The following is a 261,437-nucleotide window of genomic DNA, read 5'->3' on the forward strand; positions in this document are numbered from 1 at the left end:
TGGCGCCCGAAGCGAAATATGCTCTTGGTTATGTAAGTCACCAACGCCTTTAGCCGTGACACACGATGTCATGTTTCCAAGGGACCACGCACACATTCCTCAGCATATTAAAAAAATAAATAAATCTCTTTGGCATAATAGATGTAACTGTGACTAAGTGTATGGTCTTACTTTAAGGGAAAGGTTTTGCCCACTGGCATCCACTCGCACTGCTCTCTGCTTATGTTCGGCGTTCAAACGGAAACGCGGCAGGTGTGAGGGTAGCGACGGGAGGAGGAGGCGGGCAAAGGCTTGGAGGCGTCAGCTTCTACATTTGGTTTCTACTCGAGCTCTGCTTCTGACGGGTGGCGCTTCGCTTTAGAAATTTCTCTCGACGACTCAAGCGGCGTGCTACTGCTAAGGGAAAGCGACCAACAAAACTGGAATCAAGAAAGGCGAGGGTACACACTGCTTTGCGTACGCAAATGCAGTAACTAGGACCTACGTCGAGTACGTCTCGCTTTTCGGCGTCTCGGCACCCAGAAATTACTTAGTTTTCATTTAGAATTTTTTTTCTTTCCGAAGCCCCAGGTCTTCTGCGTTGTTCCTCTATGTATGGTTGCGGCGCACCGCCAGCACCGGGTAGCGCATAGCAAGAAGTGTGGAAGTAAATAACTTCTTAATTGTTTCGGACCTGTATTGGCCGTTAGAGTGGTGCGAACATCTATGTCGCATGATAACACCGCGAAGTTAGGCAAGGGGATGGTAGGAGAACATTAAAAACAGCGCCTAGTAGCAGGATTCCCTTCCTTGTTCTAGTCCTGGAGGTTGGTTAATAAAATGGTATTTGCTATGTTATCGCACGCTGTTGCAGTAGGTTTGGCGAGAGGGCGCGACATCCTGTGGTGCGCGTGTTGACGTCAGTGATACCTCAAAACGCAAGAGTGCTTTACTTAATCCAACGCTACGTCGCATCACCGCTCCCCTCGTTTACGCAACTGCCAGCTAGTTCAGATGTGCATGTCAAGGGTACTTAAATTTTAAGGCAAAAAAAGAATTTTGAAAATTAATTCGAAGTACTTTTTTTCGCTTTAAACTGAAAAGTCCAACCCCTGCCCGTTTCTCCTTAGACCCTCCGGGACGCTGAGCCCCGCATACTACCACAATTACGCCATTGAGCGCACGTGTGTGTACTCATAGACAGATGTTTAACGTCCCTTATGAATTACAGGAAAGAAAGTGCTGATGAGTCACCTGTATGGACGGGCGGCCCCGGGCACGCTCACTGCCATCATGGGGCCCTCAGGAGCCGGGAAAAGCACGCTGTTGAACATCCTATCCGGCCACTAGTGAGTGCTCAATGCCATGTGTTTAATTATTAATGCGTTACATTAGAAGGATCTGTGCAAGCGGAAATGACGAGTACCGTCGTCAGCCCCGAGTGGCAGGTGGCCCACCTCCCACAGTGGGCTGGTGGTGACCTGCCCACAGGACTACGAATGAACTTAGATACTACCGCCGGTATAACGACCTTCCGTGTGTTTACCTCGGTTATAGCGAACATTAGTATGCCACCTCGGATATACCGAACTTTAGTGTCTTAACCTCGGATGTGCCACCCATAATTATTCCACCTCGATATAACGAACTTTCGTATATTAACCTCGAATATAGTGAACTTCCATGTGTTACCTCTGATATAAGGAACCTCGATTATGCGACTTTATAATACGACGTCTCGGTTTCGCAGACAAAAGAAAGTCGGCGCAACCGAGACGGCTTAGTGGAGACAAATGATGGGAACAAAGAAATAATTGCATGAATACAGAGGGGGGATAATCTAAATCCGGAATTAACGCTGTACGATAGATAATGCAAGAGATATTAACCTTTTATTTCAGTCTAGATATGCTTGTCTTTTCACAAGACAACAAAGAAGACGTACGAACAAAGAGATCATATTTGTGCAGAACGCGCGAACAGAGTAAAAAACGTTAAAAATGTTCATTAGACTGGAAATCTATATATACAGATATCAAAAACAACATAGCAAGGCTTCAAGTTGCTTTGGGGTTTAGGGATAGTGAAAGCAAAACTGACACATCAGCAATAGAGAGGAGCAATAGAAGAGTAGAGCGTAACTACAGAATCCAGAAACTGCACGAACCGGAATATGAATCAAAGTAATATAGCCTACAAGAAAACCCCTCGCAAGCTCGGCCACGACTTAGGTGCCCCATCGAGTTCCGCGAAACACGCAGCCCATACGAACGGTGAACTTCGCCCCGCGTAGCTTACAAGATGAGAAATAACCTTGAATGAAGAAAAAGGGAAGAAACAGTACAGAACTCAAACAAGAAAGAAAAAAACGTGGCAAACATAAAAAAAACAACCTCTTTAATTTAGCAGGCAAGGTGGCCCCAACCACTGCCCCGATGCAAAAGAGATTCCGATGGTTGTCTGTCTTCCCGAAAAGTGGTCACGGGAACTAATCTCATTTTGAAGCGGAGTTCCCAATTGGTGTATTTAAGAGCCCTGGTGAGCGTTCTTGTCTACGCAGCTCTCCTTGAGTCTCTTAACGGCCCTTCCCCGCCATGCTTTCCTATTTCCCTCTCTCCATCTCTCTGCGCTGTCTTTAACCTAATTTCAAACTTTTTGATAGCCTTCAATTTTGTGCCTTATGGGTGAAGCCGCCGCGGTGGCTCAGTGGTTATTGTGCTCGGCTGCTGACCCGAAAGACGGTGGTTCGATACCGGCCGTGGCGGTCGCATTTCGTTGGGGGCGAAATTCTGGAGGCTCGTGTACTGTGCGATGTCAGTGCACGTTAAAGAACCCCAGGAGGCGAAATTTTCCGAAGCCCTCTATTACGGCGTCGCTCATAGCCTGAGTCGATTTGGGACGTTAAACCTAAACCAAGTCTTATGGGTGATGGCAGATGTTTTCTTTCCTTCTGCAGCGACAAGGGCTATGAAGGCGAGGTCCACGTTAACGGCTATGTGCCCGACTACAGGCTGTTCAACATGCAGAGCTGCTACGTCATGCAGGACGATCGCTTGCTGCCGTATTTGACGGTGCGGGAAGCCCTCACCATGAGCATCGAACTGCGTATACCTGCCCTTGGACGCGGCAAGACTTCTTACCTTGTGAGTGTAACACGAACACATTGCCCGCTTGGGATCCAAGTGCAAGCTGTTGTTGTTGTTGTTAGCCTATCAAAAGATGGCACATACCCAAAGTGCAAGCTATACCTTACCTGAGCTCTTTCTCTTCATCGAGCGCACTGGGTGCCTAAGCTCGCGCAGCTGGCGCACTGCTGTAGTTCTCTGGCCCTGTCCCACTGTGGGGTCAGGCTCTCTATACGAGGCTCCCTCAGACGGCGCTCAGTTGTTCCCGCTACGTGTGATCCACAATGCACATCCCCGCACTCCGTACCGAAAAAGGCACGGCCGCATGCAACAAGGTGGCACGGTGGTGGTAGCTAGTGCAACAAATGTACCTTCTGGGCACTGCTAGATGTAAAGTTGTGCACAAAAACATGTGACGAAGTATTTTGACTAAGTCTTATCTGGCGCTCCGGTTCGCGCTGCCCCGGTGTTAGAGTTGCAGCAGGAAAAAAAAAAAAGTCTTGTTATTCCGTGCACGCAAGTAACCACCAGTAACTTCATGACCAATGCCCACCGAGCGTGACTCCGGAAGCTGCCAGCTCGCGATATTCTTAGCAAATGCGCGGATGAGCTCGATAACATGCTGTCTAGTCACCTGACTTCATTGGTTAGACGTGAACGATTTGAAAGAACGATGCCTAGATTTTGGCGCTTCTGGGTTCGAAAAACAAACACCGCTTTGTTTGCAGCAAAAGTAAAAAAAAAGGCTTGCCGCAACGACTGGGCTCATCCAGTAATATATTTTTTTTTCGCTGCAGTCGCATTAGGCACGAGAATTACAGTTACTGCTAACGCAAACTTGTAGATATAAAGGCAGTATTATTCAAGGTATAGCGAAATTTCGCTAAAAGTTGTAAGTGAAGGACTGCGTTACATCCTTTCCCTTTAAAACTGCATAGATATCCTTACACACAAAGTTATTTGTTACCAGGCCCTCAAAGCTTCCAAATCAAACATTTTGAAATAAATACACCACACCCTTTAGCAACGAAGCTAGTATAAGCGACAGCAACGACGTGAGGACACGATGAGCGAAACTTCTTGCCGGCAGCACTTCTGTGGAAGCGGTATGGAATGGCCGTGGAGTATACATACCATGCTGCATAAGCAACCCTAGACTCTCCGCCCGCGCTGTGTCAAAGAGGACCTTGATAACGCCTCTGCAGCGCAAGCTACCTCACGGCTTTTCTTTACCTTCCTGTAATACTACCTAGGGCGCTTATTTAGACTACGCCACGTTTGAATGACGTATTCCTTTTCACAGAAGGCATTTTGTGCTTTCGGGACTCTGCCTGAATGCTGCTTTTGCAACGTTTTTGTTTATTTTTCGGAATATGAAATGTGAGTAGCACCCCTCATTTGAATTGCATATGACTGAAGCACTAACGTACTTAGGTGCGGCAGAAAATGCAATAAAGCCTTAAAAATGGGACTAAAGCTTAATCAGCATCAATAATGACAGTGCCATTGCAGTAAATTACTTGTGTCGAGAATTAAAAATTCCTTCCCTGCCGCAACGCATAAGTGCCCCACACGGCTGCTATGACAACTCAGTTACAGGCCCCTCTCCTTAGGAAAGAAGAATTTGTTATGAATCGAGAATGCTACTCCATAGTTAGGGGCTTGGTGTCAAGGTGTAGAGACGAGCGTTTGCTTTTTACGAGTAATTGGACCAGAAAGTAGTTTGGGAAGCCGACCTATCATATTTACTGCACGCGCTGGATTTAGCACCGACAAGCTTGTAAACAGGTTTTTGGTTGTTCTGTATGTGTGTTCCGCCCAGGTAACCCAGATGATGACTCAGTGGGGCCTCAACGACTGCGCCAATACGCTCACGAAGTGTCTTTCAGGCGGAGAAAAGAAGCGTCTAGCTATTTCCCAGGAGCTCGTCGCTAACCCCCCTGTCGTATATCTCGACGAACCAACAAGGCAAGTAATACATTTCTTGGCGCGTTTCTCTGCGACTTGCCAACAGATAGTAGGGTCATTAACAAAATGTTACTGGATGCGGGTCAACAGGAAAATGGACAATCCTGCAGTGTCTCGCTTTCCAGTGAGTTCGCATTCATTCCAGCCGACGGAGCATGCGTGTTCCCTCATGATTCCTGTATTTTCAGTGAAGCGGATTGCTAGACCACGTAGAAATATTTTTCCCCCCGAACCTGCATCTCTTAAACTTTACTCCATGACTGTGCACATTCTGCGGATGTAAACGACGGTATGAGTTCTCCAATAACCGTTGAGCCTCCTGTAAGCATCAGCATCAGCTAAGCATCAGCCTGCTGTAAGCATCATTCATTTGCGAAACGTACTAAACGACGAATAGAGACAGTCTTTCAAGGAGAGAAGGAACAATGCCGAAGAAAGTTAGTTATTTAAAGGTACGAGTAGACCACGTGATTGGAGCATTTATAATTTAAAAAGAGGACGGTCGATGCAGTTTGGTTAGGCCAAATCCAAAATAAGTGCGTTCGCACACTTCGATTTTCAATTTTATTTCAATTTCGGTTGGATGCTTGGTGTAAGAAGGAAATACCGACAGCGGTGTGTTCTGGATCCATTGTGCACGGCTGGAAGTTGATGAAGACGACGACATCCAAAGCACAGCAGGACGGTGCTGACGTGTTCTTGCTGGTGCTTGGCTTCGAGCTCAACTGTGGTGTCCTGGTGGTGCCTACGTGGTCATCTCTGGTGAGGCCGTTCTGTGTGGGGGATTTGGCCAGGTCTCAGGTTAGGTCTGTAGGCCAGGTTAATGTGCATTTGAGGGTGCGTTTGGCTTAGGTATGTCGCTGACCTCCCCGGGTGGAGGGACGGCAACCTGGTTTGCCAGCTTGCCCACCCAAAGCTTGCCGCTAGAAAATTTTCGTAAAAATGGAATTGACATCATCCCTGTGGCTCTCGTGCCGATCGGTGAGGGAACGATCAAGATGAAAAGCCCCAAGGTCCTTCAGCAGGAGCTAAGATCTCTCACTACCCACTACCTCCAGATCTCTGAGGTGCGACCGTTCGGCCGGAGAGGCATTGTTTGCAGGTCCGCTGACATTGATTGTGTCACAGACCTGCTCCAGTGCAAAATATTTCAGTCCTTAGCGGTTAAAGCCTTCATCCCGGAACAGCTCGCATGTTCCAAAGGTATTGTTCGTGGCGTGGACCCAGCATCTTCCCCGCAGGATATACTGGAGGAGTTTCAGGATGCAGGTGTGGGGGTTCTTTCTGTCTACCGGTGCAGTAGAGAATTCAATGGTGTGCGTGTTGCGACAGAGTCAGTTATCACTACGTTTGCTGGTTCCTCCTGTCCTTCTGAACTCAAGGTTTGACCGATAGTGTATCGTGTGGACCCTCTGCAGCCCCGTCCTCTTCAGTGCAACAACTGTTGGCGTTTCGGTCACAGTGGTAAAGCGTGTAAGTCGGCGACCCGCTGCCGGGTTTGTGGAGAAGGGCATTCAGATGACAGCTGCGCCTCTGATCAGCCCCAGTGTTGCCTATGCAAGGGCAACCACTCAGCTGATGATGTCAACTGCTCGAAACGAGCCGACGAACAAAGCCTGCTCGATATCATTCAAGCGAAACGATGTTCGAGAGCAGATGCTTATGCACTTCTGGATCGGAGGGATAATACATATGCCAGCCGTGCGCGAAGCTCTGTTGCTGATATACCGTCAAGTTTGACTACTTCAATAGTGTCCTCAGTAGAACAGGCTCTTTCTGTGGTGGTCGAGCGAATGCTGGGCAGTTTCACCGAGGCTCTATCTCAACTTGTTGCTGGCCAATCTCTGCCTACTGAATCACATGTTTCGGCGGCTACGCCGGCATCACTCCCGAGTGCTGCTAGTAAGAGTCATTCCATGTCGCCTCCTACCGTGCCCCAAGTACCGCCTGCCAACAGCGCTCCTGACAGTGTCGCTCACGTAGATCCTTGTAGCATGGACGTTGAAATGCTCACCACTTCCCAGAAGCGTCGAGCTTCTTCCTCACCCTCGAAGTCAGCTGTTCCGCAAGTCAAAGCAAAGAAAGGACCCCCCAAATTAATTCCCCAGACTGATGTGCTGAAGGAGGCTGTTGATGCCTCTTTAACAAGTCGATAATCATGGCGGGTCTAAAAGTTATGCAGTGGAATTGTCGCTCCGTACTTTCTTCTTTACCGGATCTTGAATTACTTCTTCATAAACATAATCCAGATATTGTGATTTTACAAGAAACGTGGCTCTCTCCACTTAAATCATTCACATTTAAAAAATTTCGTGTTTTCAGGGTAGATCGCGTTAATGGCAGGGGTGGTGGGTTAATAACTATGATCTCTACGAAAATATGTCACCGGGCATCAATCTCGCAGACAGTTATGCGCCCTGACTGTGAGTTGTTGGCGGTTGAAATCTCCCTTCCACAGTGCGCCAAAGTCACTATTGCTAACGTCTACTTCCCAATCGGTGTTCACAGGACAGACTGTTTGGACACCTTACTGAGCGGCGCAAACAGCACAGTCATCGCAGGAGATTTTAATTCGCACCACAGTGCCTGGGATAGTCGCTCTGACTCCTGCGGCCAGCTTCTGTGGTCCTGGATGTCAATCAATGCAGTGCGCTGCTGTAATTCCGGAGCAGTAACCTTTATGCGTGGAGGATCCCGTTCGATCATAGATTTAACATTAGCATCTCGTGGGGTTGGCGTATCTGCATGGTCAACTGAAGAATCAGGTACCTCTAGTGACCACTTTCCAATAACCTTTTCTATTATATCCTCGCCTATCAGAAAAGGTGGTGCAACCATGAAATTTCTAAACCACATTATGTACAAAAAATTGATATCTGCCTCACTCCCCTCCATAGTTAGCTCAGGTCGAGTACAAAGAGCTCAGCGGACAATTACCTTTCTGCACGATGCTGCTGAGAGTTCTGTATTCTCGGTGTGCACTACTGCTCCTGCCAGACAGCCGTCTCCTTGGTGGACGGAGGAGTGTGAGAAAGCTTATCGTCGTAGAAAAGCAGCCTGGAAAAGCCTTTCCTATAATCAGAGCCCAGCTAATTGGATAAATTATAAGTTCTTCTCTGCATGTTTCAAAAGAACTGTTAAAAAGGCAAAGGAGGATTATAATCAAAATTTAAACACGTATCTCTCAAAACCCCAGAATAAGAAGGCTCTCTATAGATTCATGGCGCAGAATAACAGCTCTCCGGCCTCCAATCGCATAAGGTCAATGGTAATGTCTCCGCAGGAGGCTAAGCAAAACCTTGAACGCATCGCGCAGGGGCTGGCCTTACGTTTCCAGGTACAGAAAGCAGAACCTTTGCACACTCTCACCCCCAGCTCGGACTATCCTGAGGTCGACGTGTCGGAGCTCCTGCAAATTGTTTCCTCGATGAACTCTGCTGCTCCGGGATCTGACGGGATTACTGTGGGCATGTTAAAGATTTTAGCGCATGACTTTCCGACTCACCTTCTTGATATTGTAAATGCGTCATTGGAAACCTCTTGGATTCCTCACAGCTGGAAAATTGCGAAAATAATTTTACTTTTAAAAAATGCAGACAATGGATTTCAATTAGACAATATTCGGCCCATTGCTTTAACCTCAAATTTAGTAAAGCTAATAGAAAGAGTAGTACACAGTCGCCTCACAAAGCATGTTCATCATATTAACGGCCTCAGCCCCGCACAGATTGGCTTTCGTCGCGGTTGTTCCATATGGTCCGCGCATGTGGATCTCGAGAGCCGAATACGACTCTCAATGCGCCAGAGAGAAGTTTCGGCCTTGGTGACGCTTGACGTTGCGAAGGCCTATGACAGCGTGGAGCACACAGTCCTCATTAACAAGCTTGCTCAACTACAACCACCGCATTACCTCTACGCCTGGATTTGTGAATTTCTAAAAGATAGATTTTTCTTCTGTACAGACGGATCTTTTTGTTCTAATACCTATGGTCAATCAAGAGGTGTGCCGCAAGGCTCTGTTCTTTCTCCGCTGCTTTTCAACATATTAGTTCGGGACATCCCCATTCATCCTAACGTTACAGTTTATGTATACGCAGATGATATAGCTTTTTTCGCATCAGCAAATGATATTCATGTGCTCTACGGGTATTTGCAGGCATATCTGAATGCTCTTGAAGTCTGGTTGGACCAAATCAATTTATCACTTAATGTCAGCAAATGCGGCGTGCTGGTATTTCCACCCGACGCTCCTATGTACATCTCGCTAGCCTACCGCTCCACTCCAATTCCGCAGGTGGAGTCGGTTAAATACCTAGGTGTTACTTATGACCAAAATTTGGATTGGCGACACCATATTAAGAATAATGTTATTAAAGGGGAACGTGCACTGGGCCGTTTGACCCGAGTTGGCAATAAAAAGTTTGGCATGCGTCGTGACACGCTACTGTTGCTCTATAAGGCTTATATGAGACCGATTCTGGAATTTGGTTGCCCCTTGTTCTCTGGTAGCGCGAACTACAAGCTGCAGCCATTAGCCTTACTGGAAAGACGTGCCCTACGGCTATGCCTCGGGCTCCCAAAATCAGCTTCCAACGCTGTCCTTTATCTGGAAGCGCGTATCCCCAACCTCTATTCCCGCTTCCAACTTCTAACAGTGCGTACTTTCCTCAAGTCTTTTGACCCGGCCCCAGGCGTTAGTATTCCAATTTTTGTATCCCAACCACACCTTTTTTTGACTAATCACTGGCCACGTTATCAGCTTCCGCAAGTTAGGTTCACGCAGAATCTGTTAGCTCCGCTTCAGGTTGATCTGGTCTCCTTGCAACGAGTTGCTGACACGCAGGCTGATCCCATCTTCTATTACGACTTTATTTTCCCGTCCCATGCGAAGCATATGCCCGCACATACCCTAAATGGTCTTCTTTCTGAACACCTCCAGAATTTTCCACATCATACTGTTCTCTCCACTGATGCCTCCGGCAGCTGTGAGAAGGCGGCGATTGGCATATATTCGCAGGATCTAGATTGGAGCTACTCCGTTCGTATCCCTGATTATACTCCTATATTCTTCGCAGAGTTTTTGGCCATTGGTTTGGCTCTTCTCAAAATTCCCAGACATGTCGCACGGGTTCTTATTCTCACAGACTGCCTTTCAGTTATTGTCTCTCTCCAAAATTCGGAAAAATCTTTCTTGACTCGTTCACTTAGGTTTTTTGTTCCGAGCACAGTGCGCGAGATCCGTTTGGTCTGGGTACCTGGGCATTCAGGCGTCTATTTTAACGAGGTGGCTGATTTATTGGCAAGGTCAGCTCTCAGCGCACCTGTAATATATCCCGTCCCTCACCTCATTCTGTTAGCAGCTTCACGTTTCCAGCGGTTCCAACATATTTCAGCCACTTTGAGTGATCCGTTGCTGAATACCGTGGACTTTCAACACCTAAAGTAACAGTGGAATATCCGGTGGTGTAAGTCAAGGCTTTGTGAAGTGTCCATGACGCTCCTGCGATGTAGAATCCCTCACTTAAACTTGTACTTATGCAGGTGCGGGTTCGCTGCGACAAACCTTTGTGTATCATGTGGGCAAGTTGAATCAATCGATCATTTTCTCCTCTCTTGCCGGCGGTTCGCGGTTCAGAGAAAGCAATATCTGGAGGTTCCTCTTTCGAGACTAGGACTGCCTCTGTCTCTTACAGTTCTTCTATCGTTCGGTGCGAGTGCCAAGGGATTCCCGTTAAGCAGTGTATGCGGCTACCTTCACGATTACATAAGTGCAACTAATCGATTATCTTGTTAGCTATACACAAAATTCTTTCGCACGTCCAAAAAAGGCTAGATTGATTCTATTCCGGATGACTCATACCTCTTGAATTCATTTTATTTTTCCCAATTTTTTTTTTTATCTTGATTCAGTCTTCTGACGTTTCCTTCCCCGCGCAAATGCTTCCTTGGCATTCTACCCTATACCTTGGCCAATCCCCCCCCACGTGGGTATGTGCCATATTACTTGAGGAGAAGAAGAAGAAGAAGAAGAAGCAGAAGAAGAAGAAGATCATCTACGGAACCTTGGCCAATCCCTCTGCGTAGGTATGTGCCATGCTTACTAAGGAGAAGAAGAAGAAGAAGAAGCAGGAGAAACTGGCAATTGAACACGCGGGATGTTCGGCTGTGGCGGTGACTTACTGGTCTAATGCAGTGGCCAGCGAAACTTATTCGTTCGCGCCGACGCAGGTTTGAAACCCACTCGTGCTCATAGAGTGTTTTGCCATAAAGTGTTTCGCATAAAGCATGTTGGCTGGTTGCCACCTGCCCACCGTGGCATGTAGGCCACCTGTCAGAGTGTTAGGAGAAACAAACACCGGCGAAATCTGAGAATCAGGTTTTTAGATTTAGTAGCTTTAGCACTAAAATAGACCCTTGTTTCTTGATGTTGTACTTTGATGTTGTCATAAGGAAGTAACTATACTTTAGCGCCCACTAAAGTGGAGCCATAATGCGGCAAAGGAAAGCCATGCAGCTTTCACAGAAACTTCGGAGTTGTAGAAAAAAAAAAAACGACGGCCGATTTTCATGGTTCGGCCAAATGCGATTTATGTGCTCTATCGGTAGGTGTCCATTGTTTTGTATTGTTTATCACCCTGCCACCTATCCTGGGCAGGGTGCCCACAAACCGGAGGGTAGATGGGCAGCCTGCCAAAGAGCAGGCTTCAGACGAACATACAAACACACAACGGCTAAGTGCGGGGATATGGGTAATGGTCACTATAAGCACTAGCGCACTAAAAATCTGGTCTGTGGTTCTAACCTGAGACTGCCGGAGCAGCCGCTCCACACACTGAGGTAACCAGGATGGCTAGCAGACCGTAGGGCGTGAGCGAATTGATCCACAACTTGATGTTGTAAGTTCTATAACGTAAGTACCAATATATCTATCGTAATACAACGCCAGACGAGGCTCAATGTATCTAGATGGAGCACTGTAAGACGAAGCTGAACTGCGGATACGAATAACTGTTTTCATTGATTTTGTAGGTTTCCAGATAAGTCGTTTGACAGTTCAGTTCATCTTTGTTGCAGTGGACTCGATAGCAGCTCGGCGTTACGCTGCGTTCGAGTGCTCAAGTCGCTTTCCGATTCCGGACACACCGTGGTCTGTGCAATCCACAACCCCAGTGCCCTGCTATTCTCCCATTTTCACAATGTAAGCCCCAAAGCGCTTTTTTCGTGTTAATTTAGGTAACTATACAGACCTTAAGTTGGCGTATTTTCAGAAAGACAACAGTTCTTTAGCAAATCAGAGAGGAATAACGGAAACTTCTTCGCATGATGAGGGCAAGACATTTTATTTAAGAGGCCATCCTGCCTATATCTTGTATGGGTGTATGCTGCCGCAAGGGGTGTCTGTGGGGTTAAAGGTTGCCATTACTCGGTGCTAACGTCTGCTGTTAATACGACAGGTAGGAACATATCGCTGTCGTCGACTGTGGTCCCCGTAAAGACGTTATGTGCCCCTTCTGCCTTATACAGATAAAGATTCATTACGTACAAATCATAAGTGTAATTAGACTGTGGAGACAAAGTGCAGATTTCATAATCCGAGATTCATTTATGAAGCATGTTTTTGGAAAATAGCTTGCTGCTTAACGCCACGATGAATACACGCGTCTTAAGGCCGCATTATCCGTTTGTTAACTGCTTTCCACCCCTCTTTTACTTTACAGCTTTACATGCTTTCAGAAGGAAAGTGCATATACAATGGCACAGTGAAAGAGCTTTTGCCATTTTTGGAATCTCAGAACCTTCAATGCCCACTTTACACAAGCCCCTGTGATTTCAGTAAGTACTCTCCGCCAAGTAATGTGCAGTAATTCTCACCCAATTTCTCGCGTACAGACCTACCTACTGAACCGTTGTTAGCGCTACTTAACAGTACGCTGCTTAACGATGCCCGTTGTCCCCTATTTGAAATAGAGTTCATGTTTCGGTAGGACATGAGTTGCTAAAACGCAGACGGAGCCCGAAGTATTACCCGCAATGAAGGCTTTGTGACGCAGTTTTTTATTATATGAATACATGCTTTATACAACTGCAAATATATTGCGAAAAGGAAAGGTTTTCGAAATCATTTGTGTCGTGCCAAAGGTTTTCTTGCAAAAAAAAACCTCTTCTGTTTTTGCAAAAATATGCTACTGAAGTCATCGCTTCGCGACTTCACCGATTGAATAGTCTGTTAAATACGACACCGTAGGTAATACTAGGCTCAGCAGGAACAAAGTATAGTTATAAGAAAAGCAATTAAGTTAAAATATAGAAGCCCAGATATATTCCGGGGATTCGTGACGAAACTGATATTAAGGTATTGCAGTCATATGTTCCCATACACTCAGGCTAGATGCCTTGTAAGCGACTGAATTAGAGACACTGTAGTATACTCGATGTGCAGTTAAAGAAAATGAAGCAAGGGCACAGACGGAGCCGCTGCTCAAGCTTAATGGCCCTGTGGGTTTACTCGGAGCAAAATATCACGTAGCTTGTGTGGCGAGAGAAAGAAATGAGAACATATGTTGTGAGCACTAAAGATAATGAGCAGAATGCTAATCTTTTGCATTCCCAGTCACAGAGATAGCTTCCGGACAGCACGGCGAACTGACGACGAAACTGTCCCGCCTTTTCGTGCCTAACGACTGTGTTCTGGAGCACATCGACACAAAGAATGCTGCATGCAAGGTCACTCCTTACGGTGGGAAATTTATGACTGAAAAGGTATGCGCTTTATTCCAGCTTTCTAGGAGTTTTCTTGAATTATATTGATGGTGGCAAGCCAAGGAACAAGACGACATGATGACAGATGAAATATGATTTTGGCTGCGGGCCTTGTGCGATCGCTGCGTCCCGCGCCACTGCCCGCTTCTTCGTCTTCTACGTTACAATATCACGGGATTAGTTTAAATGAACAAGCAGCGTTTTTTAAAGTTGCTTTTTTGAAAACGAAGGTTGGAATGTACAACCTATTTGGTACACAAGCACTTTATTCTGCGAATTTTTTTCAGACAAAATGGCGCGCATTTAACCTGTACACTTGCTGAATTCTATATCTAAAGTCCCCTTCCAATAGGAATAATGAAAGATGAACAATAAATTGTAATCCGCTTAAATTTTACCTTCAGTTCTACGGCATACCTATAAAGTAGAATACTGGATAGTATGGCGCACACTTTGTTCACATATGCACCGTAAGCCACTGTAAACGTAAAGTCACATATAAAACACTGTAAATGCTTCTATACACACATTATTGGCGTTGGTTAAAAATGGTGACTGATATGTAATTTCCTTTTGCTCATGGTGCTTACATTCTGCGTCAGCTAGAAGAAAGTCTACAAGAAATACATTTTTTCACTCCTATTCTAGAGTTCTTTATCGTGGCGCATTTTGACGGGCGTGCCGTTCTCGTCGTTTTTTCATCTTAACCAGGAAAAGGCTGAAGCCGAGCTGCAATTCAAATCTCCTAGAAAATGCCATCGTGAATTCGTGACGTTGCTGAAGAGGTGCTTCTACTGCATCGCTAGGAATGAGGTGGACTTCTTTTCCTTATCTTCCTGTGGCACATCACGTCGCCCGTACAATAACTGTTTTTTTTGGGAGGGGGGGGAGGAAATGGCGCAGTATCTGTCTCATATATCGTTGGACACCTGAACCGCACCGTAAGGGAAGGGATAAAGGAGGGAGTGAAAGAAGAAAGGAAGAAAGAGGTGCCGTAGTGGAGGGCTCCGGAATAATTTCGACCACCTGGGGATCTTTAACGTGCACTGACATCGCTCAGCCTACGGGCGCCTTAGCGCTTTGCCTCCATAAAAACGCAGTCGCCGCGGTCGGGTTCTAACCCGGGAACTACGGATCAGCAGCCGAGCGCCCTAACCACTGAGCCACCGCGGCGGGTCGTCGCCCGTACAAAACACTTGTTCAAGTCCACTGTACATTGTGTTTCTTCGCCACTTCATGGCTTAAATTTGTAGTATTGCTTAAAGCAAGACTCAATTGGATTCACAATTTTCTTTCCCATCTGAACTCTCTTTCCCTTTTCTTCCCTCTTTCTTTCCTCAGTATGGAACAGTAGGCCAGGGATACGTTCCCGCCGGCCGACCTCTCCGCCTTTTCTGTCACTGAGCTTTAATTTATCCTTTTTCCCCTCCTTTGTTGACATTCCTTTTTCTGAATTCTTTATGTGCGCTAGAAAGTGCGGAAATAAAAAAACAAATGAAAGTAATGAAACGAAGCGCTGTATACTTCTATTCGTGTCTGCTGTTTGTTAACTGCAAACAAAAGCAAAATTATATGTATTTGAAATTTTCGACAAGTGCTTCCCGGGTTCGAACCCGACCTCGGCTGCTGCGTTTTTATGGAGGAAAAACCGTAAGGCGCCCGTGTGCGGTGCGATGTCAGTGCACGTTAAAGATCTCCAGGTGGTCGAAATTATTCCGAAGCCCTCCACTACGGCACCTCTTTCTTCCTTTCTTCTTTCACTCCCTCCTTTACTCCCTCCCTTACGGCGCGGTTCAGGTGTCCAACGATATATGAGACAGATACTGCGCCATTCCCCCCCCCCCAAAAAAAAAAATCAATTATTATTAATTCTACAACTGCTTTTTATTTAGTTGTATCGCTTTGGATAGCTTACCGCATCTGTTGCACCAGTCGCCTAGAGGTGAAAAGATCAGCACTCAAATGGTTTCTGCGAAGTTTGAGACCGTCGCGCTGCCGACGTTTTCTTTTTGCAGGCCTGTTTAATTATGCCGCAGTAACACCGTTAAAAAGCCGACTCTGCGTTTTGCGAGGTGCCCGCCGCGGTGGATAGGTGGTTAGGGCTCTCGGTTACTGATCCGTAGTTCCCGGGTTCAAACCCGACCACGGCGGCCACGTTTCGATGGAGGCGAAACGGTAAAGGCGCCCGTGTGCCGTGAGATGTGCGCGTCAAAGATCCCCAGGTGGTCTAAATTTTTCTGGAGATCTCCACTACGGCACCTTCTTCATTTCTTCTCTCAGTCCCTCCTTTATCCCTTCCCTTACGGCGTGGTTTAGGTGTCCGCCGAGATGTGAAACAGATACTGCGCCATTTCTTTTCACCGAAACCAAATTTTCAATTGCAATTTTGCGAGGTCAAGTTGGACGATTAACATGCTGCAAACATACTGCCCACTTGTTACATTGTTCATACTTGGTGATCATCTTGCTCTTTGCGCTGTTTTCCGCAATACTTGTTTAGATGTTTATTTCTGCAGTGTTTTATATATTGTCTTAAGCTACCGTGCTTGGTCTCAATGCAACATTTTTTTATTCACATTATAAGCTTTTTACCTTCTTATCAGGACTCTGCTTCAGCGGCAGCCAACCTTGTTTTGTTAAGAAATCCTGTACCCTGAACGGTCGCACGATTATTCTTTCACAAGCACTTGCGAAGCGTATTTTTAGCATTAATCCTAGGGTATGTAGTAGTCACAATATGCGTGTATTATGGAGCCCCATTCGCATACGAATGAGACTACGTGATAGGGGACTCGTTTAGTGTTTCCGCAGCTCTCGTGTGCTTAGCGGTATTCAAGGGGTTGTGCTTGCGGTTGACTGTATTTATTTTGCAATTTGGTTGAGTTCTTCATTACTATATTTAACTTCTTGCTTTGTTATAGCGATTTTTTAACCATGACTAGCATTTTCCGACAACAATATGAGTGTTTAAGAGGGCATCTGAACCAATGATTTTGATTACTTCCTATGTATTGTTAGGAATAGATTGTAAATACGTTCCCGAATTTGTTTGCGAAAGGTTTCTTTTGTAATGGCTCCGCAAGATAATTCATGGAGCGTTCAGGCTTTTCGTTACGAAGTGCCTCTCTTACAGGAGTTGAGAGTTTTGCACAAAGCGTGATTTTCTCGCGCATTCAAGGTGCTCCAGGCGAAGGCTAAATTTTGTTGTGAAGTGAACAAATACCTGCGCCTTTCTTTATTCTTTCTTGTTTCTGATACAGTAGACTACGCTTGTCCGCGTACTGATGAGCGTGTTCTTCGCCTTGCTGCTGTCGGTCTTGTACTATGGCTGCGGTAACAGGGCGGCACAGGCACGCGACACGGCCGCCCTGTACACCTCTGCTACGTTCATGATGCTGCTGGAGTTCATTGGCGGCACCGTCCTCATATGTGAGCCCCACATTATTCACAAAAATGCGAGCAGTGATGCTTACTGCTGGATAGACTTTGTCCGGACTATTACTGGGAATCTAATTTATGACGGCTGCACACGAGTGGCAACAATTATGCGTCCTCGCTTACTGGTTCAAGTGCTGAGCAAGAACACAAATGTCTATGCTTCTGGGGATTGTCAAACTACCTGCGTTTTAAAATATGTTTTATCTGTTTATTTAGAACACTTCACAAGAATCCTTACTAAAATAGGGATTATAAATTCTAATACAGAAAATTGTTTGCACACTCAACTTTCTGAAAAGCAAGAAAGCGAGGAGACTACAGTAGCTGCCACCATGGCTGCAATTTCTGTTACATGGAAGCCTTCTGGTGCGGCGAAAATGGGCGGCCATGTTATTAGAGAAACAGGAGCATTTCATAACAACTGAAAATACTCGCCTTTTTGTTTTCTGCGCTAAGGAAAGCATTCAGCAATTCGTCACTGTTTTCCACGAGTACGTGATTGGGCGAATGAATGCCATGTGACAAAATTCACGTGGCATTTATAATCGGTCTCACAGCCACTGTTTCCACAGGAAATAAGCAATGCAGTTTGCACATTAAGAAGAAAGCAGTAGGCTGGACAATATTAATACCCAATTTCTCTACAGTAAGTGGGGACTTTGCTTAGCAATGCAATACATATAAGTAGCAGAGACAAAAATGGTAAACCCGTAAAGACAAACCCGTACAGTGCATTATTGGGGCTATTTTTCTGGAATGGCCATCGATAATTGTGACTACTTTGTCCTTTACGGCTATAGCCCTAGCTTGCTATGCACAGTCTAGGAAAAAGAGTTATTTTCTATACTGCTTGCTTGAAAACGAGCTTTACAAATGTTAATCGCAGCGAAACAAAGCGCGTTTGCCTTTACACTCTGCGGACTGAGGAGGAGATCGGTAAACATTTTGTTTACCGAAGAAGCAAACTGTCTGTGCGGCCAGCGTTTTGCATGACGTTTGAATCTTAAAGTGATGTGGCTCGTAAAGCATGATGTTACGGCTTGTGCAAAATTATTACACGTAACGCATTGCATGATTACGTAGGCTTTATTATCAAATCAGTATTTAATCTCAAGCTTTTACTTTAACGTGAGTTACACATTTAGGGTCGCTCTGAAAAAAAATCATACTCAATTTAACCTTTTCTTGTCGGTGCACACGTTCAACTTTACAGCGGTGCAACTTTGCTTATATTTCTTCTCAGTCTTAAGCTGGGACAGGGAAGTAACGTTTACGTCAAGTGCCGCATCCATCTGTGAAAACGCCACAGGATTATTGGTTAAGCTTTTCTACGTGTGATTTATTTCATAGTTCCCTCGGAGATAGACGCCATCCTACGAGAACAAAGGAACTGTTGGTACAGGGCCAGCTATTTTTACATCGCAAGGATTATTGCCGAACTACCGTTTACGGTGCGTACTGGGAACATCTTGTTTTACGGACGTATTGTGTCAGGGCCCTGCATTTGTCACTCATTAGCTATAGTTTTTTTTTGGGTAAAATGTCATCCCGAAGCCAGTATTGATCCGATGTATTATTACAAATTTTTGTTGCATTGAAATTGCTCAGCGACTGAAAAGTATCAGAAAATTGGTAGCTTTAAACAAAGCCAGTGCTTATATGCGCATGCACCAAAATACATAATAGTGAAATATTTCAAGTTTCGGATTCAGGTTTTAAAAATTAAAGGTATATGCTAAATGAACGACAGACGAGTACGGCGAAATTAAATACTGATTTTTTAAAAAAAATCCGATTTCTTAATTTCCTTCCCGAACCTCGCGTATTGGTCTTGTCTGCTTTCCCGGTCTCTGAACCAACAATGAACCCTCCTGTCATACCCATACAGGTCACTTTAGGGTAACTAAAGAAAGAAATAAAAAAATGATAGCCAGCTGTACCTTCTTTTTCGTTCCCATATTGGGAACAGATCTGAATATAACAGATGGGATATTTTATGTACTGCAGGAGGCCACATGTAGAAGGGCGCATGTATACTACTTCGAAGTAATATGATGATTAACACTCCATTTTCACTACTGGCTGCTCAAATAAGCAATATAAATGATAGCAATATCACTTCATATTTTTTTTTTTTGCCAGCAGCGGTAAGCTCTAAACTTACATCTGCACACTAACCATTCACTTGCAGATCATTTGCCCTGCAATAAAGATTATTATTATTCATTGGACGACGTCCCAACCCATGGATCTCTACAGGATCGCCACCATCATACTACTATCAATCCAGATGTGCTCCACAAGTCAAAGCATCGGTTATGTTGTTTCCACGCCTCTTAATCCTCAGGTAACTGAAAAAAAAAGCCAGTTTAAAGGTACTATTTGACTCCTTTAGTTAATACTATTGCAAGTATTCTGTTTGGCTTGCATCTCCATAAGAGTAGATGTTTGGTCGTCTTTCCCCTTCCCACATTTTCTTCGAGATGCAGGCACCCTTGGTTTTGATACGCCTGTTATTTATCAACTGGTAAGAGTTATTAATTGGCTCATCGACACGAAGACTCGGCGTCACACAAAAAGGGGCGGAGTTACAAAACTCGAGATTGGTCAAAATGGTATGACATCATAAAAGGCGGGAACATGCGGAATAGTCAGCACTGGTACTTACAACCGCACCGACTACGAAGCAATAGAATAGAATTAGAACAGAATAGGAACAAAGCTAGAATAGAATTGGAATGAAATTGGAATAGAATTGAAGTAAGATTGCAATGCTGCCGCATTACTTGCACGTACGTAAGCTCTTCATGTGTCCTCGTTAATTTTTTCCAGGTGTTCGTACATAACTTGTAGCTATAGCTGAAGCTTATTCAAAAACTCTGGAAACTCAGGAGCTCTTGTTAGCGTCCCACTGTTCCAGTTTTTATACAGTTGGGAATGTGGGCACTGACGACTGTAAAATCTTGATTAGACGGCTGTAAAATTTTGAAATTTGTCTAGAGAAGGAGAACTAAATCTACCGAAACCTCATTTTTACACGCCGCCTTTGCATTAACAGCTACGGATATCGAAAATCTGTGAAGTTTTTCTTGATATAGCTATTGCGAAGTCTTACGGTTAGCTTCCAAATTTGATTATCTGTTGCAACACTGCTTTACTACTGTCTTTTCTAAGCCTGGCATAAATATGGATAATGTTCACATTAAACGCAATTTCGAGCGTATAATTTCCCTGTTTTGATGCAGTTTACGGCATGGTGACGTCCGCTTTTATTATGGAGCTGCATCGGAGCAGAAGGCGTTGTTTAAAAGAAAAAGGCCCTAATTCAAAAATAGAGAAAGAAAAGTAGGGAATTGAGGGATAGGGGTTCAAGCGTACGGACCCCTCATTTGAGGGTAACGAGCCGCCTCTGGAAAGAATGGAGTGCTGGAATGGTTGAAAGGCTTCAAGATGCTGTAGGCGGAATGGGAGGCACAGATGTACAAAATAGAGTTGAAGAAGTTTTTAAATTCAAAATATTAGGCAGCTATTTGTGAAAAGAATTAGCTGCCGTTTAAATACCGCTGAACTTGGTTAGAGAGCTAAAGCCGTGTAGTATCGGGCAAGTAGGCGCGGCTTGGTGTCTGTAACATTGAGTGAGTTCCGCACTCTGGATAGGCAGCGCGCTCATCCTGCCACCCTGGCAGGTGGCAGTTAAATTAATGGTTGATCGCAAGAGGTTGGTCACCCATTGAATGCTGCGGCCTATCCTACCGCCCTCTACCGGCGATTCGGAAGGTAAAAGGTCAAGGCCAAAGGTCAAGCGGTGCGACACCTTAGTGGACCACATATGGTAAGACCTATAGCCACACTTGACCTCTGGTTCACTTGAAGGTCAACCACGAACGCATGCTGAAATCGGCTTTACCTAGCGTAGTGAAGCTTTCGCTTAAAAAAAAAAAAACCGGAGTACATGGGAGAACTCTGCTGCCCTGATACAGGCCGCTGGATAATGACGTATCTGTTTGAAGTAGCAATAAGTGGATGTACGGGAAGGAAGAGAAACTGCACGGGCCTGTGACTGACGAGTTATCGCCAGCACCACTGCCAGCGTGCTGTTAGAAGAGGAGAAAAGCAAGGGGTGTAGAGAGGTGTGCACTGGCGTAGATCAGTGCGGCCGTTGCCTAATGCGATCACTTCGTGTTCCTCAGGCATTTCAGCAGAAAAACTAGAGTTGAACCCGAGCTGTATACTTATGGGCGAAACAGGTTAGTATAGCCGACATTAGACAATAGAGGGCGCCAAGAGTGCGAGCCAACCGAGATCCCTATATGCAGAGAATGTAGCGTCATTCTTTTATGTTGCCAGTGCCAGTGCGGACAATGAGCCAGTGCGGACACATGGTCTGTCACAGAGCTATCGATGCTTCTATTTGGCTTCGTAAAAGGTCAAACTTTCTGCGTATGCCAGAGAGACAGCCGCGTCGCAGCTGGTCACACTATAAACTGCACGAATGTTTATCTACTGAGTGAAATAAACCTTCACATTAAATGCTCAATATAAACGACGATCAAAACAATGCCAAAGCTTTCACCATTTTGGGGACGCTCTGGTTTGAGGAAAATACTGGAAGAGAAGGGAGAATGTCGCTACCTTCGCAAAAGGACTTAAGACCCAGCTGCCGAGAGATAATATGTGGTCGCGTAAGCCGAGCTACAGCGGAAAGCACACGCCTCTGCCCTAGGTGTCAGAGAAACGCAACGCAGAATTTCGCCACCACTGTAAACTACTTAACTTTCAAGAGCACTTAATTTTCATGTTTTTCGGGAGTTGCATGCAGCTTGCGAAAAAGTGGTCCCGGTAATAATTTGGAAAAAATATCGACCCATAACAATGATAGAAAAGAATGCCTCTGTCCTCAATATGTGTGAACGCCGCGAAGATCACAAAAATATTCATAGGTTTTTATAGGTTTTGCCACTCAAATTAAGCATTGAATATGGCGCATTTAGGAAGAAAGCGAGTGTTTTAACCTCTAAATGTGGTTGACGGACAACAGTAAATGCCTGCAGCTGATCATGTCCTTGCATGAGAATAGCCGCTGCCACTATACCCCGTTTTAAACATCATGTGCAGCGCTGTCAAAGCCAGCGCTCTTGTTCGCGTTGCCTGCATCCGCGACCAAAAAGTAGTGCATTATTTCTGGTCAGCGAAACATTGTAAATGCTTTGCATGTAAGCTTACCAAATGACACATTTGTCATGATCTTGATTAAATGCACTGTTATTGCTGACAACATGCTGTCGCTTTCTCGTGCCATAGACCACTCGGGCGCAGAACAAGCGCGGAGTAACACGCCTCCCTTTAATTTCTCGTCCGGACTACTTGCGTACCATTCACAGCGTTGCACCTGATGTATGTATGAAACGGAGTATACCTTCACACTACCGGGTGTTTCACATAAGATGTTTTTCATTTTTTAAAAATAGGCTTTTTCAGTTAGAAGAATGCCTTTTTCCAGCATGGAAATGTCAGCGGTGTAGTGCATCAGAATACAGCTAAAGCGTGCTAAATAGCGGGCTGGCAATGAAAATTGGTTTTTGAGGAAAAGAAATGGCGCTGTATCTGTCTCACATCTCGGTGGACACCTGAACTGCACCGTAAGTAAAGGGATAAAGGAGGGAGTGAGAGAACAAAGAAACAAAGAGGTGCCTTAGTGGAGGGCTCCTGAATAATTTTGAAAACCTGGGGATCTTTAACGCGCACTGACATCGCTCAGCACACAGGCGCCTTTGCGTTTTGCCTCCATAGAAATGCGGCCGACGTGGCCGGGTACGAACGCGGGAACTCTGGCTCAGTGGCCCAGCGTCCTAACCACTGAACCACCACAGCGGGTACGTAATATTGATTAGTTAACTTTTCAGCTATATATATTATTGCTGGTTTCCTTATTTATTGAGAGGCATGTAGGCCATCGTAATTAATATTCATATCAGATTATAGAATTTAGGAAACGCAGTTCCCCTCAACGCTATGGCCCAAAAAAGTTTGGCTAGATCGCTCCAAATACATGCACTTTCGAGAAGCTTGCAGGCAAAGCAACCTCTCCAGAGCACGTAACGAAATCGCCAAAATTTGTTGCGACCACGGCGGCTGCGTTTTTATGGAGGAAAAACGCTAAGGCGCCCATGTGCTGTGCGATGTCAGTGCACGTTAAAGATACCCAGGTGGTCGAAATTATTCCGGAGCCCTCCACTACGGCACCTCTTTCTTCCTTTCTTCTTTCACTCCCTCCTTTATCCCTTCCCTTACGGCGCGGTTCAGGTTTCCAAAGATATATGAGACAGATACTGCGCCATTTCCTTTCCCCCAAAACCCAATTATTAATTATTATCACAGTGCCGAGGGTAAATGCGTTTTCGAAATAATAAAAGCTGATATGAACATCACTTACGGTAGTCTGCATGCCTCTTAATAATTAAGGAGCAAACAGAAATATTCAAGAAGCTAACTATAAAATATTAATTAACCTTCCTGGTAGTTAGCACGTCTTAGCTGTATTTCATGGACTATAACGTGAACAATGCTATGCCGAATAAAGCCCTCTTCTAACTTAAAGAGCCTATTTTTAAAAATTGTGTGCTCTTAGGTGAAACACCTTGCACATATGTCATATAGTAAATCCTCGATGTAAAAAATTCAGCATGACACTTTGTTGACCTAAAGTGCGGTGAAGCGAAATCCTTTAGCGCGGTGTTGCTGCTTGTGTTACTGATGTCTGGCTAAGATGTTAAGTACAAAGTTTGTGAATCTTAAATGCTGGAGACACTGGAGGGCGTTTGGGAGGCATCCGTCTGATTCGACGCCTTTCCGCAAACACACTCCAGCGTCCTAGACAAGGAGACCTACATGTACGTTGTCGGGAAGTAGCGTAGTCGCTAGCGCGCTCGGCTGCGGAACGGAATGATGGTGGTTCGAATGGAGTCGTGCACGAAGATTTTTTTTCGTATCGAGTTCAAGATGGTAATGAACAGATGGACGGTATGACGTCAGAATAACGGCCTGAGGGGCGAGTTGGTGCATGATGAAATGAACGACGACGCAAACAAGGACACTAACAAGAAAGAGACACCACATGCGCACAGTACCAACTGTTTATTCTAAGGAAAAGTGGCATATTTAAACAGTTCCGCTCAAGCATGATACTCATCCCATTATCACTTCGAACCCAGCACGTGGTATCAAAGCCGCTACATCAGGTTAACAGACTATATACTGCAGATTAAACTAACAGATCAAAGGAATTAAAAACGTCATGTGACGTCATGTTCTGTGCTACTTTTCAGCCTAGCATTTCTAGCGGCCGTCTGCTGTTTGTTTAGGTCGGTTGTTAAATTTTTTATTGGTTTTATCTTTCTTTTTGTGACTGCTTTTGCTTCATATGTTTGACTCTGCTTTTGCTACGATTGTTACTGGTTTTTTACATTTTATATTTTGTTTTTTGGTTTCTGACTGCTTTTGCTTCACCTGTATGACTCTGCTGTTGCTACGATTGTTTGACACTGGTTTTGCTAAGAGATGGCCCCCTTTTTCCGTTTTCAATTCCTTTGATCTGTTAGTCTAATCTGCAGTAAATAGTCTGTTAACATGATGTAGCGGCTTTCATACCACGTGCTGGGTTCGAAGTGATAATGGGATGAGTATCATGCTTGAGCGGAACTGTTTAAATATGCCACTTTTCTTTAGAATAAACAGTTGGTAGCGTGCGCATGTGGTGTCTCTTGTTAGTGTCCTTGCTTGCGCCGCCGTTCATTTCGGTATGACATCACTTCCGTTGTCGTGCTTCTGGCTGGCGACGTAACGGACCGACAGGATCTGAACCGGGAGTATGTGCGATTAAAGGCTTTCTCATTAAAAAAAAAGAAATGGTCTTGGCTGATGCCACAAAACTCGACATGCATTAATATTACTTCTGAAACGCTTTTTTTTCGGGATTGACTTCTATCCGTGGAAAGTTGGCGTCAGGGAGGGCAGCGCTAGTGGTGCAGCGACTCCTACTTCGCGAAACTGAGTGTCCGTGAGATAATCTCACGTGAATCCGGAAATTTCAAGCCACGAAAATTGGGTCATTTACTGTATATTCACAGCTGAACAGTTAGGTGCCTGCGGTTTATTTTTCTGACTACTGAAGACTCACCATCATTCAAAAATGATGGTAAAAAACCTTCCTTGACTTTATACACATGGTCCAAACTTCGTACGCTGTGTCGGCGCAGCGCATGCCCAGAAACACTAGCCAACCATTAGGCGACGGCCAGGCAGAGATTTTGAGCCGCTTAGGTGTCCCAAAACCACCGCAACACACAGCTGGCACAGATTCGCTTGAATACGTCATAGAAGTCATGACAAATGTAGCAGAAACAGAAGTTTACAGCAGTGAGTGAGACATTCCTTGTAGTATTCATGGAAGTAAAATGGCAGTCGTCACTGGCTGCTTTTTTTTTTTTCGCGTGCAAAGCACAGGGCGCATTCGTACACATATCTTTGTCAAAGAAAGTCATGCATTCGGCTAACGTTTCGCCGGAGCCTTCCCAGGTTTCTGGATGAAAATAGTCCACACGACCTTCTGTAGTGTATTGTTACGTGGCGGCCAGCCGAAAAGTGAGGCGCTATGAACGATGGTAGAGATATAATTTAATGGCCACTGTGAACTTCGTGGTCCTCGTAACAGTATTAACGCCTCATATTACGCCGCATGGCAAGCCCTCTAAATACAAAAAAAAATCATGGCGGAGTGAAATGCCATGTAATCAGGTTCGAGAGTACCCACAAATTAAATTGTGACAGTGTGTGGTGGTAATCTCTGACGCACAAGTCTTGAATCCTTCCCAACTATGCCGTCTTTCGTGCATTCGATTCAATACATTCCTTAAGCCAACCCCTTCTTCCTTTATTTAGCTTGCCCATTTTTCTTCTGCATACCTCACTTGCGCCAAGCCTTCATATGGCTTTACGTTGCTACTATGCCCACCCCTTATCTCCCCAAGAGGCGAGCATGGCTCACATCTTACCCGCTGGCGGCAAAGATTACATTGATGATTCATGTGCAAGGTCTACTCGATATCGAAGTGATTCGTTGTACTAATATTCACACACACACACACACATAAACCCCCTCTCTTTTGGGTGCTGCTCTTGCGCAGATGGCGGTGGTCTTCGGCATGGCGGCATCTGCTCCAGCCATCTTGTTCTGCGGCTTCTTCGTGCAAACCCGGTACCTGCACCCGGCAGTAGCTTGGTTCATGTTCTGCACGCACTCTTTCTACGTGCAACGTGGTTTCATGTTCGCTCTCTTCGGCTGGGATCGCGGCGAGCTTGTCTGTGACGAGCGCGACAGCGACACCCTGTGCATTCCCATCGACGGTGACCAAGTGCTGGATGTGATGGATGCCAAGAACGTAGACCTGTTCGCCTACTCCGGCATTGTGCTCGCCTTTGACGTGACGCTCAAATTTGTCGCCTTTGGGCTGCTTAAGTGGAGGATTTGGCGCAAGCGATAAGGCTGCGTTCTCTTTATAGTGCATTTGCAGTGCATTTCAGAGTTGGCTGCTAAGGTGAGAGCAGTATTGCACATTTATCCATGCACGAACCTTACACAAAAAGTACAAGAAAATGCTTGAGCGCCTGTTCTGTTTCTTAAGCTAATAAAGTTCAGGTTTTTCTAGTGCCAGTATTGCGCGTGTGCTACATAGCTTAATCACTGCCTCACATATTCAATGTTTACGTTCCGTGCTTGTTGCATACGGTCGCCAGAAGCGCGCGCAGAGCGCCGATGATTGTGACTACGCCTGGTCTCTCTGCATAGCTGACCGGAGATATTACAATAGTGCATGGCATCCACAACGATCCACAAGAAGCCTTCGATATAAAAATTTTACAAAAGATGATTTTGTTTTTGTCACACCATTATTTAAGCCCGCACCTCATGGCAGTCTTTTAAAGTACCATACCTCCTGGCTTATACGACAGCTAATTGGAAAAATTCCGGAAAAGGCATTGAAAGGTTTTGAAATAAATTATGTACGCTTTCACGAGTTGGTTCACAGGTTCGTATAAAATCAGGTCACGCGCCTTTAAGGCGCGTCAAGAAGTACTCGTAATATTTTTCTTTCCGCTATGTAAACGCGCTCCTATATTACAAATAACAATCGGTTGCGACAGATTAGTCTTTGTTCTTATCTTGTGCATGAGCTCTCAACACCCACAGTCATAGAATTTTATAAGCAATCCATAATCTCCAGAGTGTGGAGAACTATAGTGTCCACATTGCTTTCCTCTGCGAGTACAAAGCCGATCCATTCTCGAATTTATTTGTTGTTATGCCTTCAGGGTGCACAGACCTACGTTGTAGAGGAGCTCAGCTATCACAGTAATATGTATGTCGGTGACAAAAGGTATCCAGGACGCGTGAACGTCAACCGGAGTGCGCAGCTGTGCCGCGGCTCGAAGCAGCGCTCATGGTTTACGTATCTTAACGTCCCAAAGCGACTCGGGCTAATAATGCTATTACTAGCACGAGAGAGCACGAGAGCACCAAATTAGAACACTATTCAAGGCGCCCGTGTGCTGTGCGATGTCAGTGCACGTTAAAGATCCCCAGGTGGTCAAAATTATTCCGGTGCCCTTCACTATGGCACCTCTTTCTTCCTTTATTCTTTCACTCCCTCCTTCATCCCTTCCCTTACGGCGCGGTTCAGGTGTCCAACAATATACGAGACAGATACTGTGCCATTTCCTTTCCGCCCAAAAAAAGCAATTATTATTATTATTATTAATCGCCGCAGTCGATCACGCCTCGTGTTAAACTGCAACACCATCACGCGCTGTGCATTTCACATTTTAGTCTTCATCAACTTCCATATGCGGCGCGAACAGATCAGATCAGCTTAACATTGATCAGAGCTTAACGTGAGTCTAATATTGTCGCCACCCAGCAAAGCAAAAGCATGAGCTAATCAGGCTAAACACATGCTTTCGCTCGTCTACTGGTTTTAACTACTAAAAGCCTATATTTTTTTTTATTAATCCACATGAGGCTAACTGTATAGCCCAAGAGAATTTTGGCTGCTAATGCGAACCTGGCTAAAATCTATTCACGTCCCTTGACACAAAGCCCTCACGGTTTGCCGAAAGGAGGGCGCTGCTTGTATGATCGCATCTCACTCTTCGCGAGCTGATTTCGTAAGGCATCAGAATAGAGAAAGAAAAGTCTTAATAAAATAACTAGTGCAAGTGACAATAGACTCTTGCGCTGCAGAGGACAGCCGTGTGGCGAGAAAAACCTTGTAAACCTCAGACGCGTTGAGGGAGAACAAGAAACATGACACTACGGTTCGGTTTCAATGCATTGACATTTTAATCGTACGGCTCGACTTTGTTCCAGAAGTTGCAGATTGACTGTAGTGGACGCTTCTTGACAACGATGCCACCGCCGCTTAGGTGCATGTACTGTTCCCCGTCGTTGAATTTCGGCCACGGCGTGTTTTCACTCACTTTGGGAACGCTGAAACAGATAGATATACCTCAACAACAGACTCGCACTGCCAGGGTAAGGGTGATCGCTATCCGAATGCGCAATCCCCTGAAAAATTGGAATTCCAAGCTATAAACACACCCAAGAATTTCCAAAATTCAAACACTTTCAAAATTTGGTGCTACAGATGAAAGGTGTTCATAAGATGCTGAAATTTTATTAGCTGCAAACGATCTAACTGCACTGAAAGAACTATAGTCAGCAAATTCTGGCTCACATAAACTGAATAGTGGACTAGGTATGCATGCTTAAAACCCACAAATGGCTTCCGTTGATGCTTCATTTCCGCAGTAGATTGTCCCCCTACAGTCAAAATAGCCATCACACTGGGAGCTACGGGCCCTAAAATCCCGCAACGCGGAAAAAACATGTTATTTCCAAATTATAACTTAGTAGGCTACCTGTTGCATTGCTAATTTCGTCAAACATATGCTTGACTGTCTAAGAAAAAAAGGGACAAAAACGGTCTATTGGCTAATCACATTTCAAGTAAACAGCAGTAGTAATTCGTTTTAGCAGTGTTACTAGTATTGATTCGAGAGAAGCTTCGACAACTGAAGTCGATTTCGCACGCACTTACTGTTCTTTTTCAGGTCGCGACTCGTGCGGCATGGGCTGCCAGCTGCTTTTGAGGTACTGCTGTTGTTAAAATACTGGCAGTAAAATTTTACTCCCATCATCCCCTTGTGAACTTTTGGGGTGAAATATATATATATATATATATATATATATATATATATATATATATATATATATATATATATATATATATATATATATATATATATATATATATATATATATATATATATATATATATATATATATAGCAGAGCAAAACGGCGGGTGTAAAAATTAACATGCAGAAAACCAAGGTAATGTTCCACAGGCTAGCAAAGGAACAGCAGTTCACAATTGGAAGCGAGGTGCTGGAAGTAGTAAAGGAATACGTCTACTTAAAGCAGGTAGTGACAGCTGATCCGGTTCATGAGAGGGAAATAACTAGAAGGATAAGAATGGATGGAGTGCATATGGCAGGTTCTCTCAGATCATGAATAGCAGTTTACCAATATCGCTCAAGAGAAAAGTGTACAACAACTGTATCTTGCCGGTACTCACCTACGGGGCAGAAACGTGGAGGCTAAAGAAAAGGGTGCAGCTTAAGTTAAGGACAACGCAGCGAGCCGTGGATAGAAAAATGATAGGTGTAACGTTAAGAGACCGGAAGCGGGCAGAGTGGGTGAGGGAACAAACGCAGGTTAAAGACATCCTAGTCGAAATCAAGAGGAAGAAATGGGCTCGGGAGGACATGTGGTGCGAAGGTAAGACAGCCGCTGGTCCTTAAGGGTAACGGAGTGGATTCCAAGAGAAGGCAAGCGTAGCAGGGGGCGGCAGAAGGTTAGGTGGGCGGATGAGAGTTCGCAGGCATAGGGTGGGCGCAGCTGGCAAAGGACCGGGTTCATTGTAGAGACATAGGAGAGGCCTTTTCCCTGCAGTGGGTGTAGTCAGGCTGATGATGATGATGATGACATAAATCAAGAGCATGTTTGTTTTGCTCGCTAGGCGAATAACGGACCTCCAAATGACCAATGATGGCACAAGAGAGAAAGTGCACTGTTAGCACAGCTTAGTTAATGGCTGTAGTAGTGACTACAAAGTTAAATGGGCGCATGCAGAAACAGAGGAGTGTTGGCACAGTAATGATTTAGTTTCTCACCCTGATCGGCTGAAGGTAGACACCATGTTTATGAACATCTTGGTCGCGCTCTCATCGGCTTCGGACACGTTCGCTGCCAGGCTGAGAATCGAACCCAAGCTCAACACGATGTCATCGGCGTGTGTGGGACGAACCCACTTTGGTAAGCCGGTGGACGACGGTCCTTGCGATGCCTCGTACACGTACACTGTTGTGTTCGGGCGCACGAAGCCTCTGGCGAAGTAGAACGTCGGACAGGAGAACTGGTTGTGGCCTGCCAAATCTGAGGCTGCGTACACTGCTCCCTTTCCGTCCGAGGCAGCGATGTGGCTAAAGTACTTCTCGACTATTGGGTCCGGGTCGCTTCGCAGCAATGAGGCCCCTAATGTTTTCATAAGGATCACCATCTGACTCTTCCGCAGATCACCAATGTCGTCGGTATTGAGAAGCGTCTTCAGAATGAAGCGAATGAAAGCATCACCCTCAGCCTCATAGGCACCTGTCAGCAGTTCTTCGGCGTTCAGTTTAACGTGTCGTAGAGCCGACGCCGGTTCCTCGGGAACGAACTCTTGACCGATCACTGGAAAGAAGCCGTCCAAGCCAAACGTGGTGAACTGACTGGTAGCGTCTAAAATGGCCTTCGACGACTTCGACCGGAGGCACAAGACGGCATCTTTGAGGCTCAGTTCCCGAGTACCGTCCCTATCACAGTTAAGGTGACTCATAAGCAATTTCGCTCGGTGAACAGACTGGTCTTTTTTACTGACTGCGCTGGAGGTGAAGGGACTCGCGCTTTGCATTATGGCCCGCCGGAAGAGCCTTTTGCTTAGAGGGGATATCAGGTGAAATCCAATAGAGATGGCTCCCGCACTCTGACCCATAAGCGTTATCGCGTTCGGATCGCCACCAAAGGCCCTGGCATTCGCTTTGACCCAGCGCATGGCCAGTAGCTGGTCGTAAAGACCCATGTTGCCAGGGGCGTCTTCGGTACCCAGGTTTAAAAATCCGAGGGCACCTAGTCTGTAGGCTACAGTTACCACAACTACACCACCCCTTGCTGCAAGTTCTGATGCGTCGAACATTTTCATACCGATGCCGGCGTATGAGAACGCGCCACCATGGAAGTAGGCGATCACCGCTTTCGGAATCGAGTCTGCCTTCGCGGGCGCGAACACGTTTAAGAAAAGGCAGTCTTCGGACATTGCGTCCGATGGTTTAACCTGAAGGAAACTGTTGAAGTGTATGTGGAATTGGGGACACAAGGGGGGCATTAGCGTGGCGTTCAGCACGTCTTTCCAAGGCTTCTTGGGACGGGGCTTCTTGAAGCGCTGCTCCCCAACGGGAGGCTCGGCGAATGGAATGCCCAAATAAGTGCGCACCGGACCAGCTGTGCTTGGAAGGACGGCTCCCTGGACGGGCCCACTTGTCGTAGAAATAATTTCTTCTGTTCTCTTGGCGTAGCATGCTGCCACAAACACGAGAACTGCAGCCCAGAGTAACGGCGCACCTGTGATCTAGAAGAAGAAAATAGCAACGTTAGCACACTATATCCGTCACGAAGAATTATGCCTGAGACTTATTTGATGTTATTGAAAATGTATCATTAGGTAATTAACGGCGGCGATATAAACCGAGGTTATTTTCTTGGTGCGTGTGCCACTTATGTAAGTGTGATAGGCAAGCAGAAGTAACAGGAAATAAATTACTGAGCATGCGATATGTGCAGGTCTCATGAAGTGCATGTCAGTAAAGTGTAAAATTGTTAATTGTGCAATGTGAGTCATACTAATGAGCCCGAAATTGCTCCTGGCAGGTTCCTTTAGTATACTTAAAGCCATCCACTATGAGCAAAAAATAATTACATAAAAGATTCAAGAAAGAAATACAGTGTTGAGTTTTGCAAGCAACCGGGAGTAACCTATGTTTTAAGTAGTAAAATGTTTTAAGATTTATGAATAAAGTATATTTCATTAATACCAGTAGTGACATCACTTGGTCGACATTGTTGAAGAGGGTTAAACCAAGCAAAAAAGCGTAAAAAGCAGAAGCAGCAGCAGAAGAAGCTAAACAAGAAATAAAACACAAAAGAGCAAAAAGTGCAGCCAAACAAAAACTCAAAATGCGTGAACTAAGCCACTGAAGCAAGTAAAGCAAAAAGGTGGAAGCGCCTCTAACCATAGCTTAAATGAGGCTACAGACGTTCTTCTTTTAACAACCAAGTGGAAAAAGAAAGAAATATATAGAAATGACATAGCAGAATGATAATAAGTTGCAGCTAAAGAAACGAATGAATATAGCACTAGCAGACGTAAACACAAGCTTTAGCACCATTTAGCAAAACAAATTTCTGTCTCCGAAAGCTGAAAGGCACTGAAATAAGAGTAGCTTTAATAGCATTGTTTGCATGTGTTCGGCAAGGCACATAGCAGCCCAGCAGCGGGATTAATAAAGAAATAAAGGAAAATATTTGGATTTTAATAATTTTTAGTTATATAATTTAACCTCTTGGCCTGTTGGGCATAGTATATGGGAGGAGTGAGACTTGACAAAATAGCTCTGGTCAAACTACTGCTGAATCTATAGTTAGAGAGCGAAAGCTGTGGTGAATCGGGTAAGTAGACGCGGCTTGGCATCTAACGTTGAGTGCGTTCCGCACACTGGATAGGCAACACGCCCACACTGCCAGGTGGCGGTTAAATTAATGGTTGATCGCGAGAGGTTTGTCACCAATGAACGCTGCGGCATATTGCTGCAGCGGCGCGTGTCTGCCGCAACGTTGTCAGCACTAATGCATGTAGCCCACATATCACTCTCATTAACTCCACGTACCTCAAAGCGCGATTGAGGCGTCCACGGTCCCAGGGAGGAAGTTATGCGCCTTCCTTTCCTCAAAATCATCGGCGTTTAGAACGTTTTTAACGCCAATGCCAGTGAACACAATGAACGCCGACGGTCTATAGCTTCAGTGACGCGTTTCTGCTACAGCGTTGTGAATGCCAACGCATGCAGCGCACATCTGTCACTACCGCCACGTAGGTTAAAGTGCGACTGAGGTGTCCACTGTCCCGCTGGGCCAGTTATGCGCCTTTCCTATGCTTTCGAAGAAAATTGGATTGGTTTTGAAAATAAAATTGGTTTCGATGAAAGGAAATAGCGCAGTAACTTCCTCACATATATCGGTGGACACCCGAACCGCGCCGTAAGGAAGGGATAAACACGGTTGGACTGAGGGTTGTTCAAGGCATTCTCAGGCCTACACAACGACTGCTTTACCTAGCGTAATGAAGCTTTTCATTTCAAGAAAAAAAAGGGGGGGAGAGGATAGTGGTATGACAGGGTTACATAACATTGTAAGTAACGAAGAGAAAATATGGTTGAAAATGCAGAAAGTAAATACTAAATAATAACAATAGCAAGCAAAACAAAGATTACAGGCGTAAGTAGCAAATTATTTGGTGCCAGAAGCGTGCGGAAAGGTTGGATCAGGAAACTAAACAAAAAGGAATGATTATCAAGGTGTAGAACACAGTAACATTTTATACTTTCCAGGTAAGTAAAACGTAAAAAAAAAGAAAGCAGACTATGAAGTCGCGTACAACGCAAAACATTACTGCTCGTAAACAGAAGCACAGAACGGGACTTGCAAGAATATGTGGCTAAAAGAAATTATTAAAAATCAACCGGCATTGCATTGCACACAGATCTCTTTTGAATCCTTCGATATTATCGGCAAGCATCAGGGTTCCATGTAGGCGGTTGTACTCTGATGCTGTTTTAGGTCTGCTGCTGTTTTAGGTAACAAGAAATATTGATAAGATGCAGTTCGGAAAACGGGTCTTTCTACTTTGCACGGATTACCGACAAGCGATGAGACATGTGTCCGTTGCGTCATCAGTGCATCTTGTAGCGAGAGCTACACTGGGCTACCAGTCGAGCATTTCGCGGTGGCTGGGAAAGGCCAGCTGTGCGCATGCGTTGTTACCATGGAAACCGGAGAGCAGCAGCAGGTGCGTCGTGCGCTTCGCCATCGCCGCGGCCGCGCGCTCGCTCCACCGTCGGAATAAAGCGCGCCGCGCGCTTCGTCGCCGCCTCGCCGCCCGCCGCTCTGTCACCCGAACCGCTCGTGGCATGCGCATCATTGCGTATAAAAGGTGGAGATGCAATGGGCGGCTGTATCAAAACGTTTGAGATTGATGCAGAGAAGGAGAGTCCAGCCGCTGCTAAACGGCGGTATAGACAAGAGAAGATTAACTCTTCCGATCCTGAGGTTATCGCCTGGCACTTGGCTACTCAACAAAGAGAGAATCAGCGTAAGAAGATGAAGAAAGCAGCGGAAACGCCCGAACAGAGAGAGGAACTCCTTGCCAAACGGAGACGCCAGACTGCCTAGCGTAATAGACGGCGCATAGCCGCCGAGATGGAGCCTATATGTCTCTCATTGCTTAACAGACAGTGACCACAACAAGCTCAGCCAGGTAAACGTACCTATCGCTACGTATATCCTTTTATTATTGTCACAAATTTCAAAGAAAAGACATAAGGAGGAGATTTTTCTGCGTAACGACGAAGGTGCTAGTGCTAATGAGCCTTTCATGATTGTTACACTTGATAAACGATCATAATCACAGAAAAAGAAACGTGTGGCTTGATTTTGAACTGATTTAAGAGCATTGGTTAATAAATCTGTGTGAGTGCCCCATACTGATGCAGCATAATCTAGTTTAGAACGGACGAGTGATTTATAGAGAAGAAGTTTCACAGACGTCGCCAAAAAAAAAAAATTACGTTTAATAGAGCCTAGCGTGCAGTTAGCCTTCGTGATAATGGAAATATAGGGCTCATCTCAAGTTAGGTTTGATGCGGCAGTAACACCAAAGTACTTATGTCATTTTAAAGATGTTAATAAGGCCCAATGAAGGCTATATGAATTAAGGTGAAAATCCGTGGCGAGATAAGCGCATTGCTTTACATTTAGTCGTTTTGAGTGTCATTTTCCACGCAAAGCACTAATCGGAAACAGCATAAATAAAGGTCAGCTTGAAGCACAGTGACATCGTTCATAGTTTTTACTGACCGATGTATGACTAAAGCATCGGCGTAAAAATCTGACTGATGATTTCGGGTTGTTAGATTCGTCGTTGATGCAGGTGAGAAATAAAAGAGGACCTATAGTTTACAAGAACTCCTATTTGGGCTAGATGGTTCATGCAGCTCGAGAAAGGAAGGCAGCAGCGCGAAAAAACACGGACACACAGCAGAAGGACGACATAGGTAAGCGCGTGTCCTACGTCGTTCTTCTGCTGTGTGTGTGTTTTTTCGGTGCTACTGTTTTCCTTTCTCGAGAAAAGAGGACCAAGCACGGATCCTTGGGAGACACCTTAAGTTACATGAACTGACGAGAACAGGTAGTCCTTAGTGCGTACTAATGATAATAGAAAGCATGAGCAATACGCGTAATGCAGCGTTACTTGCCTTAGCCATCGATGGTCTTCGAAGCTTCTGCCAACGGCGTGCCTGCTCTTTCTAGTCAAGGCGCAGCTTGTAAAAATACCTCTGATCGGGCTGTTATTTCTCCGTCCTCAAAGACGTGGTGAAAGGAGGTTTCCGAGTTCATGTAGCTGCGAGTATAACGCAGAAAGAAGGGTGCACATCCAGTATCCAAGCTTCTGGAGGTGAGTGCGAAGAGCTTCTGGTTTTAAATGCGTCGCGTGCCATTCGTGCAGCCTTGGCAGCGGGTAAATAGGGACGACGCCCTATGGTGTGCGCGTGGCTTGTATTCCGGTTATTTTTTTCCTCGTCGCACTGACCGATAGCCACCAAAACAAATACCGTACAAGCAAAATGCCGGCTAGACTAATGCTCGGAAAGTCCGTGCATGCATTTCGAGAGTGGTATTTTTTTCGCTGGTTGATGGGTAGCGCCACACGATAAGCGGTAAGGGCAACAGCGCATGGCTCGCGCATGGAGTGTTAGTGTCGGCAGCGTCTTTAAACCGCTTCTGAGTAACATAATAAAAATAACGAAGAGGACAGTTCAGAACACGAAGGAAAACAGCGTTCGCTTATCAATCGACACGTTGGCTGGCGCAGATGCTACTGCTCGCTACTGCGCCAAGACCTGAATAGGCGATAGCATAGCGCAGATGCTTAACACCTATTGCGACACTTTTTCGCAATTTAAGAAAAACCTTGCGATTACTCTGCGGACTGGCTTCCACGAAAGCTTACTCTCTCCGCGTCGCAATGACTGATTTTGTTCATGAGGTCGTTTGCGGATGCGCAGAGTATCAACCACATTCTCGGCCTGCAATGTTGTCTGCAATGCAACACACAGTGACGAGCACGGTCCATTGCCTTCGGATATTAGGAAGTCAGACAGCCGACTGTGACGGCGTTACTGAAACCTCGAGGTCAAGAGAGGACTGCATAAGAGGCACACAAATTTCTCCTCTGCACCTTTGTTATTTTGTTACAAGCAGGGGCTTATTGAGTCCGGAAAGGCCGACTGAAATCAGCTGGGGTCGTTTGCCGAGTCTCAGCACGAGACGCCTCCACCTCATTCTCTTTATCTTCTAGGTGAGCGGCATTGCCTCTTCATGGGCGTGATACTTCCTCCTACTCCTCCCAAGCCCGCAGAGTGAGTTAAAAAGCGCCGTGCAAATGCTAGAGCTTCAAACGGCCAACGGGAGTGACCAGTTTTCGCAGAGCGATGGCTGCCCACCGTGAGTCATGCTGTGCAATAATTGAGCTCGCTAATTTGGGCAGTGATGATTTAGGGTCCATTGTAGCGGCACAGCAGCCCCTGGAACAAGCGTCGTTTTCTAATAGGCCGCCACAAAAAGACCAAATCACCAGGGCCGTAAGTGACGTGGCGTAGGTGGCAGCCGTAGCGCGCATTATATCGATCTTGTGAGGCCAGAACTCGGAAGGCGGGTAAGGCGGCGGGCTACTTCAGCGATACTGAGTCCCGGATATGGAGGCATCTTCATGAGGTTCTTGCGCTTGAAATAAACATACATTGACAGCATGTTGGTGATTGCCCGGTTCATGCGCTAATTCGACCATTCGTTTGGGGATGATAAGGCGATGAATAGCGAAAATGTGAAGCGCAAGTACGGAGAAGCTGCTTCACAAAGTCAGCGGTGAATTCTCGACCGTGGTCGCTAATGATAACAACTGCAGGTCCAAGGCGGAGAACTATAGATTGAAGCGTAAAAACGGACACAATATAGGCGGTAGACGAGGGTAGGGCTGCTGTTTCGCAATACGTACGAGCAAGGTAGTCAACGCAGACACCGATCCAGCAGTTCCCGTTGCACGATTTCGGAAACAGGCCTCGTAAATCGGCGCCCACTTGCTCGAACGGTTCTCTGAGAAGAAGCACGGTGTGGAACTGGCTGGATGCAACGCTTGTAGGGCGCTTAAGTTTTTAACACTGGGGGCAGCTGGTGACGCACTTATGCCCGGATGTTCGGTCGTCGTGCATGGCCTGCAGGACGGAGGTGTATAGGCTCTTCGGAACAACCATGAGAAAGAAGTGGTCCACGAAACAGTTGTTTTTCTTCTACAACAAACCTCACGCACACAAAAGTCGTTTTCACCTGAGGGATCTTGAGCCGCCGCAAGGAAAGATCATAGGGTTGGATCTTTCTGTTGTTCCTTTCTGAGTGTTGCGACGTCGAGAAAAGCCAGTGACACTGAAGCGGAATTATCGAAGTTACACAGCGTATCAGGAAGCGGTAGGTGTGAAGGACAGTCGGTGTCAGCGCGCCGTCGACCATTTTTGTAGGTGACGGCGTAGTCCCACTCTTGCAGCCAGAGATTCAATCGTGCAGGCGCCCGCATAGGATAGGAAAATTAACGTGTCAGCAGGGGGCATGATGGTCGGCGGCGATGGTGAACTGGCACACTTAGAAACAGCGAAGGAATCGCTTCCTGGCGAAAACGACTGCAAGGTATTCCTGCTCTTTGACCGTATAATTATTACTGAGGGAGCAACTCGCGTAGACAGCAATTAACGTGCACTTTGTTTTTAGAGCACTGGACGAAAACAGCCCCGATTCCAACACCGCTGGCTTCAGTATGAATCTACGTAGTGGCGGATGGATCGAAGCGTCGGGCACAGGATGCGACTGCAGAAGGAATTTCACTTGGCAGAAGACGAAGTCGCACTCAGGGGATGTCACGGGGGCGAAAGTATGAGCGTAAGATCAAAATCTCTGTAGCTCTTTGATAGACTCAACAGTTGCAGTCTTGGCGGGTTCAGGTCTGACGGCTTTTTGTCAACCAGGTGTGCAAGTACTAACGCTTGACGCTCAACAAAGCGGCACTTTAGAGTTGAGCACAAGGCCAGCTTTGTGCATGCAGTCCAGGACGGCAGCTGAACGGTCGTTGCGCAGCCAGAACGTCTTTACGAAAATGAAAACATCGTCGAGGTCGCGCATGCAGATCTCCCACTTTAAACAACGGAGATTAGAAGCCATAAACCTCTCGGTTTAGCGGGTGCATTGCAAAACCCGAATGGCATCAAACTGAATTCGTAAATCATAACTCACAATTCATAAATCACGTTGGGTTCACTCTTCGTCCGCGGATTGCATACGAATCTGCCAATACACCGATCGGAGGTCAACAGGAGAAAAGTATATATAGTCTATTCAGGGAAGGGGGTATGGGTTTTTCCTAGTGGCAACATTCAGACGAAGGTAATCAAAGCAAAAACGCCACGAGCTGTCTTTCTTCCGAACAGGAATCACTAGAGCAGTCCGAGGACTTGACAAGACTTTAGAAAATACCTTTGGTTAACATCTTCTTCCCTTGTCCAGTCATCACTTTGCGTTGAGGCGGCGACACTCGCTAGTGCGTTTGTCGGATCAGATGGGGGCTCCAGTCTCAACCCTGTGAAGCCTCCGAGAGGATGAAATGGAAGGCGGGCCGCCTGGCTGAGAAAAGTCGGATACAGAGGAGTGTCGCCGAGTGATGGCCACAAGAGCACGCCGCTCATGCGTGGAGTGAGTTGTCAGTCATGCGAAGTAATTGATATTCGTCGGGGAACTCTTGCGTGTCGTGTCCAAAGCGCCGGTAACAAAGACAACGGATACTGACGAGTCGGGCCTGCATTACACAAGTTTCAAGCCTTGAGGCAGAACTAAATATTGTGTTGAACAATTCACTGTCCATGGTGTAATGCGACATTTGCTGACGGAAACCATGACATGAGGAACCAAGGCATTCTTCCTCATGCAGGTCAAAAGATTTGGCTCCACAGGATACTTGTCGAAGATGGTATCGGGGCAGGAAACCGGTAAGCATACAGCCGAAGGAAGTATGAAGGTATCAGGAGAAACAAGCACACTCTCACTACTGCAAGTCTTCCTTCAGACCAGGGGTGAGACGCTTGCCAAAGCGTAGCGTGCCGGTGTGGCTGTCGCCGTTGGGACGCACATCTGCAAAATATTCCAGTCCAAGAATTACGTTGTGTGTCGATCGGACGAGCACTGCCATTTGCGAGCTGAATACTGCACCACCGACAGAAACTTGGACGCTGCGCACTTCAGTAGCAGGCAACGGTTCTTCACTCACACCACAAAACTGGTCATTTTTGTCCCCCGAAACACAGCTTTGCGTCTGAGGAGACACTTCAAAGCAGCACTCATAACATAAACAAGAGCTCCGGTATCAACTAAAGCACGCCATCAACGATCCCGTGCACTTCCTTGCTGAACTGAAAGTGGGGGATCTCATCCGGCGTCCAGCGGCCTCACCCCCGACTAGTTTTCCGGCAGAGGCGAGGAGTGTCGCCAGGGAGATGGATATCGGCGCGCGTGGAGCTGGAGGCGCTGTCTGCTCATATCCGATGCCGTGGAACGATCCCGGAGCTGCGCAGGCCACGAGTCCCCGGAATCAGGCGTATAGGTTGGGCGGTATGAGAAGGAACAGGTTGGTAATCGGTCGTGGAGGATAGGTTAAGGAGCCGTAACTTGCCCCACTAAACACGAACCTACCGAAAAGATGCTCAGATGGGCATAAAATCGCGTGTCCTCTATCACGTTCGCTGGTGGGAATTTACTTAATCCATTAAAATGAAATAAATATTTTATGCCCAACCAGGGAGGTTTTTTTCCGAGCGCAATTAGAATATTTATTAGTTACTTCAAGGAATTAGTACGGAATACTGAGGGAATATAATACTGTAAGTATTAATTTTGCAGGCTTTTATTTCTTAGCCAAGAAATTACCGATCTTTTTTTACTTTGGTATATTTTTGGGTCCTCTGTTCTTGTTATAACTTTGCTTGAACCTCCTGCAGTCTGTGAGCCTTTGAGAAAGAGCCGAAGTGATACTATGCAAAAATTTTATTACAGTTGTACCGCAATTACAGATAACACTGCACTAACACACCGCCGTAACACATTTCCCACGCTCTGTCGGAAAGAGGAAGAATAAAACCAAAGTGGAGATGTGCCATGGGGCCTCAGGGGGCATAATCCAGGGAGGTAAGTGCGCACAGGACGGGGTCATTGCACGCTGCGTATACAGCGACGTGGCGACGACCAGCCGTGACACAAGTATAGCCGATTGGGACAGTAGCGGCAGCGACAGTAGCTGGGAGCATCCTCAGAGCCGTGCATATGTCTGCGCCCACCGCCGCTCCAGGCACTCACAGCACTCACTTCCCACTGCAGAGCTGTGGCTATACTTGAATGAACCAACCACCGCAAGCATCGAACGCTGCCGCCGCCCGCGAACAGCTGTCGCGTAATGCACCAGGCGAACAGCTGACATGGACACGCCGTTGTCAGGCGCCGGTAATAACTAGGCCCTTTGAACTCCTGTCAGGCCATAACTCGAGGGCAGTTCCAAGGCCCATCTAATACAGGGTGTTAGCTAACGTCGCAGTTTCACGAGGGAAGCAGGACGATTTTCATTAGTTAATTCAGTAAAGGTCACTTTCGAGCGATGTCATGAATAACTAAGAAAATGACACCCGAGTACAATTGAAAGGGCGAAGCCGTGCTGCCGCCGCATCGCTGTTGCCCAGTATAGGGTTAGACCAAGTCTCGCCCATTCTCGCCGGCTGTGCGGGAAGAAGTGGGTGGCCTTATCTTCAGCCTTATTTCGCACGTGTTCCAACTGAGGCCATATCTTCATTATTGCTTTTTGTCACTGAGGTTTTCACCTTGAAGAGCCTTGAAGGTCAAACCTGGAAAAGCAGTCACGTAGGCCACTGATAATTTGTAATTTGTGGGGGTTTAACGTCCCAAAGCGACTCAGGCTATGAGGTACGTCGTAGTGAAGGGCTCGGGAAATTTCGACACCATGGGGTTTGTTAATGTGCACTGACATAGCAGAGTACACGGGTCTCTAGAATTTCGCCTCCATCGAAATTCGACCGCCGCGGCCGGGATCGAACCCGCGTCTTTCGGGCCAGCAGCCGAGTGCCATAACCACTCAGCCACCGCGGTGGCACGTAAGTCACTGAGTAAGTCACATGGGCTAACAATGGTTTCCCCTCCCTTGTTTACTCTGTGTGAGTCAATAAACCATCTGGCTGCCCTCTCTCTGCCATGCATAATTTCAAGATTTTCTCGGTATACTAAGCACATGTCTCGCTTAAAAGCTGGGGCTTTTGACAAAAGCATGAGTTTCCTCAGCTCGCTTCTTCTTCGCGACAGCGTCGCCGAAGCACTTCAGTTCTACAAAGCAGTCCCAGGGGGTTAAACTACCTCCTCCGTGGTTGTCGTACCACATTAGGGCCATGTCGGCAAGGGAGAATGCGTCGTTGGCAAGCCGGGCGGAGGAGACCAATTATTGTAGCGGTTTACCCGCTGGTAGTGGCTAAGCCACTCGTTCACGTCGCAGCTGGTTGAGCCCGCGAAAGAACTTGGCTACCGGTAATGATGTCCCTGGACGTCGGAGGGTCGCCGTTCAGGGACATCATGGGCGCAGGAGGTGGCAGGCCGGTAAGGCGACGACTGCGTCGAAGTTCAAGCTGGGAATACGTCTTCTGGTGACCTTTATAGCCGGCACTTTTCACCGAGATGTTACAAGCATGTGTTTATTGAGCCCGTAATGGGCGATTGAAGCCAGCGGGTGCCAGTTGTTAAGTCTGCACGAGACACCTCTGACTCTTTGTGCTCATCTTATGCGTGGGCGGCATAATATCTTCGGCGACGTAACAATATGTTGTGTTTTATATTGGACATGTGTCTTTGGATTTGAATATAGAGGGTTCTTCAATGTGAAGGAGAGAAAAATTTAAGCATTCAGTTAATGATTACTAAAAAGTTGTGTGTGGCACGCATATTTAGCCTGCTTTCTAAGTCGTTTTCCTCTTGTAGTATAGTAGCCAAAAGTTGTTTGTTTTTAATTTTCGTGAAGAAATAACATAAAATCAGTATTCTGTGCAAACTAGGTGTTTCCTTTGTATTTAAAAGCCTTGTACATGCTTGTGCAGTCTCAGTGCACTATGAAGCTGAACGCTTCGCGTTTAGTTTGTTAAGCGGAGCTCAAGCGTCCCTTGTAATTTTTTGTTGCCGTTCCAACTTGAAGAAAAAAAATGGCCTGCAGTATTTTAGAAATAAAGTAAAGAAAAGGTCTTCATAAATTATGCGTATTTATTTTTCAGAGCTTCACAAGCAGCCAGAAACGCGAACGTAAAAACGCGAACATAAAACACGCAAGAACAAGCGCAAACGAGTACTGTTCTCTGCGGACAGTAGACATCTTTCTTGAGAAGTGCAAGCAGGCGTACATTCTGCCTTACCGGACTCACAATATTTATGTCGCATCAGCCGCACCATAGTCGTCCTGTAACCCTTTAGTTTCTTTCTTTGATGTCACGCATCTCACTTGTAGTACTCATCTTTGTAGAAACAGTCGGTCGAGGACTCCTCCATTCTACTTCGAGCGCACAATTTAGTCGTACGGACGTGCTGACTCCCACAGATTGCATTCAGACTGAAGGAAATGTGTTTTGACGAAGTTGCCGTCCTTTGAAATAGCCATGTATTGTTGTTTTTCGTCGAGCTTTGGCCACGTTGTGTTGTCCCTCAACACCGGCACCCTGGAATACAAAAAAAAAAGATAAGCGTTGCAACGCCTCCGCAGATTATTTTCAGTCAGCAAAATGTGTTTTAGGGAGTATGGAAACCATAGAACCAGACAATTTTGTGTTTAGAATGTGCTGCCTAATCTGCATTCTAATACTGAGAAAACATGTTAGGGACAAAGTGTTAAGTATAGAAAGGAAACTACTTTGTATCATTTGTGCTTAATTTTCGCAGAAGTCTTACACATGCCTGCTGCCTACAAGATTACTGCAAAGCTAGTGCATAGGTTCTTAAAAACTATCTCACATATGAATGCAAAGGCCGGAGATGACCTCGCAAAAAAGCAGTGATTAGATGACGAGCGACTTCTAAAGAAAAAGGAACTCAAGCAGTCTTGCGTTGTGTCACGCTTGTGGGAACTGGTCAGTTGCAGAGCACAAGTTAACAGAGAAGTCGCTGAGATAGCGCTAATGGGTAGGGAGGCATTCAGTGCCACTAAGCTAAAAACTGAGCTGCGAAGTCGATACAGAAACATAAATTTTGAAAGGAAAGTCGTCTGAATACTTTGAGCTAAGTGTCACACGCTGGTTGGAGTTACTGGCGAAATGAAACGTGCTGTCAAGTGCAACTGCGCTTTTATCGCAACGCCTACGACAGCTGCGCGTTAGAGTAAAGCTTTGTTGTTTATCTCTCTGCCAATCAAATAGTTATCCGTGCTAGGAGCAACAGGTGATGCTTGGTATTTAGCCAAATGCAGGCATTTTTTCTTTGCTGATTTAAATTTAGTCTTCACGGCCTTTTTCCCGCAAAATACAAGGCTCTAAAACTAAGTTCGTATAATTGCGTGCCAGTTAGGATAACGACGAAAGGGCAGATGACAATACTGCAATAGCACACAAAACGTGGAGTGCCTATATTTGAGAGATAAGAACGCAAAAACGCATCGCTGCTCGCCCACCTGTCCCACAGGACTTTCTAAACATATCATTTTCTATCCCTCTACCCTATCCCTCCAGCCAGCAATTTGCTATTTGACTGAGGGACCGTATACATCTTAACTTGGGCGCTTTCGTCACTATTTGACACTGGTGAATACAGAGTGTCATCAGCTTACCCGGTACGGCTGAACGTAGAAATAATCTTCATGAAGTTCTCTGCACCTTCAGCGTCCTGCTGAGACACGTCGTTTTCCAGCTTGAATATCGATCCCAAAGCAAATGCAATTTCGTCCGTGTGCGTAGGGCGAACCCATTCTGGCCACCCAATCTTGGACGGTTGTTGCGAAAATTGATATAGGAAGACGCTCGTGTTCGAGCCGAGCACCCTATTGGCAAATCCCAATGTGGGACATCCGAGCTGGCTGTCGCCCAAGAGGTCAGCCGCTGCGTGAACGGCAGTGACGCCGTCCTGAACGTGCGCGCCTCCAAAGTAGTGGTCGATGATCTCCTTCGAGTCGATGTCCAGCAGCGTGATCATCATACCTTTAGCGAAGAAGATCATGGCCTTTTTGTCGATGTCGACATCCTCGTCGTCACGAAACTTCTTGGCCACGAAGTCGATGAGACCGTCCCCTTCAGCTTCAGAGACGCCGGCTAGTAAATCACGTGCGTTTAGATTCCCGGTTTTCAGTGCCAATCCGGGCGGCAGGGGTATGATTTCGTCTCCTACAACTGGAAAGAAGCTATCCAAACCTTCAGTAGTAAAAGTTGAAGATGCGTTTAAGATATCCGCGACGGCTTTAGAACGCATGCACTTTATCATTGCCGAAGTACTGACGTCTTCCTTTTCCCTCGAACGGCAACCGAGGGTTTCCGCCAGGAGGCGCGCTCTGTAGCTAGCCTGATCTTTGCTATTGACGAGCGTACTTGTGAATGGGCTCGCGCTCTGCATCACTGCGCGACGGAAGAGTCCTTTGCTTGCTGGTGATAGTAAGTGAACCCCAACGGCAAATGAGCCCGCGCTCTGGCCGATTATGGTCACCTGGTCTGGATCTCCGCCGAAAGCTTCTGCGTTGTCTTTTATCCAGCGCAGCGCGATTAGTTGGTCGTGAAGACCCATGTTACCCGGCGCATCTTCCGTGCCCATGTTGAGAAACCCAAATGGACCGAGCCGGTAAGCAATGGTAATGGCAACCAGGTCTCCCTTGGCCGAAAGTTCCGATGCATCATGGACTTTCATGGAAATGCTACCGTAGGAAAAGAAGCCGCCGTGAATGTAGACAACAACGGGCTTTAGGGATGACTCGGGCTCTAAAGGCGTGAATACATTGAGGAAAAGGCAGTCTTCTGATGTAGGATCAATTTTCCTGACCTTGTAGTAGTTGTTGAAATGTAGGGGCTGCTGCGAGCACATGGGAGGTAGGGAGGTTGCATTGAATACTCCCTCCCACGGTTGTTTTTGCTTCGATTTTTTGAAACGATCTGGTCCTAGTGGTGGCTCTGCGAACGGAACTCCCAAAAAAGCACGCACTTGTCCGTTATTTGTAGCGACAACAGTACCTCGCAGACGCCCCGTAGTTGTGTTGACGGTCACATCAGAATCTGCTTGGCTGCTTGCACCAAGGAAAGCGAAGATCACGCATGACCACGCTGTGAAAAGCATTTTCTGGAACAAAAGGCGCGGAAAATTATTGTTTTATGCTTGAGTTGTCCAGAGGAGCGAATATGCTATGGTCTCAGTCGATGGATACAAACGCATCGCATTATGCCTATTATGTTGACACTATTCACACTGTGCTGACATCAAGCTTAAGGGGAGACGAGGGTCTTGAAATTATCAAGAAATGCGAAATTTTTGACTTGGCAAAAGTGGCATATTCGGGACAAACACACTCTAAAGTTGCTGCCTAAAAGTTTCAAGGTCTATATTCAACCTCCAGCTACTAAAATATCTACATATTTCGCAACTACAATGCTCGGAAATGGCGATTTCAGAGTTAAATGCGGCAGGACTTTGGGCTCGTCACTTCCCACGACTGCGTCTCCGATGGCCGCCATTCTCTTCTTGAAAGCTGGGCCCCTTCCGCACAACCTGGTATTACTCACTACTGGGAAATATTTTTGGAACGTCCGAATTGCACTCTTCTTTTGAGGCCTCTACCACGGCCTCTGAATGGCTGGCGCGCGCTCTTCAAATGCGATTTTCTCAATGTCGTGTTTATTTTATTTTATTTTATTTATTGTAAGATTTTATTACGTATTTAACGCGATTTCAATTAATCTTATATGCTCAATTCAGAAAGAACTAAATTGCTTAGCTATGCTGTTTTTGTTTGGCCGAGTCAAACATTTCAAATTTCCTGAACCATAATGTCACTTAACCATACTTGATAATTATGGTGCTTCGAAAAAATTTAGCATTTTTATATAATGATCTAACTAAACAAAAATATATTTAGCATAGCTCCACATGGCAGGTCTTTGGATACAGCCTCATTTCAGTCTAACCCAAGAAATGCAGAAAAAAAGTGTCTTAACTACCCGTAAAGATTTAACTAATTATTATTCCTTTATTTTCTTATAGCATGGAAAATAACTGATATAGGGAAGCTTATTATATTCTTCAAAACAGGAAGAAAAACACATAAGCGCACCTAATTTTATCACGATATTTTTAATAATACAAATCTTCATTTCATGACATACCCCTCTCCTTAATAACTCTACAAGAAAAGCAGGGTCCAGCGAGAACCATCATTCTCACGCTGTAAGCACCTCTAGCCTTGCTTTACCCGCCTACTCATTTTTCAGTCAACTTATCTACCAGCTCACCCCCCGCTGCCATCCCACCAGGCTTCATTCAAGTGATGTAAGAATCTCACTGTCACTCACACTAAGACGTGCTACCTATTAGGTAATGGTAGAGAGAGGGTGGGCAGATGGTTCTTGGTACTTGCGAGCACCCTGAGGCTTTCCCCTTCCATTTTCACTTTGTGATCACCTATTAACGAAACAATGCGTGTTCACCCACAAAAGCATCATTGCCATGAGTAGTACATAAAACCAGCCCTTTCTCCATGTACATGACCTTCCTCCATATCTCTTTTCTTCATGCTCTCTATTCTTCTATTCCTTGAAAGACATGGTACAATGTCGCACGAAATATACACGCAGTAGAATAAATGCTCAAATAAAACCTGCACTGATCTGACACTGCAGCGCTAGAACCTTGAGATTTATCTGCCCGCTGATTGGCCGCTAGAAGCAGGAAGGTGATTTTCAGAAAGCGGCTAGTACTTGCAATGGCTAGAGGGCAGACTCATTTTTTGCAAACACCGTAAAAGACAACTGCGCATTGTAATGTACGCGCGGTCTACTAACTTTTTGCACTTACACGCGTTGCACCCAAGGTTAATCCGGAGGAGCAAAAGAACAGGAAGTGTAATCGGTCACCTACACTCTGAATACTTAAAATTTCCTTCGTGAAGAACAGGAAAGAACCGGTGCGAATATCCGGCAAACATAAACTTACCAAATCCCAGATATGCACCGGCATGCGGCAAAGCGTGAGCTCCAAACCCTTGAGGACACTTAGTTAACTACGCAGTGAATAAAATATTCTGTGTTTGCCGTTTCCGAATTATCTCAGCATTTTCTTGCACTTCGCGTGACGGTCCGTCGTTACTTTTCTGACCACTTCTCAAAATTTAATCTTTTCCCAGAACAACTACGTTTCTGCGCGTCTCCATTAGCAGTACTCGTTTCTGGATTCAAAGGCTTTAAGAAGAGAACACCAAAAAGAAAACACACATGCGCTAATAACAGTACTGTGCGCAATATGACATCAGGTCTGCCAACAAGGCTACCCTCAGAATCACCAGAAAACTTAATAGCGTGGGGCGTAGAATTTGCCATGAGGAGCATCCTCACCTGAAGTCAATGCCGCGACGGTTTTGCAAGGAGACAATTCAAGCCGCTATGCAGTTCGCTTCAGCAGTATCTGGCCGCTGTCGTTGAGAACATAGAGTAAATGCCATGCTTCCCGTTACAGTCGGCTGTACTTTGTCGGAAGCCTTCGCTTCCGACCCTCTCTATGCCCTTGAGCGTGTTTCTATGCTCCCCTACCTTCGCACGCATCAGATCATTAGAGGGCGAGGGTGTTTAATGGCCTCCTGTTATCATGCGATTTCGCAACCGGCAGCACGAGGGGACCCGAACAACAAGGAAATGAAAAGGCAACGAAAACAAGGGCACATTTCTGTTTTGTCGCGCCTGACTAGAGTATTCGTACCTAGGATGTCAAATTGGTTTTACCTTTTAGCAATATGCACACAGGGAATGTGGTATTAGCATATCGCATAAATAACACGAAACCGTCGAGCACTGACACGTTGGCAGATATTTATACTTACAAATCAAATCAGTTTATTCCAACATCCTGAGATGCTTAGAGGCACGGACAAAAAGTCAAAGGTGGCTTAACGAGGTCCGTGCTCCTTACAAAAAATATAGTGGAAAACGCAGAATTTATGAAATACAGGCAGTGAATTAGCAGAAAACGCAGCCGTCCACAAGCCAGAGAGGCGTACAAAAAAAAAACAATGAAAAATGCAGATAACAAAAGGCAAACAAACTTGAGTTTCCGGATCATGAAAAAAATGTAGTGTACAGAAGTGGCTAAGAATAAAAAAAATGCACGGCAAGAAAATGAAGTGAAGAAAAAACGAGAACAAAATAACACACATCGCTGTGACTGTGCTTATTTCACAAACAAAACAAAGAAATCTCTACATTGCCACGTATATTTCTTAGTTTAGAGGAACATACTGCGTAGATCTGCGCATATTTCACAAACAAAACAAAGAAACTCTCTACATTGCCACGTATATTTCTTAGTTTAGAGGAACATACTGCGTAGATCGCTGCACGATTTGTTTAAGACATCTCGGTTATCTTCACGGGACAGTTCGTTCAGGATAGCTGGCAGATGATATTTCAACATTTGTTTCCCGTAATTTGTGCGGCATACATCAACTTTTCACTTTTCCGAATTTCCTGTACAATACACAGGATAGTTCGTAGCAAGTCCGGCTAGCGCTGCTAAAGAATTGTCGTGTTTAATTATTCCCGACTTGTAATGACGGATTAGTCTATAATATAAGGACTCTATAACAATTGTGTTAAATTTCTTAAACAATTCTGCTGTGTGTGAATAACGAGGGACTTTTGCAATAATGCGGGTAACACGTTTCTGTAAACGCAACAATTTATTAATATAGCCTAACGTAGCCCGACATGCAGCAGCGAAATGCGAGTGTGAAATCCAAACGGTCTACATTTTCTGCTTGATGCAGACACCTACGTCTTTTAAACTTCTGCCCCTACCTCGGCACTCATCTAAAAAGCAAATTATTTTAAGCCTTTATAGATGCACTAATTACGGTGAATGTACAGTTGACGGCGAATGTTTACTCGTTTTCTATACTCGGAAATCATTATTTTTTTCTTTGTAGCGCTGCCTCGCAACCCTGTCACCTGCAATCAAAATCAGTTGATGGAACATGCATGCGCTCTCATACTCGCCGCCATTTGAGGCGACTAGCTTGGGTAGCTGCGTAAAAAGAATTGTCTTTTTCTTGCGCGCATGAGTCTTGATCAGGTAAACTTTTGTAACCGAACGTAGATTGCTTCAAATTAGCTTCTACAAAGAGAAAAACGCAAAAATCTTCACAACTTGGAACCGGTCCAGTTGCCGACGGGCAGTGTTAAGAAACATCGCAAAGTCACAGAGAAGGAAACCGGTTCAGCATCACCGCTGGCTTCATGTCGTTCGCTCGTGGCAACTTCTGCTCCTCAGGAACGGACGAAAACATGTTGTCAAAATAGCATCCAGACACATTAGGAAACACCTGAAACGTTGCGTTGTCGACATATCGAATCGAATGAGATTAACACATTAGGGGCATGCAAGTACAGTACCAAGCTCGGAGACACTCTGTTCAAACTAAGACTGAAGAAAGGAGGACCTCCTTCTAAGAACGAAATTATTTACTAGAGAAGTTGTTTCCTCCTGAACAACGAAGGTTTGGCCGCGTATGGTGATTCTCGCACTCTTTGAGGCTATACGTTTTCTGTGGTTTGGCTTTCTTTATCTCGTATGTGGTAGGTGCGGGTTTCGACCCACCTGCACGCAATGCCGTCTGATAATTAGCCACAGGTTTCCCAATGAGACAGGATTTCTCATTGCCTGGTTCCCGGGTTGTATGGGGCAAACTCTTTAAAAATGGCTCGTGGATCCAATTTCCAGCTTACCAAGCACGTTGGCGATGGCAGTTTTTGGCATAGCTGCTAGTACGTGATTACAAATCAAGATAATTTACCACCGCTTTCTTACCAAATTCCTTCATAGAAAGCTTTTGAAGCTTTAGACTTGCGCACGGGTTTTCAATAGTGCAAAATTGATCATTTCTTACCTTAGTGGTCACTGGGTTGTAATTACTATCTATTATTGCATCTATCTTTGCACGTTAACGAGTATTTTATAGATTAAATGCATTTAGTTCCTATTATCGGCAAACGAAGCCTAACATAGCCCAACACTGAAGCCGATTGTGAACCTGACGCCAAACATGAGGGCAAACTTATCCGAAACATTCAGAAACATTTTGTTCGGATGGCATCCCGGAAAAAAATATTTCAGCCCAGAGTGGGATATCAACCTACAGCAGCGGAAACATCAGCTTCGCATCCCACTGCCTTAGACCACCCGGCTGTGGCCGTAGCTTCCCGCACCGCGTGTTCATCTGGTAGCCTTTCGCGCTGGGCTTCGTACATCGTAATCAACACTCATCCGTTCGTTTTGCGCCGCGAATACCGGTGAAGACCGCTAAAAGCGAAATTGGTTTCGAAGAAAAGAGAGGCGCAGGAAATGTGTCATCTCACAGCGCATACACCAAATGTGCCGTGAAGGAAGAGATGAATCGAGGAGTGAAAGATGGAAGACAAAGAAATATGGTAGCGGAGGGCTCCGATCTAATTTGGCACACCTGGTTTTCTTTACTATTCAGTGGCATCGCGCAGCACTCGGGTATAATTAGCATTTTGGCTCAGCGGAAACGTGGCTACCGCAACGGTGGAAATGATCCTGCATTCTCGGGCTCAGCAGGCGAGCGTCCTGACTACTAAGCCACCGCGGCAAGGGCCGCAGAAGAGCAAACGTGGATTACGGCACTTCAATAGCGAGAGAGAGCTTATGGATGCAGCGAGTGACGCTCGACGGGCTGCCTGGTACGAAAAAAGAAGCGGCTGATCCGCGTGACTGGCGCCAGCCTCGAGGCGAAGAAAAGAAGGTAGCGTCACTAACTCCTTTTTTACTGTACCCATTTCATTATTTCGTGCCACAGAGGGTGAGTGTCTTGATCCGAAAACAGCGACGTATTTGTGAACGCTGATGAGCATGCATGGCACGTTTGTACGTCGGCGTTCTCTGGGCATAAGCCCTACGCATGCTGCACTCGTAAACACATTACCTAATCTGGACATCTCTTGGTTTGCCAACAGAGGCTCACGCGTAGATCGGCGTAAAAACGTGGGCTACTTTCCTTGAACTTAACGCCTATCGGACGTGCAATAAATAGAAAAAGGAATTACGCGACCACATTGTGGGAACTGCTAAACCACCTGCTTAATCAGTTTTGCATTCAGGTTATTGTTTTTTATTTTTATAGGTGCATTTTTTCTTTAGACGGAATATCGAACTAAACCAAAGAGAAGATGGCCAGGGTTGCTGCAGTTATTTCGATCGATGCTGATGTAGATAATACTAGGGTCATTCCTAGTCGATAAAAACAAAAAGACTTGCGCTCCGTCTCCAAGTGTGAATTCTACGTTTTGTTGATATTTCAGCCACTTATTACGTTTTACCTTGATTTCTGTCGGTGTTTGTCACTGCTGGAAGCGAAAAGTAGGCTGAAAGAGAAGCACCGGCTATTACTGTTCAAAAAGAAAAACGCCAGGAAATAGAAGCGAGCGGCAGCTTCGATGAAAGAGGTGACAACAACAGACGAACACTCAAGGGTTACATATCTCTGCAGTAGCTATGCAACAAACTATGTGATTCACAAGGGCCTATATTTAAATTTCGATCCCTCAGGTAACCGACTATCTAAAGCATGAGAAGCGGTTCTGACTGTCAAGGTCATCTGCAAGAAAAAGTGTATTGAAAGCTAGAATCTCTCCACATTTGCGTAATGAACTTTTCCGAACAAAAAGCAGAACACACCAAAAAAACAAATTATACGCAACGATAGAATCACCATCGTTTCCAAAATGTAGGTCTTGAAGTGCGCTTGTTGCCATTATCGATATTTTAAAGGATGCTTTTGAAAGCAGCTGCCACGCAACGAGGGCAATATAAAGTTTGGTTTTACGCCTCCGACATCGTCAAATTTCTTAGCACCGTTTGCGGAATAGGAGGCAATACAGCAAGAAATAGGGTCAATAAGCTTTTGGCGGCGAAGCTCTGATCAATTATACTGGTTGGTCTAGCGACGCTTTTCTTTGCAACTGACTGCCGCAACCACTTGCACTGGGTCAACCAAATCATGAGCGCTAACAAGGATTAACTTTCGAGGAATCGAAGTCAGAGCACTGGCAGAGATGTAGTCGAAATGAAAGGATATCTTGTGAGCGGATGATTCGATTTTGCCTTGGTTTAAGTCGAAATCTGCTGGCTGAAAAGAAGGAAAAGATGACGAAAAGAAATCGCCACTCAAAGCGTGCTTTTCTGCAAGTCTGCTCACACTAGCCATAACGCTGCTTTTTTGATGTTGAGGGCGGAAGGTTAACGCAGAGGCTTCCTCTCAATAGCGCACAAAGTTACGGCAAGGGTCAGGATGCATTATCCCATTAGACTTCTTTGTATCTTGATAAAGACAGGCTGGGGCCACAAGGAGCGGGCGTGCATGAGCTGTCTTTAAGGACTCGCTTATGACTGAAGAGCTGGAGGCTACGGGGAACGTAGCCTTTCATTCGAGCAGCCTTGAGAGCAGCGCTCAAAGCGAGATGCTGATCACTCGTCAGGCTATACGTGGCACAAGGGCGAAGATAGGGTCTCGACGAGATGGCCATCACCCACGTGCCTATGCTGGTTGGTTTCCTATTTTTATTCTCTCTCTCCTACCTCGTACGGCTGGCATCTGAAGGCGGGGAAGCTGATGCCCACGGTAGCACCGTCGTCACTGCTTGCCCAGCGGTCTCATAAAACAGAACACGTAGAATTTTGTTCGTCAAATTGCAAGTGAGGATGTTCCAGTAAAGATTTCACCTAGGGGAATACGATAGAGCTATATAAGAAGAAAAATTAAAAACTCGATATGCAGTAGGTTTGTAGATGGACGGATTATGCGCTAACGCGCCGAGAAGCTTTAGACTTGCATTCTTTCATTTCGTGTAAGTGGAGGAGTAATTCTGAAAGACAGAGAAAAAGACATGCCTGAATATATAGGTCTCCAAGTGGGCTTGTTGTCATTAGCAAAAAGAAACAATATTTACATCGATGCTTTTTAAACCAACGGTAATGCAACGACGGTAATATCGAAATTGCCTTTACGCCTCTGACATTTTTTGTATTTGTTGTGCGTGCACCTGATGGCACTGCGGCTAATATATAGGGGAAGTGTTATCACTCCTCTCTTTAAATAAAAAAAATATGCCGTATATAGGCGATTACGGTTGTGGTGGTGTAAAAGTACAGGCGAGATTAGCCTAACAGTGGCCTGTCAGCAATTGCTCCGCCTGAGTTACTGATTTAAGTGATTGCTTCTCTACCACTGTTACATGAGGCCAGTGTCCTGTAAAAATTTCAATTGTGATTGGGACACTAATCGCAGCTTAGTTTGGAAGCGCTCAGGGTATACATTGCTTGAGGCGTCGTCCATGGGCGCGTTCAGTCTACTCAGGTTTCCTGAAGTGTATCGCACTCAGCACAAAAATGCGGGCACGCTAAAACTGAATAATTCAGATCAGCCTAGAACTTTCCTGGTGTGTTTAATTTAGGTTTTCTAAGTACCTCAGAACATGTACGAGTAACACTAAGATCAGTTGCTATAAAAACAAGAAGGTGCATGTTGCATTGAAACGCTGATTATTTAGATTGATAATTGAATCATATATAATTTACGAGGGCATTTTCGTTCTGTATTCCCTCGTGATATATTAAAATTTCGTGGCATTAGGTGGAAACTCCTTGTAAAACAGCACCACGGCTCGGAGCCAAACAAGGAAGGGACAAAACGCAGCGCTGATTTTTTTGGCTTCCAGCTGTTGCGCTGCTTTACAAGGAACATGTCTGACCAACGCGCCCACCAGTTCATGTTGTAGGTGGAAACTGCTTTCACAGCTCTGATAAGGTGCAAATCCAAGCTGCAACGCACCGCTTAAAATCTCGTTGTGATATGGTAGTGAAGCAAATCTACCTGTATGCGCAATCATCGCGAAGCCTAGCGCACTTACTGCGCAAGAAGTGTTTCCTTTGAATGGAAAATAAGTTAATCGTGTTAAGCAACGAAGGGCGCGTGCAAGGCTCATATTCAGATGAATTTCAAAAGAAAAAGAAAAAAAGGACGCATAGAAGGGCGGGAGATAGCGACGAGTGATCCCATATCACGATGTGTGAGATATGGCTAAATCACCTTGTAGCCGGCCCATAGCTAGAATAGGACAAACTCGATGCCTTGCTTGCCCGCAATACCATGAAGCAAAAGGAAGAAGGCTGCGCTTAGCGCTATCAGTAACCCGACTTGAAGCACGTGCTGACCGGCTGTGTTTATGCATGAGTGTTTTTTTTTAAGCATTAAATGTTACAGGGTCTTTCTAGCTGTATCAGTGGCACCGTACGCGCAACGCGAGTGCAAGGGCACTCGCAATGCCACCGACAGTCTCGTAGATGGTGACGATAAACCTTATGTAACGCGAAAGAGATAACGCACTCCTGATTTGACTCGGAAGGCTCTCCCGCACACGAGCCTGTTCCCCCCACCCCCCCCCCCCCCCCCCCCCCCCCCCCTCCTCAGAAGTGTGCCATGAGGCCTAAGTTGAGAGAGGGGAGGGAATGCAGGAGACAGAAAGTTAAAAGCAGGGGTGAAGACCCATTGCGCTGACGGTGTCGCAGAGGTTGCCGATGAAATGATTGTTAACGAGCCTGGTTACGAATGCGCTCGCGTAGCCTGGCCATCTAAGCCCAGGGATGCCGGCTTTGGGATTCACCGAAGCAAAGGGCCTGACGCCGCGATGTGAACGGGCGCCCCTGGAAAGCTTGTGAGAGACATCGCGCTCGTGCTCTTGAGTTCTTCGCCTTTTTTGTAAAACCTCATTGAGATCGGGCGTATAGAGATAAAGACATTTTGCGCTCGCATGTGGCATGTAGCTGTTGTTCGTTACATCACGGGCTGGCCCTGCACCATAGTCCCCGCTCTTGAGTTGCCCAATTGATGAGCGCGTTGTCTGAAAACCTTGGGTGTCCAGCAGAGAGAATATTATGAGGATTTTTATGCGATTAACATGAGTACGCGACTTACAGGGGGATGAGGAGTCACTTTAGTCTCACGTTGGTTGTCGCGATTGGTGAGAATACTGGGGATGCTTGGTCGTGAATCTAAGGTACGGAGAGCGGTGCGAACACGACCTCAGAATTTGGCATTCTGGCCACTGCCGTGACCTTCGTTCTCACTCAGTGGTTAGAGTCATGTCTACTTGTGAATGTCAAAGTATCCGGCAACCTTCGTATGCGTACATAAGTGAATAAATTTTTTTATAATCACTCAGTGGCACCATGCGGCCGGTGGGAACCTCACAAACTGGTGCAGAAGTTCACCAGCTCCTTGCGATGGGGGGGGGGGGGGGCGCAGAGTGAGCACCCAAAAAAATACTTGCTGCACTTGTAGCTGTGAAATAAACAACGTCGCATTGCGTTTGCGGTGATATAGATAGTAAAGGGCCGACACATCTGTCTCCTTAAGTACCTGTGGCAGAGCAGCACAGAATAACATCAAGGCCTGCCCGCTCGAGAGGGCAGTTTTTCCTGGCTAAAATACTGGGGAAAGCGTGAAGAAAGTAAGTTTGGTTTTACACTTATACTTATTGTGCCATTTTTTCTTGGCACCCTACACTTCCTAGGCATTTGAAATTTTTCGTGCACCCAAGGCAGTATAGGAGCCAACTAAACTTTATCACCTGGATAGGTCAGTGTGAAGCAAAATATATTGCTCCCGTTTGATTTAGAAGACATTTAATGGTGCAGGCAGAATGTCATGCCTGCAGCATGGCTTTTGTTTTTGTGAACCTTGGCTTCACGTTACGTAGGAAACACTGTGTGTACTCTTATGTTACAAGTATTTATATACTTCGATACCAAAACTCTATCGTGCTAGCAGTGGAAGAATGATATGTTGGAGTTTAAGAGCACAGTGCTTCTCATGTTCAAGCTAATAGATTTTATCATATTCCCTTCAATGCCGTCGAAACATTTGTGCAGTTGTTTTTTCTTTATTCATACTTATCTTGCCTTACATAAATTACTTTCCCATTTAGTAAAATAGGGGTGAGTTAGCTTGTTTCATAGCGCTTTTCATTTTTTCTCTGGCAGAGCCGCTGGCGCGGACAGCATATTTTAGAGCGAATACATACTGTTCCGAATGTACGGAGATATTATTTTGTTATGAATGACACAAAAAGAGCAACAAAGAGAACAGCAAAGCCTGTTTTTGGTTTTCACTGCCAAATAGGCTATTTCTTTTTTCTGGTTAGAATATATACTTCCACAACTACTCAAATAATCGATTAAGCAAACATGTTTCATATTTTTAATTTTTTTCCTGGCTGAAAGTGTAGAGTTAGTACCGTTGTTGTTAATGAGTTTAGCCGTTTTTTTTTACGGTCTCTTAAACCGAGATCAATAGCATTTTTAAGATGCGTGAATAGAATAATTGTGCCTCCTTTATTCTTCTGTTGCTCTGAAAACAATGATGCGTCCTTACGTTCGACGAGTTTGTTATGCAGACATTGTGTAAATGAAACACTTATCGAGAGTATATTTGACCCGACTATTCTACCCGTGGACGCTACAATCGGTTTATTCGTAAGGACGCACTCTTTCCCACATATCGCAAGTTGACCGGAGAATTTGCTTGCTCGGAAAGTTGCCCTTCTTCTCGATGCTCATGTACCGCTGCTGCTGGTCGAACTTCGGCCACGGTGTCCTGTCGCTGACACGCGGAACCCTACAAGAGCAATGAAAGAGGATCATGCATCAGCATGCGCAGTTCTCCTGCTGCGCCTCGCAGCGTAGCGCCCGTTCTAAGAATTTCATGAACCATCTCAATCAGCACCTATCCAACTTCTAGGCCCTATTTGAAAATAAAATTCAAATGTCTGAAAGTAACATGACTCACCCAGTGTGGCTGAACGAAGAAATGATGTCCATGAAGTTTTCTGCTGCCCTGACATCGTCGATCGACATGTCCGGCTCCAGCTTGAATATAGACCCTAAGGCGAATGGGATTTCGTCTGTGTGTGTGGAGCGCACCCACTTTGGCCAGCTTATCTTGGATGGTTGGTGTGCAAACTTGTACATGAAGACTGTCGTGTCCGGACTGGCAAACCTTTTGGCGAAGCCCACCGTTGGGCAGCCAAGCTGGTTATCACCAATAAGGTCAGCAGCAGCCTGGACAGCATCCGTGCCGTCTTGAACTTTGGAGCCAGCGAAGTAACATTCGATGGCTTGCTTAGAATCGATTCCCAGCAGTGTGATCATCATGCCCCTCGCAACAAAAATCATCGACTTCTTGCTGACGTCAGCGGCGTCATTTCCATTGTAGAATCTCCTTGCCACAAAGTGGATGAGACCGTCTCCTTCGGCTTCAGATATACCGGCCAAAAGCTCGCGGGCGTTCAGCCTTTTGTTTCTCAAGGCCTGTGCAGGCTTAATGGGCAGCAGGTCATCTCCTATAACTGGGAAGAAGCCGTCCAAACCGTCTATTGTGAAGCCAGCCGTCGCGTTCAGTATGGACGCGGTATCTTTAGAGCGGAGACATTTGACAGTTGCCTCGGGGCTACTTCCTCGCATCATCGCTTGGGGGCAGCCCAGAGCCGTTACCAGCTCCCCCGCACCGTAAGTAGCGTCCGCCTTCCTATTCATGAGGGTGCTTGTGAAGGGGCTTCCACTCTGCATGATGGCGCGGCGGAAGAGCCCCTTGCTTTTCGGAGATATTAGGTGAACACCAACAGAGAAAGAGCCAGCGCTCTGGCCAGCCAGAGTTATCCGGTCGGGATCCCCGCCGAAAGCCCGGATGTTGTTTTTTATCCAGCGCAGTGCCAAGACTTGGTCGTGGAGACCCATGTTTCCCGGCGCGTCTTCAGTGCCCATGTTGAGAAATCCGAAGGCACCGAGTCTGTATGCGATGGTAACAGATACAAGGTCTCCTCTCGCCGACAGTTCTGAAGCGTCATGGACCTTCATAGAGATGCCGCCGTGGGAGAAGAAGCCTCCGTGAATGTAGACGACAACCGGCTTTAGGCGCTCGTCGTACGATATGGGGGTGAAAACGTTGAGGAAAAGGCAGTCTTCAGATGTGGGGTCAGTCTTCATAACCTTGAAGTAGTTGTTAAAATGTATAGGCAACTGTGGACACATGGGCGGAAATGACGCTGCGTTGAAAATTCCTCCCCATGGTCTTTTTGGTTGTGGTTTCTTGAAACGGGCTACACCCACAGGTGGTTCCGCATAAGGCACCCCCAGGAAGGCGCGAACAGGGCCCGTGGTTGTAGAGACAAGGATTCCCCGCAGCCGTCCGGTGGTCGTAGGGACAATTAGTTCCGATTTCTCTTGGACGCTGACTCCCAGAATAGAGAGGAAAACGAGCAACCCCACTGGCAGCCGCATTTTCTGCAAATATATAAAAAAAACTTAAGTAAGGGCCTAAACCGGATTTCTGTTGTGTGCCAATACAAAGTATTATTAACTTCAAGCTATCAATGAAAATTATTTCTCACTAGAGCACTCATTTGTCCTTCCTTTAATGTGTATAGCGGTTGCTGAGTTACAATCTGAAATCAAGCTTAATAGGTTCACCAACGTTAGAAGGTGTAGTTTGTTTCCACTTCACGCTATACAAATTTTGTATGAAAAGACCATTAAATCGGTTGTCTGATAGGGTAACATAATTTTCTGCTGACATATAAAAAATGGTTGGGTTTTAACGTAGATAAACCCAGTAGACGTGCGAAACCATGTGTCCAGCTCGATTGGCTCATGGTTTTGCTTTGCTGAATCGTCGGCACCTCTGGCGGCTATATTAGACTCAGGTTAAGCTGTGATCGATGTTAAGTTGACCTGATCTGTTCGTGCCGCAGATGGAAGTTGATGAAGACGACTATGTGCAATGCAGCGTGCTAGAGTGTGTTGCACTTTTTTAACACGAGGCGTGATGGGCTGCGGTGATAGCATGGCTCGAATCGCAGTCGTGGCAATATCGCGGCCATGGACCTGTTACATCCGTCCGTTACATCCAGCAACTCGATAAGAAAAAAAAAATTGTTGTGCACGGTGGGATTCGAAACCACCATCCTTCCGTTCCCTAGCCGAGCTTGCTAACGACTACGCTACTTCCTGCCACCGCATTAGTAGTTCTTCTTGTCTAGGACGCCGGAGAGTGTTTGCGGAAAGGCTTCAAATCAGGCGGATGCCTCCCAAACGCCCTCCAGTGTCTCCAGCATTTAATATTTACGAACATTTGTGTACTTAATCAACATCTTAACCACACATCAGTGACACAAGCAGCACCACCGCGCTAAAGGCTTTCGCCTCACCGCACTTTAGGTCATCAAAGTTATCACTGAAATTTTTATTTTTATTTATATTTTCAAGGTTAAGGTCAGGGCTTCTGAGGTGGCCCGGCTTTTGCGGTTTTGGTCGTGAAGTAGAGCTTTCGTTCTAAAAAATAAATCTAATAGATTTCTCCCCAATATTTTAGAAAATTCTTGGGGTAAAACACTGCAAAAAATCTAGGGCACATCACCGAAAAAGACACTATAATCATGAGTGCCATGAACTATGCTTTGTTATAAAAGTAAACTAAGGAAGAAATTGATGAAAATTCTAATAAATGACTTACATGATACTATGAAGGTACTCCTGCGGACAGTGACGACCTCATAAATTTCAGCACTTTAAGTTACCTTTCGCAGAGCTTGCCAGCAGGACTCGACTGGAAGTACAATTTTTATGCAACTGGCATTAAAGGCAAGATATCTGCCTAAGGAGAGTGGCGTGTCCGTTAACTGATGCAGTAGTGTGTGACGGCGGTGCAGCCAAGAGCTCGACGCGGAAAGAGTTTGGAATAAAAGGATATTCCGTAGTAATAGATGTGATTCGCGCTCCGAGTTTACTACCGGTGCATTGTGTTTTTATTGTTGTGATGCACTTAGCAAAATACATGAAAAACTGCGTGCGCGCTCGAAGGTAATGGCGCTTCAATGCTGAGCGCGTTCAGTACACGGAACACACCTCCTGGAAGAGTGAAGACAAGCCTCACAAAACCTGCGTGTTACTACAAAAAATTCTAAGCATTTAAAGATAAGGTTTCTCTGAAGGTCGCCACAGAATGGGTTTGGTTTAAGAGCGTACGTTGTTGGGCTAGTCGGTCAATCATAGTAAATACAAGAAGGGGGGTACTGCGCACAAAAAGACAAGGACAAGAAGATAACACAACGTCGCGAGTCGCGAGTCTGCGCCTCTTGTGTTATCTTCTTGTCCTTGTCTTTTTGTGCGCAGTACCCCCCTTCTTGTATTTACTGGGTTTGGTTTAGTTTGGTTTATAGGGGTTTAATGTCCAAGGCAACTCAGGCTGTGAGAGACGCCGTAGTGAAGGGCGCCGAATAGCTGAGCCGAAGTGAATCCCTTGAATCTGACTTGAAGTGAACGGACTCAAGATTCTGGAGGGAGTGAAACCTCTCTTGAATGGCCTTACAAATTATTTGAAGCAGTCGAAGTAGTAAAGACTACAATAACTTGGGACAAAATTTTTTTAATCTCTTGTATCCTTTTTTATTGGTTCCACATATGTGGGATGCAGAAGCAGAATCAAAATAAATTCCCAGTAATTATTTGACACAGATAACAACTCAGAGCTGAGTATCTCGTTTCTATCACCTTAAAAAGTGACGAGGACCCAGTTAAAATCGCAAAATCCCAAGAACGCGTTTTCCCTAAGCTTCAGTCCGGGTAATGCAAGAGCGTTTTTGAAGACCTATGCAGAAAAATAACTGTCTTATCTAGCAACGAAGGAGTCCTAGCGATGCCTACTTATTTTTTCTTTTGCTGTCTACTGTGCTCACCACGAATTGGCACAACAGGAGGCGAGGCCAGCAGTCATTTAGCAGTCCAATAAATGGCATAAGCTTTTCTTGAGACATTCCAAAGGCTATTAAGTCTGGCCTGATCTTATTGGTTGGGCTTTCTTTAATAAGGAAAGCGATGATTGGATACCTAACGACTGATTTACGCTGTCCTATAGCATTCCTTCCTTCCACCATCGTGGAAGCTTAGTCTGTCGCAGTAATTAATGTAGCGTACTGCGTTCTTGCATAACACTTCGCGCTGTCAGTGCTGCATGCTTCTGTAAGTGCAATAAACTGACAGCGTAAGACCAGCATAATATTCCAGTTTTTAAACGCACAGGAAGCTCACCTGAGTTGTTGGTGGCGTTGAGGACTCTACTGAACTAACGATGAGGCCTTGTAGTGCACTTTGGATCCACAAAAGCACGCGCAGTTACACAGAGGGAAGCGAAGCTTTTTGCCCGCACATCATGCAGCTGGGATGCGTTCGCTTCTGCCGAAGCGTCGCTTGAGAATGGCGCCACAATGCAGCCTGCTTGTTTTTTTTTTATTTCTCTCATGTAGCTCTTTCTGAAGTGAGAATCATCCGTAATGACTTCCTCCAACCATGCGATCACGCGAGAAGTGTTTCGAAAAAGAACAAAAAAAGTGTAAACATTTCGGCCGGGTTCCAATAAGAAATAACCTGGTATCGACTAAAGCGCTATGCGCCTCTGCTAAGGTCTGCGCTAACCCGGATGCCAAGCGGCGGATACTTGCCGGTCGGGTGAGCTTGTCTATTCTTGGAGCTAAAGAACCTCTTGTCTCTCAATGGCTGGTTCTCGTTTGGGCGAGCGTCGAGGCAAGGTCAGGGAACGCTGCCAGACAGCGGAATTTGGGAAGAGCTCAACAGCATTCGACGTTGCGTTGGCCGTCGCTGCTTATAATAGCCGGTAAACAAGGAAAACCCTTTCAACTGTCTACACCGCTGTATGCACGCGAAAGACCGCAAGGCTACAGACGCCTTGTGAGGATTATTCGCGCGTTACCTTTCAGAGAGACTGCCTACCGTGAGTGGCTGCGATTTTCAATGAAGAGGAGATGTGCATTCAGATGGCTTCTTCAATTTCATGTGAGCTCCAGATGGCTCAAGGCACTACGAGGGTCATTTCACGAAGCAAGCTTGCCTCAAGACTGATATTTCTCAGCTTTCTGTTACAGAGCAGTCACAAGCCGCGTGTCCTCAGGCGTGTTATCCAGTGCGCCATCGGCGCCTCCGCCCAAGCGCGAAACCATTTCCGAGCATTGGGCGATTGCTCTGTCGTTGTAGGCTCGCAACAGCTTCCTCACTGATCTGCAACGCTCAGTATGTTGTAGCCTTTCATTAGCAGGTGGGGCTGCAGATAGCAGAGCGACTAATGCGGGGACTCGATGGCAGCCTGCGCGGATTAAGCGCTGTACACGTAGTGTTCTCGGTTGACAGTTTCAGCATCTCCTCTGGCTCAAAAGAATTAAAGAAGAGGTTCGAATGAGCACGACAGAAGTAGCCAAGCTGCACGAGCGCTCATACGCTAGCTTCACTTGTTATGAGCTTCCCGCATTTAAACAAGCAAGAGTATGCAAATAACTGTCAACAATCTACAACTCTTAGTTGAAGGGGGTAGCGGAGAGAGTGGCAGCGGAGGCAGGCAGTGGGTGCATGATAACCAATGGGAAGATCGCTATGGCGGAAATAGCCGGATAACTTGAATAGATCACGCATCTCAAATACCAGATTAAGCCGGAAAGCTCATGTATGATCCTACTGCAGTCAATACCATCATGACAATGATGTACACAAAAAAGAAGAAAAATGGGAAGTATAGAGAAAATAAAGACAGCGGATAACGAATATGGACTGGAATCAATGTTCAGGGTCCATAAAAAGAAATCTGACAAGCTCTGCGGAGCCAGAAACTTTAGCTGCGCGTTCTAACACTGCCACTTGGCTCAAAAGATACATAATAGAAGGTCAATTTACATGACTACTTCTTTATTTCATTTAGCAGACGCACGTGCTCTTCGCCATACATGTCTGAAAGATTTGGGCACTCAAGCATCTTTAAAAGCTTCTGCTCTAGGGTTGGCAGTTCTTGGGTTCAGTTATTCACCCTCTAAGTACAATTCATGAAAGTGGCGCAAGACAGAGGCTAGTTGACCTTCAGTATCTATGCGGTTTTTCATTGCTAGATGCTAGATGCTAGATGCAATAAGTGTTACAGAAAACGGAAAATTTGTGGCTTGGTAACACTACTTAATTGAGCTGTGTTTAGTGAAGTTTTATGTGCTGCTTCGTTTAGGGGCTATTTTAGGCACTAATCCGAAGTGCGAGAACGTTGCCTCAGTATAGCTATCAGCTTCAGCTCACTGAAACATTCAGAGTGCAATATAATATGTGCTGCAGATCGAACCAGGAATGAATGACCTACCAGTACCTCTTCTTTTGAGTCCCGTCTTTCGCGCTGTGTCTCTGTAAATTCTAAATGCACAGCCATCAACACCAAAGACAAGCCTCGCTCGATTGTAAAACCAATTAAATTTAAAGTTGGATGCAAAGAAAATTAATAATGCGTCGTTTGTCAAAAATGGAAGCACGGTGGAGGTTGGCACAGGCGAGAGACGCTCAACATGCTTTCAGCCACTGAGGTCCAAATATGCGGGGAGGTTGGCCACTCAATGAATTCAATGTCGTTTCCACTCTCACTGACTTATTTCTTCCTCTTTCCCGCTGCGTTGGGGCCACCGGCATTACTAACAACCGTGAGATGCAGGGGGAAGGTGAGAAGGTTTGGTGAGAAAGAAAATTACAAAGGGTCAATGTCGGAGCCTTGCAAACAAGGGGCATTATTCGCTATTCAAATCTAAGCGCCCTCTAAGACACATTGAATACAAGCGCCGACACGTATATAGCCGTGTTTAGCCCTCGTATGCGGCCGACGGCTTTGAGTTAGCAGCACTTCGCTTGTCGGAGTATTGACTGCCACATGAACGAGAGTAAGATGAGTGTCATTAGCGCTAAAGAAACCTTTGATGTGAAATCAATTAAACAAACCAAGCAGGAAAAAAACAAGCAAACCCAGATTGTGTTTACGCAGCAGGAGTACTCACGCGTCGTGATCCTTGCCTAACTAGCCCGAAGTGAGGACAATGCAGATCGCCTTTACCTACCACTTTTTGTTCGTCCGTACTGAGCCCGCCTGCCAGGAACCGGTGTCTTCACTGCTGACGTGGCTTGAGGCTTTGCCGGTGGTTTCGTGGGCACGTGTTGTCAGAGGGCTTCCGCAGGAAGGCACTGTTGAGGTGCAAGTGTCCATAACGATCCCATGCTTCAATAGAACGAAGTCACTTAATACTAGTAGTAAGAGCTCTCATGGGACCGTCCTTTTTTTTACGAAGCTAGAAGCAGCATTAGGAAGCACGACCACCGCTCATGCGGCGCTTACGATAGCTGTGCCTGGTTAGAGGTGGTGGTGGTTTCTGTTCTATAGCGCGGGCCGCTCGCGAGTGAACGGCCTTGGCAACGCTGCCGTGATAGGCAGCGTCACAAGTTCCGGTGAGAGAAAGGGGAAGAGACAGCGTCTTCTTTCTTTCTAATTTTGTTGCGGAATTCTGGGCTTCCCAGCAGAGACAAAATCTTTAGGACTGGCCCAACTACGAAAGCCGACATTGTTCTCGGCCTCTTCGGATTCGTTCAGTACATTAGAGCCAAGTATTCTATCTCTTAATGATCGATTACGCTTTTCGCGCAGTTTTTCGGGTGGCAACGGTGATCGAGATAAGGAATCGTGTTCGTGCGTGATCTCTCCTAAGAGTGGCCAAAATAGAGCGGCGGCTACGTTAACTTTGGCAGGGGACCAGCCCCAGGAGCATTTTATTGCGGCTCGTGGTACAAGAGATCAGATAGGACTGAGTCAGCGCTGCCGTCAGCAGTACGTCATGGTTTCAAGGCCTGCAGCCGCTCGCCTCCTGCACGATAGCCGCATTTGCTGCGAGGAAGAAAAAAAACGAGAGGGAACAATTAGCATAATATACAAAGACACTCTTAATTAACATAACCATAGGTCATGCTATATTTCATGAAGCTTGAAAACTAAAGCACTGCCACACTGTAAGATTACAGAAATTGCAAGTTAACCACATACTTACCGCACTTTTTCTGTCCCGCTTCATTAGTGTTTGAATAGTAGGGCTATTTACGGTCGGAAAGGCATTGCCCGATTAGTGTACAAGATTTGTAACAGAAAAGAAAAAGAAGGTCGTGAATATTTTGAATATTTGATGAAAGTACGTTCTTCTACTTCAACCAGCAAAGATAATTTGTTTTTTTTTATATGCTTTCTATAATAATTTCGAAATAGGTATTTTGTGCTCTGGCATGAAACATTTGTAGAGAGGCGATGCACACTGAAATAATACTTCACGAAGTGGAGGTGCCCACAATTTTTTCCAAGTAACAGGAATATATACCTATCACTAATTTCTGGACCGTGTGTGCGACATTGGTTTTCTATCCCCAGCTCGGACAAACTGTGAAACTGTCGGGCAACTCAGAATCCGCCTGCTTTGCAGTTTCTATTGGTCCGTCGTAATTTTGCTTGTAACTTTTTTCAAAATTAGCGGCGGCATACACTGAACTTTTTTTTTTCACATTTGTCGCAACTGGAGGTGCGGCTTCAAAAAAAAAAAAACAGTGATTACGACTTACACAGCGGTTTATGTAATTGTACCAAGCGACCGCGAAGGTCGCACCACGAGGTCACACCGTTTGGACCAATCGCGAGTTTTGTAACGCCGCCACTTTTTAGACGTCGCGAGGTTTTCGTGTCAAAGAGCCATTAACACGCATTAATAAACAAGGTTGAAAAAACAATGCGCAGTACACAGGCTCCTAAACTTATAATCAGGATGTCGATTCACATAGAACGCTTTTGTTTATGCCTCCCTAATGCGGATGGGTAAACGTGTGCCCTCTTCGAATGATAACGCGCAGCAGTTACTTTAGGAAATTAATTTTAACTTGATAAGCAGTGATTCTCTTTTATTTTCTAACTTATCTTCCATGCAAAACGTCAAGCTGGCAGCAAGCAGGTCGCAGCCATTTTTTTTATTTAGAAACGCAATCTTTCAGATTTATAAGACGAAAAATTTTATCACTGGATTATGTAATAATAGTAATAAGAAAAATAATAATAGCGCCCTAACCACTGAGCCAACGAGATTGTGTGCAAATCTAAAAAAAAAAATCCTCTGAAATACCGACATGATCAATATCGCACGTTTGAAAAAGGACTCATATGGGATTCAAAACTGAGATGATCACCTACATATGAAAAAGCGTTTACACGGAGAAAAATGAACCATAGAGAGCTAAGAAAAAAGGGGGAAGATCTGTGGCGCACCAATATACGTATGTCTGCTTCAGTGCGCCTACTATCCATTTCATTCGCTCGTCACCAGGGGGAGGGGGGAGGGCAGTGAAACCGCTGGGTGCATACTGTTCCGCGACATTCGCATTTAAAGCAAGTAACGGTTTAGCTTAATGGCTAAAAGATGGGCAGGCAAGTTTTTCAACAAGCTTACTGATACGGAAGTGCTTCAACCCTCTGACCACACCATAACGTTGTTCAACGAAATGAAAACATACACGGTTGAAAAATATCGCACAGTCAAAAGAAACCCCATACCAATGAGCCGTGAAAAACTGCCAGTACTGTGCATGCGCATAGAGCACGCGGCCACATGGAGTTACCGCAAGGTCATTATAGGATTATTTCTTTCCTAAGATTCACTTCTCAGCGTATGCACGGCGCTTCTAATGCTACCTGAATCTGGAGACAGGCCAGACAGGCCAGACAGTTCAGAAGGGAGAGAATCACATGAACGAAGGGAAGATAAATTGACACGTATATGTGCGCATAATCTAGTCGTTTTGAGGCGCCGACTTGAACCCGGGCCTTGCAATAAATGTTTTTTTCCTAGCTCATTAATAATGCCAGAAAAATACAAAGTTTAAAAAACTGCTTACTCCAGCCCAAGAATACTTCAGTGGGTTGTTGTGAACCAGTTTCATTACAACAAAATAGAAGCCTGTCCGACAATGGTGCATCAAACAAACAACTTTTTCTTGCCTTAACGGCTAGAGATTCGTTTAGCTTAGTAGTTTTAGTAGAACCGAAAATCATGATACTCAGAAGAGACTCAATTTCTGTTTTGAACCTACAGACCTTAATGCATGAATTAAAGTGCCAGACAGCGGAACAATGAGCAAATACATTAAAGACAACTTCGCAATTGCTTGCGTATCTATTACGACTTGCGCAAAGAGTTGCATTACACAGAGATTACTTTAGTGTTGCAATGAAGCAAATGGAAGCAAGGGCGGCATAGATTGAAGCAAGGTATCTTTCGTCATAAGCGTTGGAATATACGGTCCCATCTTGAATTTCTTGCTAAATATATAACGCAACGTGATACGCAAGCCATATGAGAGGAAGCGACCCAAGAGGGCTCGCAGACATCATCGAGAACGCACCCACACTTATATTTGCTTCATGGTTGCTTCGTAGCTGTACTAAGCGTGGCTGCTTCGCTCATAGATATAAGTATACGGTCTTGCAAAGCGAACTAGGCACTAAGTGTTTTGTCAGGACGCGTATTATTGCGTAATCGTACATATTTGCAGCAAAGGAGAGTGGTCTCTACATTACTTCAAGCACTTTCGTTTGCTCTGATTTTATTATTTTTTCCCGTGAAATGCGTACAGTAACCGGGTCGGTGAAGGCGGCCTAAGACTGAATTTTTGTTACAGGAATGGCCACTAACAGCATGAACTAGGCTGCGCGTAACTATTAAGTTATTCAGAATGGAACGCTTTAAGTTAAGAGGAGTAGGTTGGAGGCCAGGATACCAAGCAGTCCGATTTCTTCGCTACATTCCTCCCAATGTCGTCTAGGAATCGGCGGAGAACCGCTCCGACAAATGCTTGCTGTCATGTTGGGAAGCGTTTTATCACGATATTGTTTTCTCGGTAATCGGCTGAAAATAAACACAAGGAAGAAACAGAACTCCACAAATACGTATTGACAACATTACATTTCAGGCTGACTTTATCCGCAAGGTGGTTTCCAACTCGTTTACGTGAGTGCTGACGTACTGCTTTTTAGCACTAACTGGTGTGGCGGCGTTTATGCGGATTTTATCACGACCATCTGCCTAATTATGAACGCTGCAGGGCAAAAGCCACTTTTACTGATCTCGATTTAACCCGGTCCTGCGCCAGTAGTGGTCACGTTATCCTGCAAATTTCCAAATTTCTTTTACATAGTTGACTTAAGTCGCCGCTTGCTACGGTTGCTTTTTCTTGAAATACGCTCCGTTACCGTAGGGACCATTGGTCATCTTCCCTTTGCGTTACATGCCCTGCCGATGCCCATTTCTTGTTCTTGATGCGAGCTGTGATGCAATCAGCTCACGTTTGTTCCCTCACCCGCTCTGCTTTCCATCGGTCTCTTAACATTACAGCTATAATTTTCGTTTTGATAGCCATCTGCACTGCCTTTAATTTAAGTTCACACCTTTTCGTTAGGCTCCAAGTTTCTGCTCATATGCGGAGAATGGCCAGATGCATCTACTATATACTTTTCTTTTGAGGAATATTGGTAAGTTGCTACCCTATATGTATGCTAAATATCCTGAAGCGTAGCTTCTTCGGCCAGTTGGCGCATGGTACATGGAAAATCAGCGCCGCCCTGTGTAATTCTCCTGCTTTGTCCTGTACACTTCTCCTGGTTTCGAACGCGTCCTCATCGCTGGTTTTCCACCTGCTAAGTATCCTAAATGTCGTAAATGTGTCCTAAATATCCTCCCTGCATAAATAATACCGCCTTATCCCCTCCAGTGGCAAGAGCCCTCAAGAGCTGGAGTCTCTTACCAGCCCCTGGAGCGCAGAAGCGGAGAAATTTGTGTAGGTGTGATGGATGATGTGACCAGAGAGGATGCCAGTCCTAATTTTAGCCTCACACAAAGTGGTTGAAAGCCACAGGCTGCGCGAATGCACGCATCGGCCGTCGCTGGCGCCTTCTAGAGTCCTTAATCCCTGAAAGTACATAAGCATGGGCCTTTTTTCCTAAAAAAATGGCAGAAACTCTACCCTCTTTCTTGTCAAGTGGTGCTCCGACTCACTGCTGATTACAAGGAATTTTCGTAAGGGATAAGAGGGCCTCTCTCGAATGCTTCCAGAAAGAAAAACCGGAGTCACAAAGCTGGCTACATGGAAGCTAAAAAGCCCGATGCGGGGCAAATGAAATAATAGAGCACGCGTACACTGAGAATGCACCAACTAGCCTCAGAATGGATATTACAGGAAGATTTCTAAAATCCACGAAAGGTTTGAGAAATTTGTTGCGTTTTTAATGAGCTATTTAGGCGGATCCAAAGTGCTTCCAACCATGCCCTAAGGATAACGCCTTTTTGATTTTACAGCCACCTTTGTGTGTCTTCCATAAGAACGAGAACTAAAATAACAAACCTTGCTAACAACAGCTCTAACAAGTGGAAAAATACTAACTAGTTAGCGGAGTTATGTGCAGTTTACTCTGTCACTGAGTTATCGCACACGATTGAGACACCCTCAGGTAAGACAAGCAGCGTATCATTCACAGGCGTTACGCTAGTATTCAGCATGCCGCGGCTGCTCGAGTAGTAGTACTTCCTGATTTCTGATGGCGTTTCAGATTGCACAACTGTGCTAACGACCTCCCTCTCTGGATTCTTTCCGCTTGGCAGTTGACCTCATTTCCATATTGTGTCCATGCAACGCCAACACGCGCGCCATCTTTCTGTGACCACTGCGACTACGCACACGCGCGCCTTCAATGGTTTTTTCTCCATCGCTTTTCCTTTTCTTCTTCTTCTTCTTCTTATGTACTCACTTGTATTCGCTGCGCCCAGGTGGCACCTCTATCTCGGAACTCGTCTGTCAACCGGCTTCAATCACTTCCTTTTAAGTCGGCGGCAGCGGCGCCAGGAAAAAAAAGGCTGGCTCACGTTAATTTTCGTTCCGTCAGACATCCTGCTTCAGTGACAATGGCTTTTGAGAGTCGCCATGTGCGGCACAGATACTCTCCTATGTCCCTTGTAATTAGGATTAAGTCTAGAGCCATTCAGAGACTCCAACTAAATGTGTCAATGGGCTTTACTCCGGTAGTATACACGGCTTTGAGCTCCTACAACGGTGCCTCGGGAAAGGTAGCGATTCGCGAAACTGCTGAGCGAGTTCAGGCCTTCGTGAGACAACGGCATTACAAAATTGCGGTACGGCATATCCATGCAGGTTCGCTTCTAGCTATTTAAGTTTTGTAGCTACATCTTGGCTCCATTTAAAGAGTAATTCAAGTGCATAGGAATGAATACAGATTGGGACGGTTGAGCCCTGCGCGAGTAAGTTATACTTCCTCTCAGATTTATCGCGAATTCTAGATTAACCGGAATCAAATGTTCACTCGATTTAGCACTATCCGAAATGACCTTAATTGAGATCAAGCATGATTTCAGACTACGGAATGGTGTTATGTTAGATATCACCACCCAACACGTATATGACCGCCAGAAAAACCTCATGACGCATGCTGTAACGCAGGCAGCAATCCAAATGCGTGCAACGTTAGCAGGCTGCCCATCCGTAGAGCGTGCACATATACCAAGAAACGAAAAAGTCAGACATCTCATGCATCAATTTATGTAAACATATGAGAAATAGGTGTGATCACCGTACATTTCTTTTATCAGAAGCATTTAAAGAAGCGACAAACAACTGGTAAATAAATTTTAATAAGCCATTCTGTTTACAACTTCGAACTCTTTCAAATAAAAAAAAAACGACGTTGTCCATGAGCGCGAAACAACAAGTGCAGTTTATTCCTTTGGCAGTAAAACATTTTTTTTGCGTAACTTTGTGTCTTAAGATTCTCAAGGGCAGCACGACCATTCTGTAATTACACTTAAGGATTGAAAAGTGAGACTCAAGAAATTATTTTGTTGTTGTGTTCAGTGACAGGGTTAAGATTAATCATTTTAACAATAGCTGCGGGTTGCTATCGAGCTCAAAAAACTTCATTTTAACTGAGCGGGAAGGGACGTTTGGTGCGAAAACATTGTCGCTGGCGCACAAACCAATTTGGTATAATGCACCTGGATATTTAAAAAAGCAATCGCCATTTTGAATGAAACTGCACACCACCTGGCCAAGCCTCGGCACAGAAAATTTCACTCGAAGAGACAAAGTAACCAGCACCACAAGGCGGGCAATAGTTAATGAGTGCAAACACATGCATTTGGGAGCCAATTTTGAGCTCTTCACAAAACAGTTATGCAAACTAGAAGAACCATGGCGATCGTGGCATGCTTCTTTGTTTTGCAAGTTACCCACTTTTAAACGATCGGCGCATGGATTCACGGCACAGCTGCACACTGCCACTGAAAAGATGCGTTTAAAAATTTTGCTTGTAACATTGCATGTCTGCCGCTCCGCTTACGCTTTCTGTCCGCGTAGAGCGATGAGTATTGTTGCTTATCATTGCTTCTTTCTTTTTCTCCCGAAAATTGTTTGCCCTGGCTATCCCGACGTATAGCGCCTAATAAGACGTTACCTAATTTGTTCGTTTACTTCCAGGAAGTAGATAGATGCTATCGCATCACAAGGGAACAGGCACAGTGTCCTGCGCCGCTGAATGAATTAGCGCATATTGCTGATTCCGATATTGCCTGGAGGCATCAAGTCAACGTGTTTGACACGCTGAAGTCATATACGCTGGTGTGGGCTGACTTTCATAAGCCGTGTCTACATGATGCCTACATGGAGCGTCTATTTCGTGCTTCTGGGTGGGATTTTCTAAACTGATGTGTTTGTATGCCAGAATTCGATGTAGCTTCAATTACAAGTAAAAAGCTGCTCATAAATGAAAAATGATAGCTATGTGATGCTCACTAACAGAGTAATGTACAGGTTTACAACAAAATAGCAACAAATTCGAACGCAGTAGATGTGTTGATTATATACATTGAGGTTGGCGAAAAGACTAGAAAGGCGATAATATTGCTGTTTTGCTTTTGAAATGAAGAAAGATGGAAGAGATAGCTTTTAGACGAGCACCACGACTGCGTATCAGCTGCACAATATGAGCACGAATTTTCTTTTTTTTCTTTGCATTGTGTGGCCTATTCTGGCCATTGAAAACAAACAAACAAAAAACAGTTGAAATATTGGACTTCACATGCATTAGAGCAAGTTTAAACAGGGGATTACCGAGAACTTCATTTTACACGAGTAGAGAATTTATGAACTAATAACATTGTTCTGTTTTCTAACATGAACTAAATATTGCGTTCTTATGTACACGATAAATATGTAAATATATCTATGAATAACGAATATCCTATGAATAACAAATTATCAACAGCAGGTACACACACGAGACATGATTTGGGCTTGCGCCCAGCTCGAAATGCGAGACATGTGCGCATTTTCGAGAGGTAACGCGACTATCGGATACCCGGCTCTCAAGCTACTCTTGTCAGAGCCGACTCGTCAGCTATCACAATCTTACAACAGCTACTGCCAGGCTTCGTGTTTCTGTGTTGTAACCGACCTTACAGAATGACTCTTCATTCGTAAGGACGCACCTTGCCCCAAAATTCGCAAGCAGACTTAAGCAAACGCTTTTTGAGCACGCTTCCATCCCGCCGGAGATCTAGGTACTGGTCCTCGTCATTGAACTTGGGCCAGGTCGCGTTGTCAATGGTCTTCGGAACCCTGAAAGAAAAAGAAGACGCCAGGGTGTCAGCAGAGTCACCTTCTCGACTAAATGCAATGGGAAACAAGACAACTATATGAATCATTACACTGAACCGCCGGGAAGTGTGCGAATTGCAAACGCCGTACTCACAAATAGGGAAACTGTATAAAACCTTACATGCGTTTGTCACATAGGTATATATCGAAACCAATTACACGTGCGCCAGAATGAAGGACGCGGCCTAAGGGAAAAGAACCGACTCGGGAATGTGTAGCAATGGTAGCTGAGGCGTTGTAAAGTTCTGATACTGAGCTGAAGGTTGTGGGTCGAATGCTCATTTGTGGCGGCCTCATTTCTACGAAGGCGCACGGGAATCATGTCCTGGTACCGTCGGTTTGGTGGACGTTCAAGGATATGGAAATGCGGTCGAAATGAAATAGGAGTCCACCTCTTAAGCGTCTGCCATAGCTCAGGTGATTAGCGCATTACTGATGCTCTGCAGCAAATAATAAAATTAACAAAAAGAAACCGTAAATTTAGTCATTCGAAAACACAGAGGGTCTTGGTGAAAAATGCCGAAATTTAATTTGAACCTTGACGGGTGAAACTTTGGAATTAAAATAGCGGTGCAGCCAGGGATGCAACATAAAAATTTAGTGTCACGAGAACACGATTAAGCAGTAAGCGGTGAGGCGTTGACAATCTCCCCTAGGCAGCATTCGCGTTTTTTTTTTTGGACTAAGGCGCAAACTCCAATGAAAAAGTCGTATCTGGTATTAACAAATAAGTTATTTTTTTTAAACGAGGCATATTATCCCAATAAAATTCAGCAGTGCAAGAAAATAAAAGTACATTAATATTCCGTAGATTTTTATTTGTTTTCATTGCTTAAAAGACAACATTATATATCGAAACGGTTCTTGTCCTATATACGAATTAAAATGGGCTTCAAGTAGCCCAGAAAAAAAACTTATCATGTTTTCCTTTATGGGTAATTTGTTGAACCTTTTGGCATTTGTGTGCTGCCCAGAATTAACTTAGTTCAGACCAGAGCAGACATTGGCTTCAATACCTACGTGTCAGAAATTTAGATCGATTGCGCCCATTGCATGCGGCACCAGAGGTAACAATCTATCACCATGCAGTAACGAACCCAGTAAATATGCAGTGCCTCTTTCCTGGTTAAGTTTTGTGTGCTCAGTATGAAGAATTACAACGGTACCCCATCATTAAGTCAGGCTGACTGGCACGAGCAAGCAAGATAGTCGCAGCATTAAGCCTTGAGGTTTTGTGAGCAATACGCAAAAGTTGGGAGCTTTTTGTTTAAAGCATGCAGCCGGCGAATAACCGGCGGTACGAACTTTTGAATATTCCGTATTTGGTCTCAAGCAGTTATGCAGCGCAATTTTTTGCGGAACGTATTCTATACCACGTCACCATTACGGGCGGCAAATTAAAGTTTCAGCGTGAATGAAACACCTCAGCTAGCACGGGAGTCCAGCCCAATCCGCCACCACCCTATGCCCTATGTCAAGACAGCATGTCTCTTAAAATGCGGACAGGAAGACAACTGAGACCTTACCCTGTGTGACTGAAGGTGGATATAATGTTTATGAGATTCTCCGCGGCCTTGACATCATCTTCCGTGAAGTTCTTTGCTAGCTTTAGTCCGGAACCCAGGCTGAAGAAGATGTCATCTCCGTGCGTCGGCCGTGTCCAGTCAGGCCAATCGACGTACGAGGCTTGCTGCGACCACTGGTACATGTACACTGTTGTGTCCGGCCTAAGGAACCTCTTCGCGAACCCTGTCGTCGGGCAGCCGAATTGCAGGTCTCCGATAAGTGAGGACCCTGTGTACACAGGCTCAGTCCCTTTGGTCGCATTCACGCCGCTGAAGTAGTAATTAATGATCGGTTCGGGCTCGATTTCCATGGTCGATGTGATGAGAGCCTTAATGAGAAATATCATCTCTCCCTTCATGACATCGTCGATGGAGTTCATGTCCCTGAGCTTGTTGAAGAGAAAGTACAAGAAGAAGTCGCCTTCGGCCTCGCAGATGCCGGTGAGAAGTTCGTTGGCGTTGGTCCTGCCGCGCTTTAGCGCAGCCGCGGGTTTTTCTGGAAGCATCTCTTCGCCGAAGACCGGAAAGAATGAGTCCAAACCACCGGCATTGAAGGTGTCTGTGGCGTTGAGGATGTCCATGAAAGGCTTCGACTTCAGGCACTTGATGACTTCACTGACGTTGCTCTTGTCTTCGCCTCCGTCGCAGTCCAGCGCTCTGCTCAGGAGCTGAGCCCTAAAATGTCCTTGCTTCTGGTCGCTTACGATAGCAGCTGTGAACGGACTGCCACTCTGCATCACGGCGCGCTTGAAGAGTCCCTTGCTTTTGGGTGATATCAACTGCATTCCGACAGAGACGGAGCCAGCGCTCTGACCCATCAGGGTAACCCGAGAAGGATCTCCACCGAAGGCGCGAATGTTATTTCTAACCCATTTGAGGGCTAGGAGCTGGTCGTAAAGACCCATGTTTCCTGGGGCGTCTTCTACATCCATGTAGAGGAATCCGAAGGCACCCAGTCGGTATGCCACAATGACTGTGATGACGTTGCCTCTCGCCGCCAACTCTGAAGAGTCCATCGCTTCGAGGGAGGCACCACCGTATGAGAAGGCACCTCCCGGCAGGTAGACTACTACAGGCAGCAAGGACGAATGCTTCGTGGCAGGAACAAACACATTCAAGTACAGGCAGTCTTCAGAGATCAAGTCGGTGGGCTTTATAAGGAAGAAGTTGTTGATTCGAATGGGAGGCTGTGGGCAGAATGGTGGCTGCGACGTGGCATTGTAAACGCCCTCCCAGGGCTTCTTTGGCACCGGCTTCTTGAAGCGTAGCTCCCCCACTGGCGGCTCGGCGAAGGGAATGCCCAAAAACGCGCGCACCGACGAGGTTGTGGTAGGAACAGAGGCGCCACGCACTGCCCCTGTGATGGTCTGAACAATGTCCTCACTCTGTTCTTGACCGCAGGTGGTCGCCAAGGCGGCGAAGATAACGCCCATCCACAGCATCGTGACCTTCATTGCCTGCAATGATAATTTCACCAGGGCACATTACTTCAGGAGCAAAAAAAGACGAACAACCGCAAACACGATAGTGCGTAGCTTAAATCATCTGTACTAATGGCGAATATTGCGATCGGAGGGGCCCCAAGGGAGAGAAAAATTCGCCAGGCGCACAGAAATACGCGTGAGATCAAAGGTGGATTTGAGTAAACTTCAGCTTTCTACGTAACGTCCAACGGGGTGACCTATATTGGTTCAGTGAAGCTCTGAGGCTGCTGAAAGCAGTACTCAACGCTTCAAATGTTCCTGGCATTATGTCGTCAGAGCACTGTCGCTATCGAATGCACCAAGCGAAATAGTGTTTTCCCATCTACAAATTCGTTCCTCAAGATTCCTAGCTTCGAGGAGATAAAAGTTTGCAGTTTGAACTTAGTATCTGGTATTTTTTTGAACTTAGTATCCGGTATCTGGTATGTAGCCACGTTTGGCCACATATATGTAACTTGTGGGAGTAGTTGACTCTAAATAAAGCTGACCAGACGTCAAATAAAATAATAAAACAAAGTTAGAATAAATCATCATCGTCGTCATCAATTCAATAACGCCTGCTGCATTACGCAGGCCTCTCCAATTTACGTAATAGCCGTGTCCTGCAGTTTTTCAGCAGCGGCGACTCTACCTGCGCTGATTTTTTAATTTCATCTTCTCTGCTTGCTTTCTGCCGTTCGTCACTGCAACCTCTGATCTTTTATTGCCACAGCGTTCCTTCTGGCACATAGTATTAATTTAAACATAGACAGACGCTGGATTCCCGAAGGAAGTCCAGCAAGGTACAGTGGTGCGGCCCCAAGATCCAGTCTTCTACATCCGGCGGTTGACCTGAAGGCGGTCCGCATCAGGACAGGTGTTCCTGCCTGATGGCGTGAAAATTTGAGGGGCAGGCCCAGAGCAGCTTTGAAATTTCCTCCACTAAATTAACGGACTATTTGTTATCTAATCAGCACATGGCATGTCTCGCCAAAGTCCCACCAATTTCAGTTTTCTCCAATTACAGCCGAAATATTGCCAAACAGCGTCTCTTCCTTATTCTTAATGTTGCCCCTATCAAGCACGGAAAGCTGAGCTAATTCGTGGGCATAAACACGGTTCTAACAGTGCCGAGACAACAGACAGAGGGCAGCTGAGAGAAGAGTGATTAGCTCAGATGCTAACACGTCGCCAGGTAATCTTCTCTGGGCTTGAAGCGAGAGCTCCACTACTCCATGTTTCGCCAATGCCATCGGATGTTGCAGTTTGACCTCTAGCAGGAGGAGTGACGGAGGTGTGGCTGTGACGTCAGACCACGTGACTCGCCGCAGCTGCATCCGCCGCGCCACTGCTCCGACCGCGGTGCGCCGACCGCCGCTTTGCCAGATGTGGTCATGTGATTATCCACGTGACTCGGCGTTCACTTAAGTAGGCGACGCCGCTCTCGCATGTAGTTTCTACATGGATGAGTGCGCGGCACAAAGTGCGCCTGAAACGTCTGCGAGGCGTTTAAGCGTCTAACTAATCGTAGCCAAGTGTAATGGAGCTTTCGATCTGTCTGACTAGGTTTAGAAGAATTGAACCACTGTCAATTTTTTGTTTTTCAAGTGGTGCTTATTGCCTCAAGGTGTAAAAGGGGATGCTTTGTGCTCTGTTGTATGCTGTTCTCTTGTCTGTCTTCTCTTGCGGTATTAGAACAATGTTAAGTGTTATGGGTGAGTTCCGGCAAGACACATTTATATATTCTTCCCACTTGAATCTAGGAATATTCTGTCGAAGCTGCCCATGTGTGGACACACAGCTCTTCAAGCTCGTGTTCGCTGTCTTTCCACCGTCCACACCTCCCGGATTCCTTTCTACTTAGCTGACGCATTTCGTTTAACAGTTTTGCAGCTCAACCAGTTAATCCTGTTTACGTTTACCTGCCATCATGCCTGGACAAGGTTCACATTCCTCATCCTAACGCCCTTCCCGTTTTCACGCCCTCCTCCCTCTCACGGGACCTTCCGCCTCGAAGTGAAGGCCCTATTTAAACAACAGCAATGATGAACGCGTTGCCTAGACGAAAAGAAGTCCTTTTGTCGAAAAGTTTGCAAGCACCCTGAGGCTTTCCCCTCCCTTTTTCCCTTTGTGTGTGTCAAGAAACCATTTGCCTGCCCTTTCTCTATCTAGGAAGAATTAGGTCATACAGAGGGCTAAAAGAGCCTAGTTTTTTTGTAGAAGTGAGGAAGCTGAACTCAAGGAATGAGCACTTGCCACAGTTACTAAATGACTGTTATTTTTGCAACGCTTTACATTCGTGACAAAGTTCAGATCCAAGGAAAAGGTGCAGCGCAAAAGCATGCAACCACACAAGAAGAAGCACGCATCATGTCTTGATGCGTTCTTGGGCTTGCTGCTATCTTTCTAGATTGTTCGCTCTCCTCGTTTTCACCTCTGTTGCTCACCTTATTTAAGGCGTGCTTTCCTTCAATAAGATTCAGTTGTCAGTCAGCGCTTGTGTCTTGTCTTTTCTTCTTGTGCGGTTGCATGCTTTTGCGCTGCACCTTTTCCTTGGTTCAAAATGCACCAACTCGCCCAAAAAGAAGTTTTACTAAAGTTCAGATCAATAACGAAAATCGCCGTTTAGCATGGAAGTAGAGCGACTGCCAGCAGGCACATGGATTTCGTTCTTTCCAAATGACGTAATTTGCGTGATTGGTACGCAACATCAGGTTGTGCTATAGGGGATCGCGGCTATTAAGGCATAATAAACTCGGTACAGAAAATGAATAACACAAAAGGAGGCCTGAGGCTGGCATGGGAAATACAACCGTTGCGCCGTCCTGTACTGCTCAAACGCGGCCTTGTTCAAGGAGGAAGTAGAGTGTGGGGCGCAGGACAACAACTCACGTCACGGGAGTTTCTTATATCTTGAAGATTTTCCCTCCCCCTTGTTCCAGGGAGTGCCGCACGTTCGGCAGCTGCACGATCGTGGTGTCACAGACTCAGTATGTGGACGGTCAGGTTGTACGTGCCGTCTCACATGGGACGGTGCCGTTAGCGTGCTTAATTTAGCGCTATTGTTGCTGCTAGAGGAAGGAGGAAGGAAGTTGGAGGAGGGCGCCAGGGTGTGCGCCGTTTCCGGATGCAGTGAACTGTACGAGGCCAACCCACGGAGAGCAGAAGCGAGGTCCACCCAACGCATTTCAAAAATACATTGGGTCTAAATCGGACCCGTTTGCAAGGGGCAGCCAAAGCACCTGGCCAACCCAAAGGACAAAGCCGAACACGAAGCAGCTCTTCCGCTTTCATGGCGCACGATTACCATCGCATGAAAGGAGACTCTTTGCTAGCGCTGAAATGCTCTCGGGAGGAGATATCGCCGCCACTCGCGCTGGTCTAGATGGCAGCGATTTTTTCCGGGAACCGAAAAGGCCACATTGCCGACGTCTGTCGAACCTCTTGCACTTTACTTCCTATGCTAAATCAGAGTTATGTAATTGGGCGCTTAAATTTACAGGATGCCGGCTTTGAATTAACAAGCGGCAGTGTTCCAACCATGAAGAAAAGAAGTAATTCAGACATTAACCTAAGCAGGCTGGCCGAAGTTTTGGAAAGCGTATACCATAGGCGGCTGGCCTCAACAGCGCGCCAGCGGTACGGGCTCGCTGCCTACTCTACGACCCATGAAAATTAATCAAAGATATCCAGCTATCCTTGTAGGCAAACTTTGGATTCATTTACAAGGCCAGTCTTGGCTAGTCTCCGGACCAACAGCTGGTTTATACAAGATGTGGGGTTTTCAGGAGGCCGCTAGGACGACAAAATCGTGCGTGCTTGTTTTGAATACCCAGAAGTTATAATGGCACACACGCCGTGCTTTAATCGAGCTTCAAATAGCATAAATTAAGCTCTGCTCTTCTGAGTGCAGCGTCATGAGGCCGGCGTTGCAATAATTCCGTCATCACAAATCGTCCCTTCAGAACAGGTCAGATATTGCCTTTGCAGAGCTTCAAAATGGGCCAGTGGCGCTCATTCAATGCCCTTAGCACGGTACCTCTTCATTGCTATCCTTGTAATGGCCAGACTGCCGGCGGTGATTACGACACCATAGCAGCCAAGTGTTGGCGGACCGGCATCAAGGTGACAGGCTGCGCAGTTATCTAAGCCGCTTATCACATATGATCCGATGCGAACTGTAGAAGCAACATGTGGTTCTCCACCATAGTGCCGTGTATGTCAGGTGCAAACCATCATTATATCTATACTTCTGCGAGCGATTGGCTAGACTTTTCAGTTCATTCTATACTTGAGATGTAATTATGGATACTGCAGTGACAAGGGCAGAATTATAGGCACTGCAGGGGAACGATTCGTTGTTTGGTAATTTATCATTACAATTACGAATGTACTTGGAGTTGGGGACACAAATTTGAGGAGATTGATATTTAGGACACCTTTCGTAATTGCATATTAGGTGAGTGATGGACATGAGCACGTTATCGCGTCTGGATAAGTAAAAATAGAGGCACTGGTTTGCAAACTATGACGAACAGTACGAGGATTCTTGCGACATGAGGTCCCCATTATGACTTTAAGCGGGACATAAAAATGGTACGACAGTGCGTAACCAATCACTTTGTAGTTTCGATATTCACTAGTAGCTAAGACAACACTTCCAGCCCTAGGAAAAAAAATTCTAGCTAGTGATCTGTATTTTATACGAATCAAGCAATTAGTATGGATTGTTTATACCAATCAAGCTTCCAGTGTTCGAGTGAAAGTGCGCCAGCTTTAACTAGGGGCTAGCCAAACAAAAAATAAGAATTTAGGAAAACATTGCACCGTTGAGCCTTAAGTTTGCTATTTCTTTACACAACGGCCCCAGCAAGACCACCAGCGTGTCCTGCAGCGCTCAGGTCGACATTCAGGAATAGTTATGCTGATGCATTATTGCATGCCCAATGTTGAACGTGGCTATGAGGCAGATAACTATTCCTGCCTATTCCTGCGAAATATTCCGTAACGTGGGGCTTTTTAGTGCATGCGAAGGTCTCAGTGCGCGGGTGCGTTTTTCCCCCTATCTATGAATATGTGGTCACTTCGACTAAAGTCGAAGTCACAAGCTCTTGCTAAGGAGAGCACCATAGCCTCTAAGCCACCAGGAAATATTGAACAGACATTGAAATGAAAATGAAACTCGATTATGAGGAAATGAAATGACGCAGAAACTGTTTCACGTATCTCGGTGGACACCCTAACCGCACCGTAAGGGAAGGGATAAAAGAGGGAGTGAAAGAAGAAAGAAGGGCCGTATTGGAGGTCTCCGGAAAAATTTCGAGCACTAACCGACATTGAGCCAGCGTAAGTTCCAGCCGTTTAGAATTTAAATCCCATTTTTTTTAGCACGCAGATGTGTAATCACTTTTAAAATGGTCAAAAGGCTTTCGAATCCAAAGTGATTCAAATTACAGAGATCGATGAGTATTGGTCTTAGAGGAATGATACAGAACGACATAGATAAAGAGCAGGTTAACAGCCTAAATGCTGCACAGCTTGAGCAGATAGTGAGAGATACTGACAAGGAAACGTATGCTGCATTTGGCACTCGGCGGCTTCTGTTGCTTAATTTTCCAATCTGCAGACATCACTTACTTCGCGGCGCACGCAACTGCAGCAAGAGGATAAAAAAGTTGCGTGTTGGACAAAATCTACCTTCAATAATTTTTGCCTCTCTGTTATCTTTTCAGCATTTCACAACACATTTCAGCAGGAAATAATCTTCCGCTTAACTCATTACAAAAATTAGAGAAGAGCTGTAAATGCTAATGGAGCTATGAGTTAAGCGGAAGATTTTTGCTGCCTAAATGTGTTGTGAAATGCGGAAAGACAGCGGAGAGGTTTTAAGTATCCTCGCTGTCTTGCAGCATTAACATATAGTTGGCTTCACAGGCACTGCTTAATCAAGTCTCTGTATTCTTTTTTAAGCTTGAGTTAGTACCCGCAATAATCTCCGATATTTGCCATTATACCTTACTCTTGGATCGCCTGATCCAGCATTAAGTACTGAAGTATGTTGTGGGAAAGTGCTATCGCGACTTTAGTAGCCAGGTCCCAGCCAAGCGTCTACATTGATACAACTTTGGCCAGAATGCCTTCAGTTTGCTCAGTGCCACTGTATTCTAAATAGAATATAAGGACATACTTTCAACACATGGAGAGACTCAACTAAGAACTACGAACAAAAAACTGAGAAAAAAGAACAAACCCTCTTTGCTGTTCATACGAGAGAAATGAATAAGGGCCAATAGGCGTCTTCGAGCTTAATTTGTGTTCGAACAGTGCATTTAAGACGCCGGACCATTTCTAAATATAGGGTGTATCACGTAGCAGTGCTTCTTTTTCTGTTAGAATTGGTTTGCGGAATACGGTAAGGCCAGACAAGACATAGAACTCCTGTAGAGATAGAATTCATCTGTGAGATATGGATGACAGGAACATAAATTTTCTTTAACACTGACAATCTAGTGCGTTACAATGGCGTGATCTTTCAGATAACAGATTTTGTCCCAGCTCACGTGGAGCAAGTTTACAAATAAAGCATAGGTTTCAGAAAAATGGTACCGAATTGATAGTATTAGAAGGTATGTCTTAAGAGTAGCAGAGTTAGGTTATTGGGCGTAGCTAATAATTAGACTTCAATAATTAGTTAGTTACTCCTTCTTGATAAGGCACTCAAGTGTCGGTTAGGTAGCTGTAGAACGTCGTTATGAATGTCCACAAGGTTTATACATATATATATATATATATAGCTGGTATTAGTTTTAGCAGATGGAGCATGCATGTCCTCTCAGGTTATCACTGAAAGGCTTTTTCTGACAGAGCGGAAATATTTTCTTCCCCCGCAAACCCGTATTCCGTAACCTTTTTGCTCAGGACTGCCCGTGTCAAGTCGCCCTGTAGCCCCGTTTCACCCGAGTGCTTTTTATGCGCGATGCTGGGAAAACGCTGGCGTGCAGCCATTCAGTTCGTGCTCCCGTTGTTCGGAACATACAAATGTATCATAGAACCTCGTTTTCAATCTGAATGAAAGCTTCGAGTTGCAGACTTACAGTCGAAGCAGCGTTAGAGTGCGAACTTTTGCAGCAGCTAGTTCGTTTATGGCAATGTTGCAGGCAACAGGCGCGTAACTGGGATCAGTTCGTTAGAAACCCCTTCCAGCTTAGAACTTGTTTTTGCACTTTATCTGGCAAGCGAGTGCATTCTCCATTGCTACTAGCGAAACTTCCGAAGGGGAAAGAATAGTACGATGATACGACGACGCTGTGTTGAAAGTTTTTTTATCCGCAAGAAATTCATTTAGACATTTGCTAGGGACGACACCAAGAGCCTGAACTTATGGGAAATCTTATGGAAGCCGTAAATGCAAACCGTATACATGCGCCATACCCCAGATAATGCTTGCGAGTGACTAGTTGATGGTTTTGCTACAGATTGCTATGAAGGGCACGGATGAAAGTTCTCTTTTCCCTGCCACGGTACTTAACAACAACAAAAATGATACCTGCGCAGTAACAGTTCTTTCATTCTGCTCTTTCGCTACGCTTCAAACGAGCACAAAGGTCAAAGGGCGCTGCGGTGTGAAACACTGACAACATCCAGCTGTACCTGTGAGGAGATGGCTTAGCATGGCCGCCCCTGAGTCCAAAAAGGGGGGGGGGGGGGCTTAGGTTGGTTCACCGCGCTGTTAACTCTCTTTTGAAATGGAAAGTATTCAAAGAGTAGCCGCAATCAAGATCTCCCTTTTTTCATTTAGTTGATGTAGAAGCAGGTATGCGCAGCGAGATAGACTTACAGCAGCGGTAACAAAACAGAACTGTTTCAGGTGTTCTCTCGCAAATGAACGCTTTGCTCTGGGTTCTTCCGAGCTCGCTTTTACCGGTGCAGCGACCATTGTGGAAATAAGTTCAGCGAGACATAATTTCTTGCGGATAGTTTGCTCGAGTAAAGTGGCTTTTTTGAGTGCCCGTAAGTAACAATAATCATAAGAACGCAATTAGATTTTAAAATGCCAAAATAATAATAAAAAAACTGAGCCAGAGTAATATAAGAGCAGGTTTCCTCCAATACGCTTATAGAAATCAGCCCTGCCGTGTTGATTTGTAAGTGCCTGAACGAACCAAGCGCCTTTGCTTTCCGTTACATTACCGCGCTTACTAATTTCGATACACAACGCCGTGAGGGTTTCCTTTCCAAAATTTTCTAGATGTTGCACATGAATACACAAAAAATGTAACCCACCTCTGAGTAGCTTGAAAGCAAGTCTGCATGTTTCTGCACTTATGAGAGACTGCAGTCATTCCTTTAAGTCCTTATCGACTATTACATCGCATGATAAGAAATACAAAGACAAACATTCAAGCTGGCGCAGCATCTGCAGTATATGACTGCATATAGCCGATTTCAACACGGCGGAAAAGAAAATCAAGGCATTGCATGCAGGAGCAACAACTCACCCTCAGACCTCCGAAGTGTCGTGCGGCAGAAGAACAGCTTCGCGCTGACAAGAGTAATTTTTTGCTTCGGCCGGTAGTGGTGGCTCAATGCCGCTGAGCTTCCCGGTTCTGTCGCGCGCTCAGTGTCGCGTCTGCCTATGTAGTGCGCGTCCGGGCGCACTTTTGTGGACAAGGCACGGCGCGGCTCCTCAAGAAACCGGAGTCACTGGACGGGTCTACCTTCCGCCGGCCTCACAGGAGTCTCCGCTTCCGCTACCACCTTGGCGCGTTGGGGCCGTTCCCCCCTTTCGCTCCGCCGCCTACATTTACGGCGCTGGAGGGGCCGCGCGAGGGGAAGGGAACGCTTTCGAAGCGTCCGGCTTGGCCACATCCCGACCTTCTCTCTGTTACCTCCCACGTCCTCTGTCTTTCCCTTTCTCTCTCTCTCTTTCTCGGACGCGCAGCTCTCGGCAGTGGAATGAACGGTATCGGAGCTTCACACGGCAACGGATAGCTCTTCTTTTTTCCCTCTGCGGGAAACTTCGATAGTGCTCTTTGCTGGAATGTTGCGTCGCCGGAAGGCAGGAACGGAAGGGGAGACTGCAAAGAACCATGACAATAAACATAGCAAATGTATAAAAAAAAAACTACGCGACAGCGCCAGTATACTTAAAGGGCGAATGCTCATGTGACTTTTGCATAGCTGATGTCGATATTAGCAGAATAATGCCCTCGTTAGCGCTGGCGCACCCATGTCAAGGAGGGCAAGCTGACACAGGGGATAGAAATACAAGGGCTCCACCTGTTTGGTACACTGCCTTGGCGTTGTCCTCGTGCTGTTTGCTTTCGGTAAGAATCAGACAGATTGTCAAGGTGGCTGCAACCTCCGTCAAGAGATCAAAGACGATGCACAGACGAGGCTGTTGGATATGGATCCTTAGAAAAACCAAAAAGAAAAGAAACGTTGCTTGGGCCTTAGAGTAACGGCAAAGGCTTAGTGACCTTCGATTGGTGAGCCATGAACTCCGCAAAGGTCACTGCGTAATAAATGTAGGTTATGTAGCGTTACGGCTGTATCCATGCAGCAGCGGCGTCGACGCCTCACTTTAATCCCTCTTTTCGCTCTCCTGCTACCTTTCCGTCCTTTTTCTTTTTCTTTTAAATAAAGATATGCATACAGGGGCTTCCACGCGAGATTTTAACATACTTCTGCATCCATGTCTTTCTTTGTCTTATCGCATATCTTTGTGAGGTTACACTGTATACATATGGACATGCATGCAATGTACAGCCCTACAGTCTTTTAGTGATATCACGACAGAGTCGACCAGGCAGTCGTTAGCATTTCATGAAGGATCGCAGTGGCGATACGGACGAGATTACATGCATGTGCACGAAGTGCTCGTCAGTTGTAGCGTTATGGTGGCCAGGTGATTCGCTACCTCTCCGACTCATGGCGACAAAATTGGCGTCAAGATCAGAGCCCTGTAAAGGAGCCTAGATGGGCCAGTTAGGGCGCTGAAACCGAGGCGCCGTGTCGCGGCGGCGCATGTCGTCTGCTACTCGGTCCGTTTTACAGCAAGCCTGTGAGGGTTGGAAGGAATTGCTTTGTAACGGAAATTAAGTTTTACATAAGCGTGAATTGTTGAAATACACACTCGTACCACAATTAGGTTGTTTCATCAGCCGAAAGAGATAACGATGCATTCATACCGGCTCCTGACACGTAGACGGTGCGGTCAGCTCACTCAAAGCAATGGTAACTCTCGCTGTTCGTGTGATTGGATGAGAGTGACTGCGAAGTGAAATAGAGACTTCACTTCACTTCACTTTATTCACCTTAAAGACCCCCTTCAGGGGGTATTACATAAGGGGTGGGTTAATATGTTGATCAACAAGTACAAGTCATTGCTTTGAAATAATTGCTTAGCGTATCTGAAAATGCAGACAGGTGTGTGATGGCAGCGATATCGGTGGGGAGGCCATTCCAGTCCACAACAGTTCGGAGAAAAAATGAACCTGAAAAAGTTGCAGTACGCGACACAGGGCGGGCGATCTGAAACGGATGGGCAGTGCGGTGAGATATGCGGTTCGGATGAGTACTGCGCCTATTACTGCGTACGCCTCCGCTCTGCATGATTCAAAACCAAGTTCTACAATTATTAAACAGGAGAAGGCCAGGATAGATACCACTTGCTTCATGAGAAACTGTAAGTACAGGTGCAAACAGGCAAGCCGAGGGTCGAAGATTTGACTGTTGACGGCGCCAGGGGACCCATAGCAGTTTCAGAAATGGCACCTTGCACTTCATCGTGCTGACCAGAAGCCACACCCAACGTCGGTGGGCAAAGAATGGCACCTCGAGGAGCCTTTCTTCGATCGAACATCACTTCATTCATGTGGTAAACGGGGATGTGGGGAAGATGACGAAGATATAGCCACTGACAACAAACGGTGTTATTCTCTCAGTGCTGCCGAAGGTGCCTGCCTGCCTCACAAAGAAAAATCGTGCAAAGAGGGTGAAGAAAACTCTGCAGTATAGAAAGTGCTTTAAAAGCGGACGAAATGTGCAAATATGTTGCTATCTGTTGCTGCTGACAGCGCTACACTTCAATAAAGCAATGAGAGAGGCCCGTCTGTGCTGCGGATCAAATGTGGACCAAACTAATGAATGCCAGTGCTTTAATTTGCCCTCCAATCATTGGCCTATTCATTCACTTCATGATTAAAGTGCAGTGTTTCCAGTTTGTTCCAGGGACGAACACAGCATCGCACTGATAAAGTTGTATTTATAGATTTCTGTGGCTCAGAAATACAGGCAACTGTGTCGGTTAAAGGGCCCGTGTTGTACAGAAAAAGAATTTGGACTCAGCGGAAAAGGTACGTTAGTGTGCTTTCGACAGATGACCAAATGATCTCATTTTTAAAGCGAAGCGTCAGACATGAAGACATTTTGGCAAATATGAGAACAAAACTCAAGGCGCACGGCATCATATTAAGCTCGAAATGTAACGTCATCCCTGAACAAGAAAACGATGCTTGTATGGCCTGCCGCTATACACGCCAGCAAACTGCAATGCATTATTAACATCCCTACAAGCCGGAGTGATGGCACAGTCCTTTGTAAAAATTGTCTATAGACAGTCTGTACACTTATTAAAGACTCTATTGCCTTGCTATAGATATTTCTTTTTGTGTATTTATAGACTATAGACAAAAGTCTACTAGAAGTGTATGGCTATAAATCTATAGATTATCTATAGACTGTCTTTAGGATGTGTATTGCCTATATACTGTCCTCTAAAGTCTGTCTATAAAGAGTGTAAAGACTTTATAGACAGAAGTCTATAGACAGTCTATAGACTGCCTAAAGAAATTTTTGTAAGGGCATGATTACAGTGCTCGGCTGCTGGCCAGAAAGACGCGGGTCCGATTTCGGCCGCGGCGGCCGCATTTTGATGGGGGCGAAATGCTAAAGGCTCGTGCACTGTGCGATGTCACAGCACGTTAAAGAACCCCAAGCGGTCGCAATTATCCGGAGCCCTCCACTACAACGTCTCTGATAGCATGAGTCGCTTTGGGACGTTGAACCTCTTAAAAATAAAAACCAAGCCAACTTTCCTACATACTAGGAAGAAAGCGCGAATGACGAAGAAACTTTACAGGCTGACAGAGAATTGCAGCTCAGAGGAACAAAAGGATGGAAGCAAAAAAACGAGGAATTAATTCTGGACGCGTAAATTAAAACACCGCTTCTTGTAGCTTCGTTTCAGTACCATTTAAACCTGATTTAGGCTGAAGTGTATCCCTTCAAAATATTGTGATGTTTTCTTCTTAACTTATTATGATCTTCGCTCTTTCTCCTTCTGGTGTTGACTACACGAATAATTGATCGTAACTTTGTAATATATAGAACCACGAGGGCACTTATATCCTCCCCCTTATATCTTCCCCCTTATATCCTCAAGCCAAGAACTGATGAGCGACATGTCAACCAATTTCCTGCTTTCGAACTGCTCAAGTAAAATAAGTTGAATTAGCTAATTTGTGCCTGCTTATTTTTATGTGAGAGATCATTTATAAATTCTTTTACTCATAAACCAGGCGCAGGTTGTTAAGGTCAAGCGGCTACTATGTGACACGGCGGGCCGTTTTTGAGACGGGCCTCTGACCACAGCGCCATTTTTGATTTCATGAAGCGGAGGACAACTGCGCTTTGTGCCTCAGCAGTCGGCACACCAACTTCTCTAGCCACCGTAGTAATGTTCTGTGCTCGGCTGTTCTGCTGACGAAGCTACAACTGACACGCGCTCTGTGCGCATGCGCATAATTTGATCCGTTTCACCACTTCGGGTATTCATGAGATGCTGAACGGCGGTAAGGTCGAAACTGCAGTGATATTAATAATGATAATAAAAATCTATACAAGGCTGTTCATTGCATACAAGACCACGCAGGTAGGAGGATATTATGTCTATGGTGTCCAGGTGAGCTTGGGAGCGTAGTGAAAAAGAGGAAGGAACAGTAAACATTGACGAAGAAGATAGCATATATCGACTTGCAGGGGCTTTTGACGGGATTCTGTGGGAATTAATTTCTCCACCAGTTGCTCTCAGGACATTGCTTGTGTATCAGCAAATTTTCTGCAGAAGTGTTCGTATGCTCGTACCATCTTAGCGAATAAACGAACGCAGTTACTTCTGCATAATTTTAAACACTTGGGACCATTACTTGGCAAGGAACGAAGTGCTTAACGCTGCAAAAAGCTAAGACACACATACTAAAAGCAGCCATGTATACTACATTACACGGCGCGAAAAGCATGTGGCATTTCGAGCCTTCTCCATGGGCGTCACATTGCAGCAGGAAACATATTGGTGAGTAAAGTAATCAAGCGTGTGTTTTCCAACAAGGGTGGCAATATGAGAATGAAGAAAGACAATAAAAATCTACTCAGAGACAGAAGAATGAAAAAAATGCAGAAAAAGAAAAGATAACAAGGAGAGCAATCAATGTTCAATATTTTGAAGCATTGTTGCAAACACTTAAGACATTCGTTAATTCGCACAGATCTTTTTTGAATCGCCCTACCGTCTTGTGGATCCCTTCATGACAGAGGCCATTTTGTGCCCGGTAAAGGCGCTCGTTAGATGGTCCACTGTTAGCCTCCCAACCGCCCATAGCGGCTTATACTGACCAGCACGCACCAACATGTTTTCAGCATCATCATCATTTTATTTTATAAAGCCAATACATCAAAACTTGACCGGACCCATAGCCAGCTCGGCTAGTGAAAGGTCCAATTACATGATATTCACTGAAGAAATTGCAGACATTCAAAATACATGCAAAAAAGACGTGAGATGCTACAATAGCGGCATTGTAAATCTGTTAAGCACATATATATTCTGAAAAACAACAAAAATAGGTTTATATATGTACAAAACCAAGCACAAAAGCATTTGGTCCCACAGTTCTGGGCAGACAAGAAAAATGTGTTTCAATAAGGCCGAAAAACTATGTTTGAGGTTGATGTCATCGGGAATCTCATTCCATATCTGGGCACCATTGTACTCTAATAGCCTTTGACTGTAACTGTTATGACAAAGCGGTATGTTAAATCTATTATTAGTGGCGGCTCTTGTTTGTCTCAGCGGCGATCTAAACAGTCTAAGAGGAATGGGATCATTAGTTGTTATTACTGTGTTTATTATTTGGGCTATATTTAGTTTGTATGCAACTGATACCGGTAATATTCGCCGTTCTTGAAAGAGTGGTCGGATAGGGTCGATTGTCTTTGCGAAGGTTATGGTACGAACAGCACGCTTCTGCAAGCGTAAGATTGATTCTAAATACGTTTTATAGGTACCGCCTCATGTCTCTAGGCAGTAACATAAGTGACTATGGACAAACGCGAAGTAAAATATGCGTAAAATCGGTGCACGGAAACATTCCCTCGCCCTTAATAACATATGACAGCCATAAGCTAATTTAGAAGAAACATTTTTCATTTGCTGCTTCCAATGCATGTCCGATTCAAAGACTACACCCAAGTATTTGGTGTGTGACACATTAGGCAAATACGTACCGTTTAAGGTTAGAATTAAGTTATCACAGCTAATATTCTTTTTCCTTGAGTGAAATAAAGTATACTTTGTTTTCTCGGTGTTAATTGTGAGCCAATTGTTTACGAACCACTGGGAAGTTTTACTAAGTTTCTCGTTAATTTTGCCCTCCAGATCCTCTAATGTATCTTCTGTAAAAAATAGCGCAGTGTCATCAGCGCATATAACAGCTTCAGAATAGTTCAGAAACAGTGGAAAGTTATTGATGTATAAAGAAAAAAGGAGGGGCCCGAGTATAGAGCCCTGCGGCACGCCAAGTGTGATTTTTTGAGGAGCGAAGATATAGTTTCTGGTAACAACGCATTGCTCTTGACTAGAAAAGTAACTTTTGATGAAATCACAAATTTTCTCCCTTAAACCAGAAGTCTCTATTTTCTGTAGTAATATCGAATGGTCAACCGTGTCAAAGGCTTTTGATATGTCTATGTAAACAACTACGGCCAGTTTGTTGCTACGTAATGCGGTGTTCATCAGCTGTGTACGGAACAGAACTGCCGAGGAAGTGGTTCTTCGGTGTCGGAAGCCGTGCTGATTTGGACAGAGGACATTTTACTTAGTTAAAAAGCTCTGTATTCGCTTGCCGAGCACTTTTCAAATACTGTATTAATTACACTTAATACTGAAATTATAGCTTCATATGAGTGACCACATGCGCAAGAACGCTGGGTGGCTCGACGAAATCGGCCATTCAGTGTTCTTCACTCTTTGCCGAACATAAGTAAAGTCTTTCTTACACGGTGCGATGCTCAAATGAAGCAAAATTGTTTCCAAAGAGCTTCCCTTTATGCACTATATATAAAATAAAGTAAAGCTAGAAAAAACCTGATTGCTTTCCGAAAGACTCAGCAGGACGCTTCGTGCTACTTTAACTGGGTCGTGAACGCACCGCAGAGCCGAAGGCGTTGTTTATTTCCGGCTCTGCCACATTTTTCCTCTCCCCTTCACCGCTGGTGCTTTTGAAGCAGCGCGAAGCAGATGGTAGAACTTGACACAAAAACATTCACATTCTAAATGAAGAGATAACGCAGTCTTTATTTTGGAAAATATGTATAGATTTCAGTGAAACAACAAAATATATTTTGAGCAAATGAAAGCCTCGAAAAGTGACTAACCGCTGAGACTTCATTTTTTTATGTGTACCTTTTCATCATGCCGCGTGATGAATTAGAAAGGTGACGGCTTATTTCATTGATACAGTCTTACAGCTTCGATGGCGAAGTCCATGTGTCGACTTGCTTGTCCGATGGATGACATCAATCGGTAGTAGCTCCGGTCTGGAGATTTCAGGAGGACAGTAGCTTAAACATCAATGGGCGCCCAGAACCGTATGTCGTGCATAGCTTTGGGTCGCATGTGTCACATGCTATGATTGTAAAAAAGGAAGAAATAATCTTTGCAGGCGACGCGCACAAATATAACAAGAGCTGCTTATCGTTACACCTGTTTACGTGGCCAGATTTTTATACTAATGACATCGCCAAGGAGAGGACAACCATTTACTTTAAAATGTTTGCGTACTGCCATTCTTCCTGCCACACCTTCCTTCACCTCCACATTGGAGAGCGTGGTTGGCCATGGAAGTTCGCGTGCACTAGTTGTCTCTGTTCGCCTAAAAATCTGTATGGTTTTGATTTGACCGTCATTGAAGTTTCTTCTTAATAGTTTTTTGTGACTTGGTCATCCCCTTTTTTTCAACTACGACGATGTCGGGAACCACTTTACCAAATAAGAGACTCGGCAGCCGACTCCTGCGTTAGCCATGCCTATAGCGGGAACGTCGCGCAGACGTCCGCTGTTCATGCATTCATCCTTATCCTGTGCCTGCGCGGAATCTTACGTGAAGGCGTATTTACAAAAGGGAGATGGATATTTATAGCGGAATAAATATGCGAGGAGGAAGCCGAGCAGCTAGAGGCGAGCGGCACCAGTCTGCCTCTTATGGTGCAATATCAATACTTATGCCTGTGGCTCTGTAATACAAATTGCACTGCAGTGATTGCAAACGCGACGAACTAATCAAAGAAGAAGATAGTTGGCAGTGTGAAGAATACGCTACCGGCAAGAGGAGTTAATGAATGAAAAAATGATTGAAGCCTTTTTTCAAAACCGATTGTATTCCGTAAGAGAGAAGGAAATAGTAAGCTGATGCCCTCCTGATAATGATCGATGCTTCAGGACTGAAATCAGTTTAGGCATGTATGTAATATATTTAGAAGTAAAATACCCCCTCCCACCTTGAATATCGCGAAAAAATCTGCTCGTTAACCAAATGGCTTCAAATTTTGTTTTTGAGCGCTGCTGGACGTTAATTACCGATTTTATTGTCTACTACAGGGTGGGAACGGAATGACTCCTTGCTGGAGTCTAAAAATAAATGTCTAGAAAAGAATCTATTCAATAAGAGGGACAAATATGGTTAGTTGCAATCTGAAAGAAATAGCCACATGTTTCATGGATACTATGCGTTGCATGTTGTCGGTGATTTCGGTGGTTACATTGCTGCTATCATTAACCTTAAGAAGAGAATTCGTTGAAAAGTCTCTGCCATTGCTACAGTTAACGTCATCATTAGTCCAGAAAATATGCACAAAAATATCGCCAGATATAGCAAGAAAAATTAAAAGCTTGGAACCACTTCTGTGACTTATAAGAAACGCATCCAACATCCATTCAACAATTTTGTATAGTGCGCTATCTCGAGACTTTTGTAATAAATGTTTGAAACCATAGGCTGTTGTGTCGATGGCTTTAGTAATAAGGGCCAACTTCCGTGGAAGTCCAGTCCAACAGCTTTTGGAAATCAATAGGGATAAGAGTTGAAATGAAATGAATTACAAAAAGAATCAGTTATAAAAATACTTCGATGACTCCACACGTCAAAGGATTAAAGTTTAGAAAGAAAAACCAATGTCAACTGCTCGGTCACAGGCGGCACACAACAGAGGGAAAACCGTAGTTCGCAAAAAATAATTGGTTGCGTAGCAAACATAAGCATCTTTATAATATACTGAAGAGAGGAGCAGTCTTTGTTACTAAAGGAAATTTAACGAAACTGCGCTTTCTTTATATGCCGCGAGTGATTCATTCAGGTTTATTTATTTGTATAGCTATCCGCATACCTCAAAGCGTCACAAAGTGCTCGGTGATAATGCGCAAAAGTGCCTGTGAAGCCGTCTAAGTCTGATAATATTACTACCATGAGCAAGTGTTGGGAGTGGTGGGATAATCTGCGTAGCTGTATCTAGCTGCTGCATGCTGCGACTTTAGAAAGATGGGTGTTCTGTACGCAAACTGTTCGAGTCGTGTGCGATCGAATTCCATTCTGCATGTGAAATACCCAAGGAATTGGCTCGCACCGGAGACAACACGGTTAATAACGAGGTAAAATGAGAGACCTTTAGTAATATGTACTCCTAGATATTTATGCACGTTAGTTGTCTGTATTGATGAGCCACTAAGAGTGTAATTACGATAGCTGGATTAACACACTTATGAAAGAAACCTACTTCACATTCAGATACGCTTATAGACAGCTGTAATTCGGTATAAAATTTTTCTACCGTTAAAAAGGTTCATTTTGAAGCTTGGTTGCTGTTCGTAATTAGTAACTTTAGTGTAGACAATGAAGTCGCCCGGAAGCCGAGGGATGCTGTTAGTAGCGAAATGAGGTAGATCATTAACAAATTTTAGAAAGAGTAGCTTATTCAGTACTGTGCCTTGACGAACACTGGACCCGACGATCCAAAGAAAAGTTTCTGCGCTGCTTATAATGATGTATTGATTTTGTTTTTGAGAAAATTATGAATCCATGTCAACAAGAATCTAGATTAACCACTGATAGTTCGATCGGCAAACGGCTATGGGAAACCTTATAAAATATTTTTTCGAAGTCAAGAAATATGGTATCCGTCAGGCAGTTAGTGTCTAGATTAAGATGTACGTATGTCATGGATGAATGCGACACGTTGTGTTTCTTATGGTATTCTCTACGAAAGCTACGTTGCGAAAAGCGAAGAAATCGATTGTTCACGATCGTGAATAATTACATGAATATTATCTGCTCCATGATTTCTAACGGCGCGCTTGTCAAAGATATTGCCCTGGAATCAAAAGAAGATAATTTACTACTATTTTTTAAGATTGGAAACATAAGCAGACACCTCACAAGAAAACCTCTAGACACGTCAAGAGAAAAGTACGTAGAACTAGGAGAAGACATCCAAGAAACTACAAGCTATTTTTACATAATTAATTCCTCAACGTGAAGGAAGAAGCCACGTCTCTATTTTAGTAAACCCACTGGGATTTACTGGTAGCGTACTTGATTTTGGCTATTCCCACTTTTTTGCTGCACACAGCAATCGATTGTTCACGATCGTGAATAATTACATGAATATTATCTGCTCCATGATTTCTAACGGCGCGCTTGTCAAAGATATTGCCCTGGAATCAAAAGAAGATGATTTACTACTATTTTTTAAGATTGGAAACATAAGCAGACACCTCACAAGAAAACCTCTAGACACCTCAACAGAAAAGTACGTAGATCTAGTAGAAGACATCCAAGAAACTACAAGCTATTTTTACATTATAAATTCCTCAACGTGAAGGAAGAAGCCACGTCTCTATTTTAGTAAACCCACTGGGATTTACTGGTAGCGTACTTGATTTTGGCTATTCCCACTTTTTTTGCTGCACACATGAACTGACCCTCTTAGTTTAACTTTTTTATCACCAGTACCTACATGAAACCACGTCAACCGCAGGTCTCCAGACGAGAACTATGACTAATTTTTCAAGCTGGACACAAGTTAGGCTGCCAAAAACAGGGAAGGTGCAGAAAACCTATACTCGCTAATACACAGACAATTGGGGTTGCGGAAAAAAACTGCCAACTACATCTCAATCCTGTCAAGTTACTTAGACCATGGCGTCATAAATTTGTACAGAATAACAACACGGTTTCAATAACATGGTCTGACACCACATTTTATGCTTTGACGTAATTATAGAGTTATGCTTCAATCGATTTAGTGCGCTAGCGCTAAGACCGCCACTAAACGATTTCGCCTCTGTGTGGCGATGCGCGGTGCATGGGAAGAACAACACGGGTCTCACAAGCCGCACCGCTGGCAGCACCACCCTTTGCAGGGCAGTGGCACATCGCTTAACTGTTGCACCACTGCGCCAGGAATGGTATAAGGACTCGCACTGATCTATGAATAGAAAGTCATCATCATCATCTTCATCATCAGCCTGACTACGCCCACTAGAGGGCAAACGCCTCTCCTATGTTTCTCCATTAACCCTGTCCTTTGCCAGCTGCGCCCACCCAACGTCTGCAAACTTCTTAATCTCATCCGCCCACCTAAGCGTAGCAGGGGAATATAAAGTAGACTATGACTAATTCTGCATTTATGGGTATTTACTTAGTAACAGTATCGTGTCATAACCTTAAGGCGGGGCACAGGTGCACCCCTAGTTTTTGTGCGCTAGCACTAAGCCGCTACTCACCGATTTCGCCGATCGCTGAAGCCTGGTTGATATTGAAAGCCGAGCCTCAACCAAAGCCGAAGTGAAAAACGAAGTGCTAGCGCGGCTACGTCGCATTTAGCGTAACCGCGTTGTCATCTGTCATGTTTTTTCTCTCTCCCATTTTCACAATTTCTTCAGTGTAATCACATTCGATATGAAATGGCTCAGGACCTGGAAAATAAACAAAAACTAGTTTGATTTGCGGCTTACATTGATGCAGGTATTTTGACTGAAGAACTAGCTTGTACAGTGAGATTCTATTATACATTACAGCAGTTAATTGCAAAATCCTTGTACTTGATGGCCGCAGCCTTACTCTCCACATCTATAGAGGAGGAAAACTTCTGCCCCAATTTAATCCTATAGATGCGCCGTTGCTTGAATACAGACATATAATCAGGGAAGGAGCAGTGAAAAACACCCACATTTAATGAAACATGCGTATTATGTATTCCTTTACAATATAGAACCGTACTGCGGCGTAACGAGGCACGTCATGTAGTGTCATGCTACCGCCTTCGCGAGAACGAAAAATTTTACACCAGAAACTGTCGGGGAACACTCGTTTCCGCGGTGAATACACCTCGTTATTGATTCGTGTACTCGTCAGCAACCGACGTCGTGAGATGTTGGAAATATCAGTACTGCTGCGGTGAAGCTTGGCACTTTTTTATAAATTTATTGATAAATCCAAGGTCCTGATGTGGGACATTACACGAGGGTTGGGCGTGTGCACTGCGATAATTGGTGACAGGTATGTGGTAAACATGGCTATGATGAAACAGCTTCTTCGATGGCAGTCTTCAAGCGTGCAGTATCAGCGATGAGCGCCAGATGCGGAGATGCATACATCGTGCGATGAATCCTTATGGCATGAAATACTTACTGTTCCAGTTATGGAGAACTTAAGATGCAATATGATCTTGTAAAGACAGAGCTCCCAAACAAAACTCAAATCACATGAGCTTTTCTCCTGCGAAGAATCGCATTGAAGGCGTGGGATATTCAGGAGGCAGATTAGCGGCTGTTTGAAGACGCCTTGAGGTGCTTGTGACGGGGCGAAAACAAAATAACCGCATCGTCAGCCACGCTAAGGTACTCGTACTTGACATGCAGTCCTGTTTTATGATGCCTCCTATAAAATGTGATGTTGTGGTCTTTTAGATTAGGGACAATTGCGAATACGTCGGTGAGAATTTCTCGCCGGCGTACATGAACGCGATGATGACCTACTTTTATAGGGAATGTGATGGTGTAATAAAGCATATTTCCTGTCACTAATGCTTTTCTGTAACATGGCCCTACCGGAGTAGAATTTTGTCGTAATGATAGCGGTGATATTAGCTGTAGTAGTGGTTGTTACCAACCCTACTTGTAGTATAAAACCGGCAGTAGTGGCATTAGACCTAGTGCTTGGGGACAGTGATAGCAGCAGCAGTATTATGAGCAAAAAATATAGCGGTGGAAGTAACAGTAGCAACAGCAGTAATAGTTGTTGCGGTAGTACTACTAGTACTACTAATACTACTAATAGTAGTGGTTATAGCTGTAGTCACAGTGTGAGTTTAGAAGCATGCCAAGTCTTTCAAGCCATGATTTTAGGAGCCACGCTTCTTGGTTCTGTCCTCAGTAAATCGGAAAACAAATATCCTCAGGAGTAGCGGTCGGCAAACCCGGAATCTCCGGACAACTGCATGGCGCAGGTGACGCAAAGTCAATGCACCCAGAGAGAGAGAGAGAGAGAGAGAGAGAGAGAGAGAGAGAGAGAGAGAGAGAGAGAGAGAGAGAGAGAGAGAGAGAGAGAGAGAGAGAGAGAGAGCGTTCCTTCGGTTGTTATTCAGGCCGTACTTTCTTTTAGTCCGTGCCGCCGGAAACTCGCTGGAGTGGTGGTACAGGTTTCAGAAAACCACTCTCGACGGTGGCCCCGGCATCAACTTCCCGTGATGCAGCTCCCACGGTCGAAGTATGAAAGCCGTCTTAAACGCCGGAAGGAACGCATGCAAACGTGTGCACTTTTTGCTTGCTATACCAGAGCTTAGTGGATTAAGCAACGCGCAAGACCTAAATGAAGGCACCATCCGTTTTTTTTTAATCCACTATTCCACTAAACATAGACAAAAAAATAGAAGATATGGAAGAGGACATGTGCAATAAATGAATCACAAATAGAAAACACTGAACTGATCGGGAAAAAATAGATGCTCATTAGGAGGCTATACTGGCCTGAGTTAGAATTGCGATGAGGTCAAAACCTCCGAATAATCTTTCAGCCCGTTCTACCACACGACCGACGGTTTCATTGAACTCAAAAACCTGTCCTAATCGTAAGGAAAAAATGTTTGTCCTACATGAAGGTCCTTTCTTCTTTTATTTGAATTCTTAAGCAACCACTCTGCACCATAGTATTTTTTTCCCATTCCTGATTTTTTCAGGGCTAGATGCTGAATTACTTCGCGAGTGGATGACCTTTGCGGAGAGTCACCACGGTGGTGTATAAATTCGAGACGAAATAAAAGGCAAAAATCCATGAACTGATTCAACATCACAAGAACGCGACAAGGAAAAAAGCTCGGAGTTAAATTTCTGTCAGGCTTTCCCTTTTGTGTCGTCATACTTTTATTACTAACTATCCCATGTAGCGCAAAGTAAGCTATGAAGTGGGGTCTCCTACTTCGTTGTGCATAGCCCATGTGAGCCCATGTAGCACCAGTATGGATTCTATAATTGGGGCCCACTCCGACACCCTGCAGACTACCCATAGACACCCCGATGGATCCCGTTTGGAACATATGTAGGCCACACAGGCGGAATTAGGCCCATGTTGCCCAACGTGAGCAATCCACCAAGCTCCCCCCTCGGCCAAGCTTTGGACAAATGTGGCCAGACTCCGAGGAAGAGTGTTTTTTTAAAATCTCGGTTAGGCCCTCTAATACCGACAAGAGACCGATGCGGGTTTTATAGGGGCAAACCCAATTTGGGCTTCCCCACATGCTCATTACTGGTGACCTATTGGGGTTCTTAAGGGTAATTTAGGACCAGGTTTGTTGGTTTTGCCTACAGAGGTCTGAAAAGTCCTTGCTTATTTACCACTGTAGGTATTCGAAGACAACCGCATGTGGCATATCGGTATCTTGACGAGGCTTATTTACCATTCTGGGTAATCGAAAATAACTGCATGTGGCATAGCTGTATCTGGACGAGATTGGGCTATTTCCAAGTCATGAGTACATGCTATTAGCCAAGTTCTTAATCAGCAGGCGCAGATCATAAGGTCCACACGTTTGCCGGATGATGTCATAATACTTGCATGCAGTAAAACCCTCAAAGGAAGTCTTCATATGGTAGTCGCGAGCAACCGGAGTCATCAAAATAAAGAGAAAAACAAAATTGCTATATTGACGTACCTTCACCAAACGTCCCATCGTTTGAAGGACGTAGGAAGCAGATGTGGCTTCGATGTTGTATTTTCTGCATCTAATAAGGCAGCCGAAATTGTGCCTTTGTCGGCAGAAAAGGCAGAGAAGAGAAACAAAAAAAGAGGTAAAAGAAAAAGAGTGGACCAGGTGAAACATCGCTTCAAGCTTGTCTCTTTGCGCTGAAGGTGTGATGTATATTCTTCCTTTCATGTGCGGGAAAAACTGCATAGGTGAGACAGGAAGGTAAATGCCTGAATAGCCGCCCACGTGGGCGCATGTTGCATCCTCAAGCCTACCCTTGAATAACGTGGAATGTCGGTGTATTTCCCCGTAGTCCCTTTAGCAAACCGTGCACTCCACTTCTTAATGAAGGTGAGGTCCTGTACAACCATAAATATAAATTAACGAGGGAAATCAGTGAAGCGTTTCATATTCACAAAAGCTGTGGCACGTGCTTCAGCTCCTCCTCTGTACTTGTTCATTATTGCGAAGTTATACCAGGTGTTTCAGGGAAAGTGATCACTCGTGTTTAAAAATATGGTTTTTGAGGTAAACAGAAGCTTTTTCCGTCGTAGGTGCCAGCGCTGGTGGACGTCAAAAGACAAGCGAATCATCTTAACTAGCTAAGTGATTAACTAAATTCTAATAGTTAATTTTTTAGCTATTACCAATAAGCACCTGATGGCAATTAGATATTTGTGGCCGAACATTAATAATAATAATAATAATAATAATAATAATAATAATAATAATAATAATAATAATAATAATAATAATAATAATAATAATAATAATAATAATAATAATAATAATAATAATAATAATAATAATAATTGGTTTTCTGGGGAAAGGAAATGGCGCAGTATCTGTCTCATATATCTTTGGACACCTGAACCGCGCAGTAAGGGAAGGGCCATATCAGTTTTTAGAATTTCGAAAGCACCATCGCTCTCGCCGCTGTGGCTCAACCAATTTTGGCTACATCGGGCTCGAATACACGCACTTTAGAAAAATATGCAGGCAAAGCAACCCCTCCAGTGGTCATAGTAGTCGAAATAGCCACATTTTGTCGTGCCAGAGCGGCGAGAGTAATGGCGTTTTCAAAATTCTAAAAATTGATATGGCTATTACTAACGGCCCGCTATAAAGCTCTAATTGCAATCAGGCGCCTATTGGTAACTGTTAAAAAGTTAACTACTAGAATTTGCTTAATCACTTAGCTAGTTAAGATGATTAGCTTGTTTTTTGACGGCCACCAGCGCTGGCATCACTAGGACGGAAAAAATCTTCTGTTTACCTAAAAAACCCTATTTTTAAACACGAGTGATCACATTCCCTGAGACACCTGGTATATATTGATGCACATGATTTAGTATCTGTGTTTTATTTGGTATGGTACACACGCTCCTGGTTGTGAAAAAAAGAAGTAAATATTTGCCTGTTTCTTTACAATAAACCTTCAGTTCATAGCGCTCTTCGTGTCCACTTCCTTGCCCCTTACTATCGCGCTGCTTTTTTTCCCATCACAACATACCAACTAGCTCAACTTTCCGTTTTACAAAAGTTTTAGTTCACTGCAGGTTGTATGTATACGAGCCCCTGCTATTAGTGACACTCCGGTAGATAATGCTGTCGACAGCGAACAAAGGAACGGCAGGAGATATATCATTTGAGAGATAGTTAATGTAGAAAAAAATAATGAACATAAAATTCCACCTAAGGTGCCTAAGGTTGCAGGAGACATGGAAGACGCGGGGTTAATAACCCAGACAAACTTCTCACGATTAGTCAAAAGAATTCGCAGGCAGTTTAATACTTGTAGGTTTTGGTTTCGGCCTAAACGTTTAAGTGAGAGGCGTTAATGAGCAAGTTCAATAAAATGCGCGTACAGATGTGCGTAAATATTCACAATAGAACTGATATCGTTAGTAAAACAGCGCCAGCTGGTGAGAGCAGGACATCTTTTTCAGATATTTTTGTACACAACAAAAATTTCATGATGTGTGAGCAACTCAAGTGATTCATTAATTTACAAGGAACGCGAAATGTGTCGGTAATTCTTACTTGACGACGGAGGGCGTTTTTTGTGCACTAGGATGAGTTTGCCAACTTTCCAGTCATGAGGGTCAATACGCTCTCAAGTAATTGCTATAGCATATGGTAAAGAAGATTGGCTGCAACGTTTGTAGCCTTCCTGAGATTCAGCGTTTCGTGTCAGTGTTTGCGCCACATTGTTGTGTCAGCTAGGTGAACCGCGTTCGTCGCACAACGATTTTGGTGTGATCGCTTTTTCAGTTACGACCTTCGAAAATTGCCTGCGGATTCTTTTCGAAACGTTTTTTTCGGCAGCGTGGTAGTTTTCTTTGCTTCCCTTTTTGTTAAATAGACTTTTAATGTTCAATTGAACCATGCTGGTCATGATCGCGCGGTGACAGTTATCGTGGGAATGTACTTGGGGAGGAGTACGTGCATTGCATGAGGTCGTTATGCATGCTGTCGTAGTCACCTTTGCTGTAGAATGTTAATTTTTCGTTAGTATTTCATTATGTCACAGGTGAATGTGGTAGGCACCAACAACAGCTTAAAAAGTGCGAGATTTTTCAGTTATTGTTGGCCAACGGCTGCTGTGTCAAGAATTTAAACGTTGTTATTTCATGTAAATTTAACTCAAGTGGCAATATAAGCGGCTTGTTTTGAATGCCTATCTATTTTTGTTACAACTCATTTGTCTTTTAATTGTTGGTGAAAAGAGAGATAGATACCCTACCACTGTTAGCCTCTTTTAATATCATACAGGCACACAAAGACTACGCTACAAATCTTGACGGCACGCTAGAATAAGTAAGATAAAACATACCGAAACATGACTTTTGTACCTAAAAACAGTGTAGGGGCTTACCGTCATGTATAGCGTCACTTATTTATGAGACTCCCAAAGTTGGTCGCACTGGCAGGCACAGCAAACTCGCACAAGCCCTGCACCAATCCATGGTTTGCTACAGGATTTCTCTCATCTCCTCCCAAAATTCGCAGTTACTCTAAAGCCCAAACATTCAGTATGACCACCCTATGCAACCCAATTGTCGCTTGGTAAGGTTATTATTATTATTATTATTTTCATTTATTTCCATCAGCGATGGCGTAGGAGAGGCAAAAAGCTGCGGCAGCAGCTCGACAACTCCTCGTCCCCTTCAAAGCAGCTGCAGTACACGTCGCACAACCCGACATACGTTACTTCAAAAAAATAGAATGTACAGCTTGTACCACACAAAATTATACAGACCAGAACAAATTCATGATGAGTAAAAGTATACACATTGAACTCATTTCCTTCCTTGCGAAAAAGAAAAAAAAGTAAGTACAGGTCTATAACACTTGTTGCTGGGCTAGTTGGCGCATACTTCTATCTACAAACGTTAGCGCAAAATAAGACACATTCACAAGAAAGGTGGACAAGGCAACGCGCGTTGTCTTGTCCACCTTTCTTGTGACTGTGTCTTATTTTGCGCTAACGTTTGTACATAGAAGAGGTCTATAAGTCGAAGGACAAAGAAGCACTCGAGGCTGTAAATGCACTAAAGTGAACAAAATGCAAGAAAAAACGAGCGCACAAGTGTGATACAGCGAACGAAGGTAGTGCATTGGTAGACAGGGCAGATATAGCAAACCATTTACAAAGGTATCTATTAAAAAACCAATGAGGTGCGTTTGTTATAGTAGAAAACTGCGAATATATCTGCTAATATATTGATTATTATAGTGCAATCTTATGATATGCGAAAAATTGCGTTAATAAATAACCCCTCGGTGAAAACGAGCTCGTCCCGAATTTCTGGGTATGCAGCAGCCGAAGGTTAGGCAAAAAAGAAAAAAAAAAGACGAATTGTTGTTTGCACGCACTGTATGTTTGCAACGGCATCTTCTGCATCAATCCTTGGGGATGCCCATGCAACGTTGCATAACATCTCTCCTCTCATCAAGGCCATACGCGCGTCCCCTTGACTCGAATGAGAGTCTGTCCTGCTTCAAGGAAGTCTGCGGAGGTCTCGAGAACGTGCGTTACTTGAAGGACAACACGCCGACTGCTCTTTCCAAGGCCGGCCGCGCAAGTTCGCGCATAATATCTGTACCGAGGCCAGGTCCTTGCGCGCTGTCATTAACACCACGCGGGGTAGCAAGGCTTTTGTAGCGTGAAGCAGGACGTTGTTTGAACGGAAGTGTGAAGCGCTGTTTTGGTGGCTTATATAGAACCTACAAGGGCCAAAACCTAGTAGCACACAATTCGCTTTTCCGGTACTTTAGGCTGTGCCTTTCCTGCTTTTGGCTGCTTAGATGAGGAGACGGATAACGCTTCATTCACTTCTAAGTGGGTGCCAGTTATTTTCCTCATTGTTTCGCAGGACATATTATTTCATCGCAAGCGGTGTGTTTACGGGAAGTGCAGAAGGGAATTCGCGTGAGATAAGTAGGAGGCGCACTTATCCGCGTGCTCAGTCAGGCAGCGGCTTATTGAATTAAGGAGTTAGATCCTGCTTTCAACATTTTTTTTGCATGTGGAAATGAATTTTATGCTCAAACTTTTTGCTCCTCACTCTTTTTATGTCAAAACCCTTCTCATTTCTTGCATCAGCTAAATACTTGGGATGTCAGAAAAATACACTGTCCAGTGCTTAAAGGACTCTACCATTTTTCAGGTTGGCGTCGTGCCAAGAGACACTATAGGTGAGAAAAACGGCCTCAACAACCTTAAATGTCTTGACTACTCATGAGATGCAGGATGAAATGTGGCATAATTTACTTCAAGGAAATCCAAAGGGCCCTCAGAACTGTATGCTTGAATGGTATTATACTTGATGTGATCTTCCACGGACCCAGCATCCCGTAGAAAAGGGCTGGAAAAAAAGTTTCGTAATTAAGGGTTTTGGAATTATAATGCTATAGGTGTTCATTCAATTGTTCTTGAAATAAATGAGCACTTTAAACATTTTGAATGAAAAATAGATTTAATGTGAGAAGAACTTCAAGCTTTGTCCTGGAGATCCGCAGCACCTGCGATATTCGTGCGAAGGAGTGAGAGTGATGAAGATGGGTGAGCTGCAGTCGTACATGAATCGTACTCTCTTCTCTATCCGTATATATAGTGGAAGCCAATTTTTAACGGCAAGCCGCAGAAGACGTGAAACGATGAAGCCTGCAGTGTAGGCACTGAGATATTTGAACACGAACGTATGAAAGAATGCGAGAATTAAAAAAAAATTACGAAAAGTGAGCGTTTAATGTCACTCACTGACCATCTAGAATGTTATGAGGTGAGGCTCGACCATAATAACTCTGCTGCAATTGAAATGGGTGCCGTTGAGAAAGCACCTTGCATGGTCATGTGTTCCTTTTGGATCATATTAGGAACGGCGCTAACAAAGGACAGAGCGAGAACACAACACAGGCGCTGACTAGCAACTGGCGTGTATTTCATATATATATATATATATATATATATATATATATATATATATATATATATATATATATATATATATATATATATATATATATATATATATATATATATATATATATATATATAACACCGCAATCAAGAAAAACAGATTCAACTTGCTGCGCGAACAGATGGCGATCATCAATAAGAAAGATCACAGTTGTGTCAGTGCGCCGTCTATCACATTACTTTCAAAAGAAACAACTTTTCTTGGACATCAGTCCTGATACTAGCCAGCCCCCTCCCCGATGTGCCTTTACCCCTGTTGGTGTTGTTATTGGCTGTTTTCACCAGATCATCTCCGTTTTTGTGTCGTTTTATCGCCCTTTTTTCTCCTTTCAAAATGAGCACGTCCCATTAACCTCGCCACTTATTTTCATTTCATCCTTCACGCGCGCCTGTAGCAGTTTAAAATTTTTTACCCTCGTTATTGTTTTTCTTGTTTGTTTTCACCCAGTCACCCTGTTGTTACTTCCTTTCTGCACTAAGTCTAGAAACTATGTGTTGTATCTTATGTTTCAACCAAGATGTTCTGCAATTAAAAAAAAATGGCTTTTTGAGTTAGAAGAGCGCTTTTGTCGGCATAGAATTGTAGGAAGCATAGCGCACCATAATACAGCTAAGGTGTGCTAACTAGTAGACTGGTTAACTAATATTTAATAGTTAACTTTTCAACTATTTACCCTTAGCCTCTTTATTTATAGAGAGGCGTGTAGCGCACGGCAAGTAATATTCATATCAGTTTTTAGAATTTCGAAAACGCAGTACCAACGGCGTTGCGGTGCAGGAAATTACTTCTACATCGCGCCAAAATACATCCGCTTTCGAAAAACCTGTAAGAAAATCAGCCCTCCAGTGCACGTAACCTGCCGAAATAGCCAAAATGAGCAAAGCAAAGTAAATCACGCACACGGGAGTGTTTTGGAGAACTCATTAATTTCAAAAACTTGTTCGCGTGCATTAAATGACTTTTTTTTTAGGGGGGGGGGGGGGGGGTGAGAGCTTGACTATGCATTCACTGAAGGCTTGTAATAGATTGGCGTTTTATGCAGTTTGTCAGCCGGTCTTAAATGCTGCTCACTTCGATCCGGTCGGATTAGGCCGATGCTCGAGCTGCGGGAAGGAGCTAGGCGATGTCTGCGAAGCTGTTCCTCCGAACTTCTGTCACACTGCAGGGGCGACTAAAGGCGTTTCAAGAGACATATGGCGAAGCTGTCCAAACCGTTAGGTAGGAGTAGGAGGTGTTTTTTTTTTTTTTGTGGCGCCAGCGGCTCTATGGGGCGATTAGCTTCGGAAGGCGATCGTATAGCGCATGCTTCCGGTCTCGCTGACAAACTTTTGCGCTATACATAGCCTGCTACGCAGAAAATTACCTTGATGGGCAAAAAACATGACCTCCAGTGGCAAATCTGTAGTCCTGTTCGACGAACTGTTCCGCGAAGTGGCAGTCGCACACGACGGAGTGCACGGCTGCACGTTCTTGTCAGCACGATGTATAGCAAGCATCTATTTCGTAAGTACGTCGGAATACCAAAGCACAAAAGCGACTAAAACTTAAAGGGACACTAAATGGGAATACTAAATCAGGCAAGACTAATGAGTTAACATCACATGATAGCAAATATCACCGAAAACAAAGCTGTCATAAGAGAAAAAATTGATTAAAAACGAAGTACTCATAGCGCCACCACTTACGGTTTCGTGACGTATTTATGAGAGTTCTAGAGGAGCGCTATTTCGCCGTCACTTGAACGATCGCCGTCAAAATAAGAGGAGAGCAGCGCGGCGAGCGTACAATAAAAATTGCGAAGAGTCTCATAATTTAAACAGTGCAAAACAGACGAGGGAGAGAAAGGTTAGACGCAAAAGCGAGCGCTGAAACTTTCCCCCTCGCATTCTGCGCATGCAGTCTACGTGTCACCATTGTACGCAGCGAGTTCAAAACCGCAAGCTCTCAGCGGCATTCAGGCTGCGTGCTTGCTATGCGGCCGGTGAAGCGGTTCCGTTCTCACTTCAGCTGTTGAATCGGCGACTTTGTGCAGGCTGCGGGCATTCTGAAATCGTTAAGTGTCTGTTTATTTTTTTTGTTCTACTACGCGCTCCTGCAGACACGCGCATGAATGCATGCCGCCAACGTGTGAATCGCGATGAGTGTGCACGGGCTTCCAAATTTTCCTGATCAGTGGAAAAGCGCATATGCTTTGAGATAAGCTTAAAATATCCTAGAAGTGCCACATGCATGCGCTATCGTTCGGCCAATTAAAGAAAAAGTTTTCCAGCGAGGGTGATTATGCAAGCAGTACACGAGGCGCCGACGCGCAACGCTGGATTTTAGCGCATTTTCTTCGAGTGCTCGTGTCGAAGCTGTAGCATACAGATGAGATATGCAAGTAAATTGCTATTAACGGTACACGTGCTTCCGCGAAAAAGATGGAGAGAGAAGATTTCATTGATTCCTTGTTACTAACCCCTCTTGAGGTCCTGCTTGAGTCCCCCTTCTTCTAATGCAGCGGGCGTGTTCTCAGTCCAGGGGGCCACTTGCTCCTGCTGCCTGCTTAGCACGTTAGACCAGGCGTTGCTGATCATTTTAGTCCTCGCTGGTCAGCATCTGCTCCCACTGCGCTGCACTCGGGTTTTTAATTACTGGGTTGGCCGTTATTTATTCGCATTCCCATGTGATTGGATATGATGTGCGGTTACCGCCGCACCAGGAATCTACACTTTTGAAGTATGTTGGATGCATTTTGCTTAATTGCATTTTTGCAATTGCAGTTCGCAATTACAATTTTGCTATTGAGTTTGGAGTATGAGTCTGTCTGCTGTTGGCGCCATATGACAGACTCCACTTTGTTCAATGTTTTGTGTGGGCCAGGATATCTTTCCCTGGTACCTCTGTAGTATTATAGCATGTCTGTGTACGTCGCTGGGACTAGAAAAAGGTTTAACAAGCTAATGTGGGCTCGTCAAGATTATGCGTGCATTATGGAACGTACCCTGAATTTTTTTTTTCCGCTTACAACCCACAGGAAATAATCCACGAAAGTAGAAATCGCAACGACCACAGCAGAGTAAGCCACGAGGATTGTCTGCGATCATACTTACTGCGTAATTAGTCAACAAACAATCGTCGACAGCGAAGCGCGCCGTTTGATGAGCAATGCTGGTGGATTTTTTCCTGAGATGAAATGCATTATCGAATACTTATGAGAATCCTCGTAGCTTATGTGCACACTTCATGACAGCACACCCGCTCGCATCGCCGTCGCTGATGTAAACGTGCGTGAGCGTGACCAGCAGTTTGTTCTACAGTCTGTGTCTGCACACAATGACTTCGCTTAGTTTATTTCGCACTCACGGAGGCTATTAGACGCAGCCACACAGATGATGCAGCAGGGAACCTGCATCGAAATATTGGGGCGCTGAGGCAGCCTGCACTTGCACCCTGTCGCCGTGATCACTGATCTGTTGACTTCTGGTTTAGGGTTTCCGGCCACGTTTCCGGCCTATGGAAGTGGCGTCTGTGATTGGTCGGAGGGTTCCATTGCAAATACATAATAGGTATGATTAACTGTATTCATTTTTTGCAGGCGGCTTAGCGAGGGTTTCAGGACTTTCATTTGCTATTTTCTCAGCAACGCAGTCTTCTTATCGCGCACAAAAACGGTTGTTAGTGCTACCGACGAATATCTATCCGTCTTGCTTAGTTTACAATTCCCATTTAGTTCCCATTTGAGTCCCTTCCTCGATCATTTGTAACCGCTTTACAGGCTGTCGTCCCCCCTGCCTTATTGCAGGAGATGTAGGTTCGTTTTCAGCGAGCGTAGACTCGTTGTCTTCAGAACGCGTTGATTTATCTATATAGGCCAACTTCAATTTCTCTCAGTGTCGTTTTGAAGGCAGTCTTGTCGGCGTGAAAATAAGACATGATAAGAAGTAAGTGTAAAATGACACCGCCTTTTCTGACTTAACACGAATGACAAAAACCAGATGTGCCAACGTGTTTAATTCGCTTGCATTAGTTCTCTAGAATTCTATTTGTGCTCACTAGATTTGTTTTTGTACTTTTATTACTTTTTGCGGCATAGGATATTGCTCTTAGTTTTACGCCTGCATAGGGCCACTCCTTAATAGTGTCCTTGGAGGCTTGCAGGTGGGAGCGGTGTTCTGCAAAGCAGCAAAAACACGTAAGACATGTCGCAGCAAGCTTGCACGTGCACGGGAAAAGTACGCTACTGCCACTGCTTTTGCGAACGGAAGGACAGCAAAATCACGAAGCAACACTACCATTACAAGGAAAGTTTCAACGCTTCTTCATTTTCCGCCTTACAGACATGTTTGGCTTGTCTGGCACAGCGCAGGGTACTGCCGTTCTGGGAACGTTATGATTTGTTGTCCTCTAGGCTCAGTCTTCCGGCTAGACAGTGCAAAGAGGGAAGGCGGAGACTTCGACATGTCTTGGTGCCGAGCAGTCGTAGTTACAGCTGCGACGCTAATTTTTTGCGAGGCCGAACGGCCTGTTGTTCGAACTCCTTACGGGCCGGTAGCGGGCGTACATCTCCGCCACCAAGGAAAACACATTGACGGTTTTTTCGGCATCCCTTTCGCCTACCCGCCCACCGGCCAGCTGCGCTTTCGAAAGCCGCTACCTCCGAAGCCCTGGAAAAACGTTAGGGATGCCAGCCGGTTCCAGCCGCCATGTATGCAAACAAACAATCCTTTAAACCGCGAAATCTTGCTCAACTACTCGACTTCTTCGTCTGAAGACTGTTTGCATATCAACGTTTGGAGGCCAAGCTGCATAACTCGGGGCACCTCCGGGTCCGGACAGCCCCTGCTGCCCGTTGTGTTGTACATCTACGGTGGCGCCTTCCAGTGGGGTGACTCTTCAGCCTTCTACAATGACGGCCTCGTATTCTCGGCGGTCAACGAAGTCCTGTTCGTGAGCTTCAACTACCGCACGAACGTGTTCGGGTTTCTGTCCGACCAGTCTGCAGATGCTCCCGGCAACCTGGCCTTCTGGGACCAACTGCTGGCCATGCAGTGGGTCCACAGGAGCATCTCGAGCTTCGGCGGTGATCCCCGACTCGTCACGTTGTACGGGCAGAGTTCTGGCGCCATGTCTGCAGGCATCCACGTGCTGTCTCCTCTCAGCAGTGGTCTCTTCAAGAGATGCATCTTCGAGAGCGGCACGCCACTGTCGCTGCTCACTTTTCAGCGACAGAACCAAATCAGCTTTTTCAGCAACTTGGCCGGGCAGCTCAACTGCACTGACCGCAATGGAAACTCGTCGGTGATCTTAGACTGCCTAAGAAAAGTTGACGGCCGGAAGATCATTCAGCAACTCGGCGAGGTGGGTCGGCTATCTAGCATGTTCTTTCCGACCCAGGGTGACGTGTTTGTGCCGGAGTACCCGATAAATTTTGGAAAAGTGAACTACCTCAATGGCGACGAGATGCTAATGGGAACCACACTCGACGAAGGGTCCGTTTTCTTCTACCACCCGATAAAAAGATTGCAAGATCTAGAAGATACTATGCACGACTATTACGAGGGTGTCGCAGCCACAGTCTTCAGCGTAGCCTTCTCGATTCCCTACTCGGCCGCGCGTCGCTACATTGCCTCTTACTTTCCGAACTCTACGCAGGGCCTCACTCGTGACAAAGTGCTGAACACTCTAAGCCACACATACGGAGACCCTGTGTTCGTGTGCAGCACAAACCTGTGGGGAGAAGAGCTGGCCAAGCGAGGCCACGCTGTCTACCGCTACGTGTACGGCCAGCGCTTGCCTTTGGGCATCTGGGACGAGTGGATGGGCGTCGTGCACACTGACGACTTGCCGTACATGCTGGGGTCTGTGGCGACGTTGAAAGAGAACATGCAAGCTAATCGGTGGAGCTACCTCCCTGACTGGTTTAGGCGCTACAATGTGACACCTGTGGAACTTACGTTTAGTATGAACCTAGTGAAGTCTCTCGGTGCCTTTGTGAAAACAGGGTAAGTCATCTTCACTTTTAAGGTCGCCGCCATTAGTAGTTTGACTACAGCACAATATGCGAAAAAAATACAATGAACTAAATCCACCTTCCGGTGCATTAGTCCGCTTCTGCCGCGCTTCAGTTTCCTGGTTCTATCCAAATTAACCATTTTTTCAGCGAGAAAAAATACTTAAATGCATATCTAAAGTGCTCGTAACAGGTGAATTTGGTCTATTGCATTTTCGGATCACGAGCGCGAAGATCAAGTGCAGTAAGCTTCACTAGGTACTATTTTGAACTATATGTACGCTTAGGAAGTCCCACCTTTGATTTAAAAACGAGCTACGTTTCGGCAGACTCTGATCTTTCCGGACAGTGTGAAGGATATCTCTGAAAAACCTGCCTTTGCCGACCACGTACCGTTTCAAGCCAAGAGAAAAAAAAGTACGCTGCCAGTGTGGCAGTCGCCGCTTACGAAAGTTTTATGCATCAGCTATCTCCAGCAGCGATGGCGTAGAGTTAAAGTGTCCGTCTCGCGTGCATGAGGACCGGGGCGTGAATCCCAGTGCCGCGCAATTCTCCACCGGGTTTGTAAAAAAAAAAAAAAACACTCCGCTTGTCGATGGAATTGCATAACCAGGCCTGGAGTGCGGCCTGATCTCGGTGACCAGAACCGACAGCGCACTCTCTCACCAGATCAGGATTTGGCCACCCTGGTGTAGTACTTGGCCACAACCTTCCATGAACAAACCAATTAACCCTCGGCCCTCAGTCCCCAGCGGCTGCGAAGCAACTGACCGAGGCGGCGGTCAGACCTGTGACGCAGCGGAGGGTGCTAAGAATCTCTGGCTCCGGACAGGCCGCCATTGGAATCTGAACCTGGCAACGTTTAACGCTAGAACTTTATCCAGTGAGGCTAGCCTAGCAGTGCTGTTCGAGGAACTAGCGGCATTAAATGGGATGTCATAGGGCTTAGTGAAGCTATGAGGACAGGGGAGGCGTTACAGTACTAAAGGACGGGCACATACTGTGCCATCGTGACATGAGAGGCTGTGACATACTGTGGCATGAGAGAGGCCTTTGACCTGCAGTGGGTGCAGTCAGGCTGATGATGATGATTATTATTATTATGATGGTGATGATGATACAGGGTGTTCTCCAAAGCACATGTATTTTGGCGCGATGTAGTCGAAATTTTGTTGGACCACATGAGCCGATGGTAACCACGTTTTCGAAATTTTAAAAATTATATTACTTACGGCGTGCTATACGCTTCTAAAAATTAAGCAGTCTAACATTAATAGTTAAAGAGTTCAATATTAGTGAACCAGCCTGCTAATTAGCATGTCTTAGCTGTATTTTAATGTACTACACCACTGGCAATGCTATGCCGAAAAACGCGCTGTTCTTACTCAAAGAGCCTATTTTTGAAATTGTCTAAAGTCTTAGGTGAAACACTTTGTATAGCCTTTCCTTAGCATATATTATTGCCACCAGTTACACAATTCATAGAATATAGAGTAACAGCCAATGCTCCGCACTTTCGTCAGTAGGTGCTAACGCCCGTTGCACACCCTAGCAGACAACAAGGCGTATATTTGTATACTCCTGGTTCTTCGCGCTTGCGATATAGATAAAGATAATAGGCAGCAGCGTTGGTGATGCCCAGCACCGGGTTGCACACTGGACGGACACTCGGAAAATTCTGCTTGTAAACATTAGCAAACCTTGATGAAGAAGAGGCCGTGAAGTTGGAAGGGTGTTAGGATGGGGATTGCGATCTTTGTTCAGGCATGATGGCTGCTTAAGAGGATTAACCGGTTGACCTGCAACGCCAGGTCAGTAGAAAGGAATCCAAGGGGTCGGGAGGATGGATAAATAGCGAAACGTTGGCAAGCACTGTAAGGCTTTCCCCTCCCCTGTTCTCTTTTTTTTTGTGTGAAGAAACCATCTGTCTGCCCTCAATTCACCATGGACTCCATAATGACGAAGGGTTTTATGAATGCGGGACCTGATTCCCTACTGGTAGTTTCCATAAGCCGAATCCCATAATGCCATACATTTTCATATGTATATAGAGTCAGTACGGAGTTTGTGAAGTCAGTATTGACTTTATGGAAAGCGCGTATGAATATGACGTCTTGCACATGTTATGGAAGTTCAATGAAAATTTTCTGGAATTCTTATGGACTGCATACAAAATACATATGAATGTCTAGCATATACTTCTCTGTATCATAGGGACTCCATATTCGCAGTACGAGCGACTCGTATGGGAGGTTTCAGTAGGGTTGACACGGTTGTAGTGGGACGGCAGGCAAACATGTGCACAGCTGAACTTGGAGATAGAGTACAGTTATAGCTGAGGTTAAGTGTAGTAGTACTGCACGGGGTCAAGCCGTGATCGGGCATACCTTAAGAAAGAGTGACGAGCGTTGTGGAAGGAGCAAATCAGATTGGCATGGGCTGATTAGAGGCGACGGAGCGGTGGGAGTACGTACGACGAAGCAAATGAGCAGTTAATAATCAAGCTTCATTATAAAAGCTGTTGAACTACGGGACGCGAAAGATCAAGGGTCACGCATGTAGCACTTTACTTTAGTGTGGCATGACCTTGGTGGCAGCCGAGTGAGACCACGTATTTCTGAAAGCTATCAACTCGTAGGGTCACTCGTTCGGCGCTCTCTCTCCATTCGCAATTACTTTTCTCTGCGGCGCTTACGTCTCCTGCCACGACTCAAGGCCCAGAGCATCAACGGCCGCCTAGTAATCAAATTGGGTGCAATGGTCGTGAAACTTAAACTGATGCAACGTTACCAAGGTGATACTGGCTAGGCCTTTACAACCACCTTTTATAACCACGGCATTCAAGGTTACAGTGTTCGAGCGTGATGAATTCCGGGAATTGTGGTGACGAGTCGAACCTATTGCTTTCCTATATAAAAAAAATAGAACGATTTCGATGAGGGTAGTATCTGAAGCGTTTGTGCTGCAGTTGTCAACGACAGTGTTTTAGCGCCGTACACTCTGCGCTTTATACGCCGCGACAAAACCGGCTAAGTCGATGGAAGCATCCCGATAGAGATAACTCTACAACAGACTCGCCGCGTTCAGTAGCGATGCTAGAAGATAGCTGCACCTGGCCGCATCTGTTAGCCTTGTATCTAGAACACTCTGCGCTTATATTAAGAAGAAATAAGAAGTCTGAAAAAACATGAACGTGATACAAAGCCACTGACGAGATAAAGAATGCGCTATTACGCCCGAGTCCTTTCTTAAAAGACCTCTCCGTAACGCTTCAAGGATTTTGTCACTAGCGTCCTTAAGAGACCTCTGCGTAACGCTTCAAGGGCTTTGTCACTAGAGTCCTTATAAGACCTCTGCGTAACTCTTCAAGGAATTTGTCATCGCCGTCCTTAAATGACCTCTGTGCAACACTTCAAGGGCTCTGTGACTTTTGAAGTCAGATAGTCCGACAGGCTCACGTTGAGAGAAACCTGCGGTAGCGCCCTTCGCATGTCGTCTATCGGAGCCATGCGATCCGAATGCTTGCGAGACAATTTGCGAGCTTTTGTCGGCTGAGAACATTAACGGTGATGCGCACATGAAGGCATAGTAAATCACAAGAAAAAGCAGTAAACCTATCATATTATGACCGATTGTTGGGCTCTGAAGGCTAAATTGCGGCTGAATTGAAATATTAGCACGAATGTGAAGAGGTGTTCTTTAAGGTTCACTTAGGACGTTAGCCAGGTAGCATACCTGGAAGGCTGTCCGTCCTAAAATGATAACAAAGGTGTGCTTTAATTGCCAATGCGAATCATTCAATTGCAAAAAATAGGCACTTTTGATTTTCAAATTTTTAAATGACCGTTAATGAACGGCGTACCCATGGCTATCCCGTAACACCAAGCAACAACAAATATTAAGTGGAAAGGACAAAACGCTCAAGTAGGGGTTTTTCGACTTCTTTTCTCTTTAAATTTCGGGTTACACATTCAGCATTCGAATTAAAGGAACCATTCTTCTCGAGTAGCAAGCTATCCAAACTTGCAGCAGCTAATAGATTTCACATGTTACTCATACTGTGGTTTTTTAACTGTATCTGCTAAGCTGCAACATTTAACATTTACTGTTTGTTAAACGGACACACTCGCAGTTGCACTAAATGCCCACCCACAGTATTTTGTATTGTCCGGGGAATCTAAGCCTACATAGACATTTTATTTGTACGCTTGTACTCATTTCAGGGCCCTACCGAAGAACTTATGTTTTCGATTCTCGCTTTGCCAAACTGTAGGAAACTCGGCATTGGTGACACGAAACGTTCCCGGTAGACATGACGGCGTTTCTGAAGTACATCTCTCATCTCAGTTGTTTCAATCTCTGCTGGATTGCCGCCAAACCCATAGGAAGGACACCTGGACGTATTACCTTCGTTTTTGTTCTGTTTCATTTCGAACTGGACCTTGTAATTATTTGATCTTTTAGCTTTACCTTGGACGCCATGCAGGCTACAAAAAAAAAAAAAACCTTCGCCCAGTAATCCAAGGAAAGATATCCGCAATCGTTGTTAATGACAGCAATTTAAATCGTGAAATACGAAGGCAGTCGTGTACCTATTTCTAAATGTTATTACACCTAGTAAATTGGTAGTCAATTGGGCAATGAACTGCGAAATCCACGGATTCCATCGCAACCGTCTAGTCGAAGCTCGTGAGACATGAAAAATTGGACGAAAAAAACAAGACGATGAACGGCCAAGAAGGGAAGGTTTTGGTTTACGGTTTATGGGAGTTCAAAGTCTCAAAACGACGCAGGCTATGAGGGATGTCGTAGTGAAGGGCTCCGGAAGCTTCGACCACCTGGGGTTCTTTAACGTGCACTGACATCGCACAGAACACGGGCCTCTAGAATTTCGCTTCCATCGAAATTCGACCGCCACGGCCGGGATCGAACCTGCGGCTTTCGGGTCAGCAGCCGAGCCTCATAACTACTGAGCCACCGCGACAAAAGAAAGAATGACTTACAGGAACAGCGCAGGCGCTGGAACGATCAGCTTAGTGAATGGTACTCGTCTGTGCTTGGATGTGCAAGAAGTGTTAGATGCATGTATTGTGGGGCGAATGAATCCAGAAACAACTATCTTACGAGCATTTTTAAAGGGTTAGCATTTAGTGCTAGAGGTGGTGAGCAATCAAAGATGATAGCCTTTAATGATGACAACACAGTAGTGCGGCATCTCGAATCAGAATTGATTAAGACGCTTTCAGTGCGATCTGTTCCACTTTTGGAAGATAAAAGCGGCACCATTTTTTGTTCATCCTTAATTGGAGTAGGGCGCTTTCTGTATTCGGTAAATGCACCAGTTATGGAAGCATTGCAATAGTGGACGAACTCAAATGCAATATTAGATACTATGGTTGCAGGATGATGCTATTGCCTTAATGCTTATAGGCAAGGTGGCCTTACAGATCAGAACTACCGCATAGCAAAATGGTGGAACGCTCTTAAATAATATTTTTCTCTTTTTATGTTGGAAATCGCATGTGCTGAAATCGAAGCCTGAAATTTATATTTTCTTTATAGGAAGTTATAAAACTATCTGTAACAAACCCAGTGGTGCTGCTCAACGCAGCAGGCCTGCTTACAGAAGTGACTGCTATGTGCTCCACATTCTTTATAAGAATAAAATAAAACAGGCGGAACAGAAGCAAGATTACTAGGCCGTCATGCAGTAAACCTACAAATGAAGTGACTTCGAGGACGATTCTAACAAGGCACCCCTCAGCATGAAACGCAGGAAACAAACGAACCCATTTACTTCTCATACCTTTGCGTTGAAGGCTTGGCGAGACTGCCAGTCGCATCTTGGAACATATACTCCTCCGAGGCAGTTTTCCTGCAAGAATGTATGAGAATAAACACAAATAGAGCTTGTTACTAGGCTTTCACCTGTAGCCGCACAAACGGTAATTGTTACCAGGGGAGGCTGTAATTCACGGAAGCAGCGCTATTCAAGAACAAGCTAAGAAGGCTTGTCGAACATCAGGACAACAAGTGGCCGGTGGTGCTTCTTTTCTTGTTACAACTCAAACAGGTGGAGAGGCGCACTGAGTGGTCCTGACGTAGCATATTTGTTTTTTATCGATTCAGCAAAGAGTATTTAGGTCAAGAACGCTACGAGTGAGGACTTGGACCAGGCGCAAAAATGATTATATCAGCTCTGCCCTTCTGCAAAAGCTGGCAAGAAGGTGAGGGGAACAGAAGTTGAGAGAATTAACCTTGCAGAAGTCCCTCACTCTGGTTCCGTGTTATGTTAGCGTTCCTCGATAAGGCTTTAACTTGAGCTGAGCATTCAACATGACAAAAGTGACCTTGCATTCTAGGCGTAAATTAGAATGTTTGGTAGAAGTGAAATCCTAATTTCATTTCATTCATATTGCTAAGTGCTCACGTTCCTATGGAGAGAAATCGAACACAATAGCCTCAATATGGAAAGATTTCTGACAGTCGTTTTCTGCCCATTGAAAGATAAAATTTTACGTTCCTAAATAAGGCTTGCCGTCAGTGAAAAACACGCATGTTTCAAAATGCGGCTTTAATTGAAGAAATATAAACCACTGCCCTTTTAAACAAACTCTCGTAGCAGCTTTCATGAGGCGACTGTCCTCCCCATTTGGTAGTCGCTGTTTCCCTTTCTTTCGCAAACAAACGCGTTTAGTTGAAGATTGGCGATCCGGCGTTCACGAGTACTGGAGCTGGATTAGAGCCCTCCTCGCCAGACTGCTCATAAATGAACTTTGCATGACCTCGCATTGTCCCCTGACTTTCCTGATTGTCCCTCATACAGTCCAACTTTCAGGCCTCAATGCGGTGACCTTTGTAGCATCGACGCCTAGATATGAAAATAAAAAAGAAGAAAAAATGCCCTCATTATCTTATCTAAACGTCTGCAGAGCAGGATTCGATGACTAAACCTACATTTTTTTGGGTTCTGCAGCCTCAAATAAAACAAGGCTGTAGTGTGTCCTTGAGCACTGGACGGTCCTGCGCAGTCTCGCTGGCAACATAAAAGTTGACTCTGGAAAATTTACACGTGAAATCGTATCAGAGGAAGAAAGGAAAGTGATTCCGGCAGCTGCTTTGTAGATAACGGCAGCGCCAGCTTAACGCTGTGGCACAGATGTATAATTTAGGGGTATGTTGCTTTTTCGTGGATGACTGGCACGTTCTCGGGGAAAAATATTATAGATGCAGAGAGATGTTGGGTCAGTGCAGCCAAGCATTGACTTGTTGAATACGGAGAACGACAGATTCCTCCTGATGTCGAGGTACCCCATCAAAATATCTTGACTCAATTAGATCGACCCTAGAAACCCTGTCAAAGTGAAACGAACTTTTTTTTTACATATAGCGTGCCAGAAGGCATATTTCATTCAGGTGGTCCCCTATAAAAATTGTACCTGCTAAAGATGGTATGGTATGGTATGGTACGGCATGGCATAGAATATGGGGTTTAACGTTACAAGGCAACGTGGGCAATGAGGTCGCTGTAGTGGAGAGCTCCGGATTGATTTCGACCACTTGGGGTTCTTTAACGTAGAATGATATCGCAATGTACACAAACACATTAATTTTCACCTCCATAGAAACGCGGTCGCAGCGGTCAGGATCAGCAGCCGAGCGTCCTAACGACAGAGCTACCGCGGCGGGACTTTACTAGATAAACAAACACTATGACAGATTTAGTTTACGTTAGTTATTACCTCATTTGATATTCAGATGCGAGGTCATTCCCAGGTTCCTGGAGGCATTTTCTTGCAAGTCTTTCTACATTAAAGTTCCACAACACACCATAAGTGTAGGGTAGCATTTATAAAAGAAAAATTAACGCGAGATGTTTATAGCAAAGTATTAAATTACTACTCACGGTATTTTGCTTTCTTCTCGTGAAAATGTAGCTTGTTAGCTGAGCAGAAGTCAGGCACACATTTTCCTACACTTTGTCATGATTAACAAATTATAAAGTAATGTTATTCATTCTGAATTTTGAAAAACGAATTTGCGTTTATAGCCGCTTGACATTAGGAATACGACGTGCTACAAAGGATTTATAAAGATGTCTTGGGACAGGAGAATGTTGTACAGATCTTTCAGAAATCTTGAATGGAAAAAAGTGCGCAAATATCACCCCTTTCTTCGTTTTTCTACCGCTCGGGCAGTTGGCCCCTAAGTAATGCTGCGGTCGTCGTGGCATTCGATAAGTATCGTCAAGCGCGCAAGGTTAATCTTCCGTCTCACCAACATCACGGCGCTGTTACGCCATGCGAGGAGGGCGGACCGGTTCCGCTGTCTCCTCGGCTACTAATTGGAGCTTCCGCACGAAATACGGCACCGTGCGGAAACCTTCGTCGGGGTCCCTACGCGGTAACAGCGGGATGGAGATAGGAGATCGGCGTTCAAGGTTTTGACCCTGTTTCGTTGGCTTGGTTTTGTGCGCCCTTCTCTCAGTGAAACGTGGAGTAGGGCACTGAGGCAAGGTGAAGAAGGAGGGGGACAAGCGAGATGAAAGGAAGGGCGCTCTTTCTCTGAGGGTTCAGTGCCTCTTACAAACGGCGTCACTTCACCTGGGGATAGCACCGCCAAACAGCATTTTAAGAGAACGCGCCATCCAGCCCGGTGGCATAGGGTTCTGCTGCAGACATGGTGACCAGTTACAGGCTCATTTTGAGCTGCCTTTTGGCGTGGGCTTCGGCGGGGGAAGTTCCGCAGGCTTATACAGACAACGGTATTGTTTCGGGAGAAAGACTTACTGTAAACAAGCGCGAAGTGGACGCGTTTTTGGGAATTCCTTACGCAACGCCTCCCGTGGGAGACCTGCGCTTCAAGAAGCCGGAGCCCGCTAAGCCCTGGAAGGGTACGCGCACAGCTACGAAGAAACCGCTGCCGTGCGTCCAGACGGACTTGCCCCTGGCTGACAAGCTGCCGTTCAACTATTCTTCGTCCACCGAGGACTGCCTTTACCTCAACGTGTGGAGGCCGGCGAAGCACTGCGCGGCGTCGTCGCCCAAATGCGACGCTAAACTGCCTGTCGTCGTCTTTATCCACGGCGGTGGATTCCAGTGGGGCGACTCGGCGCTCTTCCTGTACGACGGCAGCAACTTGGCACCCACGGCAGACATCGTCCTCGTGACATTCAACTACAGGGTCAGTATCTTCGGTTTTCTGTCCGTGGGCGATGACCGAGCGCCTGGAAACATGGGACTCTGGGACCAGAACCTCGTCCTCAAGTGGGTCCGCGACAACATCGGCTACTTTGGCGGCGACGCGAAAGAGGTGACGCTATGGGGTCAGAGCGCTGGTGGCGCGTCGGCTGGTATGCACGCTGTTTCTCCGCACAGCAAGGGTCTCTTCAAGCGGATCATCATGCAGAGCGGCACGCCGGCGCTCGCAATCCTTAACGTCTCCCACAAGAGGGCAGCCAGGCTCTCGGCGGTGGCCGGCGCCGTTGGCTGTTTCGACAGGAGCCGCGACTGGATGGAACAGGCATCGGACATCCTGGCCTGCATGAAGAAGGTGGAAGCGCACAAGATCATTGACGCTGTCAACGCGGAGAAGCCTCTGCACCAGTTCTACACCCCCACCCACGGGGACGAGTTTCTCCCGGAAGACCCACTCGCAGACGACACCTGGAAGCACCTAAACACCAAGGAGCTTGTCATCGGACACGCAGCGAATGAGGGCTATTTCCTGTTCCGGAACATCCGGCGCTCAGCGCCCGTTCTCGAGAACATCGTCAAAGAAGACTACCGGTTCGTCACAACCGTTGTGCTTTCGGTCATGTTTGAGATCCCAATCTCTTCCGGCAGGCAGATCGTGAAGGCTTACTTCGGCGACTACGACGAGAAGCATAAGAAGAAAGAAGTGCTGGAGATCATGGACGACATGTTTGGTGACGTTGTGTTCAACTGTCCCACGCTATTTTTCGCAGATAAGGCATCCAAACAAGGGGTCGATACATACGCTTACATTTTCGCCCACGTGCCATCCACGTCTCCTTGGTCTAACCCTCGAGGTCCGACACATGCCGACGACCTTCCCTTCATGCTGGGCTCGCTTCAATTCGTCGCCGACCCGTCCAAGCTGACGGATGTGGTAACAGAGAAGGCCAAGCAACGGCTCGCTATTGGCGCAGCGAGGATCACTCCTGAAGAGCACCAGCTGGCGGACCAGCTACAGGGAATGCTCTCTGCTTACTTCAGAACCGGGTATGACAAACGAAAACGAAAACTTATTTTATTACTTTTTTATTGCAGTGGATTAAACTTTCCTCGGTTTTCAACAACAACAAAAAAAAATAATGGTTACGAATATCATGCCAGATCTAGTGCCATGCTGAACTTGTTCTAAGTTCCTCTCCCATTACGTCTCAGGAGTTGTCTCCTAAAGGAGGTTCATTCCTTTAATTTCTACACTTCGCGAGCTCCTCATCCCCCCTCCCCCCCCAAATCCAAGAAAACTTCTCTTGTGTTATAATCTGTACACCCCCCCCCCCCTTCTCCTTCCTTTCCTCCCCTGTAATAAGTTCTTCTGACTAATCTTTGGTGCCATCAAGCGAATGCACCTCACGAATGCATAACGATCTCACGAATGCATAACGAATGCATAACAATTCGACAACCTTCTTAGAAATCGCTCGCGCTATATAAGCAGGCTTATTTTTGTACGGCCGCTTTGACCCTTACCAAATTCCTAGAATTCCGCTTTTTTCGCTTTCATGATACACCAGAGCACAAAGCAGACATTTGGCTGGCACATTTAGTGTACCTTCCCGACAGTTGCTGGTTGGCCAAAAATTACCCATCACGTGTGCTGAGAAGGAAGTTATTAAAGCAGTGCGCACTTAAAAAGACATTCGCCTAGCTACGTGAAATTGCTTCGTGCCTGTGGAGGATATCGGGGGCTGATGTTATATGCAAGGTTCTCCAAGTTCACCTAGGCTGGCTACATCATGGTGCTCTATTCTCCTCAGGCCTCAATAATGGTGCAGTGTTAAATTAAAATACAGTCTTCCAGGCTGCGTGCTTTTTCTGAATGTAGGCAGAATGATTACTTCCGCACGCCTAAAAATGTTTCATGCCCTAAGCGTACCTACGCTTTTAATAAGCGGGAGCTACATCTTCTGCGGCGTATTTACTTAAATAGAAATCGTTTTAATGGGCACCGAAATCATTTAAGAATTCCGTAATGTTGTTTGGTTTGATTTATGGGGTTTAACGTCCCAAAGCAGCTCAGGCTATGACTGACGCTGTAGTGGAGGGCTCCGGATAATTTCAACCACTCGGTGTTCTTTAAGATTCACTGGCATCGTAAATGACAGCGCGACTGACGTCGCACAGTACATAGGCTTCTAACATTTCGCCTCCATCGAAATGAGAGCGCCGCGGACAGGATCGAACCCAGGTTTTTCGGGACAGCAGCCAAGCACCATAACCACTGCACCACCGAGGCGGCTCCCATAATAATAAATAGGCAACTTGAATAGCTACGATCTTGTCACCTTATGCAGAAGAATAATGTTAACAAAGCAGTCAATTTTAAAGCGTGGTCAAAGTTTCCTCGTTATTGTACAGCTTTTGTAAAGGTAAGTGCACGAATATTAAATATTCTGTGACTTCGAACCGCATTGGCGGTGCATCAGTGGCGCGTTTTTGAGGAACGGCAGGGACAGAAACTGCGCTCGATAGTGCACGTGCTGTTTGCAGGCGCGAGTGTAGTGAACTGCGGCTGCATGAACGTCGCTTCGACTGCGGTGACCGCGTAGAATTCCCAGAAACGCAGAGAGCAAGCATCCACTTAAAACGGGCGCCTAAAAAATTCAGTCTTCAATCAATTCAGTTCAGAACTATTGGCGTGGTATTCAAATCAGAAGCGATAAAATTTGTTTTGAACGCGAAACTTCAAATAGTGCAAAACTAATCTATATACGAATAAAATATTACCGTTTAACCATTGCTTGAAAGGTTATGCTGAGTGTGGCGGTCTGCTGTTTAGCTATCAGTGCTAACTAAATTCCTCCGCTGAAATGACGTCGTTTGAACTCATCCTCAGAAAAAGAGGCATACGTTACTCTAAAATGACTACCTTATATAATTCATGTCCTCTTTAAGCAGCTTCATACTGATTTCATATTTTTCTGCCTTTTTCATCACATTTTCCCTATGCATGTATGGCGTCACAACCATGAACGACCTTCGGTATGCTGGTACATTGCTTCAACTTGCTAGTAGCAGATGGCATGACAAGTTAGAAAGTTCAGTGGTAGCAAACGAAGTATACCTCTCAGCAGTGCGACTGGCCGACTGAGGTTTTTGTTTGTTCGTGGATCGGTCGGCCGTTGTTGTTATTCAGTAAATGACAATTTTCCCGCACCGCCGACATGCATAAGTCACGAAGCGCGCTCTCTGCGCATAAGTAATTAATGGATTTCGACATGCTTCGCTTGGTTTTGGTTACGTAACCCGCTAGGGAAGTGAGCGGAGCAGGCTGCGGAGCAGACCGTTGAAAGGTCGCCGCTATTGATGTTTTGGCGATGCGATGTTGCACTCAGTTGAGCGAAGGTCGTGTCCGGACGACCGTTCGAGAGAAGACAGCAACGAGCAGTCTTCTCTCCGTCAGTCCCAGAATCGCATGAAAAATGTCTTTGTCCCGTGTCTTTTGCGGATTTTTTCAAGCATATGTGTGTGTCTCTGTCACAGCAGCCTTCCTAGTAAGCTCCATTGGCGCCTCTCCACTCGTCCGGATTGACACGGGTCTTGTGCAAGGAAAGCGAGTACGAACAGATCACGGGGACGTTGACGCTTTTCTCGGGATACCGTACGCGCAGCCTCCTGTGGGCAACCTCCGCCTGTCGAGACCGAGACCAGCTAAGCCGTGGAATGGGACCTTGGTCGCGACAGAAGTGCCGGCCCCGTGCTTCCAACCCGACCAAGGATACAACGATGACGCGAGGCTCAACTACTCGTCGTCCTCCGAAGACTGCCTCTACCTCAACGTGTGGAGGCCAGCCAGCACTTGCCCCAACGAACCTGCATGCGACCCCGCTGAGCTTCCAGTTCTCGTGTTTCTGTACGGAGGAGCCTTCCAGTTCGGTGATTCCGGACTGCGAATATACGATGGACGGGACTTGGTCGCTCGCACCAAAGTTATCTTTGTGACTCTTAATTACCGCGTATACTTCTATGGGTTCCTCTCGGCGGAGCGTCCCGCCCTTCCCGGAAACATGGGCCTCTGGGACCAGCTCATGGCTCTCAAGTGGGTGAAGCGCAACATTCGTCACTTTGGTGGCAACGGGCGCGACGTGACCCTCAGCGGGCACAGCGCTGGTGCCATCGCCGCCGGACTGCATGCTCTCTCGCCGCAGAGCCGCGGATTGTTCACAAGGCTGATCCTCCAGAGCGGCACTCCACTGACGATGATCGTTGCGCTCTCCTACAGCGGAATTGCCAAGTTCGTGAACGTCGCGGTCACTTTAGGTTGCTATGACATGAATCGAAACCTGGACGCGCAGATCGGCAACGTCGTTGGCTGCTTAAGGCGGCTTGATTACGTCTCGCTCAGGACGAGAATGGCGGCGACGAACGTCACACGTCAGATGTTCCTCCCTGTGTACGGCGACGACATGCTCCCGTTCCACCCGCTGGATGAGAAGAACATGGACATACACGTCAAAGAGATATTCCTCGGAACTGTGAGGGATGAAGGGACATTCATGGTGTACGCGCTTCGTGCCGCGGTTCCCTACATCATGGAGTTCTTCGACCTCGACTACAGGCTGGCGGTAACGGTGGGGCTCAAGTTTGCATTCGACATACCCACTAACATGGGGAAGAACATTGTGCGAGCTTATTTCGGAGATTATGGCGTCTCTCACGACAATGAGACCATCATCGACATTTTGTCGAAGCTGATCGGCGACGCTGCATTTGACTGTGCCACGAACCTTTTCGCCGAGAAGGCGGCGGAGCTGGGCGTCCAGACGTACCGGTACCTGTTCTCTTACAAGCCTTCCTACAGCTTCTGGCCCGACTGGGTCGGCATCGCTCACGGCTCCGAGCTACCACTCACCATGGGATCTCTTCTGTGGTTCAAAAGCGAACCTCGATTTGTTTCGCCCAGTGGCAAATACACCGGCGAGATGAGAAACACAAAGGCCTCGCAAGAGGATCAAACGTTCATGGCCGAACTCTTAGAGATCTGGTCTACCTTCATTCGTGATGGGTATGTGAATAGAAGCGGTGGTGCGTGGGTTGTTGATGCTCGCGTAATGTGATTACTGGAAAATAAGAAGTACTGATTCGAGGTATGCCGAGGTATTCGTGGCTAGGACCTAGCGTAAGGGACGCAGTAAAGACATCGAGGGTCCTTAAGCAGTAGCAGATACGTCAGTGGATGCTCAAAGGTACATCAGCTTAAAAAAAAAGAATTTGTGACCGCTGCTTGAACTGACCAGCGACCAAAAGTGTGATTTTGTTTTTTTAGAGATATTTTCGTGTCATCTCATTGTTTTCCTATCGTGTCACAGAGGAGAGTAATGCCCAGTGAGAACATAATTTGTCTCAAAAGGCGGCAATGTTCACGAGAAAAAATTCAAACATTACCACCTAATGTATTTCTTTCCTTTACAACGAAGGGAGGAAAATATGCGCATCAGACACAGCGTTTGTTTTTATGTCTTTCAGGAAACCAAAGATTCCGCTGTCGGATGCTGAGTGGCCCAAGTATACTGCGGAGAAACCAGAGTTCGTCTATCTCCGGCCCAACAACTACACGAGAGGTTTCGGCCCCAAAAGGGAACGCTGTGAATACTGGAGACCTTTCCTTCTCAAGCAGTAAGTGTTACCTATCACGTTTTTTTCAGAGATGGGTGGCGAGGACGCAGCGATTAGTGAGTAAGAAAAAAAAAGAAAGGCGGTGCAATATGTGTGCAGTGTGATGCTCTGATCTCAAGAAACAACGCTTCAGTATTGTTAACGTGTACACGCGAAGTGATGATTTTTTACGTATAACTTTTTTAAAAATCTTGTGCGGCGGTGCAGGCACGCATTAAAGCTCCATTGTGGGCTTCTTGTCTACGCTGCTGATTCGGCAGTTGCATGCTACGATTTGCTCTTCTCGTCGCCCATTTGTAGGGCGAACGAAGTTGCTTGTGTTTAGTACCTTCCAAGTATTTCGGGTCAACATAGTTAAGCTTCAAAGGCAAGATAACAATTATTCCCAGTTTCAAATAACTGCGGTAGTGGCTGCATTTCTAACTGCTATCCCCCCCCCCCCCCTCCCCGCTCAGTGAAACGGATTCAGACAGTCAGTCAGTCAGTTTTTATTTGCAGGAAAATCACATCATCCTGCGGGTGGCAGAGACTAAAGGCATGGTTGCCTGACGAGGTCTCTGCCCCGTAACAAACGGAGCAGCCTACAGCAGTACAGCAGAGAGCTGGTACAAAAAAGAGAAGCTCCGTTACAGATAGTACACGCATACATCCTATACAACATGGCTGTACTTAAGCACTGTGGACTGTTTTTTTCTGAAATTCACATTGAAGATTCGCTCAAATATCACAGAGAAACGTAAATAGAAGTCAACAATTGAAAAGAAAATTTACATTTATCATTCTTGCTTAACGATCTCAACGGAAAACAAAATTGCCCGCAGTTCACGTTTGAACATTTTTCAGGGTAGACAGAAATCTAAAATAGAAGCAGAGTTATTTAACATGTCTATTACCTGGTATTCCAGATCTTTTTTTCCATAATTTGTTCTGACTTTTTTATTTCTGCGTTTGGGGTTACGGATGTCACATTGAGCCAAAACAGGTGTGTAAACATTGTGGAGTTTCGTTTTATATATTCCCTGTGCCAGTATCCATAAATAGACTTTACATGCTGGTAAAACATCAAATCTGGGAAAAAGTGGTTGCGTTGACAACAATTTAATAGGGCCGGTGTGGTTCACAAAAATTCGGAGGACACGTTTTTGCAGCAGTTGTAGCCTATCATAGTTCCCTTTTGTCGTTGTTCCCCAGACCAGAATGCCATACAAATGTTTAGAATAGAACAGGGAGTAATATAGTGATTGCTTTAGCCAAAGAAGTAGAAGAGAAGCTATTTTTCTAATACATCCAACAGACTTCGCGACTTTGGAGAGCAGATGATTAACATGAGGGGTCCAAGACAACTCTTCACTAAACCATACCCCAAGGAACTTTTGCACACTTACATGTTCTAAGATGTGTCCTCTGTACTGTAAGTTAATCATTTTTTATGCTTATTGATTGGCTTAAATATCATGTACTTCTTTTTTACTGCATTCAACTGAAGTTTGTTGTGTTGCAATCATGTGGATAAATCATTTAAATACATATTGGCCGATTGTTCAATGTCATGCAGTGTTCCGCCTGTAAAGAATAAACTAGTGTTGTCTGCAAACATGGTTATTGTGGGTGTTCTTTTAGTTCCGTAATGTCATTCACATACAAAAGGAAAACTAACGGGCCTAATATCGAACCTTGCGGAACACCTAGTTTAATGTCAAGTTGTTTTGAAGACATACAGTCTATTTTAACAAACTGACGCCGAAACGATAAGTAGCTCTTGATAAGGTCCAATGTGATGCCTCGAATTCCATAGCAATCTAATTTTATAGCTAAGATTTCGTGGTCAACGGAATCAAAAGCTTTGCGTATATCGAGAAATATTCGTAAGGTGAAGTGCTGATATTCAAAATTTCAGTTTATTTGCTGTTTGACGGCAAGAAGAGCGTCCTGAGTTGTCTTATTTTTCTGAAAACCATATTGCAAGGGTGATGTTATATGATACTTGGTTAGATATTTTGACAGCCGCTTATTGATTAACAATTCGTAAATCTTTGAAAACACTGGCAGCACTGAGATTGGCCGGTAATTCATAATATCGTCAGTTATATCTCCCATAAGAGGATAAGAGATTCATCAAGTCGAGCGCAGAAGAGTCGTCAGCCAACGTGTCGATGTTTACATCTCCCAAGAGAAAGAACTGCTTATTAGTATTAATACAATAGATTATTACATTTTCTAAATGCTGTAGGAAATGCCGCTTGTATCTAGTCGGTGGTCTGCACAAGTCAGCAACTAACAACGTGCTGGTTTCCACCGTTAGGCACTCTATATCCCTATTCATAACTTTGCACTCATCATAGAGATTTCGAGGCACAGAATAAAAATCACCACATGTCGGTTCACGGAGAATTACAAAATAACCGCTTAACGAATTCGGCCTCCTTAGCTGGCCCGGAGAGTAGCCGAGCCGCTCACTAACCCTCATGCACTGCCGAAATCATGTGGTAAGCTATCATCCACAACATGCAAGGACGATGATGTCAGGCAGGGGTTCAAACATCGAGCCAGTGCACTTTCTCCGTACTTTGGTTGCATAGTTTGAAAGCAGATTGTTAGCACATGTTAGCACAGCAGGTTTTACATTACAAGGGTCAAATTTAATGCAGTTGTTCAAGCATATAAACGCGTAGAAAGCACCTCGAACAAGACAAGAGGGAAAGGGCCTGTCTTCGCGCTCCGCGCGTTCGCAGGACTGACACGAAAACGAAGGACACGGGATCAGCGCTAACTTTCATCTGACTATTTGCTGCCTAGGACAGCAAATTACAAGGAAGGTGAAAGACATGCGCAGCATGAATCCCCCAAAATAAGGTCGGTTCACGAAAACCGTTCAAGATACACTAATTCCGCTTAAAGACCACCACATATGTATCGCCGATACACTCGCTTTCTCTCCTTTATATATGAAAATCTTCCTACACCTCTACTGCCTTCGCATTACAGCTTCTGTCCAAAACCTTTGCCTCGTGCAACGGTGGGCGCCCCTTTTTCAGAGGGTGCAGTGCTGGACGATGTTCATCTTTAAGCATTAAATTTTATGTTCCATTGAAGCCTTTTCTTGCGTAAAAAGGGGCTTTTTTATCTTTTCACTTAGTGTCCCATCCTCGGAGAAGTTACCATATTACATATAAAGGTAGTCTGCAAACGAAACACCGTGCCAAGTCGGTATTTTCTGGTCGCACGAATGTAGTAAATATGGTGTTTACCAAGGATTTTGCTGGCCTCGAGAAAACTGTGTATTTTCTATTCTAACTGAAAACACCGTTGCTACGCAGGAGCGAGGGGTCATCGACCGAAGAGCCAGCACCTCAGAAACCGGAAGCGTCAACACGTGTCCCGGAGCCTGCCAAGGCGACGACCAGGGCTGCCGTGCGGAACACGCGCCCTGTGAGCAACTTGAGATCAGAGCAGCACTCGAGCTCTTACCTGCCGGAACCGACTGCCTTGCTCTTCACCTTTTTCGCCTTCGTCCTCTGGATATGCGTGGCGTAGCTAAGTCACTCAGTTGTGAGGCCGAAAGTACTAGTGGATACCTACCTTTGTGGGAACGCTGGTTGTTGCTCGATGAAGAAGGCTCTAGAAAGAAAAAAAGTGATGGTTAACTGTGGTAACCGACGTTGCTGTGGATGCGGACGGATGTATAGGGAAAACAACATGAAACTCGTGAATGCCGAGCGAAAACTAGTTGGTGTACGGCACAGTATACACGAGAACGACCACCTCATGCTGCTTAGAGGCCCTAAAGACATTTTTTTTATGAGGCAGAAAATTTCTAGTACAATTGTAGGCAAATATTTCATAGGTTGGGGATTACACTTACTCTTTCCTCATGTCTTTCTTGTTCAGTATGACATTACAAAAAACAGAAGTAGAGATCCTGGCCAAAGGTGTGACCAGCAGGCGCATACGTTGATTTTTATATGTATACACATGTCGTTTAGTCTTTGGTCGTCGCCAAGCCTTGTTGTGCAGTCCGTGATGCGGTCATGGGCAACCACAGGCCTCAGCGAGTGACATGGATACTAATACATACCTGAAGTCGTGTGGGGTAACTCGGCTCCTATTTCCATCAAACGTAAAGTTCCTTAGAATTGTACTGTTTCCCCAATCAGAAAAAAAAAACCGTATAAGGCCGGATGCTACCTGGCTGACCTAAGGACCAGTGCATCGACTTCCCTGTGATATTTAGCCGCAACGCTGATTAGTCAACACTTTCTAGCAGTGGAGAAGTTGCGAATGCAACTTGTACACGTGTTGACAGGTGGAGCGGTGAAACCGTCTCTTTACGCTTTGTTTAAAGAGCTGCGCCTTGAGGTTAAGTTTTTCCACATTCTGCGACAACGAAATGGCCCGAAAGTGCGTGATGTATGCTGTATGTATGCTAGGACTTCAATATTTCCCTTCCCATGATACACAACGCAACTCTTACAGTTTGCGACGTTTTGTATGAGCAAAGTTTGTGTTGTCTTCTCACCGTCATGCGCATTACAGCTAAGAAGTTGGAGCGAATCAGAAAAAGCCTCCATTCAAGCTTATCATGGCCATCTCATCTAGCAGCATGGGATTATAGTAGGTGGGACTTGTATCACATCTTGTAAATAAATCTGTTTATTTCCTTCTTGCTTTGACCGAATTTTTGAAAGCAATTATGCATCCATTCTTTTTCAGCAATAGGGCAGCTTTATTTTGTTAAATCAATTTTTTAATGGCTCTTAATTTTTGAACAAGAATATAAACCTGGTTTAGTCGAGAGTAAAGGCTAATTTTAGGGGCTTTAACTAATAATTGACTTGACAATGTCAATGATTAATTGACAGCGCCCTCAATTCAGTGAGAAAAACATGCCGATTTTCTCACTTCACAAATGAGATGAAGAAATGTTATGCAAGTAAGTAGGAAGCTGCTTGCCACTAATACGCATAACCTTAGTTGCGGATGTTTGAAATGCATCAGCGGCTGTTTAAAACACATCAGGATTGACCCACATCATCAAAGTGACTGCGCCTCATAGTGCTTTCGACTGTGTTCTTACTCTTTAATTTCGGACGAATGCATTTGGAGCGTCGCAGTTGGGTAAAGACAGCGATGGTTTCATTATCTGCAACTCGTGGGCACAGGTAGACTCCAGAGAAGACATTTACTCGATCAGACAATTATCGGTCGGATGCAATAAGTAATTTGTTAAAAAGGTAAATTTGTACGCTACCTGGATTACAGGGAATTTTATTCCACTGTGGACTATGCACGTCTGTGGCTGAAAGCAGAATGTTTTTAATCCGCAAGTTTAAAGTACGCGATTATTCGTTTGGGTCCTCGTGATGCCGGCCACGAAACTATTAAAAAAACACCTGTCATGAACAACGAAGATGAGTTTCCTTGAGAATAGTGCTTTGATCCGGTTCAACATACAAAAAATGAATTCATGGCAGTTCTTGTACGTTTACATTGAAATGTAACAAGAAAAACGAGCACACGAAAGCAGACATGGTTGGTATAGACATGACCTCCGCCTAGAGGTTACGTCTCGGCAAGCAAAAGGAAAAGACATGACAGGTGGCTCAGCGAGAACTTAACATCGGCTGGCCTAGCGAGAGCGCTCCACTCGCCCCACTGCCCGCTCCGTCTTCATAGCCCACCACAATACAAGGCCGCATAGTGGCATAAATGTAATGAATAATTGCTGCAGCACCAAAATAGCTTCGGGTATGTCATAATGAGATTTAACGGCACTTTTGAACCCCAATCAAACAGCATTCAAGATAATCGAGTCGTCATATACAATAGCCATGTAATCGACTGTCCTACCGAGCGAGCATAATAGGACATGGTATAATCACGACTGTGCGCCGCACGTCTTGAATGTCCTCAGCAATCCCTATGAACTTCCCTTTAGGTATTAACGCGCGTTGTCAGAAGGCAACAGATTAAACTCTACGCGGTCTCGAGCACCGCTCGCTCGCAGAAAATTGTCCTTCATATCTGACAAATGCTTCGCAGAGGCTGTCTGCTTGGCGGTCTGATACAACAGCTAAGGTTTGCTAGACATGAAGCTATCTTTACGTCGATTTGAGTTTTCCCCGACAAGCTGCTGCGTTTAGCACGACTGATTCAATCAAGCGATAAAAAATAAGCACGTGTTATTCGGAATTGCTGTGGCGCTACGAAGCAGTGTAGCCTAAGCGCCCGTCGGACGGTATACGGGCATTTACATAATCATGTGCTTTTACAGAATGATACATACCCGGAAAGCCGGAAAGTAAGTGACTCCGTGAAAGGATGGGCACTTCAGGCGATTTACTTGTACTATAAAAAATCAATAATAATTTTTCATATTCGCTTACTCTCTTTGTAAGAAGTGAAGCCCTTGTGACAGGTAGTAATTTTGTCAAATCTGGTGGATCTAACCCCTTTCAGGGACGCAGAGACTACATAGATAATACTGCAGTAGCTTTTATTAAGCTGTATACGAGCTTTCGGGCGTCCCATGCGCCATATGTAATTATCTTAAAAGCATCTCAGTGTTGGCTTAGTGTAATTCAAGCGGTAAAATAACACGTAAGCCGTGCGAGACAAGCTGTTACATTTGTAGTATTTCATCTCTTCGGACTCCTAATCGTTTACGTTTGCGAAAACACTTGTTTCACGTGGAAAACGGGGCGTACTCTTGTCAGCTGAACCCCGCTTGGGAGCAGCTGTCGTGCATGACATTTTCCGGGGTAGTGCTCGTTTAATCGCACAACGTTGCTGCTGTCGTCGTAAGTAAACCGTTTACTTTGAATCACATATAGTAGGTGAGTCCGAAAGAAGGAAGGACTCCCCGCTCCACTAATGTACCGCGGGTAATTTGAACATCATAAGGTAGGTGAGTCCGAAAGAAGGAAGGACTCCCCGCTCCACTAATGTACCGCGGGTAATTTGAACATCATAAGGTAGGTGACTCCGAAAAAAGGAAGGACTCCCCGCTCCACTAATGTACCGCGGGTAATTTGAACATCATAAGGTAGGTGAGTCCGAAAGAAGGAAGGACTCCCCGCTCCACTAATGTACCGCGGGTAATTTGAACATCATAAGGTAGGTGAGTCCGAAAGAAGGAAGGACTCCCCGCTCCACTAATGTACCGCGGGTAATTTGAACATCATAAGGTAGGTGAGTCCGAAAGAAGGAAGGACTCCCCGCTCCACTAATGTACCGCGGGTAATTTGAACATCATAAGGTAGGTGACTCCGAAAGAAGGAAGGACTCCCCGCTCCACTAATGTACCACGGGTAATTTGAACATCATAATGTAGGCGAGTCCGAAAGAAGGAAGGACTCCCGCTCCACTAATGTACCGCGGGTAATTTGAACATCATAAGGTAGGTGAGTCCGAAAGAAGGAAGGACTCCCCGCTCCACTAATGTACCGCGGGTAATTTGAACCACATAAGGTAGGTGAGTCCGAAAGAAGGAAGGACTCCCCGCTCCACTAATGTACCGCGGGTACTTTGAACCACATAAGGTAGGTGAGTCCGAAAGAAGGAAGGACTCCCCGCTGCACTAATGTACCGCGGGTACTTTGAACCACATAAGGTAGGTGAGTCCGAAAGAAGGAAGGACTCCCCGCTCCACTAATGTACCGCGGGTACTTTGAACCACATAAGGTAGGTGAGTCCGAAAGAAGGAAGGACTCCCCGCTCCACTAATGTACCGCGGGTACTTTGAACCACATAAGGTAGGTGAGTCCGAAAGAAGGAAGGACTCCCCGCTCCACTAATATACCGCGGGTACTTTGAACCACATAAAGTAGGTGAGTCCGAAAAAAGGAAGGAATCCCCGCTCCACTAATGTACCGCGGGTAATTTGAACCACATAAGGTAGGTGATTCCGAAAGAAGGAAGGACTCCCCGCTCCACTAATGTACCGCGGGTACTTTGAACAACATAAGGTAGGTGAGTCCGAAAAAACGAAGAACTCCCCGCTCCACTAATGTACCGCGGGTACTTTGAGCCACATAAGGTAGGTGAGTCCGAAAGAAGGAAGGACTCCCCGCTCCACTAATGTACCGCGGGTACTTTGAACCACATAAGGTAGGTGAGTCCGAAAGAAGGAAGGACTCCCCGCTCCACTAATGTACCGCGGGTACTTTGAGCCACATAAGGTAGGTGAGTCCGAAAAAAGGAAGGACTCCCCGCTCCACTAATGTACCACGGGTACTTTGAACCACATAAGGTAGGTGAGTCCGAAAGAAGGAAGGACTCCCCGCTCCACTAATGTACCGCGGGTACTTTGAACCACATAAGGTAGGTGAGTCCGAAAGAAGGAAGGACTCCCCGCTCCACTAATGTACCGCGGGTACTTTGAACCACATAAGGTAGGTGAGTCCGAAAGAAGGAAGGACTCCCCGCTCCACTAATGTACCGCGGGTACTTTGAGCCACATAAGGTAGGTGAGTCCGAAAAAAGGAAGGACTCCCCGCTCCACTAATGTACCGCGGGTACTTTGAACCACATAAGGTAGGTGAGTCCGAAAGAAGGAAGGACTCCCCGCTCCACTAATGTACCGCGGGTACTTTGAACCACATAAGGTAGGTGAGTCCGAAAGAAGGAAGGACTCCCCGCTCCACTAATGTACCGCGGGTACTTTGAACCACATAAGGTAGGTGAGTCCGAAAGAAGGAAGGACTCCCCGCTCCACTAATGTACCGCGGGTACTTTGAACCACATAAGGTAGGTGAGTCCGAAAAAAGGAAGTACTCCCCGCTCCACTAATGTACCGCGGGTAATTTGAACCACATAAGGTAGGTGAGTCCGAAAGAAGGAAGGACTCCCCGCTCCACTAATGTACCGCGGGTACTTTGAACCACATAAGGTAGGTGAGTCCGAAAGAACGAAGGACTCCCCGCTCCACTAATGTACCGCGGGTACTTTGAACCACATAAGGTAGGTGAGTCCGAAAGAAGGAAGGACTCCCCGCTCCACTAATGTACCGCGGGTACTTTGAACCACATAAGGTAGGTGAGTCCGAAAGAAGGAAGGACTCCCCGCTCCACTAATGTACCGCGGGTACTTTGAACTACATAAGGTAGGTGAGTCCGAAAAAAGGAAGGACTCCCCGCTCCACTAATGTACCGCTGGTAATTTGAACCACATAAGGTAGGTGAGTCCGAAAGAAGGAAGGACTCCCCGCTCCACTAATGTACCACGGGTACTTTGAACCACATAAGGTAGGTGAGTTTGAAAGAAGGAAGGACTCCCCGCTCCACAAATGTACCGCGGGTAATTTGAACCACATAAGGTAGGTGAGTCCGAAAGAAGGAAGGACTCCCCGCTCCACTAATGTACCACGGGTAATTTGAACCACATAAGGTAGGTGAGTCCGAAAGAAGGAAGGACTCCCCGCTCCACAAATGTACCGCGGGTAATTTGAACCACATAAGGTAGGTGAGTCCGAAAGAAGGAAGGATTCCCCGCTCCACAAATGTACTGCGGGTAATTTGAACCACATAAGGTAGGTGAGTCCGGAAGAAGGAAGGACACCCCGCTCCACAAATGTACCACGGGTACTTTGAACCACATAAGGTAGGTGAGTCCGAAAGAAGGAAGGACTCCCCGCTCCACTAATGTACCGCTGGTAATTTGAACCACATAAGGTAGGTGAGTCCGAAAGAAGGAAGGACTCCCCGCTCCACTAATGTACCACGGGTAATTTGAACCACATAAGGTAGGTGAGTCCAAAAGAAGGAAGGACTCCCCGCTCCACTAATGTACCGCGGTTACTTTGAACCACATAAGGTAGGTGAGTCCGAAAGAAGGAAGGACTCCCTGCTCCACAAATGTACCGCGGGCAGTTTGAACCACATAAGGTAGGTGAGTCCGAAAAAAGGAAGTACTCCCCGCTCCACTAATGTACCGCGGGTAATTTGAACCACATAAGGTAGGTGAGTCCGAAAGAAGGAAGGACTCCCCGCTCCTCTAATGCACCGCGGTTACTTTGAAGCATAGTGGAACTTCTGCGGACTTGCCTCTGAGAAGAAAGCAGCATCCGACCTATAGGCCACCATGACGGCAGTGACGACGTACTCCTGCGCTGATGTTACGAGCACACTGCACCTACGGCTACACGGTAGAGTGTTTTACAATGAGTGAATCAACGAAGCGTTCTCTCGCTGCACGCGCGAAAATTCTAGCTCGGAAGTCGGCTATGAGAGAATTTTTTCTTTCAAAATATTTTGCCCTCAGAACGCACAATAAGAGCCGTCAGCTCGCTCCACGTGGCACAAAAGATAGGGCTAAGCGCCCTACTAGCCGCATTTTGGAGTGAAAGTGCTCTGGAATTTGGGCGTCTCTGCTAGCTAGCGGTAGAGCTCTGTTTACGTAATTATTTACCCGCATCCTTCCTCATATAGAGAGTCAGCATGATTTCCTTATGGCGAACAGCACATTTTATAGGCGTGTATTCGCTCCCGTTTTTCTACGCTTAAAACTGAGCTGATAACTGAATGTGTAAGGAGGCAGAAAAATAGAAAACAAATAAAAAAACATACCACCGCATTTATTACAAGTACCATATGGCGACTGAAAATAATAAAAACAAAAAATTGATGCAATACATGTAGTAATTTTTGCTTAGAATGTAATTAAGCAACTATTTTACTAATAAATCCTAGTTAAGTGGAAACAACAAGAATAAGACGCAAGCGCATTTGATTGGCAGTATAAGAAAGAAATGCGCTGAAACCAGAGTAATGAGGCTTTCGTCAATTAGATATGCGGTCAAAGTAGCGACCGCCGCTGGGAACAGGCATTCTTCGTCGCTATGTGACAAACACATGCACGGCATAACCCCAAAGCACTGGCTGTGCATTTTTCCCGCCGGCTTAATAATTATTATTATTAAGCCGGCGGGAAAAATGCACAGCCAGTGCTTTGGGGTTATGTCGTGCATGTGTTTGTCACATAGCGACGAATAATTATTAAGCCGGCGGGAAAAATGCACAGCCAGTGCTTTGGGGTTATGCCGTGCATGTGTTTGTCACATATCGACGAAGAATGCCTGTTCCCAGCGGCGGTCGCTACTTTGACCGCATATCTAATTGACGAAAGCCTCATTACTCTGGTTTCAGCGCATTTCTTTCTTATACTGCCAATCAAATGCGCTTGCGTCTTATTCTTGTTGTTTCCACTTAACTAGGATTTATTAGTAAAATAGTTGCTTAATTACATTCTAAGCAAAAATTACTGCATGTATTGCATGTATTTAAGATATTAGATAGCATCTGCATTGACTGGCCCCTATACTTTACGTTCGTTTTATTTTTATTTGTATTAAGACCACTGCTCACCGTACACGAGAGGCACGCCTTTGGTTACTCATATAGTGGCGGGTACAAACTCCAGGTGGCGCCACTAATCCTATACCCCGAAACTCGTGATATCACTCACTACCGGCAGTGAAAATGGGAACAGGAAATGCGGGCGCGTGCCAGCGAACAAATTGAGAATAGAGGACCGGGGGCACCCATCCCCAGGCGAAGAAGGAGTGGCAGAAAGAAAGTCAGATGCAGACGATAGATACTTGCAGCGTTACGTAAACATCGGCACAGTGGAATGCCTAAGGCGCTGCGAACGACGCCGGTACAACAAAGGATAAAGAGAAAAATTAAATTAAGGAAACCAGGACGTGCAAGAGTAAGCAGCTTTGCATAAGTGCCTGATTATTAGGGGCCTCGACTCGCACTGTAATTGAGTACTGGCCCTCCGCGTCTTTAATTCGTCTTGAACACGAAGGGATGACGCTGTAACGAAATGCGTCGTAGGATAATATGATATGATATGACATGATATGTAACTTATTCCTTTCGGTTATGTGCCCGGGTGAGGAGAAAGTGCAAAGAGCCGCTTATACGGCTCGACTGTGTTCCCGACCCCCCTGGCACCTTGGCTAAATATTTGATAGCAATGAACAGTACAGGTGAATGTAATAGGCATTAGAATAGCCATTTCACAAAATATGGCCCGTTAAAACCAATAATGCTCAAAGTTGTGTGCTAATTATTAAAAAAATACATAAACGACGAGAGCTTTAACCAGAAAAGCCGATCCCCAGCGAAATATACTGCGCAACATACCTTAGATTCAGTTACATGGAACGGGTTGATTTGAGGCTTTATTGAACTTGAACTTGTTAAGCGTTGGTGGTACAAGATATGTGAGCGTATGAAATCTGCTACTTCTTCTCTGGTGTGGCGCAATTTTATTCATGGTGTCATGATTAACGTGTAAATTGGTTGTTTTATCAGAGTCACCTGGTCATCAAGTTGAAATATATAAATGTGTAAAGCACGAACTCGTGTAGACCTTGTTTTCACACAGCCAGGTATAGAGAAAATAACCTGCCCGTAGGCTATGAATATTAGAGAATCGGAATTGTTATCAAAGTCTATTTCTTAGTTGTTAAAAGCTTTAGGGCGTTGGCGCACGCTCTGCAACCTAGACAAAATAAAAATATGACACGAAATTCGAATAATGAACGGCAAAGGAGAAGATTTTCTTTCAGAGGAGCCATCCAGTGGCGTTTCCTGATTCAGCTAACAGGAATTACAGTACTATCGACAAAACCGATGCACGTTAAGAACGTAGAAGGAATGCAATTTATTTATGGAAACAAGCGGTTGAACGCTTCAGTTAAAGTTAAATGACATGACAGCAAAGTTGTCTATATTTTAGCTCAAGAAGGAGAAATTCAGCGAAAGGCTGACAAGAAAACTTCTGGACAAGCATGAGGGCAAAACTTTTCGATCACGAAAAAGCGCACACATGCCAGAAGAGGGACCGTATAACTTTTTATTTGTTGCCAGTGAGATTCGTTCTTGTGCTGCTTTACTCATGACGTTGCTTCATGAAGTCATCCAATGTACATATCACGTCATAAATATACGTCATGAAGTAACGTCCATATACATGCACACGCCTCAATAAACGGAAGAGAGACTGCAGGGAAGACTAAATTCTTGGCAGCAAAAATTTAAGATGCGGAACGGAAGCCTAAGTCCGCTAGTGAAAGTTTCGATAAGATAAATTGTGTTCTTCTGGGCACGTGCATCACTGGCAAATGAGTGAAGGGCCTGTAGACTAGAACACGGAGAATACGCCGGGTGCGTCTAAGCTGACAGCTCTGTGGTGCCATCTTTCGCACCCTCCGCGAAACACCGGCTCTGGGCTGCCGCGGTAGACGGGAGGGCTTGCTCAGTGAGATTTCCGGACAAGTCGATCGCATGATCGTGTTAAGCATTTCTTACGCTTTCAGAAAGATCATGGTGCACATCGCGATGGCTGCGGCAAGCACCGCGTCAACTAGCCGAACGAACGGCTTGAGTAAGTGCACGCTGCCTTGCTACGCGAAAAAAATTGGAGGGGGCACTTAAGCTCCGCCTTAAGGGTACGACGCGAGTGCGTTCATGGGTTAATGCCCATATCTGCAGAATCGGTCAAACATTTATAGATTCCTGGGAGTCCTCATACCACTTCTGGCGCAGTGGTGCAGTGGTTAGTTGATGCGCCACTGCCCTGTGATAGCAGGTGCTGCAACCACAGGGGCTTGTGCGACCCATGTTACTCTTCCCGAGCAACCTCTCGCGACCAGCCATTAATACAACTACTATCTGCCACATTGGACAGGTTGTGATGACGCCACAAGGTTACGTTACCTAGGTGGCCCACCTGCCCCCTAGTTTGCTTATACTGGGATTTTTCGCGAATTTTTCGCCCACAGTCAGCGATGACGACGCCGACACCGACGTCGACGACGACGCCAACTTTTCTGCGACACGAGCTCCCTAACGCTGTGGCTCTTCGCGGCCACTGGATAACTCAAGCGCGTACAATTCAATGCGGTAGTTGCGTACAGTGCCCGCATTGTACTTCGTTTTTCTTTTCATAATAAAACCACTGCGATTACTCTAGTGCTTCTCATTTCATTTGCGTGCCTTGCACTGAGCGATATGTTTTATTGCTCACTGCTGGGAGCTTTATCTCAGCGGGATTGTATCTGGAAAAATATGCCACGGCACGCAACCAAAACATGTCGGCATCCCACAAGTGTAAGTAAAATGGCATGTGCTCAGGTGCTCTAGAATGTCTGTTCGGTGTCTCGGTAGGCCAAAAAAAGAAAAGAATTAGCATTAAATCAGCGCTGCGGGAGCCACATTGCATGAAGCGCCATCTTTTAACAGATGTCGCGGTTATATGGCGCCCATTCTTCTTGAGAGATCAAATGTGTGTGTCATGCGCATTTGGTTAAAAACATGCATTCGAACAGTAAACTTGGCAACAATGGCGTGAGGAATGCACTCACAATGTCCGCAGTGTTAAATCCCATGTTAAGTCGGCAAAATCAAACTTCAGTGCTGGCGTATTCGTTGCTTATAATTAAGGCTGACAAATCAAGTTTCTTCTTCTGTTCCAAACTCATTTCGCTGGCTGCCTCAAAGTTCTGAGTGGTTGCTCGTACTGAGTTTTTCTTTCCATAAGCAGTGAGGTACTGCTACAAAATGGACAGAAAGTTCTGCACCTGCTTAACAAGAAAAATCCGCGAGGCTGAATGGGCCACTACCGAATACAAATTATAATGTTCATAACTATCAAACTTTGGCTACTGGGATGTAAAAGATAGCAGTCATTGTACTGGCGTTCACAGCTACAAACATTTGCAGCCGCTCTGCGCATTATCGCGATCTACGATTTTTCTAGATACCACCCCGCAGACATATAACACATTGCTCACTGCAAGGCTTTCACTAGTCGATGGCCTATTTCTTACGCGTGGAAAGCGAAGAGAATAGCCACAACACAAGCATTTTCGCATAGATTCGCGCGGGATGCTTGTCACATCCATTGCGATATGCTCCACCATGCTCAGAAATGGTAAAATTCACTGAACACAATCGCGCAATGAGTTCGTCGCGAACATTTCGCAGAAATGTCACTGATGAAGCGCTCGGCCTCCTATTTGAAACTGTGGCGCCTCCCGTGGCAGCCAAGAGCCGTTGTTTTGCTGTGGGTGCAACAGATGGCGCCACAGTGCTCTGAACACACTTGCCATGAAGAAGAAAGGAAAAGAACTCAGCTTGAAACGTTGGTTATAGCGGACTAACGAACTGAGATTTTTATCCCATCCTTTGTTGATTTTGGGTGCTATGTGTCACCATGATCGTAATCATTTTATTTTAAGAGAGGCACAGATATCAGCAAGCATTTGTTGGCCAAGTAGACGACGCTACGCGTTGGTGGCCCATTTTATAGATATAATCAGCACTGAAAATACGCATGAAAAGACTCATATAATACACACACCAGTAAATCTCCCAAATATTTGCGTAAACCAAGCAACAAGAAAAAAAGCATTTTAATAAAACTTGAAAATTACAGAACAGCAGGTGGGAAAAAGAAACTCTAAAAAAAGTAAAACATGTACAGATGTAAAAATACTTGGTTTAAGAAGTTAAAAACATAAAACTAACGAAAAATTAAAAATTAGTTTTTGGGGAAAGGAAATGGCCCAGTATCTGTCTCACATCTCGGCGGACACCTGAACCGCGCCGTAAGGGAAGGGATAAAGAAGAGATCGAAAGAGAAGCCGTGGTGGAGGGCTCCGATATAATTTCGACCACCTGGCGATCTTTAACGTGCACCGACATCGCACAGCTCAGGGCGCCTTTGCTTTTCGCATCCATCGAAACGCAGCCGCCGCGGTCGGGTTCGAACCCGGGTACTCCGGATCAATAGCCGAGCGCCCTAACCACTGAGCCACCACGGCGGGTAAAAGAGAAAACAGCAATGAATATATGGCTCTGTACGTTTGAGGCTACGACACCGCGGTGAGAGGCAGGTATCTTGGGAAGTGGTTAGAGAAATGGTTTTTCTTCTATCATATCATTTTTTCATCTTTGCACGCCGTGTCAGCCTAGCAACACTGACATTTTGTACAGGGTCGCGACATCATAGTGAAGCCGATATTGACACATTTTGTTGTAGGCTTGTAGAACGAGCAGAATCTGACAATCAACCAGAATGATGTTTAAATGATAATATAATTCATTTATGCATGCATGGGTTGTGTGAACTTAAGCTGGCCGTTCTGAAAGTACCGGCAGGAATTTCTATGCAATTTAAAGCAGACATACAGAACTGAAGACCCTTAATACTCTCCGATGTTTCCTCTCGACATCGGAATTCTACAGCCTCATTTCCTTGCTTCGACAACGCTCGTTCTATTTTCCAAAAGACTGAACCATGGCACTCACCACAGAAATTTTTTGTTGTGCGGTTGAAGCAGATTGGCTTCAACGGACTAATGTTTTTATCTAAATGAACAAGTGGAATCCGAAGTTGAGTTCAAGTATAACCTGTGACTAGTAGTGAGCGTGTGTGACATCAAGATATTCTTCTTCATCAATTACTTCCAGGCTGACTACAGCAAGATGTAATGGAGCGTTTAGGTGGTGAGAGGTTTGTAGAATTGGGGCGCATGCGGCTTTCTCTAGTAAACCAAGGGGGCCTTTCAGAAATTATGCCTTTGTACTTCGCGGGCAAAGATGTCCTTTGTAGTGAGAGCCCGATCGAACGTTTCTGTTGATTTGCTCCTCCTGCGCGCTGCGAAAAGGAACACTGTTCAGTTATTTCATCTGAACCACATGTTGCTTTGTGCTCCAAACAGAGGTTGAAAGGGGTGATGATAACGTCAACTGAGTCCGATTGCTTGGTTTGTGGAGTTTAACTTCCTGAAGCTGCAGTTCGTTATGAAAAACGCAGTAGCGGAGCGCTCCGGAGTCATTTTAACCAACTAAGGTGTTTATCGTGCAGTGGCATCGAACGCCCTACTGGCTTCATTGCATTTCGCCTCCTTCAAATTTCCGCCGCCGCAGCCGCGATTCGATTGGAGTCTTTTGATGTTTGCCAGATCTTAAGCGTGCATGCACTCTTTGATGAATCGCCGCATATGTGTTGTTTTTAGTGCGTGTGATACGCACGCGTGTTCTGGCGACCTAGGTTGGCCGCTTCTCGATTAAACTTCTGCTGTTTGTCCAGCGTTGTCCTGTGTTCTTCTTCTCCTGGTGTTCTCGCACTTCCGCTGGTGAAGCTATGTCTTGCCAACAGAACGTGACTACTTACACAAACGAACCTGGCTTAATCAAAGAAATAAAACTGCGGAGATGCTAAATCGTTATCTTAAGACTGCTAGAAGGGAACTTCGTTCATTGTACGCAAGCGCAGACTTCGTATAAACGAAGCCTAGGAAACCGACTGCGCTACCCCGCCGAAGCTAAGTGCGCCGGCCCATTCACATTGCATGGTTTCGTACGCCTTCATCACGTTATCTCACCTTCAAGGACCTATTCTCACAAAGAAAACTAAAATGTTAGAGGCGTGCCGAGTCTCCGATCGAGCGCGATAAACATCCTGTTGCTTAGGCAGACAGAGGTGGTAAGAAAGCAGCAGGCAGGAAAAAAGAAATATCGAAATGTCGTGAGTCGTTCTAGTTGCCTTTGCAGTGGCGGCAGCATCGGCTGGTTGTTTCGATACCACAAGCCGATCATGGCGGCGTGCCATCATCTGTCGAGCCGATCGGTTGCGTGACCTTTGAGCACCGCGGCGCGGAAGTAGATTGCCTTCAACAAGCCGCAATATTCGCGGGGTGTGAGCGGGATTCAAGCTAGACGTACACTAGGCGTCCTACGTCGGATACGAGGGACCTACCACAAGCGTTACAGAGAAAATAATAAGGTTGAAAGCCGAATGCCGAAAACAGCCGCTTTTTCCGGCGCACACGACTGCAAACATAGCTGGACCCTGGTTCCTCATTAAATTGGGCCTCACAAGACGTGCAGTGATATTTTGCTCGAGAGTTCTTAATGTGCACAGGAGCTGGCATTCAGGACTCGATGTAAAGAGAGCTGTGCCTCCAACGTAGTTTTACAGCGCACAAGACATTAAGGAAAGTGTGTGTGCGTGCGCGCGCGCATGTGTGTGCGTGCGTGTGTGTGTGCGTGTGTGAGCGTGCGTGTGCGTGAGTATGTGTGCGTGCGTGCGTGCCGGGGGGTGCAGATGAAGCCATAATTCCTCTTGCTGCCTCGCTAAGCTACAAAGCTAGAAAGCAGATAGCGCGTATCTATGCGCAGTTTGAAAATGGGAAGAATTAACCGGGGTACGCCGCAGCATCCGCGTATGCACATGTCAAGTGATACATTACCTCGTTTCTGCAGCGACGCGTGTCGCTACTAGCCGCCGCGGGTCGCTACTAGCCGCCGCGGTGGCTGAGTGGTTATGGCGCTCGGCTGCTGGCCCAAAAGACGCGGGTTCGATCCCGGCCGCGGTGGTCGAATTTCGATGGAGGCGAAATTCTAGAGGCCCGTGCACTGTGCGATGTCAGTGCACGTTAAAGAACTCCAGGTGGTCGAAGTTTCCGGAGCCCTTCACTACGGCGTCTCTCATAGCCTGAGTCGCTTTGGGACGTTAAACCCCCATAAACCATAAACCCATAAACCGCTTGTCGCTACTAAACTAAACAAGAAAAAATGCGACGCAGCGCTTCGGTGTACTCACGTGCCATGAAACTAATGCATGACTGTTCTCAGCGGTTGCATGCCCCGGTTAACAGAACAAAAAGCTGGGAAAAGAAGTTGCGTCAAAACATAAAGCTGAATGTCACCATTTGCAGTATAGAGGGCTTCCAACCTTAGCGTGGGATACTCATTAACTAGCCACATTGTTAACAGCATACTTTTGAAGGGGATCGGCTAGGCCAATCAGGTTTGCAGGAATTGACAGAATGGTCGAAATGACTGAAATAGTTCTGAATGTTGAAGACGGGACAGTTAGGGGTTTTTAGCGCAGAAAAATAAAGGCGGCAGTATCCTGTCGCTACCCGCGAGTGCGTGTGTTGGCAGTCGTGTTATTGTTGTGTATTTAGTTTATGTACTAACATTCCGCCTACATCGAGGTGTGAACCCCGCGGACGAGATCGAAACCTTATCTTTCGGGTCAAGAGCCGAGCTCCATAGCCACTGCACCACGGCGGGGGCCATTCCTACATCTATATAAACGACACACGACCTGAAAAGAAAGCTGTATTACCGACTGATATTCGGCCTCATCCGACATCCATCCTGCCACTTTTGAACTGTGCGAAAAAGAGAAAAAGAAAAAGAAACGGACGCAATTGCTTCAGGTCGCTCGTCATCGTTATCAGTTTATTTCATTATGTCACTAAATGTGTTCTGATTGCTCTGCCTCCAAGTTGTATGCTGACGAATTTGTAATCGCGTTTCGTTTCATCGCTATCACCCTTATCTGGAATATCCAGGCAAGTTAGTTATCTGGCAAACCTCTCCAGTGCTCCTTACAGAGTTGCTGCTGCTGCTGCTGCTGCTGCTGCTGCTGCTGCTGCTGCTGCTGCTGCTGCTGCTGCTCCTCCTCCTCCTCCTCCTCCTCCTCCTCCTCCTCCTCCTCCTCCTCCTCCTCCTCCTCCTCCTCTCGAGTGTGACTTGAACCGTTAACCGGGCTCTAAAGACTCTAGAAATCTACGCAGAAAAACTATACGCTGAGTGGGTGACAGCAAGAAATACCGAAAAAATTGTCTTTACCCTGCTTGGCATGATTTGGAAAATCTCTCGGAGAAGAAAACTCTTTCTTTTGTTCTGACAACCCTGAGCCTGATAGTGTCGCATGTTAATGTGGGCGGAAAAATTTCTTCCATGCAGAGCGGCGCCGTAATTGCGATCTCTTGATCCATATCATGAATCTTCAAAACCTTACTTGAATTGTATGCTCCTCGTGCAGCGTTAACTGCTTTTAGATAAGCCATTACTAGACACCGAGTTCACTGCCTCAGGGGAAACTGAAGCGACCTATATATTTCCTGTTTTCTTCTCCTTGAAGATAAGTACTTCCGTAAAAAATAAAAAAGCACCACTCTGCGCTCGCTTCTGCGGTCTTGCTATGCGAGATTAAGTAGTTGCCCATCTGTGAATTAAGAATAGCGTGGAAATGTAGGTAAGCGCGGGCGGAGGCTTCCTGCTATTGGAAGCCTGCCATCATAGATGGATGCAGTGCCACAGGGTGTAAAACGTGGAGATAAGAAACGTCGTAGCCGACGGCTCGGATCTGACTTGCTCGTGGCCATCGACGAAGGTCAGGACGCGCTAGAGTTGCATCCGTGTGCAGCAAAGAGCAGTTGCACGGCCCGTGCCAAAAAAATGATAGCTCACGGAGGGAACCTGTGGGACGTTCGGCTTTTTACGGATTTCATGGCATAACGCGAGACAAATGCTGCCGTCTCCAAGCAGAAGCCACTCGCAACGTGTGCCAAGTAATCGCTACACCCTCTGGGCCAGGAACCTAAAGCCTTGAAGGCGCGTCGAGGTTAACTACACATCGCACAGCCTCGCAGTCAAATGGCAATGAATGAAAATCTGCACAAGGCTGATCATATCAACTCTCCTGCACGCGGTAATGTTAGAGCGTTAGAACACACGGCTGTGCTGTGCGCCGCCTGTGGTTCACTCTCAGAGCACTGTTTTACAGCAAGAAAGCAGCAAGGTTTCTTCAGGACGACTTTAGTAAGTGTACCACTTCGAAAGCATGTCGGCCTTCCTTGCAAGTTCGCTTCTGTTTTCTTTTGCTTAACCATTTCTTTTATAAATATACTCAACATATGCTGCTTATGCCTGCAGTAATGTTTGTCTGCATTTGTGAAAGCAGCCTTATACATTAGTAAACTTGGGAAAGTAAAAAAAAGGAACAGTTATTACAAGGTACACATCAGTCTGACAGCACTTAAAAAAATTGCTTTTTGTGCGGATGAATTTCAGCGGGAAAGAAATCGTCTTTTTTATATGACCCTCATATATTCCAGACGCCGGTTTTTTGCTTGAGCGGTGCATATTTGCATAAATTCTCAGATTTCACGAAGCTCTCTGATTCTGTCAAAATAATTATTGCGACCACTTGAATCTAAAATACATACCCATATTGAAATTCGGTTTGCAGCTCCCATTGTGGTGGATAAGTGCATTGTGTTTTTTTCATAGAACGAAATCTGAAGTCACCTCTCAGCCTCCAGAAGCGCTGCCATCTTCCAGGCCCCCATGTAGCACGTAACACAAGATTACTAGCTTCAAATGTGGTTTGCATGCGCCCTTTATATATTCAAAAAGAACACACCAAACAGTGATAATCGCTTTTACGGAGAGAAGGTCTTTGCACAGACTGACCGCAGTTTTTTGTTTCTGAAAATATAAGCTCAGCAATGCTCCGAACAGCCTTTCGTGGCAATTGATTTCAAGTAATAAAGTTCCCGCCCTTGTAAAGGATTTTTTCAAAAATTCCCAAAACTCAGCCGTAAATACAGCCTGTTTAATTAAGTGCTATAGAGGCAGTCTGTAGCCATATTACCGCAATATTTGGTACCATAGCTTACTTTGGCTTTTAAGCGTGGTTTTTCTCACACATATAATAAAAACTATTCATTATTTTCACTCTTGCTTTCGAGCATAGATTTGGTGTAGGAAGCATTAGCAATGAGAATGCTGAGCGCTTACTGATTAATTCAACAACGTTCAGCGCGTTTATATTAAGTTATGCGCCTAGTTATGAACTGTGAAGAAGCTGATGTCACGCACATCTGAAGTCAGGCGACTGCAACGTTTATGGGAAGTTTTTCCGGCATCGTGTATATGGAAAAGGGAGTTGTTCATTTTTGCCTAAGTTCGTTATTCGCAATGAGCAGTACAGTCATGTTTTGAGCCTAGCGATTTTTGCGTTCGAAACAAGGAATACTGACGTGTCATTTCTAATCACTACGCCGAGGCTCTCTTCAGTTCTTTGATACGGAGAATGATTCAAACTCCGCGCTTTGAATGTAATATTATTGCATAGAGTCGGAGTCCATGAGTAGCGTAAATATTCGCACGGCGGACAGCGAAAACAAAAAGAAGGTTTGCTCGGAAAGAACACCCGGCCGAGAAATGTAGTGGGCATTGCTCAGAATTATTGATGTGAATGCTTGTGTACGCGCATCTACGGGTGCTGCGTATATATACGTGCATACACATCCACACGTACAGTCTGCCAAAAGTAACCAGGCACCGGGTGGGCTCCTCAGTCGTATAGTGCAGCCCATGCAGAAGACTTAAAGACCCAAAGTACTCGAAAGGCGGGTACAAAGGCTCTACTTACCTTACACAGATTTAGAGCTTAAGGAATGCTATAAGTGCTCAGCCTCACGGCTCAGAAAGAAAAAAAAATGAACCTGTTGCTTGGTTACATTTGGCAAAGGCGGTACATGCATACCCCGGCAGTTTCTTGAGGACCACAGAATAGCACTCATAGTGCGCTTTTCAGAGCTTCTCGGTGATATTGTAAGGGAAGTTGGCATGGGTCGCTGAGGTGGAACTCGAATGTGGTCTACAATTAAGTGCCAATTACATTAGTTAGTGGCAATGAAACTTGAGCGCCAATATAAGGGAACGGACAAACTTTATAACGAGAGAAATTATCTGAACATATAAACGAAAACACTATACTAGTTACCCCTATTTAGAAACTTCTTCATCATGTACACTTTTTAGAAGCAACGCTTTTCGTATTACAAAATTATTTTATTTTAGTTTGCTAGCGCTCGCTCATAGCAGCGGTGGTTTTTCCGCAAGCTGCCGGTCTCGGCAGGCCTGTTTATGTCTCGTCATCTCATGACTTCGTTGCGTGCTGCCGACGCCTTTTAACCGCGTCAGTTACAAGTGCATGGCTACATTTTGTCGGTGTGCTACGGTAGCTGCCGGTCTCGGCAGGCCTGTTTATGTCTCGTCATCTCATGACTTCGTTGCGTGCTGCCGACGCCTTTTAACCGCGTCAGTTACAAGTGCATGGCTACATTTCGTCGGCGTGCTACGGTCTCATCGCCTACGTGTGCGCGCTTGTTTTTTTTTTTCCTCACCAGCCACAATTACCACGTTGGTTTTCGCAATGCTTCCCTCCGAGAGAAGGTGTGGTTCGAGACGAGAAGGGCACAGCGAGCCAAGGAGTGATGTTCCGTAAAAAAGTGCCAAAATGCGAACTGCTTTTCTTGCAACACGCTGCGACAGTCGGGCACAAGAGACACTTTAGAGTGGTCTTGTCACTGGGTGCCTATAGCAGCCAGAAAGGCGTCTTATAACGCCTGTGTGGTGGGTGTCACCTCTGGCTTTCAGATGACCGCTTGGTAGTTTGTACAAAAAAGTGTATTCCACTGTGAATTCTGTTCTATTCCTGATACTTGCAATAAGGATGAATAATTATTTGTTGCGTTGGCAGCACTGGGTGTAATAGTGCCTGTGGAATATTTGTGTTTATAGTGAATAAACGCCGCGTTCAAAGCGTACTTAGCAACGCTTAATTGTCTACAATGTGCTGCGCCGTTTTGCGTGGCTTGAAATGTAGGTGATTTGAAGTGTGCCGTCGGTTAAAAAAGTTTGCAGTCCCCCGTGCCGTTCCGATGAATGGCGCGGTGGACTGCAAGCTTTTTAATTAGACGGTTCATATGCTTTTTATCTCTCTAAATGCTGTGGGGCGCTTTGGAGAAATCTATAGCCTGTTAGATCTGGGTCCTTGCTTCGCCTGGGTTATCTCGGCCAGGTCGAGGTCCAGGCGCCCCGTCTCGAACGGTGGCTGCGTAATGTGACCGGGAGAGACGACCTCGAGGAGAGGAGTTTACAAGGGCTTTCTTTTGCATGTTTACTGGAGTACGTAAAGCGCGTTAGCAAGAAAAGTAGAAATCAGAATGGCTAGAGGGAGCAGCGCGAAAAGACAAGGAGGAACACAGAAGCACACCGGACAGGTGCCGAGCTGCTCTGTTTGTTCTCGTCCTTTCGCGCCCTGCTCCCACTAGCCATGCAACACGACTGAGAAGCCCAAATTACAAACCTAGAAATAAGAAGGTCCTCGCACGAACTCTGTCCAGCTTCTTAAACAGGGTTGATCATCTACAGACCCCTAGCCGGGGAATCTTGCTACTTTACCGACGTCCGATCAAGTAGCCAGTCAAGATGTCATGGGGAGCCGCGCGAGCAAATACAGACTTCAGCAGCAATATCTCTAAGACTATTTAAAAATTGTTTTTGTGGTCAGCACTCGTGTGTTTTTTCCGCTGCCTTTTCTCGTGCGTTCGCGCTGAACATCGAAACTTTCCTTTTCGGGCCAATGACTCGTAAGCTATGATATCATTTTTTTCCCTAATTATGACATCATTGTTTAGTTGTCCACTTACGTCGAAGGTGCGCTGGATATGCACCACAGTGGCTGTGTTTTGAACATATTGCCTTAGATGCAAGCTATGGTATCATTCTACATCTACCTTGGGTCTTGTGCTTATTTTTACGATCGAGTGTCCTGATGTGCCGTCAAGTTAGTGCTCCGCGGCTCCAGCATTCCTCGCTTTTCGATATGGAAAGAAACTTATCAAAACTGAATTACCATATCAAGGCGGCTCGTATGGGGGACGAAATGCGTACAGGATGGCATGAAAATAAAAAAAAATCGGCACCGCGCGCACCCTCAAGCTATCCCATCTTTGCCGTGTACTAATTGCCTCTTTGCTACGGAAGCGGAAAGCGCTGATTTTTGTTCAAAAAATCAGCAAAATCAGTTAATATGATTGTCTTCTTTAGCAATGAATTGAGCTTTCACGAAGTGGTGAGGGAGTATTTCTTTCCGCTTGCTGGCATCGGATGTTTCTGTGCTTATTCATATAATTTATGCTTGAGCCCTAAAAAATAAACTCCGACTGAAGCTTTTGGAGCATGTCAGCCGAGCGAGATTTTAATTCACGTTTAACAGCCGGCCCATTTACTGTATGGCATCGGGATCACAAAAATAACACCCCACACGCTGTATTTTTGAGCTGGCGAGAATAGAACAAACAAAAGCCTATTCAATAAAGGAAAAACCTGATAGCATGCTTATGAGCAAATTCATCTTTCTAGCCGTCCGGAAAATTTGTCGTCTCTGCTCCTAAATGAGCAACTTCGTTTGCAAAGCTGCGCAAACACTGCCAAGCTTTAGCACGACGAAAGACAAACCTCCCGGGCCGGCCTTTCTCCTGCTGCTGTGCATACACTGCCAAGACATTTACATCAGCTGTTTTTGTGGTCTAACACTAGCTGGACCAATATAATAGCGGCAAAGAAGATAAGCACTGCGCGAAGCAAAGGTTGGCTGCAGTTGTGCCATGCTACAGAACTGACGGTGCAGCTTCGGTGGCCAGCGATGCTCCTGCGCGTCGTTGGGAGGGTCCAACATTGGTGCCTCTTACGCTCCTTCAGTGTGTGCGCTGAATTTTATTGTATTTTTATATTTGAAGCCAAAAATACGAAGGGGGTGAATTTTTGCACGTCGCTTTCATGCTTTCCTTTCCAGTTTGCAGAAGCTATCCGGCCCTAAATGCGTCAGCGGCTACGTTCGTTTGGACGAATAGAGGGTCCTTGCATTTTTTAGCATGAGTGCTGCTAAAGTATCACTGAAATTCAAATGATTTTTTTTAAGAAGGATTCTTTCCTGATGATTTTTACTTATTGTTGACGTACGTCATACAGCTTTAGCATGACCGCACAAAAACAAATCCGCGCCTTACTACCGCTGAGATAACTGAATGTAAAAGAAGCAGCAGCATAAAGGTGTTAGTGAATGATAATAGTTTGAGTTTACTAACCTGTTCTCCTTCACAACAGCCACGTAACTGCAGGCAAGGAACGTAGTAGTGGCGGGCACGTTTGGTCTAATATCTGCAATTATTTTTTTCCTTTTTTGACTACCGGAGCTGTAAGTGTACCTAGTAAGCTCTCACATGGAGTTGTGTTATGTAAAAGATCTCCTCCTCTAATTCCAAAGCGGCGCTTTTTGCGCTCCAGTGAGATATCCAGCACCTTACGCTCCGCACGAGTTGGCCGACGATGCAAGGTCGGTGATGCAAGATTTCAGCCGGCGTTCTTGCGTGGCCTCTAGATCACTAACTCTCTTGCACTCGCTATCGCGATTCTCTATCAACGACACAGAAGGACAGCTGCTGAACCAGTTTTGGGGCACTGCATGTGTTGCATCGGATTAGACAACCATAGCTTCGTCTCTTGTCCTCCTCCCTGTGATCAGGTCATTGGTGCCGGGCACGCCAGTTTCAACTTTGGCATCGAGCGCCCAGAGAGTGCCGCTACGGAGCGCGTGAGTGTTATGATTGCAGTTAGCGTCAGCGGTGTGTTTTATTAAGTACCGGACGCGTAAAGTGCTTGATTTACCCGAAAAAAAAAAGGCGGAACTATGATGAATCCATTCTCTCGTTTACTGCTTGTGCTTGCGCTCAGTGCTGACGCATGCCGGTTCTGCTATGGTGAAAGTGAGCGACCACGCGTCAGAACTAAGTATGGACTCGTCGAAGGTATCCGTCAAAATGCAGGGAGCGAAAAAGTCGACTCGTTTCTCGGTATTCCCTACGCCACTCCGCCAGTTGGAGAGCTCCGCTTCGAGAAGCCGCTGCCTGCCAAGCCCTGGAAAGGCGCGTTCAACGCCACCATTAGGCCGACCCCGTGCATGCAGTCTGACTTCCCTCTGTACGAGGACATCGTTCTAGACTACACCCACTCCAGCGAAGACTGCCTCTACTACAATGTGTGGAGGCCGACCCGCAGCTGCCCGAACGACACCGACACGTGCGACGCGAAGCTTCCTGTCATGGTCTTCATACACGGAGGTGGCTTCCAGTTCGGAGACTCTTCGCTCTTCGTCTACGACCTGAGCAACTTGGCCGTGAGCACAAACATCATCACAGTCAGCTTCAACTACAGGCTCAATTTCTTCGGCTTCCTGACGACGGAGACTGCCGACCTGCCGGGAAACATGGGAATGTGGGACCAGGTGCTTTTTCTCCAATGGGTCAAAGAGAACATCGCTTACTTTGGCGGCGACCCAGATGAGGTCACGGTGGCGGGTCATAGTGCGGGAGGTGTCTCAGCGGGAATGCTGGCCGCTTCGCCCGTTACCAGAGGGCTGTTCAAGCGAATCATCGTGCAGAGCGGAACGCCTCTTACACTTCTTGCTGGATCAACTTACTATAGTCCTGACAAGTTCTATGACGTATCACATGCTCTCGGCTGTCATAACGGCGAGCAGAAGAAGAGGGATCTGGACCTACCTAAGACGATTAAGTGCCTTAAGAAGCTGAACGCGCGCAAAATAATCAGGACGCTCCTCAGGTTGAAGCTGGCTGAGAGGGTCTTCTCGCCTCTAGAAGGCGACGACTTCTTCCCTTACGATCCCCTGGCGCTCGACACATGGAAAAACCTCCATGTAAAGGAAGTGTTCGCCGGCAGCAATCTTAACGAGGGCACAGGTTTTCTGCACTACGTACTCAAGTTTCACCACGACCTCTTGGACAACCTCAAAGTGGACTACCGGGCGACCATTACCGCCTTGTTGTCGCTGTTCGCCGATGTGCCGCTAGTTACGGGCAAGAAAATGACCAAGGCATACTTCGGTGGTTACGAGGTTAAACACAGTGACCAGAAAGTGCTAGAGCTCCTGTCTGAGATGTTGGGTGACATTGTGTTCAAGTGCCCGACACACCTCTTCGCCGAGCTGGCAGCGCTTCAAGGAGTGCGTACTTACAGGTAATGATCACTGTAAAAAAAATCAAGGGAAAAGAGCGTTGCTTAGCAGTGTTCACGAAGTGAGTAGCGATAGAGACGTGTCGTTCTGTTATGTAATAGGGTTCAGCAAATCAAGCCCTTTTTCAGCTTCACTTTATAAGAATGTGGATGTTGGTACTTTTAGGAGGCGGCGTCCTTACAAAAATTTTTTAGACAGTCTGTAGACTGTCCATAGACTTCTGTTTATAAAGTCTATAAACTCTTTACAGACAAATCCTCGAGAACAGTCTACATGCAGTACAAACGCTATAGAAAGTCTATAGAAAATCTATAGATTTATGGTTGCACACTTTTAGAAACTTCAGTCTATAGTCAGTCTATAGGCGATGAACAGGCAAAAAGAAATATCCGTAGGAAGACAATGGAGTCCACATAGACCATTTTTATTAGGGCGGTTTCTCTTTTCTGCTTGAGTTACATCGAACGGGAGGACAAAACACAGTACATGCGAGGGGGCAGACCAGACGCTCATTACAGAAAGTGTGACCTCAAAGCATTACGGCCTCTGTCATGTCACAACAAGTGCAGACGCATTTCGTACGTGTTGCTGCTCAAGTGCGGGCAGAGTCGCCACATATGCGTAGGAGCTCTGCACTCGTGAGAGACAGCTGTCTTACACATAAAGAGAACAGAGCAAAAAAATTCTTCCTAGATCTTGGAGTTCTAAGAGAGCCATATGGAAATTGATTTCGGCATCGAAAGTTATTTCTCCATCGAGGCATGAGAAAACCATAATCGGTAAAAGCAGAGATATATAACCCAGCTTTAGGCTTTTCGTGCGCAAGCAAGAACTGAAAAGGGACAAAATTTTATAGCCATAATTAGGGTTCCAGACGTTAAAACACCAAGAAGTTCCAAGAGGATAATTTTAGCCCATCCAATAAAGTTTAAAACTAGATATTTTAAAAAAAATGAAGCATTTTACTGAAATTATTCGATGACATAATTACCTAAAGAAGTAAAGTGAAATTCACTTGTCGCATGATGAGCGGCATCAATATCTATATATCACGTTTGTCAGTGTATTTTAGGTTTTACAAAATTTGTTTGTTCAACTGGAGACGCAGGGTACCCTTGGTGGGCATCGTGTGAACTGGAGGAGTGAAATTGATAGCACGCATGGCTTTGGGTGCCGATATTGCCAATATTATGGCTCGTTGTTTATTATTTCGCACCGAGAATTTTTATTTGAATTTTTTTCCGCTTATTTGGTATCAAAGAATGGTGTTCTCATGAAAATTGATACGTAGAGTTGCTCTTTGAAAGAGCTATGATTTTGTCTCTCAATACTGTGCGATGCCGTCATAGCACGAATGACGATAGCAGCTGGTTTGAGTGCATGGAAAATACAAACGTCCAAATTGCATCAATTTTTCTTCTGAAAAGATTGCTGATAACTCGAGAACGCTCTGAAGACGGCTTCGAGGTGCTAGGCCCCAAGGTTTTCGAAGTCAATCTGCGATGCGTAAAATCTGGACTGTTCCTTTTACAGGAGTGCAAATTATATGCTGCTTAAACTGTGGCGAAATAATACGGCAAGGGCGTAACTTAAACCACGTTCGTTTCACCGTGGGCACTTGAAATCATATATTTCGAGACGTTTCGTACTTCGCTTTTAACTGTGCACGAAATTTATTTCCTTCCACTAGTTTGTTGGTGCTAAATTATTACGGCAAAGGTGCGTTTCATACATGTGCCCATTTGTCGCCTAAAGCAGCTGTGTACAGGGGAGGACTTTCAAAAATATTGAACATCCTAAAGCCAGACAAAAAAAGAAAGAAGAAAGCGTAAAAATGTCGTGATATACAACTTCGAGTAAATGGAATAATGCTTTTTGTTTCGGTAATAGGCTTTGTTTCTGGCCCTATTGATATGTATTTATGCATCCTAAGGGATCTTAGCGGGCATTACATAGGGGGAGAGGGGAGAGGAAACGGAACACAAGCGCACTTCAATGCAGTTAACAACCAGAGGACATGCAGAAGAAGAAAACAGCATGACAATAAACATGCGACCATAACAAGAAAGCAGATGTTTTGCAGACAACAACGTAGTAGTAAAAAAAAATCTTATTGAGCCTATATATTTGATCAGAATGGGAAAACAATTGTTAGCATGGCAACGTTTCAAGCGTATTCAAAAGGACGAGTCGTCAGCGATCGTGGGGACCTCAGTGGGCAAGCTGTCTCATTCTGAAATGGCAGGAAAAGATTGTGAATAATCAAACTTGTTGGCGTGTACAATAACAATCTGATGATTGAAAGGGCAATAAAAAGGTGATGACATATGGTATGCCGGACGAAGCACAGTTTCGCGGAAAAGAGAGGAACCATGATGTAGCTTATGCACAAAACACAGGAGTGCATTACTTTGCCTTGTATTGGTGTTAATATATTTAATCGCCATTTAAAACTTTCGACGTTGAACAGGAATGAGCAGTAGGTGGAAAAGAATCTAGCTGCTTTGTTTTGCAGTGATTCAATGGAATCGGTTAAATATGCTTGATATGGGTGCCATATGATAGGTGCATACTCCAGTTGAGATCTTCCAAGCGTGGTGTAAGCATGAAGTTCAGTTTCTGTGTTAGTTTGGTTGAAAGCTCTTTTAAGGAAACCAAGGGTTTTAGCTGCTTTATTAAGAATGTACTGTATAATGTATTTTATGTATAATGTCCAAAAGATTTCACGCTACGCGCACACCGTGAAACCTAATCATGCTTTTTCATAATCGAAAACAGCAACTATGCTGAGGGTTACATAGAGTTAGTTTTGAATTTTATTATTGCTTTAGGATAGTGCAGACTGCCTGGGTTACGAAGATTATGCAACTCTAAAATGAATGCGTCCGACATGAGAAAATCGTCAAGATACAAGCGTTCGAAACTGACTACCTAGGACCAGAATTTGTTCTCTGCGGCTTACCGCTCTTGGCAGGTTTTTCCACGAGAGGTAGGCTGGCGCAAATTTTATAGAGTGACTGACACAGCGGTGAAATAAATTACGGGTCAATTCTGGTCACTGTGCTGTTTATGTAGTGAACCAGGAATAAGTTATCACATTCTCAGCAGGCTCCAAAAATCACAGTTGTGAAGCATTGAAACACAGAAACCAAAAGAATATGACAGACTATCTTTCAGTACTATGATTAGCGTTTGTTTTGACGTAAAATCTGTTTTTCAGCTCATATTTTCAACATATTTTTCGTATTTCACCGATAGAACGACCAGGTCTTTAGAAGGTAGTATTTACAAAATTGTTCTTTTAGAGCGAAAAATGCTTAGAAGAACCACGGTCGACAGTAGAGTCGACTACACTGTCGACAGGTTTCCGCCTCTCAGAATTTCAGGTCTCTAATAATGCCAGCGATCAAATTACAATCTTAAATAAACTAGTATAAGTATGATCCGAGCAGGTGGATAGTTGATAGACCAAAAATAAACATGCATCACCAGCGAAATCCAGATGAAAGCACCGACCGCTCGGTTCCGACAAACTTAGAGCTGCGCGCGGTGGACTTGTTGTTTTTGTTTGCCTCACAACATGGCAGGCTTAGCGAGAAAAGACATTGCTTCTTTTTTTTCTGCTTTCATTACGAGCCCACCAGTGCCGGCATGCGTGCGGAAAGCGATTGCTGCTAACGTATTGAGCGCGGCGTATGCCGCACATGAGCAGCCCGAAAACACCCAGTGAACGCTACAAAGGCGGTATTGACGTCAGAAGGACCAGAAATCCCCAGTAATTGCTGTGAGCTACGAGACTAAATCGATTTCAGTAGGAAGGCAGTGAACCCCAATGACAGCCAACAACAATCTTTGACGAGTGTGCTGGTTGCAGCAATGTAAAAAAAAAAAACATGAGCACGTACTTATGCGAGCCGATCTCTCTTCTGTGGCTGTTCTAATACTTGAAGACCCTCCCCGCTGCCTCTTCCGACAACGTATGCCTTCAGATCGAAGAGCGGAAAACTTAAAAAAAAAAGTGCCTCGGATTTTAAAAACTAGAATGTGCACTGTTCCGTTTCATGAGGGCGTCGTGTCTGTTCAAAGGGCTACTTTGTTGCGCACGAACTTCCAGTCCTCTATTCATCGAGTGCAGGGTAGCAAGCCGGTGCTTTCGCCCGGTTAACTTCCCCGCTTTTTCTTGCCCCCAATCCCTCTTGGCCAGGATCCCCGCAATTTTCAGAACATCCAACGTCGTGTATTAACAAGGTAGTCATACTCTCTTAGGAGGTTTTTTGGTGCTTTTTGCCGGCAGTTTTCTCATCGCTTACGCCGACTTGCAGGCTGCCGCTCATTTAACTATTCTTCTTTGCGCTACAGATACCTGTTCGCCTACAGGCCCTCATACAGCATCTTCCCGAAGTGGTTTGGCGTTGTGCACGCCGAAGAGCTTCCGTTCGCCCTGGGAAGCCTCATCTTCTCCACTGACCCCTCAAGGGCCAGTGTCGCCACGGAGAGCCTGCCCAGGGGCTTTCTGGGTCGGAGCTACACAACAAACGAGACGGCGTTCATGAGACAGTTGATGGAGACGTGGGGCTCCTTTGTACGTAGAGGGTAAGTGCATACTGCTAAAATAAAACAAACGTGTGTCTCTACCGTATAAGGAGCCACGAGGAACCCTTAAAGTCTCCTAGTCCGGAGTCTAGCACGGGGATGAATGTTGATGAAATGAATTAGAATAGTTGACGATGCTATATGGCAATGCTGCCAAACGAAAATAGCCAAAATCAATTAGCTCACATCTTCTACATTAGTAACAGACGACCACGGTTTCACTACCGACTCATTAACGTTTTGCTTCTGTATACTTTTCAGCTAAGATAGTTTTCGATGCTATTCATTAACGCTGCCAAAGTAATACTGCCAAAACGACATTAGCACACCTTTAGTACATTAGTGCCATGCTTCAGTGGTTTCGCCACGGGCTGGTTATCGTTTTACTTCGCTATACCTTGTTAGGTATAAAATTTTTTCGATGCTATTTATCGATATGCCAAATCCATATTGGCAAAACCACATTTGCTTACACCTTATACAATCGTAAGTGATGACCATGGTTTCACCTTCATCTGATTAACGTTTTAGTTCCGTATACTTTTCAGGAACAAGAATTCCTGATGCTATCCAGTAGTACCTACTGTTGAAATATTATTGCGAAAACCACTTTAACACGCATCTAATGCATTCGTATCAGATGTTGCTGGTTTCTCCAGCGTATAATTAAGAATACTTGCGTATATCTTTACGCTAAAACAGTTTTCGACACTGTTCAGTAATACCCTGAAATTAATATTTCCAAAGCCAATTTAACACAAAATTAATGCAGTCGCATCGGATGTAAGTGGTTTCATAACTGACTATTAACGTTTCGCATGCGTAAATCTTCTGAACTCTGCAAATAATGACTTATGTTTCTTGCAAGCGCACGACCAGCAGCCATTGTGAATTTACCAGAGCAATTCTTTGCCTTTCTTCAAAATATCAACCTGCGTGCTGCGTGTAATTTTTGTTTTCTTTTGCAGCTGTAGTAGAATTCGCAGCTGTACATCCGTCATCACCTAATCGAAAACCTAAGAAAACCTGTGGTAGCCCTGGCTTTGTAAATATATCCTGAAGGAATGTCAAACACTCATTTGAAAGTTATCATTGGTAATTTTTGTTGGCTTGCAAAAACAACTCACTAATCAATCGATCCGTCCCAAAGCACTACATAAAGTTCTGCACAACATGCCCTTAGCCGATCCGCCTCTTTCTAATGTTCCCCAAAAAGTGATGTATAATTTTGTCAGCATAACGAAGGAGATTCACTGCATTAATAAGATACCCCACATTTTTATCCTGTTTAGAAGTGCTAGAAATAGCTTCGTTTGTATGAAGCACTACATATCCGACATCCTTTAGTTAGATGACTCACATCGTTTAAAGTCGAATGTGAAAAAAGGACGAAAGAAAGGCCTTTAATCGGGGATAATGATATCGAAAGTAAGTACATAACCATTCAAAAAATCGACTCCTAGTAAGTTCTTGTTCCCGCAGAAAACCGTCCATACCTTTGACCGACGACCAGTGGCCGAGATACAGCACCTCCAGGCAGGACATCGTTCAACTGATGCCGTTCAACTACGATACAAAGCTTGACAAGTCGCAAGAGAAGTGCGAGCTGTACAGGCCTTTTATGATAAGGTAAGTGACAAGCATTTATACCGGGAGGTTATTTTTAACCGAATAACCTTTCTTTATGCGAATACTAGTTGTATACGAGAACTAATTGTTCAAGCCATCTGTGGTCAACGTGTCTTTAAGTGCCTTTTGCAACTGCTTTATCATTAGGTATTATGCGTTGAAATACTGTACTTGGTTTACGCCAGCAAACAATGTAGTTTTGCGAGAGAGGATGACGGTTTTCGGAGACAATGATACGGTAGACAGAGCTATATTTATTTTAAAAACTAGAGGTTCAGAAGGGAGCCCTCAAAGGCTTGCTCATGTGACACGAAACGTCTTCGCACAGCCATGTTTAGGGACACTTGCAAAAACTGGCGCCGGAAACCAGTGCGCAGCACCAAGTAGCGATCATTTGCACATTGCAGTTAAGGGTATTTTTGAAGAAACCATGTTGCGCATAAAAAGACAACCACAAGAAAGGCCAAAGGAACAGAAAGAGCGCAAACTATCAACTGGGTTTATTTGTGCGAAAGTGCCTTATATATGCAAAATCACATCAAAAGAACAAGGAGGTTGAGAGAGGGGGTATATCCAAGCAACTCCTGATCAACAACAGGTGCGCAGAAAATACTTTTCCTTATTGTAAAGTTTGACGGAAGTGTCGCTAATACATTTATCACCTTTATCTTTTATGTTATAGGCCTCCAAAAGCTCACGCGCTGTTTTGTTATTACTTTTGCCTAGTATTTTAATCTGCTTAAGCAAAGGCTCGCATCCACTGCAATCAAAGCAATGAGCAGGCAAGTTAGCTCCTTCCATCAGGAGTTGCTTGGATATACCCCTCTCTCAACCTCCTTGTTCTTTTGATGTGAGTTTGCATATATAAGGCACTTTCGCACAAATAAACCTAGTTGATAGTTTGCGCTCTTTCTGTTCCTTTGGCCTTTCCTGTGGTTGTCTTTTTATGCGCAACATGGTTTCTTCAAAAGCAATGTACCAACTTGCCCAACAAGAAGTTCTTCTAAACCAGTTAAGGGTAGTTCCCTTTAGCTAGTACAACGAAAGTATGGGCTTGTAGGTCCTATCACACCAATACTCAAAATCACCACCAGCACAACTCTATGAGAACCTCTGTGAAAAGTAGTGTGGTCTGGTTATCCATGCCTACCGTAGCGGTGCTGCCCCCTGCATTTTATGTATTACGCATAGACGCTTGTTTAGTAATGACGCAATGCGGGTGATATTAAGGAGCAGGCCGTAGAGCAAAGCGCTACAAAACTGGTTCACTTCACTAAAATGTAATAAGCATAAGCACCGGAAACGGTTCCGATAATAGCATTGCATTGTGACGCTTTGAGCGGAAGTGTTGATAAAATATCGTCCTGTCATTCCCATACGCCGCATATCAATACACCACTAATGATCACCGCTACTGACATGTCGTTGTGCGCCACACCTGCGAGGCAACAACAACAAAAAAAAGACCGTGTAAAGTAGGTCTGGTTTCAGAAATGGCAAAGCTTCAGCATAACCGATAATATTGGGGCAGTCTGGACAGTAACTGCTTAGAGTCAGAGCCTCTTTAACGACCTACATCGTTTTAAATGCCTGTGAACAAATATGACTGAACATTTCGTGTCTACACCCACTTTCACAGGAGGTTCAATCCGTAAAATATGGTAGGTTGCTATGCTGTGAGGTTTATTTGAGCTGAATAGAAGGCAGTCAATTTTAATATTTAAATTTGCCTATACGAATTTGCCCATAACGCTGCTGTCGCTTTGTGTTAATAAGCTGTACAGTCAAGGGAAAAAGTATATTCGTTTTGCGGTTTCACGAATAAACATTTGTTTCTGTGCAGTCGTGAACAACAGGTCAAGGAAAAACATACAAATGTGAGTGTACACGCGTATTCTACGGCTCTAACGAATACCAGCTGACTAGCGAGCTAGTCAACGCAGAAGTAAATTATTTTTGCAAGTCCACAACCAGTAAGAGAGAGGGAGAGAAATTTAACAGAGTATTAGCAGAGAGAAATAACATTTATTAGCATCCGTCAAAAGGTTGACGGGGATCCGAGGCGCAGCTCGGTCCCAGCCATGTCTTCCTCCTCCTTAGCCGTCGACCAGGATCACCTGGATCTCAGCCGCGGCCAGGGCGAGAGGGATGACTTCACGTTGTCCCTGTTCTTCCTGTTCGAGAAGCATTGCCTCCCAGGACTCAACGGTTCTGTCAGGTTCTCCAAAGCTAGGACACGTCCATATCATCTGGATCATGTCCGCTATGCCCTCGCAACGCTTGCATCTGAGGATGAAAATCTCCGGGTGCCGCCTACTATGAAGCTGGGAGTTTGAAAATACTCCGGTTTGTAGCTTACGCCACACAACATCTTCGCTTTTGGTGAGCTGCTTACACGCTTTTGGGAGTACCGCTCTACCTAATTTTAATGATTTAGGATTTCTTGATACGTACTAAGATTGTCATCAAACTTTTGGTCATGACTGCACATCAGCAGTGGTAAATGTGTTTTTTTTCTTGAGTCCCAATGCGCTTACACTGTCAAGGGTCGTTCCACTCGGAATTTATGCCTTTTTACTTAAGTTGGTGATGTTGGGCGCATGCATAAATATCACAGCTCGCCGTAAACGTGTCTTAATTTCTGACGCACAAGGTTCCGTCAGTGACAGGTGCGCCACCTTTCGTGCAGGAAGGGCAGCGGAAAGAAACCTCCGCTACGGATCGTTTCTCCAGGAAACACGCCCTCCAGCAGCGACGGGCCCAGCACTACGGCGGTGGCGAGCAGCGCGAACTGCAGGGAACGCAGCGTCGTCACGCCGCTTGCAGCGTGCTGCCTGCTAGTGGCCGCGCGGCACCTGCTCGCCACGCATCCCTAGCACCAGAATGCGAATGCCGTCCGCACTGTACGCTGTTCACGAAGCAGGACTGTCCACGCATATAACGTGTCCAACGGTCGACCTTTGCGCGACGAATGCGAACTTATAATCAGCTTTAGCGACAGGAGCTGCATACTGACCGTCTAGCAATAATAGAAAGCGTCTTCCTGTCTCTATTACGACACCGAGTGGAGAGTTTAGCGGAAAAACTGCCCTTTTTTATCCGCGTGGATAAATCTCAGCCCAAGCCATCATTGCGGCATTTGGTAATAATGCATATAATTACACATATCCTTTTGAAGACATTTGAGAACGCCAATGCACCGTGCGAAGAGCTCAGAATGCCGACCATTGGTTAACGGTAGGCCGCAGTTTCCAATAACCGCATATGAGATCAAGCACGAGAAAAGAAGCAATCGAAACCTGCAGGTCAGGTCAACAGTCGACAAGCATACAGCCTCGACGATACGCGGCATTCAAGGTGGACTCATTTTCCGGATTCAAAGTCTTTTCCGCACGTGAATTTGTTCGGGATTCAATGGCAACTCGGGCACCAGCATAGCTGACTATCTTGATAGTTACTGGCACTGCAGGTTATCTTGAGCGCCCTGTAAATTACTAGTAGGTGTCAATAACGAAACCATCCCGCTTGTGTTAACTTTGTGAATACAGTCCCACATCGAGAAGTAATGCATGCAGACTAAGCGTCCCAGGCTGTGTAATAAGTTTTGAATTATGACTTGAGGATTCTTTTGAGCTGACCTATCACAACAGCAAACGAAACGATGGTAACAATCTCAACCAGCTACGAACTTGTTCTCCGTGCGAAAACCTTTGCGAATTAGGCCGACGTAGCGCAGTGATTTTCTCGTATATCTGCGCTAGTTGCCCGTTCACTGTACATAGCAAGCCGCCGTAATCAGAGCGCCGAAATTTCACCTCAAAATGCCATTGAACCTTGTATTGCGGCAAGTCCTCATTACGTCCAGTCATCTCACGGTCCAGTTTCTGTTCGAACTGGAAAATATAACGTTGCTAGGTTAAATGTTGCACCCCTAAGTTAGCAGCATGCTGCCCGATGGTTACTTTGTGTAGAGCAACACCGCTTGGAGTGGGCCTTTTTATTTCCCAGATTTTTGTTTCGAATTGGTCCACAGTAATGTGCATACATCACTTTTCGATCACATGGAGTCTAAAGACAGCATTGCGAGTAATACATTCAAAACGAGGTGCGTCTACTTGGACGGAAAAAGGTGTGTTCTGAAAGCGGCAAGAAACGTAATTATGGTTGTATCTGTCGTATTCATCACCAGAAGGTGCAGCATTACGAAAAGGTGAGGCAGACTAGTCCCGGTGCTCCAAACTTCTACACTGCTTAGAAGAGATGAAATTACAGATACACGATTGGCGCCGAGTAAGAAAGCAGCAAGACATTCTTCACTTCACCTGGCTGCAAAACAATCAAGCTGGAAGCAGTCGCGAGTGAGTAGAAGAGTTCCGTGCAGCCAAGCGTTGCGAAGGCATGTGCTCAGCTGGTCAACGCAGCAATTTAGCAATTTTATTACAGTTTTGTTTTTCGCATTGATCATATGGATATACTCTAATAAATTCAGAGCTATAAATAGAAGACATTTGCTTATTCCATGATTAGTTAGGGTAACTAATCTACCAAAGTCACGCGCAGACACCGAAACTTTTGAATGGTAAACTACACTGTGTGCGCAATAGCGAAACAAGTGCAAGATGAGACAGCAGCTACTTTAAGAGTGTTTCTTGCACTGGGAAACAAAAAAGCGATTGAGCTCTGTACATTTTTATTTTTTCTAAAGCTTACAGTACGTCTAAACATTTACTGGGTGAGCGTCTTCTGTAGTAGTTGTCTGCTTGAGGAGATTACCAGATACAGTAGCAAGATATGGACGAGTTTAAACACTCAACACTTTTGTCTTCCTTATATCGAGTATTTTTTAAACGTTTACCGACTTTCATTTTAAAAACAGCCAGAGATGAAACGGTGCGGCCTGTGCAGGTGGATTACGCTGCAAGACGACATTATGTACGTGGTAGAGCTCAATAATCAGACGGTTAATTGAATTAAAAAGTAATCAACTTGTCATTCTTTATTTTATTGACAAAGATTATTTTTCGAAATTGAAGGCTGTCAACATCAAAGGTAAGTTCCACTGTTAAAACTTTCTTATTCGTCAACGTTGTTGGAGATATCGTACTCAAAATTATGCATTTAAATGCTCGTTTACTAAGCTTTTTGGTGTTGAATATTTATAAAATGGTGCCGCTGTGCTTAGTATCACCGCAGAAATCATGTTAACTGCTTCTAAATCCTTAAATACCGCCTTTATTAGTTCCATTAGAATTACAGCGACAAGATCTTAAAATGTGCAACCCGGAAAAGCCAACTCAACGAGCTCTAAAATGCGCAGCTTCGCCTTTCGATATCTCGAAGCACATTGTCGTTGCACAAAACTGATAAACAGGGCGGACCTTAGATATTGACAGCCTTGAATTTCTAAATATAATCTTGCCCCTAAATTAAAGAAAAAGTTGAGTAGAAGATCTTAGTTGCAAAGGGCATGTTTTTAAACTTTTACAGATTTTTATTTTAAGGAGTGTGAGAGATATGTGAGTATAAATAATCCCGCGATTAATGAACTGAAATTAAATAACAAGCTTTGGTAACTGATTTTAGGGAGAAGGTTATATTGTAAAATTGATGGCCGCCAACATCGAAGGCTAGCCAATTTCTTAATTGCCAGTTTGGTTCGATATATCGAACGTCAAAAATACGCATTTGAAATCTTATTGAGTTGGCTTTCCAGCATTACCTAACTATAAAATGGCGTCACTGTGCGTAATATCGTAGCCGCCCAACGCGGTGCTAGAGCAGTGGGAGGTGACGCTGGCCAAGGGCACGCTGGAGAATCAGGAGACGCTAGTCGCCATCGCCAAAGAGCCGGAGGAAGCTACTGGAGGGAGCCCTGGGCTGAAGACCCTACCCATAATCGGCTGCGGTCTCCTTTTTTTGCAATAAAGACGTATTTTCTCTCTCTTCTACATCATCAAATACACCAACTGCGCCTGTGTGATCTGTCAGAAGTGCGAGAGACGCTATGTTAGGAATATGCAGCGCCGGAGAGAGCAACACAATGAGCTTTGGAATGTCTAATTTTGGCGCTAGATATAATAAAACACATTGCCGAGTAAGAAAATTCAAAAGCAAAGCGCACCTTCGAAGACGATGGCCATTAATTTCGCAGTAGAATCTCTCTCCCTAACACTGAAAATAAAAAAGAGTTATTACCTTTTGAAGTTATTTCTCCAATCATTGATCCACATGAGCTACATAATCTCCGCCTTGCTGTACAATTGAGCTAGACAGATCACACCTACGTATTTCTCACAGTTTTTAAAATCAAAATCTTTAAACATCAAAAGATAACCCTGTATAGGTGGTACATTTACGAACGCCAGACTGTGAACATGCTCGGTGTGAACAATCTCGTTTAACGCGCCCGTGTGCCAAAAAAAGTGCAGGAAATTATTTGCCTGACTGGGAAACAGTCGTGACAAAGAGCACTACATGTAGATTTCTCTTTGAAAGCCTATAATAATGCGTCCGAAAGCTCCTAAAACCGCTACTTGAATTTATTAGCTTCCAAGCTATGCAAGATTTCAACCTTAATATGCCGCACATTATCGACAAAGCTGGCGGCATTGAAATACAGCTGACCTATTCCTATAATTCAGAAAATTCAGAGTCGAGGTTCAGAATGTTTTTTGTAAAGGTTCCAGCTAAGTGATGGGGAAGATTTTATTTTTATTTATGGGTCGAACTTGGAAGGACATTGAAGACTTCTAATAAACTGCACATCTCCAACCAAAAATGTTAACTTTAACCCAACGTTTCGAAGCCGACTCGGCTCCTTCATCAGGGGTGACTGAGGGCAGTAGCTAGCGTCTTTAAGTATGGAGGGGAGACGCTAGCTACTGCCCTCAGTCACCCCTGATGAAGGAGCCGAGTAGGCTTTGAAACGTTGGGTTAAAGTTAACATTTTTGGTTTGAGATGTGCAGTTTATTAGAAGTCTTCAAACCCAACCAGACAGGTAAATCTGTCAAAATGTTTAGTTTTCTATTGAAGACTTCATGCCGCTATCAGGGAATTACTGAGAAAAAAAGGTAAAAGTACGCTTATATCTCACACTTCGTGAGTGATCTTTAGCTCCATGCTATAAGGAGTAGCCTTTAATAAAATTGGATACCTAAGATCGGCTTGCGACTTCCTGATGCCTTTGACATTTTTTCGACATTCATCTTGACTGGCAAACAAGTTAGTCGCGGTATCCGCCTTAAATATTGTCTAGTTGTCGCTAGTTTTTCCGACTTCCCATTAAGCAAGCGCTAGCGAGTGTCGAATTCTGCGTGTAGAAATGCTTAAAGGGACTCTGAAACATCTTCCGAAGAGTGGACGTCAGCTTGCTCAATCGCTGCATTATGTTGTGATGAGCACATGAGCCAAATAATGCACTTCTACACGCATCAGAGGACCCACAATCATGCACGAAAGTTGGCGAGCCCTTCCCGGCGATTTTTTTCATGCTCGCACCCTCCTCCGTCGCTCGCATCTACGTATACATGTTGAGAGATGGCTATCGGTTAGATTCTTTCAGACATCAGGCAGCTACCAAGGCCGCGGCCAATTCGCCGCGTAGCTCCGGCGGGCCGGGAAGCTCTCCCCCGGAGGTGGGGCCGGAGGAACAGCGCCGGCCTTCCAGAGTGCAAAAAGTGACGAGAGGAGAGGGAAAGCCACGAACACGCTGAAATTCAAATTTTGACTACAGATACCTCTGTTTTTACAAAGCGCATGAAAAAATTCTTCGTATACAATATTCGAGAAGCGGCGTGCTTTCACATCCCAGGCATACCGCAACTTTATTAGAGCCCCTATCAGAGCCCATTAAAATGATTTGCGTATCTTGCCTCTTTTTTCCCTAAATCAATCTGATGACACTTTAAAACTCGACTATCCAGTTCTGCTATGTTTCTCCCCTTTTAAAGGTGACCTCCGTCTATAGAGAAATCCAATTTTGGTTTCTCTGTCCAGCAATCCCGCGACATCTGCCACTCTTTGGTAACGAACCTGAGCGCAATACTAGAAAAGTCAAGCTATCATTGTTGACCTGCAAGGTCTTGCACGCATGTGTATCAAAGAAAGATAATCAGAGCTTCCTTTCAAACAAATGCCGCTGAATTGATACTTTTGATTAATTCAAAGCTCTATAATAGTGGGATCCACTCTGTAACATGGGCATCCCGCAAATCAGCTGACGCCATGTCTTCAGGTTACTCGAGTTTACCTGGAGTGTATCCTAACACCGGAGCAAGAACCAACTGCCGAGAACATATTGAGCCAATGCTAAAGCATCAGACACAATGCATGCTACAAAAAATGAGAAAATTACATATGCAAATTTCACGTTTGACAGGCTGATCGTTCCACAATGCGCTAACTTATTGCGACCACCTTGCAGTTGCAGCCATCTTAGACCCAAGTTCAAATGTACGGCATCGTGCCTTCGAATAAATGAATGAATTAATGATGCCAGACATAGGTGGCGCTACTATGGCTAGTTTCCAAACATAGGTCGCTGTTTTGCATGTCTTTTCGACCCAGATATAGACATTGTGGCACCGAATGTCGTGAGCGTGCAACAGTTCTCTTTCTTTCTACAGTCGTAGCACGAAAGGAAGGTGATTGCTACGCGGGCAATCCCCATCGAACGCTGTTAGACCCTTGACTTAGATGGAGTTCCTGCTGCCTGTTCCGCTCCGCGGTCGCACGTGGTCCTAACCTCGGCGAAGGGCCGCATTCGAGGCTGGCGGCGCCTTCGCCGTCAGCAGGCGTAAAGGAGGCTTTGTCAAGGTCTTTCCGCGCGGCCGCCTCGATGGCCTTCAAGCATGCCTCCGAGATACACGTGACAAACCGAGCATGCCGCTGCGATGCGTGCAACTCGGAGTTTGTTATTGCTTGCTGCACGGGTCGTTGCCTTATGCAGCGATGGGCTGGGAAATAGGCTTGTTTAAATTTAAGGCTGGAGCCGGCAACGCCGACAAGGTTACAGAAATAAAACAAGGACGAAAGCGTTGTGTCGCAAGTCGAACGCAGTACGAAGAGATGTGTAACCCAGATAGATGCGAAGAAAATGGCTGACCAAGCATAGAACCTGCTGACACTAAGATCTCTTCAATGCAGAAAAAATACAAAGCTTTTTATATACAAACAAAAATAAGCCACATGAGTTAATTATTTTCCAAGGAACATGCACATGTGTGAGCTACTGGTCGTACGCTGCTGGTATGCGCAATAGAAACCACTACCGTATACTTCCACATCTCAGTGCTCAAACTGTTCACACAAATACGCAGATATAGAACACTGCCTTACACAGTGCCACACGGCCTTCCAGTCCCTCGACTATCCCCCCCCCCCCCCCCCCCCCCCAAACGCGGCTGATCTGGCTGGCCTTCCGGGACTTTAACCTGCAACGTGCCCTCGTCACGTGGCACACCACTACTTGGTAACCGTGGGCGAATCCTTACATGATACTGCAAGCTTGTCGCGTGCGTAATTTTGTTAATCTCCAATGCGTGCAGCGTCAAAAGGTTGGTTGTAATAACTGAGGCTACGAGTGATTCTGATCGATCCAGATGTTAAGTATAAGAAACTTTGACAACTGAATTAGCAATACTATAGGGAACATCTTGCTCAAGCACAAAGTCTTTGCGACGCCTGGAAGTCGGTTAGAAGAGTGAGCTGAACGTCAAGACTAAAGAAATGAAAGGGAGATCAATGTCCAATTTTATTTCCAAATATTTACAAGCGCGCAGATGGGATATCGCTCGGTTGATTCTCTCGTAAAATATCTGTCCGCGAAACATGTGCGCAAACGGAAAAAATCTCCAGAGCTAAGCTTACTGACTTAGCGCATTAATTAGTGAGAGTTGTAGCTTTGATTTAGGCATTAAGTTCAGCATTTGGTCGTGGAATCTACATCGCCAGCCGTAAAAAAAAACCTAGCCTTACTCACGCGAATCAGTGAAATAATATAGTAAACCGTAGTCTCCCACCGTCTCCCCCCCTCTCTCTCTCCTCTCTCACACTTTCACTACCCCTCTTCTCTCTAAATATACAGAACGATATAAAAATGAAAATTGGTTTTGGGGAAAAGGAAATGTCACAGTATTTGTCTCACATATCGGCGGACACCTGAACCGCGCCGTAAGGGAAGCGATAGAGGAGGGAGTGGAAGAAGAAAGGAAGAAAGATGTGCCATAGTGGAGGACTCCGGAATGATTTCGACGACCTGGGGATCTTTAACGTGCACTGACATACTTTTAACTTTGAGACTGCCATGGTTGCCAGTTGGCAATTTAACTTAATAATATAAAGTACTGAAACAAATTTCGTTTCCAAGTGGAATTAAATTAAGGTAAATTAACATAATTCACAAAGTGATCAGGTCTTATGGTTGACGCTGTAGATTATGCGATAGAATGCAGGACTATTTGGGTAATCCAATGCTGCAAACCAGCCGCCGCGGTGGCTGAGAGGTTATGCGTTCGGTTGCTGGCCCGAAAGACGCGGATTCGATCCCGGCTGCGCGCGGTCGAATTTCGATGGAGGCGAAATTCTAGAGGCCCGTGTACTGTGGGATGTCAGTGCACGTTAAAAAAACCCAGGTGGTCGAAATTTCCGGAGTCCTTCACTACGGCGTCTCTCATAGCCTGAGTCGCTCTGGGACGTTAAACCACCATGATCCAATGCTGTAAACGCTTTCGCTGTAATATATATATATATATATATATATATATATATATATATATATATATATATATATATATATATATATATATATATATATATATATATATATATATATATATATATATATATATATATATATATATATATATATATATATATATATGTGTGTGTGTGTGTGTGTGTGTGTGTGTGTGTGTGTGTGTGTGTGTGTGTGTGTGTGTGTGTGTGTACACACAAAGGTACGCAGGCTGTGACTTTAAAGACAAGCATCCGCATTTCTAATTAAGGCACACATTTTGTAACCCCTGTAGCCGCGTTGAAACTCCGAAAAAAAAAGAAATCGCAAAGGTAAACTAAAAATGGCGGCTACTCTGCAGCGTTAGCTTTAATATGAAAGTGTTCTCCGTACCGTGAACAAAATGTGCGAAATTCAGTATTCGCGCTTCGGGACAGCCTTTTTTAAGCGTCGTGCGTCTGACAACCGGCCCATAATAGGTGCTGACGTGAGTGACCGGGCTGCCGCCGCCGCCATGGCTTTAAGCGTGCCTAAAATAGTCACCTTTTTCACTTACGCATTTTAGAGCACTTGGTGCAGACCAGTGGTTATACAGATCGTTTACAAATGGCGGCAAATGTCTTTCTCGTTTCTCACAGATTTGTAATTGAACTATTGGCCTTGTTTTAAAAGATAGTTTCTTGAATGAACGACAATAGCGTAAAGCCAAAAACACGCCTGCTTGCGTTCCCGGAACATGCCCTAGATTTTTGTAACCCTCCGCTCCCACTTCTTGACTGCGCAAGGCTCACATCAGACCAACCTTGCGGACTTCTGCAATCATTCGCCCTTGGTGAAATTTGCTTTCCTGCCAGACAGCTTCCTTCTGCATTCAAGGTGGATGCGAAACCTGCTATCCGAGTGCGTATCGCAGGTAAAAACTTTTCTTATTTCATATGCTCTTCTTTCAGCCAGCTCTGCTGTCGGTTTCGTAAACATTCTAATGCACCCGTAGAACGCTGTCGTTCTCAATTTCTTTTTTTTTTGTCTCCTTTTCCAGCCCCATCCACCTCTTAGTCTGCACATTTACGTATTCCGATACGTGATCCTCATAATGCTGGAATAATGAAGGTCCTGTCGGACTGCACGACTAGTCGAATGCACCACGGACAAATGAGCAATCTCGAGAATCCTTTTTGCCATTTGTGAGAAGCGCGCTGCTAGTTTCAACAGGCAAGGAGGCTCACAGGCATTAACAGGCTCGCTGAAGTCCGTATAGCGGCCTAGAGCGCTTCGAACGAGGCGCTACAAATTGAGCCAGTGGCTCCTAACGTTAGTTTCTGGGCTTGATAAAGCTGTTTCAGGTGTCTGGCCTCAGTATGCTGGCTGACTGTTTCAAGTACCACTGGTAACCAATTGCAATGCGCTCCACTTGTTATCAAAGGCGATATTTCAGTAACGGGCAGAAACAGCAATATGCCACAATGTCCACTCGCTTGTCCTTCAATGGATAAGAATTTCACGTCACTGCTGTCTCTCGTCGCCGACGACAGCTGTACATGCACGCTTGTATACGAAACCCTACGAGAAGTATTTTTCGCTGAAACGCAAGAGAAAGGTATGTCAGCTATGTGGGATCACTTGTCGGCACTCTCCTCTCCGCTGCAGCCTGCTTATTTTCGCGCAAAATAATTCCCGGGGAAACACGCGGTAAAACAGTCTGTGGCAGGTTTATGTCGAAATCATAAATAACGTGGTCACCTGTGCGTGTCACCGCACCTTGAATATCGGCTGTAATGGAAAATAAGACGGCACCTCGGAAAATATTTTTGTCGGTGGAAGCGCCGGTAAACACTGCAAAATTCCTCCATGGCTAAAAAAGTAAAAAAAAAGATACGGAGGCTGATGACAAACATAGAAAAGTCGGCCCCACTACATCAGTGGTGTTGTTTCTGTGTGTCTTTTTTTGTGCCCGTATTTCTGAACAGTTTTGCTCCCCTTGATAGTATCATAGTCTAAAAGAACGTGTAGTGGTGCAGATTCTGATTTTAAACTGGCTCTGAAGAGCTAGAATTAAGCCACGGTGTCAGCAAGATTAGGTTCCTGGCGTTCAGTTTTAGCCTGTTTCTGGTGTGGCAGAGTTTTCTTCGGCACATACACTTGTCCAGCGTTTTCTGCTTGACGAGGCTGCATCCCGATATGATGTCCAGTTGGTCTATCAGCTACTGAAGAGACAATAATTTCCAAATAAAAGTAGTTGGCAGCCGAAACTGTACGTCTGAACTGTTTCTCCTGTGTCTAATTCTTTGCGCAATTTTCTCAAAATATTTAGAGCACATGTTGGCCGCTGCATGAAGGCAAGAGTTATATGTGCGCGGTGGCTGCACTGAATGAAGTAGACCATCTTAGGCGAGCAAGCCTGTTCGAAATGTTTATAAAGCGGCCAATAATCAGGTGCGTATTTCTTCTCCGTTCAAGCTCTGACCGTTCAAGACTTAATTTTAAGAAGCGAAAGCTGCAGATCACCCAAAGTGTTCACCATGAGAAAAAAAAATGTCACAGCTGAATAGATAAAGGTGCAACCAAAACTTGGCTGTTGTGCCTGTTGAGATCGTCCTGCACAGAGTGAACTTCTCTACAAAGGACTGAAGAAAGGTGCTCAGGCTCTTGTAGTTCTTTTTTTTTTGCTTTCCCAATGATGTGGTTTCACTAAATGTTATGTACCATCATACGTTTCGTCCTTGAAGTTAATTAGTCGTACATGCAGTTCGCAGAGTTTAAAGAACCTGATAACAGTTTTATCATGCTGCAAGGAAAAATGAAACCTCCCAAAGCAGCACAGTGCAACCTAATTTCTCTTGAAAATAATAGGATGCGCTTGGCATGCTTCACTGTTCTTTTCATATTTGCTATAGCTTACCAGTGCTTAGTGCAGCGATAGGCTTATTCCTCAGTCGCGGACTTGGTCAACGGAGTGGCAGATCGGGCTAGTTGGTAGGGACATTACACCACAGCGCTGTGGTGTCGTGTCTTTCTTCGTCCTTGTCTCTGTTCGCACTGTATCGCATAATGAATTGGTCAGCAGAAAGCGAAAAGATTCATTCGCGCCAGGGATGGACTATACAGCACGAAAGTAGTGAAACGAATTTTACAATCCCTCAGACAACAGGACCACACGCTCTCCGCGCAAGGATGACAACGCGCAACCATCTCTTGAGAAATCGATTTTAATTACCTCTTAAGCAGAAGCGAGAGCGTTGTTGCTTCTTTCTTCCTTTAGTTCGTGGCTACCACGGAAATCAGAATGCGTTTAAAGGACTTCCAAGAAGTCAAACTGAAAAGCATGAGAGGAAAATTTTGCGAGTTTCCAAACTGTTGTTAGAACTAATTGAAATGCGCACATATTTCGGAACTCTGATCAGCGAGCACAGGCGCTCAGTCATTGTGATGAAACTGAACACATTGATACTCGAACGCTTTCCTCTTCCTATAAAAGCTCCGTTCCCCCCCCCGGCCTTCCTGGAGAAAACAAAAACAAGCTGTACTGATCTGTATCATAAGTATCCCAAAGCATGAGTGGAGGTCGAATGAAGCTAAAAAAAAAGATGAAGAGAAAGGTGTTGCAATCTTGATGGAGAGAACTGCGTCGAGGGGTTTCCATAGGCGCTTCCGCCACGCGCGGCTGGCAGAACATAGTTTATATAGTTACGGCGACATTTACTGGCATGCAAACGTGTTTAATTTACGATAGCTTTGTGAAGTATCACCCCACATGCATCATTCTTGTGCTCGTTCAAAAATTAACGTTTTATAATTTTGATTTTCATGAAAAGGACTGTAATACCGAAAGCCCAATTTTTCCGCGTATACTTCTTTTTACAATGAGACTGCAGACCTTTGGGCACAATTATTTTCCTTCGACAGTCTGGAAAAGGCTATAGAATCCTTGTTTCTAATACCCGAGGGAGGATAAAGCATCTATGGTCTATTCTAAATTGCGATACACCTTTTATGCAACACATTTCATGCTTGCATCTACCCTCGACGACCACGTAGATTCAAATTTTTTCTCTTGCTTTTGATTGTCATATATATCCAGAGATAAAGGTAATGTTGCACTTGTAAGTAGTATGACACCAATTGTGATGTATGAACCGTTGCAGTTGCGAAGAATTGCTAGTGGCCGTATAGTGTTAGTAAGACGTGCCGGCGCTGAGAATGCGGAGAAAGGCGAAATCATTCAGTCACTTAAGGGCCATGGGAATCAATAACGAATATATGACAGCAAAAGCAGCAAGCACCAAGCAAAGATATCAGCTTACGGAGAACTAATTATCTATTCACACAGGGTTTACGGACGCATGAGGCTAGAAGGGAGGCTGAAAGCCCTTCGAGCGAAAATTCAGTCTTTTGATCGTTCTTAAAAAAAGTTTACAGTTTATCGTTTATAGTTTAGGGGGGTTTAACGTCCCAAAGCGACTCAGGCTATGAGGGACGCCGTAGTGAAGGTCTCCGGAAATTTCGACCACCTGGGGTTCTTTAACGCGCATTGACATTGCACAAAACACGGGCCTCTAGAATTTCGCCTCCATCGAAATTCGACCGCCGCGGCCGGGACCGAGCCCGCGTCTTTCGTGCCAGCAGCCGAGCGCCGTAACCACTCAGCCACCGCGGCGGATCTTAAAAAAAAAAGTATAATTCAGGTAAATACATTGCAGTAACGCGCGATCGCTCCTTGTTTTTTTTTTTTCACGAAATAAACGACCTCAAGCTGTGTTCGGAGGCTGGGAACAAAAATTTATGCAAATAATTTTCAGCTCACGTTCCTGGAGGTTCTCTGGCAGAGATATTCGTCATCAAAACGTACTGCCCTCTCGCCGGCACGAAAACAGGCAAATCAACAACACCTGGCGCGTCACTTTTGCGCTCTCCCGCATTTCATCACGTTTACGCTGTGTACCCTGGTCAATAAGACAAGTCGTCCACGTGCCGCCGCATCAGTAAGTCGCAGTAAACACACAAACAAAAAGACGAGGAAGTTTCGCGGCCAAGCAAGTCGCCGTCGTCGGCGTCGCTCTCGCTTTTCGTGGTACGACCTTGGCGGTGGCGCCCCCTCATTTAGTGCGTCCTGTTGCTTTGTACGTCGACGTTCCTGAAAGCATCTGCCACAAGTGCGAACCACGTGCGCAAAGCATAGATTCGAGGAAAGAGCGATGACATTCTCTAACCGAACAATTTGTTTTTGCAGATTATAAGTCAATAACAAAATGCAGGTACCGCATAGGTGTTGGGTGCTTTTTTGATGAGCCTTTTTGTGCTTCTCTCTTTACTCGTTAAACCTGAAGTACGATCGAGATCAAAAATTTAAGGGGCGTGAGTGTGGAGAAAAAAATTGATTTCAGTGTAGTCTCGCAATCTACTCGCCTGAAATGTGGCGAGGAATGAGGCGGCGCGCATGGCCTATCCGCTGGTAAGAAAACAACGCCACTGGGCGCCGAGGCAGAACAACAATATATATTTTTCCGAGGACTGTCGTCCCGAAATATTTTGATGCAATAGTGCATCAGTTGAAGAAGTTCGCTTTCCACACCTTGCATTTCGCTCCTGTCTTGGCTGCCATTATTTTGCCGGTATTATTTACATTAAAAAGGAATTATTCCCGGATTTCGAATCTGCCTAATTGGACCAAACGATAAAATAGATCTCTATGAAGTATTTAGATAACTCGATTTTAGCCCGCGCAACGCCAACAACCTCGCTATCGACGTTTGCATTGTGAGGTTTTTGTTCAAAGAGGCGTGCCTATTTTAGCACTCCCAAGCGTCAGGAATTCAATTCTTTATCGTTTTCTTGCTGTTCTCAAAGCCATGTGTGAATTAATAGCGGACTCTTATACATTTTAAAAAGCTCGCAAAATGTTGCAAGCGACTACGTTCCCCAGAAATACCATCGAGGCATGGCGCAAACATATCGTATTTTTATATTTATCTAGAATTTTTACAGTGCGCGTGCGCAAAGCTCCTGCCACTTTAATAATGTATAAGCAGAAATAGAAGAAAAATTAGGGGAATTTTTGGCCTGCTTCTTGGAAATTTCGCCACAAAAAACAAGCTCCTAGGGGGGGGGGGGGGGGTTAATTTCGCTCATCATGCTCCATGCGGTGCAAGTGAAAGGGTATGTTGGACGAAGACATCAAGTTTGGACCATTGCCAGGTGAAGCGTCTGCGTAGACGGCAGGAGCTCTATCTTAGCTTGCCTAGAGAGAAATAAATATGTGTCATTCCCCCTAGTAAATTCTTCGCCACCAGGTGTAGGGATCAAGCACGCCTATAAGCGACAAGTACAAGCCTGGGTGATAGAAATTGTGCTCCCTCTCCGAAGGCCAGGAGGATCAACAGACCTGAAACCTGTTCCGTTGGGGAACACGGAGCTAGTCAGAGAAAGAAAAAATAAAGTTAGCAAGGGCCTTTCCCCTCTCGCCGCCCGGCAGCAATCGTCTCGCTTCGAAGCTCGCGAATCATCGTGGGAGGGGGAACGCTATAACTCGTCGCGTGAAGTTGGCGCTCTAGCTCATAGCGATTGTTGCCGCTCTGTCACACCATGGCGCCGCTGCAAACAGCGCTGCTGGCAGTCGTCTTATTATGCGCCTCGTTGTTGTGTTGGGCGAATGCAAACGAAGTGGCCGACGACGCTGCAGCTTCTCCCGTCGTTCGGATAACCGACGGGCTTGTCGCCGGCCGACGCGAAATCCTCAGGGGTCATGGAGTGGACAGCTTTCTCGGAATACCGTACGCTATGCCCCCCGTAGGGGACCTCCGCTTCGAAAAGCCTCAGTCCCCGAAGCCATGGAATGGAACGTACGACGCCACGAAGAAGCCCAGCCCGTGCATGCAGCTCGACTTTCCCTTCGTGCTCGATACGAAGATCGACAACTCGTTCGCGTCGGAGGACTGCCTCTACATCAACGTCTGGAGGCCCGCGTCGGCATGCGGCGCCTCCGAGCGGTGCAGGCCTGATCTTCCGGTCTTTGTTTTCATTCACGGCGGCGGGTTTCAGTGGGGCGACTCGATGCTTTTCGTCCACGACTTGTCCAACTTCGTATCGCTCTCCAACGTGATCGCAGTTGGCTTCAATTATCGAGTGAGCATCTTCGGTTTTCTAACAGCCGGCACAAAGGAGTTCCCGGGTAACTGGGGCCTCTGGGACCAACACTTGGCCTTGCAGTGGGTGCAGAAAAACATCGGTGCTTTCGGAGGGAATCCGGCCGACGTTACGCTCGGTGGTCAAAGCGCCGGCGCTATATCCGTCGCTCTGCACTCAATATCTCCTCAAGGTAATGGCCTCTTCAAGAGGATCTTTCTTCAGAGCGGGTCTACAATGTCTATGATTGTCGGGGAGCCGTACAAAGGCTCAGGAAAGTTCATGGCAGTGGCGGGAGGCGCTGGTTGCTACGACGGTACGAGGAGCCTTGATGAGCAGCTCAAAGAGTCTATAGCTTGTCTGAAGAAGGCTGACGCTCGTGAAATATACGACAGACTTGCGAAAGAGCGCGTTCAGGATCAAATCTTTCCACCCGTGAACGGTGATGACTATCTCCCGATAGACCCGTTGCTAGCGAATGCGGCCGATAAAATATCTGCGAAGGAAGTGTTCCTGGGAACAGTTGCAAATGAGGGCTCCGTGTTCGCCTACAACGTCGCCAAACTTACGGATCAGGTCGGCGCCGCGTTTTCTCTGGACGGGGACTACAGACTCATTGTGACGTTGACCGTCAGTACGCTGTTCAACTTGCCAGTCTCAGCTGCGAGAGTGATTGTCAAGCACTATTTCGGAGACTACTCTATCCACCACACCAGGGAAGAAGTGCTTTCACTTTTCAGCGACATAATTGGCGATGGTGGGTTCTACTGCCCAGTTGTCTTCTTCGCCGACAAGGCATCGGCTGAGGGAATTAAGACGTACAGGTACCTCTATGCGCACAAGTCGTCGTTCAACGTGTGGCCTGAATGGGTAGGCGTCTTCCACGGCGAAGACCTGTTCTTCGCCACGGGTGCGCTGCCGTTCCTCAAGGAAGAAAAGAAGCACTGGCCACAGCTTTGGCACACCCTTAAAAATGAGCTGAATATGACGCACTACACGAGCGAGGAAGAAGACTTCATGAAAGAGCTAGTGGTTACCATATCGAATTACGTAAAAACAGGGTAAGTACATTGTTCCTTGTAAAAGCAGTTTCTTTGTCACAGCTCTACACATGTACCGTCTCCGCCATGCCTTACCCATATGTGCCCTGCTTTAATTAAGAGTGTGTTCGCTCGTTAGACTCAACGAATGCAAAAATTTGCCTTAAGTTCTTTTATGGAAGTTTGTCACTATTCTTGCTAAAAAATATAAACTAAAATCATAACCGTCAGCGGCTTCTGCATTTGTAAGGAAATCTCTCAGGCATTCATCTGTAGCGCGACGAGGTCTTCACATGGGTCTCCGTTTTACAAAGATGACTTTACAAAGTTTACAAAGATGACTTTACAAAGATGAATATACCATCGGCACCAATAGCAACGCACACGGGGCTAAAACTCATGCACGCTCATAAGACACTGTGTAACCTGCACGGTAGTAAAACGGTGTCATCTACGCAAATATTTCCTCATATTTAAGATCGTTCGAAAGAAATGTAACCTTACTCTTTTGTCTGTAAAGTCTAGTGCTGAAACTTTGCTAAATACCTCTTGAATAAGAGTAGGCACTCAACCATGCCTTCGAACGTGGTCTAGACCATAGCTACTGTTAACAAAGTGATATAAGCGTTTAAGGCAAAATGGGATGATTTTCAATGTGCTATCGATTTGTTCGCAGGAAACCAACCGTGCCGGTATCGGGTGCCGACTGGCCTCTGTACTCTAAGGAGAAGCAGCAGTATATCTACCTCCGACCTCACAACTACACTGCGGGCACTGAAATGCGAAATAACTTTTGCGACCTGTGGAGGCCCTTCCTCCTGAAACGGTGAGTGATATCAACGGATAAAATGCGTTGTGCGGATACACTTTCAGTGCCCCGTGTGCGGTTTCACCGGGTCTGCTTTTTCCCTTCTGCTTCCTCCGTGTCTGCATATTTTATACCGCTAGCTGTCATAATTTAATTCCCCAACATTCGCGGAGCCATCTCCTGTCCGTGTAGTGTCCGCTACGTTTGTAGTTTTTGGTTGGAGCGCGCTCGGTTCCGGGCACGTGGCCACGCCATGCACAAAGCCCGTGTCTCAAGCCGCATTCTAATTTCGTCGTCATCAGAAGAGGGGGGGGGGGGGGGGGGCATTGCTCGCAACAAGAAGCCGCCAAACACCATGAAACATCCCTGAAGAAAATATCATGAAATGAATGGATGGCGTGGCAGCCTGCGATCGTGTGCAGCAGCAACCGCACTAGTCAAGATAAAGCCTCCACCGGCGTCGTGGCACTTAACTAAGCCGTGTTTCGAGAAGGCCATGGGTGCAGTCGTGGTGGGACGTAGTACCCTGAACGATGCAGGTACTCTGTAGACGTAAGACGGGCCGAACAGAGGACGAATGCTCTTCGCACGCCGCTCGCAAACGCGCTGAAGATCCACAAGCCCGTGGCCTCTCATATATATATATATATATATATATATATATATATATATATATATATATATATATATATATATATATATATATATATATATATATATATATATATATATATATATATATATATATATATATATATGCAGTGTGTTCTACTAACAACCGATTTTATTTGACCGCGGGGCAAAGACCTTTCTTAACGATCTCTAATAGTCTTTGTGATGCGTCAGCAGCAGCCATTTTCATCAAATATTCTGCATTATTCCTTCTATCTGACTATCTGTTACCGTTAACAACGTCTCCCATACGATAATTATCAATAGGTTCCTTTTGTGGCTACTGATGATTAGTTCAACGCATTGTACACCTTACAGGTGCCTATTACTTGTTCTTCAAGTCAACTAGCGTATCATGCGCCCGCATTCTTTTATCCTGGATGCATTCGTTTTGTCTCTCACCGTTGGACATATAATTGCCCTTCTGTAGTCTTCGCTGAGTAGTCTTTTCTCTCATTCACAGCACTTTTTGCCCCAGGTTCACGATTATATGTGAGTGCCGGCCAAATACATTGTTTTTTTTTTCCCGCAACCATTCAACCCTTCAGTTCATCAGCAGGACAGTCTTGGAGTCGGATCGTAGGTTGCTGTTAGCAGTTTGCATGTGTATGCCGTAATATGCGACAATCCCACCAGTGGTCGATGGCAATGCTATGATCTCTCCAGGCGTCGAAATGAAAGTTAAGCCTCTTACCATAAGATTTAAAAATCTTCGACATCCTTTGAACGTGTGTGATGTCTCAGAAAGGGAGAGTACCCAAGTCGCCACTAGATAAGGAGGACGAATAGGTTGGAAGCAGTCATCTCTTCGTTTGATATTTAGTTCATGCACCGCTAACGGAATGGCCTCCTCGAAGCCCTATGCAGGCCGCTTTCTCCTATCACGCGTCTCATCAACGAAAAAACCCGTGACGATGTTTTCGTGGAAAGCAGCTTTGCAAGACGTGAATAACATTCGATCATAGTTTCATGGCAGTAGGTAGGACACCCTCATAGGGGCAATGTGATAATTATCGACGCTACCTACATCCAGCGCCGACAACTTGGCACAGTGACCAATGGACTTTCCCCTATAAATACTCAAACCGCCAGCAAGAATTACCCAACCTCGAAAAAAGGCGCCACCACTTATATTTTCTCTCGTTACTCCGTTGGTGTTGCGATAAACGCTTTTGCGTTCGCTCATCATGCATGAGCATGGAAGAGAAAAACAACGTTATGAAATCGCCCAAGATAAGAGCCAGGTGCACTGACTCCCAGATGCTGAACAGCAAAAAAATTCAGTGCAAGGCAAACACAAGCCGCATTAAGAGCTGAATGTTCATTTCTACACTGCGCATGAAAGGTTACTATGTGCTTAGCAATAACGTAAAAATGCAGGAGTGTCGGGGACAAATCATACACGAACGCGATGATTCGAACACGAAAGAAAAAAAAAGGTTACTGAATGAGTAAATAAAAACGGGGATCGTTTTACGTTTTGAGCACCGACCGATCATTGTACTTTAAAACTGAGCTTTAGCACAAAAGAAATTTCATCTCTCCTAGCTGGAATCTTCTTCATCTTTTGTTTCTGTTTGAACTGTCCTGCTCGCCTTTCATTTCTAGCTGTAAAATCATAAAAACTCGAAGAGTCTGATATAGTCGTATACGCCTGAGCTGGCACATAATCTGCAGAACCAAGAACTAAGAAGAAAAACACATTTAAAAATACGATAACAATTACGCTAATAGCGTTTTCACAACAAAATTGTCCTTTTTATACTTACATATCTCGACACATTTAGTATGTGTCGCGTCGGCGTGACCAAGTTTTATGCTTCATACCGGACACCGGTGGCGTGCAGTACGTTGGAAGCTACGAGCTGAATATTGGATGGCTGCCGCATGAGGAAAATTCTCTCTGTTTATGTGAATGGCGACAGCCATGCGACCAAGTTCCGAGGCTCATTACCATGCGCTGGTGGTGAAGCATATGAAATAGTAAAGAAAGATTGAGGCAGAGGTTGAAGCACATTTCCTTTAGATCAGTAAAGTAATAACAAATACAACAGCAGTCCTCCAAACTCAGCAGCTGTTGTGCCGATTACTGTACCCTACATCACTAAAATCTACAGTAGCTCACTAGTAGTATGTGGTCTTTACGTAAATGGTTTTGCTTGTGAGTGATAACTGTCACATAGTGAACAAAACTACACTGGGAGCCGCACTATTTTTTCCACCTATGTAGATCATTTGCACGAGTGCATTGCCTCTTCTTTCGTACCAGTTTCCTCAACATTCGTTCTTGGATTACCGACCCTAAAGGTGGATGTTGGCGAAGAGAGTAGGGTAGCCTTGATACTGCGGACCTGTACTGATCATCATCCATTCTTTTCCTTGTGGGCGTTCACGCTTTCCAAGATGCTCCGCACTATATTTCCAGCGCGGCCTGGCTCTTTAGAAGGTCCATTCCAAACCCGCTCCATAGTTTTCAGTACGGACCACCTAAGCAGGCATTTACTTTTCCCAGCCATTGTCTTAAGTTCTGCGTTCCACGTTCTTACCGAACAGGATGACTGAGTGAACGAGGCATGAATTTAAAGCTTTGTTGTGACTTGAACGGAAGCTTCACATCACTGATGACTGAAGTAACAGTTCTAGGACAATGATATAACCTAGCGTACGATCCCATATGCTTATGCGCTCGCGCATATGTAAACCTCCAGCGGAATTTTAGTACGTGTTTTGCTGTTTAACCGCGAAGGTGCGAGCTACGCTTGCATAAGGCTGGCACGGTTGCTTATCATTCTTGGTCCCTTGCTCTGCTGATTCATAATTGCTCCGCAACTCAATGTCCGCTGTATAGGTAGTAGGAAAACCAGAAGAAATGCTCGGGAAACAAAAAAGATATAATCCACTCCTCACGGTGCCTCTCACTCATTTTCTTCTTATTCTTTACTCTTACAGCACTCCCGCCACGACGGTGTCAGGCAACAAGGAACAAACGACACCGTCCCGGAAAAAAGCGCCCACTGCGGATATACCGCCGTCCAGTGGAAACGAAGTCGGCAGCAATTACATCTCACAAGCGTCTTCCAGCGGCTGCTCCTCTTGGTTAGGAATTGTTCTCGCCGCTTTTGCGCTCTCAGCTGTACGTTAGGAAGCGTCGCTCCTTTAATGCAACTTCTGAAGGAAGCCTGTGCCTACGCTCACACCGCCTAATTTCACAACCGAAAGGCTTAAGCGATGTCTCACATCTAACATGCCCCCACGTCGGTCACATATCAGCGACACATCGCCGGGTCGATTGTGGGACCTGCAGGTGCTTCGATGATGAAACACTTTCGTTTTCCTGGCGCTGAATGCACCAGTGATCCAGGGCTGAGATTTCTGTAGATCTTTTAATATCATCAGAAGGCTAATGAAACCCTGTGTAGCGTTCGTGTGGGGTGCCAACTAGAGGGCGTCTCTTCTTACTGAACGCGGTTGTGATATCTGGTGCTATGTCTCTATGTCCCTGGTTGATCTAACATGAGGAGGAAAGGAAATCAGTCTGTACACGAAACAGTCAATTTCTCCAAGAAACAGCCTTACTGCCGAATTAACTGGCCAAGTCGCTTTAATTCCTTCTGTGTTTTAAGTGTTTTAACAGACCGAACGGCTACCGCGGAAAATATTTCCGTTCATAACGTAAATTGTGAAGCGTTACTGGGCGTTTTATCACCAGTACTGTTGATTGTCGAAGTCAGGAAATCAACGTGTAAAGTACAAGCCTGCCGTCATAAAACCATAAGCTTTATGCCGACCAATATATGCGGCCTGCTTGCGGTTATTCACATTTATAAAGAGTGCCAATTAGTGTATATCTCATTAGAAGTTTAGCATAGTTAATATGCGGTAAACCGGAGCGCTTTAGATGCCTATGTCAGGTGTCCAGCGCGCGGAAGTGCAGGAAGTGCTGCATGTCTCCGCGTATGAGGCGATATATCTGTAAGAAGCCTTGGACATGTCTTTGAAGTGTTGTTTACAATTCTAGTCTTTTTTTGGCGTTGTCCAATACAGTACCCAACTTTCAAAGGCGTGACATTTTTCCTTTCACTATTCCTTCCACCCAGAAAATAACAGATACTTAAAGACCACAGGATAAACCTAAGTGTTTGTATCAATAAAACACCGCGTTATAATGAAAAAGAGAATACTTCCCCCGGAACCATATAGGGAGATACTATTCACTAGCATCTACCTGAGCATAGCCACGCAATTACAAAGGAAAACTTTTCCCAAGTGGAAGCTAATTAGTAATTTCTCCCAAACTAAAATTCAGTCCACCTGAGTGGTTCCTCCAAAATACATTGAGGTACCTTTCGAGAACAGAGGTTTTATAAACTAGAGAATATTAACAAACGAAGTTCAGGTATTGCTACCAGCGGTCATTTTTACATGGTATTCTGCAATGATGTTAAAACTGATCCTAAGTGGAGTTGTGAGCTTAGGCTGCACTCCCGTTCACATCCAAACAGTGATCACGGCCTCCTATACGGTCGTGAGATAACGAATTTGGTCCGAGTGGTGGGAAGAGAAAAATATTGTTTTAAATCCAGTTTTATTAAAAATAAATGCATATTGGGTACAGAACAAACATCCACATACCCACAAAGTGCCGAACAAGCGATTTTTACTGAGGACATGACTTTCATGCAGTTATGATCAATGTCCTTTTAACATGTTCAGAAACTTGGTTCAGATCTTTTGGCCTTCGGCTCTTGAGCCCAAGGTCCCGGAGCTGAATCCTGCCGGCGGTGGATGCACTTCGATGAAGGCGAAATGCCTATGCCTAACGCCGCCTACCGCATACAGTTCGTAAAAAATCCCCGCTTCTTCTGACGGCGAAAAGTTCTAAGGAGTTTCTTGTGGGAAAGCTGAAGGCTGCGAAGCATCGCAGGCCACATTTGATGAACACAGCAGTGGGAGAAATTCCTTACAAAGAAGTTGTTTATTGAATAAACGATGGGAACTATATTCATAGCCAGGTGAACCGGGTGAGATATAGTAAGCCCTGTAGCGAATGGTCTGGACCATTTTGTTCGGGCGCTGGTTCTAGAAGCGCTCCGGGCGGGAATGAATTTCATTGGAAACAAACCTGGAGCTGAGATAGAATATTTTTATTTCCTGTGCGATTAAAGCTGAACTCGGGACTTTCGCGATGACATGAAATGCTGTAGGTTTGGTTTGCATAATTTCACAGCACGAACTGTTTCTGCGACCTTCCCCGTTGCCAACATGTCTACCTGCTCAAAATGACGTGACCACCCCTGTAAGTTCCTTTCGAAGCTTTTCGTCTTTTTTAATAGGAGGTAAACGCGAGAGGTTTCGGCTTTGGCCCACTGCGCCGGCCAAGCCGACGATGCAAACACATTTTAAAATGTTGTCCATACAACTACTGCTGCAAAAATCTACCTTAGTATAACTGCTACAAGTCAATAACGCCATTCTTTTAAGTGAACCACCACGGATGCTGTGACACCTTATATGTAGCATAGTCTAGCAATCTTCTCTAAATCAGTAGCCATGGCACCAAGCAGTTTACGACCGTGTCAAACTGGAGCACGAAATTGCAACCTAGTGTACAATTTGCACAGGTGATCATGGACAAAAGATAAAATTCCGCCAGTAACCTGCGGATGTATACAATATAGAAAACTATATAAATAGACAAACATATGTCACAATTTCCAACCCCGCATAATCCATATAACTATTTAGATGAAACAGCACGAATTCACCAGCTGCATTTTTATGGAGGCAAAACGCCAAGGCGCCCGTGTGCTGTGCGATGTTAGTGCACGTTAAAGATCCCCAGGTGGCCGAAATTATTCCGGAGCCCTCCACTACAGCACCTCTTTCTTCCTTTCTTCTTTCACTCCCTCCTTTATCCCTTGCCTTACGGCGTGGTTCAGGTGTCCAACGATATATTAGACAAATACTGCGTCATTTCCTTTCCCCAAAAACCAAATTATTATTATTATTAGCACTGGAGCTAGCTCCAGGTAAGTGCCACTCGGAGAGGTACACGTCGGCACTCGTACCCATCAGTACATCTCAGCCTTCTTCCGCCACCGCACAGCTGAAATCACTTTTGGCTCACTCTCCTCCCCTGTTTTCACCCTCGGTAGCCGAGGTACCCCTCAGGAATCGGTACTCTCCCTGCTTCTATTTAATATAACTCTCATCCCTATGGCAAAGGCTCCTGCAGCCATTCCTGCCCTCTCGCACTCTTTATAAGAGGACGACATCACCCTGTGGACCTCCACGGGTAATGTCGACACCCTTGAAGATGCACTACAAGCGGGGGCAGATGTGGTGACCTCCTATGCCCATCAGGTCGGCCTTGCATGCTCTCCTACAATATCGGAACTTCTGGTCCTTCGTCCCCCTCGGGGAAGACTGGACAAAACTCCCCCACCTGGCATCAATGTCACATACAAGAGGTAGACAAAGTTTGCATCCTGGGGATGGTTCTCCAGAACAATGGCAAGAACACTGCCACAATCACCAAGCTCACTGCTACCGTTCAACAAACCGTTCGCCTCATCAGACGAATCGCTAACAAACACCGAGGCATGCGGGAACACGACCTCCGCCGCCTGATTCAGGCTTTCGTCCTTAGCCGTGTAGTATACTCCCTGCACTATCTCTTCCTCTCCCGAGTAGAGGAGAACAAAGTCAACTGCCTCATCCGTCAGGCGTACAAGACGGCCCTCAACCTCCCCCAGCACACGTCGAATGAACGCCTTCTTAAGATGGGCGTACACAACACCCTCGCCGAGCTCACCGAGGCCCATCGATCTGCCCAACTTGATCGGCTCTCCTCCACCCTAGCCGGCCGTCACATTATTGACGCCATTGGCCTACACCCCCCTGGCTACTATACCCACACCTTCTCCCTCCCACACCGATAACGTCACACACGAAAGTATCTTCCGTAACCTGCGCCAAACGGGGTGCGGGAAGCGCACCTTCAAGTATGTGCAGGATTTCTTAACCAACAGAACGGCAACAATCAAAATTGGAGAGAAGTCGAAACCAATAGCCCTGGGAGACAGAGGCACCCCGCAAGGGTCGGTTCTTTCGCCGCTTCTCTTCAACCTGGCACTCCTCCCTCTCCCGACTTTGCTTCAAGACATAGAGGGCACAGATCACGCTCTTTACGCAGACGATATCACCGTGTGGACGTCGAGGGCAGGGTCGGAGAGTTGGATGGAGGAGACCCTTCAGAGAGTGGCAAAGGCCGTGCACGAGTTCGCTCAATCGTGCGGCCTCAGTTGCTCGCCCCAGAAGACAGAGTTACTCGTCATCAAGCCCAGGAGAAAGCAAGGAGACCAAGAGGACATCCGCGTCACCATCGATGGGGCGAACATAACGCCAACCACGCAAGCACGTATTCTGGGTGTCATCTTCCAGAACAACGGCAAGGCGGGGGCGTCGATATACCAGATCAAGGTTTCAACGGAACAAATTTCGCACATGATCAGAAGAGTAACGAACAGAAAAAGAGGATTCAAGGAGGACGATGCACTGACGCTCGTCCAGGCCTTCGTGACGTCGCGCATCGTTTACGCGGCGCCGTATACCTGAAGTTACTCAAGACAGACCAGGACCAGTTGAACGTTATTATACGCAAGGCAACCAAGATGGCGCTGGGCATACCGACGCATTCCTTGACCGACAAGCTTCTCGGCATGGCCAAGCACAACAACGTTGAAGAGTTAATAGAAGCTCATCTGTCTAATCAAAGAGTCCGGCTCAGTCAAACTTCGGCGGGACGTCGCGTTCTTGCCAAGTTGGGCTGGCAAGAAGCAGACCGGAAGGAAACGGGACCGTTACCCAGGTTGTGGGCGCATAAAATCTACAGTAAACCGCTGCCTCGAAACATGAGGCCGGGTCGTAACGACGGCCGCAGAGCGGCTCGTATAGCGGCTTTGACGGAGACATTAGATCAAATAGAAGAAGAAGAACAGGGCGACACTCTCTTCACAGACGCTTCATTACCCAAGTTTTCATCGAAAGCCACGCTGGCAGTTACGACGCGGGATATGCTCGTAACCTGCGCCTCTATTGAGACGTCTTTTCCAGAGGTGGCAGAAGAGGCCGCGATAGCGCTAGCACTCGCGCAGCCCAAAGTGGGAAGAATTGTCACTGACTCGCAAAGGCGTATAACAGTTACAGAAAGGGGTGGGTGTCCCTTGCGGCACTAGGAATTCTCAAAAGTAAACCCGACGTTCCTGAAAGGAAAGTTGAGTTGATATGGACACCGGCTCACTCTGGGCTGGAGGGCAACGAACTTGCCCACCAGTTCGCCCGAGAGGTGGAATACCGGGCAGAGGAAGGTGAGCCACAGTCCATTATTAGTTATAAGGACATTACGAACTATTACAGGACGGAGAGGCGACGTTACCCCGATCCTCACAAATCGCTTACCAGAGTGTTAACAGCAAGCGATCTACAGGCAGATACAGGCAGGATCCTTCCCGCACCGTTACCTTCAAAACAAGATGTACCCGGAAAGGTACGAGAAGGAATGTGATTTCTGCAAGGCGCAGTTAGGCACGCTCCAACATGTCATTGGAGTATGCAACTTCAACAACATGTCATTGGAGTATGCAGCCCCAACTCTTGCCTGCCCCACTACCCAACCCCATCCCTCACCCTCCCTTACCGAGCGATGGGAGACCTTGCTAACCAGCCCCGCCGTGGAAGACCAGCTCGTTCTGATCTCCAGGGGCCAGGCGGCTAGGGAAGCATATGGGTCCCGTGAAGAGGGAACCACTCCCATCGACGGCGTCTAAGCAGACGTCGAGCTCAAATCAATAAAGTTGTTTCTCTCTCCCTCCCACACCGCACACGGGACCTCATCACCATTCTCCCCCTCCCCAAGAACATGCATCCCAAGCATCACGCGGCTCGTCGTGCTGCTCGGGCTGCAGCCCTACACAAACACTATGGCGCACAGCCGGAGAGCGTCTACGTCGACGCAGCCTCTTACACCTCCTCTTCCGCCTTTGCCCTGGCGGTAGTGTCCAATTCGTACATCCCTATTACGGCAGGCACTGTCATTGCCTCCACTCCTGCGGAAGCGGAGGAGGCAGCCGTAGCCTTAGCCATCGCTACTACATCGGCGACCCACATTTTCAACGACTCAAAGACCGCGGTCCGTAACTTTGCGAAAGGCCGCATCTCCGAACCCGCGTTCTGGCTTCTAAGCCGGTCTCCCGCCTCTACCCGACCTATTCAGCTTCTCTGGGTCCCGGCCCACGCCGGCCACCCAGGTAACGAGGCGGCTCATTCTTTAGCTCGAGGTTTCGTCAGCCGAGCAGGAGCCGCCGACGCCTGGGGAGACGCTCGAGATCGAATGGTCGCGTATCACGAGATCACTCTACACTACCGTGAGCAACGGCTAACGTCTCTCACGAAATTGCAGCAGGTGACGTGGCGAAAGCTACAATCCCGCACTTTCCTCTCCCCTGCCCACTTAGCGCTGGTTCACACGGGACTTTTCACGCCAGTATGCACCCTCTGCGGCGCTCCGAAAACGGATTTTGCACACATTCTTTATTCTTGCTCTGAGCTTCTTCCACCAGCCGATTGGCAACTCACAGACCTCGAGCGATGGGAGGCTGCGGTGTCCAGTTCTGACCCGGCTGCCCAACGGCAGCTAGTGGACTGGGCTTTGTAAGTAGCTGAGAAGCATCACCTTCCGGCCACGACACGCATCCAAGAGCAATCCCATCACTAGGATGTAACCATTAAGTCTTGCTCTACTTTATAAAGTTTTTCACCACCACCAGGTAAGTGCCAATAGTAGTCTCTTGGTTTGATTCTAGCAAACTGTGCCAGATTATTTTTTCTTCAAATCTTAATGCAAGTTTCCTGGAACATGCTATACATTACCGATGAGGACAGCGGAATTTCCATAGATTGGATCTTCGGTTTCCATGGGTGCGCATAAAGCAGCTAACCGCCTCGACGGTCTAATCGCTCACGTTCGGTGTAGGAACACACGTCCCAAGGGAGTGCACGCGCGGGCGATTCGAGCGCTGGTAGAGTGCCAATCACGAAAAAAAAAGCGGGTAAAACGTGAATTCTAGGCGTTCCCATTACACTGATGCGAGATTGCGGCTAGATAAGCTCAGTTTGGCTTTAAAACTAAACCAGCATTACAATGCGGCATAGATATTACAGTCGAGCCTGAATATATCGAACTCGTAGGGGATCGCGAAATATATAGATATATATAGATAATTTGTCATATAAAAATTGCGATATATAAGCTTAGCTGTGACTTGCATCCATGCTAGCGACGCGGCAAGATACATGTTGCAGTTACATGGCGCCCTCCGGCGCGCTGGCAACGCACAGCTCACTATAGGCATTGCTAGGCCTAACCTGCTTCTCATCAAAGGCTCGACAGGGCAGTGCTCTGAAACTAGTGTTTATCACAATGTGTCCAATAATGCTATCAGTATACTGTAATTCTATTTCTATGATTACAACTAAAGTGCAATTGGTTTCCGCAACGCCTTAGGCAGCGAAGCACGCCCAGCGAGAACCGCCGCTAGGCTCTATACTCTGTTTCATACATAGCGCTTCCAAGGCTGGGGAACGTAATAGGGCTCTTTTTGTGACCAAAAATGTAGTGCGGAAGGCTGCTCAAAGCAATAAATTTGCAAGTACTGTGAGTACAATTATAGTAATTTGGATTTAGTTAGTGTTACCAAGTTTATTTATGTTTACTGCTGTAATTATGAAATTCTCTTACAGTACTCGTCTTACTTTGTGTTAGGTTTTGCGCCGTCCGGACAGCCTAAATAAAAAAAATGGCGTCTCCCGCTTAAGCCGGAGGGGCATCGCCTGCATGATTGATTTAAAAGATGTGTTCTGCGAAGCTTTCAAAGCAGTTGAAGCAACTTACCGTCAACGTTTACGCATGCAGTGACAAGGGTACGCTTTCTGGAGCAGTCAGTCCGCGAAATTCTTGACATTGTGAGTGCCGGTTGGGGTACGACCGCGCGCGCACTGTCGCGAAGTACAAGTCGGAATGTCTCTCCGGACGACTGACCTCACCGAAGAAGCGGCCTCAGAAAGTGACTCTGTCAAGCTCCCGTTCTGTCAGGTACTAGGACTTTACGCTACACGCTGTTCGTTAGAATGTGCATCGAACGTAATCGAAAAAAATATAACGCTTGATAAAGTTTTGAAAGCGGTTAACGAAAACGACGATCTGCCGTAGCTCAGCAAGACGACGCTGTGGAAGCTGTTGCATGACATCGGCTTCCGTTGTGAGAAAAGAAAACGAAAGCTAGCGCTCATCGAGCGTGACGACGTCACTGCCTAGCGTCGGACGTATACTTTAGAGCCATCTAAGAATTCCGGGAGCAGGACAAGTACTCAGGATGCTTTATATTTTTGCTAACTAAACGCTCAGCTTTTCTTGCCGCGCTGCCGCGGTGGCTCAGTCGTAGTGGCGCTTGGCTGCTTACTTGACAGACGCGGGTTCAATCCCCACTGCGGCGGTCTCGTTTCGATGGAGGCGAAATGCTATAGGGGCCCGTGTACTGTGCGATGTCAGAGCCCAGGTGGTCGAAATTATCCCCAGGTGGTCGAACCCCAGGTGGTCGAAATTATCCGGAGCCCTCCACTACGCCAACATCAAAGACTGAGTCGCCGCGGGACGCTAAGCCGATGTCGGGGACTATTCTTCTAAGAAATAATAATTTTTCTGCGAAAAACTAGTACGTCAATATTTAGGTTGGTACCAAATCCTTCTGTGCAAAGCCACTGGATTATGAAGTCATTCATAACGGATTGATAACATGCCACCGGCGTCGCGCACGCCAATGCGATGGTTGAAGCCCTCTTGCGGAGGCTAATGAATACTAGTTTTAATCTCTGAGTCCGTCTGTTTCGGCCATCAGAAACGACATACTCAAGACGGGGCACGTTACATCAGGTTGTTTTTCTTTGCTTACCTTCATTAATTTTTTTTTCATTTATAAATACCTAACCTATGTTTCTTACTGTGATTACTAGTTATGTTCGCTTTACCGCACTTCTTGTTCACCGCCGTAAGACATCACTAAACAACTCTGGAACGACCTGGGTACGCTTCCAAAATGTTAGGAATTTATCATGGCGCACTAGGCGCGTTATCTGAACTAAGTAATGTATGTATCTGAAAAGTTGTCCGTCATCTGTAGCTACAGCGCGGACGAAAGGTGGGGTCATTCCCATCGACTACCGAATGCTCAGGTCACAGTATGTTGTGGTGATTGTCTTTCAAAGCGTGCAGGTTCATCCGCGTAACCCTTTAATCATGAACTATTTTTAGCCTCCCTTCTCGGCATATTCAGGCGCACAAAATCTAAAAACCACGGCGAACAAGAGGCCGAATTGAGGCCTTTTATGATTGTGAACATGAATGCAAATATATAATGAACACATTTTAAGATTTTTTGTCCGAATGGTGGATGCCCAGAAGATGAAAACTCAGCCCTAAGTGGGATTCGAACCAGCGCCGCCGCAAACGGAGCAGCGCACTTTCCCTTTGCCTTTGACCACATTGCCATCACTGCGGCTTCTTTCTGTTTCGTTTCAAACACGTTATTTATTACATGAAAATTATGTGCTATTTACCTGTACTAGTTCCAAAGTTTTGAGTAAACGGCCCGAAAGACAGCTAAAGCAAAAACAAGAGCAGCCGAGCCCTAGACAGGAGGTAAGGCTGAGCATGCCACGAAGATGGAGTGGCACTCTGGCTTAAAGTCTGTTTGTTCATTCGCTTCCTTCAGATGAACAATCATTCGCCATAAATGAGTTGTCGTAGAAACGACTGATTCGCAGTGCCTGTTCACCATTCTAGTTTTTAATAACCTATGTGGGCCAATACGAAAAAGCATATCACGGAGTTCATCAACATATTGCACTGCGAGAAAGGCGTACCGTAATCTCGGAGACATCAGCAGATGCTGATAGCCGCACACGAGTCTTGGGTAGCGTCCCTCATCAGCCAGTTATCTTTCATTTAGCTTTTCTGTACGAGCGACAGCTGCCCGTGAACGCAAAATATGATTCGCGACGAGGCTTATGACGCCACAGTCCCTTTCAACCTGTTGACAATTACCGTCCCACAGACACCGGGGCTCGTGTCGAACGGGAAGTATAACGCTATCGCGTTAATATTCAGGCATGTAATCATATGATTTCACTTCTCAGCAGCGAGTCGCCACATCAACGCAGTGTACCTCCGGAAGAGGCCGGTGGTTGCGCGACGCGTGTCTCTGTTTTCGTTTTCTTGTGAAGGACGGCGATTCTTGATTATGAAAAAATATTTATTGATCTAGATCAATTTTAGTTTCCTATCAGTACCCTCTTACTCCTGTCTTCTTTCCGCCGCGTCAACAGAGATCGACGTGTCCACAAGAAGAGGTGCGCAACAAGGGAAGGCCCTTTCGCGGTTGTTGGCGGTGCTTACAAAGTACGCGCTGGCCGTCCGCTCCGGCACCGGCTTTTATTCAATCTCCCAACTGTTAGCTTTCCTTCAATGCTGCATGAATGCAACTTCGACAAAAGTCCCGTGCTCCATTCTATAGCGCCACAAAACACCATTTATCAAACGCCGCTGTCCATGACGCGCGCCGAGCGCAAGCGTCGATGCGTAAGGCTGATGCACACCTGCCGGAATTTCTAAAATAAACACTTCATGGTCCGGGCAGGAGATAAGGCCACGGTTAAAAACAAACGGGACTCACCTCAAAGCGGGAGCGTTCGTTTCCAGAGGTGTCAGGTAAATAGAGATAACCCGAAGCTAATTAGTGCATGGTTCCATAACGGTGGTGATTGCTGGGCTCGACGATTTTCCTGCCCGCGCCTTTTTCTCGCAGCACGAAAAAGCCAGCACACATCTCGTAAAGGACGCCATTAAATCGCAGTTTCATCGCCTATTACGTTGGCCTTGCGTTAAGTGCCATTTTGTCGAGAACACATTCGCTTCCGCTGCTTCTAACACCGCTTACAAATCGGGATAGAAAGTTTGCCGCTGGCAAATAAATATACTGACATTCGTATTTTTGCTGACTTAGGTTTAGGAGAAAAATGAAATGAAAATTGGTTTTTGGGAAAAGGAAATAGCGCAGTATCTGTCATACATATCGGCGTACACCTGAAGCGCACCGTAAGGGAAGGGCTAAAGGAGGGACTGAGAGGAAAGGGAGAAAGAGGTGCCGTAGTGGAGGGTTCCGGAATAATTTCGACCATCTGGTGATCTTTAACGTGCACTGACATCGCACAGCACATAGTGTCTTTGTGTTTCGCCTCCATTGAAACGCGGCCGCCGCGGTAGGGTTCGAACCAGGGTACTCCGGATCAGTAGCCAAGTGCCCTAACCACTGAGCCACCGCGGTGAGTAATGGTTTAGGAGACCAGATCAATAAAGCACCATCGTATGGACTTACAGTCACCGGCCGACTAATTTTGCTAATGTTGGGAGCACTAAACTTGTTAGCAGTCAACTGGAGGGCTACGTGCATAAAGTTTCGGAAAAAAAAAGTCGGAGTTAATTTTGCGGCCCGATCCAGTCTTGCACCCACCCAGGCTTGCCTAAAACTTGTGCACTAATCAACAGCCTGCTTTTACACAAAGCCACCCTAAAGTATTCCTTTACAGCTCACCTCATGAGCGGAAGCAGCCTCTGGTATCTCTATATCAAATCAAAAAGTACTGTTGCCTATGTTGGCTTTTCTTTTCACGGTGCATGCTTGAAGCTAAGTTTTGGTCTTTATTAGCAGCTTAGTTCTGACATGCAAGAGATTCATCACTTGACTCCATCTTCGACCATGGAGCACATGCAAGTGTGCTTGTAGACACTCTTTCAGACGGCGATGCGAAGAACTCGTTCACTCTCTTATTTTTACACAAACGGATAAAACTGGCACCAAAGCCATTCGAGAAAGGCATACTCCACAGAAGGTGACAACTGCAAGCGATAGCATACAGTCTCAAATTAGTTTCGTAAGCCCTGTGTTGCAATGCCCTTTTTTTTTATTGACAAATGATTTCTCACATAAAGGCTGCGTCGCAGTTCTCTGTTTTGGAAAATGAAGGAGGCCTAAGGCAATGTGGGTGTGTATTTGAAAGTTGCACTGCGATACTGAGGGGGCATTTAGCCAAAGATTTTTTTGTCTTTTTGCAAAATCGTACACAGCGGGAAAAAGAGGTCGTCAATAACAATTTTTAATGGAGGTTAGCTACAGTAGCTCCAACTTCTATTCACAATTTTTTTCATGCTGCTTTCAATGAAATTAAAATTAAGCGCAGTCTACATTCACCAGGGCGAACCTGCCACGCACCTTCATCAGAAAACGGGAGCCTAGGAAATGAACTAGACGTGGGCGTGGGTACAACCGGCTTAAGCTTTTCAACTTGGTACAAGCTTAAAAAACATATACATCCAAGCAATCTTCCCATACATAGGCTAAGTGCAGCAGTGTAGTTTCCGGCAGCATGCGTGCTGGTTACAAAGCAGTTATCTTCGCTAAAACTGTCTTCGGGTTTGATATACTGTTAGCTTAAGCAGCAGCGCAGCTTTTCCTGTCTTTTTTTTTCGCAGGCTGCTTCCCAAAGTGAAGTTACATCAATCATTTTTATGGGAGAAATGAATTCGACAATAGTAAGTACTTACTACAGTCAAATACACGTACTACCAGAATAAAACACACTAAACATTTAACTATTCAAGTACTCCCTCTTTTCTGGAAAAATACTCTAAGCAAGCAACAGCTTGCCTAGCGATGCTGTCAATTGCGAATCACTGGAGGACATCATTGCCCACATATCAAGCAATGCTCTGTATTTGAATAAAATCATTTGGATATAAATTATCTGTTTTCTTGTTTTCTACACCGCTCCTTTGTTTCCCTTGATATTTATCAGTAGTTGCTGTGTGACTGTGTCTTGTTGCTTGCTTCCTGAATACGCAACTTCTGTGCATTTTCGTTATTTCTTTTTGCTTTCGTGTGCCAAATGTTCTCACATATCACTTATTCCTCTTTGCTGTCATATTTTAACGTTTGTATAGAAGACAAAGCGCATAGGTATTGACTCGTCCAATTCACATTGCTTTTGTCCGCTTCCTGTCCCCTTCCTGCAACGGCCTGAAATATGAGGCTAGCAGTATGTCCAAAAAACAATAAATAAATCAATAAATTGCGAGTATATATGCATACTTTCAGACACTCCCCTCGTGTGTATTACAACTTTCTTTGCAGGTTGTCTATTACCGTGTCATTGTGGTGGACAGTCCTGAACACAGTGTGGTCAATATGAGTATGCAGTCAGAGTTCTACAGCACATCTGCATGCAGCGAGCTTGCAAGGTACACTCAATGTTGTGTTCTTTACATATTAGGCTGCTTCTCCCCATGAAACCTCTTTAAGCAGGTTTGTTCCAGACCTTGAAAATGCAGTAAGTTTTTAAGCAAACTACTTGAGATGCATCACATCATAGCTCAAACCATAATGGAGGCCTTATTTTTCAGATCCGGACTGCTCAAACAGAGCAAGGTCCAGAAATGAGAAGAAAATGCCACTATTACCTGTGTTAAAACGTGCTTTTCTTCCATTACTGCACGTGATGTAATACTGCGCAACACAATCGGAATCCCCAGCAGCTGACTATACATTTGACCCAAAAAGGCCTCCAATGGCGTTGAAAACGATGTCCTATCGAACGCTCACATCTGATAGTGCAGTTTTTTTTTGTGCTGGGATGTCTGTAGTCGTTTTTAATAGGCTGCTTTGTGCGCTAAACATTAGCATGGACACAACAGCGCGCAAGATATTGCCTCTGAAAGATAGTCGCTTTTGACTGTGATGCGACTTCGTTATAACATTTATAACAGTTATAAGAGTTATAACATCATGCATCAATGCTGTATTTGCAGACAGGGCTCGCAGCGCAGAAATGACTTCATGCGATTGTTCGTGCTGACGACCTCTAGAGCTGATTAGCTTGACCTCCGCCGGATGCTGTGTGCTTTTTATTTGGTATTTGAATTCTTAAGTATTAATCTATATGCCTGCCTACGTAATTGGTCATAATCATGCTGAGATTTCTGCGCCGTAATTGTTACATACTGCTTGACAATGGCAGTTAATGTGCTTAAAGCAAAGAAAACGGAGTTGTTTATACCTGAGGCAGGTAGTGACATAGTATAATTTATTTGTTTAGGGAGAATAACTTAAGAGGAACTAATTTTCCAAGGTGATATCTGCTCCAGACAGCGATGACCACCCTTAAGAAGTGGAATGAACGCCACCGCAATTCCTCCTTAGCAGCTAATATTTTTGTGCATATATGCCCGCGCTTCATTTCACGTCGTAAGCTAGATGGAAAGCCTCGAAGATATACTCGCAGAAGCCCCAATCACTAAAGACCACACGCAGACTTATCGACCAGCGCAGGAGACGGCAAACATAATGCCTTCACAAGAAAGTAAAACCGGGCGCAAGGCCCGTAACGATTACCTCCAACAATCCTTGGGACATCATCACACTACCGGTGTCGACCAGACAACTGGCGAAGCCAGAAGCTAAAAGATACAAGCATGCAAGGGACGCGAGAGCACAAGGAACCACCGATGTCGAAGACGAGGAATATCAAATGTTCAAAGACTCCTCTACAGCAGAGAAAAGAAGCTCATGGAGCATGTACTATATAGAGATAAAAAATTTACGCAACGCGACTGCGCGTCACTCTATCCCCAGGTCTATCCACTCGTTCCGCGTCACTCTATCTAGCTCTATCCGCAGGTAAAAATAACAGTTCACTGGGTCGCGAAGTTGGGCTCCAGTCAGCTTTTTTTCGAGAATACCCGTCCTGTAATAATTTGACAGCTATAGTACATCAAAGGCAACTTGGAGAGATCCCACTTAGAATACTACGAAGAAAAGGCGGACAGCACCACTGCGGAGTTGCACGCCATTGCGTCTGCTGTGGTCAAAATCAAGTCTGCGTTACAAGTTGGATTTTGGCCAGAACATGAGAGACCGAAGACAATAGTGATTTACACGGATTCACTTGAGGCGCTCAACTCGCTAACGACCCACTCAGTGGCGAACACACCCCTGAAGCCCTTTTAAAATATTCGCAAGGCACAGCACCCGAATACCTACATCGAATAGTTTATTGGGCATCATGGGGTGAAAGGGAATGAGCGAGCACACAACTATAGTGCCTAGAATATACTTGCTAGTGTGCCGAGGGCGCGCGCTCGAATGGCCGCTGCGGTGATGCCTTCCTGCGGCCACCGCGTGGTGGCGCTGCCAGTCGCTAAGGTGCCACCACGCCGCGTTCGCTGCCGAGGATGCGTAGGTGCGCTGCGCTTTTCACTACGGAAGCCTGTCTCTGAACGCTTTGAGAGCACTTTTTGCATGAAAACACTACTGGCTGCAGACAATCTTACCGGCCTGGCATTACCAGAAAATCCTGGACTGAAACAGCGCTCGCCGAAGCATTTGACACGTACCACCAGGTCCAGTTTGCTAAATTTTTATTCGTTTATTCTTTGTGGTGAACCGCGGAAGGACTTAAGCAGGATGCATATTGACTGCCTAATGTTCAGCGAGGTACCCAGCTTGAAATAAGCAACGAAAGGATGCGTTGGCCGCATTGCGTTGTTGTGATTGAACGATCGAGTATGGTCCGGACTCATTGTTGCTACATGGTAACTTCCGATCGAGATTTTATTCGACTAGGGGCCAGTCGATTGCGATCCACGCATCGCGATCGCGGGTGAAGGATATCGTATACACCTTCATGCTGAGTGAGCGCTCGGCTAACTCTGTCCAGTTGCAAAGACCGAGTCGTGGCCTCATGCATTCTCAATGGCGAGCAGAACATCCAACTCAGAATGGAGTCGCATATACGTAAAAGAAAAGCAGGGCACTCTCGCTCTTTCTTACCACGGGTTCCGTCTTCAAAGATCGCATGCGACGATCAACACAAGCAGTTGGAATGTGTTTTATTTGCAAATCACAGCTTGCTTCATACAACTTATACAGGTGTATATGAGCTTGCGCTTCCCTTCGTAACGGAACAAAAGAAAATGGTGAATTTACCGTTGATTCTTATTTACAAATCTGGACTACAGTAACAAACAGATCAAAAACAGAGCTTGTTGTAAGCATGTCCTCGCTTTGTTCTTTTCCGAGAAAATACACTGTAGCGACCACAAGGCTGCGTTCTGGCATCAAGCTTCTAAATGTTACCATTCTTTCTATATATCTATATACAAAGTGGCAAAGTTGTTTTTCTCCGCTCCATAACGTGCGTAGGCTACAGAGCCAGCAGGTGCTTCAGATATTTTGGTCCAGGTTGCAGGGATACAAATTGAAATGCTTGGGAAATGGGTCTCTGACCCCACCTTGAGAAGTTAGACTACCCTGTGCATGGCGCTCTTTGGCCATAGATGCCCTTGCGCCATAAAAATCCATAATCAACATCACGTCAGTCTGTAGAAAACCTAAGCCGATATTTAAATTTGCTGCTATTACTAGCCACGGGAATCCATCATATGGCTCTTGCAGCCCGTGTGTCTCCATCAGACACGGCCACAGTTACGAAGGAAAGGCCTCGAGAAGGCTTCTTCACCCTCATCGTTATGAGGCCCTCATGCGTTGAGCTAAGGTTAAGGTGGGGTACGCGTAGTAATGCGGTGAGGTTGAGGGCGACGATTAGGAAGTGCAGAGGTGGGGGGGGGGGGGGTTCTTAGGTATGACAGCAAGCTCCGGACCAACCGTCTAATGCCTCCTGCAGCATTTCTTTCCTAGCGCATGTTTCAGTCTTCCGAAATTTAAACGCAGTAACTTCGGAACATAACCAAGAATTTATTCCTCTCAGCTCCGACTTGTTCCAGAACTCACATCCCTTGTCTTGCACACGAGTCATTTAATCGGCCCAGTTTCTATCGACTCATGAGCCGTTCGTCATTAAGAGTGATTGCGGGCTCATTGGCTGTGATTGCCGCCAATGGATCCTATATTTCTGTTCAGGGTATACACAGCAGCGCCGAAACATATATAGCGTTTGGGTGAAACAGTTTTGCATCCAGGAAATTTTCCTTTAGGAAAACTGAGTGCTAAAATTTGCCGAAAGGGGCACTTTTACGGGGTTTCAGTGAATTTCAAGAACCAAAAGTGTCTCGCTTTTCCCAACTGACAGCGCTTTTCACGTGATGCAGAAAATAAGAGCCTGCAAGAGGGATGTTGGGGTATAACTGTATGAATTTCTGTCTCGGCATGGAACATTACTGGGCTGAAATGACAGAATAGACCAATAAAGCATACAAACCGTGTAATGTACATAACATGACTGTATGCTGTACATCCAAAAGGTCAAAGGCATTGTGTAAAATCAATCTACCACACTCAGTTCAAAGGGAAAAAAAAAGCTCTGTAGGTAACGACTCATAACCAGTCTTGTATTCTGGGGTACTTCTGGCGATTGTTAAAATCGGTTGATGTTGATCACAAGGACGAGGACCGGTAAACATGGCGATTAGAAGAAGCTTTAGTGTCAGGCATAAACTGCGTATTATTTCCCCATACAAGAGAAAATGCCGGCAGGGAACCTATTATGTTCACCATCCATTATTATCTATTATTATCGATCTATTATTATTATCAAGCTGTTATTTTCTTGAGATGTTCACCAATAAGAGACGAGGTGCTTATTCTTTCGAAAATATTTTTGCACAAAGAAAATCTGCCATCCACTTATACAAAATATACCTTGGATGTAGCATGAGACATTTTTCTTCGAAAAGATTACTCAATGCGAATTTCAACTTATGAACTTATGAACTTATGAACTTATGAAAAATAAGTGCACTGAAAGCTTTTGCAGCCAACGCTGAGTAGCGCGAGTTCTTGAACTTCTTTAGTATTGCATTCCAGTAAACCAGTTGCTTCTGAGTATACTGACTTCTGAAGTGGTTTTGGTACCTCGCTACAAAACTTCCACATATCAGAAATCGGATCTATTAAGTAATTTCTAGGCCGCAGCCCTCCAACAGGAAAGGGAAGAAAGTTTGCACATTTGCTTATTGATTACTGCATTATTATGTGTGACAAGCTCACTTTTTCCTGTTTGCTAACTAGTTTTCAGTGTTTTTTTTCCCTTGCGCACAAGATGCAAATGACATTTTCAACCTTAGTGAAAATATAACCAGAAAATTAATTTCTTTGTGCAAATTACTTGCTCCCTTTCGTATTGCAAGGATCTGCGCACAAACGTTTTACGGGGAGTGTCAAACGTATCTATTTTGCATACATTGTTTGTTCTAGAATGACAATTTTGTGTGTGCCATTCCGGCAGTAACAGTGGTTTATCTCTTTTTTCCTTTACATCATGCTTTCATAGCGACAAAAGGAGGCCGATTTCCACCGCAAGAGCAACAATACACTGGCCAGTCCGTAAGTTCTAGAATGCCACATGAAGTAGTTTAAGGCAGGCGCCAATCGGTACTCATACATCTTTAAGCTTTCATGAAACGATAAAAAGTTCGCACAATGAGTGGAAAATTTAATGTGAACGAACGTCAGTAATGCGAACAAATATCGCCATGGTGGAAAATGAACGCGGACATTAAAACTATTAAAAATTAGTGTTAAGACGCAGCAATGTGTGGATTTTTTCCGAGGTGAGGAAAGGGAATCGTGAAGCGGAAAACAAATATGTGAGGAGGGGGACAAGGGTGCGCTAGAAAATTTTACGAATTGAGGTTGATGGTGGGAAGATACTTCAACAGAAAGGGTGAGGGAGGAGAATAAAAAAAAATGAGGGGGGTATTCGCTCACTTAAAATATTCACTATTGTCTAACACTTTACATCAGCTTCCTGATAAATTTCATTCTAGTTCTTGGTAGAGCTGGTATGGACTAACGAAGGAACTACGAACCGTATTTTTAACGCTTCTAATTCATCCTGCCAATCCATGGCTTCCTGAGAGAAGAGCGGCAGTAACGACGTCTGAAGCTCACTGCTGGGCGTGCGAAAGAAAATTTTGCCTCTGCTCTTTGAAATATTTTGGTTTTAGGGGGGTTTAACGTCCCAAAGCGACTCAGGCTTTGAGGGACGCCGTAGTGAAGGGCTCCGGAAATTTCGACCACCTGGGGTTCTTTAACGTGCACTGACATCGCACAGTACACGGGCTCTTTGAAAGAGAGGAATACATTTTCAGAGAAAGACGGAGATAAATACATGCCCATGCGACTAGTCTTCTTGGCCCCCTCCGTCATCGTTCAAGGGCTGCAGCAGTATGTGCATTGTCCGCCTAGCAAGCAACATGATGTCACGTAGTGGTGACGGCAGTCGAAGGAGCGATGAAGACGGACAAAATGTCTTCTAAAAGAAAACTGTTTATTGGGCTGACTTGCGCCCACAATGGACTGAATCACTCGGCGGCGGCGAAGCGACAAGCGTGCTCGGCGGTCGTCGAACAGAATGCCCGCCGCTGTCGAACTTTCGAGATAAAGCGTGCAAAGTTACTAGAACATTCCGGAACAACGTAGAATCAGTTCTGCCTGGCTGCGATCAGTCGAGATAAATCTAGTCGCGTCTTGTGTCGCAAACAAAGCGATAAAGTGGTGGGGCGGCTGATTTGAAGAACGAACAAACACTGCAAGTATTCGCGGCATTACTCCCCTCTCAAAGAAGCATCGACCCGATGCATTAAAACAAATAATGCGACTAGTAAGAGATAAAACGGATCTTGTGAAAATAGAGTACGGAAATGCAGCGTCCTTTAGCGCGCATAATACGGCTCCAGACGGACTACATGGACAACTTCTGGTCGTACGCGGCGTCGCTGGGATGCAATCATTGCGGCAATATAGAAGCAGCAGCATAAAAGAGCAACTTGAGTTCGCCACGTTTTGAAGCGCAACCTTTCAGGCCCGAAACTATGGGCTGCAAAAACCGTTATGAACCTAAAGACACATTTACCAACTCCTCACGGCTATCAAGCGCTCTCAGATTAGATGCATATTAGTCGTCATTGTGCTCAAGAGCTTATTTTCATGTACGCCCGGTGAACGTACGGTGACAAGATTCTTGGTCGGTCTTGGTGAGCGTAGAAGCACTTTCGCACAAATACCGACCTGGTTAAGATCGGCTGTTCTTGAGGTTGCAGTCGAGCAGGCGAAACATGGAGCAGGTGCTGAAACTCTCGGTTACTTAAAGCGCTTGTGATTGGTATATAGACAGATGTAACTACTTTAGTGAACTGATGCACGCTAAAGACGGTCCCTTTAAAACGGAGTAGTGGTCGGTGCCAGCAGGCTTACCATATTTCTCCTATTTTTTAAGCTTGTGTTGTGACCTTCACAGCTACTACCTCAACATTTACCCTCTGCTAAAACACAAATTATAGTAACCCCAAGGCTACTAAAAATTTTGAGCCCAAGTTTTCTTCTTCAGGTCACTGCCCTGTCACCAACTCTCCAACCATTTTTTTTTTACTGTTTTCTGCCCCGGATGCGTTCCTATCACGTTGGTTAACCATAAACCTTAAGGTTTCAGTGAAGCTCTATTAACGTCGGAGTGGGTACTACTACAATCTAACACATATGCTGAATTGTCTCCAAGTTTGCCACATACTGTACGTGATTTGTCATCATGGGCCTATTTCGTTCCATAGCTGCGCTTCCTAAGGCACCTTGATCTGTCTGCAAAGAACATGTGCCCTGCATAGTGAATTATAGTAGAACTAATCATTCCTGATTTCGTTTTCTCCTCATAGGTACATATAGGCGACATCTTTTTCATCCAACTTCCTGCCCTGGGCCTCTTTACCTTAAGTTACCGCTTTTTACTTCTCCGTTTTGGTTTCCTGCTTACTTACTGCTTAGCTTTCTAGTTCCTTATCTCAACTCTGAATGAACAACATTTCTGTACAGACACTTAAATGCCTTTAACACAGATAGATACGCAATACTATCTGCCTCAGCCATTCTTTATACCAGATAGTACTGCGTCCTTACTGAGCTCGAAGTACAGCCCGTGACTTTCTGTACTACTTGTTTCGTTTTTGCCGTGAGCACCGGCTAAACCCCAACTCATGATTGCACGCATGGCTTGAGGCGCAATACAGCGTTATCAAAAGTAAGTATACTTGTTGCCGAGCGCCGCCTATTGAATGCTGTCTCAAACTGTTACCTGACTTTTCCGTTTACCGCTACAGAGGCCGCGCACGTCGCGATGATAGAAATGGGTAAGATTGTGGCAATGTATCGGCATGGTCATCAAGCTGCCGCGGTATTGGCCTGTTCAAGGTCGGCTGCTCTTAGGTACAGGGTATAACATGCGAACTAGGAGCAAGAACTGCTGTCCGAAGATGTCAACAACAGCGTGTCCGGAGGTGCGTCCGGAAACAGGAGCCAATGAGGAAAAATGAACCGCGCGTGTGAGGTCTAGCGTAAGTTCGTTTGCGCATGCACTGCGCCTTTGGGATGAACGATCGCTTGTGCTCGTGCATGTGTGTATATGCGTTGTGCGAATAGCTAGTGTTGTGCTCAGGAAGTGCAAGAAGACGTCGCAGAGAGGCTACATCAACTGAATGTGTCACGGATGCCTTCGTCTTGACGAATCTGTAGGTCTTCGGAAAGCCTCCAAGCAGTAGCATCCTAACAGAAAAGCCCTGACATGCGCACATGGGCACCCTTATGAGGGAAATCCATCATGAGGGCTCCACTCGATGAGGTGACGGTAAGAGAGGATTTGAGTTGAAAAATACGCGAGGGCAAGGGCGAGGGAGGGCAGAGGCGGTAAGGAGAGGGTGAGGGAGGAAAAGATGCCCGTGTTGAGGGCAGGGTGTGACTCAAAGTTTGTGTCAGCCTTGCCTTTTGAGATTCTCGTCCGTGGCGCAGCCTATTCCAGAACAAATGGAGCCGACGACTTAAGGAAAACAACTGAATATGAACTATATTTTTAAGGCGAGTGGCATGATCCACGCGGCCTATTCACTCCGAGTTGTGTACTAACTAAACTCGAAAAGGCGATCGAAAACAATATAGAACAAACAGAACAAGCAGGCGGCGGATGGTTGCTCGACAGGAAGCCATCTGCAATACAGGAGCCAAGAAAGTTGCGCCGAATGCACTTATGCCTATCAGCATGAAAAGCCTTCCCAGCCAAAGACAAAGCGCTTTTACAGAGGAGTGTTGACGGCGGACAAACTAAAGCGTTTTACTATACAAACTACGGCCAGCGAGGATCCCTCGTCCGACACCAAAAGCAACTCGGAGGAGGAAAACAACGTGTGCGAAAAAAAGAATACAAGCAGAGAGAACGCATTTCAATGGAAGGTGGTTGGAAAAATTGGGGGCAATCAATTGGACTGATGCGGAGGAAATGCGAGGAAATACGATAGCATTCTTCTGTCAATTACCGGTCCATTCAAAATCTTATTATACACCATTTTTGACTCCATTTCAATACTGGATCGTCTTTCACTCATCAATCTATTCTGATTCCATTCCAATTCAGATTTTCTTCTGATTCTCTTCTTATACTTTTGTTATTCCACTGCTATTCATAATAATCTCCCGAAATGCGGAGAAGCGATTGCTGCGTAGGAATAGCTCCCGCAAGGCAGATTTTGGCAAATAAAGGGCGTGCAAAATTCGGCTTTACGGGTTTTTAAAAATGTCACCACGGGAACTACACAGCTACACAAAATGTCATTACTGCAAATAGGTTTGTGGCAAATGAGACACGAATAGTGATAAAAATCAACATCGTAACCTGAGTAAGCAACTAAAATTGATCAACTAATTTTTATTCACTTTACTTATTTAACTAACTTAGAGGCAGCGGAATTCATAGACTATTGAGTTTTGTACAGTTTTACTAACGCGACTGTGTCCTCAGATATGCGCGTCTAACGTCAGTCCAAACCATGTAATTACGCATCCGAGACCGCGACACTCACCATGAGGCTCCTTTCTTGTGTGACGTAGCTGCTGCGTATGGCGCTCCGCCTGACAGGAATGTGCAGTTGCATTCAACGGTTATAACTTTTCGTTCTTGGCCACCTAAAGCAAATAATCACTGTGCCGGCGGGGTGGAGCGAGCCCTCTTTCTCTGAGCGATTGCATCTAGAGTGGGGGATAAGACATGAAGCCGCTTTAGAGTTCGCATGCAAAAAAGAGCGAAAATTTATAACTGGCTCCTGTAACTCGACATTCTTGTTATGTGAAGCGCCACATGCAACAGTTGCGTCATATCAGGGAGGAGCTTCATGCCGAGCGGCGCAGTTTTGCGTGCATAATTTCATGCTTAAAACAGTGCGAACAAGACAAGGATGCTGAGAACAGACGCACACACGGGCGCTGACTTACAGCTGGCGATTTGTATCTACGAAGCCCACTTTTATAGGCAGGTTGTGTAACAAAGAAAACATTGGGAAAATGCACAAAGCAGTGGAAAAGGGAGTAACAAAAGAAAACTTGTCACAAAGGTTTCACCTCTCAGCAGAATGAAACATCATTTCTTTCGTATGAATTCACTGGTGTTGAACTGACACACATGTCTTTATTTGATATGTTGTTGGCCGCAACCACTTCCCTAGTGAGCCGATGAGCATTAGAACCTATGACGTCACAGTGCTCAAAATCTGGATGACACTTGCTGCAAGTTTTGCAAGGGGCGGCTAGATGTCTTTTCACGCTACTGTTTACATCAGTTTTGTACTTGCACAAACGGTCATTTAGGCACCTACCAGTTTGTCTAATGTATTTTGGGCCACATTTCAGGGAATTTCATAAGACCAGGCGTGATCCGCTGCGGCGAAAGCATAGTGCTCTCGTGCAATGGCCAGCCAAGCTGATCTGTTCGCGCCGCGGCTGGTTCGAATACCAGTAGCGGAAATATTAATTATTTATGGTTTGGCCAAGGTCACCCTCAAGGCCAAGCTGCACACAAACTCGGTGAGCCGCTTAGACATCGTGAAGTAGTGCTTTCGCACCAAAACGCAGCAATTCGTGGCTTCCGGCTATCGCAGTGTGAAATTAAAATTTTTGCTTATAACTTTGTCTTTTTCTGTTCTCATAAAATAGTGCGTTCGAGGTTTTGCATGCAATTGAGCAGTTTAGTGAGAGTTTGGGTGCGGCTCATAACCTTGATTAAACAAAAGCTTTTGATTAGGACACTGGGGTACAAAAACAAGCCTTTTTAGTGGCATCAGGTGGGTCTCCGAATGCTTACAGTATTTGGGAGTTGTCTTGCATCAGCACTGTAATAGTGGGCTCATTGGTATTCTCAAATCTCTTCCGTTAAGTGATAAGCCCAGGCTTGATTTGGTAGTGAGCTGTCTGTGTTTGCACAGGCACAAGTATGCAATATGTTCTTGGTTTCGAAGCCCATCTACATAATGAAAGCGTTGCATTGTACAAGAAAAAATTACAGTCAACGCATAAAATTTTTGCGACTTTTTTCTGGCGCTCTCAGTGGAGCCTCTGCGTCGAGAAAATTTGTTTCTCCCTCCGGAATCTGGTGAAGCTGGTTCATGCCTTTCTGGCTCATAGCGTACCTTGCTCTCTGCGATAGCGATGTCGATACTGCCGCAGCCTTTGCGCCATCGAGTGATTGGTTCCTTGAAATCACGTGGCCCCACGCCAGACAGAGTGCGGAGCCCAGGTTGGCCTTGCCACGGGCGAGTAGACGCCCGTGGAACGCCCATTCAGGCGGTAAGGCGACCACCATGCCTCTGATATCACGTGATATTGATGACGTCATAACTATCTCGACAAGTCACTGAATTTTGTCGCAGAGATCGCCAGGGTTGTGCCTCGACGACAGCTAAAATCCTATTGCAGTAATAGCATAGATGGTGTTCCTTCTTCCTTGTGCCGCCGCAGTGGCTCAATGATCATGGCGCTCTGCTGCTGACCCGAAAGAACCGTGTTCGATCCCGGCCGCGGCGGTCGAATTTCGATGGAAGCGAAATTCTGGAGGCCAGTGTATGTACTGTGCGATGTCAGTGCACGTTAAAGAACCCCAGGTGGTTAAGATTTCCGGAGCCCTTCACTAGGGCTTCCCAAATAGCCTGAGTCGCTTTTTGACTTTAAACCCCATAAACGAAACCAAACCTTCCTTCGTGTCGGTCGGGTAGCTCATGAGCTCGCCGTCCAGCAAGCAACCGGTTCTGTCCAGTTTTTTTTTCGCCAAACAACCACCGCTTCTACATTGCTCACATAAGCAGCTGCCCTCCAAAGGAGTGTCAGTCACCGAGCAAACAAGAATAATGCGCCAGTCGTCCTGCTCCGCGAAGCCTGAGGCTTCCTGTTTCACTTAATCGCGTTGGTTCTCTTAAGACGGACTGACTTTACGCAACGTGCTAGTTCGGAAGGTCGATTGAAAAACCTGCAGCCGAACCGAAACGCAGCAGCATAACTAAAAAAAAAACATATATTTCAACTACCAATGCAGCCATACGGCCAAGACCTGCTGAAACACCACGTAGCAACATATCCACAAAGGCAAAATAATGAAATACAGTGAACTCGTGAACATCTCTATAGAGGTGACTTAATAATAGTAATAATTGGTTTGGGGGGAAAGGAAATGGCGCAGTATCTGTCTCATATATCGTTGGACACCGGAACCGCGCCGTAAGGGAAGGGTAAAGGAGGGAGTGAAAGAAGAAAGGAAGAGAGAGCTGCTGTAGTGGAGGGCTCCGGAATAATTTCGACCACCTGGGGATCTTTAGCGTGCACTGACATCGCACAGCACACGGGCGCCTTAGCGTTTTTCCTCCATAAAAACGCAGCCGCCGCGGTCGGGTTCGAACCCGGGAACTCCGGATCAGTAGTCGAGCGCCCTAACCACTGAGCCACCGCAGCGGGGCGAGGTGACTTCCCCTGTCCATGGAATTGTGAGCAGCTAGCCCACTCTGGTCGAAAGAGGTAATCTGACCTTGTGACGTTATCACACACTTAGGTTAAAAAGAAAACAGCGATGCACAGAACGTTCCGGGAAAGGAAAGCATCTTTTTCGCGGCAGATATATCTAATGCTATCGTGCTTTTAGCTCTCGTTGTCGGAGACCAGGAGTCACACCATGAGCCAGCATCCATGAGCGTAAACGGTATTAGCCGGGCACCAAAAGAGAGTTAAACAGTTCTCCGCTCTCTAAGCCTTGAGCGACCATGCGCTGCTCAAGTTTTTCGGTGTGGGTGGCGGAAAAAAAATGAAAATTGGTTTTTTGGGAAAGGAAATGGCGCAGTATCTGCCACACATCGGCTGACACCTGAACGGCGTCGTAAGGGAAGGGATAAAGCAGGGAGTGAAAGAAGAAAGAGGCGCCGTAGTGGAGGTCTTCGGAACAATTTCGACCACCTGGGGATCTTTAACGTGCACTGACATCGCACAGCACACGGGCGCCTTAGCGTTTTTCCTCCATAAAAACGCAGCCACCGCGGTCGGGTTCGAGCCCGGGAACTCCGGATCAGTAGCCGAGCGTTCTAAACACTAAGCCACCACGGCGAGGTTGAGGTGAGTTCCAGATTTTTGAGGTCATATGCCCACCTCTGGTGCTGACATCGCACAGCATACGGGCGCCTTAGCGTTTCGCCTCCATCGAAACGCAGCCGCCGCGATCGGTTTCGGACCCGGGAACTCCGGACCAGTAGCCGAGCGCCCTAACCACTGAGCCACCGCGGCGGGTAAGGAGGTGGCGGCAGTGATTGAATCTGGCCTCAAGACGGGCGTCTGTTTTAGTTTGTGGTCAAATTGGCATCGAGTGCAACAAATTTACCATCTATTTCTGAGGGTATGGGAGGCGGTGTGGAGTCTGAGGTGCGCTGATTCTTTGCAGGGGGGTGGGGGGGGGGGTGCTCGAAAGGTCTGTGGATGAGGAGAGACTCCGAGCGATTTTTCCACCGGGGGAAGGCGTCGCGTCGAACGGGTGATGGCGTTCCGTGGATTCCCTGCATCTCCCTGGCATGCGCTGCAACACGTTGAATCGTTCCACTCATAAAGGCGAAGCGTAAGCGTCCACCGCTTCTGTAGCGAGAGCTACACCGGGCTACCAGTCGAGCATTTCGCGGTACATGGGAGAGGGCAGTTGCGCGCATGCGCCGTTACCATGGAAACCGAAGAGGAGCGAAGTGTGGCGTGCGCTTCGCTGTCGCCGCGGCTTCGCGCCCGCTCCACCGCCAAAGCCGAGCGTGACGTCACGCGGATGAGCAGTTGTGCGCATGCGCCGATACCATGGTAACCAGAGAGATCCCACATATGCGCCGCGTTCGTCGCCGCCTCGCCGCACACCGCGCTCCATCCTCCGAACCCCGCGTCGCATGCGCAGGATTGCGTATAAAAGGCGGAGATGTAGTGGGCGTCAGTATCAGATACCCGATAACTGATTTAATATCTGCAACGGGTCCTTGGACCTAAGTTATTAAAGTTATTTTTGGAATATGCCGCATTGCTTGGCTGAAGCACTATGGCACGGGTCGGCCCGGTATTGCACTGCCTCCGGGATCGGCCCGGGGCATATTAGCGTGGCGCATTCCTTCTTTCCCTCTTTGCTCTCCTATCCTTTACCTCTCCTACTTTCAGTACGGGGCAGCGAATGAGGCTCGGCTTGAGCCAGTAGGCAGGCCCGGGCACTTTCCTTTTCCTTCTTCCTCTCAGAAACATCAGCAACATCAAGGCGTCTGTATCACAACGTTTGACATGCATGCAGAAGAGATTCCAGCCGCTGCTAAACGGCGGGATAGACAAGAGAAGATTAACTTTTCCGATACTTAGGTTGTCGCCTGGCAGTTGGCTTGAACCAAATCAGAACGCTGGAGTCTGTATGTACCAGAAACAAGGTATCACCGCTGTCAGACATCTCCCTTCGATCACGGTGATAATGGTGAAGCTGCTGTGTTCGGCTTCTGGAAAGCATTATCATTCAAGGAGTGTACGTGGCACTGAGCACATCTGTCAGGCAGAAGATTTATGTGGTTGCCACGTGTATACCAGCCTACGGCACGGTTTCACAGTTGTGTGTGACTTTGGGTGATTTCAACAGGAAACAGGACTCTCTTAGTGTATGAAAGAAAAGTTTGACTTTAATGTAGTTTGGGACCCTCACGTCCAGACTACACAATGGGGAACTACTATAAAGCTTGTATGTTAACGAGGCTCTACCAAATCGAAATATTGTATCCACAAAATTTTCACTCCCTCCTTTATCCCTTCCCTTACGGCGCGGTTTAGGTGTCCAAAGATATATGAGACAGATACTGCGCCATTTCCTTTCCTCAAAAACCAATTATTATTATTATTATTATATCCACAAAATTGAGACCGCTGCATGCTACTTCACAGATCATTGGGCAGTCTTCGTCTCTGTCAAGCAAAATGAATAAAAGATATCTATACCCAATGCCTCTCATTGCTAAACATACAGTGACCACAACAAGCTCAGCCAGGAAAACGTACCTCTCGCTACGTATATCCGGGCTTAGCCGAGCTAAGCCACTGCTTGTTTTGTAGCGGGAGCTTCTCTAGGCTTCCAGTCGAGCATTTCGCCGTACACGCGAGAGGCCAGTTGTGCGCATGCGCCGTTGCCATGGGAACCGGGGAGGAGGAGGGGGTGCGCCGCGCGCTTCGTCACCTCTTTCTTCCGGAGTTCCTCCTTTATCGCTTCCCTTATGGCGCGTTTCAGGTGTCCGCCGATATGAGACAGATACTGCGCCATTTACTTTCCCCAAAAACCAATTTAACCTTACGGCCGCAGTTCCTGCTGTCGGTCTCCACGGCAGGCTTCGCATGGATCACACCTACCGTTCTGCTGAACGCATCAAAGTGCACCGGCGTGATAAAGGAGGGACTGAGAGAAGAAATGAAGAACGAGGTGCCGTAGTGGAGGGCTCCGGAATAATTTCGACCACCTGGGGATCTTCAACGTTCACTGACCGCACAGCGCACGGGCGACTTAGCGTTTCGCCTCCATCGAAACGCAGCCGCCGTGGTCGGGTTCGAGCCTGGGTACACCGGATCCTGGACCGCAAGGATTGACCCTAGAGGAGGAGGAATAAACATTTTATTGAAATGGCAGACAGGCTCTTGCGGGTGAAGCCCCTATTCTAGGGCTCCACTGACTCTAGCGGCTCGTTCAGCTTGGTCCAAGGTTGCCTGCTGGCTTCCCAGGTGCTGCCGGGCGAGTCGCGCCTCCCACGACCTTTAAAGTTCGTTGCGTGTGACGAGGGATTTTTCCTCTGCTGGTCTTTGTTTGCAATGCGAAGTGATGTGTTTGAGGGTTGGTTGATGACTGCTGTCCTTGGATTGACCTTGTGTATCTGAGAGAAAGCAACCAGTCTAAATACTGTGTAGGCAGCATTGAGACAACTGCGTGATAGTTTACCGATCATCGGGAAGTGTTTATCTCTGTCACAACAATTCGAAGAAATAAACAATGTGTCTCACCGAATACTTCTTCAATGCTTAACATTTTAGTCACAACAACAAACTCGAAAACATGCGTGACCAGCGGTGAACTACAGTTCTCGCTACGTTTACCCTGGCATAGCTGAGCTAAGCCACTGCCAATTTTTTTTTTAAGCGAAAGCTTCACTACGCTAATATTAATAATAATGATAATACTTTTTGGGGAAAGGAAATGGCGCAGTATCAGTCTCATATATCGTTGGACACCTGAACCACGCCGTAAGAGAAGGGATAAATTTAGGAGGGAGTGAAAGAACAAAGGAAGAGAGAGCTGCCCGTAGTGGAGGACCCCGGAATAATTTCGACCACCTGGGGATCTTTAACGTGCACTGACATCGCACAGCACACGGGCACCTTAGCGTTTTGCCTCCATAAAAACGCAGCCGCCGCGGTCGGGTTCGAACCCGGGAACTCCGGATCAGCAGCCGAGCGCCCTAACCACTGAGCCACCGCGGCGGGTCACTACGATACCTCGTAACGATTTCGTGGTGCTTGCGTTTTGACTTACTGATCCGAAGTTCACAGGTTCGAACCCTAACGCGGCGGCCACGTTTCGATGGAGGCGAAACGCTAAGGCACCCATGTGCTGTGCGATGTCAGTGTACGTTAAAGACCCCCGGTGGTCGCAATTATTCCGGAGCCCTGACTAAGTTACCTTTCTCTCCTTCCATTCTTCTTTCACTGCCTCCTTTATCCCTTCCCTTATAGCGCGGCTCAGGTGTCCGCCGCTACGTGAGACAGATGGTGCGCCATTTCCTTCCCCCCAAAACAAATTTTCATTTCTTCATGTGAGCCAGAGGCCAAACCCCTTACGGCGCAGTTCGGGTGTCCAGCGCTATATGTGTGAGACAATTACTACGCCATTTACTTTCCTCAAAACCGGTTCTGGTGTCTACCAATATTTGTGAGACATACTGCGCCATTTCCTTTCTTCAAAACCAATTTTAAACACCAATCTTCAATTTTCTTCGAAAGCGAAGGCGCATAACTGGCTCCCTGGAACAGTGGGCACCTCAGTCGCGCTTTCAGCTACGTGGCGGTAGTGACAGATATGTGCGCTGCATCCGTTCGCATTCACAACGTTATAGGACACAGGCGGCACTGAAGCTATAGATCGTCGGCGTTCTTTGTATTCGTTGGCGTTAGCGTTGACAATGCTCTGGATTCCGATGATTTTGAGGAAAGAAAGGCGCATAACTGGCCCCCTGGAGCAGTGGACGCCTATATCGGGCTTTGAGGTATGTGGCGGTGGGGAGAGAGAGAGATGTGGCCTGCATGCATAAGAGCTGACAACGTTGTGGCAGACACGCGCCACTGCGGCGATAAGCCGCAGCGTTAATTGGGTGACCAACCTCTCGTGATCGCGATCAACCAATCATTTAACTGTCACCTGGCAGGATGGGTGCATTGCCTGTCGTGTGCCGAACGCACTCAACGTTAGAGGACAAGCCGCGTCTACTTGCCCGATACACCACAGCTTTGGCCGTCTAACCAGGTTCAGTAGTAGTAGAAGCAGAGATAATTTTTTCATTCCTACTTTACTGTAAAATTTTCTTGAAAGCTTGAATAATAGCTTCGTGGGTCACCACGAGTGGATTGAGTCTGCTTTTAATGGCTGTCGTTTTTCTATTACACTGCCAAATCTAGACGAAGATGTGCATATAAACCAGACCAACAGCCTGCGCTTGCTGCAATAGCATACGGCATTGGAGCGCGGACGTGGCAGCATTGTACACAGTTTTGACTGCCCCTTGCACGATTCCGTGCCGTATGTTACTTCACCAAAAGGAGGCTGTTGGCCTTGTTTAGATGCTTATCTTCCACTAGATTAAAGAGTGGGTTGAACGATTTGTATCGGTGTTTTTGTGGCGAGAGCAACACAACGTTGTATGGCGGAGTGCTAGACGCACTCTGGCACGGGTCGGCCCGGTATTGAACCTATTAGCGCGTGGTGCCTTTTGTTTCTATCTTTCCTCTCCTATCCTTTAATTTTCCTACTTTCAGCACGCGGCAGCGAGCGTGGCCCGGCTTGAGCCAGTAGGCAGGCCCGTGCACTTTCCTTTTCCCCCTCTTCCTCTCAGAAACATGTCAGTGAGTGTATTGTAGTCATTATGGGGAGCGCGAAAGAGACGCAACAACGACAGAACGAAGCGAGGAAGAGAGAACGCGCTCAAGAGACGCCAGAAGAACGCGCCGCACGACTCGGGAAGCGTTGTAACGAATATGCGGATAGAAGTCGTGCCACGTCCCGGAGTGACTCTTTTTAATTATTATTATTAATTGGTTTTGGGGAAAGGAAATGGCGCAGTATCTGTCTCATATATCGTTGGACACCTGAACCGCGTCGTAAGGGAAGGGATAAAGGAGGGAGCGAAAGAAGAAAGGAAGACAGAGGTGCTGTAGTGGAGGGCTCCGGAATAATTTCGAGCACCTGGGGATCCTTAACGTGCACTGACATCGCACATCACACGGGCGCCTTAGCGTTCAACTGCGGAAGAGACCGCTTGGAGTTCTCGAGAGCGTCGGAATGAGACGCTGCGTAGATGACGTGCCGAGGAAACGAAGCTTTCGCAATTCAACTAAGGTTAACCGGAGCTAAACCACAGCCATTTTTTTTTTTGCTGTGGTGGCGATGAGAAGGCGACGCACTGAAACTTTGAAAGCAGAACATGAGTCTGCAATTAAGAGCGACACCGAAAGGGCTTTACCAGAAAGCTTACACATTACAGAAAGCCGCGGCGGTCGCGTTTAGATGGGGAGAAACTTAAAAGGCGCCCGTGTGCTGTGCGATGTCATTGCACGTTGCAGATCTCCAGATGGTGAAAATTATTAAAGCGAAAGCCGTTAATGGCTCATACTCGCGGCCATTGATTTGTCTGGCGTCCGTTACATCCAGCAACTAAATGACGTCATCGACATAAGGCACCAAAGCAACTTCAACAGTCTGAAGTATTTGCGCTCAGCTACGATCAATCAAGATAAGTCTGATGGCATCGCAAAGAAAATGGTAAAGCCGTGTGGCTGATGAGCGCGTGACGTCATTGAGTGGCGTCACCATCGTTCGAGAGGAGCGCTCCCCAGGCAATCTTGCCAGACGCCTCCTGAACGCCGATCTGGAGGGATGCTGCGTAAACGCTCTTTGTAGTCTTTAATCAACATCTGAACTGAAATATATCCTTAACAGTTATGTTTCTCGTCCATGTCACTGCCGCCTGAACAGGAGGTGAGAACTCTGTCAAGCGGAATGCCGTTTTTTTTTCTCTCCTCCTCCATCAAATTGTATTTGATCTGATGGAAATAAGCTTATTACTTATCTTCACCACACATTAGCGACACGAACGGCAACACCGCGCTAAAGGCTTTCGCCTCACCGCACTTTAGGTGAACAAAGTGCCGCCTTGAATTTTTCCGGAGCCCTCCATTACGGTACCTTTCTTTCTTCCTTTCTTCTCTCACTACCTCCTTCATTACTTCTCATACGGAGCGATTCAGGTGCCCACGGAGATATGTGAGACAATTACTGCGATATTTCCTTTCCTCACAAATTTTCAATTCGCTTCCGCACTTTTTGCAAGCCCTTCTTAGAGGCCCGGAACCGTGTTGCTGTACGCGGCCCCACAGCGCGCGCCATCTATTCTGGTGCGCGCATTTCACAAGGAACATAACGAACTAGCTTACGACACGATCTAGCAAGTGGTTTAGGCAACTCACAGCCTGGTGCAGTGCACCTGGAAGCTGAAACAGGTTATGTACACGACGGAAGAGGGCATCAGGAAGAAAGCACTGCGATAACATGTGGGCATCGTCTTCTCTACTTACGCAGAAAGGACAAGTCGCAAGCTGGCTCGAGTGAATAGCTTGGCTTTATGGGGGAAATCTCCTGGTCAAGCTATACGTGAACGAGGCCTGGCTTGGTACAAAGAAGTTGGCCGAAATGTACTGGCAACTTGGTTAGACATTCCAGAGCACATGAGGGCGGAGTCTGGGTCGAAGACGGGATAAAGCGCGCAACCAGTTTTTTTTTTTAAGGAAGCTGCAACGGCTGTGATGTCCGCCTCTACCCTACGGAGACGCTAAAGGCGCCTCCGTAGGGTAGTAAGGGTATTTTACAGGTTGCTTGAACTTAGCAAGGTCATGGAGAGCCCTGCCATTGCATGCATTGAGGATACGCGCTCTGGGTGAAGAAGGGGGGTCGGGAACTGAGAAAAAATTGGCAGTGGCTTAGCTCGGCTATGCCAGGATATACGTAGCGAGAGGTACGTTCCATTGGCTGAGCTTGTTGTGGTCACTGTATGTTTAGCAATGAGAGACATGTTGCGCCGTCTATTACGCTCGGTAGTCTGGCATCTCCGTTGATGGCTCAGTGGTTAGGGCGCTCGACTACTGATGCGGAGTTCCCGGGTTTGAACCCGACCGCGGCGGCAGCGTTTTTATGGAGGAAAAACGCTAAGGCGCCCGTGTGCTGTGCGATGTCAGTGCACGTTAAAGATCCCCAGGTGGTCGAAATTATTCCGGAGCCCTCCACTACGGCACCTCTCTCCTCCTTTCTTCGTTCATTCCCTCCTTTATCCCTTCCCTGACGGCGCGGTTCAGGTGTCCAAAGATATATGAGACAGATACTGCGCCATTTCCTTTCCCCAAAAAACCAATTATTATTATTATCATCTCCGTTTGTTCCTCTCTCTGTTCGGGTGCCTCCGCTGCTCTCTTTGCCTTCGTACGATCATTCTGTCTTTGTTGAGTATAGCCAAGTGCCAGGCGACCACATCAGGATCGGAAGAGTTAATCTGTCTACACGGCCATTTAGCAGCGGCTGGACTCTTCTTCTCTGCATCCATGTTAAAAGTTGTGTTACAGCCGCCCATTACATCTGTCTTTTATACGCAATGCTGCGCATGCGACGCGCGGTTGGAGTGATAGAGCGGCGTGCGGTGAGGTGGCAACGAAGCGATCCCATTGCAACATCCAACCAACGTCTCCTCGGCCTTGGGATTACGAACATCTTTGGGGAGCTGCGCAAGGCTCATCTCAACAATCAATACTTGCGGTTAAGCAAGACACGTGCGGGTAGCCGCCTTCTGACCCGCCTCCACATCAATTACACAACCCAAGAGGAGAAGCGGGTATGCCTGCCCGTGGCCTGGCGCTTCGCCCTGCAGGTTCGCACCCTCCCCATTAACATGACAAAGGATGCCCATGACGGCCGCCGCCTCGCGCGAGCGGAGGCCATTTCCGAGCAGTGTGGTGCTCGACCAGGGGTATTTTACACGGACGCGGCCGGTCCACACCATTGGGGTTGGTACACGGCGACCATCGTCCGCCAAAACACCCCAGTTGAGGGCCTCACCGTCCGTACCCCCAACATTGCACCCACGGAGGAAGTTGCTATCGAACTTGCAGCCGCGGACCCAGCGTCCCGAGTCATTACCGCCCACTCAAGGGGAGCTTGCCGAAATTTTCAACAGGGACAAATTGTAGATCGTGCCTTCCAAATTTTACATAGATGGGAGTACCGGGGTTTCCCAACCCGGCGCACCATCATCTGGGCCCCAGCGCATGCGGGGATAGAGGGGAATAAGGTAGCGGACGCTACCGGGCATCGCCTCTCCCGCTGCCTGATCCAGCCAAGCAAAACATCCAGCGAGCAGAGCTCTCCGTTTGTGCTACATTTCCTGCTGATATTTCTAGACCCAAACTCTTTTTAGCAGTTGACTTTTGCTACAGACACGAACTTTATTAATACCTGAAATATGCGTCGCAGACTTCTCAGTGGCAGGAAGAAAAAAGAACGGCTTTTGTGCATACTGGACAGCATCGATAATTATCTGAAGTATAGCACACAGGAAGCGTATTACTTCACACTTCGTAATTGCTGATGCCGGCACCCGGCAGCAAATTTTGCTAGCGGGGCCTCTATTTTCATACGCAGCGTGAATAGAATTGACCGACCTTGACAGGGCTAGGGAACAGAATGGAATTATGTTTGATAAACCGGTTCGTTGGGAAGTCTGTCCGTCGGCACTAGTGCTTTCCAAGCAGCATGACCACAAGTCCGGCTTTAACTCGGGAATAATTTTTGAACATTGTAAAATTGTAAGACACTGTTATGAAAATATTGATGGTAATGGTCCATTATTCTGATATGTCGCAAAATCTTTCTTTTAAAGTGTTTCCATCGATCGCATCTAACAATTTGAAGTTTGAAGTTTATTTTAATTTCAGTAAGAAGTGAGGGACCCGAGACAAAAAGTGAACGTTAATTCACTTGACGGTGCTCGGGCCCCATTACATGGCAGTTACGACTGCCATGGAAGACCAATGGGGAACGCTTTTGACGATAGCAAAAAAGTGAATAGAAAAAATAGATATGACTGCCGTCGGGTGATCTGAGGTTATGTTGATTGTTATAGTGAAATCTTACATTATATGAAAAAAATTGCGTTCATAAACGGTTTCCCTATGAAAAGTGCTGGGTATGATGAATTGCTGGGTATGAGAATGAACTTTGCATTGTTAAGAATTAAAATATGTCAGATGCTTCAGGGAAGCCTGCTAATAATTTTTCAGAAGAGGATTTTTTGAGGTAGAGAGAAGCTTTTTCCAGCAGAGAAATACCATAGTTAGCTGTCATTAGAAAACAGGCGAAATGTATTAAATAGTACATTGATTATATGCATTCTAACAGTAAACTTTTACTTATTGCCAATATAGACTGATTGCAATCAGAGATTTACAGCGTAGTGTTAGTAATGGCCCATATGAGTTTATATAATTTCAAAACCCGGTTTCGGTCGCCACTGTGGCTCAATAAATTTCGGCAATTTCGAGCACAATTCTAGAGCCGGAGAGCGCACAGCGACGCCAATCAAAACGCGTCTCTCCGTGGCGCACGCACCACGTGAAAATCTCTGCCCCTCGCTGGAGCAGCAAAGTGGTGAGGAGCGGGCAGAGATTGTCACGTGATACGTGCGCCACGGAGTGACGCGTTTTGATTGGTGTCGCTTTTGCGCTCTCCGCAGAAGCACGGCTGTCGAATGGCGCTAGTGATGGCCGCAATTTATTGAGCTGCAGTGGCAACCGTAAGCGCGTTTTAGAATTTAGTACTGATATGGCTCTTACTATACGGTCAGCTACAGATTTCTAATTGCGATAGGGCGCCTTTGTGCAATTGTTACAAAGTTAATAATTGGTATTTTGGTGATTATTTTTCTCGATGTGATGATTCGCCTCTTTTCTGACGTCCGCAACACTGGTATGAATATGCCGAAAAAAGCGTCTCTTGACTTCAAAACATTTATTTTAAAAACATTACTGGCGGGCTTCCCTCGAACACCCGGTATAAAACGAAACTTGCGCACAAGTACATAAAAGAACATTGCCAGCAGCCTCATCGATTTTGAAGCCTCCTCATGGCCATGTGTTCATGCTTTTACGTGGCGTGGGTCTCCACCTACAGCTCTCATACGACGCCTTAGAAAGGCGCTTTTATGTATTCGTGGTTACCTTCTGTGCGCATGCTGTATCACGTCTCTATTTCTCCTTCTCGCTTCCTTACACAGCACAGAGTAGGAGACCGAAGTATCATCAATCGGGCAGATCTTGATGACAAAAGAAAAGCCTTGAAAAGTACCCCAAAGAATTGCACTGCATGTCACCGTTGATAACATCGCACAGCTGTCGCGCATCGGAATACTCGTCTATAGTCACCTGTTACAAGCCACATCGGGGATGCCATGTTGGCGAGCCTAGTCTCTCTATCTTACTAACCCGGGGGGTCTATGTAGCAAGAGCTCTTGCCTTCCTTTATGACGGTCGAGTGCAGCTGCGCGTAACAAGGCTTAGAACGAGCATCGGCATCTGTTTCGCGGTACAGCCATACCTTATGTCGACCATGTTAAGGAAGTTACCGAGTGCCTTGCTTGTGAAGATAACGCTGCTAGTCTAGCGAAACCGAACGCAGTCAACGATGTCGGCGCAAATTGAGCCGTTACGCTTGAGCAGCAGGTAGCGAATGTTTTACGTCATCTGACATGCTGAATGTACACCGTAAAACATCGGATCATCACGCATGATTACGCCCTACCAGTCGATCAGCAGCCCTACCATGCGCCCCCTAGCGAAATGGAGGCGGTCCTAACACAAGTCATAGAGATGCTTGAAGATTACATCACTTTACTGTCTAACAGGAACTGCTCGTCTATAATTATAATTCTAAAAAGAAAAAGGACGGAATAATGCGCTTGACATTGCCATAGACATCGTCAAGCGCAATATCAAGCAATGTCAAGGACATTGTCAAGGGAACTTGACATTGTGGCCAAGAAAGAAGCGTACCCACGGCCGCCTTATAGACGACTCCCTCGACATACTTCAGAGAGCAAAGTGCTTTTCTGCTGTAGACGTCAGGAGTGGTTCTTGGGAAACAGAAGCTGATGAGAGGAACCATGAAAAAATGGCCTTCGTCGCGTCTCACAGGCTCTACGAAATTTCTGTCCACCCTTTCGGACCTGCTGAGCTCCAGCGACGGTGTGTGTGATATCACAGTGTGTATCACAGTGTGTGATACACACTGTGATCACAGGAGTGAAATGTCAAACATGTTTCTTTTATCTCGCCAACGATATAATTTCTTCGACAACGTTTACAGACTGCCTGAAGCGACTAAAAACAGCACTAAAACCAGCTCCAGAACCCGTTCGGACAATCCACCTCGCCCTGAAACTGCAAAAATTTCATTTCATTTCACTGAGTTCAAGTTTCTCGGGAGCAGGTGGAATTCGAGCTGACCCTGGGAAACTTGCGGCTGCTGAGGCATTTCCAGCTCCCACAGGCAAAAAAAAACAAACTGCGAAAATTTTTGTACCTTAGCTGGTATAACCATGTTTTCATCAAGAACGTCGCTCAGCTCATAAGCCCTCTGACGCGAGACACTTGAAATGACGCATCATTTTTGTGACGCAATGAACAGCAGAATCCCTCTGATGAACTTCGGATCCTACTAGAATTACCCTCAATACTTGCCCATTTTGACGACGACACCGAAAGAGAAATACTCACGGCTGCAAGCAGCGTTGTCTTTGATGCTGTTCTTGTTTAGCGGAAGGACTCCGTGGACAAAATGATCGCATACGCCAGCTGCAAGCATTCGCACGCTCAATGAAACTACTCTAGAACTGAAAAAAGAATGGTGGTAGCATGGGACGCCGCTAAGTTTCGTCCTGCATGACAGGCCGTTTCAACTCATCATTGGTTATCCATCGTTGTGTAGGTACATGAATTTAGAGGACCTTTGCAGACACCTATCACGTGGGGGTTATGCCCCTAAAATACCCTTTTTCCGCGCTGTCTGTAAGTCCACGCACAGACTGACGTTCGTAATCTGTCACGCGCGCCTGTCGAACCTTCTTCTCAAGACACCACGGGTGACAATTGCTTCCTTCGAGCAGCTAGCATGTCCAACCTAATTTAAAAAATAACGTGCCGACGCATAGTTGTTCGTGCTTATCGAATATCTAGAATGCCGGCATCCAGCAATACCCCGGTATACCTGGCTCGAGAGATATCGTAGTTCTTTCTCCGAAGTGGCGTGCTTTACAAGCAGAACGTTAGCTAGAGTCACAAAAGTTACCCTCTGGCTTTACTATTCAAGCTATGCCATGAAGTCCTCCTTGTCCGCCACGAAGAACCGACTTCCGGCCATCTTGGATTTGTGCAAATTATTATTGGCCCAAACTTGCCTCCAGAGCTAAGGCTTATGTCAGAACCTGCCGGGAATGCCAGCGGCGAAAGGCACCGGCGCTATAGCCTCCGAGCATTTTGCAGTCAATGGAGCCATCCCAAATACTGTTCGACAACAGAGGCATGGACCACCGGTGACCATTTCCATTATCATCGACGGAAAACAAATGGGCAGTAGTTATTTGACACGCTACGCTGCATGAAGGCATACCCGCCAGGAGCAGCCACCGAAGTTGCGAATGCTTTTATGACGGCATCGTGCTCCGACACGACGACCAGCTGGCCATCGTTATCGACCGGTTTACAGCGTTTACAGCACAGCTCTTACTAGACATCTTGAATATATACCAGACCGCTCATAGAATGACGACCGTACACTATCACAGTCAAAAGAGCTTAGAGAACGGCTCAGCAAGACATTAGCGGACAAGACATCAATGAATGTCCACGTACAGCACAGAACGTTAGAAACGGTATAGTACCGTGCGTCACTTATGCTTATAATACCGCAACGCAGGAAAAGACCCGTTTTACCGCAATTCGTCTTGTATACGGCATTGAAGTACGCATTATGATGCACATGATGCCCCCTTACGGAGAACCAACCTCCTGCTGTACGGGGGCAAATTCGTCGAACAAACGGTGCAAACCCGTAACCTGGCCCGCTTGCGCAGCAACGACAAACAGTCCGCAGATGCTAGTAACCACAACCTTCGCCGCAAGAGCATGCATCACGAGTCAGGCGACCAGGTTTGGAGCCTCGTCCACCCCAAAAGTTTCTGTGGAAAACTACTACACCAGTATTTAGGGCTCTATACATTCAGCCGCCGCCTCTGCAGCGTGAGCTACGCAGTCAGCCCTGATGGTGCTTTGTCCCGTTTCCTTCCTTGTGTTCTGTGTGTGTTCGCGCCTAGTACCAAAGAGGTACTGTGAGAGTCGGCCGCTAGTAGACATACTTTTTGCATGACTCAAAAACTCATGTGATGTTTGGAAAACTCGTGTTATCGGCTGCCCGCACATGCTATCTTGACTTAATTTTTACTTGCTTCACATCCTGCAAGTACTGTGTACTTCAGCATTGCCAACTGTATTTTTCTTTTGTCTTCCCTATTACAGGTGTAAGCAATATGAGAGGGAATACGGGAACGCGTGGCCTCCGCGCTCCGTAGCAGTGCCGCCCAAAGCCAGTAAGAATTTTCGAGAAAAGCCACACGCTCAGTAAGCATGGTCGGATGCTCTTTCCGTACATGCATCTGGTGCCACCCATCGTCGTCGGTTGTCCGTGGCAGTGCTTCACGAGGCGCGGAGGCCGCGTGCTCCCGTGTTCCTTTTCACATTGCTTGTACATGTATATAATTCATCTACCATCAGAATGATGTTTTTTTTTCATTTCTTTTTTCACGCTAGAACGTCTCCGGTATGCTAAAACACAATAATACTAAAATCACAAAGCTACCTCAGTGGCGCAGAAAACTTGGCACTGAACTTTCTTGTGATTGAAAAAATGCGACCTGTAAGACGTGTCTAGCATTTCGTACATGGAAAGATGTAATCCCTGCTAAAGAAAGATATTTGCCATAGTTCAACAAAGTGAAAGGTAAACTCCTCCCAAGGATCTCTTTCTCCCTATATAGAGCTTTAGGTAGGGATTTTTTTCAGGAAGACTCCCGCAGGTACGTTTCTGAAGACACTCTATTGAGAAACACGCTGGCAACGAAGCTTTTTTACCGGCCGAGGAATGGAACTCCGGGCGCGAGCTAAAGGGGCTGCATCTCCACAAAAACTGACCCATTGAGTCCACGCTAGCGCAGCCGATCTGAAATAATGGGTGCGTGAAATAAAGAAAAAGAAAGATCCGTCCGCATAAGAAGCAGTGCTCGAGGAAGTTGGCTTATACGCAGCATGCTGGCTTCTTCGCTCGGCCCCTCTTGCCACATAGCCATTTTCTGAGACGCAGTCGCGCGAGCAATAAGAGAAGGCATGGCACTCGTCCGGCAGTTCCACATGACTCGCAACTCACGACGAATGCTGGCCCTCGCGACGGCGCTCGCCGTCTGTGCTAGCCTCGTTCTTTGCACGTACGGCAGCAGAGCGGAACCCTTTGTCCGGACCGTTTCAGGTCCTGTCGTGGGAAAACGTATTAGGCTCGGCGGAAGAGATGTGGACGCCTTTCTGGCAATACCCTATGCCGCAGCCCCGATCGGGGACCTGCGTTTCCAGAGACCGCGACCCGCTGAACCCTGGAACGAAACCTACAGGGCCACAGAAATGCCGTCTCCCTGCTGGCAGACCCCGATACGAGTGATCGAAGCCGCGCCCCTCGACTACTACTCCAGCGCTTCCGAAGACTGTCTCCGCGTCAACGTCTGGAGGCGTTCTTCAGCTTGCTCTGACTCCGGTGTGTGCGACGGGAAGCGACCTGTAATTTTCTACATTCACGGAGGTGTATTCAACTGGGGCGATTCAGCGCTGTTCGTCTACAACGCAGCTAACTTTGTCGCCTTGTCCGATGTGGTGTTCGTGACTTTCAACTACAGAGTCAGCGTCCTGGGCTTCCTTTCACTAGGCAGACCCGAGCTGACGGGTAACATGGGCCTCTGGGATCAGAACTTGGCTCTGAGGTGGGTTCGCGCGAACATCGCCAACTTCGGCGGCGACCCGGAGGAAGTGACGCTGATGGGACAGAGCGCCGGGGCTATTTCCGTGGGACTGCACGCAGTGTCTCCGCAGAGCCGGGACCTCTTCAAGAGGGCCGTCATGCTGAGTGGTGCGCCGCTCTCAATGGTTCTGGGGTCGTCGCACCAAGGCGATGGCAAATTCATTAAAATCGCCAGCTTCTTGGGCTGTTATGACTTCAACAGAACGCTGGGCGACCAACTACACGACGCTCTATCCTGCCTTAGGAGTCTGGATGCGCATTTCATTTTCAGGACTCTCGAAGAACAAGATCCCGCGCAATCGGTGGTTACCCCGACATACGGCGACGAGTTTCTTCCTGAAGACCCGTTCTTGGAGGACACCTGGAAGAAGCTTCTTGTCAGGGAAATTGTGCTTGGGAACGTTTTGAACGAGGGAACGCTGTTTTTCGACAACGTTCAGCACGCTGCTCCGGCACTGAAGGAAGTACTGTTGACAGATTACCGGCTTGGTATAACGGTGGGCCTAGGACCGATGTTCGGCTTGTCCATGCCGCAGGCAAGACGCGTCGTAGAAGCCTACTTCGGAGGCCCCGACGCTGAACACACGAATGAACAGGTGTCCGCGTTGTTCAGTGAGCTCCTGGGAGACGCGGTGTTTGACTGTCCGGTGCAGCTTTTGGGCGAATTGACTTTACAACAAGGCATACGTACTTACCGCTACGTGTTCGCCCACCGTCCGTCGCACAGCTTCTGGCCGGAGTGGATGGGAGTCACCCATTCCGAGGATGTGATGTACGCTCTCGGATCTCTGCCGTTCCTGAACGACACCAGCCAGAAGATTGAAGCGATGAGAGGCCAGGCTTATGACATTATGAAATCGCTGAACTACACGCCAGAGGAAGTGAAGCTGATGGAAGAATTCGTCAGTGCTTTTTATTCATTCGCTAAAGATGGGTGAGTACTTTTTGTTTGCACAAAAACGGTACGGTCGTGCAGTTGGGGATAAAATTCTCTGAGCTACGTGCTCCGTAAATGATGCCGATAATTCTATTAGTATTCACTGGCTGGAGACCACACCTGATGATGTGAAAGAACAGGTTTTGGGCTTTCACTTGAACAAATGTCTCCACTCGCCGGCTGGTAATAGAGCTGTCGGCTTCGTTTACGGAAAATGTCGTCCAGAGGCCTTTGCGTACCCGACCGCACTTCCCCGCCGACCCCAGCGCACCGCTGCGCGCTTTTTTGGCCGCGTGTCGTCATCGCCGGCGTGATGAGATCTCGCGGAGCCGGGACCGCGATTTTTGTTCACGTCACATGAGCTGTCAGTCAAGTGAAAACGAATCGGTGAGCCGGCCGTCCTCGGAACCCAGACATTGGCGTTCGCTTCAATGTAAATATTGTGATTTTTCTGTTGGCGTCCTTGACGTGCGCATTTCTGAGTGATCGTTATCGGCGGCCGAATGTATGTGAGGATCCCTTCGACATGCCTGATGATGCTTTTGTGCGGCATTTCATGCTTTCGAAGGAATTAGTACGCCGGCGGTCCCCTGAACTATAGGACCAACTCGAGCCGCGATCACGAGAGAGAAATGCCATCTACGTGCTTTGGTTTATTGCGACCTTAGGCTTCCGAATGGGCGTTAGCAGGATGACATAAGACACTGCTTGGCGTGAGCGTGCTGACGGCCGGCTTAAATCTGTAACACGTGCAGAAAATGGCGGAGAAGCTGCTGTCGAGAATCTGACATCGAAAGTAAACGGGTCTCTATCATTTCGCCTCCATCGAAATGTGACCACCGTGGTCGGAATCGAACCCGTGTCTTTCGGGTCAGCAGCCGAGCACCGTAACCACTGTCCTACCACGGTGGCTTAATGGCGAATGTGGCAGCCAGCCGTCAGTAGCGGAAAGCAAGATGCGATTCGTGGATACGACGTGAACCGTAATGGCGCGTTACTTTGGGTCCTGTCTCCTGCTCCTGTCTTTTCTTTTTTATTAGGTGCGGTGTAATATTCTGTGGTATTCATATCAATATTTACTTGACACGTGTCATCCGCCCGCTTCTGTTTACGAGCGCTGTTTGTTCAGCTCGGCAAGTTTACCACCAGTCCAACTTCAACTATACTGCTCCATGAGCTCAACTGGCAGCTCACGCTGACGCATTGAGTTGTGCAGACCGAGACGGCAGCCTCTGCGTGCCGGCACTGCCACCGGATCACACGAAAACGACAACAACGAAAGTTCTGCAATACCATAAGCTTCCGGTGCAAGTTCAAAAATAAGTGGCGCCCTCTCAGGAACATAAGCAAAAGCTCGCGTGATCGCCGATTGGCAGCGTTCTCCCCCCCCCCCCCCCCCCCCCCATCCTCCCACAAGGTTCGCTCCATCCATGTCTACGTCAAAATGACGTAGTGGCGAAGCGAACGGGTTCCAAAATGAACTGTTTTGTGGATTCGACCCCAGATCCAGTCAACTAATGTCGAAGGAACGCCTAATAATTCGAGTTGTCAAAGGAGCTTAAAATAAGAACGAAGTTTTAAACGAAGTTTAAGAAGAAAGAAGCTACTATCGCGACTACCTCCATGCAGTAGGCCTGCATGGAAAGTTTTCACAAGGACTGTTCGCTTTGTGACGCGTAGATTTATGCCAGCCCAACGAGTAGCTCAACGAAGGCTTGAATGTGACGTTGCCACTGTGTGCAATTGTTTAGAGTAGTATACAATAGCACCAGTCGGAGACAGTTAACATAGCAAGTCGGACACCGCGTGCCAAACTGCAGAGACTGAAACGCCTTGCAACTCCTCTTTTAAAAGATGATGATAATCACGGTCAGCCGTTCCGACCACAAGCTGGAGGGGGGGGGGGGGGGGGCTGGTACCATATGTGTTACTGCAGGAAGGAAAGGTGCGTGGCACAAGGTTTTAACAACCTCGTCAGTATCTCCGGGATGAATAAAAAAACTAGCAAACGCTGTGGCGATGTTACCTTTCTCTGATGCAACCAGTCGAAAATGGCATAGCGACAGGGAGGTGGCGTCAGGATTCTTGTGCAGTCAGGGAAAGCCGCCGCTTTCGTCCTTGCGTTCATTGCTCGCTGTTTTTGAGGAGAAAGGCGGATCAGGTGGGGGCCACAGGATCAGCGCCTTGGAGGCGTGGGAAGGCAAGGGTGATGAACCCCGTATTTATCTGAGTGCGTGAATCATAAAATACGTGTACGTTGCCCCTACTCACGCATGCGAGTACGAAATGAAAAAAGGACAACAGGAAAGAACAGAGATGTGCGCCGAACATGCACTGCGGCTATACAACACCATCCTTTCACCGTCTATATGTTTTTTCTCGTCCTGTAACCGCACTTTAAAATGACGGGCGTAGACGCTGCATATCGGTCATTAAGCCTGTTATGACTCGAAGCTTTGGGGAAATACGATGTGCGTCGAAATCGTTGACGAGACAAAACGCAGTGTCGTTTGAAGAAATTGTGAAGTCAGTGTGCGAGTAGTTTGTGTGCCCTCTCAACCTGCACTCTAATGGCCATTTTTTCTGTGCTCTAGTTCTCCCGGAAAGATTATTCAAAGTCCGTGTGTTTATTTCGCGCCAAACATCACTAATTAAGAATATCTGTGCCCCAAAGGTAGCCATAATTGGTAGAGTTAACAGCATTTGATTCGCCTATGTCGCTTGGAGGCAAGGAAAAAAGAAAATGTAAGAACGTGATCCAATGCTGCTATCTACGGAAGACACAACAGTAGAATGCGCAACACTTTCTGCGGTCCCAGGGAGCAAAAAAGTGGTAGAGCTGGCAGTGCCATCATGCCAATTTAGTATACACATAGACACACAAAGCTTGCCTTCGCCGGATTAAATGAGATGAGTATACAAACAACCAAATGCACTGAAAAGGGAACATGAATGAAAGGAAAAATAGCACGCTACTGAAGAGAGAAAAAAAATGGCGTCAACCGAAATATGAGCAAAATAAAAAGCGAAGAAAGAAAGAAGTGTCAAACACTGCGGGTTGATGACAGTGACTACAAAGGAGACACAGCACACTCTGCCTTGTAAAATATGGGGCGCTCTTCAGGGCTATCGCTGTGCACTCTAAAAGTCAGGCGGCCACGAATTCCTAAGGAAGATAGGGTTTATGTACATTGTGTCGTGCAGTTTTTATATGTCTACAGGGATGTCTTCCATGCCCTACAGCATCTGCTGGCGCAGTTTTCTCGGTGACGATTATATCGCTAGAACAATGCACCCCGCAAGGTCACAACTGAGTAGAGCGTTCGAGCAGTGCGCAGTAGTCTGTAGACGGGGAACGTAGACAGCGGCTATTATTTTCAGCTGTCAGGAGCTAGGTAACTGTGCGAAAAAAACGGCATGGTGGGAGCACACACGCACGCGCGGAACTAACAGCTCAATGCTTTTGAGGATGCCAACTAAAACTTCTTAAGTGGAAACTACTTAGACTTCAAAAGAAACACTGAGGACGCAGAAAAGAATAACCGAAAAAAACGATGAAAAGAAGGATGACAGAAGGAATCTTATCATCAACTTCATATGTGAGCGGTTCATATTGGGTAAGGTTACAACGACAACCCTTGCCGTTCCGAAAAATACTAAAGGCCACGTATGTCTCTCGCGCCTTATCATTGTAACAATTCAGACCTTGCACTCATTGAAAAGCGGTCTGCAATCACGATCAGGGTTATTGCAGCGTGCTACCTTGCTTTAGAGTTACATTTGCTCTAGTAAAACGATACTTGATGCACCTGCGAAGTGTCCTATGTATCACAGCCTGCATGTCAATGGGACGGTGTGCAAGGTTGGTCAAAATTGCCCAGGCTGTAGGGTCTGCTTTTCATCGATATATCCTGGACCTTATGATGCCGAAGAAGTTGTCAAGGCTCTCTGGGGTTAGAACAATGCTTCCTTTATCCTCTGCATATATTTTGAGCTTCTGCGTTGTCGCAAGTGCCTGAATAGACTGCTCCAAAGAAAAGCCTGCAGCCTGCATACTTTTGACCAACCCTGTACATCAGGCGGGATGCGCCGTTGACCAATCTACATTCGTGTTCTTTGCCACATAGCTGCTTTATTTTTTACTACGTTGCTACGTGATTGACTCTTGTATGAAACGTGCAAAGCTTGTTTTGAAGCCGAGAAAGCAAACTTTACTCCTTTGTTCCCAACGATGTCCTTAATATTCTCCGAGACCTTATAGACTTGAGGAATTGCGGCTACTGTTTTTCACTTCATGCTTCACTACCCTTCTTAACAGCATAAGGATGGACTCAGAAAAGTTGGCGACCAGTCTGCTGGGGTAGGCAGCGCTCTCCAAACATTTGACTTGGAACCTGAGGCTGCGTTCAACGAGGTGACTACGCAGCGTATTTAGCGAGCCACCGAGACAGTGCTTAACAGCACAAAAAAAGATATTGGCAGCAAGTCCTTGTGGGGCCACAGAGTGTACTGCCAACAAGCGTCTGATCGAGTTGAAAACAACTGCTTATCTGTAAATCTTAATCTGTTCTAAACAGAGAGTTCCTCGGTCAGCCGTGGCATTTTTAATTCCATGTAGGGAATGCGAAATATATTAACTATTATGAATTCCAGATCAGTGCTGTAAATACAAAAAAAATTATTACGCAATGAGACACTTTCACTGCGTTGGTATCAGAAAGGCGAACTATGAGGCACTTGCCAAAACTCACAAATAACAGATTTCTTTGTGATCGTGCAATACTTAAACCGATGCATAATTTTACTGCAAAAAGTGAGTCACCTTGTAGGCAGCGGTAGATTTTAGGTAAAAACTAAAAAAAATGTGCAATGCTAGCAAGGCTACTTCCGCAAGAGTTCCGGAATTTGAACGCACCGTGGGGGCGTGTGCAGACTGTGACCACGTCGCTACGTCCTGCAGTAAGCAGTAGTGAGCAGTTGTGCAGTAAGCAGTAGTAGAAATCGATGTCTTCGCCGGGACAGTCACCAATGCCGGGCGGGCGATCGAGGCGTAAGTAGTCAGTATGCCCTGCTTAGAACTAGCTAAAATTTCTGGGTATTGAATTGTTTTTATCAAGATCAAATTGTTGCTGGCTCTATGCTCTACGACCCCGTAAGAACGCATTGCCTTTGACTTTGTTGCATTCGACGAGCACCAAGAGAGGCGTCGTCATGTTCTGTGTTGGGGTTTCCTAAATAGGTCGCATGGCAGCCCTACTGAAGGCAGTTTCAGATCCCAAGAAAACTGCTCGCCAGTGTTGCAGACTCCGTCCTTGTGCAGGTAATAACGCGAGAAAAACAGGCAATTGTGAAGTCTTGTGAAGTCTGTAAGGCATAAACCAGGCCTAATCGCCCAGATCCATAAAATTTCATAACATTTTAAGAACGTAGTGTAAGCTGGAGTAGAGGTTGCCTTCTCCGTTTTTGAACAAACTTGGAACGTCCTGTAAAATAGTGAACAAAAAAAAAACAGCCATGCGGAAAAGAACAAGACTGCAGATTCTTCAGCTGAACATGCATTCAGTGTGGTGCGCAATGTCCTATTGCCCTATGGGCGAATCTGCACAGGGCAGACCGCGAGGAGCAAAAATTATTGTTTGCGAGAGTACATGCCATCCCTGAAGTATGACAGGGCCGCAACTTGACCAAACGCTGCAATAATCGTGATCACGATTGCAGTCCACTTTTAGCGAGTGGAAGATCCGGAAACATTACAATGACGAGAAACCATGAGAGGTATACGAAATGTTTAGCATTTCTAAGAAAGGTGAGAATTGTGTAAGTGCCCCTCATTCTCTCTTCCCCAAAAGTGATCGCCTACCTATCAATTTTATAGGGCCGCTCCATTTTAATGCGATAGCATTCATAGAATTCGCATGTTGGCTGAAGGCAAGTGAAGTCAGCAGACGGGGAGTGATGTCACTTCCATTAAATGCGTTAACAGCTTCTCATACTATCTCATTGCCAGCACATCATGCAATTAAGCGTCTCTGTGAAATTTTTTTTCTTCTTCTTCCCCTTTTTAGTCATTCCATTCCTGCCATCGCTTTCTGCGATCTTTATATTCTTCTTCATTACATAGTGTCCTATACCAAGTGTCCCAGCAAAATGTAACAAAGTTTAACAAAGAAAGACAAAGTGTGTTAGGAAAGTGAAACCTACTCAGTGCTATAGAGAGTAGTGCGTCCTAGTCTGCATTATTTTTCGTTCTGCAAAGATAGTTAATTAGTTTAGACTGACTACATCTAACTTTTAAGTATTGGCTGCGTAGGAAAAGTGTCAATAATAAAGTTTTGCATCACCTTGAGAAACAGTGGGCTTAAATGGTTGCAGCAAGGCACCATTTACGCAGCTTTTTTTTTTCAACCATCTTAAAAGAGAGCACGTGGAATTCAAAATAAACCACACTACTATGAAACTACTTGCGCGCCCCACATAAGTTCTCGGAGAGGAAAATTCGCAATCTCATATCCCACGGCCAGTGCAAGCGCGAAAGCCTAGTGGAAACAGTGTTCCGCAGATAAGCGGATATTTTTCTCTTACTGCGACTCTTGGGGCGCTCAAGTATGCCCCGCTGTAAAATGGTAGATTTTAAATTTCGCGCGCTTTGTTTTAGCGCCGGTGAGGAATGCCATGCAAACGGTAGCTTGTTGCAAATATTTAAGCCGGCTGTTATCTAAGGCGAAATGCAACTCTGAATTGACACTTTTTTTTCACAAGGCAGGTCATCAAAAATAGTTATTAGTCTTGTCTATATAACTAACCTTGCAGTTCGACAAAAATTCTACAGACTGCGCCACATGACTCATATGCACTCAGTTTCACTCACCTAGGACACTCAGTCTTCTCTAAATACTTGGTTACGTTTAGCTCGGACGCCCTGTATTACGAGCTTGTGTCTGGAGCCTCGAAAGCACTCTGTTGTTAGTTGAGAGCGACTGTGCGTGTCCCCTTCATGTCCTTGAGCAGACAAGGGTAGGGACATTAGGGGCTCGTTACGATATACATATACAACAAGCCAACAGCTACCGAAATCGTGAAGAGCATAGGGGAAAGCCTTTTTTGTGTTCGTCTATTGCAGATGAGCAGTGTAATCATTTGTTGCCTGAACGATAACTGTTAAGAAAGCAGAGTAAGACAGAGAAAATACAAACATTAAAAAAAGACTAAAGAAAGAAGAACAGACAACCACATGCCGCTCGTGGGATCCGAATCCACGACGTCCGCATGTCGCCTACGGCGCTGTAACAACTCAGCTACTGCGGGGGATTTCGAGCCTTCTGATTTCGAGTGTGTTTATGTTGCGTGTAGCCTAGCCTTGATAGCCTTCGCCCAGGCCACCGTCGTTCATAGCGGCGGGCGTAGAACGTACTCTAATACCACGATGTGGGCGGCAGGTGTGCGCCAGTGCTGATGGTTCAAGTAGCGTTTCTGCGTGAGTGTATGCTGTAATTATGGATTCTGTTACGACTGTGGTGGCGTGCAAACGGCGATCGAGCAATGGTGTTAGTGGAGGACTATCTCATTAGGTTCCATTTTGCTGCCTGCCGGTGCTGGTGTGCGGCTATGAGACTCTTTTCTTAGACCTCATACTACAATTTGTGCTGCTGTGTACACCTTCAAGTTCTGTAGCTTTGTAAATCTGTAAATCTGTAAATCTGTAGATATTAGAAATGTCCGTTCGAAGTACCAATGAGGTCTTTAAATGCATGCTTTCGCACAACCGGAAGACATCCTCCAGTGGTTCACTTAAGTGCCTTTTGCGTTTGTGCTGTACATCCGCCGGACAGACCTGGTATCCTACCTACGGCTCTACAGCAATCTTTCTATGATATTGATGTGCTGACTGGGCAGTGACGTTGACTGTGCCTGCGTCAAAATCGCGATGGGTGCTACAACATTCTAATGAATTATACAGAATTGTCTTCAGACACTGATAACACACTGAAGATGCATCATCACTACGGATATATTTATTTTCTAAGCTGCACTTTTTAAGGCACCTTGACCTCACTTCAGAGTGAGCTTATCGCATTTTGAACCCCCTAAAGCGATTGCTCTCTGAGAGCATTTTTGCAATTACTGGTTCATAATGTATAGTGGCCTCTTATCTATAGCCTTCACCCTTTTTATTCTTTGTGCCTCTATGACCCTGCGTCAAACTCTTTTTCTTAGCCCGGCCTGGTTTCCTGCCTACATACTGCTTAGTTTTCTAGGTTTTTTTCCTCCAGTCGCAAGAAACATTCTTTGTGGACCAATATTTCAGTACATTTTCTACTCAGCGCTTTCTATTCATCTTCCTCGGGTGTTCTTCGCACTAAAATTTACATTGCGCCTCCCGAGTTTTAATGTCCAGTCCGCGTCCTCCTCCTCTGCATAATTTCTTGTTTTTCTTTAGAGACTTAGTACTAATATCCCACGTGCTTTCGCTTTTTTAAAATAATGATTACGGTAGTAACATGAAGCAGAGTACAGCATTCCCAAGAGTAAATACTCTTGCTGCCGACCGCCGCCTGCTGACTGTACAGTCAAACTGTTCCCTTAAATTTCTGTCGATCGCTACAGAGGTCGCACGCGCTGCGCTGAGAGGAAGGCAGAAATTGCGTCATTGGCATGGCCATCAGGCGGCCGTGGTATTGATCTCTTCAAGGTCAACTACTCTTGCGCTTGGGGTATAACAACCGAAGTAATCGCGAAAACGACCGCCAAAGATCGCTATAATATCGTGGACGGTGCTGCGTCCAAAAACAGCAGCCAACGAAGAAAAGTAAACCGCGCGTACGGGTGCTGGCATACGGTCGTTTGCGCACGCCCTTGGGCCCTTGGGAGGAATTCGCGCTTCTCCTCATGCATGCGTGCGTGTCGCACAGAAGCTGCAACGTCTCCAGTTGTCTGGGCTGCCTGCTCCTCGACGAGCACGTTTCTCTTAAGAAAGACTGTAGTCAGTGGCGTCGCAATAGAAGAGCACTGACAAGATGGCACGCGTCACAGGAGAGCGGATTGCGTACAGAAGCGGAAAATCGCAACGTCAGAACGTCGTGCGAAAAGCAAGGCCACTCATATGGAAGCGCTGATTATCACAAGCGTTGCGAAACGCAAGCTTTGCACTGCAAGAACACAATCGATGACGTAGATTGACCGGTTGTCTGCGCTCGAATTGCGATGTCAGTGAAGACTGATTCGTTTTGCCTCAATGCAAATGACCTTGAGACTGACATTGTCCTTTTGACTTTCTTCTTGCACACTTTGGAGCGAGAGAGTGCGGAGAACAACGGCAGAGAGGTGAACCGAAATAGGTCCGGTTTTCTATATACGCACGAATCAGAGAGAAAAGAGATTCAAAGAAAGATCGGAGGGAGGGAGCCAGGACAGAATATAGCGCGCACAGAAGACCGTGCATGCGCTCCGAATAATAAGCAGCCTCTTAGGTCTGTAGACTTGAAGTCCTGCAGCAGAACTGACATAGCATTCGACCCATCACCACAAAATCCGGACTCAGGATCTTATTCGAAGGGAGGTTTACTTGTCTATTCGACTTCCAGCAAACGCAGAGCGAGGCGAATAACATCAAAGCGGACGAACAAAAATCAAAAGCGGTTACGCTTACGGCCTAACACAGCTTATTCCAGCGAAAACCTGCTTGAGGCGGTGACGTCCCAATGTTGTCCTTGCCCCCATGTTCAGCGTTCACGATGGTGCTCCGGGGTACCAGTGAGGAAAGGAAGGTAGGAACGATGCAAAATAATTTAATGGGCCGCAGCTAAGGCATTTTTCTCGCTGGGCTCTGCTTCTTTTACTGCCACCAAAGGGTCCCATACAAAAATGGCCTCGCGATCTTCCCATTGTGTCCGTAATGATGACGATGATGTCCTCAGACTTAATGGCTCATACCCACGGCGGGAGATTGGCCAGGGTGCAATGCTGATAATTGTACCCGTTTTGTGCTGAGCCAGTAACAATAGGACGCTTTCTTCTCTTCTGCCTCCACTACACACAGCTCACGAGGCGAACGTTAGAAGTTCCATTCCAGAAACTCAGTTTGCGCCTGTCTTCTGAGGTTGTTCTGTTCCTTGGCGCTTTTATGCTTGGACGTGCCAATGTGAATGCTTATTCTGCCATTAAAAATTTTCTTAGAGACAAAACGCCTTGCATTATAATCTTTCGTTATTCCCCTTTTATTGATTAATTTCGGTGTGCTCTTTTTTTTGCCTTTCCTATTTCTGCTTTTGTTTGCTTTTGTTCTTTAACTCTCATATTTTTTTTAAGTCATGAAATCTTTAATTCTTTACCTCTCAAAACTGAAGCTGAGTTGCTCAAATTTCTGATATCATATCATTTTGCCATATGCAGTCTACAAAACTTGCAGTCACCGCCCATGTGTAGTCACCGCCCAGTCCTCCACGTGGGCATTCGCGATTTTTATGAGGCCAACAAGAACAACAAAAGGTAGTCTCAACCCTAGCAAAAATATCTGCTTGAAAGCCTGCGATAGCGAACCTTTTTAATTACTTACTGCTCACTAGTTTCTCTACTTTTTACCGTTTTTTCGAATCGCATTCCATAATTGCACTAATACTTTCGTCTTTTAGCCAAGATTTGCAGGCTCTAAATTTTTTATGCAATGTTTATTGCCACAGGGCATAAAGGCTCTAAATGAACTGCTAGAAACACGTGACCGCTGAATAAAAAGCACTCCACGTGAGGGTTCAAGCGCATGTCACAGAAGAAAACAATCCAAGCATATGGCCGCTGAAAACGCTTGTCGCTTGACTGCTGGGGCGGAAAGGATCTCTTGCAGTTTCCTTTTTCTTCCTGGAGAATGTGAACTCAAGGCTAAGAGCGGCACCTTCAGATGTCAGCACGACCGTTTTCCTGGAAGGAGCGAGCTCTAGGCCAAACAGAAGGAAAAGAAAATGGGAATATGCATCACACATTACCCAGAGACAAGGCCATGAGGAACCTACCTCGAAATATTTCTGGCATTGGTTTACGACATTTCTGCGCACGCGGCAACTGTGCATCGTCTTCTCCACCGCTACATGTGGCCAAAGGGTGCGCCATGTTAACTCCCTAAGTAGCGTGACGACACGACACGCTTCATAATTCACTTAGCGGCATAGCGCATTCATTTCAGGAATCTGGTGCCCCACCTTGGCTCCTGCTTAACCACTATTTGATACTATGGTTTTGCTGCTCTAGTCCTAGTTTGAACAGGGCAGCATACAGAAAGCACTGAATGATTTTTGGAAGTTTTGAAAGTGGTTGCAAATGGCAAAAAACTACAGCGCGAATAAAAAGATAGAAAAAGAGCATGTGCCCGGAAGAGGGGCACTGTGCTTGTAATCATGAACAAGGAAAGAGTCTATTGCAGAAGAAATCAACTAAACGGGAAGAACCCAAACAACAAGGACGTGCAATGTTTTTAGACAAGGGTTTTTTTCTTTTCGTTTTAGCATCACTTTATTCAATTATTTTGTTGATTGTATCGTAAAGTACAGAAAGCGGTTACATTTTTTTGAACTGTGGAAGAAATTGTGGATGCTCGAAAAAACTTGCAGTACCTGTCGAAACGGAGGCACAAAATAATGACTTTATGATAATGTCAGTACGTGTATAATTCGCGTGTGACTTAAACGGGTAATGGATGGTATACCTAAAACACTAAGAATTTACTTTTTTGGACCCACACCTGCACAGTGGGCTACTGTGCGTTCCGCAGCGGCGGAATTTGCATTGTTTCGACCTTTCGTGCTTTTGAAATGAACCAAAATTTCTCAGTCCATGGCGGAGCCATAAGTTTGTCTTAATCAAAAGATGTTTTTCAAACCCTAAAACGCTATTGCCTTAAGGTAAAAAGACTTGCTTGTGAACGACAGTTAATAATTTACAATAAAAAGATGCCTCAGTTATATATAACCTCTGCTGTGTAGAACGCTGTAATAGAAGCTCCAGATTAATTGCCAACGCCTTGGGTTAACGTGCTCTGCAACAGTTTTTGATCAAAATTACAAAAAAAAATGCAAATTTGCGCTCTGCTGCTGAGCGGGATCAATGCTGAGCCACAGTGGGGGTAGAATAATAAATACTGCTTTGTGAGGACGAGTAAGCAGTCCCAAGACTTCAGCACCCCATATGGACGCTGATGAAAGCACCGAGAGGCTGCCTCCTCCTGCATTTTTTCTGTTTTTTTTTCTTCTATAAAGACGACGCGGGTAACACCGAGAGCTTGGACAAAGAGCAAATTGTTCATTTTATTTTCAAGAGGGTGCTTTGTGTATATAAATGTCCAGTTCACGCTTTTTATGGCCTCTTTGTCTTCAAAATGTTACGTGGTGAACGGCTGAGTTCCATTTCCGTTTCTTAACGTGTTAGTGAAGTCGTGCTCAAGCATTTGCGAGATGACCGGATGAAAAATGCTTCCCAGATTTTTCTACCGCACATAGAGGATAAAAGTCTCTAGGATGCGTGTGTGTGAGGAACGCTGATAGTTTTGCTATGAGCCGGTGAACCGAGACTTGATCAAGAATGACAACATTAATTTGGACTCACATGCTGCTACAGCTGATAGTGAAAGCAGAGCAGAACATCATTGGAAGAAATGGCAGCAATACAACTAGGTGCCTTTCGGACGTTCTGTGGACTTTCGTTCCCGAAAGTACCTGTTCCTTCACCCAGGCAGAACAGGTGAAGTCAGTAATTATTCATCAGTACCTAGTTGAGAGCACCGCTTCGCCTACAAAGGAAAAGCATACAGCTTTCACTGAAGCTTCGCTGTTGGAGGAAAAAAGTGGTAGGGCTTTATCGTAGTTAGACCGAGTAGACGTGATAAAGCATGCGCTTAGCCTGTTTGACTAAAGGTTTTGCTTTGATCGGCCGTCGGCCCATCTGGCAACGATATTAGTTCGGTAGTAGTATTAGTTGAAGAAGACGACGATGTGCAAAGCACAGCGCGAGAGTATGCTGCAGTTTAACACGTGACGCGATAGGCGTGATCGGCGCTGTGCTCAGACTTTGGTCCCCCATGATCTCTCGATTTTTCTCAGAGAGACGGCATGTAATCTGTTTCTCGCCACTAAAATTCATTACTTGCTACAAATTATTTATTGTTCAAGACTCTATATCCAGCGTTTTTACAGGATTTTCGTCGTTTTTGTGCAGGATTTATATTTTGAATCTTTGAGGCATGATAACATTTTCTGGGCTGTAAGTGCTAGTCAACCTGTATGCCCGGCAGATAGTTTCGTGTTTCATGATTTTACGTGACGCTACACACCCAATATTGCGTGCATTCTTGCAAGTCAATTTAGTTCACGTTTTACCGAAACTCATTGTTTGCCCGTTTTTGTGAAGCTTCATCATGAGGTGTATTTGGCTGTTAGTTTTCTGCTTGGTCGTTTCTGCCCACAGTTCCTCTTTTCAGTGTCGAGGGAACGGCTGTATGAGGATTTAATTTGTATGCTCTTCCGTCCACCCATGTATCGTTCTATGTATTGGTTTACCGAGACATGACGTACTCAAAAGAGGACCTAGAATGCCCCTCTCGCTGTGTACCAAGACATTTTTCAATAAGCTACATAGCAAGACATTGTCCTAAACCATGGTTAGAAAAAAAGGGAATTTTTGTGTCCACGTTAAATTGCCGCTATTGTGATGCTCCAAAAGCGATACAGCATGTTTCATCGATTGCAAGGATGCAATACACTTTTTGTGATATTTTGAAACGGACATAAAAAAGAAGGCTTAATTTTACATCACATTAAGTGCGGTATCTCACTGCACTGTCATTTGTTGGCGAACCTTTAGACATTTTCTTTCTGATTGGACTACACAGCCTCTGGCAAACGCGCGTGATGGACCGACATTGTGAATCTGTTGTTTCTACAAAAGAACACTTCAGCAGAATGATTGTTAATCGAAAGTAATTGTATGCCCAGACTGAACTTCAACCAGAGTGGCAACCACTTCTAGTGCTGTGCTCTTCATTGCCCTTTTTCTAGTGCTTCGTCGCTTAGGTGTGTCGTATTATGATGTAGTAGTGATGCGTCCTGTGTCGCGTCTTTTCTCGTGATTGGTTTTAGGTGAGTCGCAGTATGCTTTGGGTTGATTTACGATTGTTTTATTCATGGTTTGTACATAGTTCATGTACATAGAAGATTGCTTCACTACATTGAATAGAATGTTTAAAAAAAAGCATAGTGCACTCGTGCAGTGGCCAGTGACGTTGATCTGTTTGTGCCGCCGCGGGTTCGAATCCCAGGCGCGGCATTTTTTTATTCTATTTTATTTTTATGGTTTTGGTAAGGTCACTCTCAAGGTCAAGCTTAGGACAAACTTGGTGAGCTGGTTAGGCCTCGTGAAGTAGTGCTTTTTCACCAAAGAAATATGGCCACATTGGATGTTTTCCTTAAATTCATTGGTCATAACAACTGTACTCGGGATCTAAATGCGGCATGTGCATTCATTACAATACAGCGCAACCGTTTCTGTCGTATCATTATTCCGTATATTTCTAGACTGGCACGAAGAGCAACATTTAAGCGCAGTTTTTTCCCAAATTAAGTTATTCCTCTTAGCGTCGATAGCGTGGAAGCGCTGAGGGCTAAAGCTATAGGCTAGCGAAAGTGATTTTCTCGGGATGGCCTAAGTCGCCCAATAAAACATTTTATCCGGCGTCCAGTTAACTCACCTCAATTCCATTATATTGTGCTTTGCGCATAGGAACGTTCGCGATCTGAAAGTTCGGCCAACAAGCGAAAGCTGCTCCATGTCATTTACAGCACTCTCTCACTTGCGACTATCTCAAAGCAAATTCTTTCAAGTCAGCTAAGATCTACTGTCTTTGTTAAGTGCCTTGCTAGTTTTCTTCCCCTGGGAGCAGTAATTGATTTTACTTGTACTCCATCCTTTGCGTCGTGCGGTGTCCTTCTCACGCACAAAGCGAGGTAATTTGTAGAAAACAGCGTGAAAGACAAGGACAAGCAAAAAGACTGGACAAGAGGTGTCCCTTCTACTTGCCTGTGTGTGCTTTTTGTGCGCTGTTTTGCACAAAATTTACGTGCCAGCTACCTCCGTCTACTTACCTGTATGTGTTTTCTTCGCTGTTTTCTACAAGCATGACGAACCAATTACCTCAACTTTCCATTTTACTTTAGCGAGTCAAATTGAAACGTAGCCTAAAAGTGTTTTTCTTTTAGTCTGCGCTTAAACGAAGACAGGTTTTCAGATTTTTTTAAAATTTAAATATGAAATGACTTAACATTATAGGCACTATAGTGATTCCGCAGCACTGGTGACATTTTTTATCTGCTATGCCCTCAAAGCCCCCAATGGTGGAAGCCATGCAAATAGAATGTAGGAATGGCCATCGCTGAGTGTCTTACTCTCGTCAGCGAGCTTCTTACTCTTACTCGTCAGCCAGCTTCCGTTCACGCGATGTCTCTGGCCTGATATTGCATGGCAACTTGCATCAACTTGCATGGCAACTTGCACATGCTGGCGCCAAGGAAAACTGAAAGGTGTGTGCCTGACAAACTGCATCGTCCCACTCGTAGTAGAATAAGCGTTACCACATCTTCCTTTTAACGACAATGCGCCTAGCAATACGGGATGTTGGAAGTTTATCCATCCCTTAATCCACGAGAAAGACACGGTGGATAACTATGACTACAACTCCAGAAAGGCAAGAAACAGGAGTAATTGCGAAGAGACCATAGACACCATAAATGTACGCACTAATGAACAAAAAACTTTTTCAGAACCACAATCTGCATAATACAAAAACGCATTTATTCTTTCTGTGCAAATAGATAAAGGAGGAGCCAAGAAAGCGAAAATGCGCCTGTGGGCGAAGACGTATTGCCTTTTTTTTAGAAGAGTCGCTTTGCTTTGCAATGAGCGTTTGGCAGCGACACTAAATTCACGAGTAGTATAAAATTTTGCGTAACACAATTCTTGGGGACAGCGAGGAAAAAAAAACACGACAGCGCGTGTGCAAAGTAAGCAGCTCTTCTGTGTCTTTTTTCGCTATCGCTCCGCTCAGTACTTCTCCTTGCCCTCTGTCTCTTCATGTGCCGCCCGTAGCTCGAGTGCTTAAGATATTATACAGCAGTCGCCGGCGTCAGCAACATATTTCTCTTCCTTTTTTTATTTATGTAATAATAAACCACTGCTACTACTGCTACTACTGCTATTACTACAGAAACAGTATTTCACCATAGTTCGCAATTACCGATGCGGGCAGCATGCTTTGGTTGCGCACTCGCGCGAGCGCAAAAAAAAAAAGAAAAAGAAAATGATGTTGGACTTACGTGAAAGGTGAATAAAATTGATCGACTTTGATGGGCCAGAAAAGCGGAAGAAAATATATGTAAAGACCAGTTCTAGGAAACCCGTTCGGCATGAAGTCTACCAACGCAAGCGTTAAGCAAGCATCCTGGCTAGAATAACAGCAGGAGTGAATTTTTCATTATTAAGAAGTATACTATAGAAACCGAAACGTGTATGCGAAAGTGTATGAAAGAACTTTGCAAGCACCCTTATCGACTTAGAGAGACCTCTGCCTGAGCGTGTGTGCATGCTTTTACGCAGCACAGGTGACGACTCACCGCTGACATCCCACGACCTCTCGTTTGTCCACACCGTAATTTATGACATCCATGCTTCTTCCGTCTCCTCCACACAGTGACGAGTATCAGGATTCAAACCACAACTCCTGCCGACTTCTCTCCCGTACTTTGTTAACCCGCCTTTCTCTGTCTTTTAGCGGACGCCGTTTCAAGCTCATAGTTTGAATTAAATAAAATGATAACAGACCCTACAGTACTCCTGAGACATTCCCCAAACAGCTTAACCTGAGACTGAAAAAGGTTGCCAAGCCTCATAAGGGTGCTTTCATAAAAGCCTCATCTCTGAAGGCACCTTAACCCGGTAATGCACGGCGTATCTGCTTTGACACGAAGTGCAAATCTTCGAATAATTTTCAATTTTCTTCCTAGAACTACATAAACTGACAACATGCTAGGAAAAGCGGTCTTTTACAAAATATTTATTAAAACAAGGTCAAAAAGTAAAGTGCGGGGAATGGAGGGGGCATGCTGCATTATTAATTCATGCGAGAGCAAACTCAGAATAGCTTAGAATGCCTGTGGTCGTAATGCGGTGTTGTCAGACGATGGAGAAGTTTCCAATTCTGCTCTTAATTATTTCATGCGCATGCTTATTGGTGCGGAGCTTTATGTCTCTTATACATCTAGAAATGATCAATGTTAGTTAACTTAATTATCATTTAATTATTTTTTCTTAATCACTGTCCACGTTTATTACTTTACTGCAATGAACAGAACATTTGTGAAGAACTGATGGAATTTCTTAATTTTTTCCCGATCTCTTCGATGTCTGCGCATTACAGTGTCAAACCACACTGAAACAAACCACTGCCTAGTGCTTCCAGAGCGATGGGTGCAACATCAGAGCTGCTGTAGGGCAGCTACGGTGGCGCGCGCAGTGGCGTGATATGCAGATTATTCTGCATAGGGCACGTGCGTAGGCAGACAAGAAGTGTGTTCACTGCCAAGAGCATTGATGAACGTTGCCGGCTATTCCGATCAACTTTCCTCGATCGACCCAGGCATGAATAAAATAATGCTTTGCTCTACAAATTACCATCGGGCGAAGGTTAATCACATATTCAAAGATTATGTAACGTCTAGAGTCACGGGCTCTAATGCAGTCCCTTCGGAGCCTGTAGATTTGTTTCAAAACCAAAGACTTTCCTCCCTGGCACGTGTAGAGTTATCTGGGATGTTCCACATGATGTTCAAAATTAAGCTTCAGAGATTTCTTAAAATTAAGCGCCGTTAGGCACATGAAATCAACCTATGTACATTATTTATGTGTCCAGCCGGACACAATAAAGTTAGCTGATAATTGTCGCCGCGAGGCACCAAATTAACTAAAACGTATTAATGAAATTTTTAGCCGCTGCGGATAGCGAGAATATTTAAATTGGAAATATGGAAGCCACATACCCCATTTGCGTATTCGTCTAGAGCAAGCGTGTTCCGAGGCGTTTGCCCCTAAAATTTTGACTGAATTTCATCATTATGCATGCAATCGCTCACAAAAATTTCTTTAGACGGTTTACAGACTTTCCATAGACTTCTGTGTATAAAGTCTATAGAATCTCTATAGGCAAACTCTAGAAAACAGTCTATGGGCAATACAAATCTTATAGACACTCTGTAGACTATCTATAGATACATGACCATACAATTTTAGTAGACTATTTTCTATAGACAGTCTATAAACTACGAATAGACAAAAATAAACATCTTTAGGAAGGCAATTAAGTAGTTAAGACGTCTATAGACTGTTTCTAGACCATTTTTGCAAGGTAAGGCTGTGGCAGTCGACGCAAAACACCTCCCTTGTAGGATGCAGGTGTTGAAGTCAGGCGTTTGTTCTTTTTCTCTTCACAAAAGTAAAATAGAAAGTGTATTCAGCTTCACCTATCCCTCTACGTTGTTGGCAGACGAAATGCCGCGTCACGACGGGAGTTTTGCGCTGCGGGCATGCTAGGAGAATGCTATTGAATGGGATAGCGTAGGAATACGACTGCCTGTCACTTTCCAATGTAAATATGACCACTTACTGTTTTCGCAAAAAAAGTTCGTCAATCAATTTTAGTTAACTAAGTGCCTGACAGTGAAATTAACTTCTCTCTTAGTATACCCTTGGACGCATAATTTACCTTCAGAGGAAGATTTCACGCACCTCCTTATGTCTGTTTTTTTGAAAATCTATAAAGCTTTATTTTGAACACCGTGTATAGGAGCCCGCAGTGTTATCACAGTTCTAGAAGCAGTCAGTAACTTGGTTATTCAAGCTTATTCAGAATCAGAGCACGAACTTCAAATGCACGCATTGAAACAGCGAAGATGGCATTTCGGTTTTACATTAGTTGAGTTCAGAATAATCCAAGCACCCATTCCCTGCAGCGCCCATAATAACAGCGGTGACGCGAGCGACCTAATTATTATTTTCAGGTCGTTTCTTGAGGTATGGCAGAGGTATTAATATAGAGGAAACTTGTGACCATCACACAGCAGACCGAGTGACGTTGAAAACTTGGCACTGAATCTGACCTCGCGCTTAGCGTTTCGTACGAGGAAACACGCGGTCTCTGCGACAGGGCGATAATTGTGGCTGTTCAACAGGGTGAAAGGTATCTGCTGCTGGCGATCTCATTCTTTCTATTTTTTTTTTGGTTTTAAGATTTGGCATCTTTTCAAAAAAGCGCCAGTGAGTGCGTATCGGAAGACACGCTGACAAGGAACACGATGCCTGCGATGCTTCTTTAACGACACGGGAAATGCAATTCCGGACGCAAAACTAAAAACATAGATTCATCTCGCGTCAAGTATTTAAGGGGCATTTCGACAAAAACTGGCCAAGCCGCGTCACACTGGCGCAGCCTATCTGCGGTAATGGGTACGTGAGAAAGTAAAATAAAAACATCCGTCTGCATACTAAGCGGCATTCGCGGAAGCGGGTTTTCACGCCGCAGGGTGGCTGCTTCGTTCGGCGCCTCTCGCCACACCGCTCTTTTCTCAGACGCAGTTGAGAGCGCATGCAAAGAAGGAATGGCACTCGTCGGGCGGTTTGTCATGGCACGCTACTCACGACGACCACAGACCTTCGCGACGGCGCTCGCCGTCTGTGTAATCTTCTTTCATGGCGTACACGGCGAGAGTACGGATCCCATTGTCCGGACCATATCAGGTCCCGTCTTGGGAAAGCGTATTAGGCTCGGTGAGAGAGATGTGGACGCCTTTTTGGGAATACCCTATGCCGCAGCCCCGATCGGGGACCTGCGTTTCCAGAGACCGCGACCCGTTGAACCCTGGAACGAAACCTACAGGGCCACGGAAATGCCGTCTCCCTGCTGGCAGACCACGCTGCGCTTTGTCGAAGGCGCGCCTCTCGACTACTTCTCCAGCGCGTCCGAAGACTGCCTCTACGTCAACGTGTGGAAGCGATCGTCGGCCTGCTTACACACCGGCGAGTGCAGCAGCAAGCGACCCGTCATATTCTTTATTCACGGAGGTGGCTTCACGTGGGGCGATTCGGCGCTGTTCGTCTACGACCCGGCGAACTTTGTCGCCTTGTCCGATGTGGTGTTCGTGACTTTCAACTACAGAGTGAGTGTGCTGGGCTTCCTTTCGCTAGACAGACCTGAGCTGCCAGGAAACATGGGCCTCTGGGATCAGAACTTGGCTCTGAGGTGGGTTCGCGCGAACATCGCCAACTTCGGCGGCGACCCGGACGAAGTGACGCTCATGGGCCAGAGTGCCGGGGCTGTTTCCGTGGGACTGCATGCAGTGTCTCCGCAGAGCCGGGACCTCTTCAAGAGGGCCGTCATGCTGAGTGGTGCGCCGCTCTCAATGGTTCTGGGGTCGTCGCACAGAGGAGAAGGCAAGTTCATAAAACTCGTCAGCGACTTGGGCTGTTACGACGTTAAGAGAACGCTGGACGATCAACTACCCGACGCTCTATCTTGCCTGAGAAGACTGGATGCGGACTTCATTTTCCGGACTCTCGAAGACCAAGATCCCACGCAACGGGTGTTTGTGCCGGCGTTCGGCGACGAGTTTATGCCTGAGGATCCATTCCTGGAAGACACCTGGAAAAAGCTTCTTGTCAAGCAAATCGTGTTTGGAAATGTCCTGAACGAGGGAACCTTGCTCCTCGACAATATACAGTTCGCCTCTCCGGGGCTGAAGGAAATACTGTCGACAGATTACCGGCTTGGTATAACGGTGGCCCTGGGACCCATGCTCGGTATTTCCATCTCGCAAGGAAGGCGGGTAGTAGAAGCCTACTTCGGAGAGCCTGACACCGAACACACGAATGAACAGGTGTCCGCGTTGTTCAGTGAGCTTCTCGGAGACGCGGTGTTTGACTGTCCGGTGCAGCTTATGAGCGAAGTGACTCCAGAGCAAGGAATACATACTTACCGCTTTGTCTTCGCACACCGGCCATCCTACAGCTTCTGGCCAGAGTGGATGGGAGTCACTCATTCCGATGAGATAATGTACGCTATTGGATCGCTGCCGTTTCTGAACGACACAAGTCGCATGATCGAAGCTATGAAAGGCGAATCGCATGACATGATGAGAATGAAGAACTACACGAGCGAAGAAGAGAAACTCATGGAAGAAGTCGTCAGTGCTTTCTATTCGTTCGCTAAAGTTGGGTGAGTACTTCTTGTTTTCTACAAAGACCGTGTGGTAATACATGTGACACCTGTCACAATACACGCAGAATCCAACCGGCGTATAGTGGCCGTAAAAACCTCCACGCTTGCTTTGTGTGTGACCAGAATAGCCGCAGGCGCCAACAGTGTGACTCCTGGCACGGCTCTCACACTTTCGGTACTTTAAATAGTGAGACTGTAAAGCAGCTTGAGTCCTATCCTGCGAGAGATCCACGACTATGTATCCATGTTGTGAATATCGATGCCGCAGTTTAATCGGCCCGCGTGTGATGTTGTCAGAAGGGCTGCGGACTTTGTGATGTGTCGCCTTTCAGCCATCCCAATTTGTATTTTATAGACGAGTGGAATTTCACGTCACTGGCGCGATTATTGTGTATCGTAAAGTTCGGAGCAGGTGGCGGTAACCGGATAGGAAAAACGCGCGTGTTTTCTCCGCTATTCTGGCCTTGAATATGGCAGCTGCTGCGACGTCTACGCGAGGCATAGTCTTCTGTCTTTCCTGTAATTGCCTGTAATATGTATGAAGTGCATAGAGCAAAAGACAGGCACATGTCGGATACTTGGCCTTCCGTCTCTATGTTTGCGAGGAAACGGAGAAAGCACAGACATGATCGAGGAGACAAAACGTAGTTCTCTTTGCGGAAACGATGAACACCAGTCGTTTTTTCATTTTGCTCTGCGCACTATTGGTCCTTTCTTCGGCTGTATATTTTTTTACCAAAGAGTTTTTAAGTTGCCAGTGGTGTAGATTTCTTGTCAAACAAAAAGTTTCAGAAAAGTGTGCTCCAAAGGTAACCATAATTGATAACGATAATAATTCATAATTCGCAGAAAATATATGTAAAGAGAACAAAAATGAAAACCTTTCAGCCGCATGGAATAATGCTGCTGGTGTCAGAGTACACATAAATAAAAACCGCCACACTTTCTGCCATTCGCAGGAGCGAACAGGTGATAGAGGAATCAGACCTGAGCTTTGTTGCAGTTCACGCCTACGAAAAATAGATGCACAAACTTCACCTATATTTGGAGGCTAACAGATATTCGCAAGCGTCAACCTTTCCAATGTGTCAACCTTTACATCTTTCCTACTGCCCACATTTTGAGCCTACAGGCTCAAAATGTGGGCAAAACCTGGTATTGCTGATTTTGCAATCGTGCTTGTGTGTTCAGTACAGGTCGCTTTAGAACCTTAAACCCCATAAACATTGTATACAAGCAAAATATAGGCGAGTAGTGCATTACGCATGAAAAAGAAAACACAGACAGAACCAGCATCATTAAAATAGGCTGTAGGAGGTACGCGAACAGTGTTTAATTACGTGCACAGCAGCATAAGTGCGCAGGCTGAAAGAATAACAAAATGGAAGCAAAATGCATAATTACAGTGGCTTATTAAGTACGTGCCGGAGTTGGAGAGGAACGTCTTGCCACCATATGTGGTGATCAGATGATGGTGACCACCACGGAAGATGCGTACAGATCTTCCGGTGGTAATCTGTTTTATTACCAGGGCAAACAAGCTCTCCAAAAGAAGGATTACTTTTACTCTTAGGACTGCAAATGTACAGAGAAAACAAATCAGCAAGAAGGGAAGACATAGGCTGGAAGCTGTTAACTGAAAGAGCACGAAGTTTGCCTGCCTTGGATGAAAGGAGATGTGTATGCGGAATAATATATGTACAACAAAATCAGAAAATATGAAAATGAATTAAAATCAACAAAAAGAAAACAGAAAGCCCACCGAAATATCGGCAAAAAATGAAACAGCAAGGAGAAAGAAAAGTTTATATCCTGCAGGACAACGATATTGCCTTCAAAGTTCGGGCCGCGCTTTTGCGCTACAACTTGGCATTCAATTAAATTCAATTCAGACGACAGATAATTTCAAGTCGTCATGCTCACTGTTATAAATTCTGGATAGAATAAAAAGAAAACATGAAGCGGCTTAAGATTACATTTGGTTAACTCAGTTTCTTCACAACACGTCAATTCGAACTCCCCTCAGGCGATGTCTGCATGATGCCTGTCAGCTGCGTGTCATTAAGGCGAACCGGAATCAGTCCCACAAGTCCAGTGTTCACATATTTTATTGGGTACAGCATCCTGGTACTGAGAAAGACCTTTAACAAGTAACAAAATTAGGTTCAGCACATTTTCCCCTTTCCTTTAAACTTATTTGCGTTCATATCCCTTGTTCGTTTTTCTTTGATGTTCAACACAAACAAGAAGAAAAAAATCCTGATATTTGGCTTCCTCTAGGACGCGAATTGACGTCGATAGCTGCTTTCCCCTTTCCCTTTACCCTATAGCAGCGGCTACTACCTCATAATGCGGGTGTATCACGTGACCCGAGAGGCATATTCTCTGCGCCCGAATTAGCCGCCGCTCACATTCTTGTAGGCTAGCAAGTGAACACATTAGGTTACGATGTACTCAACGCCCCTCAATGAAAGAAAGTAGCGCCATACCCTCTCTTCTTATCCTGCGCCACCGCTCCTTCTCTCTCTTTTCGACCGTGCCTCCCCTTAACAGCCGAAATAGCAGACGCCCACCGGAGCGATCGGGCTGCGTGTCGCATTGTATCGCATTAGGGCTTGCATGAGCCGCTCGCGTTCTTTGGCACCGCCGGGGAAGAGGAACACACAAAACAAACAAGAGCGCTAGAAAACGGTTGACAGAGTTCGGCCATGCGGAGGGTCGACAATAGAGTGAATGCGCAAGGAGGGAGGCGGGTGGCATTCTTCAATGGTTGGCGTTACTTTTAGTTCATCAGGGACTTTAGATATGCGAAGACACCAGCGCCGCTTACACAACAGCTCCGTTACTCTGCAACGCTAGCGTTGTTCACTAAGAAAAAGAAACGCTTGTGTGAGCAATTATGAGGAAGACTTCTTGAGTTTAAAAATAAGACCTTCCACGCTCTCAGGCATTCACCCCTGATCAGGAAAGTTCAGCCATTTGGAAAAGGTTTGACGTCTACCTCTCTATCTTCTATCTGCTGTGCACAAACATTTGAGTGGCTCAAGGAGCCTTTAGTTTCAAAGATGATCGGATCTCTGATGTTAATAGATAACACGGCAGTTGCCTGCCCTTGGAGTATGCTACGCGTGCGCCAAAAAAGTCAAGACCGTTGTACGCGGCCACTGCCGGGCAACGAACTATGGGGGAGAAGAACAAGGAAATTTCTAAATCTGATCCCAAGGGCGGCACGAACCCGAATGCCAGTGACTAGTTGCAAACAGGTTTTGTTTGAACGTTAATATCTGCTCCCCAGTTGGCAGCTAACATTCTAGTCAGTCGAAGAACTGCCTTTAATACGTGACGAAATGTAAAGAAGGTGGTCTAACTGTCCAGAACACAGCGAACTCGACTTGATAGCCTATGGAGCTCAGAATCTCTGGCCGCAAATGTGCAGGATGTAAAAAAAAAAACGCGTTTAATTTTAGTTGCTATTCTGACTAAGAAAACCAAAAGGCGTTTAATTTTACTACCTATTATGACTAAGAAAACTGGAGGTACGGGGGAGGGGTGCTCTGTTGAAGCGAAAGAGAGAGAACAAAGGATTTTCAATGCTATATTTAAGCCACCTTTTAGAGAAAACCGTGCTGTATTCTTGCGCAGCGCCGTTACCAGCATTGTCATTGCTTGTTCAAAGGACTACCAAGGATAACCCTATCCACTTATTGTTCTCAGTAAGAACTAATTCTCTGTCTCTTTCTGGTTGTGATCATGTTTGTCGGGCAGCAGAGAAACTACATTTAACTCCGAGGAAATTTCTTTTAAATATCTACTCGCCATTCGATTAAAAATCGTGACGTCCTTACGAAAGGACGGATTTACACCTTTTTTTATGTGGATGATGGTGTAGTGTAGGTTCTGGAATCCGCGCCCTAAATTTTGTGTCCACCCTTAGCGTTTTTCCTCCATAAAAACGCGGCGGCTGCGTTTTTATGGAGGAAAAACGCTAAGGCGCCCGTGTGCTGTGCGATTTCAGTGCACGTTAAAGATCCCCAGGTGGTCGAAATTATTCCGGAGCCCTCCACTACGGCACCTCTCTCTTCCTTTCTTCTTTCACTTCCTCCTTTATCCCTTCCCTTACAGCGCGGTTCAGGTGTCCAACGATATATGAGACACATACTGCGCCATTTCCTTTCCCCCCAAAACCAATTATTATTATTATTAAGCGTTTTACTCGCGCGTGGAAGCGTGCATTGATGAATGAGTGGAAAAAAAGAATGACACGGACGTCCCCGTTGGTACGGGGTGGTGGCTCAGCTTTGTTTCTTTATATTTATTTATGAAACTTCACGAAATTATCGGTAGTCACGGGAAGTTACACCTACATGTCATTTTTTTGTGTTTTCTAGCTCATTAAAGGCCCGTTTTTGGGGAGAAGCGCTCGACAGACACCATCAAGAGACGTCAGAGAATACCAGCCAGAAATATCCTCAGGCAGGGAGACAAATCTATTTTGAAGCGTTCCCTCCAAGCTCACTACAGTTATTATTACTAGGGTTGAATTGGGAAGAACTAGCTACAAGAGCTAATTGTGACCTCCCTAGTATACCGCCATTTTAGCGATCGTATTGCCTTCAGATAGGAATTGCAGCGCATTACTTAGGACTTGAACATGCAATGCATAAATGGTACATGCTAACTCCGTGCAAAAAGAGAGCCGACAGAAAAAGACTTCTGAATACAAAGCACTTGTAAAATCTTGCCTGCCTCCACCATTCATCGAGTAGGATGCGGCAGGCACAGCTTTGTTGTGTGGCCTGAGAACGGCTGCAACCACTCGCACAAAGATTGAGTCCTGCGTAACATGCCGCAATTCTCACACTTCACATGCCATGAGATGAGTCATAACTACAGGGTTATAGGGGTTGGCCTCCTCCTCTGCCAGTTTTCTTTACGAGCAATATTAAAGGCATGCTCAGAATAATTTATGATGACTTGTATTGATAAGATACGGAGTTATAATCTCAAAGTAACCGCTCTGATCGCAAACAAGCCTTTTAAAAGCGAAATACAGTGGTCGCCATTACCACCCAATTTTTGGCGCAGATGCCAGAGGCTACGCTGGACTGCCATTCCCATAAAAACTGCGGCAACCTGTCCTTTTCTGTAAGCACTGCTACTAGTTTGAATCGATGAGCGGCAAGTTTTGTTAATTAATTTATCTTTCCTATAAACGTATCTTTGCTGCCGTACATGGGTCAATATACCAGAAAAGCCTATAGAAACAATTTTTACTTGTAAAAATAATTAGATGACTTTGTTCTCAGTATTCCTTTGCCATGATTGAGTTCCTGATAGCCCGTTTTTATGTGAATAAGTAAACGAGTACACTTAAAAAGCATTATGAAAAAAAGTTCCAACAATGTGGGAAGGAAATAATATCATGACAGGTGTTGAGGCTTTGGACGTTCAAAAGAACCTACCAGAACCAAGCAGTGACCGCAGATCCGGGCGATGACCTTCAGGGAAAATTAACCAGAAGAATGAGAGTGCATTTCGAAAGAGCGCTCAAGTTAAAAAGGGGTCTCAAATGAGGCAGCAGTTTCATTCTGCTCATCAGCGCTCAACTATTAGGTTGAAACATGGACGCTATAGTAAAGGCATGGAAGATAATTTAGGACAGCACAGTATATAATCATACCCAAAAATTCTGGACAAAAGCATTTTTGAACGATATAGAGTTAATGAGCGCAGTGTTTTCATACATTGTAAGATGTCACTATACGAATCAATATATCCGCAAATCTCCCGTCCGCAGTCTTGAATTTACTGCTATCGTCAAAAACATTCCCAATTGGTGTTCTATGGCAACTGCTCAATGCGAGCGATGGAAAGATATACGAAAAATGATTTTGATACATATCAGAATAATGGACCATTGCCTTCAATATTTCTATATCAGTACCTTACAGTTTTTCAATATTCAAAATTTTTGTCCAGAAATGATGGAGATGAAGAAAAAATGGTTGGCTGACATTGAGAGGCACAAAGAGAAATCAACAAGGTTCAGAGTACAAATCTGTGTCAATAATATCCCAGTGAAAATAAATGGAAGAAATAGACTTAGACCCGGCATGCAATAGCTGCATTACCTCTTCGCAATCCCTGAAAATAAGCGCTAATTTGAACATTATTTAGCACGCTGAGCCTCCACCAAGAACGCGTCACAAGTTCGAAGAGCCTTGCGCTATTGAGAGCTTAACCGAATGTGGCGAATAGCCGCCTCCAGCCAGACAATCTGGCAGTCCGAGCGTTTTCCCGGCCTGAATCCTGATCTGTTTACGCCTCAGTTTCCGCCTTCTCTAATGCACGAGTTTCTCTACGAGTACGCGGTGCTTCGGCGCTTTGGCGACTCCTTTCGTCTTCCTATATACTGCGCTCTACTCCCGCAGCTTTCAGAGACCAGGGCAGTCGCTGAATCGCTGCTCCATTCTGGAAGAGCTCACATACTCGAGCGGTGGAGAGATGCAGCTACCCCTCTCCGCGCTTCGTTCCAGGAAACACGTGACTCCCGCTCCCCTTTCACTCTATGGCCACGTGATGCGTTGAGTGATTGAGCAAGAGACAAGGCCAGCGGGTGACTTTTCCGCTCTTGTCGGGCTCCCTTTAAGACGCCATCGACTTGAGGAGAAAAACAGTACGTTATCTGTGATTGCGCGCATCGTTCGAATGTGACCCCATCATAGGCCGCGGGTGCGCGATTCGAAAAACAACCCAGGTTTTCGGTGATCTTTTTTTCCGTGCTGCATAATGATGCCGATAGATGTAACGCTATTAGCGGCGTTGACGCCTTCCACTTAGTAAAATCTTGACATCTCGCCGCTGTTAAACGAAGGGGTTGGTGAAAGAGTTCGCACATTATACGTAGTTCTAAAATTTGTAAACGACACGTTACAGGCCTACTGACCTTCGCATATTAAAAATAAAGCATAGTTTAGGTACAGAGCTTGTACTTGGCGTAAGGATAAAAACCACCATATACCACAGCGCTTAATGTATAGATGACATCAAACTTGACAAGCAGAACTCTACAATAACATTAAGGGGAAGAAATACACATGATGCGACGCTACGACTGGCATCCCATGCTCAGCGTGGTAGAATTATACGAGTCCACCTTGTCACTAAACATCCTTAATACCAAAACAGCGCTCATGACCAAAAGAAAAAAAAGCTTAAGCAGCCTAAAAAAGAACCATTTGGGGCGATTGCGGAACAGGCCTTCATAAAGAGCTATAAAACGGCCAAAGTAGGAAAAGTGACCCAGAAAAATACGTGCCATTGCTTTGGTTGCTAGCGGGCGCTGTTCTGGGCAGCGTTTCATATAATACATACGCATGTTCTTGCTCAGTGGAGCTGCTTAATGATTATTTCTGGAGTGCCGCTACTCTCACGGCGGTTGCATTCCAAATACGTACTCTCCTGGATTATGTATGAGAGGTTAGACTTGCTGCGTTAAGGAACAACTCCATGCCGCTTGGAAAATGAACGTGTCGTGAATGCTGTCCACAGCTTCCTGTATTTAGTAACCCTAAGAAGAATGAAGAAAAAAAACTATCAGCTCGAGATCCCGTACTCCAGCGCAAAGATAGGTCCGAACTGCATGCAGTCACCGAATGCGACGGAATGAAATGGGCACCTGTGCTTCAAGGACAAAATTTAAGCAAGAGAGCTTCTATTTAGTTTCACTGCCAAATGTGCGTTCCTGTTCGCCACACACGCAACGACTCGCCACTTTAGACCCTGTTCTTAAATTCAACATATAAAACGTTACTGCAAATGCATCGACGGCATGTCTTGGCTGCCTTGCAGAATAAACGAACTGTAAGAGCGTGTTCGGGACGTCGTGGAATTTCATTTCAGGCTTGATTTGGGGCTAGCGTTTAAAAGCTTTTTGCTGGAACTCTGGTCTCAGTTCAGAAAACTTGGCATAGAAAATAACTTCCACACTTGTGATTTCTTTTATTCCCACCAGATATTTGAAGACATTTATGCTGAGTGATTCATGCAATGTTCCGTCTTGTTAAAAAACTCGAGGGTGGAGCAAAACGGAGGACGCAGTGCTCATTCAGCCCGAAAGAGAGGAGAAAGAGAGTACCCCGAAAATCTTGTATACAAGGCAAGCTGTGGACAATTTAAATTCAGTGATTTTACGATTGGATTACACCTAAGTCACCGTTTTTCGCGAACATACTGTGCAGGCAGTCGACCATGAATTATTGCTGCACTACTTTCGTTTTAACTCAAAACGATTCGTCATATATTTAAAAGATGTAAGAATAACCTTATTCTTTTCGCTAAAGCATGTCGTGGTCGTGGCTTGATTTTTGGCAACCAAGAAAGAAAAAAAGTGGTTGTGGCGTGACGGATAACACGCTGGCATAACTACATCCCAGCTATCTGCTGAGAACGCCATTTATCCTTTCATCGGAGAGTTTTCCTGGCTTGCGCGGCAGAATCTTAAAAACCACACATCTCACTTCTTTTTCTGGTCACATTTTATGCCTCCTTAGCTTGTTACGGAAGCTAGGAATTGGCGCGTATCCAAAAACCACCCCGGCTTATACAACTGTATCGGCACACGCCAGCAGTTAGCGCTGCTAGGAGCATTCGAAAGTTGCCAGAGGCTGCGTGACGGCACGGCCACTTTATTGCTTGCACTTCCTCCTGATTAGCCTTCTTTGAATAGACCAGATTAATGCATTTGGGCTCCTCACTAAGTTTTATAATCTAGACGCCGCTGCAATACCGTCGTGCCTTTTAACCGTTTTAATTAAATGCATTTGCAATATGATGAGCACCAAGCTGTTACCTAGCTCCTATAGTTTTTAAACAAGATACAAATGTACTGCTGACAAATGAGATGAAATTGCAGCAGTCTTCAACAGGGCCCAGTGTGCTACCTAGTGCCTGGTGGTACTGCCACCTAGGTGCGAACAGCTGCCCAGGTTTCGGGGCATTGTTGTGACCATAGCAGCTGCAACCGGCAACTACGTGTATTGGCACGGTGCCCAGATTATTGCCGATAAACATTGCGTGCCTCAAGCTCTTCTTAGTGATCGCGTGCTGGCCAGTTTTGAGTTGTGGTTCCTATTCACTGCCGTTCACCAAGCACCCAGGACCACACGAACGCAGCATGAGACAAACAATATGCGTGAGAGAATGCGACGATTGGGGCGAATATCCATTCGTTTCTCGGTAATATACGCCCTTGAACGTGCTAGGCAATGATCACTTAGGGAAATTAGGTGGACGAGTACGCGACGTAGGTTTTGCCTTTAGTTTGCCTCATCAGACATTAGTATTTATGTCCTTCAGCCTGTCAATCTTGGCGGTGAGCAAAACACATCAGTTTATTCATAAAAACATCGTTGCTACTATTAGAGTACAGCAAATGCGCTTGCGCCAAGTATCACTCTGTCAGCCTTCCAGCGAAAGCTGCCGAGTGTCTTCACTAACTTGAATTGGACTAAGGCTGGCTTTTCTTAATAAAGCTCACTTCGCTCCTAGATAAGCTGTCTGTATACTCTTGCAAGTCCAAGATATGTCGCTACAGACGACTTTGCGCGTTTAAGTGTCTAGCACGGCAACGTATTCAGACGATCAAATTCATGGTCCCTTTTTTATTGAAGAGAAATACGACGCCACCGCATTTGTAGACGCAATGAATGTTATTGAGGGACAATCGCTTAAGGTTCACGGCAAATTTGCTTTAGCTATTTGAGTTTAGCTACAGTTCAACTACCTTTCTTAACTTGGTTAGCCGGCGCGTTAAAGAATGCTCTTTAAGTCGTAATGCGGCTCCTGGCGTTTTTGCGCTTAACCGATCGATTATGAGTCTTCACTATTACTATTCTGACTGTGTTACGCTCCACACAGAGAGCTCATCATGAATCACGTGAAGTCATAGACATGGCAAAGCTTTAGCACTGCTCTTAGCGTAGCATAGGGCTGCTCACCGATTTTTTACAGATCGGCTGGCTAGTTGACGACTCAATGTAAAATGCATTTCCTCTTCGAGCAAACAAACCTGGACAGATGCTAAAAGTCACAGTCAGCCTTACCCCTCCCCTTACTCCTCGCTTCGGTCCACGTTAGCGCCGGGTTCACAAAATAAAGCTTATCAGCGCTTTTGCGCCTTGTGGGAAGCTGCTGCCTCTCGCAATTTTTACGGTTTACGGCTTATGGGGGTTTAACGTCCTAAAGCGTCTCAGACTATGAGGGACGCCGTCGTAAAGGGCTGCGGAAATTTCGACAACCTGGGTTTCTTTAACGTGCACTGACATCGCACAGTACACGGGCCTCTAGAATTTAGCCTCAATCGAAATTTGACGGCAGCAGCTGGGATCGAACCCGCGTCTTTCGGGTCAGCAGCCGATCTCGCCATTTTTTATCTCAGAGGCTATCAATAAACCACATTTGACCGTCTGTTAGCGAAGGAACATTTCCAAGAATAGGATCAAGTGCGACGGCAATAGCCTTCAATAAGAGGCCTAAGTCGGACTGGTTAGCTCATGTTTAACGAAACGTTGAAACAGCGCTGACAGACTGGTCGAAAGACAAAAAGACAGACACAAGCGCTGAGTCTGTCTCCTCTGTTCTCTCGTCCTGTTCGTCAGCGCTGTTTCGTCTTTTCGTGCAATATCCTTAAGGGAAATATCAAATCCAACGTACGTGGTTGTGCGCACACAGCACAATTCGAATTTTTATAACATTTTAAACTTCATTAGAGCGCTACTCTTGGGAACGAACAACACTGGACGACGCCTGTACTTTTGCTTTATATGTTGGGCGCAGTTGATGTTTGTGCTACGCTATGTTGAAATGTATATCGTCGGACCAGACGGTCTGTATGAATTGGTGAAAAGGAGTAGCCGGAGATGCTCTGCGGCACCAACCTCTCCTTTATTGTTCACGTAGATAATAATAAAAAAACACTGGGCGCAAAGCCACACATCAGACAGGGCGTCCAGTGTTGCGTCCATTGTTGTTCGTTGCCATGAGTTGCGCAAAAACTAAGTGAAACATGAAAAGCCAACTAGGCCTATCAGCAGCTTCACTTTTATACCTTTAGCTGTTCGCTCGTTGCTAAAAAACATGGCCTAGATGGCATCCTCATCAAGGAGGGCTCAGCTGCCATGGCAATGCAAAGCACAACACGCCGATTAGTCTGCATAGAATGCCGTCATATATGTCATTCCGTGCAGATAAATCAACGTGTGCAGCGTGTGCACCGTGCCAACGAGCACAAACGAGAAGACGACACTTGTGCTTTGAGAAAATCATGTCCAACATTCTTGGAGAAAAAATTTTAATATTGACAAACTGCACGGTATTAATATAGAAATGTGAAAGATAATGCTCTATTCTTCTGATATGCAGCTAAATCTTTCTTTTGTACTGTTTCCATCACTCGCATCGAGCAGATGAGACCACCATAAAAAAAATAAACAATGTGGAATGCTTTGAACCATAGTGAAAACGTTAACAGCAAGAACATGCAAACCTGCCGACGGGAGATCTGCGGATATATTGATTTCTATAGTGAAATCTTACAATATATTTCGGGAAAAATTGCGTTTATCAGCTCTTTCCCGCTCAAAAATGCTTTTGTCCAGTATTCTTTGGTAAGATGGCAACGAAAGTGCAAGACCAGTGTGCAAATATCTTCATGATTACGTTAAATCATTTGTTTGTTATAACCTTAAAAAGTATTTCTTTTAACACAAAGTTTTATCCACGTCTACCTTACCTGCGCCGATGTGTCACTTCTGTTTGGATGTGCAAGGCACCATGGCCAAACCCCCCCTATGGGTACGTGCTACTCCACCTGAGACCAACAACAGCGTCTACATCGCCCAACATTCTGCCAAGCTTCAGCAGCTCTGATGATTGCTACTGAAATGTCATAGACGAAGCAGGATCTTGAGACCCTACGGCGATTGGCGGGCTCCAGATCGGAGCGAGAAGGGCTAGTCCGTCATAGAAATCATGCCTTACGTGCCTCAGAGTCAGTAGCAGCAAAGCGACGTAAGTGAGAAGACGCATGTGCTCGAGACGCAGAAGCAGAAGTCAAGCGACGTAGACACAAGGACTCTGGAGTTAGGGCCGCAGTAGCAGAAGCGGCATAAACACGAAGACCCTCCAGTTCGAACCACCGAGGCAGCAGTAAAGCAGCGGAAGCAGCTAACCTTCTAAGTAATCAAAAATATTATCTCTGAAAAATTATTTGCTTTAACATCAAAGCTAACGCTGGAACATTCGCGTAACACAGTCGTAACCATCCTGTGATTTTTATTTTTTTTTGTATGGCGCCGTGTTCTCGCAGGAGTCGCTCAAATCAATGACAAGGACTCTAGACCCGACACCGCCATAGTTCTAGCAGCTGCAGGCGGTCAACTTCTCGTTATCATCAGTAGGGTGCAAGTATTACAGCTTGTGTTTTGTGGCAATTGGTTATGCTGGTCAGCCACATCGGTTCTCAAGCATGAAACGAACTACGGTCATGCATAGAGGAGCGCATGGTTCTCAACAAAGGTAACGTGGGTAAGTTTAGCCAGCAAACTGCGCATTATCCGGTCTTAAAGTACGGCACAACAGCGTTTGTGACCGATGCAAAAAAAAGACATTTTGTTTTGATTAATAGCTGGGCTTATAAGGTTTAACGTCCCAAAGCGACTCAAGCTATGAGGGACGCCGTAGTGGAGGGCTCTGGATAATTTCCACCGTATGGGGTTCTTTAACGTGCACTGACATTGCAGAGTACACAGGACTCTATCATTCCACCTCCACCGCAATGCGCTCGCCGCGGCCGAGATCGAGCCCTCTCCTTCCGGGCCAGCATACGAGCACCATAAGCACTGCGCCACCGCGGCGGCTGCAGGCATTCTAGAGCTAAGTTTCAAGATGCATTGAATACCACTTTGATGGTGCTTATACAGAACTACAAGCGTTGAAAGCATACGTTTTCCTTAACGTTTTCCACACACACAAACACACACGCAGATATTCCTATCAGTCACAATAACGGGCGAATAAAAATGTATCCGCATTTGTGTAGAAAACATTCCCAGACCGCAAATTCTGTTTACTAAGAATGGCGTGTAGCAAGGAGTACTGTGAATACCGCAAAGTGGTGAGCAGCGAAGCCAAATTGAACTTTTTTTTTGAAATTTTCATTGTCGGGAACCATTACATAATTACATCAG

General features: G+C 45.7%; 13 protein-coding genes across 17 annotated transcripts; 9 read left to right on the forward strand and 4 right to left on the reverse strand.

The window, feature by feature from the left end:
- The first annotated feature begins 1,214 nt into the window (after window positions 1-1,214).
- On the forward strand, window positions 1,215-15,236 carry LOC144094475 (ATP-binding cassette sub-family G member 1-like). Its single transcript, XM_077628403.1, has 7 exons — window positions 1,215-1,328; window positions 2,936-3,122; window positions 4,927-5,072; window positions 12,147-12,270; window positions 12,791-12,905; window positions 13,684-13,832; window positions 15,174-15,236. The coding sequence occupies exons 1-7, from the start codon at window positions 1,225-1,227 to the stop codon at window positions 15,234-15,236; spliced, it is 888 nt and encodes a 295-aa protein (XP_077484529.1). The 5' UTR covers window positions 1,215-1,224.
- On the forward strand, window positions 14,544-27,152 carry LOC144094576 (ATP-binding cassette sub-family G member 1-like). Its single transcript, XM_077628495.1, has 5 exons — window positions 14,544-14,645; window positions 17,093-17,261; window positions 18,621-18,721; window positions 19,462-19,617; window positions 26,453-27,152. Exons 2-5 carry the CDS (start codon window positions 17,117-17,119, stop codon window positions 26,807-26,809), a joined length of 759 nt encoding a protein of 252 aa, XP_077484621.1. The 5' UTR covers window positions 14,544-14,645; window positions 17,093-17,116; the 3' UTR covers window positions 26,810-27,152.
- A 1,495-nt stretch (window positions 27,153-28,647) lies between these two features.
- LOC144136364 (acetylcholinesterase-like) lies at window positions 28,648-40,253 on the reverse strand. Of its 2 annotated transcripts, none has more exons than XM_077668636.1 (3): window positions 39,333-40,253; window positions 30,560-32,052; window positions 28,648-28,812 (listed from the first exon to the last, which is right to left on the reverse strand). In XM_077668636.1, exons 2-3 carry the CDS (start codon window positions 31,807-31,809, stop codon window positions 28,665-28,667), a joined length of 1,398 nt encoding a protein of 465 aa, XP_077524762.1. In that variant the 5' UTR covers window positions 31,810-32,052; window positions 39,333-40,253; the 3' UTR covers window positions 28,648-28,664. The 2 variants fall into 2 exon arrangements, with proteins under 2 accessions (XP_077524762.1, XP_077524761.1); XM_077668635.1 differs by lacking the exon at window positions 39,333-40,253 and adding an exon at window positions 36,011-38,194.
- A 2,881-nt stretch (window positions 40,254-43,134) lies between these two features.
- Window positions 43,135-48,828, reverse strand: LOC144136371 (acetylcholinesterase-like). Its single transcript, XM_077668647.1, has 3 exons — window positions 48,458-48,828; window positions 44,704-46,193; window positions 43,135-43,603 (listed from the first exon to the last, which is right to left on the reverse strand). Exons 2-3 carry the CDS (start codon window positions 46,188-46,190, stop codon window positions 43,456-43,458), a joined length of 1,635 nt encoding a protein of 544 aa, XP_077524773.1. The 5' UTR covers window positions 46,191-46,193; window positions 48,458-48,828; the 3' UTR covers window positions 43,135-43,455.
- An 8,205-nt stretch (window positions 48,829-57,033) lies between these two features.
- On the reverse strand, window positions 57,034-65,664 carry LOC144136370 (acetylcholinesterase-like). 3 transcript variants are annotated; one of them, XM_077668646.1, is made up of 3 exons: window positions 62,271-62,706; window positions 57,976-59,468; window positions 57,034-57,804 (listed from the first exon to the last, which is right to left on the reverse strand). In XM_077668646.1, the coding sequence occupies exons 2-3, from the start codon at window positions 59,463-59,465 to the stop codon at window positions 57,657-57,659; spliced, it is 1,638 nt and encodes a 545-aa protein (XP_077524772.1). In that variant the 5' UTR covers window positions 59,466-59,468; window positions 62,271-62,706; the 3' UTR covers window positions 57,034-57,656. The 3 variants fall into 3 exon arrangements, with proteins under 3 accessions (XP_077524772.1, XP_077524771.1, XP_077524770.1); XM_077668645.1 differs by lacking the exon at window positions 62,271-62,706 and adding an exon at window positions 65,048-65,664 and having other exon boundaries at window positions 57,035-57,804; XM_077668644.1 differs by lacking the exon at window positions 62,271-62,706 and adding an exon at window positions 65,108-65,664 and having other exon boundaries at window positions 57,039-57,804.
- A 106-nt stretch (window positions 65,665-65,770) lies between these two features.
- Window positions 65,771-117,905, reverse strand: LOC144136369 (acetylcholinesterase-like). 2 transcript variants are annotated; one of them, XM_077668643.1, is made up of 5 exons: window positions 117,824-117,905; window positions 117,674-117,742; window positions 75,314-76,809; window positions 73,619-73,748; window positions 65,771-65,925 (listed from the first exon to the last, which is right to left on the reverse strand). In XM_077668643.1, the coding sequence occupies exons 3-5, from the start codon at window positions 76,804-76,806 to the stop codon at window positions 65,863-65,865; spliced, it is 1,686 nt and encodes a 561-aa protein (XP_077524769.1). In that variant the 5' UTR covers window positions 76,807-76,809; window positions 117,674-117,742; window positions 117,824-117,905; the 3' UTR covers window positions 65,771-65,862. The 2 variants fall into 2 exon arrangements, with proteins under 2 accessions (XP_077524769.1, XP_077524768.1); XM_077668642.1 differs by lacking the exons at window positions 117,674-117,742; window positions 117,824-117,905 and adding an exon at window positions 85,314-85,691.
- Window positions 105,970-116,415, forward strand: LOC144136368 (acetylcholinesterase-like). The gene has a single exon (XM_077668641.1). It carries the CDS (start codon window positions 110,247-110,249, stop codon window positions 111,861-111,863), a length of 1,617 nt encoding a protein of 538 aa, XP_077524767.1. The 5' UTR covers window positions 105,970-110,246; the 3' UTR covers window positions 111,864-116,415.
- Window positions 117,906-120,447: 2,542 nt separating the features above from the next.
- LOC144136374 (acetylcholinesterase-1-like) lies at window positions 120,448-131,397 on the forward strand. Its single transcript, XM_077668651.1, has 3 exons — window positions 120,448-122,111; window positions 126,585-126,734; window positions 130,052-131,397. Exons 1-3 carry the CDS (start codon window positions 120,547-120,549, stop codon window positions 130,266-130,268), a joined length of 1,932 nt encoding a protein of 643 aa, XP_077524777.1. The 5' UTR covers window positions 120,448-120,546; the 3' UTR covers window positions 130,269-131,397.
- Window positions 122,120-126,578, forward strand: LOC144136377 (acetylcholinesterase-like). Its single transcript, XM_077668654.1, has one exon. The coding sequence runs from the start codon at window positions 124,541-124,543 to the stop codon at window positions 126,173-126,175; it is 1,635 nt and encodes a 544-aa protein (XP_077524780.1). The 5' UTR covers window positions 122,120-124,540; the 3' UTR covers window positions 126,176-126,578.
- Window positions 131,398-152,906: 21,509 nt separating the features above from the next.
- LOC144136376 (acetylcholinesterase-1-like) lies at window positions 152,907-165,163 on the forward strand. The gene is made up of 4 exons (XM_077668653.1): window positions 152,907-154,438; window positions 158,796-159,029; window positions 160,512-160,658; window positions 163,348-165,163. The coding sequence occupies exons 1-4, from the start codon at window positions 153,093-153,095 to the stop codon at window positions 163,532-163,534; spliced, it is 1,914 nt and encodes a 637-aa protein (XP_077524779.1). The 5' UTR covers window positions 152,907-153,092; the 3' UTR covers window positions 163,535-165,163.
- Window positions 165,164-177,535: 12,372 nt separating this feature from the next.
- Window positions 177,536-185,974, forward strand: LOC144136373 (acetylcholinesterase-1-like). Its single transcript, XM_077668650.1, has 3 exons — window positions 177,536-179,571; window positions 180,227-180,376; window positions 183,980-185,974. The coding sequence occupies exons 1-3, from the start codon at window positions 177,971-177,973 to the stop codon at window positions 184,170-184,172; spliced, it is 1,944 nt and encodes a 647-aa protein (XP_077524776.1). The 5' UTR covers window positions 177,536-177,970; the 3' UTR covers window positions 184,173-185,974.
- Window positions 185,975-225,279: 39,305 nt separating this feature from the next.
- Window positions 225,280-226,896, forward strand: LOC144094477 (acetylcholinesterase-like). The gene has a single exon (XM_077628404.1). It carries the CDS (start codon window positions 225,280-225,282, stop codon window positions 226,894-226,896), a length of 1,617 nt encoding a protein of 538 aa, XP_077484530.1.
- A 19,678-nt stretch (window positions 226,897-246,574) lies between these two features.
- Window positions 246,575-248,191, forward strand: LOC144094478 (acetylcholinesterase-like). The gene has a single exon (XM_077628405.1). It carries the CDS (start codon window positions 246,575-246,577, stop codon window positions 248,189-248,191), a length of 1,617 nt encoding a protein of 538 aa, XP_077484531.1.
- Window positions 248,192-261,437: the final 13,246 nt, after the last annotated feature.

Source organism: Amblyomma americanum, chromosome 6 (assembly GCF_052857255.1).
Source record: "Amblyomma americanum isolate KBUSLIRL-KWMA chromosome 6, ASM5285725v1, whole genome shotgun sequence".
Classification (NCBI taxonomy): domain Eukaryota; kingdom Metazoa; phylum Arthropoda; class Arachnida; order Ixodida; family Ixodidae; genus Amblyomma; species Amblyomma americanum.

Bases quoted from the DNA above. Each gene is read 5' to 3' on its own strand.
- LOC144094475 (XM_077628403.1), top strand. From the start codon at position 1,225: ATGAGTCACCTGTATGGACGGGCGGCCCCGGGCACGCTCACTGCCATC. The intron at 1,329-2,935 runs GTGAGTGCTCAA...TTCCTTCTGCAG, and splicing joins AACATCCTATCCGGCCACTA to CGACAAGGGCTATGAAGGCG. The intron at 5,073-12,146 runs GCAAGTAATACA...TCTTTGTTGCAG, and splicing joins TATCTCGACGAACCAACAAG to TGGACTCGATAGCAGCTCGG.
- LOC144094478 (XM_077628405.1), top strand. From the start codon at position 246,575: ATGGCACTCGTCGGGCGGTTTGTCATGGCACGCTACTCACGACGACCA.
- LOC144136370 (XM_077668646.1), bottom strand. From the start codon at position 59,465: ATGCGGCTGCCAGTGGGGTTGCTCGTTTTCCTCTCTATTCTGGGAGTC. The intron at 57,805-57,975 runs GTGAGTCATGTT...TTGCTCTTGTAG, and splicing joins TCTTCGTTCAGCCACACTGG to GGTTCCGCGTGTCAGCGACA.
- LOC144094477 (XM_077628404.1), top strand. From the start codon at position 225,280: ATGGCACTCGTCCGGCAGTTCCACATGACTCGCAACTCACGACGAATG.
- LOC144136369 (XM_077668643.1), bottom strand. From the start codon at position 76,806: ATGAAGGTCACGATGCTGTGGATGGGCGTTATCTTCGCCGCCTTGGCG. The intron at 73,749-75,313 runs GTAAGGTCTCAG...TTTTTCTTTCAG, and splicing joins TCCACCTTCAGTCACACAGG to GGTTCCGAAGACCATTGACA. The intron at 65,926-73,618 runs GTGCGTCCTTAC...TCTTCCTCGCAG, and splicing joins CTTGCGAATTTTGGGGCAAG to CAAATGCGGCTATCGTGCAG.
- LOC144136373 (XM_077668650.1), top strand. From the start codon at position 177,971: ATGGCGCCGCTGCAAACAGCGCTGCTGGCAGTCGTCTTATTATGCGCC. The intron at 179,572-180,226 runs GTAAGTACATTG...ATTTGTTCGCAG, and splicing joins TCGAATTACGTAAAAACAGG to GAAACCAACCGTGCCGGTAT. The intron at 180,377-183,979 runs GTGAGTGATATC...TTACTCTTACAG, and splicing joins AGGCCCTTCCTCCTGAAACG to CACTCCCGCCACGACGGTGT.
- LOC144136368 (XM_077668641.1), top strand. From the start codon at position 110,247: ATGATTTGTTGTCCTCTAGGCTCAGTCTTCCGGCTAGACAGTGCAAAG.
- LOC144136377 (XM_077668654.1), top strand. From the start codon at position 124,541: ATGTCTTTGTCCCGTGTCTTTTGCGGATTTTTTCAAGCATATGTGTGT.
- LOC144136371 (XM_077668647.1), bottom strand. From the start codon at position 46,190: ATGCTTTTCACAGCGTGGTCATGCGTGATCTTCGCTTTCCTTGGTGCA. The intron at 43,604-44,703 runs GTAAGCTGATGA...TTTGTATTCCAG, and splicing joins TCTACGTTCAGCCGTACCGG to GGTGCCGGTGTTGAGGGACA.
- LOC144136364 (XM_077668635.1), bottom strand. The intron at 28,813-30,559 runs GTGAGAAACTAA...TATCTGTTTCAG, and splicing joins TCTACCTTCAGCCGATCAGG to CGTTCCCAAAGTGAGTGAAA.
- LOC144094576 (XM_077628495.1), top strand. From the start codon at position 17,117: ATGAGCGTGTTCTTCGCCTTGCTGCTGTCGGTCTTGTACTATGGCTGC. The intron at 18,722-19,461 runs GTGCGTACTGGG...ATTCACTTGCAG, and splicing joins TTGCCGAACTACCGTTTACG to ATCATTTGCCCTGCAATAAA. The intron at 19,618-26,452 runs GTAACTGAAAAA...GCTCTTGCGCAG, and splicing joins CCACGCCTCTTAATCCTCAG to ATGGCGGTGGTCTTCGGCAT.
- LOC144136374 (XM_077668651.1), top strand. From the start codon at position 120,547: ATGGTGACCAGTTACAGGCTCATTTTGAGCTGCCTTTTGGCGTGGGCT. The intron at 122,112-126,584 runs GTATGACAAACG...TATGTCTTTCAG, and splicing joins TCTGCTTACTTCAGAACCGG to GAAACCAAAGATTCCGCTGT. The intron at 126,735-130,051 runs GTAAGTGTTACC...GTTGCTACGCAG, and splicing joins AGACCTTTCCTTCTCAAGCA to GAGCGAGGGGTCATCGACCG.
- LOC144136376 (XM_077668653.1), top strand. From the start codon at position 153,093: ATGATGAATCCATTCTCTCGTTTACTGCTTGTGCTTGCGCTCAGTGCT. The intron at 159,030-160,511 runs GTAAGTGCATAC...TTGTTCCCGCAG, and splicing joins GGCTCCTTTGTACGTAGAGG to AAAACCGTCCATACCTTTGA. The intron at 160,659-163,347 runs GTAAGTGACAAG...CCTTTCGTGCAG, and splicing joins TACAGGCCTTTTATGATAAG to GAAGGGCAGCGGAAAGAAAC.